This window comes from Bolinopsis microptera, chromosome 12, assembly GCF_026151205.1.
Source record: "Bolinopsis microptera isolate Bmic1 chromosome 12, MBARI_Bmic_1.0, whole genome shotgun sequence".
Lineage (NCBI taxonomy): Eukaryota > Metazoa > Ctenophora > Tentaculata > Lobata > Bolinopsidae > Bolinopsis > Bolinopsis microptera.
The window spans coordinates 7,933,460-8,178,253 of record NC_087083.1 but is presented as its reverse complement, the minus strand read 5'-3'; the positions used below and the strand labels follow the sequence as shown (position 1 = coordinate 8,178,253).

At 39.0% G+C, this 244,794-nt stretch overlaps 12 protein-coding genes across 19 annotated transcripts; 4 read left to right on the top strand and 8 right to left on the bottom strand.

Annotated features, from left to right (window-relative positions):
• Nucleotides 1-423: 423 nt before the first annotated feature.
• On the bottom strand, nt 424-3,983 carry LOC134823868 (putative golgin subfamily A member 6-like protein 3). The gene is made up of 3 exons (XM_063835464.1): nt 3,932-3,983; nt 1,795-1,880; nt 424-954 (listed from the first exon to the last, which is right to left on the bottom strand). The coding sequence occupies exons 1-3, from the start codon at nt 3,981-3,983 to the stop codon at nt 424-426; spliced, it is 669 nt and encodes a 222-aa protein (XP_063691534.1).
• Nucleotides 3,984-5,643: 1,660 nt separating this feature from the next.
• LOC134824192 (uncharacterized) lies at nt 5,644-10,288 on the bottom strand. The gene is made up of 6 exons (XM_063835961.1): nt 10,190-10,288; nt 9,897-9,978; nt 8,990-9,111; nt 8,733-8,847; nt 7,638-7,750; nt 5,644-7,097 (listed from the first exon to the last, which is right to left on the bottom strand). Exons 1-6 carry the CDS (start codon nt 10,257-10,259, stop codon nt 7,012-7,014), a joined length of 588 nt encoding a protein of 195 aa, XP_063692031.1. The 5' UTR covers nt 10,260-10,288; the 3' UTR covers nt 5,644-7,011.
• Nucleotides 10,289-29,258: 18,970 nt separating this feature from the next.
• Nucleotides 29,259-49,930, top strand: LOC134823866 (transient receptor potential cation channel subfamily M member-like 2). The gene is made up of 29 exons (XM_063835463.1): nt 29,259-29,431; nt 29,739-29,909; nt 30,075-30,152; nt 30,354-30,479; nt 36,697-36,813; nt 37,009-37,121; nt 37,394-37,477; nt 37,918-38,042; nt 38,234-38,337; nt 38,724-38,858; nt 38,999-39,154; nt 39,572-39,724; nt 41,645-41,761; nt 42,274-42,366; nt 42,707-42,904; nt 43,094-43,226; nt 43,522-43,699; nt 44,340-44,512; nt 44,719-44,794; nt 44,913-45,025; nt 45,234-45,361; nt 45,949-46,059; nt 46,243-46,390; nt 46,618-46,738; nt 46,914-46,968; nt 47,071-47,188; nt 48,851-48,927; nt 49,026-49,142; nt 49,310-49,930. The coding sequence occupies exons 1-29, from the start codon at nt 29,309-29,311 to the stop codon at nt 49,541-49,543; spliced, it is 3,675 nt and encodes a 1,224-aa protein (XP_063691533.1). The 5' UTR covers nt 29,259-29,308; the 3' UTR covers nt 49,544-49,930.
• Nucleotides 30,528-82,486, top strand: LOC134824253 (metabotropic glutamate receptor 4-like). The gene is made up of 8 exons (XM_063836039.1): nt 30,528-30,539; nt 76,127-76,374; nt 77,011-77,145; nt 77,364-77,541; nt 77,761-77,922; nt 79,289-79,415; nt 79,547-79,797; nt 79,954-82,486. Exons 2-8 carry the CDS (start codon nt 76,241-76,243, stop codon nt 81,562-81,564), a joined length of 2,598 nt encoding a protein of 865 aa, XP_063692109.1. The 5' UTR covers nt 30,528-30,539; nt 76,127-76,240; the 3' UTR covers nt 81,565-82,486.
• A 5,721-nt stretch (nt 82,487-88,207) lies between these two features.
• Nucleotides 88,208-93,683, bottom strand: LOC134824233 (pyrimidine-nucleoside phosphorylase-like). Its single transcript, XM_063836015.1, has 10 exons — nt 93,546-93,683; nt 93,078-93,348; nt 92,877-92,977; nt 92,581-92,697; nt 91,861-92,013; nt 91,126-91,318; nt 90,861-90,959; nt 89,288-89,418; nt 88,935-89,063; nt 88,208-88,819 (listed from the first exon to the last, which is right to left on the bottom strand). The coding sequence occupies exons 1-10, from the start codon at nt 93,663-93,665 to the stop codon at nt 88,766-88,768; spliced, it is 1,368 nt and encodes a 455-aa protein (XP_063692085.1). The 5' UTR covers nt 93,666-93,683; the 3' UTR covers nt 88,208-88,765.
• Nucleotides 93,684-98,613: 4,930 nt separating this feature from the next.
• Nucleotides 98,614-104,115, bottom strand: LOC134824327 (uncharacterized). The gene is made up of 10 exons (XM_063836205.1): nt 103,998-104,115; nt 103,528-103,614; nt 102,841-102,929; nt 101,443-101,545; nt 100,801-100,944; nt 100,486-100,572; nt 100,011-100,088; nt 99,364-99,523; nt 99,010-99,096; nt 98,614-98,773 (listed from the first exon to the last, which is right to left on the bottom strand). The coding sequence occupies exons 1-10, from the start codon at nt 104,108-104,110 to the stop codon at nt 98,720-98,722; spliced, it is 1,002 nt and encodes a 333-aa protein (XP_063692275.1). The 5' UTR covers nt 104,111-104,115; the 3' UTR covers nt 98,614-98,719.
• A 7,725-nt stretch (nt 104,116-111,840) lies between these two features.
• LOC134824186 (protein c-Fos-like) lies at nt 111,841-123,402 on the bottom strand. Of its 5 annotated transcripts, none has more exons than XM_063835946.1 (6): nt 123,309-123,402; nt 114,587-114,675; nt 114,262-114,307; nt 113,903-114,025; nt 113,367-113,572; nt 111,841-113,173 (listed from the first exon to the last, which is right to left on the bottom strand). In XM_063835946.1, exons 2-6 carry the CDS (start codon nt 114,628-114,630, stop codon nt 113,101-113,103), a joined length of 492 nt encoding a protein of 163 aa, XP_063692016.1. In that variant the 5' UTR covers nt 114,631-114,675; nt 123,309-123,402; the 3' UTR covers nt 111,841-113,100. The 5 variants fall into 5 exon arrangements, with proteins under 5 accessions (XP_063692016.1, XP_063692019.1, XP_063692015.1 ...); XM_063835949.1 differs by lacking the exon at nt 123,309-123,402 and adding an exon at nt 121,897-122,010; XM_063835945.1 differs by lacking the exon at nt 123,309-123,402 and adding an exon at nt 119,176-119,221.
• Nucleotides 123,403-127,535: 4,133 nt separating this feature from the next.
• On the top strand, nt 127,536-142,758 carry LOC134824216 (uncharacterized). The gene is made up of 34 exons (XM_063835992.1): nt 127,536-128,554; nt 128,713-128,897; nt 129,032-129,167; nt 129,410-129,585; nt 129,792-129,906; nt 130,474-130,564; nt 130,767-130,903; nt 131,106-131,288; nt 131,528-131,689; nt 131,842-132,009; nt 132,158-132,340; nt 132,480-132,659; nt 132,901-133,086; nt 133,236-133,388; nt 133,635-133,775; nt 133,966-134,136; nt 134,522-134,630; nt 135,017-135,194; nt 135,313-135,552; nt 135,751-135,877; nt 136,162-136,349; nt 136,562-136,719; nt 136,937-137,038; nt 137,184-137,334; nt 137,801-137,907; nt 138,241-138,367; nt 138,549-138,662; nt 138,772-138,934; nt 139,093-139,265; nt 139,489-139,614; nt 141,051-141,221; nt 141,415-141,563; nt 141,828-141,947; nt 142,140-142,758. Exons 1-34 carry the CDS (start codon nt 128,428-128,430, stop codon nt 142,189-142,191), a joined length of 5,049 nt encoding a protein of 1,682 aa, XP_063692062.1. The 5' UTR covers nt 127,536-128,427; the 3' UTR covers nt 142,192-142,758.
• A 5,990-nt stretch (nt 142,759-148,748) lies between these two features.
• On the top strand, nt 148,749-241,242 carry LOC134824607 (neuroblast differentiation-associated protein AHNAK-like). 4 transcript variants are annotated; one of them, XM_063836532.1, is made up of 22 exons: nt 148,749-148,778; nt 214,302-214,652; nt 216,056-216,199; nt 219,317-219,397; nt 219,536-219,628; nt 219,926-220,014; nt 220,157-220,561; nt 220,688-220,987; nt 221,145-221,624; nt 221,783-221,860; nt 222,130-223,710; nt 223,963-226,329; nt 226,619-227,518; nt 227,831-228,043; nt 228,702-231,223; nt 231,494-233,131; nt 233,402-234,488; nt 235,182-235,222; nt 235,331-235,696; nt 235,993-237,066; nt 237,270-237,551; nt 237,834-241,242. In XM_063836532.1, exons 2-22 carry the CDS (start codon nt 214,354-214,356, stop codon nt 240,561-240,563), a joined length of 16,770 nt encoding a protein of 5,589 aa, XP_063692602.1. In that variant the 5' UTR covers nt 148,749-148,778; nt 214,302-214,353; the 3' UTR covers nt 240,564-241,242. The 4 variants fall into 4 exon arrangements, with proteins under 4 accessions (XP_063692602.1, XP_063692605.1, XP_063692604.1 ...); XM_063836535.1 differs by lacking the exon at nt 231,494-233,131 and having other exon boundaries at nt 228,702-229,136; nt 233,229-234,488; XM_063836533.1 differs by lacking the exons at nt 148,749-148,778; nt 214,302-214,652 and adding an exon at nt 208,428-208,680.
• LOC134824304 (uncharacterized) lies at nt 159,937-172,812 on the bottom strand. Its single transcript, XM_063836128.1, has 6 exons — nt 172,743-172,812; nt 170,341-170,449; nt 169,568-169,684; nt 161,449-161,612; nt 160,947-161,354; nt 159,937-160,596 (listed from the first exon to the last, which is right to left on the bottom strand). Exons 1-4 carry the CDS (start codon nt 172,795-172,797, stop codon nt 161,498-161,500), a joined length of 396 nt encoding a protein of 131 aa, XP_063692198.1. The 5' UTR covers nt 172,798-172,812; the 3' UTR covers nt 159,937-160,596; nt 160,947-161,354; nt 161,449-161,497.
• LOC134823976 (T-box transcription factor mls-1-like) lies at nt 181,896-184,538 on the bottom strand. The gene is made up of 7 exons (XM_063835574.1): nt 184,406-184,538; nt 184,113-184,219; nt 183,768-183,890; nt 183,526-183,599; nt 183,227-183,300; nt 182,845-182,985; nt 181,896-182,487 (listed from the first exon to the last, which is right to left on the bottom strand). The coding sequence occupies exons 1-7, from the start codon at nt 184,523-184,525 to the stop codon at nt 182,431-182,433; spliced, it is 696 nt and encodes a 231-aa protein (XP_063691644.1). The 5' UTR covers nt 184,526-184,538; the 3' UTR covers nt 181,896-182,430.
• Nucleotides 197,345-199,035, bottom strand: LOC134823865 (zinc finger MYM-type protein 1-like). The gene is made up of 3 exons (XM_063835462.1): nt 198,705-199,035; nt 197,698-198,557; nt 197,345-197,413 (listed from the first exon to the last, which is right to left on the bottom strand). Exons 1-3 carry the CDS (start codon nt 199,033-199,035, stop codon nt 197,345-197,347), a joined length of 1,260 nt encoding a protein of 419 aa, XP_063691532.1.
• Nucleotides 241,243-244,794: the final 3,552 nt, after the last annotated feature.

The window sequence follows — 244,794 nt, the reverse complement described above, 5'->3', positions numbered from 1 at the left end:
TCTGCTACTCTCATCTGTTCCTCTAGAATACGCTCAGCTTCTGCTACTCTCTTCTGTTCCTCTAGAATACGCTCAGCTTCTGCTATTCTCTTCTGCTCCTCTAGAACTCTCTCAGCTTCTGCTACTCTCGTCTGTTTCTCTAGAATTCTCTCCACCTTTGCTACTCTCTTCTGTTCCTCTAAAATACGCTCAGCTTCTGCTACTCTCTTCTGTTCCTCTAGAACTCTCTCAGCTTCTGCTACTCTCGTCTGTTTCTCTAGAATTCTCTCCACCTCTGCTACTCTCTTCTGTTCCTCTATAACTCTCTCAGCTTCTGCTACTCTCCTCTGTTTCTCTAGAATTCTCTCTACCTCTGCTACTCTCTTCTGTTCCTCTAGAACTCTCTCAGCTTCTGCTACTCTCTTATGCTCCTCTAAAATACGCTCAGCTTCTGCTACTCTCTAGTCTCTTCTGTTCCTCTAGAACTCCCTCAGCTTCTGCTAGTCTCGTCTGTTTCTCTAGAATTCTCTCCACCTTTGCTACTCTCTTCTGTTCCTCTAGAATACGCTCAGCTTCTGCTACTCTCTTCTGTTCCTCTAGAACTCTCTCAGCTTCTGCTACTCTCGTCTGTTTCTCTAGAATTCTCTCCACCTCTGCTACTCTCTTCTTTTCAACTAGAACTATCTCAGCTTCTGCTACTCTCTTCTGTTCCTCTAGAACTCTCTCAGCTTCTGCTACTCTCTTCTGTTCCTCTAGAATACGCTCAGCTTCTGCTACTCTCTTCTGTTCCTCTAGAATTGTCTCCACCTCTGCTACTCTCTTCTTTTCCACTAGAACTATCTCAGCTTCTGCTAGTCTCTTCTGCTCCTCTAGAACTCTCTCAGCTTCTGCTACTCTCTTCTGTTCCTCTAGAACTCTTTCAGCTTCTGCTACTCTCCTTTGCTCCTCTAGAACACGCTCAGCTTCTGCTACTTTCTTCTATTCCTCTAGAATTGTCTCAGCCTCTGCTACTCTCTTCTCATTCTCACCATTTTCGGTATTCTTTAAGTTGTGAAAAGCGTTTGGCTAAGTGTGAAGTGTGTGACGTTGCACTTTGTGTGCTTTGTTTATCCTTAGACTTATAATCAGTTAGAGTAAAAAGCACGAAACCTGAAAATTTTCGTAAAATTCTAGTAAATTGGTAAATGGAATTATGATAGTAGTTTATAAGTATAGCTGTTCCCACCATCACGATTTGTTTAGTGTACCACTTAAATTTTGTATGTATTGTTTAAATTTTATTCAGCCATTCTGACAAGGGCTTTTAGTTTTATTATCTGACCCTGAGTTTCTGTTTAATTAAGTAACGTACCTCCAGAAGTACACTATTCATTAAACCCGTACTTTTAAAAGTACATTATTCATTAAACCCGTACTTTTTAAAGTACATCATTCAAATATGATGTACTTTTAAAAGTACGATGCAATGTTTCAAAAAAGTAAGCTCCAACAATGAACTTTTAAAAGTACGGGTCGAAAAAGCTATAAAAAATATAAATTTTTTCAAAATAATTATTGCATCGTCGGAGTTGGTGTCTTAGTGCTTAGGAAACAAAATTTCATCAAAAAATTCGAACGTTTAGAGTTGTTGGTATTATATGGGTTAAAGCGTTCAATTTCATTCATTCATTAACCCTCGAAAGCGCACATTTACTGGCAAAATATATTTTAACGTAAGTCAATATCATCCCTGCCACAGGAATTGCAAATAATCATAAAACTTCATAGATGATCTTTAAAATGAACATTTGTTATAGTTCTATTTCATAAACTCACAGTATTTTCAGGCTCCACTTCTTGATCTTCTGTTATAACTGGTTCCTGGATGTCTGACAGAACAGTAGATTCGTTCTCGGAGTCACCTACAGTAAAAGGTCATGTCTTAGAGTATTTTATTTAGGTAATAGATTGCTTTTCAATTAAAATGGGTTTATCTTGATGATATCGTTATTGTTGGCTGTTATAATAGTGCAGGGTATTTTTATTGGTTGATAAAGTTATGCATTACATCTTAGAACAAAATAAAGGTAAACTCACTGAAATTATCAAAGAATTGATAGCCAGAGTGCCGGAAAGATGTCTTGTTTCCATTTTGTTCGTTAGCTAAGCGTTTAATTGGACCTGCCAAGCCTATATTACCCTGTAAATTGTAAAAGTGTGTTTTTATAACTTATCTATTTCCTCTTCCTGATAATATATAAATAGCATGTTTCCTTGTAGCAACAAACGGAATAACTAAAAATGATTTAAACGAAAAACAACACTACGAATTTATTGGTGCAGCAAAGCCTTGGACTCTTTGACAAAGTAATGTAAATATATACAGGGTGGGCCAAAAGTAACGTTACATACTTTTGGCCTACCCTGTAATACTATGCTTCCTAAACCGTACCAGTTCCCTAGGGTTTAACCAGGGTGTAACCAGGGTGTAACCAGGGTGTAACCAGGGTGTAACCAGGGTGTAACCAGGGTGTAACCAGGGTGTAACCAGGGTGTAACCAGGGTGTAACCAGGGTGTAACCAGGGTGTAACCAGGGTGTAACCAGGGTGTAACCAGGGTGTAACCAGGGTGTAACCAGGGTGTAACCAGGGTGTAACCAGGGTGTAACCAGGGTGTAACCAGGGTGTAACCAGGGTGTAACCAGGGTGTAACCAGGGTGTAAACAGGGTGTAACCATGGTGTAAACAGGGTGTAACTAGGGTGTAACCAGGGTGTAACCAGGGTGTAACCAGGGTGTAACCAGGGTGTAACCAGGGCCAGGGTGTAACCAAGGTGTAACCAGGGTGTAACCAGGGTGTAACCAGGGTGTAACCAGGGTGTAACCAGGGTGTAACCAGGGTGTAACCAGGGTGTAACCAGGGTGTAACCAGGGTGTAACCAGGGTGTAACCAGGGTGTAAACAGGGTGTAACCATGGTGTAACCAGGGTGTCACCAGGGTGTAACCAGGGTGTAACCAGGGTGTAACCAGGGTGTAACCATGGTGTAACCATGGTGTAAACAGGGTGTAACTAGGGTGTAACCAGGGTGTAACCAGGGTGTAACCAGGGTGTAACCAGGGTGTAACCAGGGCCAGGGTGTAACCAGGGTGTAACCAGGGTGTAACCAGGGTGTAACCAGGGTGTAACCAGGGTGTAACCAGGGTGTAACCAGGGTGTAACCAGGGTGTAACCAGGGTGTAACCAGGGTGTAACCAGGGTGTAACCAGGGTGTAACCAGGGTGTAACCAGGGTGTAACCAGGGTGTAACCAGGGTGTAACCAGGGTGTAACCAGGGTGTAACCAGGGTGTAACCAGGGTGTAACCAGGGTGTAACCAGGGTGTAACCAGGGTGTAACCAGGGTGTAACCAGGGTGTAACCAGGGTGTAAACAGGGTGTAACCAGGGTTGTAACCAGGTTGTAACCAGGTTGTGACCAGGTCGTAAACAGGGTGTAACCAGGGTGTAACCAGGATCCATCTTCGCCTCCTGGTTACAATATAAGCCGAAGTAAAATAAGTATCTTCAATAATATATAATATACTATATATAATATACTATAATAAATAGTTGAAATAAGTATTAACCTCAGACTTTGCTTTAGGCAGGATAACCTGCGTCAAAGGTACTTGTTCTGTTACAACCTGATTGTTGAATTATTTTCAATTCAAGATTTATTTTTCATGGTTTATAGACGATTGCAGACGAATCCAGCTTGTAATATAAATACTCAACAATATAGACATAATTAGCAATGTAATTAATAATGATACAATTAATATACTAATATAGACATAGCAAACATCACAACCAAAACAACCTAAAAATTAACCAGTTTTATAGATCGTTTCTGTTTTTGAAGATTTTGACACATCTTGTTGTTATTGTGCTATGGTTTAAAATAAGGAACATTGTTGAAATGTTGTCCTACCTTACAGTCAGCCTGATCATCATCACTGTTGGGGCAGACCAGAGATTGGCTGCTCATCTCTGTGAAATTAAATGCTCTTATTACGTTAACATAGCAAACTTATATTATAATAGTGAGGTTTAAAAACGAAACAAACGCGAAATAAAAAAAACATGTTTATCAAACAAAATGAAATACGTTTGAATCTGGCCTGAGCTCGATAGAAAAGCTTCTCTCTAACATGAACACGAGATGTGGTTACCATGACAACTACACCGGTTAAAATGTGATACAGACAGCAGCTGCATACAGCCCAAACGTAGATATGAGAAGTGGAGACTTTTTACGTTGTTTTATAACTTCAGCTTATATATATCTTTATATATGTGGACATGATGTGACGTGAATCATGTTGGCTGGCTGTTTGGCAACCAGTTTATCAACATTGGAGAAAAGAATCTGATGATCCAACTCTTTAATCTTATTACATAATATTAACCATAATATAAACCATAATATAAACCGCTTATTACATGATATAAACCTACTACAAGGGTTATGGTTTGCTTCGAGTTGGAGGACTTCGCCGCTTCGACGCGCCGCGCAAACTAGCATTCTTGCTTCGCAGAGCAACGATCTCGATGGATTGACATCGTCAATCAAGCTTCGAGATTTTGGTTTGTGTCAGGGTTGAGTAATAGTTTTGGGTTTCAAGACTGGCGGCTGCTTCGTTCGGCTTCAAACCCCACAATTACAGGATAGTGCGCTGGTGAGTGAACTAATAAAAACCAAAGACTTCAAAATCCATTGTTATAGCCAACGTTTCACTCTTATTGCTCTTATTATATGGATATTTTCAGCTTAATTGATAAAGCTGGAAATTTGTCACAAACTCATTTTCGTCGTGGTGACGTAACTACACAAACAATTGCAATTCATAAGCTAGACAAACAACGTATAGTAATCAAAATTCTTTATTAGTTGATCCAGTCAAAAATACTGAACATGCCTATAATATAATTGTCGGTTCAAAGTTTTTCGGACCTCTTTTTTCGTTTATCCATTGAGGAAGTGATTTGGGGTTGGAGTATAAGTAAAAGCAATTATCATAAAGGAAATTTGTGGGCCACCTTAAATAGTAAATTTAGTCAATTCCTACCTTTAATTTTCAATTTTGGCTGAAAATTTAAAGTTTAAATCCTCGATTATTATGAATAAAACTATATTCAAAATTTAACTGTTCCATGCATGTTTAACCAAAACCCAAATAATTTATGAATAGGTAATTAGTTCAACTTCATTTAATTTAACCACCTCGCATTCTCACAGGTTTAAAAAAATGAAACGATATGTTTTAATTCAAATTCGCTTTTGATATTTCTCATTATCTCATTTTCTTTAAACAAATAAGTTGTGAACAATAGATTATGGTTTAGAATAATTCTATTAATAATAATAATAATAATTAATGAGAGTATAATACACTGTAGATACTTTATATTTAGTTTATTCTTCACTGGATACTGTAATAAACACTTTTTACCTGGTCCTCTTATATCTCTTCCCTTGCTATGCAAGCCCTGTCTCTTGTTTATACAATTTTTAACCCGTATATTGGGTAGACTGTGTATTTGTTATGTATTTTATATTATACAGTTTTGTGTACAAGTAATTATTGTTATTTACTGGACTAAGGGGTATACATGTGTTGGAGTTTTTCTCTTATTTTTCTTCTCTTGCTCTGCATGCCCTGATTCTTGTATAAACATGATGTTTGTTTAAATATTGTATATTCTTGTATTGATTGTGGTATTTTGTGGGTCAGATTCAGCAATACCCAATGGGTACTTGCTGAATCACTGTTTTATACACTCTGTAGCCAGTCCCTGTGTTCCGTCCCTTGCCCTGCAAGCCCTGTTTCTTGTTTATACAGCATTTATTTATCGTGTATTACATTGTAGTATGTAATAAACATTTGTAGTAGTGTAGGATTGTTTGAATTTCTTTTTGCTAGGTTTTATAATATTTATTTGTATAATTTGTGATTGTTTCTCCCGGTTTTCTTCCCTTGCGTAGCAAGCCCTGTCTCTTGTAAAAACAACCTCGAAAGATTTGTAGATACACATAGTCTCTACACCTTTACCCTCTGGTCCCTAGGGTCAGCTGATCCCGGGCCAGAGGAAAACTACCGACTGCCAAGGTTTGACGCCTATGCAGTCGAGACCTCTTATTGAGACCCTTTATAATAATAATAACAAAGTATTTATATCCCGCTCATATTAGCAACTAGTAACCAAGAATGGTACTAGCTACTAATGTCAGAGCGGCTGTCCAAACAAAGATAAAACTTTAATAATTTAGAATTCTCCAACAAAAAAATTCTCAATTTCCTTTAAACTGCTTATTCGTAACACTAACGTCTAAAAACTATATTATACGACAGACATGGTGGTACAATCAGACATCAGATGGAATAAACTATAAGAGAAAAATAATAATCTCGACACATAATGGTTACCTTTATTTATTCAAAAGAATTTAATTAATTGAACTTCATTATACACTCTTCTTTATTTGTAGATCAAAACAACAAACACAAACTGAGGCCTGCATCCCCGTCATCCCCCGTTATTAGTTAAAAATATTTATGAATGCTGTTTGTTCTGTAGAAAAAATTAAAATGTAAAATCATATAGGATACATGACATAACAGATTCGTTTTACTTGTTTGCATGAATAGCATTAATATAACAAAATATATGTTGCTTGAGTGTCGAGTGATCAGCAACCGGCCTCGAGCATGAGCACGTAAGGAGAGATGAGCACAAAAAGAGGAACGGATTGAGAGCTTCCAGTAACCAGTTTACTATTTAAGCATTTATGACTCGAGATATAAATATAATATTAATCATTATCACGATGTGCGAATGCTTATTTTCTTAGCTTTGTATTGGTTTTTCATTATTAAGACATTTTCTGAATTTGGTCGCTCAGTATAAGCTGCATAGCAGATAACATGGAAAAGTCGCACAACTAATAGTTTAGATATGTAGAAGAGGAACGTAACTTTAACTGTAGGGAAACTTAGTGACCAATTAGTGACCAATTAGCTGTAAGGACACTGGGAGACACATTCAGCGGAGACTGATCTTCTTGTTCGGTGGTGGAGATGGGCACGATCACTCTCTCTTACTGAAAATAATTAAGTTGAAACACATTTATAATCCATTTATTAATCTATAATGAACTGACTGACCCAGCGGCGTGCTACATTACGGCTCATTCACCGTGGTCACAGTCAATTGCGGTCAATTTCGACAGGATTTTAAAGTGAGAGTAAAGCATGGTTGGAGCACTATATTAATATAGCGTATTCCAATTGTTAACACGAAACAAAACCGCGCAAAATATGAAGTGCATGGTCTACAACCAAACCACAGATCGACGTGACGGTGACACGTTGCAGATGCGTGCAGTATTTTCAAGTTTTGTACGCCTAATATGGGGTCGTTCACATATTACGTAATCAGCCGAGGGGGGGGGGGGGGGGGGGGGTTCAAATGCTTACGGTTGATTACAATTTAAGTAAAACGATTACATTGTAGGGAAATTTGATCGTGCGTGGTGGAATTTAACAGGAATTTAACACGAAATGACCAAGTGGTGTAACCGCGGCGAAATTCTTGTTAAATTCAATCTTAATTAAGTTATGCAAATTGATTGATTTCTCACCGATCTGATTGCAAGAGTCTGAATAACATTCTACACATGTCCCCCGTTCTTTTGCTGTCTCCCCGCATGGTCCACAACCACTAACACTTTTGTAATCTGCTGTACTGGCCGGCCTGAATAGAACAGTGTTATAGTGACTAATTAGTGACCAATTAGTGGACAATTAGTGACTAATAAGTGGCCAATTAGTGACCAATAAACTCAAATCTACCATTTCTCATATGCTTCTACTCAGCTTCCTTAATTCTTTATCAGAGAAAGTGTAACATTAAGCATTATAAAAATTATACATTATAATTCTAAAGATTAACGTAACATTATGATTTGTGACTAAATTTATATTCAGATGAGTATAGACTTTACAGCGCCTACAAAGCAATGGTTCTCAATTCTCAGAATATGTTCGGAATAGGCTTTCTTTATAATATTAAAGTAATAATTATTTGCCTGCATTCATAAAAATGTTTAAAGTAAAATTGCACGATGATAAGTTTTTAAAACATCACGTATAAACTATAAATGACATTTTGTTTAAAATTTGTCATCAAGTTACGATTGCTAGGTCACGTTTGGACAAATTTATCAAGCAGAAAATACAAACTGTTTTGATCACGGCCAACATATGCATATGATATGGTGATCTGTGCAAATGAAAAGATAGCGTATCACTTTTAGAGCATCATAGTCAGACCAATTAGTGACCAATTAGTGTTCCAGATAACCTAAACTTACATGTTGCAGGTGATAGCTGTACCTTCAGATCTTCAACAGGTGGTGACTAATTAGTGACCAATTAGTGACCAAGTAGTGACCAATTAGTAACCAATTAGTGTTTCAGATAACCTAAACTTACATGTTGCAGGTGATAGCTGTAACTTCAGATCTCCAACAGGTGGTGACCAATTAGTGACCAATTAGTGACCAATTAGTGACCAATTAGTGACCAATTAGTGTTTCAGATAACCTAAACTTACATGTTGCAGGTGATAGCTGTACCTTCAGATCTCCAACAGGTGGTGACCAATTAATGACCAATTAGTGACCAAGTAGTGACCAATTAGTGACCAATTAGTGTTTCAGATAACCTAAACTTACATGTTGCAGGTGATAGCTGAGCCTTTAGATCTCCAACAGGTGGTGAGAGTTGGGTGTCTGGTGATAGCACCTCCTGCTACTTTGTAGTTGTAGCACGAGTAACTCTCCTCCAGCACTACAGGTGAAGTAAGGTATTTATAATAAGTAATAGCACGTGGTCGCTCACCTGGAACATCAGAAAACACTCATTAACAAGTACAAAGTAAATCGAACAACATGTGGTAATGGCGTATGAAAAATACAGTAGAAAAGTTAACCTGGTGGCTGGTTACACCCGGACACGCTGCATTCCGCACACTCAAACGAGAGTTCCGGGTCACACGGCCCACATCCGTAATCCACTCCGCTGGCAAACCCTACATGCTCTGTTAGCTTGGGCCTGACAGTGGGTTTAGTTTCATGGTTATTTTAAAAACCAACGCAATTTTTAATTATTTATTTTAGCTTATCATGAGATTTGTTATAATAATAAAGTCAAGTTAAGTAATAACTTAGTTAAGTTAAGTTATAACTTAGTTAAGCTAAATAATAACTTAGTTAAGTTAAGTGATAACTTAGTTGTTAATCGTTCCAGATTGGAACAAAAAAACGTATAAAAGCACGGCAGCCAAATAATGTTGTAGTACTATTATAATTATAACCCATGGTATATACAACTATTTCCCTTCTAAGACCGTTCAAAACAATACCCTGTACCCGCATATTAATGTCACTATTGCGCATATAAATATCAAATGTTGGAGTAGTTCGCTGTTTTAGTTTATTAGTCTCATGATGAAATACTGATAGTTGGATCATAATACTTTCAACACTACTATCTCACTATATTTTGGCGACCGCGGTGAATGTCCTTGCTGTACGACAGTTTTAAACAAGGAACTGAAACCGAGGGGTTCCGTTCAGGCCCTTCACAATTTGTGGTGAGCAGCTGTGGAAGATAAAATCGCGAATAAAGAAATTTTGCCGAGTTCTAAGACCCTTCCATGCTCTTTTTAGTTCGCTGCCTTTTTATCAGGGATAACCACGAAAAGAAGATACGATTGGAAGCTTTCAAGTAACTAATTGAACTAATTGAACTAATTGAACTAATTGAACTAATTGAACTAATTGAACTAATTGAACTAATTGAACTTATTGAACTAATTGAACTAATTGATAACGTACCTATAACAGGAGACAGTACCGACAGGACAATTAACGAAAGGAGCAGTGCTGTTAGCTCCCTGTATACACTGGATTTCAGCATCTGAGAAGAAATTTGTTAGTACAATGCGGTATCTGGTATATAAAATGTATATTATATTTACTATACTTATAGGTAGTCTATATATATATATATACCATTATTTGGGTATATGGTACGTTAAATCGGAGTTTTGATTTGTGACTCACAGTTTACTAATACTAATTTAGTCAAACCATCTATAATCCAACTTATTTAAGGTTCTGAAACTCACCTGAAATCATCAGCAGCATGCTAAGTCCAGCAATTATCGTCATCATGTTCCAAAACATTGGGCTGCTCATTACTTAAACTGACCGATGATTAAGATATAAAGAATTTTCGATATAAGTGCGACCCTCAAAAACAAATACAAAGGAAAAGTGGTGACCACGGCCACTAAGCAACAAAAAATCCTGAGTCACCAAAAGATCGGACCAAATCACCCAATTTATAAATTATAAATAAGAAAGATCTGTAAAATTTAGCACATGTGTCAGATCAAAACCTTAAGTTTTCTACCATTAGTATTACTATAAGACCCCAAAATGTCGGAGCACTAAAAGCACTCCTTCATGACTAAATTGATGTTTTATGAACAGGGCTATTGATCAGGACGTAAACTGATTGCAAAATAGGCTTTGTTGCTTAATGGGTGACGAATTGTGAAATTCGAATTAGTTGCCATATTAGAGAGGAATTTGCATCCGGTTCAACATAACTTCCATGCAGTAACCTTAATATCATCTCAAAGATAAATTGATGTCAGATATCAATACCAAATCCAGTGGCAGAACAAAATACAACAAATCGAATAGAAATCAAACGATATATATTCAGTTAAGTTTGAAGCACGGGCTTATGTGACTTCCTTTGTTAAATTCCTCTGTCAGATCTGTTTCCGGATGCACACGTGGAAATGTATTGTCTTCGATACAAAAAACTTGCTAAGAAATGAAAGGTCACTCGATCCTTATTATACCTATTTATTATACCTACCTTATCGGACATTAAAATAAAAGCTCGAAGGCATTCGTGATCAGTATTTAATTTAACTACCCCAGACATCGCCTTGGCAGAAGAAGTCGAAATGGTCTATACTAATCAAAGCAGTTGCATGAACTTGTGCTTGAAATCACAAATTTAAAAAATTTAAACAGAACCTTTTGTGTTCTTCAGACATCATGCTCACGTTTAAATAACCAGGACTATAATAGATAAAGCCACAAATAGTCCACGAATACTTGCAGTATCATTGTGATAAGGACAATACTGCCATGCAGCTCCGTGAAATTTACTTCTTTATCAGGATCATCAATCACATGATCATGTCAACAAAAACGTGATCTTATCGACGTATTGTCTGATCTCCAATAAACGTCACAAATAATGCGGTGAAGGAGCACTATTTTTACTTTTTAAGTGGCTCATTGGTCAATTTCTAGCTATAGATATTGACCAATTTTAGTTATTGAAGTAAGCGATGCATTAGAATTCAAGATTTTGAGCAACTGGTTGGCTGACTAAACAATATAAAGATTTTAAGAAAGAGAAGAGAAATATAAGAGAAAGGGAAGAGAAAGGGAAGAGAAAGGGAAAATGAAAGAGAAAGCAGTGATTAATCTTCCTTTGCTTAGCTGGATATAAAAGTTTAGTGGATAATCTTCGGATAAATACCACCAAAAAATAAAAGCAACTACTCAACTAGATGTAGTGACATTATTTAAACTCTTGAAATTACCTGCTATCTAATCAAAAAGACTGAAGAAAGTGAAGAAGCTACCGAGCTCATTACACGTGATCTGAAAATAAGCTAATCCTAGTGAGTCAGGGCAGAGTTTACACTTGGTGAATGTCAGCATGTGATATTTTAGTCGGATACACCATATCAAAGGTGAATTAGGTCACAGCTTTGATGTTATTGTTGGTACTTGGTGATTGCTTGTTGGCGAGACTGTTCTGGTGCATCACGTACTATTAGTATTATAGAGTTGTGTTGAAATGGAGGAAATTGTCTAGAAGCTGAAACACATAACGCTCGTTAACTTAATTTAAGCAATAAGCACCTATGAATGTCACTTGTCCTACTCCTTTGATCACAGTGCCGGCAAGCACGACCGTCGGCCATTATTCCCCCTCGTTCATCCCAGAAGAATCACAACTCTGAGCACGTAAAAATCGCAGGGCTCATGAGTCGCTCAACAGGTTAATTTTTAGTTCAAAATATTCTAATTCAATGTCAAAGATGACAGGAATAAAAATAGTTATGTGGAGATTTTAAAGAAATTTGCATTAAATACGCGCCAGCACTGTTATACGACCTTATACGAATTTTAATTTTAAACAACCCCGAAATGGCCTCATTCAGGTGCCTTGAAACCATGTTAAAAGGCAAAGTACAATTGAATGATTATTTTGATTTATCCTACTTGCGATTACGACGTGACGTAGAATCAAACAATCATGAATTGTTTTAAAGTATAATCATTGTGCATCAGCAGAATAAAGTGGCCGAGGCCACATTTCCGGATAAGGGTGGTAGTTAGTGTCTAATTAGCTGATGTTTATGGAATCATTATTGCCGAGTAGAGCTGCCTTCGGGAAGTTTTTCTTAATATAATATTCCAATGGAAGAAGGGGGCGACCGATTTCATTCTCGGTATCATTTTGCATTTACGGACGGTCATTCATATTAATATAATTTACTTTTGTTTGGGAAAGAGAGACACTGGCAGCAGTCCACTATACGTGATCTTATCGACGTATTGTCTGATCTCCAATAAACGTCACAAATGCGGTGAAGGAGCACTCTTTTTACTTTTTAAGTGGCTCATTGGTCAATTTTTAGCTATAGATATTGACCAATTTTAGTTATTGAAGTAAGCGATGCATTAGAATTCAAGATTTCGAGCAACTGGTTGGCTGACTAAACAATTGCAATATAAAGATTTTAGGAGAAGAGAAATATAAGAGAAATAGAAGAGAAAGAAAAGAGAAAGGGAAGAGAAATAGAAGAGAAATAGAAGAGAAAGGGAAAGCAGTGATTAATTTTACTTTTCTTAGCGTATATTTAAAGTCTATTCGATAATCTTCGGATAAATACCACCAACAAATAAAAGAAACTACTCTCGACTAGATGTAGTGACATAACTGAAAAGGACTGAAGAACAAAGAAGTAGCCAGCTCATTACACGGTGAAGATAAGCTGATCGGTACCGCGACAATTGACCCCCCGACAATTGACCCCCGACAATTGACCCCCCGACAATTGACCTCCCGACAATTGACCCCTATGTAATTACACTGGGGTCAATTGTCGCGAAATCTAGGGTTAAGTACGACAATTGACCCCCCGACAATTGACCCCCCATGTAATTACACTGGGGTCAATTGATCGAGTTAGGGTCAGGATCCTGGGTCAGGGTTAGGGTTAGGGTCCTGGGTCAGGGTAAGGGTTAGGGTTAGGGTTATGGTTAGAGTTAGGGTCAGGGTCAGGGTCAGGGTCAGGGTCAGGGTCAGGGTCAGGGTCAGGGTCAGGGTCAGGGTCAGGGTTAGGGTTAGGGTTACGGTCAGAGTCCTGGGTCAGGGTCAGGGTTAGGGTCAGGGTCAGGGTTAGGGTTAGGGTTAGAGTTAGGGTTAGGGCTAGGGTTATGGTTAGGGTTAGGGTTAGGGTTAGGGTTAGGGTCAGGGTCAGGGTCAGGGTCAGGGTCAGGGTCAGGGTCAGGGTCAGGGTCAGGGTCAGGGTCAGGGTCAGGGTCAGGGTCAGGGTCAGGGTCAGGGTCAGGGTCAGGGTCAGGGTCAGGGTCAGGGTCAGGGTCAGGGTCAGGGTCAGGGTCAGGGTCAGGGTCAGGGTCAGGGTCAGGGTCAGGGTCAGGGTCAGGGTCAATTGTATTAAATTACATTGTCGGGGGGGTCAATTGTCGGGGGGTCAATTGTCGGGGGGTCAATTGTCGGGGGGTCAATTGTCGCCCACCCAAGCTGATCTTAGTGAGTCAGGGCAGAGTTTACACTTGGTGAATGTCAGCATGTGATAATAGATATTTTAGTCTGATACACCATATCAAAGGTGAATTAGGTCACAGCTTTGATGTTATTGTTGGCGACCCTGTTCAATTTTCCGTATCTAATTGACGCATCACGTGCTATCATAGAGTTGTGTTATATTAAATATGCTCTTTCATTGGGTTGTCAGATCAAACTTATTATTTATTTACAGTGTACTACCCAAATGCTCTTTCAGGTTGGATAAAAGTTGCAAATGTTGCTCATGGGTAAGTGCCATCAACGAATTTGAAATGAAAACAGTAGAATTAGGTCTAATACTACATCGTAACCAATGTTTGTGCTGTCAAGTCAGAAAAAAAAATCTCCAGCACTAAGCACTTATAAAAGTAAGATCAGAGCAAAACTATTATCATTACTAATTGCCTAATTGACCAAGACTCGTGCCTAATTGACCAACACTCGTGCCTAATTGACCAACACTCGTGCCTAATTGAACAACACTCGTGCCTAATTGAACAACACTCGTGCCTAATTGAACAACACTCGTGCCTAATTGATCTGCACTCATAGAAAAATTAGAACAAAACAATAACTGCATCGAAGTGGGTTGTTTTTGTAAAACTCAGTGGTTAAACCAACCTGTATACTTAAGTTAGTACACCTGAGTGTGTTCTACACATGTGTCCCGAACGTTTCGAACATATCGGTCATGCAGTCAAGCAATTGACATGACTGTATTATCGAATGCAGTTTGAAACACGACTTTGTAGCAGTACAATAGGATGCCGAACAATGTCAATAAGTCAAATGCAAGTGTAGGCTATTCGAATCTATACTAAAAATCTCAAAATGTGTGTGCGTCTGTGCGCGTGTAATTTCCGAACGGCTTTATCAAGAAAACGGTTAGAGTTAAGGGACTGGTTCTTTTCGGTATAGTGCCGAGAAAACTATGAGGAAGCAAATAAGCAAAGTTTTTATAAATCGGCCGGTGGTAAGTGGTTTAATTGATGGTTTTGTACCCCAAATGTGACACTAAAGTGTTTCACTTTTTCCCCTCTCTCACACTCTCTCTCCCCATTTACAGCTCGACCCCTAATTCTCTAATTACAGCATTGGTTTATAATTAGGTAATTTGGCAGTAGAGCTAGGAGCTGCAAGATTGCCTATTAAGTATTACTATTGGATACGTGTTGGTTTTGACTGAGCGAGTGATCATGCTTTTACACCGTTTAAACCTTCGCACCGTTTATACTTTTGAAATTTAACTGCGATAGTGAAGTCCCGGCCCCCACCCCCGGCCGTAGGCACGGGTTACACGAGTTAATTTAATGACGTAACAAATAGTATTTATAGGCTCATGTGCAAGTGTACGCTATTCGTTATGCGATTAATAGATAATGTTTCAATCCGGATATTACATTATTACATGTAAGCTATTCGAATAAATTTAATATTTTAATAAATTATTGAATAAAAAGTAACGAATAATATTTATTCACAAGTTAATTATTTGTAGCATAGCTAAGGCAAAGTACAATTGAATGATTATTTTGATTTATCCTACTTGCGATTCCGACGTGACGTAGAATCAAACAATCATGAATTGTTTTAAAGTATAATCATTGTGCATCAGCAGAATAAAGTGGCCGAGGCCACATTTCCGGATAAGGGTGGTAGTTAGTGTCTAATTAGCTGATGTTTATGGAATCATTATTGCCGAGTAGAGCTGCCTTCGGGAAGTTTTTCTTAATATAATATTCCAATGGAAGAAGGGGGCGACCGATTTCATTCTCGGTATCATTTTGCATTTACGGACGGTCATTCATATTAATATAATTTACTTTTGTTTGGGATTCAGGAAAAAGAGACACTGGCAGCGGTTCACTCTACCCAATGGTGGGTTTTGTTCAAATACAGTACCATGATAAAGTACCAAGATAAACCTCAAAAACCTGGATTAGACTATTACGCTTTGAGTGCCAAACATTTCTTGCTCACCCTTCTCATAGAAACAAATGTTTGTGTATTCAACTATAATATATCCCAGAAGCTTTGTATCCACACGTCTGATATATCCCAGAAGCTTTGCTGACACATGTGTTGTTTATCTATCTCTGAACACAAACAACTGCGGAATGTGCACCAAAAAGCATGGTACACTTTACACGGTACAATTATAACATATTTTGGTTCAATCTGCAATCTGCACGAGACTTTTTATAAGTTGGCCAAAACCTTTTGTTTAACTTACAAAATACTTTCTGGTCCTTAAACCGTTTCGTTAGATATATCGAATATCTTGTCCCTGGTGTGTTAAATGTACACTGGATATATAGGTACACATCTAGTGTACATTTATACATATCCTGTGTACATTTAACAGACCAGGGAAAAAATAACTGAGCACATCTAGTTCCACGGAAGATTTATAATAAACTTGTAAACTATAAGCTGTATATTATAACCATTAACCATTCACGTTTTCGTGTACTGCCCACTTAACGGATTATAACAGTTTCTAGTTTATTGAGTAGCGTACTTGTGTGGAACATACTACTTGTTCATGTCTGGCCTGTGAGGAACATGAATAATCTCATCGAAAATATTTATGTGCCGAGTCTGCGGCAACAGGACCAGCAGGTGATATTTTTAATATTTCTATTTATTTGTTATTTTATTTTATTTGAAAAAATTGATCTCTGGTCTTACAACTAGGTTCAATTATTATAACAAACATGAATTGTTAGTTGTATTGTATATTGTGCGCGAATAAACGGTGAGCCGAGTTCTTGGAGTAGTTACACTGCAGTAGACCTGAAACATCGTAGATATAAAGATAAATTCATTGCTTAGATAATATAGTAAACTTAACTGTTCTTCCAGCTCTTTAGATAACCTATAAGTCTTGTTAAAATGCCGCTATTCAGGATCATTGGGTACACAGGCATGTGGTTTGTAAAGGAGAGTGTGAGAGATTTGCTGAAAAGAAACCAGGAGACGACCGGTAAGGGTTTCAGTGTTTGTTGTTTGATGATTTATTGTTTCCATTGTTTATTTAATTCATTTCTTCTCTAAAACTGACCGGCTCAAAAGTAAAACCAGTGTTAATATTATTTGTCTAATGAGCATTTTGCGGCATTTCGATAGCACTATATTATATAAAGTTATATCGAGGGCACTTTGTATAGTAGCCTGATACTGATAGATCACTTTCTCCACCCAGAGTATGTTGTTTGATTATTTACAGTTCCATTTGTATGGAATGTAAAACATCTATCGTATGTGACCGTATTAATATGTGGTCCCATACTGCTGACAATATGGCATGCTGCAATTATTGTGACGCTAACTGAATATAACTGTACGTTTAAACAATCGTAAAACAATGTGACATATTAATACAGTAATACGGTCACATACAATAGATGTTTAACATTCCATACAAATTATGTAATGGAACTGTAAATAATAAAACAACATACTCTATACTGGGAGGAGAATTAGTGATCTATCAGTATCAGGCTACTATTATAGCACAATAATTGCAGCAATAATCTATAGTATAATACTATAGATTATTGCTGCAATTATTGTGACACTAACTGAATATAACTGCACGTTTAATCACATTGTTTTGATTAATACGATTGTTTAATACATCTAGGTTGATAATACTTGTAATAATACGTCTGATGAATAGAAGTATTAAACAAAACCTTGTTATCAGTTAATTGTTGCACGCAAGATTTAATAAAGTAACTTATTAATGCTTTTCAATCAAAGTTACTAGTCATACCAGATGGTTTCATTTACGTCCACGATAATACTTTTTCAACACAACCAGTATGTTCTCAAACGTAAATACTGATACCAATAACTTTAGCTCCTTAAACTACTTCATCCCAACAGCTCATTGTTGCACGCTAGATTTAACAAAATGACTTTCATTAAACGTAATCACCAGCAAGTCCTAAAACGTAAAGACTAAGACCAGACAAACCATTGTATCCCAACAGTTGCGGGTGTGGAAGAAACAGAGAAGACCACACAGAGACAGCTTTAAGAAAAGGAGTAGAGGCTACAGGAGCGTGGAACAAGCTGCAGGATTGTAAGGATGTGCCTACTAACGGGTACGGTAAAATGAAGTTTATATTCGAGGATACTGATCAGACACCTGACGTAAGTTCCTTCTCAAATGACCGGATATTATCCAACTATCAGTAAGTTGCTTCTCAAATAACCGGATATAGATATTATCCAACTATCAGTAAGTTCCTTCTGGGTAAAATAAGTTTATTCACGGTTGATTGACCTCACTTGCGACTTAAAGTTTAGAATATGACATGTATGAACCCCTTCAGAACATATACATTGTAATTGTAGTATACGGTAAATACTATAGTACTATGCATTATATGCTGGAGAATAGAGTTACGAAATGTTTGTTAACCAATTGGTCGCATGAATGAATCTGTTTAGTTTGTGAGGATATCAGACAGTATGTGCGAGACCGAGGAGGGTATGGACAAGATCATCAACCTCATGACTCTCGAGGAACTGTGAGACTTTTAAAATTAATTTCCTAAGCTGCATAGATATTTTAATACAAAAGTCAGACTCAGATTAAACTATTTTCCTGTAGAAATGATATCAAATACTCACATATTATAACAAATTGTTTCTTAGTCGTCTAATTTGTTGATCTCCTCAGATGGGGCATGGACGAACACAAGGAACCGAACCTAGTAATCTCTGTCACAGGTGGTGCCGGTAAATTTGAAGTGCCAGGTGAACTGAAGAATAACTTTGCGAAGGGCTTGTGCGCGGCGGCAAAGAGCGCTAATGCTTGGATCGTCACAGGTGGAACTGATGCTGTGAGTAAATTTGCACAACTCCTGGAGTTTGCTAATTATAAAGTACGATGTGGATAATAATGTCACGTGACCTATAACACGTGATCTATCACTTGACCTATAACACACCTGCAATATTTCCAGGGTGTTATGAAGATGGTGGGTGACGCTGTGTACGCGTTTCCGGGAGATATTGTAACTATCGGAGTTGCAACATGGGGTATCGTGAGGGGCAAATCTCAGCTTCTTAGATCAGCTGACTCACGGGTATGTCCACAGTTTTCCCTTCTCTTATATGAAATATATCACTCACTTTCATTATACTCTTCCACGATAATAATTTTATCATAATGTAACGCAAGATATTTTCTTAACCGCGTTTCAATAATCCCCACATTGGTTCCAGCGAAACAAGGGAGCCTCGGCAACATTCGACTATGACGGAAGCTTTAACCCTCTGGGGTCAACTGCCTCTCTGAACCCACACCATACCCACTTTATTCTGGTAGATAATGGTGAGGTTCCATATATGTTCCATTTAGGTTCCGTATATAATTATAGGTTCCGTATAGATATATAGGTGGTGATGATCCTTATAACCTCATAGTAAGATATAACTGCCCTGTTTGACGTCTAGAGCCAGAGGAACAGAAGAGATCATGCATTAACTTTTAACTTTTTAACAACAATCAAGATAATGAATAGATCTCAAACATGATTACCAGGTACTGATAGAACATTTGGGGGTGAGATGGTTTTCAGAGCTAAGCTAGAAAGAAAGATAGCCGAAACATATCCCATCGAGAAAACTGGTAGTCTATTTCACTCTAGAAGTCTATTGTTGTTGTTTTTCGCTCTAACAACGTTCGAAAATTGTACCAATACTCCACAATACTCCATTTGTAGCTCTAAATAAAAATCAGTTGCTTTATTCCGAGCTCTTTACTTAATGTTTAACAAAATACTCTCTACAGCCAGTCAAAGAGAGATCCCTATAATACAAGTTATCCTGAACGGTGGTCCTAACTCTGCTCTTACGTGCTTACTCTCCATGAGACAAAGTGAGTAGCTCTGAGTCTCTCAGAGTCTCTCAGACTCTATTTATAGAGTAGTATGATCAGGTTAAATAGTTTTGAGTCTCTGAGACTTATAGAGGAACTGAGGAAGATGAAAAATGAAACACTTTAGTATCAAATTTGGGGTACAAAACCATTAATTGAAACGCTTACCACCGGCCGATTAAAAAAGATTATTCAATGGCTTCGTTAGAGTTTTGTCGAAACTATACCGAAAAAACCAGTCCCATAACTTTTACCGTTTTTTGAATAAACTGTTAAGAAATTGCACACGTGCATGACACCCACAGATTTATTGGTATTATTATTGTAGATAGATTTTGATTTAAATCAATGAAATGATAACTGCAATCTACATCATGGTTAACTCACCTGCATCTCTCAGATATACCTTTACTGGTAATAAAAGGCTCTGGGAATAGTGCTGATGTTATCGCTAAAGCTCACAGTTGCAGTGACTTGTGAGTATTGCGAAGAAGCCTTTATTTGTTAGAGACTTGGATTATTTTCTCTGAATGGATCATCTTGATGAGTCAAAAGACTTTATTCGTAAAAAGTTAAGAAACCGCGCGTACAACAGTTCGTCGACGAAAGTACCGCGGCATTCCTGTAGTAGTACTTGTAAGAGCCCAGCCGTCGTTAAACGGGCTGTGCACTACAAAAGGTGGCCTGGAATAATACGTCAAACAACCTAGGGCGGAGAGTTTATTTAAGGCTCCATAGAAGCTTTCCTATAGCTCCCAAACATGATCAAACCTGGATAGCCCGGGCAAGCGGGTCAATACTTACCTGCATCATGTCCTCCTTCAGGTTCCACCAGGGTCTCGGGTTCGTAACGTTCCACTAATTTAGTGGCACTCGAAAGCCTCCGAGAGACACGGCATCATTCCGTATTAGTAGTGTTGTTATTTTAACGTAATTTCACTGACAATTTGCAGCACAGGATTGCTCCTGGCTGGTGACCCTTGTTGTCACTGATTTATATAATAACACCAGTAAGGTACGCCTATTTAGGGGGCCAGAATATAGCTTCTGACATCAAGGTAATTATACCAAGCAATGGATATATATAATCGTAATATCGTCATAATAATTTAACGTAAGTTCTGATCCTAAAGCCTTCTAGGAGTACTCACTCCGGTGGTCGTTAGATCTCTGGTGAAGCTTGGAGGCGTAGAATCCGACAAGGTTCGACGTGGTGGCTACTCCGAGAAGTACTGCGACAGTGGCGGTTCATCATCAGCCGCTCGAGGGTGAGGTCCAGAGAAATCGGCAGAGTCCATCAAGGTGGTGAAGTCCTCCCGGATACTTCCATCTTAAGTCACGAGTGGAAAAACGTAACGTACTCTGGATCGGTCCAAGAGAAGTGATGCGACGTGACACGTGGTTCACAGGTCGCTAGCAGTATCTTGAGGGCGACAGTCTCGGCGGCACTTCTTTGGTTGTTACCGGGGCGGGCCGCGCTTGGTCCGTTATCAGACCAATTACCATAGTGGTATGGGTCGTTATCTTAACACCCAACTGAATGGTTAATCCTTGGCGAGATCCTAATTATCGACACTTCAGCTCCCGGCTGGTTTGGCCGTAGGGTCGGGTTTCTGTAACCATGGCAACCGATGTTACCATGACAACCGATGTACGCTGGTCCAGGGGCGAACTATCTGGGTAAGGTCCGGTCTTGGATAACGTCAGATCCGGGGGTTCTTACAGCTTTCTTTCTTTAAGTTGACGCCCACGTCAATTATTTGGGGGTACATCTCCGTTGAGCATCGGTTGTTCTGCTGTCGTTGTCGAACTTTCATCACCGTCGGCTGTAAGGGTTCGTAGTTCCGGTTTTTCCTACGCGGACTAGAAGGCTGTGTAAGTTAATTTACGGCATGCTGTAAATTACCCATAGTTAAATAAAAGTCAATTAAAAGCGGCCCTCTATAAGGAGCGGCAGTGATATAAATTAAAAGTGGCCCTCTATAAGGAGCGGCGGTGATATAAATTGGGGCATGCGTAATATTTCACAATAATTGAACTTAGTAGTCTGGTTTAGTTAAATCAACGTACATAGTTATCGTAGGCAATACACTTCTAGTGTCTTTGTTATGCAACAATGAATAGTGGTGCTTATAGTTAAGAATAGGTTTAAACTCCAAAACAAAATTTAAAATCTGTTCTTTTCTTATTCTCACGGCAAAATACGTTAGTCATTGTTCGTCAAGAAAAGGGTTTAATAGTTTATCAGGTGTCTTCTGTGAACCAGCGTCCTTGAACGAAATTCACTCCCCGGCGTTGTACGTCTGGTTGTGTTGAGTCCATGTTAGGTGGCGTGTCAGCGTTCTGAAGGGAATTGAGTGTTAGTCTATGGTTATTTATGCTAGCGTAGCGATCTAAAAGAAGGTATACTGTATGAAAAGTGGATTGTAGGGCAGCGTAATCAGAATACGCCAGAGTTAAAATAACTTATTTAAAAATTTAAAGAAAAGTTCCAATTTAATTTGGTAAATTTGTATAGTGGGTTAAATCGATATAATTGATTAAAAATAATATAGTTGTTTACACGATACGTCACCTGTTTACCGTTGATACTTAGTCCTGTTTGTTTAGAGACCCGTCGGAGTTTCCGGGTAAATATTCCGGTAGGGTGCGACGATTGTCGGTTCCGCTGCTACCACCAGTGATACGTGGCTTGCTGAGCGTGTCAATGGTCCTGGTTGCTGGGACACGTAGGTTACCGTGGATCTGTTTAATTTTGGTGGAATCGGTGGGAATTGTAGTCCATTTGGTCGTTAGGGACAAATATCCAAGAACCGTCTCGTAGTTGAGAGTTAAATTGGTTACTGGGTACTGGAGGGTTAGGGAATGAATGTTGTGGACCGTCGTAGTGGTACCCGTCCTGATGGCTGGTTGGACCTCCCGTGCCGTCGTGTTGGCCACCTGGTGCTCGATTGCTGGCAACTTGGTTTATCGCAAGTTGGTCCAATCTAAGTGACAAGTTGTCCATTCGTTGTCCTAGTTCATCACGTGGTGGTTGATTGGTTACGTCGTCTTCGGACGTGACGGTGTTTGCTGTTTTGAATGAGGCAGCTTGACAGCCGTGTAACATAATGGCGGCGTCTAGCAATTGCTCCATGTCGAGCTCCTGTAGCTCTCGTAACCGTGACGCCAGGTACGCGTCGTTTATATTCGCTATGAAGGACTCGCGAAGTGATCCTCTTCTCATTGCTGGGTCGTTGGGGTACGCCTTGTTGGATAACTTGAACAGTTCCAGGTGGTACCCCCAAATTCCTTCAGTGCGAAGTCTTTTCCGGTTCCTTAGTTCCGTGACGTATCGCTCGCTGTTTCTATTCCACCCTTCGGCTCGTCGGAGTTGGGCAATAATGTCGTCGATATCACCAGCTGCGTCTTGTACAGTCCGAGAAATCCCTTCTAGGGCCTTGTCCTCCAACAGGCTGATGAGGAGGTCAGCCTGTTCGTCAGCGGGGCAATTGATGGATCGGGCGTATGCACGAAAACGTTGGAGGTAGAGTTCGAGATCCATGCCACTTTTGAACTGCGGCGGTGCTCGTACGAACATTGGGTGGAGTCTCGGCGGGTTGGCGGCGGCGGCTGCAGCCGGACGCATAGGGGCTTGCTCATCGGCCATTTCTGAGGGAATACTGGTTAATTTTTTAATGGCGTGCTTCGCGTCCATGCTCATTGCGAGGTTGAACTTTGGGTTGACCTGATCTGATAGGAAGAGGGTAAATTTGAGTGTTAAAAATTTCTTTTCCTTTAGCCACAATATAATATAATAGCACTTGTAGTGACAAACGTTTACATTAAAATTTGAGGGAGAGCGGTGTTATGCTTCTTATCTAACCATACTACTCACACTTGCATTCATTGAAAGTGCCGTCACATTATATTCTTAACAAGGCACCAGTCATCACCTAGTGTACATAGGTGGCTATCCTACTATCAGTTCCTTAACGTATGCTTACTTAACCTGGTCCTTCTTCGCCCAGTAACTCACATTTGTACTGATTTCTAAATTGGCGGAATCGGCAAAACTCGGCCGTAACATCTGCAGGAATATAATTTATACTTATATAGCGCTTATCAATTCTCACATTTCACACATTCATCACACGACATACTCACGTGAGCCAGTCAATGCCTAATTAGTACACTTATTTTAATCCTATTTATTTTACGAAACTGACTCACCTTCGCCCTATTTGCGGCATCGACCATTGTCGGCATCTGCAGGAATATATAACTTCTACTTCGCGTGAGATCTCTACACCATCACTATACACTATCATTTTCATTCTCATATAATCTGGGGCCCAGCTGGCATAACTTCTTATACTATATAACATCATTTGTCATATCTTCTGCTATCATTACTTAATACTTACATATCACACATTCACCACTCAGACTCATGAGTCACGTGCTGTTTCGATTCTCTTACTTTTCAGGCACTATTCTCTGGTCAATAACACTGAATATAAAATCCAGCGGGTTAACCTTATTTCGCACAGAACAGCAGCTTACTCATACGGTTACATTCCAGCACGGTTCTACTTACTTACTTTCTTTACACTCACACACTTACACACTTACACTTCAACTTTATTCTAATCACGGGGCCCCTGCCAGCATACTTACGCTTCATGCGTCTCAACTCTTCATCATTCTTCTCTTCAACTTGACGACATGATTAAGTTTCTCTCACAGTACCGCTCTCCCAATGGAGTAACATCAACAATTTTTGGGACGTTATATAATAATACACGTGAGGTGGCCTATCAAACATAAGTTATAAGTTCGAATTAAGAAATTTAAAGTAGTATTAAACAAGTACTATCTCAGCAATTCGGGATTAAAACTGTATCCCCTTACATGTACATTTTAAAAATAATAAAATACAACCCTTACATCAAGAATTAAAGATGTTAAACTACAATTGAGTACGTCGTAGCATTTGTCAGGTACAGTATTACGTCATGATACTTATCGTAATACATCAACTAAACTTATGTTGCGCAATTATAAACAGTCCTGTCTTATATTGCCAAAATGGTTAGGGGCGTCGCGGCAGCTGCCACGATAGTTGGGGTTGTGTTCGATCTTGTGTGGGGTACGAGGGTCGTTTGTGCGGTATGTTTAGAGTGAGAACGACCTGCGGAATTAGTATGATGATCGTGGAAGTAGTCGGGTGGAACCGATAAAATGCCGGTAACTGTGGTAACAGGAGTAACTGTCAGACTGTGTGAGATTTCATAAATGTGTGAATTTCATTGGAACCCAGCTCCCGAAAGACACGTGACGATCGCTAACTGAGTGGCCAGTCTCACTAGTTTGAAACTTAACTGTTACAAGAACGACCTAATTAAACGACATTCCGAAGGCCCCGTCAATAGTCTGGGATGGGTGTTTGAGACCAACAATTCTTAAAATACTTACGGTGCTATGGGGTGTTAATTCCTTTTTACCATCAAAAGATCAAAACCAGACGCTAAACAATTGCACAACTGCACTGGAAGCACTAAGTTAATATGCGTTCCATTGCACATGTTTTATTAAATAGGGCGACTAAATGGTATCTTTCATATAGGAGGTGGTCTAAAATCACATGATAATCTTAAGGTGGTTTCGCTAAGCGTGTTAATTGCTTAATCAACTTGATTGACTATCGGGCCTCGGTAGGTTATCTCGGGTGTCCTCCCTGCAATTAACAATGGCATATGATTAGGGGATGCTCGTTAACAACTGATGGTTCGAAGGGTTGACCTACTTTGTGGTCACGTGGGTATGTGGTTACGTGGTGTGGTTTAATCATTACGTCATGGTTGGTACGGCTCACCGGTTTTTGCAGTACCAGGAGCATTTTACTCGATTTATTTACAAGTATTAAATGAGGCATAGGGCAGTTTACTACTACTACTTATTACTGGTACAATGGTGGATATGCAGGTAGCTGGGCAACATCCGGTCGGAAGAACGACATTCTCAGGCCCAAGTTATTTGTTATACTTATGTAGTAGTGTTAAAAGTATTAAAAATTAAGCTAATACATGGCGGAATACTCCGTTATTTAACTCGTGGATATTAAATAATTACGACAACAGTCATGCTCTTACCTGTCGTGGGGATAGTTTAGGGATCTGAAAGTAGGAACCCTGAAAGTAGAACCCAGGAGGAGTGCAGGAATAAATTGATTTATGTGGAAATTGGGGGGGCGAAAGTCAAGTTACAGAAATTGAATTTTATACCACAAAAACCGCGATACATTGGCCCCGGTGGCCCCGGTTTCTAAACGGAGGTGGCGAATTTACTACTAGATATACGTAATTACAACAACGACAACAACCACCCACCTTTTCTACACTATAATCTACCATGTCGATGCAACACATCTACTGTGATTGGGAGCCCGTTTATGGTAAATACTTATTACTGGTAATATACTACAATTGTGGCTTACACTTATACTAGTCTTAATGGTCTGGGTACCGTACAATTTTACGGTATCATAAGCTACGAGTGATTTCAAACTTAATACTAGGAGATGGTGGTTATTCTAATCCACCTAGTGCTTCCCTCTCTTTTCGAAGTGTTCATCGACTCCTTAGAACGTGTCTACTTGTAATATACTGAACGACGTATACGACGCAGAGTTGTTTTTACGCGTTAATAAAAATAATTAGTTGCGTTGATGATGATATGGTGACCATTAGGGTCATTCCCCCCCCTTTGTGAGTGGCAAAATTATTAGCTTCCATCAACTAGCTGGTGCCATTTGAGGCCAGTTTTGGTAATCTCCATATCTAAAGTGATGGTGGAGCGTGGAATTTGTATCGCCTCTCGAAGCTGGAGTGCTGCACGCATACAACACTTCAGCCAGAGTTGACATGACAACCAGATAATATCCAGACGCTCTTTAAATAAACTACACAATTCTCGTTACTCTGGTTACAGCGAATGTCGTGGGGTTTTTGAGTTCGTGAGACGTGAGCGTGTAGGTAACCAAAGTAACGTTATAGTGAGTGTACATGATCTTAGTTAGCAAAATATAGGGGACGCATCTCCATCCTTCACCGAAGAACGGTCAAACATTACTTTCATTATCTCACTGACGTCCAGTTGCTGTGGCTGGCAACTAACCTCGACGTTTTTAATAATTTAATTTAACTTCAAAACTGTGGCTCGAAATCACAATTCGTGATTATTCTGTTAAATGAACTTCTTTCAAAAGTGTCTCATGTACATATTTAATAATTTAACAAAAAGTAACCATTATCCTAGCTTTGGTCGGCCAAACCATTTACTCATTAATAATCCCTAAACTGGGATCGTTATTTTCATCAGCCGAATATTTCAAGCACACTGACCTGTTTCCTCACTGGTTCATCAGACAGGGGTATCCTTGGCGTCGGTCGTGTTCTTTAAGGAGACATCTACTGTCGGCGTTTGGAGTGTACTGATTCGATTCGTGCTTCTTGTATCCTCCTCGGCATGGTACTTCTTTGGTTGGTTCCGTCCACGTCAATCCAATATATGAGGGGGAAATAATGTTAGAGTCGGCTAATCCTACAACGCTTGTGTCTTAATAAAATGCCTACGATGGCTCGACTGGTAACTATACTGTCGACTGATAATATCCCCACACTAGTGCGTAACGTTGCCTTTAGCATGAATATTGTATACGGATCATTAATGCCTGTCAATCATAAGCTATTCGAGTCCCGTATATCTGGGTCCAATTTGTAAGAGCCCAGCCGTCGTTAAACGGGCTGTGCACTACAAAAGGTGGCCTGGAATAATACGTCAAACAACCTAGGGCGGAGAGTTTATTTAAGGCTCCATAGAAGCTTTCCTATAGCTCCCAAACATGATCAAACCTGGATAGCCCGGGCAAGCGGGTCAATACTTACCTGCATCATGTCCTCCTTCAGGTTCCACCAGGGTCTCGGGTTCGTAACGTTCCACTAATTTAGTGGCACTCGAAAGCCTCCGAGAGACACGGCATCATTCCGTATTAGTAGTGTTGTTATTTTAACGTAATTTCACTGACAATTTGCAGCACAGGATTGCTCCTGGCTGGTGACCCTTGTTGTCACTGATTTATATAATAACACCAGTAAGGTACGCCTATTTAGGGGGCCAGAATATAGCTTCTGACATCAAGGTAATTATACCAAGCAATGGATATATATAATCGTAATATCGTCATAATAATTTAACGTAAGTTCTGATCCTAAAGCCTTCTAGGAGTACTCACTCCGGTGGTCGTTAGATCTCTGGTGAAGCTTGGAGGCGTAGAATCCGACAAGGTTCGACGTGGTGGCTACTCCGAGAAGTACTGCGACAGTGGCGGTTCATCATCAGCCGCTCGAGGGTGAGGTCCAGAGAAATCGGCAGAGTCCATCAAGGTGGTGAAGTCCTCCCGGATACTTCCATCTTAAGTCACGAGTGGAAAAACGTAACGTACTCTGGATCGGTCCAAGAGAAGTGATGCGACGTGACACGTGGTTCACAGGTCGCTAGCAGTATCTTGAGGGCGACAGTCTCGGCGGCACTTCTTTGGTTGTTACCGGGGCGGGCCGCGCTTGGTCCGTTATCAGACCAATTACCATAGTGGTATGGGTCGTTATCTTAACACCCAACTGAATGGTTAATCCTTGGCGAGATCCTAATTATCGACACTTCAGCTCCCGGCTGGTTTGGCCGTAGGGTCGGGTTTCTGTAACCATGGCAACCGATGTTACCATGACAACCGATGTACGCTGGTCCAGGGGCGAACTATCTGGGTAAGGTCCGGTCTTGGATAACGTCAGATCCGGGGGTTCTTACAGTACTCATGCCGCAGTACTGTCACAGAACTGTCACAGAACTGTCACAGAACTGTCACAGACCTGTCACAGAACTGTCAGAGAACTGTCACAGAACTGTCACAGACCTGTCACAGAACTGTCACAGAACTGTCACAGAACTGTCACAGACCTGTCACAGACCTGTCACAGAACTGTCACAGAACTGTCACAGAACTGTCACAGAACTGTCACAGAACTGTCACAGAACTGTCACAGAACTGTCACAGAACTGTCACAGAACTGTCACAGAACTGTCACAGAACTGTCACAGAACTGTCACAGAACTGTCACAGAACTGTCACAGAACTGTCACAGAACTGTCACAGAACTGTCACAGAACTGTCACAGAACTGTCACAGAACTGTCACAGAACTGTCACAGAACTGTCACAGAACTGTCACAGAACTGTCACAGAACTGTCACAGAACTGTCACAGAACTGTCACAGAACTGTCACAGAACTGTCACAGAACTGTCACAGAACTGCGAATGCCTGAATTACAAATAATCACGTGATCGTAACTTTACTTCTCAACTATACTCTTCTCAGCGACTCAGGGAGAAGGATAATGTCTGATCACGGACAAAGAATGGTGGAGGATGAGATAAACACGTTCTTCCCTAATTTATCTGAGAAAGATAAGAAACACATCATGGAATATGTGAAGGAGATAATCCAAATGGATCACCTGGTGAGATTAGCTGGTCATCACAACTCTGCAAGCAACCCTAGTGTTGCTCTAATGTTGTAACCCGTTCAATTGTTCCTTTCGTTTTAAATGAGACTCTTCTTGAAAAGCACTGCTAATTAATTAATTAACTAATTGTGATTTGAATTACTAACCTCCCGGTGAAGTTCATGAAAAAATCTAGGGTTTTGAAGGATATGGAATACACAAAACCACCAACACGCTCATTGACCTTAAATGGTAGTGTTACTATAGTTACATATTGACCTTATTTGCTAGTGTTACTATAGTTACATAATGTAACCCTCAGTTGACGATCTACTCCCTGGAATCAAAAGATTTAGATCACGCTTTATTGTTCGCTCTGATAAAGAGTAAAACTGATAACGACTCTGCAATTGAACAGATGAGTATGGCGATCAAATGGAACCGTATGGAGCTTGCTGAGGAAATATTGAATATGGAGACTGTTCAATTTAGCGTAAGTTAGTTAACTGTTTATGTTTTAATTGTGTTTATGTTGTATTTAACAATGTTTCAAGTTTTATCCTGCTTACAGTTATCAAACTGAAAGTTAAAAAATAACAGCTACTAGAGCCGGTATACGATCGTATGAAACTCTACAAATAATCTGATATACCCATAGAAAGAACAGCTGACATCGTGCATGGAACAAGCTATTTTGAGTGATAGAAAAGACTTCCTAAATATTTTTTTGAAAGAGGTTTATTATAGTTTATTATAGTTTACTTTCATAATGGTAACTTTCATAATGGTAACATTCTACTTTTTAGTTTTTAAGGAGGAAAAAAAGGAAAAGAAGGAAAAAATCTAAAATTTTCACTTCTCTACAAATCATGAAATCTTTCGCTTAAATAAATGATATTATCTCAGTAAATTAATAAACCTCAACCTTATAACACAGGAAAATATAGAAATGAAGAGTTTCCTGACATATGAAAGATTGGAGAGTATGTTCAGGTACAAGCCGGAGGGCTCCGCTCACATGGGAAAGAAAAGGTTTTTTAAAGCTCTGGAGAGACAAATCCCTGTAAGCGTTCTTTTAATTAGTTTAAAACTTTCAATACTACTGTATTCAAAATAATTTGAGGTATTGAAAGAAACTTCTTTTGTTGTAATGACTTAGGTAGGATTAGTAGAACGATTAGATGATTAACACCATTGTCCATTACACTGTTTTTTCAAAGCCGATAATCCGATAACTTCGTTAAAATGATAAAGATAAGGGAGTAAGTACTACTAAAGGGTAAAAAGTACTATAAGTTGTGCAACTTTTTTAATTGGATCACGAAACTTAATGATAACCTAAAATGATTATAACGTACTTGCATTCTCAAACATCATTATTACTTCCTTATACTAAAAATAAAATGTAGTAAAGTATAGTATGTGAGTAATGTGACTGTAATTTAATTTGAAATTATTCAAAAAATCATAATTTAATGATGATAAAAGGAAAATTTGTTGACTTTTATATATATCAGTTTTTGTGATATCTGTGTTAAGGCGGCACTTTTTTATTTTAAGAGGGGGTGCCATGAGGGGAGGGGGCGCCATGAGGGGAGGGGGCGCCACGAGGGGAGCGCTTTTTGAGCGGGGAAGCGCCAAAATGCAACGTTATGCCACTGCTTATTTGATAAAGTTTTACCTTTTTGAGAACAAGAATGGGATGTGGCACTGGAAAAGGTAGTACCCCCAGTACAGGTGATAGTTTTGCTGCCTCTCAGTATGAGCCCCTCTTCACAGGGCACAGTCAGCACTGTTCCTGAATTTATGTTCCTGCATAATTCTGTGTCACCTGAGGGAATTTTTGTCAGCAAAAACCTTGTTGATAGTACTCGACTGTTTTTATAAAGTTACTAGTGTAACCTGTGCCTACGGCCGGGACTTCACTATTGCAGTTGAAATGCAAAAGTATAAACCCCCCTATTATCTTATTATTTTCGAAAACACGCATTATATTGTCGTATGGAAGTATGAACTGTATTAATTATAGTCCAAACAGACCGCAATGAATCCCCCCTAATAAGCTTATAGTATTACATGACTGTGAAACTTGCGGTTGATATGCACTGCCAAATAATGAGTGCCCCCCCCCCCCTAATAAGCTTATAAGCTTATAGTATTACATGACTGTGAATCTTGCGGTTGATACACTGCCAAATAACCTAATTATGATTCATGTACCAACGCTGCATATATGCAGTAATGGGGGAGAGAGCAAGGGAGACAAGTGATCAATTTTTTGTCACATTTGTGGTACACAATCATCAATAAATCGGCTACTTGGCCGATTAAAAAAGTGAGAATAAAATTATTCACTGATAAAGAATCTTTCAAAATATTCGACATTGGATATGAGTTGCAATGGGAATGCAATCATAAGCGATAAACTAACCTGAGTCTAAGCATTAGGATTATCATAAAATTAAATGACTAATACAAAATTTGAATATCATATTATGATTAACCTAGATCATATCTGTAATGTGTTGAGACTTTATCTTTCAACTTGTTACTACTCTCAAACTTAAACCCATTCTTCAATATTTTCCTCAGCTTACAGCTACCCCCTTCATCATCGTCATGATAGACCCAGGTAACCTCAAGAAAATCATCAAACCAAATTTGAAGCTGAGTGGACGTTTTCAGGAAAGTAAGAACTCCAGCTCGATCGAAGAAACCCTCATTTCCACTGAAGGACGTGAAGCTACAACCTCCGGAAGATATTCTCTTAGAACTGAATCTCATAAAGCCCACATCTTTGAAACTCCACTGGATGTTATTGCTCTCATCTATCTTCTTGTCTGTTTTAACCTGGAACTTCTTACCCTCGTCTGGTCCGGTTACATAAGTGGTGCTGTCTGCGGGAACAGGGAACCACTCGCTGTACTGGGTACCTAAAGGATACAAATATTGGAAAAATAATATTGTTTAAGTTACAGCAATGAAAATAAAAGCGATCAACAAACAGAATTTCACCAAAAGTAATGCACATTTTGCTTCAGTTTCAAAAACAAATGGGGGGGGGGGGTTATTATTACCTTGAGATCGTAAAATCAGTAGAATCACTCCGAGAAGAGCGAAAACGTTTATTGTAGCCATCAAACCATGGCCTCTGACAAGTGATATTTGTTTAAAAAATATAGCTGCATGGGTTTGATAACTGAATTATATTATAACTATATTATAACTGAATTATATTATAGGTATCTCATTCACTATATTATCATAAAGTTATCAAACTGTGGTATTCGTGATCCCTTGATAAATACTTGCACGGAAATGTTTATTTCCAACAATAGACCTGACAAGCTTCCAAGCGAACTCAACTAAAAACTGATAATCAAGATAGGGGGTAAAACGATTTTGCTTGATCTTTGGCTAATATAAAATGGAGTAACTAAGTACAAAATATAGAACTAGTCGGGTTAAGGTACTAAAAGTAAAGGTTTAATGTTTGACAAATAACAATCTAAAAGATGAAAACTATTTTGAAATGACGTATTTTACCGAAAGGATCCATCCCGACCTTTTGGTTTTCGATATTAACTTTTAGACTTAGAGTGCTATATAGTTAGAGAGGAGATGTCAGGAATATCAATGGCGTGGGATTAGTTTGTTAGAAGCAATTTGACTTCAAGAATCACTAGTTGGAAGCCTAAACTAAAGGATTTTTATAGGTGGCAATTTTTATTTTGGCGGGAACACCCATATACGGGCCACGCCCTTTTTCAGGGTTTCGCGGTCACTCGAATTTTTGTATTTCAGCCCAGGAAGGTCTTAAAGACTATTCCGATACACCAAAATGTGCCTAATAGCCACATTTATATACAACTTATGAAGCAACATATACCTTAAAATGCTTCGTTTCGGAAATATGGCCGAAAAACGGTTTTTGGCTTGACGCAGTTCATAATTTCCGTGATTTTTGGCATTTCCGCCTAGGAAGGTCGTAGAGACTATTCTGATACACTAAAATGTACATAATGGCCACATTTATATACAACTTATAAAGCAACATATACCCTAAAAGACTTATTTTCGGAAATGTGGCTGAAAAACGGATTTTTGCCAAGCGAATAATGACAATATTCACAAATGGGCTATTGGACTGTTAACTAGAAAGGTCTTAAAGACTCATGAGCAACACAGCATTTGTAAGATTACTCACTTTCTGTCCAGAAAAACCTACAAAAATTGGAGATTGATCTACTTTATTGGGCATCTCTCTTAATGGGCCAGGCCAGCAGCATATTTGTGTCTTACGAAAGAGCAATTTTTCAAAATTACGGTTTCTTTAGTAAAGGTGAATGGGTCAGTTGCTAACAGCAAATTGTTCGCAATTACCGACTCCTGCACATCATACTATACTCAAAATCGCTCACTTTAGGAGTCATTAATAAATAACTACTACATGATTTGTGAAAACTCCAACAATTTTTCCTTGGCACCAATTTAGCCAAAATGTAATGACCAAAATTCAACTTTTGATTTATTCATTCCATGAAACCATTATATGTACTAAGAATACGGGACCTAAAATAACTCGGCAGTGGATCCGGGCCAGATTGTCGCTTGACCACTGACCAGTACCCCACTTTATAATTATAATTGACTTCACTGCCTCGACCAATATTGGTCTGTAATCCCTGGATTGAGATCTGTTGGCTGCAGTTTAATTTAGCTCATTTACCATAATAGTAATACCGCAGTGGTTTGGTTTGCATAGATTTTCCCATTGTATGATAATGTCTTAATGTCTGTCATTCCCTCGTTTTTTAATCAAGTGGTTACTGGCTAACTGGCTAGCTCTTTTGTTATTACAGCTGCCTCGAGATCTTATCTAGGGCACAATACATTAGTACTAGAACATTAGAACTGTAATTCTAGAACTTCAGATTAAGATTACTTGGCCGAATAGCAGGGTTCGATATTCGACTCTAAAACGCTCAGTTTAGGAGTGATTAGTAGATAACTACTGCATGATATGCGAAAACTCCAACTAGACAAGGATCATTCTTAATCAAAGTGTTCCTCGACTTGTACTTAAGTCTTGTAACCTACTGGAGTTTGGGCCACTGAATCGAATACGACCTGATATTAATTTTAGGATGTCGGGAAATTCATTAAGATTTTTGTTCTTTGGTTTTTCAATTGTGCTACAAATCCGAGTTTGAGTTGATAACACCGAATTTCTTGTTTGACTCTCAAAGAGAAGAACCAAGGCTTAGGTTCCTCTTTCTGGCTCTGAGATCCAACTTTAAGATCGGACTTCGGAGATCCTCGCGTCATAGATCATGTAAGTGTAACATCAGTACCGTAGATCAGACTTTTGCTTGATATTGGACCTATAAATCTAATTATATATTCGAAACGGGATGTAACCAAGGTTAATTTAGATAAGATATACCAGCTTTCGTGGTTACAAGACCCCACGAAAGGCAGGCAGACCATCCTAAATCCTCATGCTATCCTCACGTTGACCATCTAGGTCCAGACTCCAGCCTCTCATTAAAAAACAGCTATTAGGCCCGAGATCCGTCCCTTGTCCCGTAGTGTCCCGTCAGTAAGAGATCGTTCAGATTTTGGTCATTTAGACCCCTCCCCGCTCTAAAATCCACTTTACCCAAAGCTGGAAAAATTTCACATGTGAAACCTAAATAGCTAAATCAGCATCTTGAGACCTTCTATTATATAAACCCCGTGATCCTACTATAAGCTTATAACTTATAAGGCATTGCATGCCGAAATTAAGATTCACCTCAACTGGTAATATGAACCTGGTATGTTACCTGAATGTCCTCAGTCAAATCTCGAACCCTGCTAATGCTATTCTGCCAAGTAACCTTAATCTGAGGTTCTAGAATTACAGTTCCACTGTTCTAGTATTTGTGCCCATGCCCCAGATAAGATCTCGAGGCAGCTCACAGCTGAAATAACAGAAGAAATAGCCAGTCACCACTTGATTAAAAAACGAGGGAATGACACACATTATCATACGACGGGAAAATCTATGCGACTAAAAAAAAGAACATGGGGTCATTCTGAAGTGGGAACCAAACCACTGCGGTATTATAGGAAATTAGCTAAATTAAACTGCGGCCAACAGATCTCAATCCAGAAATTACAGACCAATATTGGTCGAGGCAGCGAAATCAATCATAATTATAAAGTGGGGTACTGGTCAGCGGTCAAGCAACAATCTGGCCCGGATCTAGTGCCGATTTATTTTAGGTCCGGTATTCTTGGCACATATATCATGGTTTCATGGCATGAATAGATAAAAATTTGAAGTTGAATTTTGGTCTGGCACGTCACACATTTTATTTAAATTGGTGCCAAGGAAAAATTGTTGGAGTTTTCACAAATAATGTAGTAGTTATTTATTAACGACTCCTAAAGTGAGCGTTTTTGAGTATATGATGTGCATGAGTCGGCAATTGCGAACAATTTGCTGTTAGCAACTGACCCATTGAACTTTACTAAAGAAACCGTAATTTTGAAAAATTGCCCTTTCGTAAGACACAAATATGCTGCTGGCCTGGCCCATTAAGAGAGATGCCCAATAAAGTAGATCATTCTCCAATTTTTGTAGATGTTTCTGGACACAAAGTGAGTCATCTTACATCTTGTGACAAATGCTGTGTTGCTCAATGCTCAATGCTCATGAGTCTTTAAGACCTTTCTAGTTAACAGTCCAATAGCCCATTTGTGAATATTGTCATTATTCGCTTGGCAAAAATCCGTTTTTCAGCCACATTTCCGAAAATAAGTCTTTTAGGGTATATGTTGCTTTATAAGTTGTATATAAATGTGGCCATTATGTACATTTTAGTGTATCAGAATAGTCTCTACGACCTTCCTAGGCGGAAATGCCAAAAATCACGGAAATTATGAACTGCGTCAAGCCAAAAACCGTTTTTTCGGCCATATTTCCGAAACGAAGCATTTTAAGGTATATGTTGCTTCATAAGTTGTATATAAGTGTGGCTATTAGGCACATTTTGGTGTATCGGAATAGTCTTTAAGACCTTCCTGGGCTGAAATACAAAAATTCGAGTGACCGCGAAACCCTGAAAAAGGGCGTGGCCCGTATATGGGTGTTCCCGCCAAAATAAAAATTGCCACCTATAAAAATCCTTTAGTTTAGGCTTCCAACTAGTGATTCTTGAAGTCAAATTGCTTCTAACAAACTAATCCCACGCCATTACATCTCCTCCCTAACTAATATGACTAAATTTCAGTGGATAAAATCGCGCAACGAATTAACACTACGAGACATTGGAACGTTTTTGGTAAAGATTCTGGAAGGGGGGTTTAAGAATCCTCTCCGTAAAGTGGACTACAATAAGACACCAGAGGTCAGCTAAATCTTTATTGCGACACTTTATTAGACTTTTCTACTTGTTGCTTTGTTGATTGTTGATACATTTATGATAAAGCGATACGAGATTCCTGCTCCCTTCCCTCAATCTCAAATTTTGCTGAAAGTTGAAAAGAAAACGTTTTATGTCAGCAACACAATTTTACTTTGACAACTTGTCTTACTCTCATAGAACCCTTACGACCTGCTAATGATTTACTGTGTTTTAAATGACTGTAGTGATATGGCAGATCTACTGTGGGAGTACACTCACTCTCCCATATCAACTGCTCTTATCTGCTTCAGGTTAGCCATCTGCTATCAGGATTATTTTTATATTTTATTAGGATTATTGTTATATTTTATTAGGATTATTATTATTTTTTTAAATGTCAGGTTTAGTCTAAAATCGGTATTGTGTACATCAAGATGGCTACTACGATGTAACTGCAATCGCAGTATGGTGAGTGGCAGTCTAAGTAGAGTCATCCCACTTGATCTTACTGGGTATAAACTAATAACAAATTGTGGATAAACCAGAAAAGTCTGATTCAATAAAATCGTCTAAACTGCAACAGGATATACAAGTTCCACGCGGAATACACTTGCAGTTTAACAGCGTACGACCAGGACTCTGAAACCTTTTGTCTGGAACAAGCCGAGTGAGTCAATATTACAATTTCGTTTGCTATCCTTCACAGTATTGTTCATATATGTGAGTAATTGCAGACGATACAAACTTCATAAGTTCATATGATCACCTGGTAATGTAAACAACTTTGTTCTGATTACCTGGTAATGTTAACAAATTTGTTCTGATTACCCGGTAATATTAACAAAGTTGTTCTGATTACCCGGTAATGTTAACAAAGTTGTTCTGATTACCCGGTAATGTTAACAAAGTTGTTCTGATTACCCGGTAATGTTAACAAAGTTGTTCTGATTACCCGGTAATCTTAACGTTGTTGTCCTGATTACCCGGTAATCTTAACAAAGTTTTTCTGATTACCCGGTAATCTTATCAAATTTGTTCTGATTACCCGGTAATGTTAACGTTGTTGTTCTGATTACCCGGTAATGTTAACAAAGTTGTTCTGTCCAGTAAATACGAAGAATACGCTTGCAAGTCCCTGACTCAGTGCCCTAAGTTATTTGATAAGGACGACACCTTCCTCCTACTGCACACACCTCACGGCTTCTGGGGTGGCCACTCTCTCCTCAGCATTGGTACAGGATTTATATTTAGTCTTACAAAAGAAATATTACACGTGTCATACTTGCTTTTCGTGGAATGTACCGTTGTTATGAAGTAGCAGATCTTTACTATCAGCTAGTATCCTTTGAGATAAAATCTGTAAAATAGCAGATCTCGCATTCAAAGCAAAATTCGAAACTGCTACTTCACATGAAAATTGCAGCAACAATGGTTGGCTCTGACAAGTTCCTAGCTCACGGCGCAGTGCAGAACTACCTTACTGACGTGTGGATGGGAGAGATAAAATCTACTGAGAGTAATATTAAGGTAAGAACTACCTTACTGACGTGTGGATGGGAGAGATAAAATCCACTGAGAGTAATATTAAGGTATATTCTTAGTGAAGACAATTTCTAATGGAAATAAATATTGGATTGAGAATCTGTCTTCAGAACCAATCAGAAATTTGAATGAAAGGAACACGAAATCATGAGACTCAATACTAATACACGACTCAATCAGAGTATCTGCTTTTATTTTATTTTTCATCTAAAAAATAAGGTTAAAACAATTAATACGGTTTTGAGCTGAAGTAATGTTATCAAAACCAACACGATGGTTGCCAAAAATATGTTTGCCAAAAGTAACAAAGTAACAGTTACATTTAATGATATTGTAAAACAATTAATTATTAACTTAACTACCTCCGACAGATAATGTTGAGTTCCTGGTTGATGTTCCCCTTACTGTTGAAGTATGAACAACGGGAGCGGACTAACGAGGAGATACAGCAGCTGTTGATAATGGAGCACAGTACTCAGGGCACTTGTGATTTTGATGATCAAGGGGTGGGTTTATTGTAAGATTTTGGAATTAAACCTTTTAACATTTTTTATAATTGCCACTTTTTTAAAGGAGCACCATCGTTCCGTAAACCTATATAACTCATAACATATCGGAAATACATGCTACCACAATTCATCCCTAGAACGAGATGGAGATGAACGTGACAGGAAAGAAGACGAAGAAGAAGAGGAAAGTGATGAGAGACTCATTAGAGAGTAAGAGGAAGTACAGTTTAAACTGGTACCAGAAGCTGTACGCTTGCTACAATTCTCCTATTGTAAAGTTCCAGTGGAACTTGGTTAGTTATACCTTTATAGACATGTTCAATTGAAGTTCAGGATATTGGATAGTTATACCTTTATAGACATGTTCAATTGAAGTTCAGGATATTGGATAGTTATACCTTTATAGACATGTTCATTTCAAGTTCAGGATATTGTTACACACTCAAATATAGCGTTTTGATATTACTGGCATAATTTTGGCATCTTTTAAGTTTCGATGGAACTTGGTCAGTTCCTATTTTATACAAACAGTGGCGGTATTGTTAAATGTTTTATGCAATGCACGTTACTTTAACTTTCATATTCAAAAATTTGACTAACATGATATGTCATGTCTCAAGCAGAAAATGATCAGACATCAATTATAGTCAATACACATTATTTGTTTAACCTAAAGTTTACCCTGAAGACCTATTATCAACCATCCTCAGATTTGGTTTGTAGTTTTCTTGATAATCTACGCTTACTTACTGGTGGTGGATCACAACAAAATCTGTGCCATCAACAGTTCCTCTAGCATTGCTGCCCCGGAGGTCTATCTCTTCCTCTTCGTTGTGGGAACCTTGCCAACTGAGATTCTACAGGTATGGTTAAGGAAGACTCGTGTCCAAATTTTGAGTGTCGCTCAAAATTTTACAAATATCTTATGATAACCTGGCCCCTAGCTAGGACGTCCTAATACACTACTAGGATTTCCTAACTTAGCCCTAGGTGACCATAACGTAGCATTAATACGTTTAAATAGCCCTAACATAATAATGTCATAGGGGACAGCTGTATAACTGTATAAATATATATTATGGGCTCTACTTACTCATAGCTGCTGATTTCTCAGCCAGTAAGAGCAACAACCTGCGAGTGCGCATTGGCCAACTGAGTGACATACAGAGTAAGGTATTGTGTCTTCTTGAGATTTGAGATCCTTACAGGGCCAGACAGTCTAACAGATTTTGCTTTTTATGTTTTATTAACCAGGGACCAGTGGCTAATTAAAAAGTATTCGTACAATGATACAGCCTTAATATATCAGGTGATTTGCTTCTTTGCGAGTGATTGGTCCATAGGACCTCATTATGCTGTATATTCATTGTTTAGGTCGCAGGTGGCTTGCCGGCAAATAGAATTGAATCGAATAAATTACTTAACATATAACCGAGATCCATAATCGAGCTTCTCTGACCTTATCCTTGTATATTATCAGGCACGTAGCCAGGGGGGGGGGGGCTAGGGGGGCGGCAGCCCCCCCCCCCGGAAAAAATCGAACCCCAGAAAAAAGATAAGCCCCCTAGTCCCCATGGTCGCCTGGTAACTGGGCTGTGTTTATGACTGCAGTCAGTCAAAGATTTGAACTGTGGATTAGTAAATATATGTCATTAAATCCAAGCAAACATTCTAGAAGACTTCTATAATTATAGTCAATAGTGTCCCCTAGACCGTAGGAAATGTAAAAATCTTAAAACGATGAGGCCTGAGTAAGTCGTAAATTCTGATTGGAGAATGCAGATTGCTGTTGTGAAGTTACCAAATTTACGTGAGTACTTGATTCTTTTCAATCCCAGTTTATTGCTGTCCTACAAATTTCTTTAATGCCAAATGTCGTCTAAAACACCCTGTTTCGCAAAAAATTTCCGGGGGGCTGCGCCCCCCTAGCCCCCGCCAAGGGGCTCCGCCCCTGGACCCCGCTGGGGGCTGCGCCCCCAGACCCCTGCCACAGCTTGCTCGCTTCGCTCGCTGCGCAGCTTGATTGGACGCGTCGGCTCGCTTCGCTCGCCGACAGCCCCCCTCAAAGAAAAATCCTGGCTACGTCCCTGTATATTATAAATGGAGTACACCTTAATAATTGGACCAAAGCTCAGTTTGCTTTAGTCCGAGCTTTGCCTGGTGGCCCTGCCATGGCTCTTCAGCCTGGACAAGTCTGACTTATACTAAGCGAGTATTCCCTCGATATGCATATTCATATTGCAGCTTATCACCATTAATCTTTTCCTAGACTGAGTTCTTTTCCCGGCGAATAAGTTGAACTACCAAACTCATAAAATTAAGGTAGACTAATAAAGCTAATCTAGAAGCAAGCCGGGTTTAACATTTCCAACCAAACTTTTTTATAAATTTTCAAATTTATTCAACAGTTTTCTAAAATTTTTATTCAACAGTTCAATTGATGCACGTGAAACAATTTAGTCAAACGAACAGTTTTATTCTTTATCTGAGTCGTATAAAACAACTAACATTATTGTCAATCTTTAGGCGGCACCTATTATGTGAATTGCATTTCGTTCAAACTATACCGCTTGCTCAAATATCTTTCATACTTTAAAATATCCACAGAAAATGTTCTTTATAAACTAACTTTCTTCCAGCTATAAAGTTTTAATAACCTCGTTTTTCAGTTAGTGAAAAACCCGATCCTAGGTAATTCTTATATTGACCATACGGTTTTTTGAATACGATTTTAAAATACGTTAATAATCATGCAGATTATCTTTAATTTTCAAATTTTTCAGTTAGTGAAGAACCCAGCCAGCAACCCAATAGCTAAAATATGGAATCACTTCTCAAGTTTCTTTAACTGTGTGGACGGTATCGCCATCTTTACCTACTTCGTCTCCTTCGTCATCAAGGTAAATGCTAATTGTTCTCTCTCTCTCTCTCTCTCTCTCTCTCTCTCTCTCTCTCTCTCTCTCTCTCTCTCTCTCTCTCTCTCTCTCTCTCTCTCTCTCTCTCTCTCTCTCTCTCTCTCTCTCTCTCTCTCTCTCTCTCTCTCTCTCTCTCTCTCTCTCTCTCTCTCTCTCTCTCTCTCTCTCTCTCTCTCTCTCTCTCTCTCTCTCTCTCTCTCTCTCTCTCTCTCTCTCTTTATTTACCTACTTCGTCTCCTTCGTCATCAAGGTAAATGCTAATTGTTAGATCAATGCTCAATCAAATATCAATCATATTCGAAAAATGGGACAGAAGAATGGGAGAGAAGTTGGATATGATTTTCCAATATGCAATGCATTTTCCAATTGGAATCAAACTTCCACCATCTCAATGCCATATTGTTTTAACTACTTGCTTGTTAATTGATCAATCTAATCACAGTATTTATGTATTCAGACATTTTTTGTAAAACCAAAATAAAATATTTTACTTACAGGTGACCACTTCTCCGGATCTTAACCCGGACTACTTGCATGACAACAACGAGTGTAAATACCATATTGCTTCGCTCAACACGTTTTACGACCAGGTAGATAACATTATATGCAATCTATTACAAAAAGTAGTGGATCATTGTTTTATTATTTTTGAAAAAGCCTCGACATCAAATTTTCTCTTCGTTAATAAATGATATTACCCTTATTATATAAATTAAATGATATTACCCTTATTATATTATATTATTATTATATTATATAAGTTACACTACTGCAATTATAACTCACGATTTATCCCAATTGAACGGTTTTGATCTCGCGTTTAACTCGAAATTAACCTTATTCTCAAATCTGAATAGTCAACACGTTTGTCTAAACTCTAATAGCTATATGTAGCCCTCGCTTTTACCTTTGAAATACGTTTCCCACTAGGAGTTCAACGCCCTGAATGCGGGTCACGTGTTAAACGTTATCAGCTTCATGTTTTACGTCATAAGAGCTATGGACTTCTTCAAACTTTCCGCTGAGATGGGACCTAAAGTCATCATGATCTTTGAAATGATCAAGGATCTATTCTTCTTCATTTTGTTGTTGTTACTGTTCGTGTTTGCTTACAGCATTGGTGCTCAAGTATGTTTAGTCGATTGCAAACATTTCGTTATATTTCATGTTAATACCAATTTTCGTCACGCTGATTTATCATTATATTTAGAATATTTCTGTTTATCTAGGCTCTAACTCGTTAATATTTTGAACAAAACGATATAATATGCTCGGGAAACATTAAATTGGACACTTATCCGACCATCTCAATCACAGGCGATATTGCGGCCCAACAAAGACCTGGAACCACCAAATAACGACTACTTGTTCCACCTTATCTTTTATCGTCCTTATCTCATGGCTATGGGGGAGTTTGGGATAGAAGAGTTTGTTGACGACTTCATGATTGGTGAAAACTTTACTTTTCTAACAGTTTCTGTAACTACACTACTACTACTAAAACTTGACTATACCTTAACTCCATAGTTACTGTAACTATATCTTCATGATTGGTGACAAATTTACCATAACTTTAACTTTTTAACTTTAACTCTATAGAAACTGTAACTATAATTTTACTATAATGACTTTACTCACAATTAAAAAAGGCGCGGAGTGGATTTATTTCAATTATCAACTTTCTAAAAAATGCTATAAAGAATATCACTGTAATCATTACAAAAGGTTGAACCCACTTTCCCCAGACCACTGCGACAGGACTTCGCTAGCTATGGACTGTGATGACCTGAAGCTGACCTCGCTTCTTGAAGTCAGCAAAATAGCCTCTGTCCACTACTACTTCTTCGTGGGACTGACTATTATCTATATAATGATCGCTAATATCCTTCTTGTTAACCTCCTCATTGCTATCTTCAGTAACACGTGGGTATAGTAATTCTCACGTAATATACTATTTGTGGGGCTCAGTGCATTATTTTCTTGGTGATGATTGATAAGAATATATCTATATATGGATAATATGTTTTTATGATCAATGAATTACACATAGTACATGTATGAACGGTAATGTGTTTAAGTTAAACTTATTATTAAAAAACTATCATAATAATCACTAACAAGGTATGGAAAATATGTTTAATAAAGTAATAACCAGGTATGGACAATATGTTTAATAAAGTAATAACCAGGTATGGACAATATGTTTAATAAAGTAATAACCAGGTATGGACAATATGTTTAATAAAGTAATAACCAGGTATGGACAATATGTTTAATAAAGTAATAACCAGGTATGGACAATATGTTTAATAAAGTAATAACCAGGTATGGACAATATGTTTAATAAAGTAATAACAAGGTATGGACAATATGTTTAATAAAGTAATAACCAGGTATGGACAATATGTTTAATAAAGTAATAACCAGGTATGGACAATATGTTTAATAAAGTAATAACCAGGTATGGACAATATGTTTAATAAAGTAATAACCAGGTATGGACAATATGTTTAATAAAGTAATAACCAGGTATGGACAATATGTTTAATAAAGTAATAACCAGGTATGAGCGACTGCAGGATAACTCACAAGAACTGTACCTGGTACAGAGAGCTGCTATGATAATGGACTTTGAGCACCGTACCATTCTACCTAACCCCTTCTCCATACCAGAGCACTGCTGGATGATTGGGAGGTGGATCTATAGGAAGTTCTGTTACAAGGAATCCGGGCAAGGTAAGTTGAGTATTACAAGGAATCCGGGCAAGGTAAGTTGAGTATTACAAGGAATCTGGGCAAGGTAAGTTGAGTATAACCTTTGCAGTAAGAATTTAAAATAAAATCAGCTTATCTTTTATAATTTAAAATTAAAATTCTTATAATACATCAAAATATCATGATTTATATTTTATGAGTTGTTCACCGGTTTGTTTGGGTTTCAGGTAAAATCCACGATACTAACTACCACAAAATGACAAAAGTAGAAAGGGCATGTGCGGACGAGTTTGCAACCCACAAGTTAGTTCATCTGTATATGGGTGGCTCTTTTATTGATTGGGGACTAGTTTAACAAATTATCTTATTAAATTATGGTTAAATTAATCATTATTTCATCATTTCATTATCTTTCGCATAGGGAAGAAGAGGAAGCGGGATTTGTGAAGGACACACTGAAGGATCTGAAACAAAGCTTAATATCTGTAAAAAATATTCTCAACAACTCCTCACTTGGAGGAAACACGCTAGTTCGTAAGTTTAATTCACAGTTCCTGAATTCTATACGGCCAAGCTATACGGCCCGAACATTTTGATCTCTGCATTATTGAGCGACACAATATTTAATACTGAATACGCAGCAAGTCTTTTGGCTCACGACTGCAGTGGCTGTCAGCTCTTTCTCTTACTTTGACTTAGTTTAGATAAAGATAATAATTTATGTTATTTTGATCCTCATCAGGTCGAAAGTCCAGTAGTGACTTGGATGTATGTCAGGTATCTTTTGAAGAAGATCAAACGAAACAGCCGGAAAAAGAACTAAAACGTATTTCTACAACTGCGATCGCAACAGCGGGTATATTCAAACAGGTAGGTGTGAGATAGATTGAAACGGAGCACAGTTCATCATCAGTTTAGGGGAGTAGTTCCATCGGGATATTTTAGTATTTCTAAGTTTTTAAGTGACCAAAATAATGTTTATGGTGCATTTCTTGTAACAGTTTGTCAGCTTCTGCTTGATAAGTAGAAACTAGAATTAGTAACCAAAGTACAATGCCCTCCATAAAATACAATACCCTGGTCCCTGTTAAAGTCACCAAATTACATATTACTAATTACTAGTACATAGTAAGTATTATGATAAGGTTGTTATATATTATGTAGTCTTATTCAAGTATTTAATACGTTATTTAAGTATTTTATACGTTATTTAAGTATTTTAAACGTTATTTATGTATTTTATACGTTATTTAAATATTTTAATCGTTATTTAAGTATTTAATACTTTATTTAAGTATTTAATACGTTATTTAAGTATTTAATACTTTATTTAAGTATTTAATACGTTATTTAAGTATTTAATACGTTATTTAAGTATTTAATACGTTATTTAAGTATTTAATACGTTATTTAAGTATTTAATACGTAACGTTATAATAGTACTATTATATCTCCAGGTTGCAATATCAGAAAGGCCGGTAGAGATACATACAGACTCCCGTACATCTCCCTATCCTAAGACTAAGATAGAGAGGACTGAGGTACCCGACAGTCACGTTCCTTGGAAGGTAAGGTATATTTTTATAAAGGAGCAAAGTAATTAATGATTGCTTTGTGAGAAATAATCACGTTGTCTTTGTTGGATGACATCAAAATTATGAATCTACAAAATGTATTGAAACATTAAAATCATCGAGTAGTTAGAATGTAAAATCTCCTTTCGACAATATTACTTTTTGTGTTTGACACAGGTTGTCTGGGAAGATTATTCACCGGTGGAGTACTCTAAGAAAAGACCAGTGGATAAACCTCATCACCATGACGATGAAGCACTGCCAATGTCACTCATCAAATGCTTCAACAAGTACAGGGATGGTGTGAACAGGAAAAGCTTCTTGGGTTAGTTCTCAAACACATTGTATTAATCGCGAGTATACTGGCTTACTAACGTCTAACACAGTATAATCGCGATTCGCTATTGTATTTCTGGATGAAAACTGTTCTGTTCTATGATTTAATATTTTTCCATGATTCCAGTTACAGATTCGTCTTAAATGATAAAAAACTCGCCAGAAAATTCCTAAAACGACTGCAGTTCGTAAATAACAATTCCTTTATGACTGCAGGAGTGTACGGTATAGACGAGATAGGAAGACCAATTAACCCCAGAGGCAGGACAGGTATATCTGGTAAAGGTAATCTAAAGAGATGGGGACCAAATCTTCAGGGGGATGTCATTGTTACCAGGTACACTTCATCAAATACTATCTACTTATCTAAATAATCATATGTCAACACGTCATAGACAATACGGAACAAGTCATTAATGTCTTTCTGTGAGACTTTATTCCCGAATTTCCTAAAAATCTTCTAATTCATTGCACTAAACATCTTACTTACTAACTAACACACGATATCCTAGATGGCAGGTAGATAGCAATGGAAAGCCAGTCCGTCACCCAGAGGATGGTAGACAGGTGATTCATTAACTTATTAACTTATTTACTGTTATTTACTGTTTTTAACCAACTTATACCACCGGATATTGTGAAGCAGTCTCATGGATCCCACAATTACAGGTACTTGAGTTCGTGGCAGTGAGGAAACAGAACCAGTGGGCTATACCGGGAGGGAGGGTTGTTGAGGGGGAGAAACTGGTGGATACGCTGGAGAGAGAGTTCAGTGAGGAGGCGCTGGGTAAGTAGAGGAGGCGCTGGGTAAGTGGAGGAGGAGCTGGGCAAGTAGAGGAGGCGCTGGGTAAGTGGAGGAGGAACTGGGTGAGTGGAGGAGACGCTGGGTAAGTGGAGGAGGAGCTGGGCAAGTAGAGGAGGCGCTGGGTAAGTGGAGGAGGCGCTGGGTAAGTAGAGGAGGCGCTGGGTAAGTGGAGGAGGAGCTGGGCAAGTAGAGGAGGCGCTGGGTAAGTGGAGGAGGAACTGGGTGAGTGGAGGAGGCGCTGGGTAAGTGGAGGAGGAACTGGGTAAGTGGAGGAGGAACTGGGTGAGTGAAGGAGGCGCTGGGTAAGTAGAGGAGGCGCTGGGTAAGTGGAGGAGGCGCTGGGTAAGTGGAGGAGAAACTGTGTGAGTGGAGGAGGAACTGGGTAAGTGGAGGAGGAACTGGGTGAGTGGAGGAGGAACTGGGTGAGTGGAGGAGGCGCTGGGTAAGTGGAGGAGGCGCTGGGTAAGTGGAGGAGGAACTGGGTGAGTGAAGGAGGCGCTGGGTAAGTAGAGGAGGCGCTGGGTAAGTGGAGGAGGCGCTGGGTAAGTGGAGGAGGAACTGGGTGAGTGGAGGAGGAGCTGGGCAAGTGGAGGAGGAACTGGGTGAGTAGAGGAGGCGCTGGGTAAGTGGAGGAGGAACTGGGTGAGTGAAGGAGGCGCTGGGTAAGTAGAGGAGGCGCTGGGTAAGTGGAGGAGGCGCTGGGTAGGTGGAGGAGGAACTGGGTGAGTGAAGGAGGCGCTGGGTAAGTGGAGGAGGCGCTGGGTAAGTGGAGGAGGCGCTGGGTAAGTGGAGGAGGAACTGGGTGAGTGAAGGAGGCGCTGGGTAAGTAGAGGAGGCGCTGGGTAAGTGGAGGAGGCGCTGGGTAAGTGGAGGAGGCGCTGGGTAGGTGGAGGAGGAACTGGGTGAGTGAAGGAGGCGCTGGGTAAGTGGAGGAGGCGCTGGGTAAGTGGAGGAGGAACTGGGTGAGTGAAGGAGGCGCTGGGTAAGTAGAGGAGGCGCTGGGTAAGTGGAGGAGGCGCTGGGTAAGTGGAGGAGGAACTGGGTGAGTGGAGGAGGAGCTGGGCAAGTGGAGGAGGAACTGGGTGAGTGGAGGAGGCGCTGGGTAAGTGGAGGAGGAACTGGGTGAGTGAAGGAGGCGCTGGGTAAGTGGAGGAGGAACTGGGTAAGTGGAGGAGGAACTGGGTGAGTGGAGGAGGAACTGGGTAAGTGGAGGAGGAACTGGGTGAATGGAGGACGAACTGGGTGAGTGGAGGAGGCGCTGGGTAAGTGGAGGAGGCGCTGGGTAAGTGGAGGAGGCGCTGGGTAAGTGGAGGAGGAACTGGGTGAGTGGAGGAGACGCTGGGTAGGTGGAGGAGGCGCTGGGTAAGTGGAGGAGGAACTGGGTGAGTGGAGGAGGCGCTGGGTAAGTGGAGGAGGCGCTGGGTAAGTGGAGGAGGCGCTGGGTAAGTTGAGGAGGCGCTGGTCATGGGTGCTGAGTTACCATAGTAACCATATTCAGTTTATTAATATAATTCAGTAAGGAGGCGCTGGGCATGGGTGCTTACTTTTGTTTTGTTATTTGATTTAGTTTGATTCTTTTTAGTCAGATTTTATGGTTTGTTGATTATGGGCGCGTAATTCTAATCGAATATTTTCGCATTCCAGGATCCCTCGACATGAATGCGGAAAAACGCCGGGAATGTATGAAGATGGTTGATAAACATTTCGGATTGGGAATCAATGTAAGTTGAGCTTTCTAACTTTCTAACTATTCAAACTTTATACAATACTCTCTATGTCAGGTTGAGACCTACTAGTACTGATCTATTTATCCCTACAGGTGTATCAAGGTTACGTGGACGACCCCTCTAACACAGATAATGCTTGGTTTGAAACAACAGCTCTCAGCTATCACGACTCTGACGGCAGTAGCTTCGCTAACTTTCCTCTTGATACGGTACCCCAACATTAAAAACTTTAATTTGTTTCGCGAGCTGACTTTAGATCCCGGGTTCGACCAATCTATTATTCTTTATTTTACTTCTTTATGTATAGGATTTCTTAAAACATTAACAAATGAAATATATGTCTACTATTGAGCTTTTCCTAACAACTCAACCTCAGATCGGAACAGAGGAAGACAGAAAAAGTTCCAGATGGATAACCTTAGACCAGAACCTCGACCTGTACGCCAACCACGAGAATATTATCGAGAAAGTGTGCTTCCACAGGAACGCGTACTGTCCTATTACAGACGAAACTGACACAGTGGAGGAAGGAAAAAAGTTGTTGAAAAAGAAATCATCGCTGTGGGGTGTATTCCTTAGTCCTGAAAACACTGACGAGGCTGATGCTTAAAGACTCCAGATATACGGCACGTAATTGATTATGAGATGGAGTCTTTGTTTAACCTATACGGCACTTTCTGAGTACGTGATACAGTCATCATTATAGTTAGATGGCACGTACTGCAGCTGTAGACGGCACGTAATGGATTACGAGATGCGATACGTACCGTTCAGCTATAGGGTTAAAAACTCCATTACGAACGACTCATGGTGCTATAGGATTAAAGACTCTATCAGTCTATCACACACTACTCATGGTGTTTGAGATGGATAATGGAAATTTATAAGTTTTTCACCTACATTCAGATGTATAATAATTTTAGAAGTTTTAGAACTATATAAGTATATAGTGCGATTACCAACATGACATAATCGGGGGAGGCTGAGCAGCAGCAGAAGAAAACCTGATCACCTGATCACCTGATCACCTGATCACCTGATCACCTGATCACCTGATCACCTGATCACCTGATCACCTGATCACCTGATCACCTGATCACCTGATCACCTGATCACCTGATCACCTGATCACCTGATCACCTGATCACCTGATCACCTGATCACCTGATCACCTGATCACCTGATCACCTGATCACCTGATCACCTGATCACCTGATCACCTGATCACCTGACCTTGTTATAGTTGTTGTCTTCTGCCGATACTCAACATTTTCAAATTTTCCGTAATGCATCGACTACAGAGCTATATCGATTATTTGTTCAGAATCCAAATTACCCATCAACTATCAAGTGAGAGTTGTTGTCTTCAATTTTAATAGATAGTGCGATAGTTTTACTGATTTATGGAACCATCTGCGCAAACATTTATGGCAATTTTCTATAAAAGTGTATTATCTATATTAATTTTACCGAAATTTAGGGACCCCACGGACATATGGCCCCAAGTTAATCCTCCATCGGCAAGAAATGTTTTTTTTCGTATTTGTACGATTGCCTTGAGCACTCCGTATTTAATAGCATCGGCTGCAGCTGCTGCTAGCACCTTCGTCCTTTGTCCTTCGCATCATTTTTATCGTCACGTCGAGGGACACGAACATGGTGATATTTTCATATCCACGGAATATCAATTATTTGTTTTTAGTGCTCGTTACTCTTTCTCAAGCTGTTGTAGTAAATCTTGTCTAAAATTGCCTAATTTGAACAAATCATTATAATTAGATAAGGAGGAATGTTGGAGTTGACGCTGAGCACAGCACAAGTGGTTCCCCTGGCAACATTCTGCCTGCTGGTTGTAATAATGGGTCTGGTTGGAAACGGCCTCGTCGTCTACTCATCTATCCGGTATAACGCCATAAAACTAGACCGGATCTCCATTGTACTGGTAAGGAACCTGGCAGTGGCGGATATGCTATACACTATAGTGGCGGTGATACCTATCACTGTCACCTACTTCGCAGGGAGGTACATTATGGGTGACATCTATTGCTTCATCAGCGCTCATCTGCCGTTCATCTCTGGCGGTGCAAACAGCCTCATTGTCCTGGCAATATCAGCCTACAGACTCAGAATGATTGCTTCCCCATTCCATGTAATTTCAAAGAGGTCCATTCATCTAGCTATTTTAATGATCTGGATTTTCGCGATGGCTGGACCAGCGATATCTTTAGGCTACAAGTCCAATTTTGTGTTTGTACCTGCGAGTGCTGAATGCCTCACTACAATTTATACAAATCAGGATGCTGCCCCTTTATGGGGGACTGCACTCATCCTACAGGCTATAGTACCCATTATCCTCATCACAGTTTTCAACTTGATTTTACTCTTGGTGGCTTATCGACAAAAGAAGAGACACAGCCCAAACAGTTCCGTTAACTTGAAAGGTTTGATCACCACTTTACTCTTATCTGGTCTCTTCATCTGTAGTATTGCCCCGTTTGCGGTGGTTACTTTACTCAAAGGCCAAGGAATTAAAGTGTCTCCTGCTATGGACCTCATGGCATTTCACTTTATATTTCTTAATGTCTGTGGCAACCCAATATTGTACACAATAACGAACAGAAGATTTGGAAAGTACGTTCAGGATCTTGCAAGGAAGATTGTATTTTGTGGCAGTAGAATGAGAAGAGGTAAATTTACTTCTAATCCTGTTCGACCACCAGTACCAGGATTACACCAGCTGGTACCAGTATCCTCAGGTAATCTTCCAGCTATAGAGACGACTAGTGTGGTGGAGGGGATAACTTTCAGGAACCCGACAGCCAATCAGGACACAGCTTTATAGTGAACACGTGACTTTGAATTGTAATATTGAGCACATCATTTTAATAATATAATGTGTTTGATTGTTCCATCTTTAAGACTTCGCCTTCAAAGAGGCTATCTAAAAATACACCCATCTCTACAGAAAAACCAATATCGTCAGATCAACTGACGTAGTTTAATAGTACTGTCCGACAGATAGCGAGTCTAAACAAAAGAGATACCCCCTCTCCCCCCCCCCCCCCCGGCCACTACCCCACCTGTTCCACCTAAACCTACATTAGTCTAAACTGCACAATATACTGTTCGTATTATTGTACACATCTCTCCGATATGCGTTAATAAATAACAGTGTGACTAAGCTGCGATTATGCCATTTGAGGAATATTTTCTATATTTGCAGGTAAAAGAATTAAGTAGTTTTTATTTATGAGTTCTAACGGGCTAGATACAGGATCATATCACATGATAAAATGTTAACATGTTGTACAGATAGGACCAGAATTAACTTTCAGCTCAAATATCAGCCAGTAGTAATTGATTACACAGGTACAATACTTCTAGAGATGTGGATGAAACACCTAATTTCTGATGCTAGTGGGCTCTAGCAATACCTTGGTACTCGCAAAGTTTTTTGCCACGCACCCGCTTATCTATATTTCATCGAGCTAGACAACTTAACATGATACGTCTGCTCATGAGTGATAGAGATAAATGGAGACATGCGCTGACACGAAACTCGTTCCAGATTTCATCTGGACCGACCTAGGCAGGTAGGCAGTACGTCCTTATTATTAGGACGTACATTTTCCATTTTTATACAGCTTTTTCTTTCTCTCTCAAAGCTTTTGTGAAATCGTTTACTTTCTGCTTTACAGTTAACGGAATAATTTTTACCTATATGATAACTCTAGGGAAATGTTTATATATTATAACAAAACCGTGCTGTACAACTTTCCAAAGCAATATATATAATGTATCGTAGGATTAACATAGAAGTTAGACATAATATGTATTCCGTGTAAAATTATCTTTATCCCGGTTGTTGCGACAAGTAAAAATGCTCTTATTAGGGAAAGGAGTTTACTCGACGTTTCAATGTAACTACATCGTATTCATGATCTAAAAACAAGTGTTAAAAATGCAAAACGTAAAAAACATATATCTGAGGCAAAATTTGTGTAAATTTATTTATTTTTAATCAATCAAATTTATCCAAAAATTCGATACAAAAAAGTCATAACAAAATTCATAACAAAATTAGTTTATACGACGACAAACATTTGTAGTAAATACTGTACATTCCTAAAACTACTACTGAATAAACTACACATGATACAGAAGCATGGAGTTCTACAACGGTGAACAGGTGCATGACGTGAAGTGTGTAGGTATGTATCTAGTGTGGAGTGAAAATGGCGGGAATCGTACTGACCAATGAGAAGTGTGAAACGTGGGAGCCTAATATGGTTTGATTGATGTTAAGAGTGGAACCTGATGAAACTGTGACGAGCCGCTTGTACCGCTTGAGCCGTGTTAGCATAAAGTTTTTTATAAAATTTTTTGTAACACTTTGTATTCATTTAACGATTTTTTTAATACGTTTTTTATTTTGAATGTAAAAATATTTTATGAAAGTAAATTCTTTTAAAATTCAAATTTACAATTTTCATAAATTAACAAACAAAATATATTTTTATGATGACCAAAATTAAAAACCTAAGATTTATTCTCATCTTTTTTACATTCTTCTGCAGATTTAAAGCCCGGCTAGCACACTAAAAATAGTTGCATGATCAATGAAATCGATTTAACAGTATGTGCTACCTATAAAGCTATAATGGTCAGATCAACATTAATTTTCAAAATGGCGGAACAATACCTCACGACTTAATTTGTCAAATAGGAATCTCAACGTTCTCAGAACAAGCCGATAGAAAATCAATTATAGCAGCAACAAACATGTTAATGCTTGTAAAGTGACCCATGTTACTTATGTTACCTATGTAAAGTGACCCATCCCCCGCCATTTGAAATGCTGACCGTGTCTGTTTTGTTGCTCTTATCCTGGAGCCATCAGGTGGTGCTAGCAGGGGATATCCAGGTACACTTTTAGAAGAGTTATTTTTTATTTACCTCATTCAACAAATTTGTGGGAAGTATTTTTTGTTTATTATATTATGGTGTTTCCAATTTTCTTTCTTGTATATACTTTTGGGTAAATTTACTTTTTATATTGGGTCAGCCATTACCATTGTAATTTAACTTTTGAATCGTTTAATCCGTTTAATTCAGGAGGATCCGACCTGTCACGGCGTACTGAGCTCTTTACCCCAGTCTGTGAAGAAAACTAAAGCCTGGAAAAGCTGTCAAAGCTCCAATGATGAAGTGTTGGAGTGTATAGAAAAGGGTTACAAGGTGATTTTTTACTTTTTTCAACCATTGTTATTGTGTCATTAACTTCTAGCTTATTTCGGCTAAGTCTGGCTAAGTCCAGCTGAATTCAGTTAAGTCCAGCTGAATTCAGTTAAATCCGGCTAAGTCCGGCTCAGTCCGGCTAAGTCTTGCTCAGTCTGGCTCAGTCCGGCTAAGTCTGACTCAGTCCGGCTAAGTCCGGCTCAGTCCGGCTAAGTCTGACTCAGTCCGGCTAAGTCCGGCTCAGTCCGGCTAAGTCCGGCTAAGTCTTGCTCAGTCTGGCTCAGTCCGGCTAAGTCTGACTCAGTCCGGCTCAGTCTGGCTCAGTCCGGCTAAGTCCAGCTCAGTCCGGCTAAGTCTGGCTCAGTCCGGCTAAGTCTGGCTCAGTCCGGCTAAGTCTGGCTCAGTCCGGCTAAGTCTGACTCAGTCCGGCTCAGTCTGGCTCAGTCCGGCTAAGTCCGGCTCAGTCCGGCTAAGTCTGGCTCAGTCCGGCTAAGTCTGGCTCAGTCCGGCTAAGTCTTGCTCAGTCCGGCTAAGTCTTGCTCAGTCCGGCTAAGTCTTGCTCAGTCCGGCTAAGTCCGGCTCAGTCCGGCTAAGTCCGGTTCAGTCCGACTAAGTCCGGTTATGTCCGGTGGTACAGTTCGAATCATGAAAAATGCATTGTAACTATGTAAATTATAGATCACGCTAACATTTCCCCAACTTTCACGGAACCTTGAGTCGGTATACGTCAGTTGAGATAGTACTACAGTTATAATGTTGATACCTAATGGTAGGTGAAAATTCTGTTTTTCCTCCACTAGCGAGCTCAACAAATGAAACAAGCAGTTAATCACACAAAAATATTTTCGATGGTCTACATCTTCATCAATTCTGAAATTTATCAATTAATTACAGTAATACTTCACAGCACCTTTAGTTGGTGGGCATACACCAAAAATTTCCAGCCCGAATGACCTCATGGCTTCATAGGAAGTTTAGTGACCATCTAGCATCAAAATTTATTAGTTAATGTTAGATTCAAATAATAACTAAGATGAGACGGAATATTATATAACAGTCAATAAAGTTTGCGTGCGAAACAATAATTATATGACGTGACATGATGTACGCATTGTTAACACAAAACAAAACCACGAAAAATATGAAGTGTTCTACAACCAAACCCCAAATCGACGTGACGCGTCAAAGTTTTAAATTTGTTCACGCCTTTTTTTTTTCTTTTTAAAAAAAAGAGAGGCTGGGCCAAGATAGCCCACGAGAGGATAGCATTGAGATGCTCTGCCTACCTCTGGGGTGTGGCAACCCTGGGGAAAGTTGCCGGTGAAATCAGAGTGAATGGTGGAGGATGGTGTAACTGTAAGAAGTGATATGAGTCAAAATGATACGCTTAAATGCCAGCTGGGTTAAACCGTTTTACTTTTCCAAACCCAGTGGGTTTGGAAAAGTAAAACGAGACGAGACAGCATTTGAGATAATACTTTAAGTCACCCCGGTCTGATCCAGCTCTTCCGGCACAATTAAGCGTTTGGTGCGGTTTGCGAAATTGACAATCGTGGTGATGTGTTGGTTGTCGAATATGTCATTGACAGAGAGGTAGTAGTCCTGGAAATATTGACCTCTAATTTGGGCAATAGCCGGACACTGTCCAAGGAAGTGTGAGACAGTTTCCTCTCCGTCGCCGCACATAGGACAAGCACTGGTGTTTGATTTGCAAATGGTGTGAAGGTGTTTGTTTAAGCCGCAGTGACCCGTGATGAGGTGAACTGCAGTTCTGTAATCTTGTCTATTGTTGCTGAGTGTAGTGTTGAGGTTTTTGATGATTTTGGCGTGCTTGTGGCCGAGTGTCAGTTTGGTGTGTCTGGGACCGTCAGTTAACCAAGTTTCCTGATTCAGTCTGTTGACTTTGTTGTCGATTTGACGCTTGATGTAGGATTGTGGAATTGGACACTTCAAAGTGGATTCACTGATTGTACCAAGCTTGGCCAGCTAATATGATAAAAACGATTATAACGTGCGCCAAACACCACTAGCACTCTGGGATGCAATACAACAATTACATTGTAGGGAAATTTGATCTTGCGTGGTGTAACCGCGGCGAAATTCATGCTTGGGTTTGCAGATACAAAAATCACATTTTCTACCATAACTTTAAAAGGAAGCATTTTAGGGTGTTTGATTATTCATAACTCATATATAAATGTGCTAGTTTCGGTAATTTTGCACTCTTTCGAAAGTCTTTAGCACATTCCTATCGAAATGTTAGAAAAATCTGTAAATATGAAACCGAAAAATATGCCTAAATTTGTTGTTTGGCTTTGATGTCCAAAAGATCAACTTTCCAGTTGAATAAACACATTTTTAGGGCATCAAAAACTGCGGCAAAATTCAGTGAACAATTTCATGTCAACTGTCAAAACAATCCGATGTTTCTTGACGAACTTGGTCAAAACAAGCCTGAAAAGTAAAATTACCACTTTTTGACTTAACAAATTTTATAAAAACGCAGCCTGTTCAGATATATCAAAATTTTACACACATCTTGAATAAGATATGAATAAACTTCGTGTAACATTTCAGTTCGATATCACAAGAAATGATTGACTTATAGCCTTCAAAACAAAACATATTGTGCTTTTCTGAAAAATGCACTTTAACCAGGAAATGCACGATTACAGAAATAGGTATTCTCAAATAAAAATTGTTTGGTGTGGAAACGGTGCGCTAGATGGTCACCGAACTTCCTGTGAGGTCATTTGCCGACACAAACCCCTGCACACAAACTACAAATTGTAAATCAGGGTGTTACTGTCATGTACAGATATATTATAATTTATTTGCAGATTGATAGTATAAAAGCGGAGAAAACTGAGCATGTAGTATGTGAATATAAGAATACAAATGAGTGGGAAAATGTAAAGGAGGAAGATATTAACGAGAAGAAGCTAAAGATTGTTGACAAATACATGGTTAGTTTTTAACCAGGTAACCAGGTAACCAGGTAACCAGGTAACCAGGTAACCAGGTAACCAGGTAACCAGGTAACCAGGTAACCAGGTAACCAGGTAACCAGGTAACCAGGTAACCAGGTAACCAGGTAACCAGGTAACCAGGTAACCAGGTAACCAGGTAACCAGGTAACCAGGTAACCAGGTAACCAGGTAACCAGGTAACCAGGTAACCAGGTAACCAGGTAACCAGGTAACCAGGTAACCAGGTAACCAGGTAACCAGGTAACCAGGTAACCAGGTAACCAGGTAACCAGGTAACCAGGTAACCAGGTAACCAGGTAACCAGGTAACCAGGTAACCAGGTAACCAGGTAACCAGGTAACCAGGTAACCAGGTAACCAGGTAACCAGGTAACCTTAAATACATGGTTAGTTTTTAATTCAGGATATTTTAAATCTCAAATACATGGTTAGTTTTTAATCAGGATATTTTACATTTCAAATACATGGTTATTTTTTAATCAGGATATTTTACACCTCAAATCATTTTACATCTCTTTTGATAGGGTGAATTAAAAAAACTGTTTCGTATAAAATGTTTCTTATTTATATGGATTTCTTTTTCTACCTCAGTTATTTTTCTAAATCAAATTTTGAACCCCATTTTTTCCCACTATAATAAGTATAAATTGGATGTCAGTATATTAACTTTCTACGAGGTATAAATGCATCCAAATTAGTCTCGGTGAAATTTAGCTACCATATAAGGTAATATATAGTTACCATAGGGACACTACCATATAAGGTAATATTAAAACCTTCAGGACAGTGAGGAGTTTAAAAATACAGAAAATAGACTCAGCAAAGAGTATGTGAATGGTTTTATCAAAAATTTGTTGGAGAAAAGAATAACGAATCTCAATCGACAACATAAGTTCAAGCGGCGTTTTCACGTTAGTAAATGTGTCACAATTATTAATTGTAATTAATTAATTATTGAATTAAAGAATTAATTTGTAAGTATTAAAATATAGCAGGGATTCCCCTGAGAGATAGTTTTAAGATTCTTTTTAGAAAGAGCACCTACCTATTGTGAAGAGCAAGCCAGGCCACCATTGCACGTATATTATAGTTTATGGTGTATTTTAACAAAATGATAGATGCATTATTTACAGCTGTAAAATTAGTATAAATTTGCATTATTTTACAATTAATTACCAAATATAAAAATCTCAACGTAACTCCAAACCAAACTACAGAGGCGACAATCCGAAAAAGGTGACCAAGAATTCTCAAAAGCAGCACTAGAACTAATAAACAACTGGCAACAGCGAATAATTACTGAGTTATCAAAGTATGGGGCACCACCACTTAGTTCAGGCAAGTTGCCACAAATGAAATTTTCTCGTTGTCGCTTATAATTGCTTACTGAGCGCTTTTTAGGCGCTTTTTAGGCGTTTTTTCCGAAAATACACCATTTATCAACGCATACAAAGCGCTTATAAGCGGTTAAAAAATAAGCGCTTATAATCGATTTTCTCTACGGAAAAGCGCTGATAATTGAATCTTTGAATGTATATATTGTTTTAATTACCTTTTCTATTCAGGCAGTTTCTCGCCACGGTGGAGCACAGATTACCTCAGCTGGGCAGAGTTGGTCACTTATAGTCCTCCTAATACCACCCCCTGGTTCGGTCAGAGTTATACAGGTGTGTTTTTTATTTGGGCGGACATTTATAAATGCGGACGAAAATTATTTTTTGCAGACATAATTATGAACACAGAAATAATTATGAAGTTATGAACGCAGAAATGTCTTTGAACGTACATTGTACATGTAAACAAAAAAACTCTAATTTGAGTGGACATTACATGAGTCTTAGCCCTCCGGGGCTCATGACGTAATGTACCACTGGCACTTAATTGTTATATTGTTTATTTTAAACATCTACAGGACGTGTTGAATAATTTTTTTTAACTTCAGTTTTTATCTGACACATGTGTTAGATTGTAAAGATCTTTCAAATTACTAATTTATAATTTCTAATTACAGGCCCACCCCCCGAAATTGTCGTCGAGTTTCCCGATTACCAAGGGTCAGATTTATACCCTCAGATCCCAGGTCCTCCTCAAGGGCCAGGTTACCCTCAGATGCCAGGTCCTCCTCAGATGCCAGGTCCTCCTCAGATCCCGGGTCTCCCTGATTACTCCTACGATTATCCCGACTATTCCTACAACGACAATCCTCAGAACTCGTACGATTATTCCGACTATTCCTACAACGATAATCCTCAGAACCCGTACGATTATCCCGACTATTCCTACAACGATAATCCTCAGAACCCGTACGATAATCCCGACTATTCCTACAACGATAATCCTCAGAACCCGTACGATTATCCCGACTATTCCTACAACGATAATCCTCAGAACCCGTACGATTATCCCGACTATTCCTACAACGATAATCCTCAGAATCCGTACGATTATCCCGATTACTCCTACTACGATGATGCTCAGATACCAGCGGTAGACCCAAATGAATATTTTTACGATTCTCTCCAGACGACCCCTTACTTTTCATACAATAATCCCTTTATATTCGATACGCCAGTTGTCACAGAACCATATACTTGGGATGCATGGAATGATTTCCAAAATGAGCCGGTGTATGCTATGCCTGTACACACTGAAACATATGATGGCGGCTACGATGGGGGCATCTATGAGCCCTACGATGGGGGCTATGACGACTCATGGATGACATTGACTGAATATCCTGATTTTAGCAATTTAGAGGATTGGGGTTTCGAGCTGGCCCCTACTGCAGCATTTGATTGGAGTGCGTTTCAGTCCATGGAGCAGTCTCCTGATGTCATGGGTAGACCTGACCAGCCAGATATAGATCCTGTAGAAATTGAAATTGAAAGTGATACAGGCGGTTGGAATATGGTACGGTTTGTGTTTTCTAGGGCTTATATTAAGAGGATATAACTGGATGACATTATTAATGCTTTTCATGCAAACAAGTTGAAACGAATCTTTTATGTCATTTATCCTGGGTTTGGAAACACAAATTTCATCCAACATAATTAATAAATAATTGATAATTTATACAAAAGTTAGTATTTTGACATTTTCTACTCCCCATTTTCTTCAAAAACCCAATCCCAAAAGTCTAAACATTTTCACCAGGACGCAAATACAAATACTTTGGATGCTAGCAAACATAAAACCCTGGTACTGGCTTACAACAACGGCCAGTTTGGTTTATCCAGTGTAACCAGTCTCGCAGAGATTGTGAAAACTATGCAGGGTAAGTCAAAGTAGATGAGGAGGTTACATATGCAAGATTTAATTTTTAAAGTTTTGGTTTTTTTTCAAATGAATAAACGTAAAAGGTTACATCATAATTTCCAATTTTCATATTCACGTAGATGGTGGCCGAGGAGGGTCATTTTAAAAATAAAATAAAAAACCATACTCACGTGGCCGAGGAGGGTCATTCGGCCGAGGAGGGTCATTTTTTTAAAATGGCCCTGCTCGGCCATGGCCGAGCAGGGCCAAACAATATGACGCAAAAATGGCCCTCCTCGGCCATGGCCGAGCAGGGCCAAACAATATGACGAAGAAATGGCCCTCCTCGGCCATGGCCGAGCAGAGCCAAAACAATATGACAGAAATGGCCGTCTGTGCCGCTAGCCATGGGGTGAGCGTCGTTCGCGTTGACGCTCTGTTCTGTTGGACCTATGCAGCCCCCGGTCTACTCAGCCGAATACTTGAGAAATCGTGTGTTAGGGTTAAATGAGGAGCTGTCCATGATTAATACAGCAAAGCTTTGGACGAAGAAAATGTGGTACTGGTATAACTATAACACCTCAACCGTCGCCGGCGTTAGATTTGATCCTTCGGTTTCCTGTAAGTGCTCAGTGCATGCTGGTAACTTACCTGGGGACCTTTGTATCACGTGGTGACCCCCACGGTCGCTTCACTATAGAGTTTCGACGATACAGGGGGAGCCGCGCACTCGTGCGCGGCGGGTCATACAACGTATGACAAGGGGACCTCAGGCTATCATGTTCATAAACATATTCATAGAGATTAGGCGGAATATCAATGACAGGCTGAGCGCGGCCCAGTAAGCTGGTTAAATGCCGTAACTATATAGCCATGGTTGTTCTTGTATCACGTGGTGACCCCCACTGTCGCTTCACTATAGTGGACGATACAGGGGGAGCCGCGCACTTCGTGCGCGGCGGGTCATACAACGTATGTAATTTACATATAAGTATGTAATTTACACATAAGCGCTGACCTTTGACCGGCGATAATTTCGGCTAGGAACAATATTTTTCCATGGGACCAAAAGCAGCTGATAGATATCACTCCCCTTTGATTCACGATGTCAATCCTTCCTAGCTCGGCGAGGTCCAGTGGTGCATCTCGCCGATCTGTGGTTGCGACAAGAATTATTTGATGCGCGGTGCGGCCCAGTAGTGCATCGCACTACAACACTCCCGGCTTATTAATAACATTAATTATAAAGTTGATTTCGAAAGTATTTTTATGAAGACCCTCCCGATCCCCCCGGCCCCCTTAACATATAAAATATAATACAATTACATGTCACATAATTGGGTAGTTAAGTTGAATGAATCTTGTGCTACAAATTTGTACGCAGAACTGCATGCGTACTGCTTAGTACTTTTATTTATGCTTGAGCGGTAATAATGTTCACGGAGGCTCACGCACGCAATCAATCACAAATAACGAACGCGCGGTTTTTTGGAATCTCTCCATTATTTAATCGGATCGCAGTGTTCACGGCCTGTACTGCGCCAAAGACAGAAATATCCTTTAAATTATCTAAATTTAGGCTCTATAGTAATTAAGAAATGTGACATGTAATTGTAAGATAACAATTATACGCAATGCAAACAATTCCACCCTGCTGCGCTGCAGCAGGGCCATCAAGTGAAATGACCACCCTTACGTTTTACTTTGAACAACCATGGCTATATTATATAGTTACGGCATGTAACCAGCTTACTGGGCCGCGCTCAGCCTGTCATTCCGCCTAATCTCTATGAATATGTTTATGAACATGATAGCCTGAGGTCCCGGTCCCCAGGTAAGTAACCAGCATGCACCATGAGCACTTACAGGAAACCGAAGGATCAAATCTAACGCCGGCGACGGTTGAGGTGTTATACCACATTTTCTTCGCCCGAAGCTTTGCTGTATTAATCATGGACAGCTCCTCATTTAACCCTAACACACGATTTCTCGAGTATTCGGCTGAGTAGTCGATCGGGGGCTGCATAGGTCCAACAGAACAGAGCGTCAACGCGAACGACGCTCACCCCATGGCTAGCGGCACAGACGGCCATTTCTGTCATATTGTTTTGGCTCTGCTCGGCCATGGCCGAGGAGGGCCATTTCTTCGTCATATTGTTTGGCCCTGCTCGGCCATGGCCGAGGAGGGCCATTTTTGCGTCATATTGTTTGGCCCTGCTCGGCCATGGCCGAGCAGGGCCATTTTTTAAAAATGACCCTCCTCGGCCGAATGACCCTCCTCGGCCACGTGAGTATGGTTTTTTATTTTGTTTTTTAAAATGACCCTCCTCGGCCACCATACACGTATATTAAATAAAATTGCATAATTGTTATGTATTTCATGATTTTGTAAACATTGGCTGGTGTACCAAAAACAGGGTAAGTTAAAGTAGATTACTTATCGGACATAATTGTTAACGGGTGATACTCGTAAAATATCTGTTCCGTACTCGACGAGTCCAACTCGGCGCGCGTCCTGGTAGGTTGTAAACCTACAAACATAATTGTCACGGACATTACTTTCACGCTGAAGACCTTATGAATAATTATGTCTATGAAAATAACGTGTGTGGCATTAACAGTGAATAATAAAGTCTACATATGCGTAGATATGTGTGTAGCCATCAATCAACAACACCTCATTCTAGGCGAACGAGTATGGGACGATATACGAGCTACTATAACATTGTATGATTGTGGTACTACAAAACAATTACAAAATTACATTGCTGTCTATGAGAACTTGGAGGTAGATATTAACACTGAGATACCCGACATGAATGGTTACAAAGTCAAATTGAGTGGTTTCAGGTGCTCATATTTCTTTTTTAGAGTTCCAGTTAGAGTTAGACTCTCAGAACATACAATATGAGTTAACAATACTAGTAGTAGCTGTAGTAGTTAAAAATATGCAAATTAATTCTTAAAGCAGTATAATTGATTGGTTATGTACCTATTAATTAATTAACTAATAGATTATTAATTACAATGACTTCACGTGCCAACCACACCTGCAAACAATGGTGGGTGTCGCGTTACCAGGGGTGATTATAACGACTACACTGTCTAACTTCAGGTCTGTGGGTACGGTAGAACTGAGGAATGAGCTGGAGGACAATGTTTGGTATTCGTTCATGGGAACCGAGGAGTATCCTTACTGGTTGTGAGTAGTAGATTATTGTGACGTCATAACTTCACAAGTGACGTCATCACTGCCTCGTTACGTCATTACATTGTATGTGACGTTATTAATACCTCGTTACGTCATAACGTGGAGGTTAAATAACTCTAAACTCAATAATAGTCACAGCAATTGTAACTATAAAATAATGCAAACTTGTAAATTTCCATTCTACATTCAATATAAGGGCACAAGGAAACTACCGGACCACGATGTATGGGGACTTGCCACCCCATGGCAACATTAAAATATATCGACTCTGTTACATCGTTTCCTGTTAATATAATTTTCTGTATATATACAGAAAATTATATTAACAGGAAACGATGTAACAGAGTCGATATATTTTATATAAATATAATTTTTTATATAAATATAATTTTTAATATTCACTCTACAGTTGTGACCCCGGTGATGATTCTGTTGGAGGTTTCTACAAGATAGGAAGGGAGAATAATGAACCCTGTGTAGGGGTACCAGTAATGCAGGTAAAACTAATTACAACACTACAAATCTATTACATTTATTGAGGACGTTACAGAAGGAATGTATTTAATGTAGTTATTGAGGAGTCCTAACTCTCCTCACGTCCGTAAATGGAGTTTTCTTTTTACCATAATATATATAATATACATTATACACTATTCAGGTACTACAGACTTATTATCATTATTTTATTATATAATTATTGTGTTATCGTCATTTAATTTATTGTTATTCGTTAATGTTTAGAGAAATAAATACTGAAGAAGCTTCAAGATGATAAGTGCGCTTTCACATGCCCTTATAAGGACATAACGTGACCTTTTTACAGGAGCTACAAGATGGTGAGTGCGCCTATTTGTGGAACGATATACGGAAATACTCAGGCATGACAGTTGGACTCAGCAACATGTAGACAGAGTGTACTATGGTCTATGCTACAATACAACTATATTTGTGAATTGCATAGTAAGCAGAAAGTATAGACGGAGTGTATATTGTGGTGGGATGATGAGACATATTGTTCGGTATTTGCCAGCATTTAACCAATCAGCTCTTCTACTGTTAACCAATCAAACTCCATAATTACTGTCATCTTTCAAAAAGATATGTTTCACTTTCTCACCAAAATCAACATCTATAGTGTACGAATAAATTATATTAGCGCTCGGGATTTAAAATGTGAAATGTAGGTTTTCCAATCATAAAGTGTCAATTCTATATAAAGCATATCAATTATCACGTGACATGATATTATCTAAATTGATGTCATTTCTTTTTGTTTGTAAAAAGGATATATTACCAATATACACTTATTTTTGGGTATTGGTAAAATACATATGAGAAACGATGAAAATAAGTATGACTATGATAATTTTTTGACATTTACCATTATAATTCAAAACTCTAATTTATTATTCTTGTAATCTTTATAAATTTTGCATTTTTGTATGTGAACAATCCTCAATATACCCATTCCAAATATCCGTGAAATAAACATATCAGTGAAACGATTAGAAATGAATTAGCAGGTCTCTTACAAGCAGGTGATTAAATTAATCGCTCAATAATAAATAGAATTAGTGGCAACTTGTAGGATTAATATTCATAATTATTATATTAAACCCCTGAACCAAAACAGTCAGGTTATTATAAGCTAGCGTTATACTTCATTATTATAAAATATAATGTATAATGTACACTGTACACATACCTTATTGCACAAGTATTTCTATTTTATCTGATCTCCGTAAAGCTACAGTTCAAACAGATATGAGCAATACATGCATAGCTACCAGTTAACTTTATTATTCATAATGGAAACTCTCACTTCGTCCCCACCAATGAACAAATATATAAACAATAAAGTAAACTAATGATAAGCAAAGTAACTTATTCAGCTAAATAAGCTGCTTAAGCTAATTAAATGTACCAGTGTCGTCAGCTGGGTTGATGCCTGTTAGCTTCTGTTATATTGCCAATATTGTATCGTATGTTTTATTGGTACTGTTCAACAAGCAGCCACACACCACATTTACTTGGGGACCTTTTGTTAAGCCGTACACAATACACATGACAACACATGACAACACATGACAACACGTTACAACACATGACAACACATGACAACACATGACAACACATGACAACACATGACAACACATGACAACACATGACAACACATGACAACACATGACAACACATGACAACACGTTACAACACATGACAACACATGACAACACATGATAACACGTAACAAACACATGACAACACATGACAACACATGACAACACATGACAACACATGACAACACATGACAACACGTTACAACACATGACAACACATGACAACACATGACAACACATGACAACACATGACAACACATGACAACACATGACAACACGTTAAAACACATGACAACACATGACAACACATGACAACACATAACAACACATGACAACACATGACAACACATGACAACACATGACAACACATGAAAACACATGACAACACATGACAACACATGACAACACATGACAACACATGACAACACATGACAACACATGACAACACATGAAAACACATGACAACACATGATAACACATGATAACACGTAACAACACATGACAACACATGACAACACATGACAACACATGACAACACATGACAACACATGACAACACATGACAACACATGACAACACATGACAACACATGATAACACATGATAACACGTAACAAACACATGACAACACATGACAACACATGACAACACATGACAACACATGACAACACATGACAACACATGACAACACGTTACAACACATGACAACACATGACAACACATGACAACACATGACAACACATGACAACACATGACAACACATGACAACACATGACAACACGTTAAAACACATGACAACACATGACAACACATGAAAACACATGACAACACATGACAACACATGACAACACATGACAACACATGAAAACACATGACAACACATGAAAACACATGACAACACATGACAACACATGACAACACATGACAACACATGACAACACATGACAACACATGACAACACATGACAACACATGACAACACATGACAACACATGACAACACATGACAACACATGACAAAACATGACAACACATGACAAAACATGACAGCACATGACAAAACATGACAGCACATGACAATACATGACAACACATGACAACACATGACAACACATGACAACACATGACACCACATGACAACACATGACAACACATGACAACACATGACAACACATGACAACACATGACAACACATGACAACACGTTACAACACATGACAACACATGACAACACATGACAACACATGACAACACATGACAACACATGACAACACATGACAACACGTTAAAACACATGACAACACATGACAACACATAACAACACATGACAACACATGACAACACATGACAACACATGACAACACATGAAAACACATGACAACACATGATAACACATGATAACACGTAACAACACATGACAACACATGACAACACATGACAACACATGACAACACATGACAACACATGACAACACATGACAACACGTTACAACACATGACAACACATGACAACACATGACAACACATGACAACACATGACAACACATGACAACACATGACAACACGTTAAAACACATGACAACACATGACAACACATAACAACACATGACAACACATGACAACACATGACAACACATGACAACACATGAAAACACATGACAACACATGACAACACATGACAACACATGACAACACATGACAACACATGACAACACATGACAACACATGACAACACATGACAACACATGACAACACATGACAACACATGACAAAACATGACAACACTTGACAACACATGACAACACATGACAACACATGACAAAACATGACAGCACATGACAAAACATGACAGCACATGACAATACATGACAACACATGACAACACATGACAACACATGACAACACATGACACCACATGACAACACATGACAACACATTGTAAATATGTTGCATCGAGGGTATCTAGGTACTTATACTTAATTAGTTTATAGACACTACAAAATAAGAATATGCTAGTTAAACCACATAATAACACCTTTTAAAAGCATCATAGATATCTATACTAATAATCTCAAGATGTGTGTTCGTTCGTTGGCGTGTAATTTCCTAACGGCTTAATAAAGAAAACGTTAAAAGTTACGTGGCTGGTTTTTTTTCGGTATAGTGCTGAGAAAATTCTGACGAAGCCAAATGATAAAGGTTTTTTAAATCGGTCGGTGGTAAGTGGTTTAATTAATAATTTTGTGACCCAAATGTGATACTAAAGTGTGTGTGTGTACTCTCCCACTCTCGCTCTCTCTCTCCCCTTATGATAGATTTGCTATATAATTAGGTAACTTGGCATGGGACCTCAAGATTGCCTATCAAGTATTACTATTAGATATGTGAGGGGCACTCAGCATTAAATTGTGGTCCGTTTTAACTACGATAATGTAATGCGTGCTTTCGAATATATAGATAGGCGGGTTTATACTTTTGCATTTCAACTGCGATAGTGAAGTCCCGGCCGTAGGCACGGGTTAATTGTTAAACAAGTAAAACTAAAGGAATAAGATGCAAGCATCGTCCAGTAGGATTCCCAGTGCCTTGGAGCTATTTATAGCCTGATCTCGCAGGTAAGAAATTCTGGAGTCAGGAGTACGATACTATTCAATAAACGTCTGTTAATTGTGAGCGCGATCATTGTTGTTGAAAAACGAGCATAATTGTTATTAGCTTGATTTTATTTTATCGAAACGCCTCAAAATCTGCAAATCTTGCGTTAATTCAATTTTTTAGTCGTCAGGGCTTCCATGAAAAAAGTTATTAAACAACAAGAAATACGATATATAGAAATTATACTAATTCAATCTACGGTTTTATAGCCCTGGTTGGCAAGTTTCCATAAACGATATTTTATGATCGTCGCCGATAATCGCTTATTGAGCGCTCTTTCGGCGCTTTTTTTTTAAAAAACCGTTTACAATCGCTTTTTTTACGATTATAAACGGTTCAAAAAAAATCGCTTATAATCGACTATAATTGATGTCATAATTCAAAAAAGCGCTTTTTTGAATTTAAAAGCGCTTATAAGCGCTTTTAAGCGCTTACTAGCGTCGCTGAGCGATTTGAAAGCGGTTTTCCAATAGGATTGGCGCCAAAAACGGGTGGCTAAGCGGTTGGCCGGATAAGCGATTCGTAGGCGCTTTTTTGAACCATTTATAAGCGATTATAAGCGCTTATAATTGGGGTGCAATTTAGCTGTTTGTAAAGCGCAAATAAAGCGCTTATAAGCGCTTTTAAAATTGAGTCAGGAAAACGCTATATTACATCTTATAACCGCTTATAATCGATTATAAGCGTTTTTTTAGAAATCGCTTATTACGGCTAATTCATCGCTATTTTACCGCTTTTACCGCTTTTCCTATCATCCATGGCCAGGTGAGCAGGAATTAAAAAGCGCTTATAAGCGCTTTTTCGATGCTGCCCCTATCCTGGTCGGAACGGGGTAGTGCCCGGAATTTAAAAGCGCTTATAAGCGATTTCTCAATTCCTCTTTCTCAATTCCCCTTAACCTGGTCGGAACTTGCATGTGCTTTTCTGAGCAACCTGGGGTGCACCGGCAGAGTCAGGATTTAAAAGCGCTTATAGGCGCTTATGATCGATTTTCTACCACTTTTCCTATCACCCATGGCATGGGTTGGCAAGAATTATAATAGCGCTTATAAGCGTTTTTCAATGCTGCCCCTTAGCTGGTCAGAACGGGGGAGTGCCCGGAATTTAAAAGCGCTTATAAGCGCTTTTTCAATGCCGCCCCCAACCTGGTCGGAACGGGGTGGTGCCCGGAATTTAAAAGCGCTTATAAGCGATTTCTCAATTCCCCTTAACCTGGTCGGAACTGGAGAGTGCCCACTTGCATGTGCTTTTCTGAGCAACCTGGGGTGCACCGGCAGAGTCAGGATTTAAAAGCGCTTATAGGGCATAGGCGCTTATGATCGCTTTTCTACCGCTTTTTCTATCACCCATGGCCTGGTTGGCAGGAATTATAAAGCGCTTATAAGCGCTTTTTCAATGCTGCCACTAACCTGGTCGCAACGGGAGAGTGCCCGGAATTAAAAGGCGCTTATAAGAACTTTTTCAATGCTGCCCCTAACCTGGTCGGAACGGGAGAGTGCCCACTCGTATGTGCTTTTCTGAGCAAACTGGGGTGCACCGGCAGAGTCAGGATTTAAAAGCGCTTATAGGCGCTTATGATCGCTTATCTACCGCTTTTCCCATCACCCATGGGCTGGTTGGCAGGAATTAGAAAGCGCTTATAAGCGCTTTTTTAATGCTGCCTCTAAGGATTTGAAAAGCGGTTATAAGTTATAAGCGATTACGATCACTTTTTATTGCTGGTTTTTACCGATTTATCTATCATTTATCAACATGGATTTAAACATAGTTGTTTGACTGGCGATCTAGAAGCCAAGCAAAAAGGCTAAGTGCACGGCGCGGCAAAATTCTCCGACAATAATTGTCAGAAATTGTAAAGCGCTTGCAAGCGTTTATTTATATGTTGTTAATGGTGGTGGTTGTCCTGGTGGCGGTCGATGCGCGCTGCGTCATCAGTCATACACACTTGACATGATAAATATAATATAATGACGAGCAATAAGCAAGTTACTTGGAGGACCCTATCGGGCTTAACCAGATAGTTAAAACTTTCTACAACAATCGCTATATTTTTGGATTCCGTACTACCCTCTTGCACTGAACATGACTGATAACGTAATTACCACAAAGCCGATAAAATCAACATGTCGCCCGCAAATCTGTGATCACTGTTCTAAGTAACAACCCTCAACCCTCGTTGCCATGGTTACTGGTTACTTTGACGGAGTTACTCGTCTAAATTTCTTCGAAGTAGCGTGCGCCGCTTTCTGCTCGATGGCAAGTGCTATATACGACGTAGCGCTCCGGGCCAGACCATTAACAATGGTCAACTGGTTACTTTACTCGGCGGCGCTCAAGCTCAGCCTGTCATTCCGCCAAATCTTTATTCGTTTATTATGTTTATGAACATAATAGCCTGGGGTCCCCAGGTATTGAGGTAACTGGTTACTATGTGGATGACAACCTTTTGCTTTTTACCTAATTTGCACGTAGGCAGTCGTGCATACATACTAAATACAGAGTAATAATAATACAATAATAATTGAAAATGCTTTAAATTATGATAAAATTAGTATAGATTTTGGACGCTTTTAACGGGTGATACTCGTAATATATTTGTTTCAAATATTAGGACCGTCGACGATTGACGGATGTTACTCTTCTAAATTTCTTCGAAGTAGCACGCGCCGCTTTCTTCTCGAAGTCGATGGCAAGTGCTACGAAGTAGCGCGCGCCGGGCCAGATCATTAACAATGGTCAACGTCGACGAGTCCAACTCAGCGCGCGCCCTGGTAGGTTATTAACCTACAAGGACGCTTCAATTCCGAATCACCCCTCATGGCTGTATTATATATAGTTATAACCATAAGTTTGTGTGTTTATAACCATACAAGACGTATTTATACCATGCAAAACGTATTTATAAGCATGCAAGACACTTAATTGTCGCCGGTCTAATTGCTTATATTTGTGATAAATATTTTAAGAGTATCACTTGACCATTGCATGTTACATGTTACTGGTCTGGCCCGACATAGCACGTGCCATCGTGGCATTTCGAGAAGAAAGCGGCGCGCGCTACTTTAGACGAGTAACATCCGTCAATTAAGAGTATCACCTGTTAACCATGGGTATTGGGTTTATTTGTATCATTCAGGTCGCGTCGTGACAATGTGACATAGTCATAAGTATATTAAACAATTGCGCGGTAATCGGTAAACATGCTGATATGCCCATTTTACAGCATGAACTAACATGAGACAAAATAAAATATTGACTCACAATGCGATGTCAATCTTTCAATTCACAGCTTGGCGAGGTAGTAGAGGCTCTTTATACGGGCAAAAAGACGGGTATTCTGCTACGAGTTTAGAGACCTAACCGCTAATTAGACACAATACTACAATAGTATGATGTCTAAGGATCGATAATATGTTAAGAAGTATAAATTTGGCCTTATTAGTCACGTGCTATACCAATGCGCGTTTTAAACTTTGACAGTCTATTACTCTAAGGCAAATAGAGTAATTATATTCATATTTTGTCAGCAATAAGATCACATTATTTTCTATTTGGTGTGAAAATATGAGCTAGAACGGACATAATCTCGCTGAGTTATAGCTGTTTGAAATTTATGATGAACGCGCGGGTGCCAATTGATAACAACTAAATGCTTTTGCGCGTAGTGCGCGTCGAAAATTTGGCAAAAACGCTTGCGGAGTGACAATATTCAAACTTCGATAAAGTATATGAAGTGGGTACTTCTCGGAAAGGAAAAATTTAGGCAAACACGATGTGACTATTTTTGGGTTGATTTAATACAACTGCAAAAAATTATTCAAACTTCAAGCAAAAAAGTTAAAGTTTTTACCACTTTTTTGGATTTTAACTGCGCTAAAATAGAGGGATTTGTTTTATTTTTATACCATCTTGTGCAGCTGTCTTTTAGCTATCTTCATGCAAGTTTTGCCGACATGCCAACAAAATTAACTTGCTCAAATTATCAAAAAACATGGTTTTTTGGCCTATTTTTGGCCCAAAAATCGGTTTTTTGCGATTTTAACCGCGCTAACTCAGTCTAATCATCTTGAAACCACTTTTAATCGATTCTACGGTCAAAAATACGTCTAGTAAGGTGTATCTGGGGTCCCTAGCGTATCGTGCAGACAATGCCCCTAAGAGCCTGTACTAAGGCCCAGTCTAGTGGTGAATTTTTACCAAACTAGCGAAGCGCAATGTTGAATGTGATTGCGAGAATTGACGGGTGACACTCGTAAAATATTTGTTCCATATATTGGAGTCCAACTCGGCTTTTACTAATTCGCTCGCCCAAAAATTTTACGTGACTTTGGTTTTTATGGTTTTGCAGCCGTACAAAACGGTTTTACATAAATCCTAATCCCAACCCTAACCCTAACCATAACCCCGAAGTTAACCATAACCCTTACCACAAGCCTAACCCTAACCCGGGCCATAAACAATCGAATTCGTATTTTACTAGCCTGTCACGTGACCAAAACGGTTTTTTGCCCATAACTCTCCAGGGAAGCATTTTAACCCTACGTCATGGGGGGTGAGTCGGAATCAGCGTCCAAAAATACACCGATTTAGATCACTTTCATGCCCCAAAGGGCCTTTTCACAAGAATTTCCTTAAAATTTGGGCGAGCGATTTAGTAATAGTAGAAGCGGTAGAAACGCGATCATAAGCGCCTATAAGCGCTTTTAAATCCTGATTCTGCCGGTGACCCCAGGTTGCACAGAAAAGCACTTATAACTATAAGCGGGCACACTGATTTCCAGTTCTGACCAGGTTAAGGGGAATTGAGAAATCGCTTATAAGCGCAGCATTAAAAAAGCGCTAATGAGCGCTTTTTAATTCCAGGCACTCCGATCCCCCGTTCCGACCAGGTTAGTGGCAGCATTGAAAAAGCGCTTATAAGCGCTTTCTAATTCTTGCCAACTAGGCCATGGGTGATAGGAAAAGCGGTAGAAAAGCGATCATAAGCGCTTTTAAATCCTGACTCTGCCGTGTACCCCAGGTTGCTCAGAAAAGCACTTATAAGCGGGCACTCTGATTTCGAGTTCCGACCAGGTTAGGGGCAGCATTTAAAAAGCGCTTACGAGCGCTTTTTAATTCCGGGCACTCCCCAGTTCCGACCAGTTTAGTGGCAGCATTGAAAAAGCGCTTATAAGCGCTTTCTAATTCTTGCCAACTAGGCCATGGGTGATAGGAAAAGCGGTAGAAAAGCGATCATAAGCGCTTTTAAATCCTGACTCTGCCGTGTACCCCAGGTTGCTCAGAAAAGCACTTATAAGCGGGCACTCTGATTTCGAGTTCCGACCAGGTTAGGGGCAGCATTTAAAAAGCGCTTACGAGCGCTTTTTAATTCCGGGCACTCCCCAGTTCCGACCAGTTTAGTGGCAGCATTGAAAAAGCGCTTATAAGCGCTTTCTAATTCTTGCCAACTAGGCCATGGGTGATAGGAAAAGCGGTAGAAAAGCGATCATAAGCGCTTTTAAATCCTGACTCTGCCGTGTACCCCAGGTTGCTCAGAAAAGCACTTATAAGCGGGCACTCTGATTTCGAGTTCCGACCAGGTTAGGGGCAGCATTTAAAAAGCGCTTACGAGCGCTTTTTAATTCCGGGCACTCCCCAGTTCCGACCAGTTTAGTGGCAGCATTGAAAAAGCGCTTATAAGCGCTTTCTAATTCCTGCCAACCAGTTCCGACCAGGTTAGGGGCAGCATTTAAAAAGCGCTTACGAGCGCTTTTTAATTCCGGGCACTCCCCAGTTCCGACCAGTTTAGTGGCAGCATTGAAAAAGCGCTTATAAGCGCTTTCTAATTCCTGCCAACCAGGGGTGATACGAAAAGCGGTAGAAAAGCGATCATAAGCGCTTTTAAATCCTGACTCTGCCGGTGCACCCCAGGTTGCTCAGAAAAGCACTTATAAGCGGGCACTCTGATTTCCAGTTCCGACCAGGTTAGGGGCAGCATTTAAAAAGAGCTTAAGAGCGCTTTTTAATTCCGGGCACTCCCACTTTCCGACCAGGTTAGTGGCACCATTGAAAAAGCGCTTATAAGCGCTTTTTAATTCCGGGCACACCCCCGTTCCGAACAGGTTAGGGGCAGCATTGAAAAAACGCTTATAAGCGCTTTATAATTCTTGCCAACCAGGCCATGGGTGATAGAAAAAGCGGTAGAAAAGCGATCTTAAGCGCCTATAAGCGCTTTTAAATCTTGACTCTGCCGGTGCACCCCAGGTTGCTCAGAAAAGCACATGCAAGTGGGCACTCTCCAGTTCCGACCAGGTTAAGGGGAATTGAGAAATCGCTTATAAGCGCTTTTAAATTCCGGGCACTCCCCCGTTCCGACCAGCTAAGGGGCAGCATTGAAAAACGCTTATAAGCGCTTTATAATTCTTGCCAACCCATGCCATGGGTGATAGGATAAGTGGTAGAAAAGCGATCATAAGCGCCTATAAGCGCTTTTAAATCCTGACTCTGCCGGTGCACCCCAGATTGCTCAGAAAAGCACATGCAAGTTCCGACCAGGTTAAGGGGAATTGAGAAATCGCTTATTAGCGCTTTTAAATTCCGGGCACTACCCCGTTCCGACCAGGATAGGGGCAGCATCGAAAAAGCGCTTATAAGCGCTTTTTAATTCCTGCTCACCTGGCCATGGATGATAGGAAAAGCGGTAAAAGCGGTGAAATAGCGATGAATTAGCCGTAATAAGCGATTTCTAAAAAAACGCTTATAATCGATTATAAGCGGTTATAAGATGTAATATAGCGTTTTCCTGACTCAATTTTAAAAGCGCTTATAAGCGCTTTATTTGCGCTTTACTAACAGCTAAATTGAACCCCAATTATAAGCGCTTATAATCGCTTATAAATGGTTCAATAAAGCGCCTACGAATCGCTTATCCGGCCAACCGCTTATCCACCCGTTTTTGGCGCCAATCCTACTGGAAAACCGCTTTCAAATCGCTCAGCGACGCTAGTAAGCGCTTAAAAGCGCTTATAAGCGCTTTTAAATTCAAAAAAGCGCTTTTTTGAATTATGACATCAATTATAGTCGATTATAAGCGATTTTTTTTGAACCGTTTATAATCGTAAAAAAAGCGATTGTAAACGGTTTTTTAAAAAAAAAGCGCCGAAAGAGCGCTCAATAAGCGATTATCGGCGACGATCATAAAATATCGTTTATGGAAACTTGCCAACTGGTTCTATGAAATTAACAATTGCTGAACATTATAATGTTCAGCAATTGTGATATATATGTGATATATCACATCAAGACATGATAATAATATAAACCTATAATTCTATGATCAATTCGATATTCCTTCGTCGCATCAATTGTCTATGCATCAAGTGAATTAGGTGGTAGAGAAAAGGGTTGCTGGTGTTTTGTTCTCCAATATTCGAGACAAAGGTATGTGCTTGAAGTAAACTATTTGCCCGGTATATTCTTTAGCACTCCAGTCTTATCTGACTAAATCACGATTTTCTGGAGTAATTTCATTTTGCATCACGTGCCTCACCCAAGCAAGCTCTTGTATAGTAACATTTTTGTCAGCTTTAAAAATCAGCTGGGGTATTTTGCATCACGTTTGCTCGATCAGTTTATTTGCAGCAACCGTTTTTGTTATTGGTTTCTAGTGCAAGCTCTAATTTTTTAATTTTGCTGTTACCGGGGCTACTAAGCAGGATATTAAGCAGACTATAATTATGAAAATATCCAACACAGCACAGGTTTAGAAAGTAAAGTAAGTTCCCTCAACTCACCTCTTCAATTAACGGACTCTGGACCAATCAGGACCAAATACCTGAACCAAATACCTGGACCTAATCAGGAGCCTCAATGCAGGCTGCACGAGTCTTGTTGGTGGTGTGGACCATGATAACCCTCTCAAGAGCAGTGTTCACACCTTCTGAAGCCCTCGACAGGAGGGATGGAGACTTTCTTATCGTCGGCATCTTCGATATCGGGAACTTGTAAGTTCTATTTCTTATTAGATATTTCGTAAGACACATAATAGAGTAGTAAGCTGTTTCATAGCTAAGATGAACCTTTCTTTAAAACACACGAGCCTAACCAGGTAACCAGGTAACCAGGTAACCAGGTAACCAGGTAACCAGGTAACCAGGTAACCAGGTAACCAGGTAACCAGGTAACCAGGTAACCAGGTAACCAGGTAACCAGGTAACCAGGTAACCAGGTAACCAGGTAACCAGGTAACCAGGTAACCAGGTAACCAGGTAACCAGGTAACCAGGTAACCAGGTAACCAGGTAACCAGGTAACCAGGTAACCAGGTAACCAGGTAACCAGGTAACCAGGTAACCAGGTAACCAGGTAACCAGGTAACCAGGTAACCAGGTAACCAGGTAACCAGGTAACCAGGTAACCAGGTAACCAGGTAACCAGGTAACCAGGTAACCAGGTAACCATGTAACCAGGTAACCAGGTAACCAGGTAACCAGGTAACCAGGTAACCAGGTAACCAGGTAACCAGGTAACCAGGTAACCAGGTAACCAGGTAACCAGGTAACCAGGTAACCAGGTAACCAGGTAACCAGGTAACCAGGTAACCAGGTAACCAGGTAACCAGGTAACCTTAACCACGTGCAGGAATGAAGAGGAAACAGAATGTGATCTGACAGTATCAGATGTATACCCTTTAGAGAAAGCGCTCGTCTTTCAAGACTTGATGCAGGGCTTTACTAGCGTGGACAACTACTCTATCGGCTATGAGATCTACTCAGGGTTTTATTTCTTATCTTATAATTTCACATTTATTATTTGAATTTTATATTTATAACTTTATACTCTGTAATTTTTTACTTCACAATCTTATTCGAGCTTTTCATTAAGAAAACAAGTTTGACTACACTTGGTTAAAGCACTTCCATCCCACATAATACTAATAATACTAATAATAATAATACTAAAGTTCTTAAAGTTCCATTTCATTCCCACTGCAGGTGCCACGCCCCATTCCTAGCTCACCAGATCAGCAGCAGAGTGGCTCTTAACGAGAAAGTGGTTGGCTTCCTCGCTTCTGATTGGGCGGTTAATGTACGACCTTCTATTGGATCCCCAGCTTCTTTCTTCATTCCCACTATTGGATACATTTACTCAGAGGATGCATTCCTTGAAAAGGTGATCACAAATTTAATTAGTATCAGTTTGTTTTTTTGTTTGGAGTTTGATCAATGCAAATAATGAAGGATAAAAATCTGTTTATACTCTTTACTTCAATAATTTTAGTTGGTTTGATTTTAGCCACTTAGAAATCAATTTTAATTTCAAAAACAAAAATGTCCTTAACTATAAGTATAATTTTAAGTATAACTATTAAATATAAATCTATTTCCACAGAAACAATACCCTACCTACCTGTCGCTGATAGAGACCGAGGAAATGGAAGCTCAGAGCATCATAAGTCTTTTAAAGTTTTTAGAGGCCAAATACGTGGATATCTGGTATAACACTGGTTCAGAAAGCGTTGCAAGATACGTTTATCAAAACTATGTTTTGCAGGTTTGATATGATTCAATATTCATGACATCACTACGCCTTTCTTCTCAAGTCAAAGGAATTTTCCCTTTTTTCTGTGCTAACGAAAGTCGATCCGCCATTTATCTCTATACTATAACAGTAGGATAATCAAAATAATAAACATAAAACCGGTACTTGCAAAGGAAGGATATACCTTATCGGACCTTATTTGGACGGACAATACTTGAACGGACATAATTATGAACGGACATTAATATGAACGCTAGAAGGCAATCAAAACCATCAAAAATCCGAATTTTTTCATCTTTTCTTAAACTTTTTTAAATTTTAGCAAATAATTTTTAAACCCATTTTTCATACAGTAAGCAAGAAAAGCAGTCTTTAATCAGAAAACATGTTAAAATATATGTACATGATTATTGTCTAATATCACATATCATCTTCATCAAATGGGTTTTCGTGCATTAAATATTCCATGGCGCTTAAAGCATCAGTAATACCCGCTTTTTGGAAACCTTTTTTAAAATCAAACTACCTCGGTCCTGCATTTCAGTGTAAACTTTTATAAGCAATTCGGCGTGAATTGGTTTTATCTTAGACAACTTTAGGTTAAACTTAACATCACGTGGAGCTTTCCCAGCACTTATCTGTTTCATTACCTCCCCTGAGTTATATGAACTATAACAACGTCGGACAATGTTCTTGGCAACACGATTTACCGTAATATCTAGAGGTTGAAATGTGAAACAAGTTTGTCATGTTGGCGGGGACTAGCTCATGAACTATGTTGTTGAGTGCCATATTTTGGTTGAATTTTTCCGTCAAGTGACCCTTGAAAATATCATATACTAGAAAAGTTTTCTGTGCCTCCGGCAGACCAAGGAGAACCTTTTCGTTGTTAACATACGGCACTATGATGTTCTCGATAAAACGTATTGTTGTAGATTCATTTGCCCAATGTTTCTCGTTAAAAATAACCTCTATTTAGATAGAGATTGCTTTGTTTTTCCCTTGTAAGATCAACTGCATGGGCAAAAAAAGTAGATCAAGATAGTGATCATGCCATAATGTGATATTTACAATTTAGATCGTTAAATTTTTATAATAACTGGTTTTCATTGATTCAACGATATAGTTTAATCTAATGATAGCTATTGAAATTGACTGAAATTAAAAGTTGTCATATTCTGGACAAAAAGTTCGAAATGGAAAAATTTTTGAAAAAAATTCAACTGACTTCCTGATGAGAACCTTTTTTTTGTCGCATCAAACGCGGGATCAATAGCAATTTACCCAAGAAAACATTGCAACTATGCGATCACTCATAAATAATATTCTAATCCAGATTTAACATCTTTATGCAAAGTCTAAAATTTTCCACATTCAGAAAAGTGGAGGAAGGTACGTAAAGTTCGATGGAAAAAAAGATACTAAAGATCACAAAGCTACTAAATATGACAATGAGAATTTCAAAATCAAAGATGAGTTTGAGGAATACGACATCAATTCTAAGGGTAAAGCTGTGGGTTGTGGCACAAATATCTTGATGTATTTTGAAATTAAAAACGACTACAACTTAAATTAAAAGTAATCGTAAATTATTCTTTGATCAAGAATTCGATTGATTATCCAGTTTATGTTTCAGTGCCAGAAGCGCCGATACAACTTTTGCTTTTCAACGGGAACGAACACCATGTAATCCCATTCCTAAACGAGACAATACACACTAGAAAATGGAAAAACAAGACGTACATATTCGGTTATACCGTCTCAAGGGACCACTACCGCGAGGTTTCGAGAAAAATCCTGGACGATGAGATATTGGCAGATGTGGAAAATGAGATTTTCATTTACCTAAGATCAGAAGTGCAGAACGCAGATCTCCGCAGGCTACAGGTTTGCTCAATGTTTACGAATATAATATCTTATTACATAATTATGATTATGAAACATAAATAGATCAAATCTAAAATAAAATTGTCTGCACGCAAAAGAAAAATGGATGATTTAAACAAAAAATAGCATACTGCGCAGTACTTACAACTTTCTCAGCTTGAAGGAGGTTTGCTCTACGATCGAGCTAAAGCAGCCGATGATAGTCTATCTCAGCACTACAACGAAATAAGAAAATGCAATTTTGATCACCCTGACAAGGACATGGCTTCTGTTTGTGAAAACAAAAAGTCTTTTACAAGTTGGATGAGTTTCGTTGCCACCGCAACACAGCTCTTAATAAATAACTTGGAGGTAGTACTGCCGGAAATGGAGGGAGATATAAACATATTCGATCTGAGAAAGAAACTCTTTGCAAGAGTGGAATCAGGCATACACGCAGTGCAAATATACGATGATTACTCTGTCAACAACATCAGGTTCGTGAACAGCACACTTGCGAAAGGATACGAGGTGATAGAATACCGCAGGAGAATCACCAGCAGTGAAGAGGTGAAGAGAGGGGTTGTGTTCTACAACCACTCTCTCTCAGTACAGAGTCTTTTCCCCACCCTAAAAGATAACGTGGGAGAGACAGGAGGAAGTGAGCCCTGTGCCCCTGACTGCCCTGCAGGGAGACACATTGCTCTCATGTCTCATTACTCTGGGCTCACTAGCTGCTGGACCTGCAATCCGTGCACTGCATCCACTGTATCGTCAGAGGTGAACTCAAAACAGTGTACTGAATGTGAGGATAATGAATATGCTGCGGAGGGTAACACAGCATGTAAACCCGTCCTCAAGAACTTCATCTCTCTCAAGTCTCCCCAGTTTGTTCTGGGGCTGTGTCTAAGTGTGATTGCCGTGGTGATTACAGTATCCACAGCAGTGTTCATATTCGTTCACAAGGACAGGCCTGTGATAAAAGCATCTGATCACGTTTTCTGCTACCTATTCCTCTCTTCTCTGTGCCTGGGAGATATCCTCACGGTGTTAACTCTTCTGGAACCTTCCACTCTAACCTGCAACGCAGAGTTCTACATGTGTGCTCTCTTCGTGTGCTGTGTCTGCACCAACCTCTTCTACCGCTCTCTTAAGATCTACAAGATCTTCATGACAGCAGCTAACTTCGACCTCAGACGCCCCTTTATCTTCAAACTCCTCACTCGACCAGCTCAGTTTGTCATTCTGGTGGTGATGATGGTGGTGACCGCTCTTCTGACCATGGTCTCTATAATGCACAAGGGGTGGGAGTACCAGGAAGCACTGGATCCTCACATCAGTATCCACAAAGTCTGCACCCCGGCCAACTTCCTAGCCACCTGTTACCCCTTCATCATCCCATGTGTGTTCCTAGCTGCCACCCTTCTTATAGCGTACAAAATGAGGCTGTTCCCTCACAACTTCAAAGAAACCACCACTATCTTCACCACCTGCCTGATGATCGTGGTTATATGCCTCATGTTCCTCAGTGGGTATTCTGTTTCAGAGCCTGCTATAAAGTCCATGTTGAGAGCAATTGTGTTCTTTTCCATCTCACAGAGCTTCCTGCTGTGTTTCTTCCTGCCCAAGATTGTGGTTCTGTTGAAGATGGACGATCTGATTGCAGGCGAGGACCTCAGTTCTGCTATACAAACCTTTTGTGAGGCTGATGATAAAAGAAAGGAGATCGTGGCACAACAGGAATTAAAGAAGAAGGAGTCGGTGGTGGAAGAACTGTCAACGAAGTGATTGATGAGTTACAAATAGGGAAGTAACTATTTTCAAATCGGATTTAATTTGCACAAATAGTTTCTATATTGTGCCAATTGATTCCGACAGAACTATTGGCCCAAAAAAATGTGTTCGTCTCTTTGAGACGCATCTTTTGATTTGTGTAACTGGTTCAGTTTACAGAATATTGGGAGATTAAATTTGGCCTCTACACGGCCTCTATATAACCTCCATACGGCCACTACTGCAGGCCTTTGAACTCCCATGAATTTCGATAGTCGCGACTATTGACTAATTAAGGTCTTATAGTTATATAAATATCAGCTATTTATACAGTTGCATTTCAGTAAAGATTGTAAATAGTTGAATATGTACGAATAAGATTATGTACATATTATATAGGGCAACTAGAACAAATACCGGTGCAACAATAAGACAACATTAAGCCTTATATAGATATATGCAAGTCTCTTATATTTTCATGAAAACATACGTTAAAATTGATTTTTCAAATGTATTCTATGATCCATGAGAAAAGGTAAAATATTTGAGCCATTTAAGTTTTCGTGTGTGAGTTTATTGTGAGTTTTTAGATGAAATTGAAAATTTCGCTAATTATTTTGAACCAGCAATATTTTAAGAATTAAATTAGGCCCAAGGGTCTCTTTTTGTTTCTTATATGTTGTAATAAACTTATATCAGATAAATGTTAGCGATATAAAAAGTTTTTAATTTGTCCGGAGAAATATTATAACGTTATTTCCAATATTTGTGCATACAATTCTGACTCATAAAGACCTCGTTATGACCGTTGGAGCATTTTACTTCACCTGAAACATGAGGCAAGGTTTAATTTTTCCTCAAGATCGACATGTCACTGTCAGAAAAATAAGTAATCAAAATACCTTATCACATGGCTTTTACTGACGCGATTAACAGTTATTAACTGTTTATCAGTCCTTTCCATCTCAGCATTTACTGACCTTTTAAAGGGTTGATCAAGGGTATGCAAGTTCTTATGTGGAGGAACAATTGCTCAGCTGGTGACTTAATGAAATCGGAGCTGATTGTAGTGATCGCTGACTGGTGTCCTCAATAGCTCACGATGTTTGTATTGCTCTCATATTGCTATTATTTCCCGATTCATGACTCAAGTACGTGTCCATGTCATCGACAAAGAATAGTTAAGGACATGGGTCAGCGAACGAGGTGTTTTTTAAAAAATATAGTAGCTTGCGTACGCGCACACATTTCTCACCCGGCGTTGTCGCTGGTAAAATGTGCAAAGTTATTTTTTGCTCTCGAAACCCACCATATTTAAACTCACATTCCTGGTTCCTTTTTATCTAATAATATACCATTTTTAACAGTCATGTTGACTGGACTACTAGTTATTTTCATTATGGATATGACAGTGGTCGCAGTTCAATCTAGGACGAACACCTCTTATCCCCAGTCTCTACAAACAAATACTTCGACCCCCAACCAACAGTCTATCAACAGTTCATCCAATACTAAAGAAAATTTTATCTCTAACCAGAAGAGAGATAAGATCGTCACGGAATGCATTGATAACGACTGGGTAGTAGATCCTGACGAGGGTAACTTTGACAGCTGTACTACAACCGGGGCACTCCAATGTTGGCTGTATTGCGAATACATCCTTGAGTGCTATGCTCTCTTTTTTGATATCATGGAGAGTACTTGCACTTTATTTAACAATAGCATGTCATTCCTGGACAGCCGTCTGTTTGAGAAAGGAGTATCTGTAGTTCTTTATAAGCGCTGTATGGAACGAACAGTGACAACTACTATAGGGGCTAGTTTACCGGATATAGTGTCCCTCAGTCACTCTGGGATAGGGTTTCTCATTGAAAAAGCAAATCATCAGATTATTTGTTCAACGAAAGGAAAATCACTAAAAACTGAAGAGGATGATGTCAGCTACCGTTTGATCTGGAGACCCTGCACAGAAGGTAAAACATTAGAAATCAGAAATTAGAAAGATCTTTATAATCTAACATATGTGTCAGATCAAAACTGAAGTTTTAAATGAAAATTATTCAACTAAAATCAGAAAACATACCAAAAATAAAAGGAATGATTTTAAAATGAGCACCGATACTTATTACTTTTAGGTACAAGGTGGGTTCTGCGAGAGACAGAACATCAAAGCTTTACCGTCAAGGGATTCGAGTTTTATCAGATCTCTCCAGCAGACGAGTTACACTTGTGTATGGATGTTGATGTTGACAAGGAGGGATTTGCAAAGGCAATTTTGTCAAAATGTCACCAAATTCTAACAAATCTACCAAAGAAGAACGATCCTCAGTTGATGTTCATAAAATCTGAACCAGCAAGTTTACACGGGACTGAGACGGACATGCACTCAATCTACTCGATATCTGGTGTTAGGGAGGGTATAGACGGCATTTCCATTTTGTTCACAGGGAAGGAGGTTAATGCGGACTCACTTTCTGGGATATCATTTAGGAATCCTGAAATCTATCAGCAAAACGGAATGTCTTGCCCCCTTTCCCAGTTCTTCACCCCACATGGAGTAGTGAAGAACAAAGGGGAGCTTCCCTTTGTTCTTCCAGGATACCAAGTAGAGATACAGTGCGACCAGGGTTACGGAGTTAAACTTCTTAACTACACATCAACGCAAACCTTGATTTGTTCTGAGGACGCAAAACCTCAACTCTGCGTGCGGATCAGGTCGAGTCGGGTTAATACTAATAAAAACAAAAATGAAGGATTCAACGGTTTGTGTAATTTATTTTTGGTTTTGGGTATAATCAGTTCAGTCATAGCGGTGGTTCTACTGGTGATATTATTGAAGAAAAGCAGGCAGCGGACGGAGGTGCAAAATGAAGATATAGAAATAAATGGCCATTATACGTTGCCTAGTCAGACAGGTGCAATGTGTGTGGACCCGCCCGGGCGTCAAATGGGCATGGCTCGGCCCGGAAACGTGAGACAAGAGATAGCTGCAATATAAGAACCAGATTCACTGAATTTAATAGAACAACATACATTTCAGCTTGAAGAACGAACAGTGATTGATTAGGACCAGAGTTGAAAAATACGTATTTTACGAATTTTATAAAATATCAAAAATCACGTAACAAGTGTTATTGTACCATTGATAGCTCCAATAAAGTAATAAGTACTATTATTAAGAAACTGTTTACACCATTAAAATATTCAAAACCCCTAAAAGAAATCAAGTCATCCTAAAATGGTGATCAGTACAGATCAAGACAGCTAGAGTTAAAATTTGTTTCTCCAAGCAACTCTATCATCGGCTAATATCTTAAGCTTATTAAGATCATTCAAAGAGTTAAGTTTTAAACCTCTACGGGTCAAATCATTCACAATAATCTTGAACAAATTCTTACGATGCGCACCGACGCGCCCTTTACAGTTTGTTGTGACAGCAAACTTTAACGCTAATGCAGCGGGGGAGTCATCAGCACTACGCAAGATATGACCTAGGAGCTTCCACCTTGCTTTAGGGACACGATCTGATAGCTTAACTGAGTTACATCTTAGGTATAAGTTTGCATTGGATATTGTTCCATGAGGCCAATAAATGTTCAGTAATGATCTAAGGTGTTTTCTATGGCAAATGTCTAGTTTTTCTAGTGACTTTGCAGTAGGACACCAACTACTGCAATTGTACATGATGATTGATACAATTTGGGCTTCATATACTGCTATCTTTCTGGTAACGGAGATATTCTGCTGAGACCAGATCTTGGTGAACTTATAGAAGGCATTGTTCCCAGCAATGCATCGAGCAGCTATATCACTTTCACTACACAACAATGACCCAAGAATCTTACTCTTCCGCCAATCTTCATTTCCACGTAACATGGTATCATCACGACCAGGGATTGTTTCTCCAACAGGAGCGAGGAAAACATGGGTAAATTCTGTTTTCTCTGTGTTAATGAACAGGTTAAACTCCTTGAAGACTTCCTTAGCTATTGGTAGGATAGCTTCTAAGGATTCTTTTTCCACGTTCATGAAGTTACAATCATCTGAATACGCTGACTCCAGTGGCATACCTTCTTTTGAAACAGGGGGATTAGGTATGTGTGGGGGAGACTCTGCTGGTCGTTGGCGTAGTTCTATAAGAGCTCCTGCTAGGACAAGAGTGAAAAGCTTGCCGGAGAGACTGTCACCTTGAAAGGACCCAAGAAGACTCTCGAATACAGCAGATAGTTCTCCTTCCACTCTGACCTTGAGCATGGTGTTGGTTAAGAGGAGTCTTACTAGCCTGAGGTCGACGTCTGTGCATCCAGCTTTGACAAGAAGGTCAAGTATAGTCTGGCGTTTGATTGTGTCAAATGCTCGAGACATATCTATGCCCATCTTGTGATACTGGAAGTGTTTACGCGTGACAACCGATATCAACATCCGCTCAGCCCACACTAGATCACCACAACTTCTACCATGTTTGTACCCCGCCTGCGTGCTACCAGTGAAAGCATCAACTTTGTCTTCAATTCTCTTCAGTACAATCATGGATAATATCTTACGAGCACCATTTGATAGACATAGAGGTCGTAGACTAGTGACAGGACCAGCTGGTTTGCGAGGTTTCGGTAAGGGGGTGATGATGGCTTCACCTATAACATCAGGAAATGAATTGGTCTCCAATGCGCTATTGATGATCTCGGCATATTTTGACCAGAATTTTGTACCAGCATTTTTCAACCACTCGTTGTAGACTTTATCTGGACCAGTGGCTTTGTTGTTCTTGAGAGATTGGGCGGCTTTCTTTACTTCATCACATGTGATGGGTATGTCTAGGCAGCGTCCATCCCCTATAAATGCTTGAAGTGGTTCATCCTCACACGTGAACTGCTTTTCGTAGTAGTCTCTGATCACTTGAGCTTTACCAGCATCTGTGGCAACAAAGTTACCTTCTTCATTGTGGACACTGATAGTAGATTTGGGCTTAGTGTCAGCTAGAGTACGCACAGCTTCAAACATCTGCCTTGTGTCATCTGTTGACATGATGGTTCGAGCGATGTCATCGGCACGTGTGTCAGCAAGGTTCTTGAGATGCTTACGGATGTCTTTCTGTAACCTGTTGATCCTTGTACGGACTTGAGTTCTGTCAGCAACTTGGTTGTTACAGTTAAGTGCAGCTTGCAGGGTTTGTCTCTCTTTTACAAGGGCTTCAACAGTTGAGTCACTACTGAAGTTACGGTTTCTGGAGCGTGGTAGTGTCCCGATTACTTCATCAGCAGTTGTCTTAAGGACATCCATCAGGTTAGTGAGATCATCATTAGGATTTGATGTTACCTGAGAGTTGTTGACTTTCTGTTCGACTGAAAGTTGGTATTTGACTTTGGTGGGAAGGTCAGTGGTAAGCAGGGAGTTGTTATATCTCTTAACTACTGAACTTATCTTTTTTGTAGGAAAGATTTTGTAGTAGGGGGCTAGTTTGATCTTACAAGCAACGAGTCTGTGGTCTGAGTTAGTAGCAAGACCGCCATATGCTCTACAATCTTGGAACATGAATCTGCTGCGTGTTCTGCACAGAATATAATCTAATTGGGCAAAGACTGGACGAGTAAGTTTGCTACCTTTAGGGCGACCTTTGGCAGAAATACACATAGAGAAAGTAGTTCGATGTCTACAAGGATGATCAAAATAGGTATTGGTAGCAAACAGTTTGTTTAAGCACATGAAGTTTAATAAATGTTCACCGTTGAAATTCCTTGTACCCATTCCAAACTTGCCCATATACTCTGTTACACCATACTGATAGTCCAAAGGAGATAAGGTTCCCAACTTACTGTTGAGATCACCACAAACAAACAATTCATGAGATGCAGGAACTGAAATAGCATGGGTGAGTTCTCTGTAGAACTTTCTAAGAAGGGCAGGGTTTCCTTCTGCTTTAGGATTAGTCGGGCCATAACCGTTAACAATTCTGATATTTTTAGGATGGGATGAGAGATTAGAAGGAATGACGACATTAAGATAGGAAACCCGGTCTGAGGTATACTGATAGTCTGTGACATAAGGTAGTAATCTAGGACTTATGATGAAACCTAGTCCACCATGTCGTCCTTGATTTTGCTCCATCATGATCAATTTGTAATTGTTTCGGAGATATCTAGTGGAATGATTTTTGACTTTTGTCTCTTGAACGCACAAGATATCAACACTATATTCAAAACAATCCGTTCCGAGTTCTTCCTGTTTCTCCGTCTTAGAGAGCCCTTTTGCATTCAGTGATGCTAGGCTCAGTAAGGAAGTAGAAGAAAACTTTGAACTCATAACTGTCTCTTTCTGCTTTAACGTCTGCTTCGTCACACCAGTTTTCGCTGATGCTTGTGTCACGCGTCACCGTGTCATACCACCTATTGCTTTATATAAATTTACGATTTTATTAAAACTCGCGTAGCTCTGTCGTTTTTCACCTCGCATATGACTTCAGAGTACTGGGCACGTGCAGTTGAAGTTAAACTTAAATAGAAATGTGTCTGAAAAAAATGCAAACGAATGACATAACTTTAGTCTTTGAATGAAATTTCAAGAAAAATAGGAAAACGTATTTTAACGTATTTTTGACGTATTTCATTTCTAAGCAAAAATACGCAAAATACGGCGTATTTAAAAATTATCTCACGTATTTTTCAACTCTGATTTGGACGGAAAGTTTTGACTTTTAATCTTCAGATTTAATTAAACAAAATAGTTGTGATATTGCGTACTTTTCAAAATTCCAGTAAATGCAGTGATCGAAGTTTTTTTGCTGAGTTAATAAATTTTCAAATGCAGGGTTTCTTTTGAAATTTCACCTCTTGCTTATTTTTGTTAAATTGTTTTTGTTCAGATATATAATGTAATGTCGCTGATATTAATTTCTTCCAAACGTTAACTTTAAGCACAAATGACAATTTACTTGTTTTATGTGTTTTTTCTTAAAAAATCATCCAAGGTAAAATTTATCATCAAAATAAAATGTAATAAATGCAATCACTGTCAACAGTTTTGATTTTTCCTAGCAAAGTCAGGAATTTGGATTCATGCAGTTTAAACTAATAAAATTACTCTATACTACTATCCTTTTAAGGTGTCTCGGTTTCATAATTTTAATTATAATTCAACATATTCTCTGTTGGGCAGTGATATCAGAAGTCTTTGTACGGAAATATACAATCACGTTTTATTCTTTCCAATATTTCTGCACTCAATGCTGACTTCTATAAACCTCATAATCCACTGTTGGAGCATTTGGCTTCACCTGAAACAGACAGGGTCTAATTTCTCTTTAAGATGGCCATCTTTTAAAAAATGACCGTGAATAATCCACAAAATGTAATACATCATAATATGATCATAAAAGGAAGCCCACTTACGATAGATAGCACTCTCCTGATGGGAGCATCGTTTTCACCAATAAGAAAAGCCTCTTTAATCCTAGTTTGCAACATCGTGGTCAGTTGTCCGTTGTGATGAACTTCCGCTAGAATGTCTCCGTTTTCGACCTAATCAGTGGAGAGGATTGCAAGTTAGTAAATTGTTATTGGTAACTATAGTAACTATAGTAGTAGTAAAATTTGAATAGTAATGATTTCGTTTCGTTCCAACTCATTATTCGTTACTTGTCGATTATTTATCGCTAAAAGAGTAAAAGGACCGCTATATATTTTAAATTTGAATTTCTTTCAAACTCTACCCACGGTAGAGTGGGTACCTACTACCTACTCACCTTATCCCCTTTGGTGCGGAGAAGCTTTATCCCTACAGCAAAGTCTATCTTATCCCCAGCTAGCTGCCTTCCTCCACCCAGCAAAACAGTAGCTGTACCCAGTGCCATCGCATCTACCTTCTCAATGTATCCTGAACATTCTAACTTAGTGCCATCGCATCTACCTTCTCAATATATCCTGAAAATTTTAACTTAGTGCCATCGCATCTACCTTCTCAATATATCCTGAACATTCTAACTTAGTGCCATCGCATCTACCTTCTCAATATATCCTGAACATTCTAACTTAGGGGTCGTTCAATATTACGTAATCAATATTTTAGCAATTTTTACCCCCCTCCCCCCTTCCGTAATCAACCGTAATCAAGACCCAACCCCCCCCCCCTCCTGACAGCAATATTACGTAATCATGGCCTGACCCCCCCCCCCCCCCCCCCCCCCCTTGACTTTTTTCCTAGAAAACACTTTTCTCTACGTTTCATGCTACCCTGATCATGCTATCATGATGATCCGAAATCATTGTCATGATATCCGGCCAAGCACCTTCTAAACTACTTACTATTATAGCCGGATATTCGATCAATTTCTAAATTTTATCACTATCAGAGTGAAATTGAGTGGAATTTGAATTAAAATATTGTCAAATTGTTATTATTCTAGAGGGTAAAAAAGAAAATTTTGATTACGTAATCAACGGCCGAAACCCCCCCCCCCCCCCCCCGTAATCAACCGTAAGCATTTGGAAACCCCCTCCCCCCTCGGCTGATTACGTAATATGTGAACGACCCCTTAATAGTGCCATCGCATCTACCTTCTCAATGTATCCTGAACATTTTAACTTAGTGCCATCGCATCTACCCTCTCAATATATCCTGAACATTCTAACTTAGTGCCATCGCATCTTCCTTCTCAATGTATCCTGAACAATTCTAACTTATTTTATCGGACTTTAATCGTAATCAACGGCCGAAACCCCCCCCCCCCCCCCCCCCCCGTAATCAACCGTAAGCATTTGGAAACCCCCTCCCCCCTCGGCTGATTACGTAATATGTGAACGACCCGTTAATAGTGCCATCGCATCTACCTTCTCAATGTATCCTAAACATTCTAACTTAGTGCCATCGCATCTACCTTCTCAATATATCCTGAACATTCTAACTTAGTGCCATCGCATCTTCCTTCTCAATGTATCCTAAACATTCTAACTTATTTTATTGGACTTTGCTTGGACGAACATAATTTCGGGCGGCCACATCTATGAGCGCAAATGTCTCTGACAGTAATATGTTAGCCGGATTTCAATTGGAGCTGACATTATGTGAAATCTCTACTCTCTAGCGGTCATGAAATGTACAACCGAATAAAGTCCGATAAGATAATTCCAACTCTTGTGAAAGGCAGCAGTTTCTATTAAAGTATTAATAGCTATGATTCATCGGCACCTCTTCAGCTATAGACTTGAAGAGTGCTTCAAACATGCAACAAAGCAGAATCTCAGACTAGCAACAGACATCAGACCATCATTTATATAATGTTCGTAACTAACATAGTAAGATAGTAACAATACCAGTACCTGACTGATGAGCAAAAATTCTTTGGATGTATGTTGGTTTTGCAAATACCTCCTCGTACTTCCCAGTTCTTAGCAATTCCAACGTTTCCTTCTCCACCCCTAAATTATAATTACATACATATTACTTAACATAATTCTAGAATACAGATAATTACATATTACTTTGCAAGAGATGGACTGATGATGTACTGCTAGGAATGAACATATCTGAAGAACTAAAGCTATTGTTGTAGTTTTAATCAGTTAAACAGAGTGTTACACTAACCTTGGTTCCCCAGTATCTCCAGGAACTTATCCAGAGCAGTTCCATTTCTAAAAGTCTTCAGTATCATCTCCTCTCCCTGTTCCAGTGTCTCGGCAATACCCCCATCATAAAGAAGCATACCTCCCTGTACTGCTACTATCTTATTCAAATCAGCCGGCCCGTTCCCTTTCATACACTCCAGCGACTCTATTATCTGAAATAACATCGTCAATAACATTATCTTATTGAGCCCCGCACTGGCCCACAGAAACCCACAGAAACCCACAGAAACCCACACACACACACACACACACACACACACACACACACACACACACACACACACACACACACACACACACACACACACACACACACACACACACACACACACACACACACACACACACACACACACACACACACACACACACACACACACACACACACACACACACACACACACACACACACACACACACACACACACACACACACACACACACACACACACACACACACACACACACACACACACACACACACACACACACACACACACACACACACACACACACACACACACACACACACACACACACACACACACACACACACACACACACACACACACACACACACACACACACACACACACACACACACACACACACACACACACACACACACACACACACACACACACACACACACACACACACACACACACACACACACACACACACACACACACACCTCCAGGGAGTTGCCGATAGTGTAGCCTATAGGAGTGTGCATCTCCGTCAGCACTGCTGTAGTGTTAACTCCCATACCGTGTCCAATATCCACCATCATGCGGGCTAGCCACTCAGCCTGTTCGTGACTTTCTGTTGTTGACGCTACTCCTGACTGGTAATGTGGAATTTAGAGCGAGTTTTAAGTAAAAAAGGGTGAGTTTTAAGTAAAAAAGGGCGACTTTTAAGTAAGAAAGAGCTAGTTTTAGGTAAGAAAAAGCGAGTTTTAGGTCAAATGGGGCGAGTTTTAGGTCAAAAAGAGCAAGTTTTAGGTAAGGAAGGGCGAGTTTTAGGTAAGAAGGGTGAGTTTTAGGTAAGAAAGGGTGAGTTTTAGGTAAGAAAGGGTGAGTTTTAGGTAAGAAAGGGTGAGTTTTAGGTAAGAAAGGGCGAGTTATAGATAAAAAAAGGGCGTGGTTAAATGTAAAAGTGGTGAGAAAGTGTTATTTAGGGGACATGTGGCATGTATGTATGTTATTTAGGGTCTAAGAACTCGAATTAAGTTAAGATATCTCGGGCCCAGCCGACCATATGAGTAGGGGTTGTTGGAAAGCAGGAATACTATGGAAAAACAAGCTCTGATAGCAAGCCCATTCCATTGCTGTGCTGGTCCTTTAATAACTGGAATTAAAGATTCCAGGCTAACTCAGAGGTCACCTAATTGATATAATATTCTTTAACTAACCTTTACATCCAATACAAGACTTCCTATTCCCTCCGCAAGCTTTTTACTCATAATACTGGAGCAAACCAAAGGAGCGTAGCAAACAGTCGAGGTAACATCTCTTATCGAGTAAAGCGTCTTGGGTGTGGATTAGTTATATTAATGAATAGTTATATTAATGAATGTGATATTAATGAATGTGATTATATTAATAAATGTGATTATATTAGTGAATGTGATAAAGCTGAAACCTAATTGTTAGGTAGATAAAATTTACATTGATAAGTTATTAGTTAAGTTATTAGGGATTAATAAACCTGATCAGCAGGAGCAATATTCCCAAACTGGGTAGTAATATAGCATCCCACATCTCTCAGTGTCCTCATCATGTGCTCTTCAGTCAGGGATATCTTGAAACCTGTTATTAGTAAATAATAATAAATCTTAATCTGTAAACTAAACCAGTACAGTATCACACTTGCAGTACATCTGTTACTGGGGTCCCCAGCTATAACTACCTGGGATAGCCTCAAGTTTATCAGCAGTTCCCCCAGTGTGTCCCAATCCTCTCCCAGCCACCATGGGCATCTTCAGCCCAAACAGTGGAACCGCAGCCACTAGTGGAAAAGTAACTTTATCTCCCACCCCGCCAGTGCTGTGCTTATCCACCATCTTCCAGGAGGGGTCCCACTGTTGGACTGTTCCGCTGTTCATCATTGCCTTGGTTAGAGTCACAGTTTCCTTTCTTGACAGTCCTCTTAGACAGAACGCCATTAGCATCGCCCCAATCTGGTGAATTAGAGATTAAATATTACTTATTAAGAGAGATTACAAATTAGAGAGATCAAAAGGTTTTGAAAGCTTTAAAATATTTAAATCAAATTTGATTGAGTTGTATGTATATACATATTAACATTGTTAAAATTATCACTACCAGAACTTTCACCCATAAAGAATAACGTGTTTAACATAAATATCTCCGTCACCTGACTTCTGTCAATTTCTTTATTGCAGACACATTCCACAAAATACTCAATTTCATCGTCCATTAGCTCTCCTCCTTGCCGCTTCTTTGATAGAACCTCCGGTACCGACAAAATAACCATGGTAACTACAAAAGTTAGTCACATGTAAATTATAATTCTAACAAAAGTTTTCAAATCTATATAAAAATGTAAAGTCCAAAATAAAAGGTGATGCAAAACGTTTAGGTGAAGGGAGAAAGAAAGAGCTGGAGCCATTAACCAATAACTCTATTTTAGTTAAGTCATATAAAAGATAATATGAAGAGCCTTAGAATAAATAATTACTGACTCAATCCGTGAGCTTTCTACTATAAAACAAATAACTGGAGCTTTGAGGGGGTCCTTGAAACATAAACAAAATACGAGGCTGTTCAATAAAATGATGATGATAAAGCAGACCTAATCATAACAAAACTGTTGTTAAATCGCTCAAGAACTAGTGTTTTAAATTCAAAACAAGACATGAAGCCTTAGATTTTGGATATGAGGTCGGTACAAAGGCTGAAGTAGAGAGGGTTAACCAGGTGAAATATTGAATCTCCTAAATGCAACTTTTGAAAACTGTAACCACTGAAACCCATATTTAAATTTAGCAAGTTTAATAGAATTTAGATTCCATAAAACTTGTTAAATCTACGGCCTTGCACTACTCGTAATGATAAAATCAACCAATCAACATCCTCTAAATGGTAACTGAAGCAAAGCAACCAATCACAAGAAGGTTTGGTTAGATATTAACAATTTTCACACCGCAAATATGAACAAACAATCTCTTCAAGTCTTCAGGATGGCACAACTTCACCCCACCAACGAAGGAATCTCTGTTATTTTAGAAAATTTGCCATTTTATAACAACAAGTTTAAAAGTTAAGGCTGTGAAGTATGTTTTTACTTCACACCCCCGACAGTTGAACTTGAATCAATGTATTTTTGAACGCTCGTTCTGAACATCAGACATAGGGTTATAAAATGCTCCCTTTACGTGGCAAGATATCGGCAAAAATCTGTGTCGATCACGTGCATGACCATATAAGGGTTAGGGTCTCAGAATATGCTTCAGTTTGGGATCGTGTTAGGTCCGTTGGGGTCAGAGTAGAAGGTTAGGGTTTTAAGTAGTTAACCTAGAGAACGTGTTAAAGTAAGTAACGTGATAGTCAAGTGTAGATTGATTGATCATTATCCGAACTCGAAGTAAGCAGTATAATATCTACTTAGGAGTTTCTAATGCTGGTTCTAATAACTGAATAGGACTCGGTAACGTGCCGTTTTAAGATCTTTAATTTGGATAATGTTAAGGGCATATACATCAAATCTGTCCAGCCATCTTGCCCCTAACTTATACTGCTAACTTCGTTGGACAGTAAGTGAATAGCTTTCTAATGTCTCTGAGACAACTGACGGAAAGCGGAGTTACAGCCACAGAATCCCACGATTTTTAATAAGCTGAAGTAAATTTAATATGGAAGCCATGGAAAACTGAAACCAGGTGTAGTAGAATCCCAGCAACAATATTTACAGCGTGGCAACAATAATCACATATAATATGGTTAACAGGAAACGCTCAACTACCTACTAACTTTATCAAATAAACGCAGTTAGCGGCATTGCACAGTTTTCATTATCAGTGCTGTGAAATTGAGCGATTTGTCAGGATTTATTATAGTTGTTTGAAAAAGTTTTCATTTTAATTTGAATGAGTGCCTTATAAAAGTTTTAATACAATTTTAAGTCATTTGCTCATAGCTAATTCAAAACGTATCACTACATAAATCTCACTAAGAATACCAAGAAAACTAACCAGTGCCTCCAGTAAGTAGCACCCTAAATAGTCTCTAACCAGTCCCTGATTGAGCAGGATGTTAGTTTCACTATTTGTCCTGACCATACTACCAGCAGGATGTTAGTTTCACTATTTGTCCTGACCATACTACCAGCCGTGGTGTCCTCCTTGTCATGTAGCACGTGTAGAGAGAAGGTGCGGTATTCTGGAGATGAGGTGAGGGTAACTGATCTCTACATGGACCTCGTTACCAAGTTCAACATTAAAAGTGAGTTAAAACTTTATAATATTGATATTTTGTTCGTTAAATAAAGGGTGCAAGACAATCAGCTCGACAAAATAAAGGTGGAAATTATTTCATTAGCCCTAAAATGACTCATCCAGATCCAGTATTAACTTGACACACGCTGCAACCCCTTTTGATCGCGCCGGCACCAGAGGTGTGCAACGTGTAGCAAGTATTAACCTTTAATTCGGCAGAACTCATTAGCTGAAGAAACTTTGACACGTCGGATTAGAACCAGCACGCCATCTTTGAGATTCAAGCAAATTGGGGTTGTGCAAAGTTTGCTGGATGTTCATTGTTCAGCTCGACAAAATACCGGTGGAAAATTTTTCGTAGGCCCTAAAATTTGTTTAAATTTAGCCGACTATTAATATTCGGACGCCTAGTATAAAGGAAATATAAATCCTTACGATAGTAAACCCTGTCGACAATTACTTGTACCCATCGAATAATAATCCATCTGAAGCTAACACTAATATCTGAATTAAGATCAGGTGGAATGCAGCGCAGAATCTACCTCGATCTGCCCTGATGGGGTGAAACAGTGCACCTCGGTCTCCTTGAGGTACTGCTTGTCAAACTAGACTCTTAAGAACTTTTATTTTTTTCAGTTTTAGTTTTAGTAAGACGTTGTAATCGTAAAGGTGTTGACAAATTTGTTTTGGCCGTGTTTCAAGAGCTGTAATTATTTAGAAGCATATAATTTATGTTAATTTATATTAATTTATATTGATTAACATACATACGTGCTACATGAAAAGGTATCCTCCTAGTCGTTGGAGTGGCCTGCATCACACACATCCCTATTTAAAAAGCATATCTCGCTAGATATAAAATTAAAACAATTTGAATGTCAATGGGAGTTCTGTATATTTTAGAGATACAGTGCAGACAAAGCTTATCATTCAGTTATCAAATTGAAAATAAAATTACTATTTATGAGTCGCAAAGGAATTATCATTTCCTGATAAGAGCCTTTTCCTTGCCGCATCAAACGGGATCAATAAAAATGTACCCAAGAAAACAGAAGCTCTTAGTGCTATAGATAACGCCATTTTATCGCTGATTAGGGTGAAGGACGGTGAAGAAGAGTTAGGGCTAATAACGAGACAGTGTGACGTTACGGACCCTAATGAAGCCCCGGTCATCAAGTGCAGCATCTTCACTGATGAGAGACGAACTGCTTGTAACAAGGTACGGGTAATTTCATGAGAGTATTTGTTTTTGTTTCTTAATTTTATACTGCTTTAAATTATAATAGAGACACGGAATTTAATTAATATATTTAAGCTTTACCCGCAATCAAGTTTAGCATCATATTTCTGAAGAAGAAATTATGAAAACTATTCGCCTATCATTAACGATTAACATTCATTTTTTTTTCAGGAAGTCTGTGATGGTGACAACTGCAATGCTTCCGCGGGGTCTGAAGAAGATTCCAAGTCAAGTGCTGCACGAGTTGCTTTTGCTGGCATTGCATCGCTCGTTTTTGTCTTGTATGTGTAATTAGGCTAACCTGTATGCTGCCATTTGCAGGACACGTACACAGTTTTGTATTTTGCAAATCATCTTTAGAGAATTAGTTTCGAGAATTATTCTGACGAAGTTTTTTCCGTCACGTCACTATCAGTATGAACTATGAACTTATGAATGATATATATAAATATACATATATAATTATATATTTATATATATATATATATATATATTTATATATGAATTATGTTTGTAATGGATATATTTCTTGTCGGTCATGCGTTAAATGTGTTGTTTATTGCTTCTGAAGGAGAGTGTGATTAAAATACTTGCTGCTTATCATAATATTTATTTCCATAATAAACAAAAGATAAACGAAGTTGTTTGATATCTCGACTCCAAATACTATAACTCTACATTATACAATAACTTTATTTCATCTGAAAATCATTCAATAATTTTGCAAACATTAATTCAGTTCCACATTGCGGGATCAAACAAAGTAAATTATACCACTTCCTGCATTACATGCCATGCTCAACTTAACTTTTAGAGATTCAATGATCACCGTGGTGTGACAACTTACTGTTCAGAATAAGATCCACAATTGTTGACCAGCGTCAATTGGTGACTAGCGTCAATTGTTGATCAGCACAATTGTTGATCAGCACAATTGTTGACCAGCACAACTTGTTACTGGTTTTATAAAAAATCTGCATTATTGAATAACAGAAAGCATTTAATACGATTTAGTGACGCCTGTAAACGGTTATTTGGTTTAACAACAGTAGGTGGTAACACCACGGCGTGTCCGAAAGGTTATTTCTCGGTAACAATTACACAAATAAATTTCGTTGAAGAATGACTAGAATTTAAAATATCAACCAGTCGATTCTCAGGTTCCCTTACTGATGGGTATGAATCAGACCCATCAGTAAGGGAAGCTGAGAATTAACCGTCTGATACCTTATCGGCAATCTTTGTTGAAGTTAATTACAATTTTTGTAATTCAATTTAGCTTTGAGACACACGTTTATGAAGTTCATGTTTTTGAAATTAAAACGTTTGCAGTATAGCATTCCAAAGATTATTTTTCTATCGATTGCGGATTGCCGATAAGGTATTTTGTTTTAATCATTATAGCCACTAGAAATTGCTATAATCCGGCAGCACAAGGTCTAAAATATATGCTTATCAATTATTCTACATCGTCGTCTATTTCTAAGTTTGTACATCAAGAACAAATCCCTAAACCTATGACAGTCTTATCAATCTGGAGACAAATCAGCTTGCTCGCTACTCTTACGCACGTGCTAGACACGTGCTAGACACGTGCTAGACACGTGCTAGACACGTGCTAGACACGTGCTAGACACGTGCTAGACACGTGCTAAACACGTGCTAGAAACTTGCTAGCAACGTGCTAGACAGTAGACACGTGCTAGACACGTGCTAGACACGTGCTAGACAGTAGACACGTGCTAGAAACGTTCTGTAGTTCCTACTTCCTAGTTACGCAATCACTTGTCTTTTCTAAACTGCTGCTTCAGGACTTAACGTTTCAGTTTGGTGAGTGATTTGATAAAGGAGCACTCATTCGCAGTAGCAGCTTCTCCCAACGTTTCTTGTTACCGGTCTTACTCCAACCTGAAATAATGGCACTCTAGTCCTCTAGATAACAGCTACATTTTTGCCAATTTTAAGCCTAGAACGTCACAAGGCACTTTGTTGGAATCTGGACTCTAAGAAACGAGTAACTAACTAACTCTTGAAGGAAGAAAACTAACTAACTCTTGAAGGAAGAAAACATCAAATTTAAAATACACGAGTAAAAAATTATAATGATTTTATTATGAAGGAGCAAATTTACGAGAGTTGCATACCTGTCCAGAGTGTGAGTTGTAGTAAAGGACAGAGGTGACTTCTGGTTCCGAAACTGTTTTACATTTGGTGTATTGGCGCCTATACCCCTGGTGATATTATCAATATTTATTAATCATTGACGTGCAACTTTAGTTCTTTTTTGTGTTTATCTGGATTTATTTACACGGCTAGGTATCAAGAGAACATGATGCTATCAATTAAATAATCGGCTTTCTGTTAAATTTAAAAGTCAAATGAAATATCGTTAAAAAGTAAAATAAAGTACCTTATCAAAAAAAGTAAAATAAAGTACATTATTAAAAAAATTAAAATAAAGTACCTTATTAAAAGAAGTAAAATAAAGTTAAAAGTACCTTATTAATACGACAGAAGTAGTCAGTAACAAATATTGGCATAAGTACCGTCTCCCGGGCCCCCACGTGTTTGTCACCAAGTAGTTGCTTGTGCGGGTGTAGTGAGCAGCAAGCTCCTGGCTCCTCCTCCCCAACACTTCTTGTTAGTCTGAATTTGTTCCTGCAACAAAGGAATTTTGGATTTTACTAACTTTTTACAATTTTTAGGCTTATGTCACTGAAGATGACGCCTTGCAACATGTTTGACGATAGCCTGTAAATTGATAGTTTGATCTCAGTATTTACAACAAATCATCTAGCTTCATTGATTCAAAGGGAGAATTAAATTCCTCTCCTGGAACATGGTTATAGTTTATAATTATTTTAAATATGTTGTTGAAATAATTTTTATTTTTATTTCTATTGGGCCATTAATGATTAATTTAGTTTAGATTGAGTAATTTTGAGTTTTTGAGATTTATGCCGAGGTGAATATTGAGCGTAACGTTACGTTTAGATAATCCTAATCAGAAGAATGTAAACAACAAAATTATTAATAACTTATATAACGATGCTAACCGAATAATTTTAACTTACAATGAGGAGTTGATTAAATATTTCTCTGATAACTTATAATTAGTTAATTAGTTAGTAATTAGTTGACTCACCTCCGGGATCTCAAGAAGTGCTGATAGTGCAGTTTCTTGGGGGGCATGTAACCGTACGTCGCGATAGACGCGTTACTCCTGTCGTAAAAACTTGTTACAAATGTAACACATTGTTTGAACCATTTGATACCTTCACTTATAAATTACAATTCTAATATCGATTTGTGTAAAGTTGTGCAACTTTAGTTATCTAAATAGCAATTCTGCTATTGCTATTAATCAAATATTGTTCTGCTATTGCTATTAATCGAACTTCTGAGTTTGTAAGGATAAAGTAAAATGATATAAGAGCATTGAAGTTTTGAAAATAATAGAACATAAAATTTGAAGTTATGAAGATAAGAGGATGTAAAAGATTTGATAATAATTACTATATATTAATGCTTTTCATTCATACAAATTTATAACAAATTCTTTTTGTAGTACATCCTGGGTTTGGAGAGGATGTAAAATCTAAAGGTTTGATAATAATTACCTGTCAGTCTGTTTATCAATACTGTGTACTTCACAACCCATATCAACCACCAAATCTATCTTGTTCTGAGTAGGATACTCTAATCCGCTGATAATTAGTTAATTATATAATTATATAATAAGTTAATTATATAATTAGTTAATTAGTTAATTAGTTAATCAGATAATAAGTAAATTGAATAGTAAGAAAGTTAAGGTTATATCTATAATCTCTTTTATATCATAGCGACTATCAATTGTTGACTAATGTAAGCAGGCTTCAATTGGTAATCTGTAACCTTAGTTAATTAGGTTAATTAGTTAATTAAATAATTACCTCAGCCTGTCTATAACAATCCTGTAATCATTCCCAGTGACTGGAGCCAGTACACTTGAGTTAAGCAACCTTCCTCCAGCCTCCCACACAGACACGTGGAAATAAGCGGGGCTACCGTGGTCTTTCAGGATCTTTGTTGGTGCTCTGAAGTATTTTACATATATAAAGCGAGACGATATATATATATATATATATATATGGGTGGATCCGTGCCATTTTACTGACACCACGGCATCAACTTTAATGCGGCCTTCAAATTAGCATGAAAAAATAAAAAATTGACCAAGGAATAAAAATTTTAGTACCCAAAATTTGGACTCCCAAATTGTGTCAAAAACGCGAATTAAATTCTGCTAGTATAGTTAGTGTGACAGCCTTGTAAATCACATGTACAATCCATGTTATGAAGTGATAGCCTTGTAAATCACATGTTCTGAATTGTGACATCCTTGTAAATCACAATGTACTATTGTTGATGAATTGATAGAAATAACATTAGTTTAAATTCTGCTCTACTTTTTCATGTACCCTTGCTCAAGAACATTGTCATAACAAATTAACAATTCAACCTATCCAAGCATAATGCCTGCTTTAATTAACTAATTAGCTTTAATTAACTAATTAATTAATTAATCCACTCACCTAAAATAAAGATCATGTCCGAATATCTCTTTGTATCTGTCGTGGATACCAGAAAGGTCAAATGTGTAGATTAGCTTATACGTGGTGTCTTGTTTTGAGTGACCTGAAATTGGTTATTATGTAAATCTTGAATAATAGTGATTTGGTTTATCAGCATGTTATTAAAACCTGATTATGAGATGTTTTGAATGGCTGTCCCGCAGGTAAAGCACCGCGGTTTTTAAAAATTTTATTATTTTATTAAAATCTTTATTAAATAGTTCAGAGCCTATCCATGATGAATGGTTGTGTCAAAACTTTTGTCCTTTGATCGCCAGCACATATTACACTGATAATGTCTGATGAATCTATGATCTGGTGGTTCAGACTTCAGTCTGCTGTGTTGTTGAGGAAGTTGGGTCGAAGTTGGGTATCTAAAGATCTAAATTATTACTCCATAACTATATATGCAGACTCTCAGGGATCGCTGTGAGTCTCGAGGGTTATTGTATGGAAAATATAAGATTTAGTTCTGACCTAGTTACAGCACTAATAAATTTTAATAACTCTATATCAAAATATGAGAGAAAAAGGAAGTCAGATGTTTAACAACAGAGTCTGAAATTATCTGCATATTTACTGTGTGAATTAGACGAGACGATAACGAGATGATATAACTCTATAATAGCTGCAGTCAGACGGTAAAGTAGTAGTCAGACGGTTGAGAAGATGACACCACGGTGACAGGTGACCTCCGCAAGCAATCACTAGTCACACACTTGGCTGCGTTCTATCCGCCACAACACGATCACATCCGACAAATATTATATTTATCAGACTGAATTTTGTGAGTTGAGGTTATTATAATGAGTGAAAAGGTACTTTTTCTGTGCAAAAACAACTATAAACAATGTCCATTCTAAAGTACTCACCGAGCAATCATTCTTGCATTCATCACCTTGAACTCACATGAACTCACATGAGCTCACATGAACTCACATAAACTCCCATAAACTCACATAAAATCACATAAACTCCCATAAACTCACATAAACTCCCATAAACTCCCATAAACTCCCATAAACTCCCTTAAACTCACATAAACTCCCATAAACTCCCATAAACTCACATAAACTCCCATAAACTCCCATTAACGCCCATAAACTCCCATTAACTCCCATAAACTCACGTGAACTCACATAAACTCACATGAACTCACATGAACTCACATAAACTCCCATAAACTCACATAAACTCACATAAACTCACAAAAACTCACATAAACTCACATAAACTCCCATAAACTCACATAAACTCCCATAAACTCACATAAACTCACATAAACTCACATAAACTCACATAAACTCACATAAACTCACATAAACTCACATAAACTCACATAAACTCACATAAACTCACCTAAAGCGTTGCTGAATCTTATAGCGTCCACTTTCTCTCCAAATCGAGTATTTTTCCGGCTGATCTTCTCCCATGTCTCCTTTACATACCTGAGACAAAACAATTTCCCTTCAATTAGTCTGAATTTTACAAGAGTATTTTATTGTTATAAGTCTGACGTGTCAAAGCTTAATAGATCAGTTCCGTCAAAGTAAAAGTAAAGCAGGATGGGCCATGAAAGGACGGTGAAAGACTCATTCATAGTTCCTCAAAGTACCTACTCGCGGCAAACTACAATCACATCACGTATTAACATTTCACCCAATCACACAACAACACAAAGTTAACAGGGGCTTGTCAGCTATTTCACCCCGCCCCGCTATAGATCCGATCCTGATATCCCGCCCCCGCGCTAGAACCAGGATTGAAATCAAAAGGAAGAGGACGAGGATATCAAAAGAGGAGGAGGATTAAAAAAGAGCGGCGGCTGAATGGAACCAGGATTCATAGCCCCTTCGAACTTAGTGCTGCTCTGTGATTGGATGAAATTGTATCACATGATGAGGAGCGGCGGAAGGGGAGAAGTCCATTGTTTGAAACCCTTGGTAATTTCCTTTCAATTAACCCGTCTGAATTTACGTTTAACAAGGGTATTCTAAGTCCAGCTGATTGATATGAGATGAGGAGGAGGATATCAAAGCGGCTTACCATTTGATGACAAATCTTGTAGGTATAGGTCTAGGCACTTCTGGCAGGTTGATCTTATCTCGGATAAGCTGTTCTAATATACTTCCACTGAAAGTGAAAGATTGGTGAGTGACAAGACGGGTTAGTAATTACAAGATTGGTTGTTAACAGGCCGACCGAAGTCCGGAAAGGGGAGAAATCAGTTCATTAGCTATTTTTAGTAAGTTTCAGTCTATTGTTAGTAACGAGATTGGCTGTTATCTGTCCGACCAGAAAGGCGAGGAATCACGATCACGAGTTCATTCTATTGTTGTGATGAAAAGCCGAACGTTTTAATTATCCAATTTCGATATCTTGGCAGGTGATTTCGAATAAAAGATTTTTTTCCATCCACCTTAAAAAAAAAGTAAAAGTGGAAGGTTACGAATGGTTGTTAGTTCATGAACCTGATCGGGAAAAATACTTAAAAATCATAAAAACCAGAATGTTACCTGCTTTGACTCTTTTGAGTCGAATTCGAAACTTTGTTTGAAAAATGTGGTCTGGCATCGATCTGTGGTCCCACTGCTGCAAAAATAAACACGAGTAAAGACAGCAACTCCATTTCTAGATTCTGAGGGGATATGAACATAGTTACAATAATTTTAATTGTTACATCAACATGTCGTAAAATTACTTTCTTGATGTTCAATATCGACTCGTGACGACGTGACTGCCATTCATGTTTGTTCTCTAGGTCACGTTTGAAGAATAATGAATCGACTTATTAGTTCCGGTGATAATGAAAAATAGGTTATTCTAAACTCGCTGATTTCGGTTCATAAAATTACTCAGTTAATTACAAGCTGTAATATTTTACGAGCACGAAATTCGACGGAATTAAACGACAAAGCAACTAACACTAAAAGTTCTTAACGAAAGTAACTGAAAATGGAAAGGAAATAGTTTCACTGTGTAGTGGGGGTATTTAACAGCTCACACCGCCCGTACTTAACAACTTGTGACTTAACCTACTTAACGATAACTTCAGAAAGGGTGGACCGGGACTCCCAACATGACGAACCCCCCATTACAAAATGACGTTAGAGCATTTCCCCCCACCCACACCCTTCCCCGAAATGGATTTCAGTCCCCAGACAAGCTGGCACAGTGTGGTACACTCCAGAGCTGAACATGGTAACCGAGGTACACCTCCAGGACATAACTTTACCTGGAGTCAAGCCGCGTGCACGTGTACCTCCCCCGACAAGTGGGCAGTGGGCTCAGCTACCACTCCAGCTAAATCGAACCTACAGCAACAAGTCACGCCTCTACAAATGCCGGGGGAGAAGCGGCGGGGTGTTGTGGCAGGCAGGGCAGATAGACGCTACTTCCGGAACAGTCCGGAGCGGTGGCGGGATACTATCTAGCTAGTCTGCAACATGTCTAACTATTGCTAGTCAACCACTAACAGGTCTCGTTTGTTTAAAGTGAGGTGAGGTTATGCGGAGGAGGAGGAGGAGGACTGGTTGTGCCTTGATCAGGATTGTAGGATTGTAACAATTTACTGATTTGTAAATTTACCTTATTATCGAAAATGTGCAGCCGGTAAAATAATAGGACAGAGAGATTTGAAACTGATGAATGACTAAAAGAATGAAAATTTGTGTCCTAAAACTACGGCAAACGATATTTATAAGCTTCGTTCAAAAATACAGACTAATACCGGAGGTATAAACATAATTTGGCCTGACAAACTAACCCCTCCAGAGTATGGCCAATAACGCCAAGAGAAACAGCCGTCACGTTACAATACTTTCACTATTGACGTAGGTATGTCAACTATCTTACCGCTAACAATTACTTTTGTAATGATAATGAATGCTGCTTCAGCTCCTTGAACTCTATAGATTGAGGGTGTTTTTTATCTCGTTGAATAAAACATGGACGCGAAACTGATAGTTTAGAGTCCTGTAGAAGTTATTAAACGTAGTTCCACCCTTTCGAGTTGAACAGACTGCCGGTGCAACGGATAGCGACATTTACACTAAATCAAAAATTGAGTTTCAAGTGTATATCACAGTATAAAATGTATCAAGTAAATGTAACTATATAGGTGGATTATAACGTCTCCTCATTGTGAGGCGGTCAGTGCATTAACTGTCTAGACAATTGAGTGTCTTAAAAGGAAGGGAAACAGACACAGCTGTGATAATCGCAGTTATCATCCAGCCTCAGAACGTCATTTTTACTTTACAACGCTCCCTATTTACCCTGGACAGCGGGGAAACTACCAAACAAACCGGACAAAATTGCAGAATTTTCAGTGTTGAGGTGTAGAGGTGTAGAGGTAGAGGAGAAAATGAGACCTGGCACTGCTCGATCCTCCTCCAACTGTCCCGGGGGAAACTACGAAACAGACACATGAGGAGAAGGAGGAGGAGGAGGAGAACACACAGAGCAGTACAGAGCAGGCACACAGAGCTGGCACTGCTCCTCTCCCTCACCGTCCTGGTGGTACGAAACAGACCGGACACATGAGGAGAAGGAGGAGGAGGAGGAGGAGGAGGAGGAGGAGAAAACAGTGCAGAGCAGAGCAGAGCTGGCACTGCTCGATCCTCTCCCTCACTGTCCTGGTGGTAACTACGGAACAGACCGGACACACGAGGAGGAGGAGGAGGAGAACTCACAGAGCAGAGCTGGCACTACTCATCTCCCTCACTGCTCCTTCCCTCACCCTCCCGGAGAAGCTACCTGTTAACCAAACAGAAGTTACAGTACCCTACCCCGGTACTGCCCCTCTAATCAAACAGACACCTGCCAAGTGCTCTGCCAAGTGCTGGTATTAGAGGAGAACTACCCTGGTGGTAGCATCCCAGGGGAGAGCTCTCATTGTCCAAACCAAACAGACGCCTGCCAAACGGACACAGCACTCCTCCCGGCTCCTCCCCCTCTCTCCGGGAGTTAACAAAACAGACACCTGCCAAGTGCTGGTACTGGAAGAGAACTACCCTGGTCAGATGAGACCCCTCCTTCAGAACCTGGCAAGTGCTGGTACTGGAGGAGAACTACCCTGGTCAGATGAGACCCCTCCTTCCTAACCAGGATCCCCGGATCCTGGATACCACTCAGCTGAGTTTGTAGCAATGTTTTAACGCGTCTGCTAGGAGGTAATGTGTACATATATGGTATGTGTCAGATCCGGAGCTGCTTCTCTCCTAATATGATATGTCAGAGTAAGCCGGATATTGGACACTGTAGTGGTCTCTCTGGGTTGGGTTTTTATTATCGTTAGTAAAAAAGTAAGGAAAGTGTTTAATCCAAGCTTGGATAAAATGAGATTTGTGCGTTCACGCAGTCATAGTTGCAGAATATTCGGAGATTGGAGAAAATGAGAAGGTCCAAAGTGAACGATATCGATTTAACAAGTAAACTAAAAGTTGACAAGTAAACTACAGTTTGGTTTGGTCATAGAACCCGTCCCCAATCTCGTATCGGAAAATGATCCAACACAATTGTGAGTGTAAGTACGGGTGGTACCTGCAGGGTAAACTACAAGTAGACAAGTAAACTACAAGTAAACTACAACTATTCGATGCGGCACAGACTGCAGATGAGTATTGAAACGAATCAGAATAAAAATATCAGGAAATGTCACATGCGGTGGTTACTGGTCCCCGGAAACAATCGAGCCTAACAGTATCAGAAAACAGAGACAAAAAGAAAAAGGGGATCCCAAGATATAATAAAGAGATGTACCCGCGTAGACGAAACAAGTCGGGATGAAAACTGTCATGATGACAGACTCTAATAGGGGCGACTAGTCAGACCTATCCCTGAAGGCTAATCTCATTATCATTGGCTTGGTTCCAAGGAAGTCGTGTTACCCTGTGAATCCTGGGGAAAGTAGTCTGCATTGTAACAGGGGAAATTGTTAATTTGTAACCAGTCTAGTCAGCAGCCTCTGACATTGAGATGCTCTATTTATTGCCTTCAGCTGGGTATAGTCTGCAGGAGGAGGAAGAGGAGGAGGAGGAGGAGGAGGAGGAGGAGGAGGAGGAGGAGGAGGAGGAGGAGGAGGAGGAGGAGGAGGAGGAGGAGGAGGAGGAGGAGGAGGAGGAGGGAGGAGGAGGAGGAGGAGGAGGAGGAGGAGGAGGAGGAGGAGGAGGAGGAGGAGGAGGAGGAGGAGGAGGAGGAGGAGGAGGAGGAGGAGGAGGAGGAGGAGGAGGAGGAGGAGGAGGAGGAGGAGGAGGAGGAGGAGGAGGAGGAGGAGGAGGAGGAGGAGGAGGAGGAGGAGGAGGAGGAGGAGGAGGAGGAGGAGGAGGAGGAGGAGGAGGAGGAGGAGGAGGAGGAGGAGGAGGAGGAGGAGGAGGAGGAGGAGGAGGAGGAGGAGGAGGAGGAGGAGGAGGAGGAGGAGGAGGAGGAGGAGGAGGAGGAGGAGGAGGAGGAGGAGGAGGAGGAGGAGGAGGAGGAGGAGGAGGAGGAGGAGGAGGAGGAGGAGGAGGAGGAGGAGGAGGAGGAGGAGGAGGAGGAGGAGGAGGAGGAGGAGGAGGAGGAGGAGGAGGAGGAGGAGGAGGAGGAGGAGGAGGAGGAGGAGGAGGATGATGAGGAGGATGATGAGGAGGATGATGAGGAGGATGATGAGGAGGAGGGGGAGGAGGGGGAGGAGGGGGGAGGAGGGGGATTTATACAACACAACGAGTGCATCAGTAATAAATTAAAAATGACATTAATAAAGTTATCAGGGCCTTTCGTTGACTGCGTTTTTTTTGGTAATCAGATTCACCTCCAGCTATAATGTAAAAGCAGACAGCTGTAACCCATTTCATCACTTCCTCAAGTCACAGCACGTGTATCTAATGACGTCACTAACACGTGACGTCACTGCATGAAGTCACCAACTTAACACATCACGTGACACGAACCAATCACGTGACACGCACTTCCCGCGGGAGGAAGAGCTCTATTAGACGGTCTATGTCCCCACTATAATAGAATTGGGATATACTCTTGCAACAGACTGTTAAACCGACACCTCTCTGGTTATTACTGTCATAGTTAACTAATAGCAATTCGCTACATGAGCTCCCGACTGCGATGTGATTAGGGTTGCGTCAGACTACGTATTACCGAGATTATTCACTGTATCACTAGTAATTACAGCCCTACTTTTGATACAGATTTGCTTTGGGGTCTGGAACGCATGATGTTTGTGGAGCAATGCAGTTATGACACGACTAACCAATCAGAAAGCTGTATTCTGGTCACGTGATATAAATTGACTAATCAGAGAACTGTATTCTGGTCACGTGGAGCAATGCAGTTATGACATTTAATTTCTATTAGCTTATTAGCTCATGAGGTAGTATAAATTCCTATCGTGAATTCTTCGAATATTTCATGGTTATAGAGCTGTGCATAAATGTTTGGTGAAATCTTTAGGACATTATGTAATTTATTGTCTATGTGTATGCAAATTGCAATTAGAATTCAAAACTTGTCGAAATGATTGTGTCGGTTGGAATCTAAGTTGCATCATCGGTCGTGGTTATTGTATTTATTCTAGTGGTATTCTAATAAAACAATTATTATTTAATAAAGCAATTATTATTTAATAAAACAATTATTTATTTGTATGTCACAATCAAACAATCAATAATAAATAAATCAGTGGCGGCTTGAGGAGGTTTCAAGTGCTGAAAGCCACTGCTTATTTTTGGATTTGAGAGTGACCTGTGCTTAAAACCCCCTCAACCATCCACTGCATAAATATATTTATTATACAAATATAGAAAAATACAAAGATATAATAATCTAAAATTCTAAAATTACTTAGATCACATCCCGAGGACTACCAGATCCTGAGGACTTCCAGATCCTGGTGGAACCTAAGCTATCCAGATCCTGGTGGAACCTAAGCTATTCATGATATCACGACAGGTCCGATATAATGATAGTATTAACACATTAATTCCCACCTCTAATACCCACTGATGTACCCCATTCAGGATTAAACTTGATGAACCTTACTGTTATACTAGTCAGCCACTAGTCACTAGTTATCATACTGTTACTAGTGTTACTAGTCAGCCACTAGTCACTAGTTATCATACTGTTACTAGTGTTACTAGTCAGCCACTAGTCACTAGTTATCATACTGTTACTAGTGTTACTAGTCAGCCACTAGTCACTAGTTATCATACTGTTACACTTGTGAAACTGAATGTAAAAGATAAAAGTGTCACTTAAGGGGAGATACACCAAAACCGTTTTTGCTCCGAACATCGATTTTATTTTATATTATTTTTAAATAGACAAAAAGAATAAGATTGTACACCTTCAAAAATTTAAAAAAATATTCCCTCCTCGAGAAAAAAAAATATTTTTCTTTTTCGAAAATTTTTAAAATTTGGAGAAGTCTGTCACTGTAATACCGATAGTTCGGCCATTTAAAAAGCCACTAGTCACTAGTTATCATACTGTTACTAGTGTTACTAGTCAGCCACTACTCACTAGTTATCATACTGTTACTAGTGTTACTAGTCAGCCACTAGTCACTAGTTATCATACTGTTACTAGTGTTACTAGTCAGCCACTAGTCACTAGTTATCATACTGTTACTAGTGTTACTAGTCAGCCACTAGTCACTAGTTATCATACTGTTACTAGTGTTACTAGTCAGCCACTAGTCACTAGTTATCATACTGTTACACTTGTGAAACTGAATGTAAAAGATAAAAGTGTCACTTAAGGGGAGATACACCAAAACCGTTTTTGCTCCGAACATCGATTTTATTTTATATTATTTTTAAATAGACAAAAAGAATAAGATTGTACACCTTCAAAAATTTAAAAAAATATTCCCTCCTCGAGAAAAAAAAATATTTTTCTTTTTCGAAAATTTTTAAAATTTGGAGAAGTCTGTCACTGTAATACCGATAGTTCGGCCATTTAAAAAGCCACTAGTCACTAGTTATCATACTGTTACTAGTGTTACTAGTCAGCCACTAGTCACTAGTTATCATACTGTTACTAGTGTTACTAGTCAGCCACTAGTCACTAGTTATCATACTGTTACTAGTGTTACTAGTCAGCCACTAGTCACTAGTTATCATACTGTTACTAGTGTTACTAGTCAGCCACTAGTCACTAGTTATCATACTGTTACTAGTGTTACTAGTCAGCCACTAGTCACTAGTTATCATACTGTTACTAGTGTTACTAGTCAGCCACTAGTCACTAGTTATCATACTGTTACTAGTGTTACTAGTCAGCCACTAGTCACTAGTTATCATACTGTTACTAGTGTTACTAGTCAGCCACTAGTCACTAGTTATCATACTGTTACTAGTGTTACTAGTCAGCCACTAGTCACTAGTTATCATACTGTTACTAGTGTTACTAGTCAGCCACTAGTCACTAGTTATCATACTGTTACTAGTGTTACTAGTCAGCCACTAGTCACTAGTTATCATACTGTTACTAGTGTTACTAGTCAGCCACTCCGAGGATGAACATTCTGCTTCAAGAGCTTCAGCAAAATTCATTTCTACCACCAATACTCCGTTACACTTTATCGCAATTCCTTCAATCACTGCTTAATGAATATCACATCATTTTGAGCGTAGGGTAGATTTTTTAGCGTAGTGTCATGTTGGCACTTGTGAAACTGAATATAAAAGATAAAAGTGTCACTTAATCGCACTACAACTCTTGCAAAGGCTGTGCCGTTTAAGTGTGCAACTTTCAAATGTATTTCATTTTAAAGTTGCACATTGAAGGGTAACAATGAACAAGAATTGCGCCCGTTGTTTCGTTTTGGCGGACGCTAGATTTCCATTCACTATGACTTTAAGTATAAGCCCTAATCAGCTCACTTCATAATAATAATATCAAATATTGATAAATTATGCATTAAATACGGGCTGGGAACACTTGAAATTCAATTCAATTGCCGTAGAATTTAATTTGTGTCTGCAATCTGTTCAAGAAATTGTAAGCAAAAGAAAACTAAATGGTAACGGACAGAAGTATAAAGGACTGACGACATATTTAAATCCACCTTCCTCATTCTCCAATTAATTCCACGTTTTTCTGCAAAAACATTTATTCGTAACCTATCACTGTTACTTTTTTACAAAAAAAGGTGTGAATGGAAAAAATGCTTCTTTGCCCAATAAGCTGGTTGAAATTTTAAATAAATGTTATTAAATCTTTGCTCGCCTAAAGCTCGACAGTCGTGCTGTCGATTTTACTTCACTATAGACTTCAACTATAGAGCTATAGTGACAATGTTTACTTGTTTATAAGCCTTGTGAAGCTATTGATGGTTATTCGCAAACAACAATAAAACACTTTGTTCAAGGTTCAGGCACAACAGAATTAAAATAATTTACATACACCAGAAATTTCAATCAAACTGAAAATGAAATAACACAAAAAATAACATAATATTATGAATTTTACACCTATACTAGTTCTGTTTCTATTGAAATTGAATATTAGGAATTTATTATTATATTCTGGTATCTCCTATAACAATGATCAAAATCTCAAAGAAAATTATTCAGTTTATTTGTTGATGAAAACTTACTATATTTTTAATTCTGTTTATTTTAGGTTAATGCTGTTTTAAGAGAAACGAGATTTTAGCCTTAGGCTAATCATAAAATTTAATGCTTTTTATCCTGCAATGCTCAGGCTCTCCGCTCTATCGTTTAAATTGTAAAACACAGAAGTTTAAAATAAATCAGTATAATTTGTTTAACAGAATGCTTTTGTAGAACATAACTCAAAAAGGTCTGCAATTTATGCAGTGTCCAACTGTAAATTCAAGCCACTAATATTTATAACTCAAATTAAGCTGAACTGACATTAACATTATTCAAATAAATATATCAAATACTAAACAACAATCGTTTCATTTTAGTAGTTCATTGTATTCAAAAGGTATTTAATACCAACCATATTAAGATTGTAAGCAAATTACTACCTGACCTGACCGATTAAATCGATTGAAACCCGTGTAGAGATAGCTAGCACCAATTTACAATTATTCAAATATTAATAAGGATTTTAATTTTGTTATTTGTTATGTTTTTTAGGCATGTGGTAAAAAAGATTTTCGCTGAAAAAAAGTAATTTTGTTGGAAAAAAACCCAATTTGTTAAAGAATCTTTCGAAATTCGAAACAAAATTCGAAATTTTCAGGACAAACTTTTTTGCGTGGAGCTGTGGGATGTAGCAGTTTGTGAAAATGGTTGTCATGGTGACATACCTCACATACCTCACATACCTCACGTTATGGTAACATACCTCACCTTATCATGGTAACATACCTCACGAAGTTTTGTTCAGATGGTCTCAATGATATAAAGATACTACTAAAGTTATGTAGCTTACCCCCTCATGATGTGGTTCAAGCTGAAAAAATCAAGTGTTTCAAAAAAAACAGTTCATAGTTTGTATATCAAGGGTCCATCTGGAAGTTTATATCTTAATGTATAATGTATAGCTTAATGTATAATGTATATCATCGGACAGTAACATTTGCTGCTCCTAGAAGTTTAATACTGTATCATGCAAGTATAACCAACTAGTATAGTTAATGTCTTGCTAGTTATAGTGGTGGCTAGGTTCTGATTTGATGAACATTTCAGTCAACGAAGGTCCCATCATCTGAGCTTGTCTGAAAAATTTTGAAATGTTAGATAAACTCTATATTTTGTTCGCTTTTGAGCCAAAACTTTACGGAAAATCACATGCGTACGACGTATTGCTTAGTCCTTCCACATAATTTCAAATAGTGTTTGAATCTAAATCATAGACCTTTCCACCAAATTGAGTTGCAGGTAACAAAATTATCAATGGTAAAAACTTACGCATGGTTATATTGAAGGGACTGCTGTTGTTGCTGCTGTTGCTGCTGCTGCTGTTGCTGTTGCTGTTGACACATCTGGCTCCCATGAGCCGTCTGTTCCAATCTGGGGTTGCTACACTCGTGGGTACCCAGTATCCTGACTAACTCATCTCGTTCTCTTTTTAGAGCTGAGATCTGGTCTTCTAAACTCCTTGTAGTGTCTGTCACCTGTAAAGTTGGAGTAGAAAGAGAGAAAGAGAAAGAGAAAGAGAAAGAGAAAGAGAAAGAGAAAGAGAAAGAGAAATAGAAAGAGAAAGAGAAAGAGAAAGAGAAAGAGAAAGAGAAAGAGAAAGAGAAAGAGAAAGAGAAAGAGAAAGAGAAAGAGAAAGAGAAAGAGAAAGAGAAAGAGAAAGAGAAAGAGAAAGAGAAAGAGAAAGAGAAAGAGAAAGAGAAAGAGAAAGAGAAAGAGAAAGAGAAAGAGAAAGAGAAAGAGAAAGAGAAAGAGAAAGAGAAAGAGAAAGAGAAAGAGAAAGAGAAAGAGAAAGAGAAACTACTTACAGATCCATACTCGTGTCTAACATAGACACTGTGCGCCTTCCTTTTCTCCCTGCACTTTGTTGCAGCTACTTTATTTCTTTCTCTTCGCACTCTCCTCTTCTCCTCCTCCTCTCTTGATAGATTCTGTAGAAATTATCAGAGATTAATAATAAATCTACGGCAAATAGATACAATGCTGACTGGCTTATAGTCGGCTTATAACCGGCTGTTAGAGAGCTATTCATGGGGCAGTCAAACTCAAAAGGTTAGAGCAGGAGTAAAATATCATTAGCCAATATGAAAATAAATGCTTAAGTTGTTGGTACTGCCTAGTGGTAAAGGTGGTTAAAAACAAAAGAAATGCCTGAAAAAATACTCACTTGTCCTTGAGACTGAGAGACGAGAAGTAGAGCAAGCTGGGTATACCTGATGGTAAGGGTATAGGGGTTGAAACAGAAAGAGAAATATTAACAGAGACAGAAAGAGAAACATAATTGGAAACAAAAAGATAAACAGAAAGACCGGAACAAAGACATTAATATAGACTGAGACAGACACACAAACGCAGTTTATCAAGCTCACGCTCAATGTACCTGTTGGTCAGGGGGTTACTGGGGTAGTAGGGGTGAGGATAGATAAAGAGAAAGAGAAAGAGAAAGAGAAAGCGAAAGAGAAAGAAAAAGAGAAAGAGAAATTAATATGTACCTGTTGGTCAGGGGGTTACTGGGGTAGTAGGGGTGAGGATTCATGCTGTCCTCTAACTGCTGTTCTACACTACCTTCTGCTACTGTGCTCTGGAGGGTGTAGCTTGCGTTAGTACAATGTTAGTTATTTTTTTGGATAATAAACTGATTTTTTATTTGCAAATAAGTCTCCTGGTTTGAATTAAACTCATTCTGTACAGGAAATATGTGAACATTTAAAATGGTGAAATTGTTGGTAATGAAATGGCTGTTAGTGTACTGTGACCTAATAACAAGTTATACTAATTACTACATAAACAGTACCTCTTCAAAGAATTAACTATTTAAGCGCTGATTATTCGAATGACATACACTTCTAGCGCGAAATATACGATGCATCAAAAAATAAAGAAACAAGAAGATCCGTTACAAGAAGATCCGTTACAAAGCTTTAACTCTTTAAGTAGTTCTCAAAGAAACACCTATGTACCTACTATTGTCCACGCCTCACGGATGGCAAGATGACGTCACTAGGGTAACGAGTCACTATATAGCACTGACAGTGGGTAGAACACACGGATATTGAGATTACGTCATGCTGTGCAATTGCCACTATATCTCTATTCTCTATAGCGTCACATTTGGACAATAATGCGGGCAATGTGATGGGAAGTGTGAAACAAAGAGTGTTGTAAAAGCGTGTGTAATTGAGAAATAGTTGGAAATAATTGGAACAATCAGTGCTCATTCATATTTCACTACAGTTGAAGGTTTGATGTAGCAAATGGTTTGATACTAGCATAATTTGCAGTTCAATACAACTGTGTGCAACTATTCACAATGTCACAACTATTCACAATGTCACAACACGTCACAAACAGCTGAATTAAAGTTGAATATACGGTGAAATTAATTGTGCATTCAAGCATAACATTCAATTTTAAACCAAACAGAAACCACACGTCAGATCGTCGCGAGATCTTAACAAGACAACGAGATCTTAACATGACAACAAACTGAGTCGCCATGGTAGGTTGCCATGGTAGTAAGAATGAGATTATTTTTGGGTATGAGTTCACCGTGATAAATTGCCGTGAATTCAGCGAGAAGCTTATCAATTGCACATAAACACCAAAATCGCTCTGACGGAACGGGCAACCCTACCAAATATTCTAAATAGTTATATTTTTTCGCTCTTGTGAGTGGGTCGATCATATTTGATAGTTGAGTTTTAAACTAATTACAACACTACAAATCTATTACATTTATTGAGTTATGTAAGAAGTTATTGTAACGTCTCGTACATGTCAAAGGCGTGTTGCCGGATTAACGTCGACAACATTTTGATTTATACACTGAGTGGAGACTTTCACTTCGGCCCCAACTATCAAACATTTGTAAATGAGATAAAAGTTAAAACTACTCATGCGAACACGTGGTATAAAATGATTCAGGGTAGTTATATATAATAATATACACCCTGAATAATTTTCTACCACGTGCTATATAGTATAATAACACGTGGTACTATTATATAGTATAATACCTGCCAATGTGAATCCAGGTAAAGATCGAGAAAATAGATTCTCAAAAGGTAGCCGCTATCTTGATGATATATTATATTATATTTACAAAAAATACTCTCAACAAAGCCAAAAAACGTCAAAATTCAAACAAAACCATCAAACTTTCGAATCTAACAAAACCTTACTTATGAAGTAGTTAAAGCTTACATAATTCCTTTTATCTCAGAAGTGCGAGTTAAGAATGTGAATATCATGAAACGTGATCTCAGGCTTATCGTTTCGAGAATAATAAATTATGTCATTAAATAATGACGTAAACGCAAAAATTACCATTTCACTCTTCAAGTCACGACTTTTCTTTTCCTTCAAGAACTGGACGAGTTTTGGAACGACTAGAATCAGAGCCTAACTCCTGCATGATGCACTTCCAGCCTTAGTTCAGAACCAGATATTACAGCTCGGCTCCCAGCTTTTGCTTTTAGTTTTAGCAACGATTCAGGTCACATCTTTCGCTTTCGTGCTACTAAATACGATAACAACCTTACGCAATAAACCGCGAATTATGTCATCAACATACACATTACAGCTACCTGTCCAAAAGCCTGCTATTACAGCTAAGCTTGGTTGCACATTGGCCGTCTGTGGCTTGAACCAGGAAACAGTTGGTGATATAATGATATCATAAAGGAGTAACTAGTGATATAATGATACTGATTCATACTATTAGATACTATACTATAGAGGTTGGTACTGTAACAGGGGTTCACTACGTTCAGCACTGTCAGCAGTGGTTTACAGATTATAAAGATTACATTTATAAATGTATATAAATACTTATATAGTGATATAGCCGCGATACCTTCGTAGTCGCGTGATAGTTCATAGTTGGTAATAAAAAAGGAGCATAAAAGAAGCCAAGAAGAACCTACCAACTGGCATAGATGCCTTTTTATCTTAGTTGTAGTGAACGCTGAACTTAGTCGTACTGAACGTACGTTCCAATCATTTTGTAGTGAACGTTTGTGAACGTTAGTGAACGTTAGTCAATATTTTGATAATTTTTCCGATAGTTTTTAACTTTAGATGGATACAATGAGATAAAACCATGTTGTCTGAATTAGACAGTAAATAAACAATAATGAATAAAAATAAGTCACTAGTATAGCAAATAGTAATGAAATTATTGCTCCTTAATTCGTGAATTGTTCATAAGACGCAAACTTGCGTTAACATAAATAAGGTCTCGCTGCTTGTCAACTGTGAGGCGGTTTCTTTTTTGTTTAACACCCAGTCGTACAAGCTCCAATTCGTCTCACAGGGTGAGGCTGATGTCGCTTGCGACAGCGCTTTCATTGCAAAACTCTGTAGTTCGGATACCTCGCAACCGAAGTTGCTCCACCAAGAGACTGGATCATCAGAATCTTGGCTAAAACTTGAGGCAGCGTCAGTAGAGAATACGCCTCTTTTCTCTCGGTAGAACGTGTGCTGCGAAAGTATCTTCTTCTTTGTTGCGCCGTCACACCACGTGTCCATGACATCTAGAAACTCCTTCCAGACATCCTGATTCGTGTGCTGATCATATCCCTGATAAGCTGGGTGAACACAAAACCCTACTGAATGTAGGGGGGAATGGAGCTCGAGCCACCTTTTGTTGGAAAGACTAACCATATCACTTTTATGGTTCTATTGCGGAAAGCAAAATTAGCTAACTTTAAGGTGAACAGATAATATTTGTAATAAATTACACCGATGAAACCAACAGGGATCTTAAGACTATTGTCTGAAAATCTAAGCAAGACTATTATCGGCTCGAGAATTGAGCATAAATAGTCGACTTCTATCCAGAAATGGGGCTCAAGATCAAACAACATTTGTATTTGTAACATACCTCAAGGCCCTGAAGGCCTGGCAATGGAAACACTAGTACTTTGCCGGATAATTGGGCTATGTCCGGTATTTTAATTTCATAATAGCAATTAACGTTCCTTATGTTCCGAACGTTAAAATCTTTTAGCAAACGCGTTCACAAACTATTTTTAGTGAACGTTCCGTACGTTCACTACAACTAAGCTTTTTATAATAGTCACATATTGACAAGAAGTTCGTATATCTTTCTAATGTCAAATTTTTAGATTTTTCTGTGTCACGGGTAAGCAATAACATGACTGTTTATATTGGCTTCCGAAGAAACAAATTTACCAGAATTGACCATCGAATCTTTCATAATTTCGTTTAAACATTTGACGAGTCTTACTATTGTACTATTGTTCGTTGTTATAAAAATATAACTTACAGCTGATCTGTCCAAATAATTCTGCTCAGTATACAGTAATATTATATATCATAATGATATATATATGATATTATATAATACCATCAGTCACTACCTCATGAAATAAGGTTATCTTTCTGACGAAGAACTCCTGCCACCTGGATCATAAAGATAGCTGACGGCTAAACCTCTGTAGTATTAGTTCGCCAGAAGATAGAATAAACATCTTTCTTTTGTTAAATTATGTAAAAGTCACGTTCCAGTTTCACGTCATAAGTATACAGGAGCTCATTATTGAGCTGTGGATCCGAGGAACAAAGGTAGGAATATTTTACAGAGTCATACGTCTTTAATACCATTCAAAAACTCCGACCTGAAATTTCGTATTCTTTCAGCTTTCTTGAAACTCAATAAGCTTTATTATTCATATTGTGTACGCGGTCAAATTCGATTCGTTTTAGCATTGCGAAATATTTATGAGAGTTATTATAGCTATAATACTGCTTGTTGAGAAACTTCGAAAAAGTTTATATTTTGCACAAACCTTTTCGAAATAAACCCATTTGTTTTATCAGCTATATATTTACATCCCGACGCGAGAAGCCCTTATAAAACTGATTTGCTGTTCATTGGTACGGTGCAGACGTTCGTTTAAAGCCGGATCTTAGGTCTTTTAGGTTTTTTTTTCTAGGCGGAGGTTATATCCTTCCAAAATAAAAGAATGGTCCCTAATCGAAAGGTACTCTTAAAGCCGATTTCTTCCGTTGAAGTTATGAAAATTGAAATAGATAGTTAAGATTTAAGAAATCCTACCTCTTCGAAAAGATTCCACATATCCATGATGGCATATGACAAATAATCAAACTGTAGCAACGTTACCAAAAGACGACGACTAGATTGATCTATGCATTGATTCGAGTTGCAAGATGTTGCAAGATGTAGCAAAATGTAGCTGTGTCTACAAAATGGGCACCCTTGACCTTGAGTAGTCTCTATAAGTCTAGATTGTTATGTCAGCCCATCAAGCCACATTATTAAAATTATTAAAATATATTTCTTGATTATTATTTTAGGGAAATCAAGTTTGTGTTTCGGGATTTAAGAAAGTTTGGTACCCATTTTATAATTCAATTAAATCGTAAAACAATAAACCGAAAATACGCGCGCAGAATTCCGTAGTCAGTTAAATCTTCGTAGCATTCAACATAATATGCTCATTCTAGATAATCACTACTATTCAGATAATGCAAATGAAAGAGTTTTGCGGTCGCTCACTGCTCAGCATTTCAAGTCACTAATTGAGTCTAATAGGGTTCAAATTGACATGACTTTCGACAGGCTGACTCCTAACAAGGTTATTTGAGAAGTTACATATACCCATACCAGCATACCGGACGACTGAACCTTTATATTAATTGGACTTCTCAGTTATTGTTTTGGCACCCAATTAAGCTAATAAACGCCCTGTAAACTGTGTGGGAACTGGGTTTAATTGGTTCAGTTGTCAGTCACCTGACTATAATAAGGGTATATATAACTTGTGTGATAATTTAATGTGTGATCACTGTGATCATCATTGTCACAGTGACAGCCCTTCCTTCACACTTTAAGTAGTTTGTTCAGGGTTATAGATAAAGAAGTGTTGGTCGAAACTTTTTATGGGTATCTTTTACCTCCATACTCCATAGAAATGCCTACCTATTCAAGTCAAGGTAGAAACTCGTTATGCAATCATCTGATGCTTACTTGATTGCAACTCATTTATAATTATAGCAAAGACATTTCTCGAAGATGTACTTGCCATCCTTTATACGTTTATAGTCTCCGCTGCTTATAGAAAGAAATTTTCTCAATTTTAGAAGCGATCAAACAAATTCCTTTAACTATCATGTGCTATTTGATATCTTTTATTATGTTCTAAGGAGAGATACGCAGTGTAGAACTACAATATCTGTGTAGTATTGTAATACTAAGCAGGTGTTATTGTAGCTATTCAGTGTGGGATTAACTGACCTAATTGTTACTCCAGTGTGTAATTTCTAATGTATTGAAGTGTTTGAATTTTTGTCATGTTTGTACACTTACAGCTCCACTCCCAGGGTTAAAACAATTATTTTTTGTTGTTGCTGTTGAAATTGTTTTTTGTTTGTTTCGAATTCTCATTTAGTATCAAAATATGTAGTATCAGTAAAATTGTTCTACAATACTTTTGATCAAAACTGTCTATTTTGAGCATATCTACCCTGTAATTTTCTTCGAAAATGCTTTCAAAAAATCAAGTGGCAATCAAACTGCTCATAAAACGGCCTTATTGCTAGGTCGGTGAAGCGAAGTGCACTTTACAACGTAGTACAATTACTAGAAAATTTTTAAAAACTTATTTGAGTTAAAATAAACAGTCTGAGTCCAGTAAAATAAAAGAAAAAAAGAAAGAAAGAGAGGCTGGACCTAAAAGTGGCTAATGGCTATCGAAAGGATAGCATGATGATAAATATTCTCTGGCCTATGGGGTATTGCAACCATGATGGAGGTTACTGGAGATATCTATGAGGAGATGATGTATAGTATAGTATAGTAGATGAAGTGGAAAGTGAAGTGAGGGGAGTGAGCGGTCAGTAGATTCTCTAGAGAAGATGAATAGTATAGTATAGTAGATGAAGTGGAAAGTGAGGGGAGTGAGCGGTCAGTAGATTCTCTAGAGATGATGTATAGTATAGTAGATGAAGTGGAAAGTGAAGTGAGGGGAGTGAGCGGTCAGTAGATTCTCTAGAGATGATGTATAGTATAGTATAGTAGATGAAGTGGAAAGTGAGGGGAGTGAGCGGTCAGTAGATTCTCTAGAGAAGATGTATAGTATAGTATAGTAGATGAAGTGGAAAGTGAAGTGAGGGGAGTGAGCGGTCAGTAGATTCTCTAGAGATGATGTATAGTATAGTATAGTAGATGAAGTGGAAAGTGAGGGGAGTGAGCGGTCAGTAGATTCTCTAGAGATGATGTATAGTATAGTATAGTAGATGAAGTGGAAAGTGAGGGGAGTGAGCGGTCAGTAGATTCTCTAGAGAAGATGTATAGTATAGTATAGTAGATGAAGTGGAAAGTGAGGGGAGTGAGCGGTCAGTAGATTCTCTAGAGATGATGTATAGTATAGTATAGTAGATGAAGTGGAAAGTGAGGGGAGTGAGCGGTCAGTAGATTCTCTAGAGATGATGTATAGTATAGTATAGTAGATGAAGTGGAAAGTGAGGGGAGTGAGCGGTCAGTAGATTCTCTAGAGATGATGTATATAGTATAGTATAGTAGATGAAGTGGAAAGTGAAGTGAGGGGAGTGAGCGGTCAGTAGATTCTCTAGAGAAGATGTATAGTATAGTATAGTAGATGAAGTGGAAAGTGAGGGGAGTGAGCGGTCAGTAGATTCTCTAGAGATGATGTATAGTATAGTATAGTAGATGAAGTGGAAAGTGAGGGGAGTGAGCGGTCAGTAGATTCTCTAGATCTATACAAGTAAAAAGAGCCTTATTATTAAGCTCACTCACCTTTTTACCTGCCCAACTGATTGATGACGAAACTATAGCAAAACAAAAAACAAAACAACCCTTATAGGCTAACAGTGGCGTAACGTTACTTACAACAACTCAATAAGTTCACCAAACCGCACTTGATAAAACACTGAATATGCTTTAACACAAATTATCATTCGCACGTGCCTGTCGTGTGGCCGTCACGTGACAGGCACGTGACGTGATTCCGTCAGTTAATTGGGCACCAAGTGGTTGCCATGGTACCATGTGGTGTGTTGTCATGACAGCGATACAGCACAATTTGCTTTCCGGAAGTGAGGCCACGTCAGCTAATATTGTTAATTATTAGCTATTATATTCTATATTATCGATGATGTTGTATCCTGGCCTTCTTCGTACGTGGCATGAAGAAACACAGGTAGTATATCATAATATCTCAAGAATTTAGATCCAGAAAATCGTTATCATCTGGGGCTAGTTGTTGCTAAAGTCACATGCTAGTACCACGTGTCCCACGCGTTATCACGTGTACAGTTTCACGTGTTATGCAATACCATGTGTCACGTGTTACATGTGCGTTGTACAGACAGTAGGGTGGGAGTGTCCACCAGGAATAGCCGCTGTATGCAGCTGTATGTATTATAATTGGGAGCTGTCTGCTTTAACAAACACAATTACATTTAGCAAGTGTGTGTAAACAAGTGTGTGTAAACACGTGGGAACTATCGTTAATTCTTAGTGCATTATAATGGTGTGAGGCTTTATCTTAACTTAACTTAACTTAATAGCTTAGCTGGGAGCTGATAGTATCTATAAAACGACGACCACAATGATGAAGATAGAAATCACTCAATAATAAAATTAGCTGATTTGACTCTGAAGTTGTATCCAATCTTAAACAATAATCTCAGAAGGTGTGTCTGTGTGTCTGTCTGTGCGCGTGTAATTTCCAAGCGGCTTAATCAAGAAAACGGTAAAAGTTACGGGACTGGTTTTTTCGGTATAGTTTCGAAAAAACTCTGAAGAAGCCAAATGAATGAGGTTTTTCAAATTGGTGGTAAGTAGTTTAATTGATGGTTTTGTACCACAAATGTGACATAAAATGGCTCTCTTTCTCTCCCTCCTCGCTTTCTCTCCCTCCTCGCTCTCTCTCTCATTACTGCATATTATGTAGCGTTGGAACATGAATCATAATTAGATTAGCCACAAGATTGCACTCATTGCGGTCTGTTTGGACTGTAGAGAGAGTTCATACTTTCATACGACAATGTTATGCGTGTTTTCAAATATAATAGGCGGGTTTATACTCTTGCATTTCCACTGCGATAGTGAAGTCCCGGCCGTAGGCACGGGTTACACTAGTAACTCAATAATATACGTGAGCGTATCAACTATCAAATCAAAATTAACAAATTTAAAATAATTACCTGATCGATCAGACGGTGTCGGACAATCGGAGTAAAAATCGTTTAAAAAAACAGTTTTATCTTTAGGACCCGTCAAGTTTCACAAGTAAAGCGTTTTACAAATGAAACAAAACTCACCGTATCCGGAATGCTCCTTCTATCCTTAGTCATGACTCAGTCGCTGCTACACATTAAGTGCTAACAGCCATCACATGACCGTCAACTTCTACCCTGATTAGCTGAAATGCATGATCACGTGATTGTAAGAAAGGTCCGTGATTGGTTACACGATTCCAGCTGGAAATATTTGGTTGAGTAGCTCAGAGAACGGATTTTTGTTACAAATCTGGTGATGAGCGAGGTGTGTTAAACAATGTTTATTTGGGGTCAGTAGTTCAACTTCAAGTGTGCGTAGGGGAAATATATTTGGGTGGTAAATGCAATGGTAATTATCATGGGCGTGGAGAATTAATATATTAAAGTATTTAGAATATAATGGTGCACATGTGAAGTGAAATCTTTATTCTTTTAAAGTTTAAATGACTCTGCGGAGGTTGTATAACACGAAATTACGAGATTCTACTACAAAATAAAAATATAGTTCAACTTACTGGGCGGCGCTCAGCCTAGGTCATTCCGCCGAATCTTTATGTTTATAAACATAATAGCCCATGGGGTCCCCAGGTAAAGTTCAACGAGATTATGGAGTTATGAGTATCCAACACAATTAAAAATATTTCAGCAGCGCTTAAAGTTAAACAAAATAAACAAATTAACTCCATTTAATGAATATGATGATCAAAATAAAAAGGTATACTGGTCGTTGTTTCCTCGATCAGCTCTCACATCTCATTTTCTACTTTTTAGCCAGCGCTCATACTAACTTAGTAATTAGTTGTCATACGTTGTATGACCCGCCGCGCACGAAGTGCGCGGCTCCCCTGGCCCTGTATCGTCGAAGACTATAGTGAAGCGACCGTGGGGGTCACCACGTGATACAAGTAATTAGTATGCAGCCATGCAGTAAATTATATTTATAGAGTAAAACCACGATTTACCGCGGGTAATTCCTTTAAACGTCAGTAGAACGTTAGAACGTTACCCGGAACTATTACTATCTGCTTACGCGGTAATTTGGGAAGCAGATAAAGTTAAAAAGCTCACCTACCATGTCATTAATTCTCAGCTGAGTAAGCCAAGTTTGATAGTTCTTTCATTCAAATTTCTGATTATTTCTGAATAGACTCAGTGAAGACAGATTCTAATAGAAATAAGTAGCTGAATAACGTATCGACATTCCTACGTCATATATACTCATATTCTCAAATTATTTGTTATATAGTTATAGTGTTTAAAGTATTAAAATACTTCAAATCATGAGACTCAATAAAACTACACGAATCCACCAGATAAGCCAAGTTTGTTTATTTCTTCTAGATGCAATGTCACGACAAATTTAAATCCGATTTCAAAGTGTGTTGCAACTGAAGCAGTGGCCCCCCCCCCCGCTGAAGTGGAAGCATGATCTTCAGTATAACTTTATTAGAAAGTTTGAGTGCGCGACTCTAGAAATTGCACCTAGAGTAGTAGTACGTGTACCTTTTTGTATCATTGCCGGTTTTCCTACATCATGTGTGGATAACAAAGGAATTCAGCATGACACGTTGAATGTGATGTAAATATGTAACTGTGCACATAACAGGTGACACGTACTGCATCCACATTCCACATATAAACGTCCATTAAGGGGAGCCTACCTGTCCCCTTTACAGCAATTTATACCTTGCCTTGTTCAACATGCCCTCTGTGATCGATAGCGTGTTTTACCCTCCCTTTTAATTTGTCAGTTTTAAGTAAAATATTAACATTAGCTTTTGCAGTCCTTGTTTAGTCTTTGAATAAACAACTTTTTTGATTTATTGCCAGTTTTCTCACTCTGATGAGTCTTAATCCTCCTCGCGCCCTAACGTGGTGTTTCTCTTGTATCATAATATATAAATACATGAGTATATGGGAAGAGTGAACATCTAAGTAAGCGTTGTATCCAGTAACAATGTTCGTATAGTCACTGTGTGTCCCTTCCTCAACATGCTCAACAATGCTCGTTATAAGGTTATACTCAGTATGTGCTACTCTCTGTATCATTTGCATACAGAGGAGCCTGTTGGGCTCCGTTATCTTAACCTTATAAGCATATGTAAAACAGCTAAACCTCTATTAGCTCTCTCAGGTCAATAGCTCTCCCTCCGCATGCAATAGATAGCTCTCCCTCCAAATGCAATAGATAGCTCCCCTCCGCATGCATTATCTCTCTGTACTTGTAGCTCCCTAACATCCTGGGGCTTGGAGCAGCCAATACCGTGTCTTCTCGCGCTCTCTCCACCAATAAAATACTTGCTTTATGGTCACGTGACTGACAATAGTGAGAAACCTGTATAATTGTAGAACATGTAATAGTCATAAGCTTGGGGTTGCTCAGTGTGATCCAGGGAGAGGGGAGGGGAGGTCATTGTGCTACTGGACCCTGGATCAGTGGTTACTGGCTAGGCTCCAGTGATCTGAGGGGCGGAGGCTCAAGGCTAACGATTTAGTTTGAATAAGATAACTACGATTACTAGGCTTGACTACACTGTTAAATTATTTAACAGTGATGCCCAATGCCCATGTCTAGTTTGATGTGACTATGATGAATACGGTTGGGGTCATTTTGATCTCGTTACAAGTATCTCGGTGCTCCAACTATGCGCAAGCATTCCGACTTATAGGCTTAAAATATTCAGTAACCATCACTCTTCTAATTAGTATTTGAATTATCATAAGGTTTTTGAGTGTGAGGTAGATATTAACTGTCCATGGTTCTTGAGTGGGAAGTCCATGATTAATTAAACAGACACAATAAGTTAAAAGAATAGAAAACAACATGTTTCTTAGCCTTTGTAGTGTGTAAACTATAAAACTAAATCATAGGCCGCAGCTAAACATGCAACCCTGATTAACTTAACGAATTTAAAGCGGTACAAACTGCATAAGCAATGCAACAAATTTATTTCAACCTCAATCCTAAATTTTACAGGGCAATTAGGAAATTTTCAATTATAGTAATACTTCTTCAGTAATTGTAATCGCCTCAATTTAACGGTATTCGGTAACCACCGATTTTGCTTACATTTTCAGCTTAAGAAAGTTACAATTTTCATAATCATTGTACTTGTCGATCGTACCCCATTCAGTTTGAAGGACTCTCGCATATCATTTACAGTATTATTCTATACAAACTAGTTTCGGTAAAATAAATACACATTTTGTGAAATTCGTCACTATTGCGGCCACATAAATGAGAATATTGAACCATTTTTCTTTTGGCTTTAAACTTTTTTCTACCCACCTAAACATAATTTATAGTAACCAGTTCTGCCTACTTGAAGCTTGCCACGACGTTTAACTGCAATATATTTGCTCCTGTATTTGTAGAATGGTTCATCTTAACACTACAATTATATAGTTTGTGCTCTCTCCCTCCCCTCCGGAGGCACTAGCTATACTCTACAAGCAATACTAGCTACGTCTACCCTCCGCATGCAATAGATAGCAGACACTAAGTATAGAGGGGGAAGTATTATCTCGTTAGCCCCGGGCTACCCTCCGCATGCAATAGATAGCAGGTACTAAATATAGACTTATATAAAGGGGAAGTGTTACCTCGTTAGCCCCGGGTTACTCGGGCAGCACACATTCCCCTGTCTGTCCTCCCTCTTTCTAAACTAATGTCATTGTTCTACAAGCATCTGTTTCCTTTAAATGTGGTATAAGCTGCTCCTTGGTGCGTGCGTCACGGAGTCACGTGGTGTAATAATCCCACGTGCTCCTCCGCAAGCAATACAGCTCCTCCCAGCTCCTCTCCATTGCTGAGCTGTTATTGGGTGCATCCTGAGGCTGGTTGCTCCCGATTGGTTGACCCATCACTTGTTGTGTTGTTATTGGCCGAGCATGGACACGTGGTACGCTGGCTCAGCCAATAAGAAACAAGCAAAGTTAAAAATAGAATGGTTGCTCCTTTGGGTACGCACGTCGCACGTGCGCCATGTAAATCGGCTCATTTCCTTAAGGATCGTTTTGGATTTGCTGCTCTCTCTTAGCTAAAGATAACTAATTTTCTCCTGTAAAGGCTCGGTGCTTAAAACTACCTCCGAAAACCCCACAATCTCCACTTTCTTGATTAACCATGATTTTACCATAGTCATACTAAATGTCTCCTTGCTGTCACTCCCCAAACACTGCACCAAGTAGCCTCAAGAGGACCTACTAGGTGTAGGAGGGGCAGCAAAGTATAGTGGGTCCGGTTCTCCCACTCAGTGGGTGCCACCCGGGGACGGCATTCTGAACATTTCCAGTCCACACCCACTCCGTACCCTCTAACTGGTCGTTCACATATTACCCTCCATTCCTCCGTAATCAATTTGACATATAACTATCGTGTCATGATTACAATTATGTAATCATTTGGAACCCTCTCCTAATTACCTAATATGTGGACGACCTTACTCTAATAGAGGTACTCTAGAGACGACCCCTAATATAAGAGGTACTCTAGAGGTACTCTATAGTAGAGGTACTCTAGAGATACTCTAGTAGAGGGTATCTGTGCTTCTGACGGGTCTTAGCCCAAAGGTTTGTCAGTCTCGAGTGAGAGTGTACTGGGTGGTGTTTGGAAACTAAACTATACTTGACAGACTTACCACACACAAACTGACAGACTGATCTGAGAAAATTTTGTGAACTTGTGTTGGTGAGTTATTTTTATTTTATCAAGATTTCTCAGTAGATTGTGGCTTTATTTTATTCAAGCTTTTTGTGTCAATTCATAAACGCGAACATTAATATCACCATTGCATTTTCTCATTAAATCCTATTCTCAGAATTGACCACGGTCGGAACGAACTTCAAAAGAGGAGCTTTAGGATTCAAGACAGTTACCTGTGAGCTCAATGAACCGGGCTTATGGGTAAACAACAAAGTGGTCCTGACAGTGACAAAGACAGGGACACAAGAAACTGCTACTTGCACCAGTGTAAGTGGAGAAAAGGCGTTCCTAGATACCTCATGCGTGTACGGAGCAGGGCAGATTGACAGGTGGACAATCATGGGGGACCAAGTGAAGATAAAGGCCAACATCAACTACGACGGAACAGAAACTGCAGCCTTCAGATGTGACGTAACTGTTGATGAGGAGGCGTCTGATTCAAAGCTCGTCTACGCTGAAGCACTAGGTAAATAAAATATTGAGTAGGACTGAAAAGCGCTAAATTTCGAAGATATCAATTTGTTTCTGATGCGTTGCTATAAGATTGAATGGAGCTGGAGGTCTGTGGAGGCTGTGATAAGATAATCATTATGAACCTCATTAACATATTATGTACATTTTCAGACTACTCTGTTGTGATATCAAGCACCCACGTGTTGAAGTACGAGAACGGGGAACGTTACACGCTAGTGGGCAGTACGGGTAAGAATCCTACGTTCAAACTCCAGCTTTACGGAGACAGTGCTGAGCCTCGCATTACTGATACTCTCTCAGCAACATTGGAGTTTGAGGATGAAAATGGGGATGTGGTAAATAAAGCATTTTTAATTCCGTGAAATTTATGTTTGATAAGGTATAACCCTCCTAAGTGACATTTCACAAATCGTGAATTGTTTTGTGATCAATTTCGATTTGAATTATTCAAAATTATTCACTTCTTCAGTTTATTGAGAATGATGGTTTTACAGCGACCAAAAAGACAACAGTTTTCCTTAAATCAGCGAAGATAACATCGCCACATGCTTTCACCTTGTACGATTCTAACAGGGGCAACAAAGTGAAAATGTTAACGATTTATCGTAAGTAAAATCTGTGCGGTAATTCATTACTAATTATAATTAAAAATTAAGATTCAAGCTCGTGAAAATGCTGCATTTACCGAGATATTGGCAGTTTATGATATTTAATTATCGCTTCTATAATAATCTAAAATTAACGAAATGCAAGCTTCTAGCACTGTTTTGTCTGAACTCTATGAACTTTATAAGTGACCTCTTTAGCACGTACTCTCATTGTAAGTCACTATAACTGTGTTACTCAGCCGAATGTCCCGCTGGTCAGTATTCCGACCCTGAGACTGGAGCCTGCACTACGTGTCAGTTAGGAGTGAGACCAGAATCTGCTAATCAGCTACATGGTTGCCAGGCTTGCAGGGAGACAGGGACGATGTGTCCGGACAAGGCTCGTGTAAACTGCATTGCTAGAGTAGAGGGACAGGTATGTCACTTGTACAGGACAGGTATGCCACTTGTACTACTGATGATTATATTTCTTGTAGCGGGATGCACTACTGAGTTGCGCATCAAATAATGCAATGAATTGCCACCCTATGACAACAGTAAAGCAGTAAGATATATCGACTCTGTCACATCGCTTCCTGTTATTATTTATTATATTCATTATATTAATCTTTCCCACTTCAGTTCATTAGAGGTGGATGGAGTTGTCCATCGTGCCCTGCAGGAACCTACGCTAAAGAAACGGCCGCGTCGTCCGGCATTTTCAAATGTGAACCTTGTGAGATTGGAAAATACAGTGGTAAGTCCAAAATATCTTCAGTTCATGATGATACAGGGTTAGGCATTGTCAAACATTTTATGACGTGATTAAACCAGAAATTGTCCCTAATTTTTGAACTAGCTTCAAGTCCACCTTGTTTGTCGGCCGGGTGGTGTAGTCATGGTAACACGATCGCCTCCCAAGCAGAAGGCCCGGGTTCAAATCCGGTCGGATGCAAGTCGGCCAGTTACTAAGCTGTGATTTGGTACAGCTTCGGCTGGTGATACACACTCCCTGGCTCGTAGGACTAACCCCCCTACAGCTAGTATGCTAGTATATTATAGGTAGTGCCTCGGCACAGAGTGGCTTAGGGTTAATGAAAATGAGATAAGCACCTCAGGTCATTCCAAATTGCGGGAGAGACCTGCCCTTGTATTTTGTTTGTTGTATCCAATTGGCATTTTATAACTGTACTGTAGTTTTGTATCTAAATAATTTTCTGCAAATATTCTTATCAATTGAAATAAATATATTATTATTAACCATGAGGTATAATAATATAATATAATAATAAACCCGAAAATTTCATCAAATAACTTACCACAGCTGGAGCAAAAGACATTTGCGGAGAATGTTTGGAGAGTGATAACAAGTATACCCCAGCGGTGGGATTCTCTGAATGTCTTTTCTGCGGAGGGTAAGTCTGCACATTATATTTGTATATCATAATAGATATTTTCCTTTAACTTCAATCAGTTTAGACACCCTGGACATCAATAAATCACGCAATATGTAGTATTACCAATCATCATTTACCAATTATCAATTATGTAGACTTAGTATCAATTACCAATTCGTAGTTCCTTGCGTTGATCCTAAAACAGTGTCCACATTTTCAGGCATGTTTCAGACAACGCGTGCAGTGCATGTCCTGCAGGAAAAGGTATTTCCGATGGTAAATGTATTGATTGTACTCCAGGGAAGTATAGCAAGAGCGGGGCTTGTGTAGATTGTCCAAAAGGCTCGTATACAGATGGTATGTGTTTATCCTGTCTCCCTACTTTCATTTCGTTAATGCTTAAATTATTATAATATTGATTTACTGCATGAACAATTAAAAAAAAACTGTCAGTATCTCGAACTGTATAATTTTAGAAAGCTCCGAAATTTACATAAGAAAAAGTTTCATAACACCACGTGATACCCAGATAAGGAGGTATAATACTGATATCTTACAGCTGCAGGAGTTTCTGGGTTTAAAAAGTGTGAAGCCGGACAGTATCAAGACATCGAAGGTCAAACATCTTGTTCTGATTGCTTAGCCAGTCGTGGAAAGTATTCAGACGGAGAGGGCGCTGAGAAGTGTGAAGACGTAAAATCTGGATATGAGATTGTGGTTGATAGCTTTAATACAGGAAGAGGTTAGAGAATTAATTTCAATTGAAAACATTTCATTTTTAGTGTAATAGTTTACTTTCCTAATGGCTTATGTTATTACTTAATTATTACAACAAACATTGTTTGTTGTAATAATTTAATAAATTCAAACAACAAAATAAAAAGAAGCTCCAGATGAATTATTGGTTTGCAGGAACCTTCCTTAATTTCACAACATAAAATATTAATACACTCCTAGTTATAATACTTACTTAATTAACAGGTATAAGTCAGAAAGAATGCCTTGCGGGAACGTATGGTAACAAAGGAGAAACTGATTGGAAATGTCTGCCTTGTGATGCTTCAAAGGGCTTGTATCAAGACACACAGGGCCAAAACAGCAGTAAAAAGGTCGAAGCTGGTTTCTATGTCATTACCCCTGAAGGTCAGTAGAAATTATAATTTGTAAATTAGAAATTATAAAGTAGAAATTTAGTAATACTGTTGGAATTTTTGGTTTCATACTTCGTTTTAACGTAATAAGTAGGAGCACATATTTCCAGTGCAACATCGCTCCCTTACCCAGTACTTCTTCAGGAGAAACAACAGGAGCAACAGAAGTAGCTGAATGCGCGGCGGGGACCCACAGAACCGTGTCAGACACTACGTACACAGAGTGTGCTCCTTGTGATCCTGAATCAGGCAAATATCAGGACAGTCCTGGGCAGACTCACTGTAAAGATGTGGAGCAAGGCTATTACGTTGGTATGTTAACTATTTTTCGCGTTGGATAAAAAGTAAATGTGACGCTTGCTAATTAACTAGGTTAATTGTTGAATCTAATTGTTATAAGTAAGTCGCTTTCACAGCTTGACCTTTACAGCTTTTTTTACTCTATTATATTTAATTCCAGAGAGCAAAATCGCGGTGAAACCTTGTGAGGCTGGCTCTGCAAGAGGGGATGCATTCTTCGTTGAACTTGAAGGAGAAACACAGTACACCGCATGCAAGAAGTGCGATGGGAAAAAGGGTCAGTATCAAAATGAGCCGGGAAAACCTACCTGTAAAGAAGTATCTGAAGGATCTGTAATTGTGGGTTAGTGTTTTACTCGATCTAATTACCTATCCAATTAGCTAATGTTTCATTGCTGATCACTTGTATTAAGCCAGAAAGATAAATCCATAATTTCAAGCTCCTAATTATTAATTAAAGTCTACAACAAATATATTTTCAGCTGGAGAAGCAGCAATTGCGGTTACACCATGTGCCGAGGGCACTGCTAGAGGGCCTGCATTCTTCGTTGAAGGAGAAACACAGTTCACTGAATGTAAAAAGTGTGATTGGAAGAAGGGTCAGTTCCAGAGCGAGGCGGGGAAACCTACTTGTAGAGAGGTGCCCGGAGGATCCGTAGTAGGTCGGTGTTTGCTTTATTTTTATTAAATAGTTGTTCTTTTATTTATTTCTTTTTTCAAGTTCTTTTGCATCGTTTCTTAATGATTTTAAAAGAGTTTAAGTCTGTTGACTTCTACTGTTATATTCATAACATGAAGCAGTCGATAACACTTGATTATGTTAAAAAGGAACTAAATCATAATTATATTTAAAAAGAATTGCTGTATTTAAAAAGAAATGATACCAAAATGATATCTCAACAGCGGATGAAGGAGCCATTGTCATAAAAGCGTGCGAAGCCGGCACAGCCCGTGGAGCAGTTTTCTTCATCATTGAAGAAGAAGAAAAGTTTATAAAATGTAGGCCCTGCGATATGGGTACCTACCAGAACTTACCGGGTAAAGAAGAGTGTGTCGATGTTCCGCCTGGAAAGAAAGCAATAGACGAACGTAAGTGTAAACTCTTTGATTATACTTATGATTATTTTTGTTTGTTTGTTTAATTGCAGTGTACTTTCTCTTTTCAAGAAAAAGTTTGTAAATTGTTTACATATCTTGGTGACCATCACCTGAAACTCTAAAAATAATTTTTCGCTTAGGAAAAGGAATTGAGGATTGTCCAGTTGGTTACAGGGAAGAAAGTGGCGTATGCAAACTTTGTATTCCAAAAAATGGGGAATACCAGGATAAGACAGGGAAGAACTATTGTGAGCGTGTCAAACCTGGCTATTCTGCGCTAAACGGATATGATCGTGGGTTCTTACTAATACTCTTATACTTATGATTTTCTGATTAATAGTGAAAATAGTTGTGAAATCAGTAGTGAAATTATCAAAGGGGTATAACTTAATTAACTTAATAAAATTAACTTAATATAAAAGTAGATGATTTAATTAACTTCGCCACACTATCAGTATTATCATTAAATAATTCCAGTATTATTTAAAATTGATAAATATAATTACCAAATCATTGATTAATTTATAACATATTATTAGCACCAACAATCTGTGCTGCGGGGGAATACAGCAAGGACTACACATGTGTCCTTTGTAACGCAGAGGATGGAGTCTATCAGGACGAAGAAGGGGGAAGTTTCTGCAAAGCTGTTAATCCTGGTTATGAGCTTGATAACGGGGGTAAATATTCAAACTTTACCATGTTTCATATATAGTTGAAACATTGCTATAAATAAATATAATTGTAGTATCTTTCCCAACCAACAGCTTTATGGTAGTAAAGCTTTTTCAGCAGTTCCCACTTTCATATCACTTATCTTATGTTCGTGTTTTTAGCCTTTAAGATATAACATTGTGATATTTCACTCAGCTGTGGAGAAACCACCAGTAAAGTGCCAGAAAGGTCACTTCAGTAAGGGATCTGCAAAAACGTGCACTCTCTGTGATAGAGATAGGAAGGAGTACCAGAACGAAGAAGGGGCGACTTACTGCAAGATATGCGCAAGAGGCAAGATACTGGATGGTGCCACCGTTTGTGAAGGTAATTCAAATATAATTATACTAATTATAGTTATAATGAGGTCTGATCATCATCTTCTTACAGCGTTCGATGTCTGTGTGAAGGTAAAATGGTGATATCCTCTGGATCAGGCAGAGGTCGAGTGTTATACTTATAATTATACGCTGGTTAACGTTACTTTAATACTGACTGAATATAACCATATGAGCATATGATAAGGAGACTAATTGCTATATATAAAATAATCTTCATTTCATTTAAAACGGCAGGTGAGGTATAAGGAATATACAATTTTACATCGCACCAATTCGCCCTAAATCGCAAAATAACACAGAATCTATCTTCTATAAATATAACGATGTTTGATAATGTTCTATCACGATTGTTCACAATGCCGTTTACTCAGGTCTTGGCTGCAAAGAAGAAACTGCCTTGATGATAGAAGTACGTCCGGATCCGTTCGTTTTCTCAGAGACAGCTGCTGGAGAGACCCTCATCATACCTTGTAACCTAAAGTAAGAACAACTTCTTCCTTTATTTCTTTACATACCTTGTAACCTAAAGTAAGTACAACTTCTTCCTTTCTCTCTTTATATACCTTGTAATCTTAAGTAAGTACAACTTCTTCCTTTATTTCTTTATATACTTTGTAACCTAAAGTAAGAACAACTTCTTCCTTTATTTCTTTATATACTTTGTAATCTTAAGTAAGTACAACTTCTTCCTTTGTATGAAATAACAGCATCAACACTTGATGTGAAATTAGAAGACCGAAGTTCAATTGAATTGTATCCGCGTAAAATCATTCCATCAATAAACTTTTAAATTTAGTGTAAAATATACTAATTGGAGTTCAGTCTACACCCTCACACAAACACACTTCTAAAGTTCACTCTTACAGCAATACAAAGAGTGCAGAAGATAAGGTGTACCGTCACTGTATATTCGACGAGGGTAAGTTCGTTGCCAGATGGGACACTCCAAACTATGGAGCTTGCCCTACAGCAAAAACTGAAGCCCTACACGCGCTGAAGCAGCAGACTGACATCCTGAACAGTCCAGAGAAACTTGCCTCTTTGGTGAGTTAAAAAAAGAAAAAGTTATCTATATCACTGACTCAAATTCTAATTGTTAACTGAAATCATAATCTGATTTAAACGTTAAATTGAATTTGAATTTAAATTTAATTCTTTTCAGAATGACACAGAACTTGCCAACTCAATGAAAATGCTTTCCTCGGGGATGGAAGACATTATAAAGGACGAGAAGGTAAACGGAACTGAAGTGCAGCTGACATCTCGAGATGTGAAAGACGTTGCAGGAACTCTAAACTCTATCAAGAGTATGATAGAGCTACCGAAAAAGAAGCCTGCAGCGGATGGCACGGTACAAACTGAGGAGGAGAAGAAGGAGATGAAGGAAGCAACTAATGCGCTGGTAAGTTTATAATTTATAATAGAATATATAGTTTATGATCATAATTTATTTTTAAATAAACATCTGACGTTCATCAGGAAAACTTTTATGGACTTATTGAGATGTTCGTGTTAAATAAAGAACCTTGCTTTAGATTTTAAATTTATGAATGGCCGCTATTTGTTATCGACATTTTAAGCTAAACCACACTTCTCACAGAAAACTACAATGGCAAAGACAATCGATAAAGTGGCAGCCTCGGGTAAAGATACTCTGAAGACAGTGGATGATACACAGAAAGAGAGTATAATTCACTCTGTGGAGGCATTGGCTAATAGCATGGAAGGTAAGAACTAATCACAGGCTCTTATTTTGTTCATTAAATTTTTTGCCATCCACATTTTTTTCCAAAAAAGTAAAGATGGTGGGAATTGAGAGGCTCCTATTTTGTTTATTGCATTTTTTAAATGAAGATTTATAGTGAAAGTTGGAATGATGAAACTTTGAATCTGATGGTCATTCACGTTTCAGAATCAGGGAATGTAAGATATAATAATTCAGCGCAATTTCATCATGTCTCACACAATAAACGTTAAATGTTTCGCACCAAGTTTACAAACTAACTTTCAGGTGACGACGAACCAATAGTTACTTCTACTCTTGCTGTACGAAGTATCAGCATGAATCCTTCAAAACCATCAGTAAAATCAAGTAACAGCACATCTTCTGGTTCTGATAACACTGGAGATGAAGAGGAGGAGGAGGAGTCTATTTCTTTACCTGTTCCTGCAGGGATGGCGGAAGGTGATGCACCCAAGGTAACTTGGAATTTTGTTGAAAATTCCACTACATCTGCAATGTTATCAAATTTGTCATTATCATTATCAATTAAAGTTTCTAAACAAGGATAGTTAAAAACAATGCCCAAGTCCAATCTTTCCCTAAAACAAATAACTTAACCTCAAAAGTCAAAATGTATCATAAATATTTAACGTTCCAAGCGTCTACCTAACAAATACACTAATTTCAGCTGGCGTTGGGAGACATGACAGCCTCTGGAGCATCAGTAGCTGTGTTCAGTGAGGACGCTAAGGACATGTTCCCTGACCCTGATACTGCTATAGATGAGGATGATGTGACTGAGACTGATGAGACTGATGCTGACGGGGAACCTGTCAAAGTCAACAGGTTAGGATTAGTCTCTGCTTTACTAATATTAATTAGTAATATTGATTAGTAATATTATTTATATTTCTAAGAGCTAAGTGCTGTTATACGATGTGTAAGGATCTGATAAAGATTACAGTTATGACTGAAAGTAACAAATCATATCATTAATTTTATCATGTTTCAAATTTTTGATTCGAAGGAAATTTCAAGGGAATTAACCACAAATCAATTACAGGACACTGAACTCTGCGATTGTATCGCTCGAGTTCAAGGAAGTATCACAAGTACAGTTCAGTCTCACAATGAAGACCAATAGGAATAATGATGAATCAAATAAGTGAGTGAACCTAGTAACTCAGTTTACTGCATTATCATTTTAGTTATTGAGCCATTTGTCCATGAGATTTGAAATGGTAAATCGAAAGCCAAAAAATGGCATTTAATTTCGATTAGATGATTCTTAAACTCTAAATTTCTCCCAGAAATAAGAAACTTGAACGAACATGTACCTTCCTAAACACCACAACACAAAAGTGGAGCAGTAAAGGGTGTACCACCAGTATTCACGGAGATCCCCTGGACGGAAATGTTAGATGCCACTGTAATCACAACACTAGTTTCGCTATCTTACTCGTAAGTCAAATTTAATCACGACACAAGTTTCGCTATCTTACTCGTAAGTCAAATGTAATCACAACACAAGTTTCGCTATCTTACTCGTAAGTCAAATGTAATCACAACACAAGTTTCGCTATCTTACTCGTAAGTCAAATGTAATCACAACACAAGTTTCGCTATCTTACTCGTAAGTCAAATTTAATCACGACACAAGTTTCGCTATCTTACTCGTAAGTCAAATGATTTGGAAAAAGTAAGCGTTTGAAAAATACAATATTTTATGGGAAACACTACAAAGGGGTTGATACGATTCATAACATATGAGACAAGAAAAACGCTATCTTTATAGAGTTAGATCTCCTCGGACTACATTAAATCAATTCCTTCTGTAACGTCCTCAATAAATGTAATCGATTTGTAGTGTTGTACCTAATTAGTTAACAAATTCTCCTTTTGTGTTGTAATTAGTCCTCCTTTTCAGAGTATTTCAGATATCGTAGACCACTCCCAGGAGCACGCCACACTCATCATGTTTTGTATCAACGTTACTTTCCTCGTCATCACCTTCTTCGCCATAGCTCCTTTCAAGTAAGCTAATAATAATAAGATAGTGAGATAGTGAGCAGACACCTTTAAGATGATAAAATAGTAAGGGTCGATATAATGGAATAGTATCCAAACTGCATCGACATCCTAACAAACTATTAATTTTATCGCTTTGTACACTATACGATTGTATTAAACTGGATCGAATTCAAAACCTTCCATAAAATGCGACAAGAGAAACGCCGTCTTAGGGACGCAAGGAGAGCTGGGACCTCGGATTACATTAAATTAATTCTTTCTGTAACGTCCTCAATAAATATAATATCTAATTGTGGTTGTGAAAACAGTTTAAATTTAACATATTCTGTGTTACAGGAAGTATCGTAAGAAACGGCTTGTGGTTCTCCAAACTCAGCTGGTCTTGTCCCTTATCTTAGCGAATACTGGGTTTATGTGTCTCAGCAAGATCAAGAAAACTAAAGTCCATGTGGATATGTTCGGGGTAAGAAGATCTAGAAATATTTTGAAATACATGAAGAAGCACTAGGCATAATTAGGTATAATTAGGCATAACTAGGCATAATTAGGCATAATTATGAAGAAGCACTAGGCATAATTATGTATGTGACTTTCGGTTCACACATCACAATAATCCTTCTCACTAAAATCATGTTCTTCCCCAGTACCCGACAGTGGCCCTGAACATGCCGTGCTACGTGGGCGTGATAATAGTTCAGTACCTCTTCCTCGTTGTTATGGCCTGGATGTCCTGTTGTGCGTATACTCTCTATGGAAAGGTTTGTCTAGTTTAACATACTTAACGTTTCTCGTAAGAATTCAGTATCTAAATTCAGCAAAATGTTTAGTATTATCCTAACTTTTGAGAAATGACACCCACCCCTCTAGATTGTTGATGCAATAAAAACGTTCGGAAAGGTAGACAGATTCTACATACACAAATGTGTGGTCTTCTGTTGGATAATCCCGGCAATTCTGCCCACTTCAGCTTTCTTGACTTCAGAGATGATGAACAACCAAGAAAACAAGGCGGCCGATATGCCATATATCAGTAAGCACTGGTTTTAAAATCTAGTTTAAAAATCTAGTCTCAAATTATAAATCTAGTCTAAAAATCTAGTTTTAAAATCATGATGAACAGCTCAAGACCTAATAGTAATCGTAATGTTGGAAGAGTTTGTGATTCACCCTTAATAACCGCGACTTCAGTGAGCAGCTACAGCAAGAACAATACAGAATGCTGGGTTGCAAACCCCTGGAAGTGGGTGAGCTTCATGATCCCCATGTACATCTGTCTCCTCCTCAACTGTGGTGTTTTCTTCATGATCATCAGGGTGCTCATCCGGGCTGCTAGGAGTGGGTCTGGGAGCACTGGACTCGCGGTAAGTTTACAACTGTCAGGAACTACTCCTATAGGCACAGACTATCACGGATTGTTTTAGTCTATAGCTTTTGTTCTGCGGTCTGCGGTTATGCACATCCAAAATTGGGATATTTGAATGAATTTACAATTCCATGGACAAATAACATAACTGCCTCAATCAAAGTACTTCTGTAAGGCATTTCATGTTCACTTACGTACTATTCATATTTTATACCGTTCAGAAACAAATCAAAGGAGCAGTGACTATTGCAGTGACAGTAGGTGTACCCTGGATCGTGGGAGTAATGACCTTTGAACCCATAGCCCTCATTGGACAGTGGTTATTCATCATCCTCACCGGTCTGCAGGTAATGCTCCTTTATATAACCGGGAAGTTGGTCGTTTAGCTCCGGACAGTCTATGCAACGTCTATGCAACGTCCGGGCAACAACAAAAGAACCGTCTATGCAACGTCTATGCAACGTCCCTGCACAATGAACACTCTATGCACACTCCCTGCACGGTCAGTCTATGCAACGTCTATGCAACGTCTATGCAACGTCCCTGCACAGAACCATATGAACACCGGCTACTAGCCGGCTACTAGCCGGCTACTAGCCGGCTACTAGCCGGCTAGTAGCCACTTTTGTAATAACAGCTCCTCAACTTCACATTAACAACCGGCTACTAACCGGCACTTGAAAAGTGGTCACTAGCCGGCTACTAACCGGCTACTAGCCGGCTAGTGACCACAAAGTGGCTACTAACCGGCTACTAAGCGGTCACTAGCCGGCTATTAGCCGAGCTCTAAAGCAGACCTATTAGTAGCCGGTTCTAAACCGGCTACTAGCCGGCACTTGAAAAGCGGTCACTAGCCGGCTACTAACCGCTAGTAGGTCCGCTTAAGAGCCGGCTAGTGACCGGTTAGTAGCCGGTTAGTAGCCACTTGGTGGTTACTAGCCGGTTAGTAGCCGGTTAGTAGCCGGCTAGTGACCGCTTTCTAAGTGCCGGCTAGTAGCCGGTTTGGAACCGGCTACTAGTAGGTCTGCTTTAGAGCTCGGCTAATAGCCGGCTAGTGACCGCTTAGTAGCCGGTTAGTAGCCACTTTGTGGTCACTAGCCGGCTAGTAGCCGGTTAGTAGCCGGCTAGTGACCACTTTTCAAGTGCCGGTTAGTAGCCGGTTGGTAATGTGAAGTTGAGGAGCTGTTATTACAAAAGTGGCTACTAGCCGGCTAGTAGCCGGCTAGTAGCCGGCTAGTAGCCGGTGTTCATATGGTACTGTGCAGGGACGTTGCATAGACGTTGCATAGACGTTGCATAGACTGACCGTGCAGGGAGTGTGCATAGAGTGTTCATTGTGCAGGGACGTTGCATAGACGTTGCATAGACGGTTCTTTTGTTGTTGCATGGACGTTGCATAGACGTTGCATAGACTGTCGGAGCTAAACGACCAAGTTGCCATATAACCTTTATAAAACCTTTATATTATTATAAATGACCCGTTTATAGGTATAACAATATAACCTTTATAAAGTTATAATTCATCTTTAATTATTTATTTCGAACAATTCTATCCAGAAATACCAAACGTGTTTGCCAAGACCCTTATCAGAACCTTTAATCAGTTAAATAGATACCCCAAATCATTGATAGTTGACAAAAATCAAACACTCTTATTTCTGTTTACATTAAACACTACTGAGTATACGTTTTATCTTAATAATGCTGTTATTAAACTTCAATTTGCATTATTATATTGATCGTTGATAATTGATACTTGATGTAAAAATTAAACACTCTCTAGGGACCGATCATGTTCATTGTGTTCGTGGTACTACAAGAGGAAGTACTGGGAACTCTCCTAAAACCGTGCGGTATGGAGGTGCCGGAGATACTGCAGTCAGCGCGGAGTACTACTTCCACCAGGAAGTCAAATGCTGCTGTCAGCACTGTCTTCAACAGGGAGAAACCTTTTGTAAGTTTATTTACTGTACAGGGAGAAACCTTTTGTAAGTTTATTTAACTGTACAGGGATTATTTCCGTATCCACGAATTAATTTTCTTAGCCTTACCATCGGGTTTCTCACAAGCAATTCAGTTACGAAAAATACTTAACAACATATCGTTTCTCGGCGTTATCCATTCCCTTTCATATTCTCTTTCACTAGGATCCCACGACGATTGATCCAGTAGCAGCGAAACAGCTGGAGGAACAGAAGAAGCTGGAGGAAGAGGCTCGAAAGAATGTGTACTCAAACGAGAATATGGACGATGCTGAGATTGAAAGTCATGGATCTACAAGGAGCAACGCTCTTCTGTAAGTTTAATGGTGTTATAAAAGTATAAAAGATGTTATATCTACTACAGGAGCAAGTCTGGATAAACGTTCTGCTGCACAATTAAATCAACTTATTGATATCCGTTATGCCTATTCATAGTTCATACCGATGAAATCCAGCGCAATACTGTTGAAACGAATTATTATTAAAATCACTCTTAATTGATGTTCTTTGTAGATATTTTCATTATTATTGTATAAAATTGGCATAAAACACCTTTGTTTAACTAATTTCCCCCTCAGAGTGAAATGTGAGATTGATGATTCACTGCCGGTGGGAGTAGTTCCTACACCCATCCCAACTCCTGAACCAAAATCTGATCATGATCATCTCTACTACGAGTGTACACATTTCCCTCACGAGTTAGTTGTTTTAATTATAGATCAATTAATTCAATAATTGTAGATTAATCAGTTCATGACTGCAATTTATGGAGAGCTGTAAAAGGAGGAATCTAAAATTTTAGTCCCTTCAAAATGTTCAAAGTCCTTTTTGAAATTGTAGCAAATTGTTATCTTCACTCACAAAACTGATACTAAAAACCAATTTTCTAGCCCCGACGCAGTGTCCCTGGCCAGCAACTTCCCAGAACCAGTCACAGAATGAGCGAAGAAGGACTCTAAGAACCCCAAAAATGACGCTAAGAACCTCCAAAAAGGACGCTAAGAACCCAACGGAATAACAGATTGTCAAAACATTTTATGACGCTGAAGGTGTGACTCTAAATAGCGAAACTGTTTTCGCGATGTACAAATTTTGAACAGAATTATGAAATAAGCAAAGACAGTATTTTCAATATTGATGAATCGGACGAATTCGAAGACTATAAGATCAGTTTTATAGTTTGATTTCAATTATCGTAAATATCAATAATGCTACGACTTTAAACTGATACAAATTTATTTTGTGTATAGAATTTTGAACATTCTATTTCTTTTTTGTTGTTGTTGAAATTCATGAATTTATTTTAGTTTTTGTAGTGAGTTTTGATTTTCTTTAGTGTTTTTTCAACTTATTTTGTCTATTACATGCATTTCCTAAAACATTTTATAAGGGAAACAATGAGAGCTTATTAGATTTAACTAATTAATTAATCAATCAATTAATTATTAGAATGTTGCTTTAATATTTCTTTTGTAGTTAAGTTATTGATAAATAACAGATTTCATAGAATTGAGTATATCAATTGGTTTTCGATTAAAATGATCACTTAATAGGATAATATTAATAGAGCATATTTTTACAAAGGTGCTACAAAGGTGCTATAAAGGTGTTAATATAAGGTTGACATCTCCTGTTGCAAACCTAACAATACATAAATTTATATCATCACAGCATGGCAATTTATTAACTTAGCAAGACAAATGTTCAAAATATGCTGAAGGGCTTCCCGCCTCGATCAGAATGTCATATTAAACAATTGGTAGCAGGCTGCAGCAATACCTTTGATCCCTTTCATTCTAAAATTCTTATTCATAATAGTAGAATGCCTTTAAAAACATGGCCTATCAGCTGCCTTGTATTGAGCCCGTATCTTGCTCATAAGATCGTAGTGCAGTGAGAATGTCTCCCTGTTTCTTAAAACTCCTTCTTTGTCGTAGTAAAACACGTCTCCTGGTGCTCCTGAAAGTGAAAGTGAAAGTGAAAGTGAAAGTGAAAGTGAAAGTGAAAGTTAAAGTGAAAGTTAAAGTTAAAGTTAAAGTGAAAGTGAAGTGAAAGTGAAAGTGAAAGTGAAAGTGAAAGTGAAAGTGAAAGTGAAAGTGAAAGTGAAAGTGAAAGTGAAAGTGAAAGTGTTTCACGCGAGGAAATCTGTTACTAGTTCAGTAAAGCAAAACCCCGATTTACCGTGGAGTTTGGAAAAGGGTACAGCCGCGTAAATCGGGGTTTGCAGTATATATATGGAGGGGTGCGGTAGATCAGGGTTTTATTGTAATAATAATTATGATTAATAATAATATCAGGTTAATTAAATGATTTGATTTGATTTGAAACTTTTACAAATAGTACATATACAATACATAAATACTAACAGCATGGGTAAGTGGTACAAGTTCTGGGGGTATAGGTACGTATTACAGGTAATATTTCTACCCCCAGACTCACTAACACCACCTCCATCTAAACACACGAATTTAATCAAAACACAAAAATTTAGAACTATCAAAATGAATAATATAATGATAGATAATGTCACCACGATGCAACCCAAGATTTTATTATGAAATTACCGTAAAGTTGATTGATAATGCTGTTTTCCGACGCAGCGTAGTCCTCAATGAAGTGTATTCTGGAGTCCTTGGCAAGTTCCCTTAACTTCCAGATATTTTCTAACCCTCCTGATATTATGCAACCTTTAGTTATCACCTTGGTTTATTTTGTAAAAGAAGGAATTTTAAATTTCAGTCCTTTCAAATTGTCTGCACAATCCATTTGAAATTGTAGTAAACTCTTTAAGTTTAACCCTCCTGATAGTGTTAGTATAATTGTTCGGAATGTGACGACAAGCCGAATAAAATTTCTATTTTCAAAGTCTTTTCAATAATCAGCTCCGGGCAGTTCAGATAAGACTTTAAGAGTTTGAAAGAATTATTGTATAAACCTGAAGAACTTGGGTTGATCGCCATGTGTGTTATTGGAAAATGCCCCATTTTTGACCTCGCTTCTTTTATTTTACTAAACTGGTCGATTCCCTCGGGTCCTTCCTGAAAAACATAATTATTGAAGCAAATCAAATTAATTTCTGAAAATATTGTTTGATTTTAGTCGGAGTCTGTCAACATATAAATTCCTCTATAGTTACCTTCAGAATAGACAGCACTGTAAATCTCTGAAAGGTCATCCAGTGGAAAGGAATTTCATTGTATGTCCAATCCTCGGCCTTTTTGCATTTCAGCTCTCTAAAATGGATAAGTGACAAATATTGAACGAAAATCTATCATATTTCATTAAAAGTAAATAAAATATAGTCTGAAAACAATTCCTCAAGCAGGATCACCTCATTTGGAAATCTGAGCAGAATGTATCCCCAGATTGGATGAGCTTGCTGAGCTCAGATCTCCATCCATTGTTCAACAGGTCACTCTTTGGGGACCTGTTGTAGAACATCAGTCTCTTACTTCCGTCGTAGATAAGTATGTCGTCACGAAACGCTGAGCAAGTATCCGATTATCATTACCATTCAATCTCAATAATGATAACGGCAAATAGGTACAATTATACTAGGCTAGTAGCTGGCTACTGACCGGCTCGTAGCTGGCTACTGACCGGCTACTAGCTAGCTACTGACCGGCTACTAACTGGCTACTGACCGGCTACTAGCTGGCTACTGACCGGCTACTAGCTGGCTACTGACCGGCTACTAGCTGGCTAGTGGTTACTGACCGGCTACTAGCTGGCTACTGACCGGCTACTAGCTAGCTACTGACCGGCTACTGACCGGCTACTAGCCGGCTAATGACCGGCTAGTAGCTGGCTACTGACCGGCTACTGACCGGCTACTGACCGGCTACTAGCTGGCTACTGACCGGCTACTGACCGGCTACTAGCTGGCTACTGACCGGCTACTAGCTGGCTACTGACCGGCTACTGACCGGCTACTAGCCGGCTATTGACCGGCTAGTAGCTGGCTACTGACCGGCTACTGACCGGCTACTAGCTGGCTACTGACCGGCTACTAGCTGGCTACTGACCGGCTACTAGCTGGCTACTGACCGGCTACTAGCTGGTTACTGCCCGGCTACTAGCTGGTTACTGCTAAATTTGAGATCGACAGGTTCCACCATGAGTTCAGATAACCTTGCTGCGTGTTACCTTCCTGTTAGCTTCCTACCTTGTAGTTGAGAAAATAACTGCTGATCATTTGAGTCTTGCAATATGTCTGTGACAGTCTTGGAAATCTGATGTACCTGTTTGAAGACAGATGTAATCACTATGTTGAGCTATTACAAGTCAAGAAAAAAAGAACAACAATTTTGAAGTTTTAAAAAAAGAATGTTTTGCAAAGAAACGGCGCAGGAAAACTAAACAATACTAGCTCTTTGCACAGGAAAACTAAGCAATACTAGCGCTTTGCGCAGGAAAACTAAGCAATATTAGCTCTTTGCGCAGGAAAACTAAGCAATATTAGCTCTTTGCGCAGGAAAGCTAAGCAATATTAGCTCTTTGCGCAGGAAAACTAAGCAATATTAGCTCTTTGCGCAGGAAAGCTAAGCAATATTAGCTCTTTGCGCAGGAAAACTAAGCAATATTAGCTCTTTGCGCAGGAAAGCTAAGCAACATTAGCTCTTTGCGCAGGAAAACTAAGCAAAATTAGCTCTTTGCGCAGGAAAGCTAAGCAATATTAGCTCTTTGCGCAGGAAAACTAAGCAATATTAGCTCTTTGCGCAGGAAAGCTAAGCAATATTAGCTCTTTGCGCAGGAAAGCTAAGCAATATTAGCTCTTTGCGCAGGAAAACTAAGCAATATTAGCTCTTTGTTGTGATTACTTCGTTAGTTAGAGCATCCAATTCTCCCTCACTTCCTATTGCATTTATAATCACTACTTTTACAGGCTGTCTCTCTGCTTGCCACCTTTCTTCTAGCTTTGCTGGGGGAGAATGTAAAATCATATTCCTGCCATAACAGTAATTTGTAAGACATGATGACGTAAATGCCAGAGAAGCCGTTGGATATAGTTGAAAAACAACTTTTCAACTAACCTAGTTCTTTTGCTTGAGATGTGCTGTAACTGACGGATGCCTGAAAATAATATACTGCAGTAATTTACAAAGAGAAAATAAGATAATTTCTAATGAAAATTTGGTTAATATAGCTGAATAATGGATAGATAACATTCACCCACATCAACAAAGTAAACAATGGTGACCGTTCCCAATTGTACTCTCAAACTGTCAAGTAAAACATCTGCCATTTTCCCACACTGGTCCAGCCTTGGAAACATAAACTCGGATTCCCTGAGGGAACTGGGTATTCTGGGTTCTGTAAAAATTAGTTCGGAAATAATTAAAAATTTAAAGTTGTTAAAGATGACATTTGTTCAACAAATTTGTATTATCATGCAAAGACTCTTTTCCTTTCTCAGTCATTGTAAACCTAAGTAAATTATCTTCTCTCTGTCTTTCCTCTTCTTGATCACAAGGAGACCCTCCTTGTCCTAACCTGGGGAATAAAACTCACTCAAATGGACGTAACTTATCGAAATTGGTGTGCCCATAAAAAGTAGGTCATTAAGTTTTGTTACCATATTTCCAATGATGCTTTTAAATGTACGGCAAGTGTACTTCTACAATGAATTAAATCTCTTAAGCAAATCCAAAGAATTAATAAAATACACGTGTCAATGTCACGTGCGTGTTTGTTAATTACCTACTAATTAATTACTAATTTATTACCTACTCAACATATCGTACAGTTCATCCTTCCACCCAAAGTTGGTGAGAGACACACTCCGACCAGTAGCGTACTTTACTAAACGCTGTGAGGTGTCGTAGATGTAGAAATCATCCTTTCTTCCTGAATGAAATAAAATAATCTTTTCTCCCTGGATACTTTGTTGTTTTCCTTTCATCAGTCATTGATTGGTGGTTAGAAATTAAGTGCGAAATTGAAAAATCATCCCCATGAACATATTTTTCTTTATCATGATTTAAATGATTAAATATTGTTATTGTTATTGTTATTGTTATTGTTATTGTTATTGTTATTGTTATTGTTATTGTTATTGTTATTGTTATTGTTATTGTTATTGTTATTGTTATTGTTATTGTTATTGTTATTGTTATTGTTATTGTTATTGTTATTGTTATTGTTATTGTTATTGTTATTGTTATTGTTATTGTTATTGTTATTGTTATTGTTATTCTTATTGTTATTGTTATTGTTATTGTTATTGTTATTGTTATTGTTATTGTTATTGTTATTGTTATTGTTATTGTTATTGTTATTGTTATTGTTATTGTTATTGTTATTGTTATTGTTATTGTTATTGTTATTGTTATTGTTATTGTTATTGTTATTGTTATTGTTATTGTTATTGTTATTGTTATTGTTATTGTTATTGTTATTGTTATTGTTATTGTTATTGTTATTGTTATTGTTATTGTTATTGTTATTGTTATTGTTATTGTTATTGTTATTGTTATTGTTATTGTTATTGTTATTGTTATTGTTATTGTTATTGTTATTGTTATTGTTATTGTTATTGTTATTGTTATTGTTATTGTTATTGTTATTGTTATTGTTATTGTTATTGTTATTGTTTACCTCGTAGGTCTCTCCAAGCGTTAGTTTCCCAGTTATCTTGCATAAAATACACATGGTCAAACATCTTGATGTGCCGCATGTAATAATCTATGTAATCTTCGTATCCTGTCATAGTATTAGTCAGATGATGATATTGATAATAAAAACATGTTATTTTGAAAATGTAAAATATAAAGTTAACAATCAACCCAAGGATCTAATTTTATGGCACATCAAAACTTCTTTGGAACGAATATACCGACAAATATAAATATTAATCATCGCAATTGTTCGCAAACTAATCCGTCACACTTTATTTATAGTACTAGTATATCCACTGTTATATAAGCTACTATTTTAGCTGCTATTAAGTTATTAAGTTTTTAGTAGTTCAAATCGAAATATCCTCCTAACAGTTGGTTTTGAGTCTGAATGTCTCTGTGCTGAGTTATACTTCAAAGCATCGGATTTGTGACACATTTAGTATTTACCCACCTGCTCGGTTAAAGACCCACCTGCTCGGTTGATGATAACGATGCTGATATTAGTACCGTACTCTTGTAAATCACGTGCCATGTTACCCAAATACTTAGCTTGTGTCGTGCAGTAGAGACAGTGCGCCTGAAATAGTGAACAATCAACATTACCTTATATGGTAGTGTTATTATGGTAACATTACCTTATATGGTAGTGTTATTATGGTAATATTACCTTATATGGTCTATCAAATAACGGAGTAGTTCGCTGTTTATTAGTCTCATGATTGAAATACTGATATCTGGATATTATCCGGTTGGAAGAGACAAGGACAAGTGAAACAAGGAAGTTAGGAGTAAGGGCAAATTTTCGGCGTCAACGCCATCTTCAGGCTCAAATTATTTGTTATATAGTAGTGTTGAAAGTATTAAAATATTTAATACTTTCAACACTACTATATAACAAATAATTTGAGCCTGAAGATGGCGTTGACGCCGAAAATTTGCCCTTACTCCTAACTTCCTTGTTTCACTTGTCCTTGTCTCTTCCAACCGGATAATATCCAGATATCAGTACCTTATATGGTAGTGTTATTATGGTAACATTACCGTATATGGTAGCGTTTACTTTATATTCCACTGTTCTATATCATATTATAAATATAAACAATAAGTTGGATTTTGATTCCCTATTTTGGCGAGTTTTCAGACATTGGTCTGTTTTTAGTTCATAAAAGTTTACTGACTTACGTATATTCAGGTCTCATGATGTAGTTTTTCTACGAATATTTCAACCGGAACCTTGTGTGTTTACTTACTGTGTGTCCAACCAAATAAATATAAACAATAAGCACTTTCTTTATTAGTTTAGTATCATTTTCTAAAGGCTGGAGTAAATCGATATGTACGATTTTGCTAATTTTTATTCTATTACTGCTAATGTTTCTTTCTAATATTGTTAATGTTTTATAGTCCTCGTGGCAAGTTTCCATAAACGATATTTTATGATCGGCGCCGATAATCGCTTATTGAGCGCTTTTTCGGCGCTTTTTTTTTAAAACCGTTTACAATCGCTTTTTTTACGATTATAAACGGTTAAAAAAATCGCTTATAATCGACTATAATTGGTGTCATAATTCAAAAAAGCGCTTTTTTGAATTATGACACCAATTATAGTCGATTATAAGCGATTTTTTTAACCGTTTATAATCGTAAAAAAAGCGATTGTAAACGGTTTTTTAAAAAAAAGCGCCGAAAAAGCGCTCAATAAGCGATTATCGGCGCCGATCATAAAATATCGTTTATGGAAACTTGCCGTCCTCGTTAGAACGTTTATAAACTTTATATCAATAATATTAATGCTTTTCATACAAACAAGTTAAAACGAATTCTTTATGTCGTGCATCCTGGGTTTGGACAGGATATGCCCGCTTAAAATATTTCCATCGCATTACATTACATAATTCTCAATAAATGTAATAGATTTGTAGTGTTGTAATTAGTTTAAAACTATGATAATCTAACCGTGTGAAGAGCTAACACAGTAGCCCTACCATCTGTTATATCGTCCAGGTTAAGATCCCGTACAATGTCTTCTCCCCAGGGTAGATCCTTCCTGAAATTTGTTTAATCTTTTTTGAAAATTTATTTTTTATACTGGAAGAATAACAATCATAAAGTTGAAATATCTTGCTTACCTCACAGTAGAATACTAACATTTCTCACTATTATATAATACCAAGCTGCAGTGAGCTATGTAGTGTAAAATAAGTTACCATATTACACTGTATGACTGCTAAGGTGGATGGATTAGCTCTTTGGAAGAGTTTATGGTTCTCATGTATTTGTATATCTGACCCTTGATTCTAAATTGCCATTTATAAGATATATTACTACATGTCAGCCCTTTGGTATTTGTGCAATCAGAATTGCAGTGTTATAGTTATAAAGTTATAAAGTTATAAAGTTATAAAGTTATAAAGTTATAAAGTTATAAAGTTATAAAGTTATAAAGTTATAAAGTTATAAAGTTATAAAGTTATAAAGTTATAAAGTTATAAAGTTATAAAGTTATAAAGTTATAAAGTTATAAAGTTATAAAGTTATAAAGTTATAAAGTTATAAAGTTATAAAGTTATAAAGTTATAAAGTTATAAAGTTATAAAGTTATAAAGTTATAAAGTTATAAAGTTATAAAGTTATAAAGTTATAAAGTTATAAAGTTATAAAGTTATAAAGTTATAAAGTTATAAAGTTATAAAGTTATAAAGTTATAAAGTTATAAAGTTATAAAGTTATAAAGTTATAAAGTTATAAAGTTATAAAGTTATAAAGTTATAAAGTTATAAAGTTATAAAGTTATAAAGTTATAAAGTTATAAAGTTATAAAGTTATAAAGTTATAAAGTTATAAAGTTATAAAGTTATAAAGTTATAAAGTTATAAAGTTATAAAGTTATAAAGTTATAAAGTTATAAAGTTATAAAGTTATAAAGTTATAAAGTTATAAAGTTATAAAGTTATAAAGTTATAAAGTTATAAAGTTATAAAGTTATAAAGTTATAAAGTTATAAAGTTATAAAGTTATAAAGTTATAAAGTTATTAAGTTATAAAGTTATAAAGTTATAAAGTTATGAAGTTATTAAGTTATAAAGTTATAAAGTTATTAAGTTATAAAGTTATAAGTGTAATGAGAGTGTGAAACTACCCACCGATACTGGAGCTGGTAAGGGTTTCTGGTCTTACAAATCAGAGATTTTGGACCCTCTGGAACTCCTCTGTAGCTGCGAAAAGACGTATCAGTGACAAATGGTTTGCAATGTAAAAATAAACGGATAAATTTAAGGCTCAATCGGATTATATTTTTTAAAGATGCATGATATCTGAATTCTGATGGCCCATATTATTATTAATGTGTGAAATTGTTTGTATTTGTATGCAGTAATATAGTTTATCTTTTAATTATAGTAGCGAGTGTTAAAAGATATGAATGTATATAGTTTTAAGCTTTTACCCTTGGGCAGTATAAGATCCATAATCAATGTCATCCAAATCTTTACAATTTATACAGTTTTTCTTTCTGAATTTTATTGTGATTTTAACCAATTTTGTTAAAAACCTAAAATTGGATCAACACTAACCAACACTAACCAAAAATACTTTTAACTGAAATAAATAAAAATTGGTCATTTACTAGAATTCTGACGGCATAGCCATGTCATTGTTGTGATATGATTTTGTCGTTGGGACTCTAGTCTATGACCTAAAGCATTTAAAACCAACCTTTCAGCGAAGTAAACTATAAGAACAAAAACGAGAAAATGAAGCTGTTTCATCTCAGAAACAATACCTCCGTATATCATAGCGTATACAAGCACAGGCGTGATGTATTTCAATAAACAACAGTGTATAGCAACTTATCTAACACTGCAGTTTACCGCAGGTAGCGCACCTCCTAGTTTACGGATGTTGCACTCAATTTCACCGGTCAGCTAACCTTTACACCGCAGCCCATACTGTACGGGTAACCAGTTACCAGGGTAACCAGTTACCAGGGTTACCAGTTACCAGGGTTACCAGTTACTTACTTATTACTTATTTTTCAATGTTCACTTGATGACAATTCGGAATACAGAATCTATATGAGACAAGAGAGATACCATCTTAAAACGCGAGGAGAGCGAAGACTCTTTACTTCGGACTATATTATACTTTATCGAACGTTATTTGACCGAACAAATAACGTTCGGTTCTGGTTCCAGTCCGGTTTAAAACGCATTCCGAAAAGCATTAAAAAGTAGCTGGGACCTGGGATACAAATAGTCACATCTAGTGCGACACATACTCTAGTGCGACACGTACCCTGGTACGAAACCTTCAAGATCGACACTGTCGCACTAGAGTACACTACCTGGATCGTAGTGCGACACGTACTGTAGTGCGAAAGAGGGTGGTTTTGTCGGAATTTGCACTAAAGTACGTGTCGCACTACAGTACGATTACCCATCTAGAAGCCGCACACATCAGATTGTTTCATTTGTGGAGAAATGTTTACACTTAAAATGGGCATATATATTTTCTATACGGAAGTAATGTTACGCATTATTATTAGTAACAGTAGTATTATGCAAGCATACTTCAAGAAAATGTAAGTAACTAAGTAAGCGAAGTAAGCATATTCTACTATCTTAATGTAGCTTAGGGCATATAATCATTTTTTGGTTAAACAGAAAAATTAATTCTTGATTTCGTATGATAATGATTACCGTGCATGTGTTGTTCCTTCTGTTCGTGCTTGTGTCCAGTAAGTACTAGTTCAATTAAATCTGAAGACCCCTTGTTTGCTTTTCCTATTCATAGTTATATGACAAATTCTACTTTCACAGCTTTCCCATCAGGCAGTGCAACAGTAACATATACAAAGTTGGAGTTTATCAGCCCAGGAGAGATAGCTGACTACACTATTATAGAGGATGAGGTGAAGGATAAGCTGGTAGCAAGGGTACCTGAAGAAGGTAAATTAGACTCCGCATACAGTCTGTTGAAGTTTAAGACGGAGAAGGATCCTGATGTTGATATCTGGTACCGAACAAGTTTACATGATGCAAAGGCTCGCATACGTTGGAGGTATTATAGTTTCTATCTATGTGGCAATTACAAAACACATTTAAGTCCAACAGAAATATTGTGATTGAGGTATTTCTGATATTTCAGACATTTTTCTGTAATATATCATTTTACGTTTTTCCATTTAAGTTATCTATGTTAGTGCTATTCAAAAATGGAAAAACTGTGATTTCTAGTTATCTCAAAACAATTAATTATTAAACGTCAAATTTCAAACAACCTACACTCTACAAATTTCAATATATTTTACTGGGCGGCGCCCAGCCTGTCATTCCGCCGAATCACTATTCTATGTTTATGAACATTATACCATGGGGTCCCCAGGTAAAATAACTTTAACCTTTCAGTCCAGCAGACTACAAAGTCAACGTGGAGGGCTGTACTGATGAGGATGGCCGGCCCACCATGTCAAATGTTCCTGAAGCCAAATCAAAAACCTGGACCATCTCTAAATCAACCAAACACGTGAAAATAATATGCAACGACGTTCTGGTGCTAGATTGGGAAGTGCCAGCTGAAGCAGATATGGAGGACAAAGTCCAATGTCCTAAATTAGATGCTACAACATTCCGAGTCTGGTTCCTTAAAAACAAAGACACTGATGTTGGAGAAATGTCCTACACGGCTGCAGATTATGAGGTAAGATCAATCATAGGTTTGACATGCTTTTTTTTCCCTTCAGATTGTACTCCTCAATACAAATTTAAAGTACGTATGATACGTTTTGTACGTATGATACGTTTTGTACGTATGATACCGTCAATTCTAAAAGTACGACTGGCCAGTGGCATAACTTTGCCTGGTGGTGCACCCCCCCCCCCCCCCCCCCCCGCTGAAAAAGCGGCCCCCCCCCCCCCCCGCTGTAGGCGCCCCTCCCCTTTTGGCACCCCTCCCTAAAATTGAACAAAATAGGTGATTTTTGAGGATACGCCGGTAAAATCTCTAAAAAAGTGTGTTTCTAGAGCAAAACGCGCAGTTTTGCTAGTACTGTAGTTAAGTTTTTCGAAATTGTCCCACATTCGAATGACGCCCCCCTAAGACGGCGCCCCCCCCCCCCCCCCCCCCCCCCTGCACAGCGGGGTCAGCGGGGCCCTTCGTTACGCCACTGAGACTAGCCCGAGCTTATCTTAGGTAGGATCTGTCAGTACAGTGACAAGCAGCGGAGGTACCACTAGTATTGCTTGTTCAGTAATCCTACCAGAGAAGTCTGATGAAAGTAAATACGATACAGTTTCGAACCCTGTCTGGGAGCAGAAAGAGTTGAAATGGACAGCAACCCCCTCCAACAACAGTGAGACTACTCCCATTACCTTCTCCGATAATACTCTTCACTTTACTCTGATAGGATCCCCGCCTTTTAACACTAGCTGGAACTGTTCATTTGACTTATCCCACTCTGGTAACAGTGATACTAAGCTATCCGTGTGGAGTGTTGCTAACGTGTCCCTGGTTACGATAACCATGAACCAAGTTTGGATTGTGGGAGGAGTTGATCTGATTGTGGTGTGTGCCATCAGTAACACCTACTTAAGGGTGAGTGACCCGAGGTTCACTTGGGGTGAGACAGAGTACACTGCAGCAAGTGCTAATACAGCTGGGCTAGCAATTTCTAATGTGTTTGTCAACGGGCAGAAAATTATAAAGTTAAGTATACCCAAGGCTAAGATGAACAGCGAGAGTCTAGCCACTGCGTTTAAGTGTTCTGCCGTGATAAACGCCAGTCCCGCCTTCACAATATCAGGATCAGGAACTGGAGGGATATTAGCCTACAAGGTACAGCCAGTTTCAGGATCAGTGGTAGAGGGGATGCCCCACGCACTCAACTGTACCATATCAGCCAATAGTGAGACCGGCACAGTGGAGTGGTACAGAGAGATAACAGACACAGGTAAGAATCTAAGCAAGGTCTTAAGGCTGACCCTGGCACTGAATTCAAACACATTTGGATAATGATTGCAATTTGTTTACCTATTCAATTGCATATTGTGTACAATTATGAAAATTTACGATAGTGAACTTATTATTTCATCTTAATCCTGTGTAAATCCAGCCACAGTACCATCCGTGAGAGAGTTTGTGAAGTACGGAGTACACGCTGACACAACTCCTGGAACCGACCACGTGACCACGCTCAGTTTCACTAAGTTAACAGCAGGAGATAAGGGATATTATTACTGCAATATAACCTATGATAAGACAGATACTTTCCCTGGGGGGAGTATCATCTCCAACACGGTCCCTCTAACTGTTATCAGCCCCGGTAAGTATCATCTCCAACACAGTCCCTCTGACTGTTATCAGCCCCGGTAAGTATCATCTCCAACACGGTCCCTCTGACTGTTATCAGCCCCGGTAAGTATCATCTCCAACACGGTCCCTCTGACTGTTATCAGCCCCGGTAAGTATCATCTCCAACACGGTCCCTCTGACTGTTATCAGCCCCGGTAAAATATGAAGTTTATTGAAATTGCTTTCGGCCCCTTTTTGGACGAGAATTTTTGCAAAACTTTAACAATGAATTTATTTTGCTTGTTTAAATAATTTTGTAATTGTGCTTCTTTTCTAGACGGGGGCGGGCGCTATACTAATCATGATTTTATAGTTTTGCATTTTATCAGGTTCCCTTAACATATGTGTTATTGTGCACTGTAAACAGGATGGCACCTGCACTTCTGACTTCTATGATATCACCAACCCCGTAAAAGCTTGCTCCTACGCAATCTCTAGAGCTTTAAGTAACTTCCTCAAAACCGACACTTCATGTGTGGAGCCAAGTAAGGGATGCGCTCTCACCGCTTCTGGCACCTCCAGTAGTACTGTTAGTGTTACAGGTACCTCAAAACTCTGTTGTTTCCGCTTTTGATATTTCACATTAAAAATTAAACTTTTCCTCGGTCCACACTCACACTTACACACCGTCTATCATTGACACCACTTTATTATATATAATAATACTATATGATACTACTTCGTAGCACTTGCCATCGGGCCATATACGATTTCGAGAAGAAAGCGGCGCGCTACTTCGAAGAAATTTAGACGAGTAACATCCGTCAAGGTACCTCATCATCCCTAGCTGATTGACACAAGAACCCTCTACAGGTACAGGGAGTAGTGTACTCAGTGAGGGAGCTAGTTTATCAACATTCTCTGTTAAAGGAAACAAAGCAGCTGTAACGGTTGATAAACTGACAGTAGGAGAAGGAGAAGAAGATTTGGTGAACTACCAAAACAAGTTTGAGGTGAGCTGTCCTGATGCTACCTCACTGGATGACTCATGTAAACTCACCTCTAAGAACGGGTCCTACAACTCCTACACGTGCACCAGTCCGTACTGTCACCTAGACATCTCCTCTGGGAGGAAGGACACTACCAACTGTACAGCTGACTACTGCTCTATCAAGGACACGTCAAGTGTGGAGAGTATTGTCACCTGTGGAGGCAAGGGTTGTGGTGTTACTGTAGATAAGGGTAAAGAGAACTTGTACTTTGTCATGCCCCAGATACATGAAGCAACTGTTACAGTGAGTGATAGTGTAGATGTGGAGGTTGACACTTATGGGGGGAACAAGAACGCTGTTGTCACAGTAACCAACAGTGAGGGAATCAGAGCCACGTGTAAAGGTGAGAACTGTACAGTGTCAGTTGTCAAGAGTAAGTACTCTAGGTCTGCCTGTGAAGGGTACAACTGCACTGCACTGGGTGATGAACTGGTTGGGTCCCAGAGCGCGGCTCAGAAAGTCATGTGCTCCGGTGAAAAATGTAAGGCTATCTGTAGAAACACTGCTAACTGTACTGCTAACTGTAAAGGTAAGGACTGTGTCTCTACCTGCTTTAACAACACGCTCTGCACTGCTACCTGTGAAGGTGTTGGGTGTGATACGGTCTGTAAAGCTGCTGAGAATGGAACTTGTGCCGAACTGCAACTTCCCAAGAAGTCTATCTGTGAGAACTGCTTGTTTGCTCCTACCATCTATGATTGGCAGGTATGTAAACATTGTTTAAGGTAACCAGGTAACCAGGTAACCAGGTAACCAGGTAACCAGGTAACTAGGTAACCAGGTAACCAGGTAACCAGGTAACCAGGTAACCAGGTAACCAGGTAACCAGGTAACCAGGTAACCAGGTAACCAGGTAACCAGGTAACCAGGTAACCAGGTAACCAGGTAACCAGGTAACCAGGTCTCTCTCTCTCTGTTTTGGTCAACGGTTTCTGGCCTCCTAGTGAAGAGGGAGGCCTTCTCGCCGTGCCCACAGAGTGTGACTCCTGCTAGCCACACTCCAGGACTCCCTAAGTATATACAAAAACATAGAATAATAGATATCAACGCAACAGACCTCTGGAGTCTCGAAGCTGTTACTACCTTGCTCAGAGCAAACCCACTTCAGATGTTCTTCTTTGGCGGGCAGGCGAGGGACTTCCGAGCATGGTCCACACCTGAATATGTGTCACTATCTGAGATAGTCCTGTGTGGGTCTAGTGTATGATTGTTTATGAACCTTGGTGTATGTCCTAGATGCTTATCCAAATAGATCGTCTCTGTCAAACCTTGTTGACTGTTCCACGAATTTGATAATGTGGTCGAGTTTACTATTGATGAGTTCCTCAATTGTTAGGATGGGTTTACCAAATATCCTCATTCTAGTTGTCATCAGCTGGATGCATTCACATAGGAAGTGTTGTGATGTTTCTGCTTCCCCTGGGCAGTGTTCACAGTCTTGTGTTTCGAAATTGGAGTTGTTTGCTACCGTCTGGAAGTATGCTAGTGGGCTGTGTCCTGATAGTAGCCATGTTAGCCATCTGATGTGAGTACCTGTGATGTTAATTTTATTGTACCTGTTTTTGTTGAGGAAAAATGTTAGTGGGGTTTTTCCTTTATCACTGAGTGCCACCTGTTTATACTTCTTGATATGGAGATTGAAGAGGTAATCTTTTATTTGGGTGTTGATTATAGTTCTTTACCGTATACTCCTTCATGTCCTGGAACAAAGTTCTACTCGATGAGAAAACCTAGCGAGTTGAGTTGGTCTGAGATGTTCAGAACGAACCTGGAGTTAAAATTGGTGCTGTTAAGGGCTTTAAATGCAGCCTGGGAATCTGAGAGGAATTTATGATTGATTGAGATCCTAAGTTATCATTAGTCCAGATACTTGCCATGTATAACGCAAATAGCGGGTACGATTTCCTCAATGAACCTGAAGAAGGAATATCTGTCCTGAATTGATCCCATGTAACGTCGAGCTTAAAAATGAATCAAAAGTTCGAGTAAATCGTTAAACGTTGTATGTCCTATTTGCATCCCCTAAGCATTGCATTGATGTTTATTCCTGGTCCGGTTAGCTTTGCGTCTCAGAAATAAAGAGGTCCACTATGCTTTAATGAGCTAAGCTGTCCACCAGGGTACTGTAGATCTAAGGGTTCCCCGTGTAATGGGGCAGGCTGTGATAAAGCATCTCTGCAGGATGTCCGAGATGAACTGATTCGAGTGTTGAGAACTTCCGCTGTAGAAACTGAATAGAACCAGTAAGGATGTCAGTCAAACTCTGCTGCTACTAGATGATTGTAGAGCGTCCAGTCACACTTCAATAAAGAGTGTGGCAAAGCTAACCCGGTCCCCTGAAAAGTGGTTACTGGAGGAAGAAGTTCCAGGAATTCTCGTTATCATTGTGTCCTCGTAGTCAGAGTTGAAATCCCTAATTCTGTCTTATCACGAGCCTGTGTCTAGCGTGTGTCAGCCCTTACGCATTAGCTGTCTTAACTGAAAAGACCTGAAAAGTGGTTACTGGAGGGAGAAGTGCCAAGACTACTCATTATCAGTGTGTCCTTGTAGTCAGGATGAGCGAATTGGAATCCCTAGCCCTGTGGTGGGTGACTTCGATGGGACCTGAAAGCTGGAAGAGAATTTCCTGGTGATTTAATAGCTCTTAGAGCTAGGTATCTGTGTCTAACGTATCGTCATTTGTGTGTGTACTATCTTGTAACCTGATATCTGAAAGAGAAATTTCCTGGTGCTTGGTAGCTGTTATTGTTGACTTCCTGGTTCCCATGGGAACTTTGAGTTGGCAAGTCCCAACCTTAGTACTCAACAAGAGAGCACACCACCCGTTAGTGCCAACCAGGCCACACCACGTGGAGGTTCGGAGAGGATTTCGTGACCCCAGGTAACCAGGTAACCAGGTAACCAGGTAACCAGGTAACCAGGTAACCAGGTAACCAGGTAACCAGGTAACCAGGTAACCAGGTAACCAGGTAACCAGGTAACCAGGTAACCAGTTATTAGTTTAATAGTTATTAGTCGCATTATTGTTTCTAATGAAAGGTTTTTATGATTCTGTGTATTGCGAAAAGGGGAAAATGCTCTTTTTAGTTAAGCAAATTGTTCACGTTTTTATGTCACTACAACACATTCTGACATTCATGTTCTGAAATTATTTGTTATATATATAGTATTAAAATTATTAGTAAAGTATTAGTAAAGTATTAAAACTCAACTTTTGAGTAAAGTATTAGTAAAGTATTAGTATTAGTAAAGTATTAAAACTGAACAGGTGTGTTTGGATAGCTACACCGACTGTGGAAACTGTTACACGGCAACTGTTGACCTGCTGGGTCTAAAACTCTTCAAGTTGGGGTGTTTGGATAATATAACATTAGAGGAGGCGTGTCCGTATAATTACTACATCCAGGCGTGTTCCGTGGAGACGTGTAAAGATGATCATTGTAACAGGGGGATAATGGAGAGAGCTAAAAATGAGTCTGATAATTCTGGTGCTCTGAGGCTGTCGGGGAGAGTCGTGGACTTTTGGGTCGTTTTTAGTATTTTCAGTATGGTAGTTCCTTTTATTGGGAGATTTTAGAAAAATGACATACCACGATCTTACCACGAAGTTGATAACGCCGGACGGCCGGAGCAGAAGTTATGATTGATCAGAAATTTCAGTTTCGGCATTGACTGTTGTTTATTTTTGTTTGTCATGGCTTTTGGAATTAAAACTGCTTTTTATTGAAAAAGCTAAAACTACACTCTAAATGTTCTACATTTAATTGAATTATTGTTATTAGAAAACCAGTTCATGGAAAACGAATTCACTGCATATATCATAAGGGTCCATTAAAACAGTATCTACTTCTAGTTCTGGTTCTACTTCTACTTCTACACGACTGTGAACTGAGTAGTAAAGTAATCCTCGAGGTCTCCCTTCCAGGTGTAGAGAGATATTTCAGCGCTGACAGCTTCTCTAACAACCTCCTTCAACTCCGGGTAGGTGTCACAACTCCCCATATCAACTGTAATCCTCTCTCCAGTACCCCTCTCAAACTGGAACATATACTGGGAACCAACTGCTATTGTCATTACAAAGTCGAATCCTCGTAGGTCACTCAGCTCGGTCCCCCAGGTTCGGCAGCTTCTGATTCCAGACCAGAGTCCATCGAAGTAGAAACGTGGAGATCCTCGAATATAAACTTGTCCCCCGCTGCTTCCACCGTAGAAAATGAAGTTGGCCTTCCCTATATGGTTCCTTTTAGCGTCGTATAAGTGCACACTGGCTGACAGATACACTTTACTATCCACCACTTTGTGCTGTGTAAAGTTTATTTGGAACTCTATGGGATCTGTACCGTCAATTCTGATTGTTTTAGATTTTGCGTTAAAGATGGGCCTCCAATCTGAAAATTAAATATTTAGGATTTCAATAGATGTGGCGGGCAACTGCTCTGAAAATTGTGATAGTTTGACTTGTTAACGACACGATCTTTTTGCTCTTCTGTTGCAGAATCAAAATGTTCTTTGTTTGAGTAACACAAGAATTTCGAGGAATAAGGAAGCGTTATTGGGCTGTAAAACCAACTTAAATCTTTTTTTCGTGCAACGTTATAGGTGAGGAACAGTCACAAGCGCGGCAAGTCATAATATTATCTTTTCTTTCGAAATGACCATCGATAAGGATCAAAATTAAAACGATTAAAATTATAACGGTGTCAGAGACGCAGGCCTAAAGACAAGCATTTAATATTACCTAGACAGGGATCAATGTTGCAGTCTTGATATTCCGAATAGTCTCCGAATAGTCTCCATCCACAATTAGCTCCTCCATTTGCTGGGGCAGGGTTGGAACAACTTCTGCTTCTACTTTGAGATCCTCCTCCGCATGCAACCGAGCACTCAGACCAATCCATAAAGTCAGACCATCCTCCGTCAACGGGGCAAGGGTCTGCATTGCAGTCTTGAGATTCCGAATCCTCTCCATCACAATTAGCTCCTCCATTTGCTGGGGCAGGGTTGGAACAACTTCTGCTTCTACTTTGAGATCCTCCCCCGCATGCAACCGAGCACTCAGACCATTCCGAAAAGTCAGACCATCCTCCATCAGCTGGCAGTTCGATCTTTGTCCACTGGAATCCGTTGCTTCCTTCTCGTAGCGCCACTGAGGTATCTAACGTTCTATTGAATTTCAAGTCTGACAGACTAAGAATTAGTTGAATGTCAAATATTAGTGCAAATATAAAAATGTCAAGAACCAGCGTTGGCTAGAGCAATGTCATCTCGTTGTGGGAATCTAGCAGCAATCTATTCGTCGTTGAAGGAAATTTTGTATTCCGAATCTAGGACCTCAATTGTGACTTTGAAGACTTTGCCAGAATATACGACGTGTCTCTTCGACGTGTTTCTTCCGAACGCTGGTCTAAAAATAACGTGTTAATACCGAAATCATAATGTTGGCAAATATTTAATATTTATTAAAATAATAATATGTATCTCTTCATTATTTATTAATTAGTCTAGTGCATATTATTTTTTAGTATATTTAGTATTTTGTTTCAGAAATAGCGCATTTGATGGATTTTTTAAATGAATGTTTCGAATCAATGTCAATCAATAGTAAAATTTTGCAAATGGACAACTTGCATGAATTGAACGAAATTAAAGATATAGCTGCATGCAATAGTGTATGTACTAAGAGCATCAACTTGCGGGTGAACATTTTATTCTCAAAACCCAATATATTATACACCATTGGAAAGGTCTCATTGAGTAGAGTCATATGGTACCAAGTTTTGGGCAAATGGCTGTTCCTAGCGAAAGTTATAGCCCGTCAAAGTTCCAAAAATGACCATTTAAAAAATGGGGCGGGGCATCGTGTTCTTAAAGTTTTTGACGAATTTTTTTTACAGCATATTGTTTATCACATTTTTTTACACAAGATTTGCTGTATGCCGTAATTTTATTTTTTGATATTTTAATCAAAAATAATTTTTATTTGGATTTAAAAGTACGCGCTACGCCGCGCAGTTAGAAATCGCAATAAGGAGATTTAACCAAATATTTTGTTGCGCAATTTTTTTTTCTCATATCAAATTTCCATGCTCATGTCGCATTTTCGGTTGCATCAAATTCAGCTGACGTCCACAACATGAAGTTTAAATGATCACACTGTGAAATTGGTTTGAAAGTATAATGCAAATATTCTTAGTTCTGGATAGTAATAGTATGTATACACTTAAAGGAAGAATCCAGGGTTTTCCCTATACTATCCAGTATTGTCGACTGTTCCAAAAATTTGAAGATATGGTTGAATTTACTGTTGTTAATGTTTATTGCTCTAGTCTGATGTATGCAATGGAATCACGATGATTGGTATCTATCTAAAAGCATATATAATGTGTAATGCAATTCATTATAGAATAAATGCAATTAGAAGTATCAATACCAGATCTTATCTTACTAGAAACATGAACTGAAAGCTATAATACTAAGAAAAGCTAAGCACCGTTACAAAGTGTAACACTCTACTCACCACAGTAGAGTTCAGGGTGACTTTGCTAAAGGGGAAAGATTGGTTAGAACAGTTAAGATTCTCCGTAGTCCTTAGTGGTTTTCCAATTATCCTCATTCTGAGTGTCATGATATGGATGCCCTTGCAGAGGAGGTGCTGGGATGTTTCTGCTTCTCCTGAAAGTGTTCACAATCTTGTGTCTCGAAGTTGACGTTGTTAAACTAGTGGGCTGTGATCTATCCTGACAGTGGCCATGTCAGCCATCTGATGTGAGTTCCAGAAAAATTTAAATACCTGTATTTATGTTTGTGAAGGAACATCTCAAGTGTGATTTTCCTGTCACTGAGTTTGGCCTAATTGGGAGAAAGGGTTCTGGTCCTATGGGGATGTTGTTGGATTGATCATCCCTTGCTAATTCGTCCGCTAGTTCTTTACCGTTACTCCTTCATGCCCTGGAACATCCAAGTTCTACTCGATGTGAATACCTATTGAATTGAGTTGGTCTGAGATGTTCAGAACGAACCCAGGCACGTAGACAGGGGGGGGGGGGCTAGTGTCCCCTAGACCGTAGGAAATGTCAAAATCTATTTTGCAAAATTTTCCGGGGCCTGCGCCACCCTAGCCCCCGCCAAGTGGCTCCGCCCCTGGGCCCCGCTGGGCCCTGGGCCCACGACCTCCGCCACAGCTTGCTCGCTGCGCAGCTGGAATGGACGCGTTGGCTCGCCGACAGGTCCCCCCCCCCCCCCCCCCCCAAAGAAAAATCCTGGCTACGTCCCTGAACGAACCTGGAGTTAAAACTGGTGCTGTTAGGCGCTTTAAATGCAGCCTGGGAATCTGAGAGGAATTAATGATTGATGGGGATCCTAAGTTATCATTAGTCCAGATACTTGCCATGTCTAATGCAAATAGTGGGTACTATTTTCTCAATGAAAGTAAAGGAGGATTGTCTGTCCTGTATTGTTACCATCTAACGTTGGGCTAACAAATTGAATCCAAAGTTTGAGTAATGCATTCGTTAAAATTTTGATGTCCTAATATTTGCATCCCTGAGGCATTGCATTGTTGTTTGTTCCTGGTCCGATTATGCTTTAGTGAGCTATGCTGTCCACCAGGGTACTGTAGATCTAAGGGTTTCCCGTGTAATGCGACAGGCTATGATAGAGCATCTTTGGAGGATGTCCAAGATGAACTGTTTTCGAACGTTAAGAACTTCTGCTGTATAAACTGATTAGAACCAGTAATGGTGTCAGTCGAACTCTGCTGCTATTAGATGATTGTAGAGCGTTTTGTCACACTTCAATGAAGAGTGTGGCAAAGCTAACCCGGTCCCCTAATCCTAGATTAAATGTGATGGCCTCAAGATGAGCCCTTAGCTGTCTAGCTGAGATGACCTGGAATATGGTCACTGGAGGGAGAAGTGCTAAGGATTCTCGCTATCAGTGTGTCCTCACTCCTCATAGTCAGAGTGAGAGATTTGAAATCCCTAACTCTGTCTTATCACGAGCCTGTGTCTAGCGTGTGTCAGCCCTTATGCATTACCTGTCTTAACTGAAAAAGACCTGAATAGTGGTTACTTGAGGGAGTGCAAAGACTACTAATTATCAGTGTGTCTTTGTAGTCAGAATGAGCGAATTGGAATCCGTAGCTCTGTGGTGGGTGACTTCGTTGGGACCTAAAAGCCGAAGGAGAATTTCTTGGTGATTTAATAGCTCTTAGAGCTAGGTATCTTTGTCTAACGTGTCGTCATTCGTGCGTGTACTATCTGGTATCCTGATATCTGAAAGAGAAATTTCCTGATGCTTGGTAGCTGTTAGTGTCGACTTCCTGGTTCCTATGGTAACTTTGAGTTGGCAAGTCCCAACCTTTGTACTCAACAAGAGAGCACACCACCCGTTACTGCCAACCAGGCCACACCACGCTGAGGTTCGGAGAGGATTTCGTGACCCTTAGACTAAAGTTATATGTATGACCACACCCTTTATCTCACTTGTTTTAAGATATCTCTGCTTCTGATAAGAGCTAAACTTTCGTCTTGTGTATTTAATTTTAAATGATCATGGTTTTAGAGTCTTCAGACTTCGGGTTGTTGTGTTTTCAGTTCAGACCCCATTTTTACACTCTCACGAGCATCGATTGACACACTTCATACAAGATATCTCAGCTTCGGTCTTTTGATGGGAAATAAGTGGTTATCTTGGTCATTACAATGGTTAGAATCATCTCAACGAGATAAACAAATTGCTATGAGTTTTCCAACACTAAGTCTAATCTACTCTCTAAACATGCATTCCTAGAATTTTCACGTTCAGCCTGTCTTGTAATCTTTAAGTTAAGTACCCCTGTTTCTGATCAGTCTAAGCCCGCACCTAGTGTTGATAAAAGTAAGCGCCCAGTACTTGATATATTTGATTTTGAACCGTCCTCAGGCTTTAAGAGAGCACAGCCGTCACAAGCTGGTGCTAAGCGTAAGAAGATTAAGGTTAGTGCAGAATCAAAATCAACTTCAGTATCTAGTAACTGGCTCACTCACTCCGACACAGGAAGACTTAGTATGTATTCGGAGCAATATGATATTTTTCAAAGTTCTAGTACATGGTATGATGATATTATAGTTAATAGTTATAGCAACATGTGTAAAATTCATCGTTCCAACTCATTTTCATTACAAGACACTTGCTTATCCAGACATCCAGTCCTTATAGTTATAGTAGTTTTAGTCCAGTTGACAGTAAGTTTATCCAGATAATTAATCCTAGTAATTTACATTGGTTCTGTATATCTAACGCCCTTACTTTCATAAGTGAACCTCATGTTGTAGAAATTTTTGATGCCATGAAAACCTCAGCTAGTTTAGAGAACAGTACTGTTTTAGATAAGTCCATCACTCACTGTATTCTTAAGTTAAGACCTCTCATTACTTTAGTTAGGTATATTGATACGCAGGTGCAGGGTAATTCTTATGATTGTGGTCCTTTGGCTTTAGGTTTCTTGTGGGCATTATCTAAGGGACATCATCCCCGTCAGTACGAGCACTTAAGAGCTAAGATGGTAAGTTCGTACGGTACGTACCTTTAAATTAGCTGTACGGTACGTACTAAATAAAGTAGGCTGAAAGGTTGAATCCAGTTGATAGCAATGGAAACAAAATCTAGACGCGCGGTACGTGCGACAGAGAAGGGGTTAAACCCTACACTGAAGCGGAATTCGAACCTATGAAGCTTATTAATCCGTCAATATACTGGAAATATTTTGGAGGAGAACTTTTTCTGCTTAAACAGTTGGCCCAAATAGTATTCAGTGTTTTAAGTTCTTCGTTAATTTGTGAGACCAATTTTAGAGATTACGAGTATATTATGGACAAGCGTAGATTAAGGTTGCGACCTGAGCTAGCTGAAAAGCTGGTGTTCGTATACTGCAACAAAAGGATGAAGCTTTGAGTTTAACGATAATTACAAGTAGTAGTAGTGTACAGTGTAGTACCGGTTAAGAGCGATCCGGTACACACATTTTCCTCTTAAATCTTTTATTGTTTTAACCACTGTGTTAATTTTCGACTTCTATCTCAAAAATTATGATGATAATACTAATCAAAAATTGCAAGTAATTCACTGAAGTTGATTCTAAAAATTTGAAAAAAAATTGTACCTTACAGTGCCTGTACGGTACGTACCTTTAAAAGTAGCTGTACCGTACGTACTTAAAGCCCTGTACCGTACGTACTTGCTTAAGAGGCCCAATGATCCGCTCTAAGGTAAGGCAAAGCTTCATAGAGAATAGGTTTGTCCCTCCTACCACTAAGCCTCCTAGAATGCACAATAAAGTAACATTGAGATCTTTTAAACTTGATTTCAGGTCTAAGTCTTTCGTTCATCAGTCTTAGGCGTTAGAATTTTCTGAATTGCAGTACATTGTAGTATCTTACTATATATAAAGCGAGACGATATATATATATCTGTGCCATTTTACTGACACCACGGCATCAACTTTAGCGCGACTTTCCGCAAAAACCGTAAAAGATATACAACTGGAACTTTTTTGGCTGGGTTACAAATGCTTTAATGGCCTTCAAATCAGCATGAAAAAATAAAAAATTGGCCAAGGAATAATGATTTTAGAGCCGAAAATTTGGAGCCCCAAGTGGTGTCAAAAACGCCAATTAAATAGGTAATAATTATTTTAGTATTTTGAGTCTTGACACCGTTTAGCGTTATATTATACGGGTTCCTGCTAGTATATATAATATATAGTATTCCAAGTTGCATCCTAGATATCATGAAAATATACACCTAAAGATGAATCATGTTTTTCATTCGATAAATTTGCAAATGTCAGCTTTTCGAGTTTGATATATTTCGTTTAGCCTGATAAAATAACGTTTCTTGACTTCTCAACTGTCAGATTTGAAAAATAACTGTACGATCCCCATTTTCACAAATTTTGTTTACACTCTGAATCTACGATTACGTGCGGTCGACGAATTTTCACCTAACCCACTTCAGGATGCAAAGATAGATAACGTTGAAAGACCATTGCTCTATTGGTTTGTATTTTGAACTACTATCATAATAATTACTGGATGGAGTTAACTGTGAAACTTAAATTATTTATTACTGGCAATGAGAGATATGATGTAATTTTGAATGTGATCTGATTGTTTGTGCGGCCAACTGGTCGTGAAGAAAGAAGACTGCGCCTTCTTGTCCTGCTACAGAGTTCCTTCTTCCCCCTTCTCCTGCTGGATCCAGACAAAGCTTACAACAGTTCCAGAATTTGATAACAACAGTTCCAGACAATGAGTTTCAAATCAACAAAAGCTTAGATATTTACGAATGGGACAAAATAGCTTGTTATAACTAGCTAGGGAGCACCTATCAGCACTTACCTAACATCCCCTAATCCCCTATCTTGGTATCACTACCTCTTTAGAAACCAACCCTAATTCTTCTTCCGGGCTCCCATACCTCCTGAACAAAATGATAAGCAGCTTGTCGAGACTTGGAACTGGATTTGCTCTCACTTGGAACTGGATTTGCTCTTACTTGAACTGGATTTGCTCTCACTTGGAACTGGATTTGCTCTCACTTGGAACTGGATTTGCTCTCGTGGGATCAAAAATGGATCCTTCCCAGCCTACTATCCTTACCCACAGCTTCACCTCTACCTTCCTCCAACCTTGCCTGGAACTTCATCCTACTACTGTGCTTAGTTCTTTTAGATCTGCGTTTAAATTATTATAACCGAGTTAAATTATTTTGAAGGTATTGAAGTATTGAATGATATTATGATTGATGTTGTGCGAAACTATTACTACCGCTTTATTACTGCCAATTGCTGTTACAATTTGTAGAAACTGATTTATACATTTGTACATATGATATCAAAAAATCAAATCTCAAAAACAACAAAGTAACAATCTGCTCTCTTTAATTATTGAAATCCATCCAAGTAAAAAGTTGTATTACCAGAGAGGTTAAATTTAAATTTCAAACAACCTTGTCTACAGCTTCTTGGAAGAAAATGGAACCGGATTCTAGTGGACGTTCTGAAACTAGTAGGGCTACAAAACTAAGTTGGAACACATCTTGTTTGAATACTGTTGAACCAAATTCAACTCTCTGCAACAACACAAGCAGACAAAATTTCTCAAAATCCGTTTTATCTGCTCAACTGGTTCTAAATTCTTGAATCCAGCCAAGGGTATAATGGGTGTTCTGGGAGTGCTAGGGCCACCAAAATTTGTAGGAACACTATTAGGGTCAATACCAAACGATTCCTACCTGTTTTGGGGCAATCCGACGAGTTTTAGAAAAATGTTCATTTTTGTCCATTTCGTTCATTCCATGACTCAGGGAATCTTGGGCGACTATTTTGACGTCAAAATAGTTAGTAAACACATCCCCCTACACCGTACAATCATCTCCAGCACTCTGCAGCCCCTTTAACAGACTGAAATGACCGTATCAATATCGGATACTCAGGAACCAGCTTTTTGATACGGAAATGGAATCAAGTCTCTAGTGGGCGTTTTGGGAGTGCTAGGGCCACCAAACTTTGTAGGAACACTATAAGGGTCAATACCAAACGATTCCGACCTGTTTTGGGGCAATCCGATGAGTTTTTTAAAAAATTTCATTTTTGTTCATTCCGTTCATTCCATGACTCAGGGAGCCTCTGGCGATAATTTTGACGTCAAAATAGTTAGTAAACACATCCCCCTACACCGTGAAACCATTTCCAGCACTCTGAAATTACTTTAACTGACTAAAATGACCGTATTAAAATGCCTCAAAAACCGTATCATCTGGTTCCACAATCTCGGATTCATCTTCTGTATTGTAACGCGCGAATTAATAATTTGTAGACAAACTAGCGCGCCGGGAACCATGCGGAATACAGATTGTCTCTTTACGTAATTCAAACTCTGATGACAAAATAAATTGATTGTGACTGTAATAATGGATTAAAAATTACGGCATACAGAAAATCTTGTGTAAAAAATGTGATAAACAATATGCTGTAAAAAAAATTCGTCAAAAACTTTAAGAACACGATGCCCCGCCCCGTTGTCTAAAGTGACAATTTTGGGACTTTGACGGGCTATAACTTTCGCTAGGAGCAGCCATTTCCCCAAAACTTGGTACCATATGACTCTACTCAATGAGACCTTTCCAATGATGTATAATATGTTGGGTTTTGAGACATAAAATGTTCACCCGCAAGTTGATGCTCTTAGTACATACACTACAACAGATGTTGGGAAAATCTTTTTCAAGGAAATAGTTTACCGCATTAAGGTATTTTAAAGAATCATTTTTGTCGGTAAGATCCTGTTTTATAATAATAATTATGTCAAGAATCTATACCTGATTGCCTTCTGCCAAGCTCCGTTAATCTTGTTGTTTAGTAAGATCCGGATCGTGTCCTGGAATGGTCTGAAGTCCACATGAAGAATGTTGACATCATCACCGATAATATTGACACTGAAATTATTTGCGTTGATTCGAACAAAATTTTATAAATGGTTTTGCCACTTAACTTTGAAAAATTGTTTGCAGTGAATAATAGCTTAATTAAACTAAAGCTCTTTAATTGTTGCACAAACAATAACTGATCTAATGTCTAAGTCATATTAAAAACCCGCTATTTAGTATAAGTATATTTGACCAAAACCCCTAATCATGGGTAGAGTGGACCGCTCATGCTACTAGAAAAAAACACAATATATAATTTTTTTTTTTTTTAAATGTTCAAATGTTCAAAAAAATGCTACTAGAAAAAAACACAATGAAACGTAATATACAGTATATATATATATATGCTATATAGTAGTCCGAATAGGGTTCACTTTAAACGGGAGTTTTTCACAGGGTGAGATCTTATTTAAAGATGAATGTTTTCTAAAATAACGTGCTGATGTGAGTTTATATGCGTAATAACTTAATAAGCATTAAAGTCAAAGTTATAAATAGTCGTGGCGTGAGCGTAAATCAAAATATGAGCTAGTCGTCATAAAGAATGATAACATTATTCTATTGCAAATTGTTCCTCGCTTCCGATGTTAATTGTAAAAGATCTAAATGTTTATTGTTTATAAACATGATAGCCTGAGGTCCCCAGGTAAAATATAGATACCTACTTGAATTTTGTAGTGTCATCCACGTAGATTCCCCAAGCCGAAATGACGTCCCCGACCTTCAGTGCTCTATTTAAAGGGTAACTCTCTCCTGATGTGGCATCAATTGGAGCTGAAGTTGAAAAATCAATAATAATTAAGTCAGAAATAATATTAACTGAATGAGAAAAAAATTAATATTCGAAATAATATTGAATTAGAAATAATGTGCGCACTAAATGGATTGGTTTTTGGAATGTTTTGTATGGTCAACAACTCATTTTTCGTGAATTTAATAAAAGGCTAATATGTATTCATAATCCTGTGGTGCACTATGACTAATTCTAAACATGTATTTCGAATACTCTGCTGTTTTCCTGCCGTTTGCCTATGCGGTCATTGCATGCTGTAAACTCATGACCTATGCTATAAATGCATGCTTCAAAATAATCGTAAATCATGTGTAATTGTATGAAAACGAACTAATTATTATTGAACGCAATAAGTATGATTAATCATAGTTGGTTCGTGCGCACTAAACGCACTTTTAAAACCGAACGCACTTTACCGTTACGCAAGAAAACTTTTTTTAAACGCACTTTTAAATCTGTTTCTAACAAATCAGTGCGTGAGCACGGAAAAAGTGGAGAAACTTGTATATATCCACGGTAATCTGCGCAATATCAGTGCATCTGAAAAGACTGGTGCAGCTGCACGTGGTAGTTCTCTTTTACACAATTACCTGGGGACCTCAGGCTATAATGTTCATAGAGATTCGGCGGAATGACAGGCTGAGCACGGAATGAGTATGACAGGCTGAGCGCGGCTCAGTAATTTTACACTACCTTAGTAAGATGTAGGAATGAAGAATTTTGTCATTTTTTAATTCGTAAACCTCGTAATGTATAAAAGGCAGACGCACTTTATCGCACTTAAACGCACGAAAAAATCTTCACGAACTAAACGCACTTTTCCTGTGATTAATTGACGTTATTTATCAAAAGAAATTAAATCGCTAAAAATAACTAAATTGATCCCGCTACCTGCCAAGAACTGGCCTGAATTCTTGAAAGACCAAGGAATGTAGCAATTAGCATACAATATAATATGTTATAACTTATAGTTTTAGCTGTTGAAGGTATCTTATTCTTTGGAATACAGCCTACCTAAGTTATTGAGCGACCTTGATTTTCAAGATTTTTCTAAAACCAACCTGAATCGATGTATTTTCGGACGCTGATTCTAAATCACCTTCATGACATATGGTTAAAATGCTCCCCTGGCGAGGATATTGGCGAAAAACTGTTTTGATCACATGACTTGAATACATATGGAAGTTGGTCTAAGTTTTTATTTATTCTTTACTATATTTTGTTTAACTTTAAGACAATTTGACTGCCAAAGGTTCGAGCCTGTTTATTTGATAGGTTAATTTGACTTTATGACAATGAGAAACACGGTTGGTTACTGGGCCATTTTTTGACGGTCAAAGGTTCAAGTTTGTTTAAGTGATAATGTTAATGACAGTCGACTATGACAAGAAGGGATATAGTTTATCTCACGATCGGAGGGATTGTTAAGTTGTTTTAAGTTAACCAGATACAGGAGAAGAAACGGGAGCAGTGGGGGGGGGGGGGTAACAGGTAAAGTTACGCCACTGAACGGGAGGACTCACGTCGATTTACGACAATGAGGAACGGAAGAGTATCTAATGATAAAGAAGTGGTTGTTAACCTGTCTTTAGAAGCCGCGAGAAAAGCTCATCCAATAACAACGTTTATGACAATAAAAGCGAATTAGACAGATATGGGAAGGACTCGCTTACATGGGGACCCCAAGCTATTATGTTCATAAACAGTGAGGACTCGCGAGACTTTGGCTTCGATCCAAGTATTGATAATAAAAGATATTGGAAAGGGGCAAAGAAACGGAAGCGATAAATACAGGTCTACTCGAAAAACATGGACGGTTGGAGAACAACCCTCGAGCAATAACCAGGGCAAGCTTTATATAAACAAGGATCTAGGGTCAGTAGGCAAGCTTTATATAAACAAGGATCTAGGGTCAGTAGGTACGTTGGTTTGGTAGACAAAAACTCAGACTCGGAGCTCAAACTCAGTGACTCTTGTTTGATTGTTGTGTCGAGTATTTGCTAGTATTATTCAACGTCGTAGGGAGATTTTGGATAGATGCAATTGCAGGATAGTAGCCTGTTTACATCAGAATAGAGAGGCATAGGGTTTTGAATAGTCCCCAGGGCCATCTAGATCAGAGAGTGTGTTTAAGTAAGTCACGTGATAGTCGAGTAAAATCCAAATCGTCATATTATTGAAGTTTAGAAAATAGACCCACCTGCACAGCTGCTGACACAGACTTAAAAGCATAAAAAAGTGAAAATTAGAATTTAATTGATATCTTTAGCTTACCTCTTGAGCAGAGTCCGAGGAGTCCAAGACCAATGATAATATGGAGGCTTGTCATCTTAACTATTTGAACGGTAGGTATAAAAACGATAGTAAAATCATTGAAAATGAATTTCCTTCACGCTAAGTATATTGCTTGAGCGATAATTTCTCATCAAAGTAAGTCAATCCCTCAGAAATGACCTAATATGTAAAAAAATAATTGCACGATATTGAGAGCAAAAACAATGACAAAAGGTTAATAACGTATTAAATAGAAAAAAAGGCGCAGAATGGTCTATAAAAGATCACTTTCAGAAAAAAGATCCTTCTTTATTGATCTCAGTACTATAACGGATTCATCTGGACCGGACATAGCTGCTAGATAAACACTAAACAGCACAGCCACTTTCTGAATTTTGTGAGGCTTTGCTTATACTTATAGGCCAGTTGTGAGGACAATATTTTATATTGTATCACCTCATCACTGAACAGACATGTAAAAAATTCCACCTGAAATTAAAACTTGTGAGATTTTATTTTACTTCGACAACTCAATTATATTTATACGTATAACTATAAGTATATACAAAAAAACACCCTGGTTATATAAAGACTAAACTGGTACATAGTATTTAATGTTCGCGCTATAATTACGGTGATTTATCTAGCTTCTAACTCAATTATTTATAGTCATGAGGTCTGTAATTCTAACGCCAGCATTTTCCATTACTTCGATAACTCAATTATATTCACAAAACGATGTCTGACCATAAAACTAGATCGGAGTTTAACATATAATTAATACTATAATCATGATGATTTATCTGAACATTTTACAAGCTATTGAATTTCTAAGTGCAGACATGTGAAAAATTAGTGAAATTAATGTTTTATTTTACCGCGACTGATATTATATTATATCAGGGTGCAGCTTCAACGTCCGAGCAACTCAATAGTAGAGGTCAGTGGTCACGTTCAAATATTACGTAATCGGCCAGGGCGGCAGGGCGCAATTTTTGACCACACAAGGTCTTTCATTAGGTCATTCCACACCAAAATCATCTAGGTACCCAATTTGCATCACCAGTCCTAGTCCCACAGGAAGAAATTACTAAATTGCCCTCAGGCGTAAATTTGGGGTCTTTGTATTTCGGCTTCTGAAGGACTGAAAGACTTGAATTTATCTTAAAGTAACCACAATAGCATTGTATTATTATAATTTTGTATTATAGAAAGCTTGTAACACTTGTAACTCCTTCTTGTTACCCCCCTATGAAGGTCCCGAATTATTTTCTGAACGAAAGCTCAAAAATAACCGAGAAATCGACTTTCTTATTAACTCATTTTGATGACTGCGTCTGACCTAAAATTGCACAAAAAATCGATTTAACTTAATCCCTCAAAATTGATCTTTTATAGTTAATACGAGCAACAAGCAACATAAATTTTGATCCTTCGGTTCTACTCATGACCTAGGGCCTAGGGAGTTAAGCAGAAACCGAAAGAACGAGGCAATCTTCACCTTAACTGATCGAACAGGTACTAACACACTAACAAATATAATTCAGTTGTTACTACCTGGTTACCTGGTTACCTGGTTACCTGGTTACCTGGTTACCTGGTTACCTGGTTACCTGGTTACCTGGTTACCTGGTTACCTGGTAACCTGGTTACCTGGTTACCTGGTTACCTGGTTACCTGGTTACCTGGTTACCTGGTTACCTGGTTACCTGGTTACCTGGTTACCTGGTTACCTGGTTACCTGGTTACCTGGTTACCTGGTTACCTGGTTACCTGGTTACCTGGTTACCTGGTTACCTGGTTACCTGGTTACCTGGTTACCTGGTTACCTGGTTACCTGGTTACCTGGTTACCTGGTTACCTGGTTACCTGGTTACCTGGTTACCTGGTTACCTGGTTACCTGGTTACCTGGTTACCTGGTTACCTGGTTACCTGGTTACCTGGTTACCTGGTTACCTGGTTACCTGGTTACCTGGTTACCTGGTTACCTGGTTACCTGGTTACCTGGTTACCTGGTTACCTGGTTACCTGGTTACCTGGTTACCTGGTTACCTGGTTACCTGGTTACCTGGTTACCTGGTTACCTGGTTACCTGGTTACCTGGTTACCTGGTTACCTGGTTACCTGGTTACCTGGTTACCTGGTTACCTGGTTACCTGGTTACCTGGTTACCTGGTTACCTGGTAACACTAACACTATACATAAACTTACTTTTAATGTAAACTCTTGTCGCACTTTTCATATTTTTCCCTTAAAAAGGAAATTTTACAAAAGCCGTGTTACTACCGTCTTCTGAAACCTGGATAATTCAATATAGTATGTATATATAGGTAATATAATTACCTGCAACAAAAGACGTCCTCATTTATCTCACCTCAAAATTGAAGCTTAAATATTGTTAAAGTGTGAAACTTCCTAGTTACATTTAATTCCTCTTTCAAAGTTTATCACCAAAACGAATTAAATTTTTATTATCGTGTTTACACTTCCATAACAATTAAATTATCTTTCGCGGATGAGTTTAACAATATCAATTTGAAAGGGAAATGACTAGTTAATAACGTTATTATGTTTTACTTGATCCAGTTTGAAAAACAGGTACCTCCGGTAATTATCACTAATGTCTATATATTCTGCCATTCCAGTTTGAATCAGCCATTTAGAATTCATCAACTTTCTCATTTCTATCTCTGTAACTATTCGAGTGTTGATTTGTCGTGACCCAGCCACCATCATTAGTACTTTAGTATAGGAACATTATATTATATATATTTAGCAAATAATAAATATCGATCTTAAATTATTTGTTATTTAGTAAGATAGTTGAAAGTATTTGTCAGAGCTAATTAACAATTAAATCACCCCACTTTAACAACTGCTCACTGTAGCTATTTCTTAATTTTCACGATTCACTTATCGCTATGACAACTAAAAACTCTTTACTAACGTATTTGCTAATATAGTTGTTGATTATATTCAAATTTCCATCAAATTATATTATGATATTCCACACTAATCAGTTAATTTAAGCTATGGGTAAGTCTATTCTTATTACGCTGAGCATACTTCTGGCAACAGCAGTCAACTCAGGAGAAACAAACTCAGGTAAATAGTTGTCATGTATATTTGCAGTACATAGATAATATCGTGACTCCCCAAAAATATGCTATTTCAGTCAGATGCACACAAAAAATAGTTTTTGAATACATTGAATTAAACCAGGCTAAATTTATCAGTTTCAGTCATTGTGAGCAATTGAAATCCTAAATATTTAATTTTCAGATTGGAACCCCATCTTTAACGCAACATCTGAAATATTCAGCATTAACGGTACAGATCCCATAGAGTTCCAACTAAACTTTACACAGCACAAAGTGGTGGAGAGTAGCCTGTATCTATCAGCCAGTGTGCATTTACACGACGCTAATGGGAACCAGATAGGAGAGACCAACTTCATTTTCTACGGTGGAAACAGGGAGGGACAAGTCTCTATTCGAGGATCTCCACGTTTCTACTTCGATGGACCCTGGTCTGGAATCAGAAGCTGCCAAACCTGGCCGGGGACCGATCTGAGTGACCTAGGAGGATTTGACTTTGTAATGACAATATCAGTTGGTTCCCCGGATATGTTCCAGTTTGAGAGGGGTACTGGAGAGAGGATTACAGTTGATATGGGGAGTTGTGACACCTACCCGGAGTGGAAGGAGGTTGTTGGAGAAGCTGTCAGTGCTGAAATATCTCTCTATACCTGGCAGGAAGACCTCGAGGATTACTTTACTACTCAGTTCACAGTCGTGTAGTACTAGAAGTAGAAGTAGAACTAGAAGTAGATACTGTTTTAACGGACCCTTATGATATATGCAGTGAATTTGTTTTCCATGGACTGGTTTTCTAATAATAATAATTCAATTAAATGTAGAACATTTAGAGTGCAGATTCAGCTTGTTCAATAAAAAGCAGTTTTGATTTGGGGGGATGGGGCTTGGGTTCCACCTTCAATAATCTATGTAATTTGCTTTTGAGATAAGTTCATTAATCATTACTTAATCTAGCAAAATAAATTCATTGCCAAAATAGCCATTGCAAACAAAAATAAACAACAGTCAATGCCGAGACTGAAATTTCTGATCAATCATAACTTCTGTTCCGGCTGTCCGGCGTAATCAACTTCGTGATTCGTGGTATATCATTTTTCTAAAATCTCCCAATAAAAGGAACTACTATACTGAAAAAACTAAAAACGACCCAAAAGTCCACGACTCTCCCCGACAGCCTCACAGCACCAGAATTATCAGACTCATTTTTTCCTTTTCACCCTTTTGAAAAAAGGCAATAGTGAAAGGTTACGAATGGACGTTTTTGCAGAAAAACGTGGATTTTGGAGATTGCAGTAGGTTTTTTTTTACCTCGTGCTTTTTTTTTTGGAAAACGAAATTAGATATATACAGAATAGTATTACAGGTTATATATTATGAAAATCATCATTGCAAAAATAAAACCCAGTCCATGGCAGGGACAAAAGGATTTCGCGGCATGTACGAAACTGCGAAATTTCCCATTCTCCGCGACAAATCGCGATTTTTTACGTTTTCCGCGACAGATCGCGAAATTTCCCATTCTCCGCGACAAATCGCGATTTTTTCAGTCCTCCGCGAAAAATCGCGCATTTTCCTTTAAATCTGAAGACCAAATTTGTGCATTTTCCTTTAAATCTGAGGACCAAGTTTTCGTAAAATCTGCGGGCCAAATGTCACGTTTTCTACAAGTATTAAGTATAATATGAAACTAATCACATTTACAGCCTTCCGTGAGTTCCGATTGTAGGTACATTCTCGATACGTACCTCTTAAGGCGGAGCTTCCGAGCTTCCGGAGCTCGTATTGCGATGGGAAGGCCTGCCTTCCGATATCGCATTACAAGGGGAGCCCTCGAGTCCAAAATCGTGTATCGAAGCGTATGTGACCTTTGAAAACCGAAAAAAAATATTTTCGGCTCATAATGATCAGGGTAGCATGAAACATGAACAAAAGTAGTTTCCAGAAAAACTTTGAAAAATGTTGACTTAGAAAATTTTCTGTCCGAGTCATTCTCGATACGTACCTCTGAAGGCGGAGCTCCCGCTTCTGAGCTCGTATTGTGAAGGGGAGGCCTGCCTTCCGAGATCGCATTACAAGGGGAGCCCTCGAGTCCTAAATCGTGTATCGAAGGGTATGTGTGAACTTTGAAAACCGAAAAAATATTTTCGGCTCAAAATGATCAGGGTAGCATGAAACATGAACAAAAGTAGTTTCCAGAAAAACTTTGAAAAATTTTGACTTAGAAAATTTTCTGTCCGAGTCATTCTCGATACGTACCTCTGAAGGCGGAGCTCCCGCTTCCGAGCTCGTATTGCGAAGGGGAGGCCTGCCTTCCGAGATCGCATTACAAGGGGAGCCCTCGAGTCCAAAATCGTGTATCGAAGGGTATGTGTGACCTTTGAAAACCGAAAAAATATTTTCGGCTCATAATGATCAGGGTAGCATGAAACATGAACAAAAGTAGTTTCCAGAAAAACTTTGAAAATTTTTGACTTAGAAAATTTTCTGTCCGAGTCATTCTCGATACGTACCTCTGAAGGCGGAGCTCCCGCTTCCGAGCTCGTATTGCGAAGGGGAGGTCTGCCTTCCGAGATCGTATATGGAAGTTGACCAGTAGACATATAAAACTTGACCAGACGACATAAAGTTGACCAGTAGACATATAAAACTTGACCAGACGACATAAAGTTGACCAAACGACATATAAAACTTGACCAAACGACATAAAGTTGACCAGACGACATAAAGTTGACCAGACGACATAAAGTTGACCAGACGACATAAAGTTGACCAGTAGACATAAAAAACTTGACCAAACGACATAAAGTTGACCAGAAGACCTACAATGGATTAAGAAATCGAACAGTATGTTAAATCAGTGTTGTTATTGAATCGTCACTTGTCAGATATTTCGTCATCGTTATTCGCTTGGTATTGTATTCGCTTGTTATAATGGACCGCTTTGTCAAACGGCCTGCCGACAAACCGGCTGGACCTTCGTCTACCAAACGCTCGAAACAGGCTAAACAGGGCAATGTAACAGCTTCCACGAGAGTGGCTGAATTTGGCAAACCATCGTTTTATGCTGACAATGGGAAGCTATTTTGTAAAGCATGTAATCTCGTCGTAGACCACATAAGGAACAATCATGGGATTCCCTCGGGATGTGGTTAGAACTTCTAGAAGGTTCGTGCAGGAGGCCGGGGTAAGGATGTCGTCCAGGTTGATGTAAGCTTCAAGGGGTAGAGGTTGGATACTAGATGGGGATAGACTAGGTAGGGATATGGGAATTGGGTTGAAAAGTTCGTAGTATTCCATTGCTATAGTAGTGAAGTGTAGATGGTCGTTCATGATGATGTCTCCTGTCGTCTGTTGAAAGTTATATAGTATCGATAACGAGATATAATATGTCATACAGTGCGTATGATATTGCAACATTTGAGATCATGTCAAAAGTTATGGCAGCTCTTGTTGTTATGGACCCCCATCAGCCTGTATCAGATCATATGATGAGATCACATCCTCATGGGACATGAGCCGATCAAATAGAATAGTCAAAGAATATGTGAACTCTAACTAAGCACTGTAAATACATTATTTTTTGCCGCGAATTCGCCGCGATTTTTCGATTTTTTGCCGCGAATATGCCGCGATTTTCGAAATTCCCGCCGCGAATTAGCCGCGAATTAGCCTAGTTTGGCTTGTCGCGGTGCCGCGATTTTTGGCCAAAATAACCGCGAAATCCTTTTGTCCCTGGTCCATGGGACTGAAAAAATTAGTTGACTTTCGATTCGAAAGAGTTAAATTCTAAATCATCCATGTTAGATAATTCGTAAGTTTTGTTTGAGGTATTTCTTGATCCTCTAATACACAATAAAATTAATTTCCTAATTAAAAATGATAATTTACACCGATAATAATTTATAATATCGTTGTAATTCTGCTTCTTCTTATAAGCAAGTTTGTTGCAAAGCAGTTTCTCAAATGTCCTGGCTTGAGGTCCCATGCCACCCGTTACTGAATATATTAATGGAGCGAATGACCCGTGCTCTACATTAAGTATTCTCTCGTTGTAGCATCGTGTTTTCTGTCTCTCGGCGTTCTCCATTGTCTTCTTTGTCGAATGTTGAAGGTAGGAATTAGAATTAGGATTAATTACCTTAACATCGAAAAAAGCCACTTGGCCCGGCCTATAGAAACCACGAGCTCTAATATCGGGTCTTGCCTGGTCACCCGTTAGTGTCGAGGACCTCTTGAACTGCTCTCCTTCTAGTTCTTGAAGCTGAGGTTCAACTTCCACGTCCGAGCAAACAGTGTTCAGCAAGCCAGCTAAAAAATCCCTAATTTCATTGTGTCTGATAATGATGTAGGCACCAAGATGGCAATTTAGCGAATGGTTCACATCAAACGTTTTTCCGCATGGACATTGTGATGGCAAACGATCCAGATCTAAGTTGTACCGCAATCTGATAGAATCCCTGAATTCAGATTTATTTAGAACGAAACCATGTTTTCTAAGTGGTAAACATGAGAGCCAATTTGAGCTCCCTGGTTTGCTAATCTGCTCCAAAACCCTTGCGGTCTTCTTATCTACCTTTTTAAGTATCTCCTCTTGTTGTTCTTTATATTCCAAAACACGCTGTTTTAGCATGTCTTGGAGCTCTTCTGTCGATTCCGTGTCAGTTGCAGCAAGAGATTTGCCTTTCATGGAATTGACCAGATTGCAGTAGGTGGGTCTGAGTATGTCGTGTTCCTTCCGTCCGTTACCAAGCAACGAAAAAGTTGCGCTCGCGCGAGGATTGCTTGCGGAGATGTGATGTATAGATAGCCTGTGATCTATGAATGCGCGGCGCGACTGTGTTTTAATGTATACAATGTAATGTATAGTATTTTGTAATAAGCCCAACTTGAACGTGGCACGCGTAGTGTACTGATGTTTCAATATTATTATTACAAGGTGAGCTGATTAGAGTTTATATTACTAGTTATAGTGAAATGGAAATCTAGCGTCCGCCAAAACGAAACAACGGGCGCAATTCTTGTTAGCTCTCTCCATTATCCCCCTGTTACAATGATCATCTTTACACGTCTCCACGGTACACGCCTGGATGTAGTAATTATACGGACACGCCTCCTCCCGCGTTGTATTATCCAAACACCTCAACTTGAAGGTAACCAGGTAACCAGGTAACCAGGTAACCAGGTAACCAGGTAACCAGGTAACCAGGTAACCAGGTAACCAGGTAACCAGGTAACCAGGTAACCAGGTAACCAGGTAACCAGGTAACCAGGTAACCAGGTAACCAGGTAACCAGGTAACCAGGTAACCAGGTAACCAGGTAACCAGGTAACCAGGTAACCAGGTAACCAGGTAACCAGGTAACCAGGTAACCAGGTAACCAGGTAACCAGGTAACCAGGTAACCAGGTAACCAGGTAACCAGGTAACCAGGTAACCAGGTAACCAGGTAACCAGGTAACCAGGTAACCAGGTAACCAGGTAACCAGGTAACCAGGTAACCAGGTAACCAGGTAACCAGGTAACCAGGTAACCAGGTAACCAGGTAACCAGGTAACCAGGTAACCAGGTAACCAGGTAACCAGGTAACCAGGTAACCAGGTAACCAGGTAACCAGGTAACCAGGTAACCAGGTAACCAGGTAACCAGGTAACCAGGTAACCAGGTAACCAGGTAACCAGGTAACCAGGTAACCAGGTAACCAGGTAACCAGGTAACCAGGTAACCAGGTAACCAGAGAACTGCTTGTTCGCTCCTACCATCTATGATTGGCAGGTATGTGTAATACCCGGATCGGTACATTGTTTATTAGTTATTAGTTTATTAGTTATTGGTTATTAATCGCATTATTGTTTGTGATGAAAGGTTTTGATGATTCTGTGTATTGCGACAAAGGTATACATTATAATATATATATATATTATAAGTAACAAAGTGTTAGTGTTATATATTATAGAGTTATAGTATTATGGGAATGTAGATTTATGGTAAAATCTTAAAAAGTTTTTACTACAGCTCTCATACAGTGCTCATTCGTAAAGACAAAGAAAACACATTTTGTAAGTTTTTGAGCAAAAGAATTCAATCAAAAATAACCAATCAAAACATGTGATGTACAAGAAATTAAAAACGTGTAAATTTAATCAATTAAAGTGTGGTTAGTTTAAATCGGCTCCACGAAAAGGTGCGTAATAAATAAGGAATAGAATATTAAAAAGATGTTATGTTCAGTTATTTCACGAGCCAATTTCAACTGGGAATACTTTAATCAACTCAGCCCCTTTTTTAAAAAGTGCACTTAAAATTACAGTTAAAAAATTTAATCAACTCAGCTCCTTTCAAAGTGCTTTTAAAGTTACATTTCAAAACAAAAAGATTAGGACGCCGATGGCATATCGGTTGCCAGGGTAAGCACTAAGCAATATCCATGTTATCGTAAATTGGACGAACTGTTCTGAATCTGGTAATACTAACGATATGGTAGATTTGGTGTCAGAGAACATATCTGTTATTGGATAACAGGGAATAACGGAGTCGGCACCAGATAACGTCGAAGATAACAGTTTCTACGGTAATCTCTCCAGTATAACAACTAGTGGCAGACAGAGGTAATTCGACCATTACGGTTCATTTTCGTAGCTGCGACTACCTGAAATGATTAAATTCAATTATTAATCAATCATGAAATAAAAAAGATTTCGATCGAACCAACATTTTGGAATGGTGTTTTATTCGAAAGGTACCGATTCTATACCAACTTTCGGCAACCATACAAAGCATTTTATTGACTCTTTTTGTAAAAAGGTCCAAATAAACATTTGTATGATACCAAGGGAGACCCAGGATTAACTTCAGGTTAACTTAATTTTCCGATTTAAAATAACAACTCTACTTCCTCTCAGATGAGATGTTTCAGATGATATTATAATTACAATCCCCAGGTAACTAGATACCTGAATTAACCTGATTAATAATCAATTAATTAATTGTTAATTAATTAACTAACCTGATTTTGATGGCAGCTGACTGTAACGAACTCCGTTTCGTCGAACACGAAGTCTAAACACTTATTAGGGATGTTGCGATCATCTGATACTTCAACAAGGTGCAGAGATAGCAGGTACTTCTGTCCTTTCTTTATCTCGATCTGAAGGGTAGTGTTGGTTGATACTTAACGAACCATTGTAGTTTGAGATGATGAATATAATATCAAAGCGATTAGAATTAGGACAGCAGAAACTTATACATTAGACTTTATTGACGATAGCATTTGACAGAGGTAGAAAGAACTCAAAAGATTTGTCAATGTTTTAATCATGTATTTGAAAGATTCAGCTTTCACAATAAAATTCACCTTTTGATTGTTATAATAGAAAAAAATAATTTACCATGTTTCCTTCCTGCTGACCAGTAGTGAATTTGGGAGTTTTGAAAGAAATCGGCTTTCGCATCCAGCCTGACCCTGTTTAAGACATTTTGTCAAACCGTTATTTAAACTAATACATTTTTAAGAATTGATACTAGTGATAGATTTTTAACAAGATATAAGTTAAATACAACATTCATTGTATTCTTAACACAGTATGAGGGTAATTTATTTTGAAGGTTTATCACTTGACAAACAGCATTATTGAGCTCATATTAATACATAATTATGTAAGAAAAGGTTTCAAAAAATGCGAGTAACCTTGGAGAGGAGTTTCAGGGTGATAATAGATTCTTTTGTTGCTCTCTGTCTCTGCGGGTCCAGATACTATCCAACTAATAACAATTAGATAATTAATTAAATTATTAATTTATTTATTAATTAAGTTAAACAGGAATTGTAAGGGCTTCAGTGAAATATTTGTTCGATGCTTCGTTCATTATTTTAGGTTAGTAAGAAATTAATTTAATAATTTAATCAATTTAGTTACAAACAGTTGATACCTGGTGGTTTGGTAGTTGAAAGTGAATTTGTTTTGGTCTGTTGGCCGTGCTTCAATGAAAACGTGGTAAAACTTGGTGGGCGATAGTCCTGATAGTCTCACGTTGAAGTTCGGGAACATGCGCCTAGGTTGGAGATAAGAATTATAAAATTCGATTATTTATCATTTATAATTATATTATTTTTATTAATTATAGTGATAATTAGATTAAACCTGATCAAACATTTTATAATTAGAATTATTCAGTGCCATTAAATTTACTTCCTCGTAAACGAAAGCATTAATATAATTCTGTGAAAATAGTAACCATGACAATAATCTTTGGAAAGATAACTTAAATAAGTACCTGCCCTGAGGGCCGACTACCATTTCATTCTGGAACTGTTTGAGCTGGGTCCATAGTTCAGCACCTTCCAGTACCGCTGTTACTTCATCTTGTATTCGATGTAAATCCTGCAGCACAAGTAAGCAATTAACAAATTAATAATTAACAAGAAACGTAATTAATTTCATTATTTTATTTGATATAATTTGGTCGGCTAAAACAGTGGCACGCTAAAATGTTTTTAAGAACAAACAGACAGACCTACAGACAGACAGACAGAATGGAGTGATGGATGGACGGACAGACAAACAAACCTCCATGCCATGATAAGATGGGTGACTCTGACAAATCCACTTCTGGGTAGCGACCTCAACGTACACGTGACTACAAATGTTCATAGACGGGGAACCGTCTAATGAACTAAAAACAACCATAGCTTACCCTGCTTTATAAAGTGATGAATTAAGTAATTATAAATTATGAAATTATAAATTAAAAAGAAATTTACAATTTAACACAATATGGTCGAATCAAAACTGACGCGTTTTAAAAGAAAATTAAAAAATATGAAACTAAGCTGTAAACACATATATTTTAATATTTTGAACTAATATATCATATATATAACAAATAATCTGAGGAAGCAATGTGCCAATGTAACAGAGTTAGTATATTTGATGTTGCCATGCATGCAGCCTGAGGTGACGATTATAGCAGCCTAGTTTTGATGCCTACTAATGTGATAGTAAAATCAAAAAATTCACTTCGAAATGTAAATTATTTTAATGTGATTATTTAACTAAGCTTCCTCCCACTAGTATTAGTACTTTAGTAAAGTTTTAAATTTATTCAATACATGCAGTGGGGTCATGATCAAACGAATTTAAAAGAAATAACTGATTTGTGAATAAAATTGATACAAGCTAACATTTATGTATAGATAATGATAAGATAAGCTCGTTATTTCTTATCTCATTCATACTTTAATAAAAACGGTTTTATATTCGACCATTGCTTGTTACACGTTGCAAACCCTGCATGTGCACTGTGCACTCGAGGCGTGCACGCATACCGATTACCAGTCGGCTGCTGCAGTCGGGGCTCGCCGGAGCGCGACAAGTAAAATGCAAAGTGTGTCGAGATGTATCAAAAGAATCCATTTCCGTAATAATCTGATTATCATTAATATGTACACGTTTTGTAATCCACCATTTTTTGTATCGTATTCGTACGTGATTCATGCTTATCAGCTATCGCACATATCAATATCATTCACTAAAATATGTTTAAACGTTACTTAAATTTTTAGAACTGAATTCAAATGTGGCCAATAATATTGCGCTGCAAACTTTTAAAAAAATGTTCTGGATGCTCAGTACTTTTTAAACGGGTGTTAATGTATTACCCGCATTATCATTATATTTATTTGAAATATAAACCAACATTGATGAGTTGCGAATTGAAGCAACAAGGCGCGCGCGTTTTATAATAGGTTATAAACCAATTTGAATTAGAACGTTTACTGTAATTTTAACCGTTAATAATTACGGTTAAAATTAAAGTAACGGCGTTATGATCATATCATTATCAGCTAAAGATTAAACGAATTCATTTAAGCTTAAACAAATCAGTTTAATATTTGACTGTTATAATTTCGATAAATCATTACGTATTAAAATAAAATGATGAAAGTTTGTTCGAAAAGAAATCGTGATGTCAAATTCTATTTAATATTACCCCTCCGATCCTAATCGAGAGAACGTGAAACAATATTAAATTCCCGGCATAAGGGCAAATCACTCATTGAAACTTCAAACTCGGTATGACGGTATTTATTCTCGCTGCGGCCACGATGAAATTAAACATACGCTGCAAGTTGCAGCGTCAAGCTTATCGCGAAGAGCGCGCGCGAGGCCGGAGGCGGCCGGCCGCGGCCGGAGTGAACGCTTCGCGTGCACATAATAGGTATACAACGTGTAGCAATTAAATAATAATTATATAATTATAATGTGCTTCCTAAAGCTTTTCTTACGAACATAACGAAGATTCACTCCGCTTTTTTATAATAAATTATTAAAATTAAATATTGTTTTACCTGGGGACCTCAGGCTATCATGTTCATTAACGAATAGAGATTTGGCGGAATGACAGGCTGAGTGCGGCCCAGTAAATATTGATAAGCAAGATGACAACATAAATGTAGTTCAAAGTTTATCTTTTTACAAATAGTAATATTCTACATGCTGCGATCGTAACACATAACACTAACAGTAAACGTTGGAATATAGCCTATAAGTATAATAAATAATTACACCTCAATTATATGTCTATATGACTATATGTATCGTTTGACTGATAAATGACTTTAAGGCGGACTTTGGATGAATTTTTATTCTTAAAGTATTTTCGTTTCGTTTCCTCATTCATCCTTTTTTTCAATTACGTATTCTGATTCAACTTCAAGTTGTTCCCCAAAATAATCAAACGTATTCTGGTTCAAGCCATTCCCCGAAATAATCATTCCTAGCTGATTCGGCGATAATTGATAACTAGCCAAATCACTTGATTACGCATAAGCCACAGCTTTAATTTTAAAACAATAATCGTGTTTTCTCACGGGGCCGGGAGGATAGTTAAATGTCTAGCTAAAACTTTCGTTTCAAATAATTGCGCTTTGTATCATGCAACAATATCGTGTTAAATTGGTATTTTACTGTTGTTGGTATTTTACTGTTGTTTATGCTTTCATGGTACTGTAAGTAATACGTTTAACATAATATCACAAGAAGAATAATTTTAATTCTGTTTATAATTATAAACTCGAAATAAGCATAAAAACGGGATCATGACCACAATAATTTTAACCGCCAAAATTCAAATTTTCGCAGTATATAAGTCAAGTAACAGGTTTATGAGTCAAGTAAGTAACTAACAGGTGCGGGATTTCTTCTGACTCAACTTGCAATTTGATCTGCCGGAATATTGTAAGATTTATTAGTCCCATAACACTTTTCGTCCTTTCACACTTAAGCTCTAAGAGTTAAAACGAATATATGAGTCTATATTATGATTTTATAGTTCTAAAAATCCAAAACTAGGTTTGGTATTTCTGATTGATGTTTATTTCTCCTTAAATTTTTGCACGCGATATTTATTTTTTTTATTACCCCCTTTTGCTGATACTTATCCCATTTATTTGTATTTTATAAAACTATCCAAATAGTCCACAAGTCAAGTCCTTAAGTCTCGAGACTGAACGATTAGACAAATTTGACTTGAATTACCTGTGTATTAAAGTATCAAAGAGGTGTTGTGCTGTTGACAAGTGTTGTAAAGTGCCAACGTGTTTCATGATGTTTATTCTCCATCTTTCCAGAACAATCTGCAGTGTATAATAACAGATACCAAATACTCGTACATCCTTTCCTGAGGATATGAAACTACAAACCTTCTGGTGCCGTCAACACAATGATATCTGACAGGCTTCACTAGCTTCACTAGCTTCACTAGAGCACAAGCTGCTGAACTTGAGAAAGTTAACAATCCAGACTAGTGACACTTTACACTCGACTATATAGCTCTAGACTATAACTAAGGTGTTTGATGTGTTTGACAAGCGTTATTAGAAGGAGGGGAGAGAGAGTCTCTACCAATGTGGTAAAATTGTGGAAATGTCACAATTAGGTACACAGCTTGTTCAGCTGATTGAAGGTTGATTTAACTTATCAGTTACGCCGTATGTACTGCAGTGAAAAGATATGGCACTCCACTGTACGACTATTTTAGTGGCCAATCTTAGTTTTAAGCTGTTTATACCAATTGTTGATAATCAACTATTTGACGAAGACGACCGTAAGGGGCAACCAAGGGACCCACTTAATCAACCTCTTGAAGCAAATTTGTGAAACCATCTAGAACTATTTTGTGTTATTTGTGATACGTTTCTCTAGTTTAAGTTGGCAGAAAAAATAACTCTGACGGAGTATTTGATCGTAACAATGTTAGTAAGAATGCGGGGCACCTGCATAAACAAACTGTGAACCAATGCTTTTTGAATAGAATTGAATTACTACACTGTAAGTGTAAGACTATAGATCTCTCCAAAAGGAATGTTACATTCTCGGCTCCCTGCACTTCAACCTTCTCTCCAAACTTACCTACAATAAAATTGAATAATTTTATTGCTTGTTCGCTGTAGCCCAACCAGTTTCTCTCTTCTGCATCACGTGACTGACTTGATGCAATCCGTAAAGAGGGACCACTGGATAGCTAAACAAGTGATGCACCCACATACCAGCCAATCAGGACGCTGTATGTCCGTCACGTGACACGCGCCGACCACTCGGGACGTCGTACTTTCTCATGCGCGCTAAATTGCAATTCTATCATTCCTCTTCCGTGATGATCGCAGGTTTTAGTTCATATTTGTTTGTGTAGGACGTTCCCCCGTTAACCGGTTTAGCGTTACCTTAACACAATTCCCAGTTCCTTAATCCCAGTCAGCCTCCCTATTCGTCGCCGTGGCATACTGTGATTATCTTACCTCATTTCCGGCCTATCTCTGCACTGTATCTGCCACGTATATTAATGATACTTCTTTACGGTTCATGAGTATATCTTGCTCACTCACTTTTATTCTTTTCCTTTGCAAATCTTTATAAATATTTGTTACCGATATAAACTTTTGTATCGGTGTATGTAGGGACTTTATCTTTTTACTTAGCTCCTTGGTGATAAAGAGGTGTATATGAGAATGTAATCGCGATTATTATCGCACTGAAATTAAAATAGTTCGTGCTTTTCAAGGGACAGCACTAATTTCTGGCTTTTATAATATGTCCCTTCTTTAATATGATTTAACTCGATTTATCTAATGACCTATCTAACGGTACTTTAATTTTCTTTTTCTTGGTAAAAGATAGCTTGGTTAACTTAGTTAACTTAGTAAACTTACCTGTATGTGATTAAGAAATAAGTCCGATCACAGTTACATTTCGCTTTCCCTCCAGGATTCTTATACTATTGCACAGTGCACGAATGATTGTTCAAATAAGTGCTGTTTTTATAATGTATTGAGTTCCTATACTACCTATCCCGCTGAGAAATTATAATGTGACGTGTCCAATAATAACACAGCAATATTCTAATTCATTGTCCAGCTGTAAGTTTATAATTTTATAAGAGTAGACACCCATCTAGCAATATGTAAACCAATACAATAAATTTAATAAAACAGTAACCAAAATTTTAAAATCAGGGTTGAATTTATAAAAGCCCCTTAATTTGTAATATATATATAATGTAGCCTAATAGTGTCCGATAGTTGAGTCACATTACTCCACGTTCTGTCCTAATCTCAGTTTCTGGATTTGATTTTCGTTTCATCATGCTTATGACATTTTTTTATTTATAATATTTATAAGAATCCTAAGCTTTCAATATGCAAGTACATGCGACTGATAATGTATACATTACTCATTAGTAATAGTCACGCAGCTTCAATCACACATTATAGGAGTAGTCAGCATATCAACCAGTTACAGACAGCTAAATTATTAGTAATGTCACATGTTGAACAGCAATACACTTTCTTTTATACAATGTTTGGTGTCTTCATGTGACAGTGACAGTTACTGTGACTGTGACTGTGCCTTGAACTCGTCACAGTTTCCAGATTGATCATGTTTATGGTTCATACCTCTAACGTGAAGTAAAACTATATGAGCGTCAGGAAATGAGACAATTTGTCGACGTAGACAGATATTTACGGCACACAGGCAAAACTTCAACACTCCCCTATGACCATATGTCCCGTGATGCCCAAATACGGAATGTTTCTATGACCACATCGTCGTTACTCCCACTTTCCCACTAAATATATAGTGTATTTCTGAATAAGAATCGTGTTTCTTGTTTCCCGTGATTTGGTCATGGATAAGGTAGTTAGTAACTGTAATGTCACGTGACATGCCTGAATCTTCTTCTTTACTTGTTTACACTGGGTTTGAAAACGTTATATAATACATTTTACAGCAAGGAATGTTGATTGTTTGTTTGTTTATAATACCCATCCCCACTCTCGCATCAGGAAATGATCCAACTCAAGGGTTGAATAAAATACGGGTTGTACTTGCAAGAGTGTTCATAAAGCATCTAAAAGGAATGTTACGAATTTAATATCTTAATACTCTATGATAAAGCCCTTAAGTCAATAGATATCTTAGCACAATGTCTCATCATTCCCCCTAAACCACTTAACTATCAATTAGTGATACCACGTGCAATTCCACATCGAGTTACAAGACAATTGGTTCCCTAACCCTTCCCCTTTCCGGCGAATTATCAGTCTGTTTCATGTTGTCCACATCGTTTAAAGATCTAATGACGTGTGTTACACAACGTAAATACAGTGGTATATCTCCTCTTCTGTTCTTGTATCAGTGATACTATCAAGATACGTATCTTCGTGGTTAGAGACTACTAGAATATCTAAATTGATTAAAATTGTATTCTTCTTTTAGTTTCTCGATAGCTAAACCCTAAGACTAACCTCCGCCTTAAGATTATCTTGAAATCACAAATAATTAGAGCAGGATGGAATTAGGAAGTCTTCACGGTAGAACGTCCAAGGGTTCGCACAGGCTCGCTTTGGTAAAGATATGAGGACATGACACGTGTTCTTAGGGCTCTCGAAGAGTCAATTTGAGGTGATAATTTTCGAACTGATAAAGGCCAGCTTTCTCGTCGACCAAATGTATTGGGGGCGCAATAAGAGTCATTGGAAGCATTAGTTCCAAAAACTATTAAATACATTCGAGTAATGTTCGTAACACTGTTTATAACACTCTTGTGGTAATAGCACTGATGTATGTAAACTAACAGTAGCCCACTAAGTCACGTGATCTAATAAGTCACGTGATCTTTAATCTAATGTGTCCTGGTAGACAAACATCCTGGAAAGTACGTGTATTTAGCAATAAATGATCAGCTTGATAGTTGTTTTAACGTTTGTACTGCTTTTAGCCCCAATTGCAGGTGTTTTTTATTTATTGCATGTGTTTATTAACGTTGGTAGGTCCGGCCGGGGTGTGGCTGGGTAGTGGGCGTGTTGTATTTTGTTCGACATTTCCGCGTTTTATTATGAGTGAATCAATAATACATTCAAACGAAGAAACCTGCACCTGAGTTTTGAAATTCTTTATAATTATTTAAACACAAGGAAACATTTCATAAGGAAACATTTCATAAGAAATGATATTTTTTAAATCGCGTTTTAGGCTAGTCGTGTTGAATTGTATTAGTCATTCATAACGTCATCCTTTTTGGTTTGAACACATTCACTGGTAACAAATGTCTCTTTGCTTATTTGGATGTCTGATTTAATTTTAGCACTGCTGATCTGACATCACCTACATTTTAATCCTGGCTACGTGCCTGATTGTAATATAGATCTGTTTTTGTAAAACGTGAACGACTAAAACTTGTAAACGTCATACTTAGCGTACTACACGTATAAAGTTTTAATGTTGACTGTGTTGAAACTTAACGTCATCAGTGATTAGTTAGTGAAACCTGCACCTTAGTTTTAAATTCTTAATAATTATTCAAACACAAGGAAACATTTTAGGAGAAATTTACTTTTAATTGCGATTTAGGGTAGTAACATTAGTCGTTCATACTTATCGTACTACCCGGAGAAAGTTATAATGTTGACATGCCCGTGTTGAAACATAACGTCAGCAGTGATTAGTTCTTAAGTTCTTAGACTCTCCGTAGTTTTTTTGGTGTTCGTGTTTTTCTCTCCGCACTCTTAATTTATTCTAGAATCTTACGTGTTTTTGTGAAAACACACACAAACACACACAAACACACACAAACACACACACACACACACACACACACACACACACACACACACACACACACACACACACACACACACACACACACACACACACACACACACACACACACACACACACACACACACACACACACACACACACACACACACACACACACACACACACACACACACACACACACACACACACACACACACACACACACACACACACACACACACACACACACACACACACACACACACACACACACACACACACACACACACACACACACACACACACGCACACTTTAATTGTGTGGCAAGCTTCGTCCGTTTTATTTGTATCATCGATCACTCCTTGCTTTAATTTATTACACATTTAACTTTATGAAAACCACAGTTTGTTGATGTGATTAAACCATCAGAACGAAAGATCTATTCCCCTGTTCACAATGCACGCTGTCCTCTAAAAGTGACTAATGTCTAACAGCCCCCCTCTCATAATAAAAAGAACATTCTTCTTCCCTCAGAGAAGAATGTGCAGACTTCACAGCAGCTTCACGTGTCAACTAGTCACGTGACAGCAATGTTTTGAGATCAGGGCTATTGTCCTGAATAATCCCTGCTTGTCATGAGATCAACTCTAAACCTATCAGAAACACGCGTCTTAACTGCAACCATACTACTCCGCAAACCATGACACGCTGTACATAAACACGCACATTTATTGTTATTTATGCTTGTTAAAAGAGTAACATAGCTCCCGCCTCCTCTCTCTCTCTTCTCCTCGTGTTCTCACATTATTTTCTCTCGTCGTCACAGATTTCTGTTGATTCTGCATGTATTGCGACACAGAGAAAATAATATTTTACGTGAAGGAAATTGGTTGACGTTTCAATGTCACTACATCTTATTCATGCTCTCAGTAAATGTAATAGATTTGTAGAGTTCTCTCCTCTCCGCTTTTTCTCACATTATTTTCTCTTTTCGTCAAAGATCAGGCCAGCTCCTTAGTCTGCCCCGATTGAGTTAGAGTCGGTAATATAATTTAGTAATGAAATTTAAAATGATCTGTTCTCCCCCGTTTTGTATACTGAGCATGTTCCCGAAGAAGTGCGCTATGTTTTATTTAGTACGTTATTTTCTGCGTATTCGTTATTTTCTGTGTATTTTATACAGTACTAGAAAGCCCAAGGTCACAGGGAGGAAGCTAATAGTATTTTTTGGTAGTCAGACAATTCTTTGAATTATAATACAGTATAAGCTTACTATTTGACGGTTTGATTTACTTTTATTTGTGATTATTTTCATAACCATTGCTTTTATTTCGATAAATTATCATTATTAACGTTATATACTGAATGCACTGCTACGTTTTAATGACAGTCGAGTATACTCGTTATTTACTGTGAGCACGTTATAACGTTGTCACCAGAAATCCCTGCCTTTCTGTTATAGTTATCACGGGTTATAAGTGGTATTTATCAAACATTTCATCGATTGCGGAGAATTTTGTTTCACTTTGCTGCGTGATAAGTTTGCTTTTTATTTCAGTATTTGAAAAAAAAAGTATATGTCGGATAAGATCATTTATAGTGGAAGAATCTTGCCCATCAACAATCTATAGTACTCTTAGACTGCACGCTCATAGTCCAGCCGACCTGAAACCTGAAACTATTATACTTAGCTATCACGTGACTTACTAAGGTTACTAAGCTATCACGTGCCTTCTTATCTTATAGTTATAACCTGTTGAGTTACTGGCCGGCATTTTACTGCCTCCACCAGTACCGCACACATATCGCCCTATGACATGTAATTGTAATAACTTCACACCTATACCAACATGTCACCGCTATAGTTCCCGTAGAGCTCCAGAAGTAGCCCTATAGTCTATACTCTTCCCATCACGGGGCTTACTATCCGGCTTTATCTTTCGGAACAGTCCGTGGTGGGATTCGAACTTACAACCTACGGCCTGATGGCTGGTACTGGTACTGGTACTGGTACTGGTACTGGTACTGGTACTGGTACTGGTACTGGTACTGGTACTGGTACTGGTACTGGTACTGGTACTGGTACTGGTACTGGTACTGGTACTGGTACTGGTACTGGTACTGGTACTGGTACTGGTACTGGTACTGGTACTGGTACTGGTACTGGTACTGGTACTGGTACTGGTACTGGTACTGGTACTGGTACTGGTACTGGTACTGGTACTGGTACTGGTACTGGTACTGGTACTGGTACTGGTACTGGTACTGGTACTGGTACTGGTACTGGTAGTTTAGTTTCTTATTTCATTACCCCATTGTTTTGATTCTAACGTAAAGTTACTCGTGATATTTTTTGTTATTTTTTGCGTATTTTAAAACAGACCAATACAGTACAAGCTTACTTATACTATTTTCATTACTTTTAGTTGTGATTACTGTTATAACGTTTGTTTTTATTTCGATAAATTACCAATATTTTCGTTAGGTAACCTTTGTTTTAACTCTTATGTCTAATGAATTATTTGATCGAACAATTCTTTTTGTTTAAATATAAATTGATCAACTAAGTTATCATCGTCTTCAGTTTTGATTGTAACGTAGTGATATCAAAATAGCTAATTAGCTAAGGGACTTGAACCAACGAATTAGATAAGCACTAGCGTTATTCGGGAGCTTAATATGCAACGTTAATTAGTTTCATCAATCAATTTGTTAATTAGAAATTATAAAGTTAATTAGTTTCAACCATTAGTTTCAACCATCGTGCTGCTGAATGATAATTTTTTTAAATCCCTGAAAAAAATTCTGTTTTTTATAAAATGCAGTTTTATCTTTTATCATTATGGTTTTTTCGGATCGTCTTGTTAAAGTTGATGCAGTGGTGTCAGTAAAATGGTACGGATATACCTATATATATATCGTCTCGCTTTATATATAGTAAGATTGAAGTAATAATCTAAGTATTGAAAAGTGAATACTTCACGAGGCAAGTATCTTATTGAACAAGTTCATAAGTCATAATTCTTTTAAAATCATTTAAGAATTTCAAAGCTGCTTCCCGCAAAATGTCAATTTTAAAAGTTGTACAGTCTGAAGTTAAACACGGACCACATTGGTACCTGACATTGCAGCTTTCAGCAAGTGTTAGCTAATGCGGATAAAACTTGCCTTGTTTACAGCTATATTACATGTAAAGTTCCCCTATATTATATGTAATACCATGGGAGAACTTAGTCTGGTCAGGAGAGACGTGTCTTTATAAGGGTCGTGCTATGTCCTTATAAGGGCATTATGAGTCTGGTCAAGGAGACGTGCCCAGACACACTGTGGCAGTGTATTACCAAGCTATCATCAAGTATATTAGCTGTAGGTGAGAGTGGGTTGACATGGTTACCGGGCTGGTTACCGGGTTGACATGGTTACCGGGCTGGTTACCGGGTTGACATGGTTACCGGGCTGGTTACCGGGTTGACATGGTTACCGGGCTGGTTACCGGGTTGACATGGTTCAGTGTCAGTGGGCGGAGTTAATGGAAAGTTATGTTAGTGCGTAAATGTGGGTGATGTTTGTAAAGATTTTTATTTATTTTTACTTAATATGTTTGTTTATAGGCAGATAAAGGATGTAAAATTGATTTAATCGGGTAAATTATTTAAATCCATATTGTGAACCAGCTCATGAAATCATGCTTAGAATTACAGACAATCTCCTGACGTTACAAACAACATTATAATTTATTCTCCCCGTTTACGAAAACTAGCTTCCCCAGTATTTTCCCGTTCTCGTATACCAATATTATTAGGACAGAATATATGATTGCCATAATCTCATTCTACAATAGCAAAGCAAACTATAATAAATCATATTTATATAATCAGCTCTATGTTCACACCTGGACTAAGCTTAATCTCTGATAAAAGTACGATCGAATATAATATAAAATATAAAATGCAGACGAATGGTAATCTCATCATCCTCCCTCAATTCTCCCAACCTCAATTTACCCTAATCCCATAAACTATATATTACAGTGACTGGAGAGCGTTGCTTCCAGAAACAGTGCTGTAATACGATTACTGGCAAGTTCGTTAGCGCCGCGCTCTTCGCTCTTTAGGTTAGCACTCCTCATCACTCCAAGTTTGTGCAGCAAAATAGGTCAACTTGGTACCGGTATTTACAGTTATTTGGCAGTGATTTCAAAAAAGAAAGATGGCATAATACTGAAAATAACAGGGGCTACATCACGTCTTCAACCCAGGGGGGGCAAGGGGGCGAAGCCCCCGGTGGGGGGGTAGGGTGGCGAAGCCCCCCTTCAATAGCAGGGGTCTGGGGGCGCAGCCCCCAGTGGGGTCAAGGGGCGGAGCCCCTTGTGGGGGGGGTAGGGGGGCGAAGCCCCCCGCAATAGCAGGGGTCTGGGGGCGCAGCCCCCAGTGGGGTCAAGGGGCGGAGCCCCTTGTCGGGGGGATAGGGGGCGAAGCCCCCCGGAAAATTTTTAAGGAAATTAGACAATTTTGACGCATTTTCCAGTACTTGAGGGACACGAATTTACGTTAGCAGCAACTAAAAGAAAAAGTAAATTAATGTAAGTACTCCGAATTTAAGCTTGACAGTACATACTTCACAATCTCTTTTAACTACACATTAGTACTACACTTTACTATACATACACACAATGATGATAATATAGACAAACTTCAAACAACTACTGACCTTGAAATCTGAATAATACTCGAGCTTCGTGCGGTTCTGATATCAAAACTTTCCAAAGTGTGATTCTCTGCTGGGGTAAAAGCGATAAACTGGTTGCCAATGTTCTCTATGTCAAGGGAGTCCGTGATATTACGGTGGTAATTCAACACAGCCAGATTGTTAAACCTTTTATCGTTCATCGTTGATCTCAACCACGTTTTCGTCCGTCTCATGAGGGAAAAGGTTCGTTCTGCTTCTGCGCTTGTAGCTGGCAGTAGAAGCATCACCTTAAGCAAAGTCAAAATTCCAGGGAATAGGCTAGCATCTTCCAAGTGTTTTTGGCATGCTTCATGAATGTCTCTAAGACATCTTAAATCTTCCCTTCCATCGAGGTCCGGAAGGCGTCATACTCAGCAACTTCCAGGGACACCTCTGGATATTGTAAGGCCTCATGTGGGGTCGGGGGGTATACACCTGGGTGAGCATTGGCTAGGCTCAAGAGAAAACTTTCAAGGATAGAGTATGTTTTATAGGCCTTTTCTTGAAACCTAGCCTCTAGACCAGTAACCATCGAATCGATGGCCGGATAGAACTGCTCAGTCCTGTAAAACTCCTCCGGTGTCTGCGGATGTTCTTCCCTCGAAAGTGATGTGTGACCATCCACAACAACCAATGTACTGTAGTTAGGTCGTCGCCTTTTTCTAGGGAGCTGTGGTTCTTCAACTGAAGGGGTCTTCGCTGCTTGTGTCATGCAACTGTTCCACAAAGGAGCAAACGATGTCTCGTTCCTTATGGACTTGAGCGTTGTTAGAAGGTTATCAACACGAGCTTTTCCCTCAAGTGCTGAAAGCCGTCGTCCTTGCAGAGACTTTGATACGTTGTCTGACATTCGGTATAACCTTTCACAGAGAAACAGTCCAAAAAAGTATCTAAATGTCTTCATTTGACTCTGAACACCAATTATCCGAGCCTTAACCTCACTGTTTAAACCACCTTCAAAGAGGGATGCTTTCCAAAGCTCTTGGAGGGCTGGATAATTTTCTAGTATCCTTCGGAAGCACTGGGATCTCACTGTCCATCGGGTAGATGACAAACCGAGGATCTTCTGTTGAACAGGAATATCTTCTTCGTCATCTGCTGCCACAATAATATCACTTTGTATTACAGATAACATATTTTCACGCTTAGGAGAGTACCTTACCAACTTAACAATTTCTTCTGTCGTGTCAGTTGTCAAAGACAAGGGTTTACAGTTCTTATTAACAGCTTTAACCTCGAGGTTTAAAGCGTGTCCCAGACAGTGATTAGCAAGAGCTAAGGGATTCTCCTTCAAAATCCTCGTTGACACTCCAGATTTTGGTCCAAGCATGTTAGAGGCCCCGTCGTAGGTTTGACCCCGACAATCACTGAGCTTTAGAGCAAACCTCTTTAAGGCGTCTTTGATCACGGCGACGATTGAATCCGATTTGATATTTGCTACGTGATAGAAACCCATAAAATCCTCTGAAACTTTAAGGTTCTCATCAATGGTACGCAGGCATATTGTCACAAATGTGTTATTTGCAACATCTGTCCCTTCATCGCAAATAAGGGAAAAGAAGCGACACTTTTGAATTTTACTCCGCAGTAAAGTTCTGACAACTTCTTGCCCCATAATATCGAGAATCTCGTTCTGTATTGTAGGGTGTCGGTAGCTAAAGAACACTTTATTGCCTCCTTGCTTACGGTCGTCCGCTTCTCGGTTTAGTCTCTCCTTTAAAATGCTGTCGTCTTCAGCTCGGAGTTTTAGCAATTGACTAAAGTTATCTTCACCGTTCTTGCCGGATAGTGGAATGCCCTGCCTCGCAAGGTATCTGACTGTTGTAATAATCCTCCGCAAGTAGTGTCGTTCAATGCTTCTTGTCTCCGTTAGACTTTTAACTAGTTGCTCAGCTACGTCAGGGAGTTTTGATTGCGATATCACAAACCTGTGGGTAACCGAATTTTGATGATCACGAAAGCACTTGGGTGCCTTCTTCCAGTTTCGAAATCCACGGGATGTGTATGCCTCCTCCACCTTTCCCCAGTTTACAGACAAACATCCAGTTCTCTTAGCATTTGCACAGATAGTGCAGAAAACGCTATCAGTCTTCACATCATAATGAAGCCAGGGGAATTCTTTAAAGTACTGATGCTGGCACGACCGATTACCGCTGTTAGAAGTCGATTTGGGGAAAATAAACGAGTCTTTTGGGGTATGTTGTTTAATCGTAGACACTGCCAACTCCGTCCTCAAAGTTGGTTGTTGATCTTCGGGAACATCAATTACGGGATCAGTTGTGCACATTGACGATGTAGAGCTACATGAAGGCTGCTCGTTGTCGTCTTCTATAGTCACGTTTCGGTCTAATACGCTGAGCAAATTAAGCATGTTTCAGTTTAGGTATAGTTTACTATCGAACAAGTTCAACAACAATTTGTCAAAAACACACTACATGACAACGTAAAAAGTTAAGTCTCAACTACATCAATAGAATTTCCCAAAAAAATAAAATAACGATTGTGTACCTTAACTCTCTAGATGAATGCAAAACGTTGAGTTTAGGAGTGTTTTCATGTACATTTGTTACTTTTTCTACTTGTCCAAGGTCTAAACTTGACTCATCCACTACGTCCACATCAGCACTGTTAAGAAATAGGAGCCGTGAGAAAAAAATTAAAGGTGATAGGTCACTATTAGAGTTAGACTTAGATACAAGCAATAGATCCCAAAGGGAAACAAACGCGTCAAAAAGCTGCATCAGATTAATCACCTCGAATTTGGGTTTATAGGATTTTCTGAGTCGGAGTTATCCTCTTCTTGTCCAAGAACTGTTGACACATCTTCTTTCTTCTAAAAATATCTAATTTGCGACCAAGAAACTAAAAACCAAAAATCAGGGTAAAAGTTTAGAAGTTTTCCGACTATTTGTTAAAGAGCGATGAATTGACAATTTTCAATCGTGGGTCAGATGTTCCTATAGCTTCAATTTATTCAAATCACTTAGATATTGATAAAGCATACAATTGAAAAGTGGCGTTTGGTATTTATCTTAAACGGGATGAATTAGAATCTATCAAGAAGCGGCTATCAAAAATAAAAACAATTTATTGACTCACCTTAAAAAATTTGTACAAAGACATAGTTTGGTCCCAACAAGTACGGAACCCTGATATCAATGAAACGAAGGTTAAAAATATGTCGAGGACGCAAGAACAGGACGGCACGGGAGCGGGAGCGGGAAATTTGAATTGTGACCTTTGTTTTCTTTTCCATCTTCTGCAGTTCACAGTAATTTGGTCACAGAAATTCGGTTACATGACATTCCGTTTTCACACTTAAATATGCCCGGCCAGTCAGTGTCAGGGTGACCCTGACACTGATTGGAATCTTTTGTTTGTGTAACGGTAAAATAGGCAGCGCGAGATCAACTTAACACGCAACCATGCTGTGCTCCCACTCTCCCCCCTCCCTCCCTCCCTTTCTCTTCAACCCCCTGGACGGAATTCATCCATCGTTCGTGGTAACTGGTATGGTATTTAAAAATAACACAATGTAGGGGGGGGGGGCTACAGTGCAGTGGGGCTACAGAGCAGTGGGTGCGAAAACAAATCTGTATACCATAGCCGTCTGGTTTAATGTTATGTTGAAGAATAAATTTTCATGTTTTTGTAAACTTGTCCCCCAAATCCCAGGGGGGGCAGCTGCCCCCCCTGCCCCCCCGGTGATGTAGCCCATGAATAATTATAAACTATTATAATATGTAATCCAGGGATAACTTAGTCTGAAACGTTGTCATGTAATGTCTAGTATACAGCTAATCTGATTTCTGGCAAGTTCGTTAGCGATCCCGATCTCTCCAAAAGTCTAAGTTTGTGCAGCTCTTGTAAAGAAATTAGATAAACTTGGTGCCGGCGTATATCTTGGAGTGGCGCTGCTCATCGTGATTAATTGTAACCTAGTTTATAATCTTAAAATCTATTATATGAGACAAGAGAACTGCCATTTTAGGAAGCGAACACGATTAATTTCATCAGTGCTTCTCCATCTCCAAGTTTGTGCAGGAGTGCTGTAAGGAGAATAGTTAACCTTGGTACCGGGGTATATCCTGGTGTGTTGTTACAAGGAAATGTGGGTGTTTGGAATTTGTGTGTAGCCCGCTCCAAGTCTCTGTGAGGGATATAAACGTGTCCCTTGTAATGAGGAATCGAGAAAATAGTTGGCAAATTCTCGGCAAATTCTCGGCAAATGTCTTTATTTCTTGGAATCTGCACTAGCACAGCTCTGCATCGCGATGTAATTGTGGTGGAATTGGTGTTTCATCTTGAATATAATATATAAGACACAACCTTTGATCTTTGATCTTAGGCCAAGGAGCGAGGACGATTAGGATCTTAAGATCTGGGTAATGAATTCCTCTGAAAATGGTTTGGTAATCGAGTGTTCCCTTTAAATCAGTATCCAATAGCTATTACACGTAATTTACCACACATTTTTGTGTGACCTGACAAATTGTGACCCCATTAAATGTGACCTGGTTACATGAAGGTAGCTGATGAGTAAAATCACTGATCCTGGGATCTCCTTTGATATGAGGTCACTTATACAAGTGAAGGTGAGAGTTACTCTCACGTTACTCTCAAGTAACTACTAGTAGTAATGTAGTATAGTATTAGCAACAACTGGTTAGTGGTTACTACAAGTAATCAACACGTTTTATTATGTAGCAAGCAGAACGTTCTAGAACCTGCAGTAAAACATGTCCGAGGGTAAATTTAAGTGAAATTCTAGAAGATGTGCTACTTAATAATAAAACTTATACAAACTTATTATTATCAAACAAACTTAGTCACTTTCAGTAACTGCCGGTAATCAACACGTATTAGCCCGCCTGTAGTTATAGAAATGAACTGATACGAAATTCCAACAGAACATAATTCCTTCATAAGTTATGTAACATAACATAATATGCAGTGTTTCAAATATCATGATTGACGTTCCTGCTTGGCCGCGAGTTAGTTGAGAACAGCATTTTTGTCTTGAAAGCAGTTTTACGATACGTATAATTCCAGCAGTGGCGTAACGTTACACAGTATTCCAGTGTATTATATTCCGCCTAAAATATAGGGTTTAGACAACTCCCGATCATTCATAGAAAAATATGAAAAATACTGCCACTTGCTGCTTACAGTATTATTGTAAGAGCCCAGCCGTCGTTAAACTGGCTGTGAACTACAAAAGGTGGCCTGGAATAATATGTCAAACAACCTAGGGCGGAGAGTTTATTTAAGGCTCCATAGAAGCTTTCCTATAGCTCCCAAACATGATCAAACCTGGATAGCCCGGGCAAGCGGGTCAATACTTACCTGCATCATGTCCTCCTTCAGGTCCCACCAGGGTCTCGGGTTCGTAACGTTCCACTAATTTAGTGGCACTCGAAAGCCTCCGAGAGACACGGCATCATTCCGTATTAGTAGTGTTGTTATTTTAACGTAATTTCAATGACAATTTGCAGCACAGGATTGCTCCTGGCTGGTGACCCTTGTTGTCACTGATTTATATAATAACACCAGTAAGGTACGCCTATTTAGGGGGCCAGAATATAGCTTCTGACATCAAGGTAATTATACCAAGCAATGGATATATATAATCGTAATATAGTCATAATAATTTAACTTAAGTTCTAATCCTAAAGCCTTCTAGGAGTACTCACTCCGGTGGTCGTTAGATCTCTGGTGAAGCTTGGAGGCGTAGAATCCGACAAGGTTCGACGTGGTGGCTACTCCGGGAAGTACTGCGACAGTGGCGTATCATCATCAGCCGCTCGAGAGTGAGGTCCAGAGAGATCGGCAGAGTTCATCAAGGTGGTCAAGTCCTTCCGGATACTTCCATCTTAAGTCACGAGCGGAAAAGCGTAACGTATTCTGGATCGGTCCAAGAGAAGTGATGCGACGTGACACGTGGTTCACAGGTCGCTAGCGGTGGCTTGAGAGCGACAGTCTCGGCGGCACTTCTGTGTAACCTACCGAGGCTTGCCGCGCTTGGTTCGTTATCAGACCAATTACCATTGTGGTATCTTAACACCCAATTGGCGGTGGATCTTGGCGAGTTCAGTGCCCGTCCTAATTATCGACACTTCAGCTCCTGGCTGGGTTGGCCGTCAGGTCGGGTTTCTGTAACCATGGCAACCGATGTTACCATGACAACCGATGTACGCTGGTCCAGGCAAGAACTATCTGGGTAAGGTCCGGTCTTGGATAACGTCAGATCCGGGGGTTCTTACAATTATGCTTCAACTTTCCTGACTTGAACTTGTGCGTTCGTAATTCTTTCATGTTAAATTCGCCAGCTGGCATCGTAGAATAAGTTTGAGGCGTTATCTTAAATTGTTACCTTGAAATGTGTGCTTGTGGTTCTAAACACTTTAATTTTAATTTGCATCCAAACTAATAAATCAGTAAGCAACAGCTACTATAAAAGTATAAAGTGTAATGCTAGTATGAAAATATTAGCAGGAAGTATAATGAAAATCTAAGACTGATATACCTCTAAAGGGTCGATCATAACTTGAGACTAATCTCTATAATCGATTTTTCGATTTTTCAACCCTTTGAGACTATAAGAAGCTTTCTTCCTGGAATGTGATAAGGAATGCAGACTTGATAGGTAGTTGCGGTGTAAAGATATGCTGGGACATAGTTCCGTTACATTATAGATTTATAGTAACCAGCTCCTATAACAAAACGTTAACTCATCTTTTGAAATTGCTGGAATTTCTCCAATACAAACCTTGAATCAGGAATTTGGTAATGGAGCTAGGCACAGTTGGGGTATAATTGGGTCACAATATTAAAATTCCTGGAGCACAGATGGGACATCATGTTCCGTTACATTTTAATAACTAGCTTCAATAAAAACATCACCATGAGGAACGTTAAATCATCCTCAGAAATTGCTGCAATTCCTCCAATAAAACGTTAAATCATCCTGAGAATTTGCTGGAATGACTGAAGATCTGCTGTGCAGATTCTGCACTATATGTAGTTGGAGATGATTATCTTCCCCTATCTTTCACAACTCTGTAAGAGAACACTTTTAATATAGTCAGTAATTCAGTCACCAACAGTCTCATAGTGATCTTGTTAACTTAAACCATAATTTGAGGGTTACTAATGAAATCGGCCGTTATTTAATTATTGAAAATGGGCCTCGACGGAATCTGAATTGATAAGCTCTGACTTATAAAGTTATAAATTTGTTATTCAGGCTGGTTCCTCATTCATGTGTGGTTTCAGAAGATTTAAAACATTTAATTGCTCCGTTTGATTTCATATATCCTCTACCATTGAACGTAAGAGATATAAGAGGTGCGAAATATTTTCTTGTGTTTCGTAAAGGTGATATTTCGAAATCGACAATTTTGGAAAGAATTGAAATATCTAGTTCCCTCTGTGGTGTGCATTTGCAGCTTTAGTTTCCGGGCCCGCAAAGGGTAACGGACACGAATTCCAAGCATACCATATACATTCTTTATACATTCCTCTCATTGACCACAAGAATTATATTTGCTTGGCGAGTTAGTTGAGAACAAGATTGTTGTCTTGAAAGCAGTTTTACGATATTCCAGTTTATTATATTCCGCCCAAAATATAAGGTTTAAAGAGGTTTAACTGTTTGAAGGCTGTTATACATTCCACTCATTGACCACAAAACAGTGTAACAATCTAATACAGCGGAAGTGGGGCTAAATAAACAATTCAACGCTGTACATGCAATTCCCAACCAATGACACTGTGTTATTTTAACCCCCTGTGATTGGTCACGTGACTCTGAATAATGGCTTGTGATTGGTCAGATGACTCTGAATACTCTACTGTGATTGGTGTTCAGCACTGAGCTGGACATTAGTCTGGTTATATTGTCCAGGGTACACGGACGAAGTATTCCATCTAGGATTGATCCAGTTTAGTGGTTCAGGTGGGTACCACGTTACCGCCCACGTGACATCCCACTCCACCAATAACTCACCGTATCTGGTGCCACGTGTCGCTTGTTTTGCACGTGTCACTTGTTTTGGTAGCGGGCAGGAATGTCGGATAGCTATCTGTAATGCAATTGTGCTGGTGTGTTTACCTTATCAGATCCCTTGATGAGGTTAAAATTCCTACTCCGTTACTCTCTCTCCCGGGATCATGATGATGTGTCCGAGTTGGGATTTTACATATTTATCTTGGTCGTGTTCCCTGCGTTTTTCTTTCATTTTAGCCGTATTTCTTATGAATGTAAGATTGATTGGTGACTAGCCTTGGTCGAGTTTCCGACGTTTTTTTTCAATATTTCCTAGGAATGTAGGGATTGTTTTAGTATTACCACCTTGAAATAAAGCAACTTTGCTTTATAGTCTATCTTTTTCTGACGGTACCACATTATGGCATAATCATTTTCTTTATTTTTTGGCTTCCTCCCTCGTTCACTTCGTCGGAGTTACTATCTAGTATCTACCTCCACATCTTGTAAAATTTTGCACTGAAATGCAGGTCTGAGGTGGTATAAATGGTTTTCAAAAAGAGGGTATTACTGAATACTGATGCTGTAAGCATGGATTATGGAATATTTAATGCACAATAACCCATTGACGAAAATGACCTGTGATATGCTTTTTTTGCTTATTGTATGAAAAATTGATTTATCTGCTAGAAACGCCAAAATTTGGATTTTTTATGGTTTTGAATGCCTTCGAGCGTTCATTTTAATGTTTTAATGTCCGTTTATAGTAATGTCCGTTAATTTAGTGTCCGGTCAAACTTAAGGTCCGATAAGATATCTTTACCCAAGACTTTAAGATCCATCCAATCCTCCAAACTCCAATAACCGCTAAAGCGTGTATAACTACTTAACTATAGGATCGCATTGTTACATTCCATCAACTATTGTTACCGCTCCACAAACCCCCGCACAATTGATACACGCCGAATTGGCGGTGTAGACCGGGAATTCCCCCGCACAATTGAGCTCTGGTGTAAAAGGGGCTCAAATTAACCCTCTCAGTGTTTAAAGCTGAGTGTGTCTTTAACAAGCTAGCTGTTTTCGGTGTGGTGTCGCTTTGTTTGCTAACTTTTAATTAGTCTCAGTGTTCTTTTAGTCGTGTTTCTTCTTTTCAGTTGTGGTACCGGACAGGGAATGTGAAGTTGGTCCTTTGTTTGTTCCCCTTCTTTTTAGATCTTTAATTTTGTTGTGTTTTTCTAGGTTTTTTAGTTTGTGATTGTTGCTGTAGGAAGGGATAATCTTTCCGGATACTACTAGTTGTGTTTTAGACTGATGACCACTTATAATAACGGTCACAGCTTTATATTATAATTTGATTATAATACCATTATAAACTATGAATGTATAGCTGTTGTAGTTTTGTTATGTTTTACATATCATTATATTTTTGTGTACTTACAAAGTTCTTGTTATTAGAAAGATCGTGTGATCAGAATCGCCACCTAAAAGGTCATCATGGGCCGTTCACGAAGCAGGTAATTTGATAATTAATTATTTTTTTGAACAGTTATCATTTAAAATATAAGCAATTTATGAAATAATGAATTTAAAACATCAATTAAGTTTATATGCTGTTATCAGATGTTTGAATTTTTGCAGTAAAATCATGCTTGATGATTGATGAGTCATTGCAATTTTGCTGATAACGATATTCCAGGTCGAACAGTCGGTCGCGATCTAGATCAAAAAGGTAAGCAATTACAAATTTTATCAATATTTTAGATAATGTTTTATGCTCAAGATAAGTATCAATTCTATACTAAATAATGAAATTTCCCAACTGAGAATTGAGACACCACTCATATTATTATTCACCACAACACATCCACAAGATATTCCGTGTTTACAAATCACAAATTCACTGCTCGAGATCCTTCGAAAATTTATTTGGGGGTATCTTGGGTGGCACCAAAGATTAGGGATGATGTGAAATTTTGGGAATTGGTCGACTAGTTTTATGACATTTTGAGGGTTTTGTTTAGCCTTTTAATGACATTGAGGAGAGTTGAGGATGAAGTCGGCTGGTAGTGGTAGTAAGTGTGTAATATGCCACGTGGTGTGACGTCATAACACGTGGTGTGACTTCATAACACGTGGTGTGACGTCATAACACGTGGTGTTAATGTAGTATAAGTGTGTAATGCCACGTGGTGTGACGTCATAACACGTGGTGTGACGTCATAACACGTGGTGTTAATGTAGTTTAAGTGTGTAATGCCACGTCATTATGAAATTGCGTCTACAATCCATACCGGGAATGAAAGTTACCTAGATACATGATAAGCACTAAATAACATGTACTCAAAGCTATTTAAAACACTTACCTTATAATATATTATATATATAATTATACAATATATTATATTGTAGCCACTAATCTCGACCAAATTTTGTGTAGATCTTATAAGCTTAAAATTCCGTTTTTGAGTTACCTTCAAGTACAGTACAACAGTTCACATTACATTTTACAGTAGTTTTAATGTGGCACGGGGGATAAATAATTGGAATTCTTTTGCAATTAAACATCAAGTCGAGCGTTATTTCATTAGTAGTCTTAATGTTTCGTGCGTTTTTGTAGTGTTCAGTATATTTAAAAAGATGGACTTTATTGCAAAGTTTGACCCCGAAAAGTTTGGGACGAGGTAAGCCATAATCAATATACCCTTAATTTGAATTTGATGAGTAGTAAAAGTGATACTATTACATATATATATGCTATATATATACCATATATAGCATATATATGCTATATATAGCATATTTAAGGATAGTTATAGCAAAATATGCGAAATTTCGAAGAAAACGCCAAAGTTTTAAAATTTATATTTTGACTGGTAGTTACAAAATTGTGACCGATGTGAAAAGCAAATAAGGGCCCCCAATATAGCAGATTGCTCCTTCTGAGTGCTCCCTGATAACTCCTTCAATAACTATTTTCTATATTTAAGAACTCACGAGCAATAAATCATGATACGTAACGTGTCCTGTAGAGTGTAGCAGGTGGACACAGAAGCTCAGTGGAAATTTGGCACCATAATTATACCCAGGACTATATGAGGCACTGGTTTATTCTGGTTATCGGGTACCTGACTGTGTGAGCCACACTTGCTGTAAACTTTCATCTGGCACCATTTCCAGTGTGCACCATCTTCAGTGTGGCAGGGTGGAAGAGGGTTTTGTTCTAATCCCATCTTTCAATTCTGAAGTTGCGGTATCTAAAAGAAACAAATAATTAGAAAATTGACAATGAAATCTCCCTCTATTGCGGGGCCTCCACACGATACGGCTCCGTGAATATATCCTGCTTACCATTATTAGTATTATTAAATTAGATATAAGTGTATTATAAAACTAAAGGAAGTGAATGCTCTGAAGAAAGACTTTACTGGCAGTGGTGAAATCTTACATACCTTGAGAGTTTGTGGTCTGTTTCTTTGTGCGCTGGCCGTTAGAAGAGTTGCTTTTCTAAAAGCCCGTTCATTATTTATTGTCGTACGTTATTATTGGTTGGCCATAAATTTTTATGGATTTTTCTGTAGTCAATTTGAAACTTGCAGCTGATTGATTGAATCAACTCGTTCAATTTCTGTCGCACTCTCACTTAAATCTTGCTATTCATATTTTAGCCCACTTAAATTCTTTGTCAATCAATTTCTGTTGGCACTTGATTTCTGCTAAATTTAACGTTTGGCTTCACCTCTAACTACGCAACATTTGTGCAGCTATTATAAGGTCAGTTTATTAAATACCTCCACGTTAACCATACAATCAGAGTATGGCGGATCCTAAAATTAAAGTCTCCGGAGACATCCGGGTGGATGATAAAGGGCAATGGTCCTCTCCTAAAAGAGTCTTGTCCATGATCGAGGTGTTCGGGGGTGGGTCCAATCACGGACATGAGGTATCCGGGAGTGCTGGGGTATCCGGAAGTGCTGGGGTGAAAAGCCCGAGAATGTCATTTCACAAACCCCCTGTTAAGCTTCCAGTTAGGTAATTAATTGTGGTTAACATTACTTTATTTAATTTTTTGCAACCACATTTTTCTTCTTGTTTTCATTTGTTTGATCAAGCTGTTACGTTTACGAACAAGATCGAAGAGATAATTGACTAATTTGATAATTAATTGTGACACAGGTTGCTCGAACTCGTTATCAAAAAAATCTTCGTAAGCAATATTTTATCTTAACTATAAATAGCTCATGATCGTGTTCATAATTGGAAATCTAAATTTTACATCAGCGAAAATTAGTTGCCAGCGGTCCATTTAGTTGGACAAAAAATTTCCATTTAAATCTCCGTTTATAGCCTATTAAAGCTGCATGTTACTGACATGTACTTGCCCTGAATTGCTAACATGTATGAAACATGCCCTGGACTAGTATATGATACTTGCTATGAAATTAGGATGATCCATGATGCTATAGAATGCTTGTTCACTTTGTCTGTCTAGCAGCTGAATCTGTTATCACCGTTTATACAGGCTGATGTAACCTGTAACGATCCCTTAAGAACAGTAACTTCATGTTACTGCAGTACTAATTGCTACTAATTATTAATTGGAGAGGCCTTACATCTTAAATGAGGCCACAATGCCACATCCCGGGCCACATCTCACGACCATCTCCTCCTCGGATATTGCAAACACGTGCGGTATCCCAACTATTTGGAGGTTCTAACTCCTAATGTGGGAGGTATGTTCGGACAGGTCTACCGCTAAAAGAGTGATTTGTAGTGGTTACAGAGGCAGGGTCGTTAGTGCAATCCGTCACATTAATATATCTTGTATTTGCTTTTCACTGCGTGACTGAGAGCTTTCATTGTAGTCCTCGTCATGGTTTCTGTATTTTGAAAAGTCGTTCGTTATGTTTGTAACGTGTAGCTAGATGGCTCGTTTTGACGTTGTTATGGGATTTCAAAAAAATGTGCCTAAAACTCATCGAGCTTCATTAAATCATCAAGATATTAGATAGATCAAGTTGATATCCACGCACCATCTATGCCGCCAAGGTTTGAAGAAGGAATTCCCCGAGGTGAAGAATGTGAGGGATCCTTTAGACCAGAAGGTATTTACAGTTACAGCACGGCACCTCCGCAAGACACGGTACTACACAGCACCTCCGCAAGACACGGTACTACACGGCACCTCCGCAAGACACGGTACTACAAGGCATGTCTGAGCGTGAATTTGACTGCCTGCAAATTGTACACTGTTCACGGCCCGAGCATATATATACTCGTGGACAGTGTTTCAGCAGCTCACCCACAGCTTTGTTTCCCTGTAACCTACCTTGCTACTTCTCTCCATGGTATCTTACAATATGTTATATGACGGGTGTCGGATGAGTTCTTAGTTTCTCTCCGGTACCCTCCTCCCCTCCTCCTCCTCCCTGCCTCATCATCAGCTGTCCAGTACGTTCATCCGACAAGCCTACTGTGTACACTGTCATCGTGTGATAGAGCAAGCACCCATTGGTAGCAACTCGGCCACAGCAGGAATCTGTCACCAAGTCGAGTGAGTTGGTCTGAGTGAGTTGAGTTACTCTATCCACCTGTGTTTCAACTGCAGTTTCTTTAGACCTCTCTCTCTCTCTCCCTCTCTCTCTATCCACCTGTGTTTCAACTGCAGTTTCTTTAGACCTCTCTCTCTCTCTCTCCCTCTCTCTAGCAATTAGCTAACCTTCTATCAGAATGTTTTGTTGCTATAATCAGGAGACATTTTTGTAACTTAAAAAGGCAATAGTTTGTGGTGACGGGTTATTATTTTGAAGATATGCAAGTATTGTCCACTCCTCTTCCTCGTATTATCAATTATCACGACATTCCGGATAATTCATAATACGATAATATTTGAAACATAACTTCTAGCTCCTACCCCAGTTCCAAAACCTTACCCTGCTTCGACCTCCTCTATAACTCCGTTATAAAACTTAACTTTGCCCCTTTTTCCTTACCATTTCATTCAAAAATGTAATTTTATAGTCTGGATGAAAAAGCCCGCTCTTAATTTCGTGCACAATAGAATATAACGAGGCAAATATATTTTATTTTTTCTATCCACCTTTTTGTAAAAAGTTAAAAATGGTAGATTACGAATGGTTGTTCAATGTTCATGTTAAAATGGTGATTCTAGAAATATCGCGTTTATTCAAGATCGATTTAATAAATAGTTTTGATGGAATAATCCTATGAGAATGTTACAGGCTTTCTGAATAGACGGCTTATTATTCTAGACTATTCCGCACTAATCACGCACTCGGAGTAAAGCTACGTTCACTATTACCTAAGACTAAAACATTTCCCGGCCCGCTAGAATTAGATTTCAGCCGCCTCTTCCACAGATCATGCCCGGCCACACTCTTTCTCAGTCACACTCTGAGTGTAGTCTGGAAAATAGCGCCAACTTCTAAAGTTACTACGCTTCATGATCCTTCTTACTCTTTCTTCTCGTGGCTAAAATCCAGAAAAGAGTAGAGTAATAGACTTCGCAAGCACAAAACATCAAATCACGCGGGCTTTATTCTGTGGCTCAGCTTTAAAGAGAGAGAGATCGAGAGAGAGAGAGAGAGAGAGCGGCCTGAAACATCGCATTCTTTCCTTACACGCGCCGTTCCAAGCTCTTCTTCCTTCGCTGGATTAGATCCTATTTATTGTCTTTAACCGGTATTTTAGGAATCTGCAGGATAATATACAGCCGAATTCCAAGTTAGGCGCCCTCATCTCAGCAATTAGATTTAGTTTCCCTGATAATTAGATCCCGAGAACTAGGGCCGGTATTTGATCATCTCTCCGCCAACTTAGAGTGTGCGATTAATTTATATAAAACTATTTTATGTGACATAAAGTCGGAGGATATAATATTCTGGAATGTTGCCTCATACACGTGAATGTAAGCTATGCTCCTTCATCAACAAATTTGTTAAATATACCAGCTGGTCCATTGAACATCTTCCAGGCGGATCGCTTCACAAGAGAATTTGAGCTATGTTTCCGTAGATAGATTGAATTAAGCTAATAGTGGAGAGAGTGGCCCAGGAAAGATGATCCCGACGGTTTGTGTGTGGTTCACCTGGTTGGTGTTTTGTTCGGTTTCTATAGAGCTATAACAGTGACTTTATTACTATATCTAGACCTGGTATGATAAAGCTATCCAGACAGAAGACTGTTACCAGCTGCACATCTTTTTAACACGCTGCGCATCTTTTGCTCTGTTTTAACTGTTAGACATGAAAGTTTGGGCTTAATGTTCCGTAATGGGGTCACGTGATCGCACATTGTGCTGACTAATTGTGTTGAAGTTTGGTTGAAGGTGTGGAACACTGGAACTGCCTGTCAACTGCAGCGAAGTTTTAGTTGTCAGCAGCAGCCAGCATGTTAATATATTGACAGGGCTTAAGAACTTCAGATTAACTGTAGGTAATGTTGTTGTTCAACTTCAGAACTGCAGTTTGGTAACTTTTTTTTCACTTAACAGAACTGCATACGTAGGTAACGTTATTTTTTTCAAAAAATGACGATGAATATGATGAGAACAATATAAAGACTGTATGTAGGTTCCACACGTATAATAGAAAGGATGGTAGATATGGAGCATGTAGATTGTAGAATTACACTTATACTCAACTACACTACTGGAACTCCTCAATTCTCATTCCCTCATCTTTCCTCATTAAAAACCACGTCATCCTGCCTGATTGGTTTCATCTCGTATAATTGTACATAGTATAATTTAGAAAAGTGACTCTTCAATGTGGGGAGCTCGTTAGGTTTGTTATTGTTAAGCCATGGGTACACATACAATATTATACTATGTGGAGATTTCTTTACTGAGCGGCGCTCAGCCGGTCATTCCGCCGGTCATTCCGCCGAGTCTCTATGTTTATGAACATAATAGCCTGGGGTCCCCAGGTAAAGTTTTCTGTGCTGTTGTGGGAACATTCTTTACTTGAATAGTTATATACCCATCAACTCATGCCTTACATAATATATTACATTATCTCAGCTTCTTGCGCGTATAGCTTGTCTAAAATAATATCTGAATAAAATAATATATCGCATATTAAGCTTCTATTTATAAGTTCCTATTTATTAGTCACAGTCTGGTGCGAGACACACATGTTGTACATATATTTACAGTCATTGTTTGGATGTTTAAAGTTTCTTAGGAATATTACTTTTGACAGAGAAAATTGGCGCAGAATGCCTTATGATTCTGTTTTTTAGAGAAAGTTTAGATATCAGCGGTGTGTTCTAGGTGACCACCTCTCGGTGTACTCTCCAGTCGTCATGATATGTTTATGTAATCATAAATCATCATGTAAATCATCATGGACACAACTTTGATTTTCGTATGTAGGATCGCGTAGATTTATTTAAAATCCTAGTTTACACGTGAAAAATATCCTAGTTAACTAGGATATTTGTTAACGTGTACAATTAGTCTGGGAAGTGATCTTCGTCATGGGACAAAGTCTACGCTGTCCTGACTTTACGAGCATATAGAATGCCGGTCGCTAACTTTGGGTATCAACATTACTCATGAACTTGAGGTTTTATCCGTAGCCAAGGAATAAATTTTCACGCGTGAAAACCCTCCTGTTGAATAATTTAGTCAGTTTGCGTGTGTAATAGTGTTGAGTGTCACATTCTTTAGTTGATAAAGAGGTTGTGCTTTGCACACAAAGCTTTTTAACTGTTGTAGTGAAGTGAGTTGGCGCCTTATATGGTAGTGTTACTATGGTAACGTTACCATTTATGATAGTGAAGTGGGTTGGCGCCTACTTTTTGTGCTTGTTTACACCACGGTACCAGGGTTTAAAATAGTCACAGGTTTAGCCGGTGCTTACTCATATCTGCTAGTAACTAGGTGACTTAAGTTGATAGTGTGATAAAAGCCTCGTTAGTCCGTCCTACCTGCAGGTTCTTATGTCGGCTTTGTGCTACCTTTTGGTAACTTAGTAACTTTTTTGGTTACTCAGTAACTGTTAACTGTAAGTAACCAAGTGACTTGCAGTTCATAGTGTGATACAGGCGCCGTTATAGTACGTTCTCCAGACTGCCGCTGACACTTTGCGGACTTACGTTGCACCAACTTTTCGTGTAAAAACGATGAAAACACACTGCGAGGCTGTGAGTGTGTGAGAGTATAAAGAATACACCAGCCTTTATAGTCGGGTGTTGAGCGGTTGTCGGATTTGCCGTTTGTGTTACCTGGTCACTGCTGATAGCTGATCGTCATCTATTGCCGCAGTCTTACTTAATTCCCGTTGCTTTGTAGGTCCACCAACTCGTACAGAACTCGTAGTTTAGTGAAGAACTCGTAGTTTCGAGCAGAACTCGTAGTTTCGTGCAGAACTCGTAGTTTCGTGCAGAACTCGTTGTTTCGTGCAGAACTCGTAGTTTCGTGCAGTTATTTTTATATTTTTCCATCCACCTTTTTGTAAAAAAGTAAAGATGGTTAGAAGTGGCGAATTTCATTTTTTTAGCCCACCTTAATCCTATTTTTATATTCTTTGTCGGTCAATTGCTGTTTGGCACTGGAATTCTGATGAGTTAATATTTGGTTTCACAACCATAAATAAGGAAACTTTCTAACTTCATATCATTTGTATAGCTAATATAGGTTTAGGATATTAGATAGTTACACGTTTATCAGACAAACTGAGAATGGCAGATCCTGAAGTCGAGGTCTCCGCTAGTGGTGATGTTAGGGTGGATGCTAAAGGCAACTGGGACTCTTCAAAGAGGGTGTCGTCTATGATCGCGATGTTCGGCGGGACCAAAAAAGCACCAGCTAGAGTAATTGATGTGAAAGTTGGGAAGGGTGGTAAAGTTCAGATGAAACCATCAGCATCAGTAGCAGCAGCAGCGTCTTCTAAAGCTGGGGTATCCGGGGATGCTGGAGTATCCGGGGATGCAGCAGTGAAACTACCAGTTTTCAAACCCCCTGTCCCGCTACCCGTTAGGTAATTCTTCATGGTCAGCATCACTTTATCTTATATTTTTCGACTACCATAGTTCGTCTTCAGTTCTTGTCTTCATTCTATGTATGATTATCTTACTGTTGAAACGACAGGATTTGAAGACGGGATCTACCTTATGTGTGCTTATATAGTAGGAGCCTTATATTTTGAACACCGAAAATTGGTGAAGGTTTTTGATACACCTTTTACAACAATACTTTATTTATTCCATGAAAAATACCGAACACTTTTCAAGTAAGACTATAAAGAAAAGGGAAACTTGAATTGTTCACTTGAAAGCTGCACATTCTTTAGCCTGAGAGTACGCGTAAAGTTAGATCACTGTTTGTGAAATTCACAGAGTCACTGCTAGTGTAACCCGGCCTGCTGATCTCACTGCTAGTACTACTACTATAGCACTGCTGATCTCACTGCTTATATCACTAGTGTTAAATATTTATTTACTGTTCTCTGACAAAGCATTGACCGTCATTTGAAAAAATTCCGACAACCTTATAGTTTTTAGGATTTCGTATAATATTTGCGGCGAATCTAACATTCTGACAGACTGCCTTGTGCTCACAGTCTTTACCACGTGACATTATCAGCCACGTGACTACAAACAGTAACACACGTATTGTAGATTCTTCATTGTAGTGCTCGACAGCACACATTGACACGCAGATAGTACGTGAGAATGAGTGAAGTACATTTCGTAAACAACTCGGCGAGCCAAGACACACAAACACACACAAACACACACACATGCACACGTAACATGCACTGTGACACTGACTTTTGTTGTGTGAAACAATGAACAGAGCGGGAAATATTTATTACAGTAATATTCACAAGCAAAAACATGCAAGTTTAAAATTTTTTTTGACGGAATGCTTGAGTTTATAAACACTTTACTCTTCATGACAGAATGCGTCATGCGTGTCAATGAGTTATAGTCACGTACTTTACTCTTACATCTGGGATAGGGGATTTAGGACTGGTCCGGCTATGAGACTGGTCCAGTTATGGGACTGGTCCGGGTATGGGACTGGTCCGGGTATGGGACTGGTCCGGGTATGGGACTGGTCCGGGTATGGGACTGGTCCGGGTATGGGACTGGTCCGGGTATGGGACTGGTCCGGGTATGGGACTGGTCCGGGTATGGAACTGGTCCGGGTATGGGACTGGTCCGGGTATGGGACTTGTCCGGGTATTGGACTGGTCATTGTTGGCGACTGAAAGCAAGCTGTATTATGGTTTAAGCGTTCAGTTGATCTATGCCCATCAGGAAAACGTGTTTTCTGAATTGGTTGTCTCATGGGCAGCTTCACACTTCACAACATTCTGATTCACAATTCATAAATAATAAATATAGTTAATTACTTGACTAATCAAACAATCCTCAGCGCGGAAAAGAAGAGGTCTTCTTCTTCCGATTCTGACGCAAAGAAAGATAGAAAGTCACGCAATAAGTCTCATAGTGACAGTAGGAGTTCTTCCACTAGCTCTTCCTCCTCCTCTTCCAAATCAAGATCCAGTAAATCTTCAGAGTAAGTCACTTTCTTATTTACAATTTATTATTTCGCGGGATGGTTCAATAACAGCAAAATGTTGTCTTTTAGTTTTTAAATTTCTTTAGCTATAACGGGCACTCCTGTTGAATATTAAAAAGTTAATCTTTTTTGTAAATTGATCATTACACCTTCCTGCAGTAACAAATTAGAAAATTAAAATTAAATATTCAATTTAATTTAAATATACTGCCGTCTAAACTGTTAGATAGACCTTTGAAATGGGGAGCGGGAGAAGTTTGCAAATATCTGTGTGGTTGATCTAAACTGAACAACTTAAAGTTCGTGTGATGAGTCGTAATCGTTTTAAAATTAAGTTATGTTGGTTATTAAATTATAAATTAAATTATAGGACTGCGTGTTTGAAAAGAATAGAATGGTGTGGGGTTTAGGTAGAAGGCTATATGTATGAGTTACATACTACTATACTACTACACAAATACATGTATATAAGTATAACTTGGGACAGATAACTAAGAGGAGATACCTTGCTTGTGAAGATACCTTGCTTGTGATATTACAATTTATACCACAGCACAATCGAAAAGAGCCGGACATAAGTAGGCACGAAATTGTAAGCTCGGTGTAATTGGATTAACATGCAACGGTTATTATAAATTAGTATGTGGTTTTTTGGTCCGGGGTTTTTTGATATTGTTCAATGTCTCACTTTAACCGGGAATTGTTCAATGTGTCACTTTAACCGGGAATTGTTCAATGTCTCTCTTTAACCTGGCATTGTTCAATGTCTCACTTTAACCGGGAATTGTTCAATGTCTCACTTTAACCGGGAATTGTTCAATGTCTCACTTTAACCGGGAATTGTTCAATGTCTCACTTTAACCTGGCATTGTTCAATGTCTCACTTTAACCTGGCATTGTTCAATGTCTCACTTTAACCTGGCATTGTTCAATGTCTCACTTTAACCGGGAATTGTTCAATGTATCACTTTAACCTGGCATTGTTCAATGTCTCACTTTAACCTGGCACTGTTCAATGTCTCACTTTAACCGGGAATTGTTCAATGTCTCACTTTAACCTGGCATTGTTCAATGTCTCACTTTAACCGGGCATTGTTCAATGTCTCACTTTAACCGGGCATTGTTCAATGTCTCACTTTAACCTGGAATTATTCAATGTCTCACTTTAACCGGGAATTGTTCAATGTCTCACTTTAACCTGGCACTGTTCAATGTCTCACTTTAACCGGGAATTGTTCAATGTCTCACTTTAACCTGGAATTATTCAATGTCTCACTTTAACCGGGAATTGTTCAATGTCTCACTTTAACCGGGAATTGTTCAATGTCTCACTTTAAATGGGAATTGTTCAATGTCTCACTTTAACCTGGCATTTTTCAATGTCTCACTTTAACCTGGCATTGTTTTAGTTTAATGTAACGTGGACTACAGCCAGTTTGTCTTATGTACGTGTTTTGACCACACTCAGCTCTCTACAGCTCACTTAATGGAATGTTGAGACTTACAGTCAGCTTGTATCTTTAATAAGGAGTAACCACGTGACCTCTGACATACATTATAAAGGAGTAACCACGTGACCTATCAACTACAGTGAATAAGCTGCATTATAACATATAGCATCTTGTTCGGAGTGTAAAGTCCACAGTTAACATCCTGGCTAATTAACATCAACACTTTGTAGCGTAATAGACCAGGGGTACCAAGGGTACCCTGTAATAGACTAATCCATTGAGTCCAGGTTAACGGGCCATGTTGTAGGGGTTGTATAGAGATATAGGGTTATTGATAATCAGTACGGGGTTTTTTGGTTCGGGTTTTTCTGGCATAACGGGGTTTTCTGGTAGTTCACTGTTTCATTTTAACCTGGCATTGTTGTAAGGCCGGCTTATAAGGGTTATCATGGTTATTACAGAGGGTTATCAGAGGAAATACTGTTAACTGTAATAGTACTCTCAGAGGTTAATAGTCTGGTCCCTTACAGCTTTACAGGTGGCTGTAAGCCGGCCGGTGTTATTACCGGTAATGTACTTAGTGAGATTAATACTTTGAGAGAAGGTAGTGAACTATAAATAGAGTAGGTAGTTGATATAACTAAGTGTGTACGCGGTGCTTAGTCGAGTGTGTGTGAGAATTGAGAGGGTATATTTGGATTTCACCGTGTTGACTGTTGAGGGTTTATTTACATACTGCCCGGCTTAGCCAGCTTGTCGACACCTCTCACCCTCACCTCTCACCTCTCACCCCTCTATTACATTCAGTCTAAACACCCCCGGTATTGACTGAACACCGCCGGTTGTCAAAACTCATGTCACTGCCGGTATTGACAGGAAAATACATATTATTATTCATATAGTAGTGAAAATGAGCAATATTCCGGAGGCTGGTTCACTTTTAAAATAGTGTACATGTTACCATGATGATAGTGCACATGTAGTAATGGAGTTACTTACAAGCCGTACAGATTTAAATTCTACTTGGAAACAGACAGGACCAGGTTAAGACCTTAATTATTTTCTAATTGGCGACAAAATTATTAAGTTGAGCATCTAATTTCAAAAGAACTTTTCAAATTTCGGATAGTTTTCATTTAAACGTGTCTACTAGTGTTTGAAGCAGTAGAATTACAGTTAAAACTCAAGCTGCACAGCTTTAGATTAAACCTAAAATTCCACTTGAAAACAGACTGGATTAGTTAACATTTAAACGTGTCTACTGTTTCAAGCTTTCCTAATCTAATTCTAATTTCAAATCAGCTTTTTCAATTTCGAGTAGTTTACATTTAAAATTAGACGTGTCTACTGTTTGTTTCTTGTCAGCACAGCTGGCTACCTATTAAAGTATGTAATGTTTTAATGTTAAACGTGTAGAGTCCCCGCTCTGGTTTCATGAGGGTTTGTAAAGTGTGTAGAATATTGAGGATCTGGAGTGTGTGTAATTGGGAGGCTGGTGGACCGTTGTTTGGATTATACAATTTATAAAACAATAAGAGGGGGTGTAAATTCGATAACATAGAGTCAGACACCGTTTTATTTCCTTTAAAACATGAATATAATAACTTGAAAAATAATATAATAACTTGTGTAAACCCCTCCGTAACTAACCTGGATTCTGCAGAAAGAAGAAAAAGAAGAAGCGTAAGAAGAAGTCTTCCAAATCTTCTAAATCATCGTCCAGTAGCAGCAGTTCCAGCAGCAGGTATGTGTTTTACTATTTGTTAATGTTGAAAAATTGAATTTCTGACGCTTGGTTTTCCTAAGCGTATTATCTTATTCACAATGAGCAAGAAATAACAACTGACGCGATGGAGTTGCATCATTACTAATAAAAACACAGAAATCTTACAAGAGTTAAACTGAAACTGATTGAAGAAATTTTCAGTTCTTCTTCGAGCTCATCCTCTAGTTCATCCTCTAGTTCATCCTCTAGGTCTGATTACGATCATTTCCACTTAATGTAGTGAAAGTGGTGTGCCGGTGTTATTTTTTGTACTTTGTAAATTGTGTTATATGTGCCTATGCTATAAACCGATTAGGAATGCTTGGTACACCCTAAACCAGTACAGACTGACTCGAAACGTAATTATAATCAGTTTTGCAATAATTATCACACATTTATTAGGCTAATAAGGCATATATTATAAATTTTATAAAGTCTAACGCTGTAAATGTAATCAAATAAAACGTTTCTATCCATCGGTATGCTAACTTAGTCTTTATTTTACAGTTCCAGTTCTTCATCTTCGAGTAGTTCTGGATCGGATGACTCAAAGAAAAAGAAGAAAAAGAAGAAGAAGAAGAAGAAGAAGTCCGGATGTAAGTAGTGTAGATCTATAAAGTCGAAATACAAGTGAACTCGCTCAATCAAAAAAATTCAAGTTTCTTGATAGAATTTTTAAAATCTGATGACATTATATAGCCCAATTTTACAAACTATCTAAGTTTCGTACTCTCTCAGTTGGATTCAGCTTTGGTGGTGGAGCTGATGCAGATGCCGGAGCTGGAGGTGAAGCTAACGGAGGACTTGACCTCGGAGGAGGTGGAGGATTGAGTCTCGGTGGTGGCCTCGGTGGAGGTATTGACGTTGGTGGAGACGCTGGTGGAGACATCGGAGGTGGTCTTGGAGGAGGTTTAGACCTGAGCGGAGGTGCTGATATTGCCGCTCCCAGTGTTGAAGTTGAAGCAGAAGCCCCAGATGTTAACCTCGGTGGAGGTCTTGGAGGAGGTTTCGGTGGAGGTCTCGGTGGAGGTCTTGGTGGAGGTCTTGGTGGAGGTCTGGATCTCGGAGGAGGAGCCGACCTAGATGTAGATGTGCCAGAACCTGAAATAAAAGTGAAAGCTGAAGCACCAGATGTTGACATCGGTAAGAACCAAACGGAAAACTTTTAAGGAATGCAACTTTCGATTTTAACGGCGAATGAATTTTTTTTCCTCGTGTTAGTACTGATTTTAATAATTTGTTACAAATATTACAAATATTTCATTGCAGGAGGTGGCATTGGAGGAGGTATTGGAGGAGGTTTCGGTCTCGGAGGAGGAGCCGATATAGATTTAGATGTACCGGAACCAGCAGTCGAAGTTAAGGCTGATGTACCAGATGTTGATATTGGAGGCGGTATTGGAGGAGGTTTCGGAGGAGGTTTCGGTCTCGGAGGAGGGGCCGACATAGATGTAGATGTACCGGAACCAGCAGTCGAAGTTAAGGCTGATGTACCAGATGTTGATATCGGAGGCGGTATTGGAGGAGGTTTCGGAGGAGGTTTTGGAGGAGGCCTAGGTGGAGGCATTGGTAAGTTATTATAACGGATTTAAATTTATCACAAACAGGCAATGCTGTAAAGTGTGCTGAATTATATGCGATGTGTTGTAAATTAAAATGTATTTTATTGAATCAATATATTATTATGTGTAGTGTTGTACGCTGTTATCGTATTGTCAATTTACAGATGCTGATGTAAGTGCACCTGAAGTAGAAATTGAAGCTGAAGCACCTGATCTAGATATCGGAGGAGGAATTGGTGGTGGATTTGGTGGAAGTCTGGACCTCGGAGGAGGAGCCGACATAGATGTAGATGTACCTACACCTGAAGTAGAAATTGAAGCTGAAGCACCTGATCTAGATATCGGAGGCGGTATCGGAGGTGGATTTGGTGGAGGTTTCGGTGTCGGAGGAGGAGCCGACATAGATGTAGATGTACCTACACCTGAAGTAGAAATTGAAGTTGAAGCACCTGATCTAGATATCGGAGGCGGTATTGGAGGCGGTTTTGGTGGAGGTTTCGGTGTCGGAGGAGGAGCCGACATAGATGTGGATGTACCGGAACCAGCAGTCGAAGTTAAGGCTGAGGTACCAGATGTTGATATCGGAGGCGGTATTGGAGGAGGTTTCGGAGGTGGTTTTGGAGGTGGCCTAGGTGGGGGCATTGGTAAGTTATTATAACGGATTTAAATTTATTACAAACAGGCAATGTTGTAAAGTGTGCTGAATTTATATGCGATGTGTTGTAAATTAAAATGTATTTCATCGAATCAATATATTATTATGTGTAGTGTTGTACGCTGTTATCGTATTGTCAATTTACAGATGCTGATGTAAGTGCGCCTGAAGTAGAAATTGAAGCACCTGATCTAGATATCGGGGGAGGAATTGGTGGTGGGTTCGGTAAGTCATTAAAATCCGTATACTATAGTGGCATGAGCAACAAAAATGCATCGTAAAAATGTAATTACTAACAACATTCAATATACATAACACTCTAAAATGTATATACTGTGACGATTGCTAAGTAAAATTTCTTTTAATAGAAAACCCTGAAGATCATAAAATTAATTGCGTACGACACTCTTTTTAACGTACACTTATCGCATGTCCATTTACCACAAGTGTGTGCCGGAAAGTAACGTGTATTCTATCGTTATGTTATATTCCAGGCGGTGGTATTGGAGGAGATGCTGATATCGACGTTTCTGCACCTGATGTTGATATAGGCGGAGGTTTCGGCTTCGGCTTCGGAGGCAAGAAGAAAAAGAAGTCTGGAAGTTCTTCTTCAAGTGATGACAGCAAGAAGAAGAAGAAGAAGGGAGGATTTGGATTTGGTTTCGGCGGTAAAGCCGATGTTGCTGTTCCAGATGTTGACTTGAAAGTCAAAGCAGATGCTGATATAGATGTTCCTGAGCCAGAAATCAAGGTTAAAGCCAATGCTCCTGATGTTGATATTGGTGGAGGTGCTGATATTGATATTGGCGGTGGAGCAAATGTTGATCTAGACGTAAAGAAGCCAGATATTGACGTTGGCGGTGGTTTCGGCTTCGGCTTTGGAGGCAAGAAGAAAAAGAAGTCTGGAAGTTCTTCTTCAAGTGATGACAGCAAGAAGAAGAAGAAGAAGGGAGGATTTGGATTTGGATTCGGCGGTAAAGCCGATGTTGATGTTCCAGATGTTGACTTGAACGTCAAAGCAGATGCTGATATTGATGTTCCTGAGCCAGAAATCAAGGTTAAAGCTGATGCGCCTGATGTTGACGTTGGAGGTGGTTTCGGCTTCGGCTTTGGAGGCAAGAAGAAAAAGAAGTCTGGAAGTTCTTCTTCAAGTGATGACAGCAAGAAGAAGAAGAAGAAGGGAGGATTTGGATTTGGATTTGGCGGTAAAGCCGATGTTGATGTTCCAGATGTTGACTTGAACGTCAAAGCAGATGCTGATATTGATGTTCCTGAGCCAGAAATCAAGGTTAAAGCTGATGCGCCTGATGTTGACGTTGGAGGTGGTTTCGGCTTCGGCTTTGGAGGCAAGAAGAAAAAGAAGTCTGGAAGTTCTTCTTCGAGTGATGACAGCAAGAAGAAGAAGAAGAAGGGAGGATTTGGATTCGGATTCGGCGGTAAAGCCGATGTTGATGTTCCAGATGTTGACTTGAACGTCAAAGCGGATGCTGATATTGATGTTCCTGAGCCAGAAATCAAAGTTAAAGCTGATGCGCCTGATGTTGACGTTGGAGGTGGTTTCGGCTTCGGCTTTGGAGGCAAGAAGAAAAAGAAGTCTGGAAGTTCTTCTTCGAGTGATGACAGCAAGAAGAAGAAGAAGAAGGGAGGATTTGGATTCGGATTCGGCGGTAAAGCCGATGTTGATGTTCCAGATGTTGACTTGAACGTCAAAGCAGATGCTGATATCGATGTTCCTGAGCCAGAAATCAAAGTTAAAGCTGATGCGCCTGATGTTGACGTTGGAGGTGGTTTCGGCTTCGGCTTTGGAGGCAAGAAGAAAAAGAAGTCTGGAAGTTCTTCTTCAAGTGATGACAGCAAGAAGAAGAAGAAGAAGGGAGGATTTGGATTTGGATTCGGCGGTAAAGCCGATGTTGATGTTCCAGATGTTGACTTGAACGTCAAAGCAGATGCTGATATCGATGTTCCTGAGCCAGAAATCAAAGTCAAGGCTGATGCTCCTGATGTTGATATCGGTGGTGGCATCGGTGGTGGTCTTGACATCGGTGGGAGTGTTGATGCTAATTTGCCGAATATTGGTAGGTATTCCGTTGCTCTTTACTAGTAGAGCTTATTCTTCAAATCAGTATATGCTTGTGTGCTGAGCATTCTTTCAATATATCATAAAAACTGAATGTGTTTTAAAATTATCTTTTCGAATAATTTCATAAGCCATGGTATTTCGAGGGAAAAAAATGAATCTCAAAATGTTACGTCATCTCTGTGAGCTATAGTCGAAAATTTAATCATTTTTGATATAAGATATTTTTTATCAATATATTTATCCTCAGGAGGTTCAGTCGATGCAGATATTGATGTGGACAAACCAAAAGTTGGAGGTGGTTTCGGCTTTGGCTTCGGAGGAAAGAAGAAAAAGAAGTCAGGCGGCAGTTCTTCTTCAAGTTCGAGTGACGGTGGTAAGAAGAAAAAGAAGGGAGGATTTGGATTTGGATTCGGCGGTAAAGCTGATGTAGATGTTCCAGATGTTGACTTGAACGTCAAAGCAGATGCTGATATTGATGTTCCTGAGCCTGAAATCAAGGTTAAAGCCGATGCTCCTGATATTGATATTGGTGGAGGTGCTGATATTGATATTGGCGGTGGAGCTGATGTTGATCTAGACGTAAAGAAGCCAGATGTTGACGTTGGAGGTGGTTTCGGCTTCGGCTTTGGAGGCAAGAAGAAAAAGAAGTCTGGAAGTTCTTCTTCAAGTGATGACAGCAAGAAGAAGAAGAAGAAGGGAGGATTTGGATTTGGTTTCGGTGGTAAAGCCGATGTTGATGTTCCAGATGTTGACTTAAACGTCAAAGCAGATGCTGATATCGATGTTCCTGAGCCAGAAATCAAGGTTAAAGCCGATGCTCCTGATGTTGATATTGGTGGAGGTGCTGATATTGATATTGGCGGTGGAGGTGGTTTCGGCTTCGGCTTTGGAGGCAAGAAGAAAAAGAAGTCTGGAAGTTCTTCATCAAGTGATGACAGCAAGAAGAAGAAGAAGAAGGGAGGATTTGGATTTGGATTCGGTGGTAAAGCCGATGTTGATGTTCCAGATGTTGACTTGAACGTCAAAGCAGATGCTGATATCGATGTTCCTGAGCCAGAAATCAAGGTTAAGGCTGATGCTCCTGATGTTGATATTGGTGGAGGTGCTGATATTGATATTGGCGGTGGAGCAGACGTTGATCTAGATGTTAAGAAACCAAAAGGTGGATTTGGCTTCGGATTCGGCGGAAAGAAGAAGGACAGTTCAAGTTCGAGTGACGATGGTAAGAAGAAGAAGAAGAAGGGAGGATTTGGATTTGGATTCGGCGGCAAAGGCAAGGGTGGCGTCGATGTTCCAGATGTTGACTTGAACGTCAAAGCAGATGCCGATATTGATGTTCCTGAGCCAGAAATCAAGGTCAAGGCTGATGCTCCTGATGTTGATATTGGTGGAGGTGCTGATATTGATATTGGCGGTGGAGCAGACGTTGATCTAGATGTCAAGAAACCAAAAGGTGGATTTGGCTTCGGATTCGGCGGAAAGAAGAAGGGAGACTCTTCTTCATCATCCAGTGATGATGACAAGAAGAAGAAGAAGAAGGGAGGATTTGGATTTGGATTCGGTGGCAAAGCCAAGGGTGGTGTCGATGTTCCAGATGTTGACTTGAACGTCAAAGCAGATGCCGACATTGATGTTCCTGAGCCAGAAATCAAGGTTAAGGCTGATGCTCCTGATGTTGATATTGGTGGAGGTGCTGATATTGATATTGGCGGTGGAGCAGACGTTGATCTAGATGTCAAGAAACCAAAAGGTGGATTTGGCTTCGGATTCGGCGGAAAGAAGAAGGGAGACTCTTCTTCATCATCCAGTGATGATGACAAGAAGAAGAAGAAGAAGGGAGGATTTGGATTTGGGTTCGGCGGCAAAGCCAAGGGTGGCGTCGATGTTCCAGATGTTGACTTGAACGTCAAAGCAGATGCTGATATTGATGTTCCTGAGCCAGAAATCAAGGTTAAAGCCGATGCTCCTGATGTTGATATTGGTGGAGGTGCTGATATTGATATCGGCGGTGGAGCAGACGTTGATCTAGATGTCAAGAAACCAAAAGGTGGATTTGGCTTCGGATTCGGCGGAAAGAAGAAAAGAGACTCTTCTTCATCATCCAGTGATGATGACAAGAAGAAGAAGAAGAAGGGAGGATTTGGATTTGGATTCGGCGGCAAAGCCAAGGGTGGCGTCGATGTTCCAGATGTTGACTTGAACGTCAAAGCAGATGCCGACATTGATGTTCCTGAGCCAGAAATCAAGGTCAAGGCTGATGCTCCTGATGTCGATATTGGTGGAGGTGCTGATATCGATATTGGCGGTGGAGCAGACGTTGATCTAGACGTAAAGAAGCCAAAAGGAGGATTCGGCTTCGGGTTTAGTGGAAAGGGATCAGGGTCCAGTGATGATGATAAGAAGAAAAAGAAGAAGAAGAAGTCTAGCTTTAAATTTGGCATGGGAGGAAAAGCTAAAGGTGGTATTGACACACCTGATGTTGACCTCAACGTCAAAGCAGATGCCGATATTGATGTTCCTGAGCCAGAAATCAAGGTTAAAGCTGACGCTCCTGATATTGACATTGGTGGAGGTGCTGACGTAGATATTGGTGGTGGAGCAGATATCGATATAGGTACAGTATTTGTTACATATAGCGATATAATAATATTATATAGGTTAGAAGACCTGGGATTTAAATTTAGTCTTAAAAGAATTTAATTTGCCACAAAGTTCTAAAACGTTTTTAAAGTTGAGCAACAGTATATTTTTAATCGGTAGCTTTCCTAGTTAGAATCTAACAAATCCAAAAATGCTACCTGAAATTTGTGGCGCATTTGTTATCATGAATTTTTCGATTTACTCGGTATCCCCTGATTGTTTACCATGTTTGTATTAAGTTATAACACCTGTAATATTATCAGGAGGTGATATTGACGTTGACAAACCAAAAATTGGAGGAGGATTTGGTTTTGGATTCGGCGGAAAGAAGAAGGGAGACTCTTCTTCATCATCCAGTGATGATGACAAGAAGAAGAAGAAGAAGGGAGGATTTGGATTTGGATTCGGTGGCAAAGCCAAGGGTGGTGTCGATGTTCCAGATGTTGACTTGAACGTCAAAGCAGATGCCGACATTGATGTTCCTGAGCCAGAAATCAAGGTTAAGGCTGATGCTCCTGATGTTGATATTGGTGGAGGTGCTGATATTGATATTGGCGGTGGAGCAGACGTTGATCTAGATGTCAAAAAGCCAAAAGGTGGATTTGGCTTCGGATTCGGCGGAAAGAAGAAGGGAGACTCTTCTTCATCATCCAGTGATGATGACAAGAAAAAGAAGAAGAAGGGAGGATTTGGATTCGGATTCGGCGGCAAAGCCAAGGGTGGCGTCGATGTTCCAGATGTTGACTTGAACGTCAAAGCAGATGCCGACATTGATGTTCCTGAGCCAGAAATCAAGGTCAAGGCTGATGCTCCTGATGTTGATATTGGTGGAGGTGCTGATATCGATATTGGCGGTGGAGCAGACGTTGATCTAGACGTAAAGAAGCCAAAAGGAGGATTCGGCTTCGGGTTTAGTGGAAAGGGATCAGGGTCCAGTGATGATGATAAGAAGAAAAAGAAGAAGAAGAAGTCTAGCTTTAAATTTGGCATGGGAGGAAAAGCTAAAGGTGGTATTGACACACCTGATGTTGACCTCAACGTCAAAGCAGATGCCGATATTGATGTTCCTGAGCCAGAAATCAAGGTTAAAGCTGACGCTCCCGATATTGATATTGGTGGAGGTGCAGACGTAGATATTGGTGGTGGAGCAGATATCGATATAGGTACAGTATTTTTACATATAGCGATATAATATATATATTATAGTATTTTATAATAATATTATATAGGTTAGAAGACCTGGGATTTAAATTTAGTCTTAAAAGAATTTAATTTGCCACAAAGTTCTAAAACGTTTTTAGCGTTGAGCAACAGTATATTTTTAATCGGTAGCTTCCCTAGTTAGAAGCTAACAAATCCAAAAATGCTACCTGAAATTTGTGGCGCATTTGTAATCATGAATTTTTCGATTTACTCGGTATCTCCTGATTGGTTATCATGTTTGTATTAAGTTATAACACCTGTAACATTATTAGGAGGTGATATTGACGTTGACAAACCAAAAATTGGAGGAGGATTTGGTTTTGGATTCGGCGGAAAGAAGAAGGGAGACTCTTCTTCATCATCCAGTGATGATGGCAAGAAGAAGAAGAAGAAGGGAGGCTTTGGCTTCGGATTCGGTGGTAAAGCAAAGGGTGGTATTGATACTCCCGACGTTGATCTCAACGTGAAGGCAGATGCTGATCTTGGTAAGTGTAGTTTGCATGTAACGTTTCAGTTCCGCATATTTTATGATGCTGTGATGATGAAATTGCATAAAACTTATTACCATTCTTAACTGCATCTTTGCTATGAAAAGTTTGCGAGTACGCCGATGAACAACAATCTTCTGTGTTCAATCAAATGAAAATGATATTGCTTGTTAATGCTGGTATTTATTATAACTGAGGTTATTTTTATTGAAAAGTCATCATTCACCCATGCCAATACTCAATAGGAAGATTCACATGTGAGATTGTGGCTCACAGGTACAAAGGCATGTTATACACTGACAATTCTATTCCAATCTCTGATAAGCTTGCCAAATTATTACACAGCTTCATCAATAGTCAAATTATGTTCACATACCCTTCGAGAGTTATATAACAACATTCACAACATTCACATCATTCACAATGTTCACAACATTCCATCCATCAATTACACGTTTTTACCAGATAATAGAAGGGTTTCTAGCTGACTACCCACAACATTCCATCCTTAATGTCCAACATTCACTATATTCCATCCTTAATGTCCAACATTCACTACATTCCATCCTTTCATTCACTACATTCACTACATTCAATGAATGATGCGTTTTTGCTGAATATTAGGAGGAATTCTAGCAGTCTACCATCTTTACAGGAGGATCAGGAGGTAAACTACCATCTCCGAATGCTGATGTGAATATTGCTGATATTGATATTGATGTTAATCCTGCAAAACCGAGCGGGGATATCCATGTTAAAGGTCCCAACGTTAGTGGGGACGTTGATGTAAAGAAACCCAAAGTTGAAGGCAAGGGCGGCTTCGGATTTGGGTTTGGAGGGAGTAGCTCAAGTGATGACGGAAAGAAAAAGAAGAAGGGGAGCTTCAAGTTTGGTCTCGGCGGCAAAGGTGATGCTGATATTGACCTCAAGCTTAAAGGAGATGCAGACATTGACATCCAAGATCCTAAAATCAAGGTCAAGGCTGACACACCTGATGCCGATATTAAGGTTAAAACTCCTAAAGTAAAGGGAGATGTAGATGTGAGTGGCGATGTTGATATCGACCTTAAAAAACCTAAAGGCAAAGGAGGTTTTGGTATAGGGTTTGGCGGCAAGAGAAGTGGCTCTAGTAGTTCAAGTGATGATGACAAGAAAAAGAAGAAAAAGAAAGGAAGCTTCAAGTTTGGCCTCGGCGGCAAAGGTGATGCCGATATTGATCTCAAGCTTAAAGGAGACGCTGACATTGATATCCAAGATCCTAAAATCAAGGTCAAGGCCGACAAACCAGATGCCGATATTAAGATAAAAACTCCTAAAGTAAAGGGAGATGTGGATGTAGATATCAAAAAACCTAAAGGCAAAGGAGGTTTTGGTATTGGATTTGGTGGCAAGAAAAGTGGCTCTAGTAGTTCAAGTGATGACGGCAAGAAAAAGAAGAAGGGAGGTTTCAAATTTGGTCTCGGCGGCAGTGGTGATGCCGATGTTGAACTCAAACTGAAAGGAGACGCAGATATTGATATCCCAGATCCTAAAATCAAGGTCAAGGCTGACAAACCAGATGCCGATATCAAGGTTAAAACTCCTAAAGTAAAGGGAGATGTGGATGTAGATATCAAAAAACCGAAAGGCAAAGGAGGTTTTGGTATAGGATTTGGCGGCAAGAAAAGTGGCTCTAGTAGTTCAAGTGATGATGACAAGAAAAAGAAGAAAAAGAGAGGAAGCTTCAAGTTTGGCCTCGGGGGCAAAGGTGATGCCGATATTGATATCAAGCTTAAAGGAGACGCTGACATTGATATCCCTGATCCTAAAATCAAGGTTAAGGCCGACAAACCAGATGCTGATATTAAGATAAAAACTCCTAAAGTAAAGGGAGATGTGGATGTAGATATCAAAAAACCTAAAGGCAAAGGAGGTTTTGGTATTGGATTTGGTGGCAAGAAAAGTGGCTCTAGTAGTTCAAGTGATGACGGCAAGAAAAAGAAGAAGGGAGGTTTCAAATTTGGTCTCGGCGGCAGTGGTGATGCCGATGTTGAACTCAAACTGAAAGGAGACGCAGATATTGATATCCCAGATCCTAAAATCAAGGTCAAGGCTGACAAACCAGATGCCGATATCAAGGTTAAAACTCCTAAAGTAAAGGGAGATGTGGATGTAGATATCAAAAAACCGAAAGGCAAAGGAGGTTTTGGTATAGGATTTGGCGGCAAGAAAAGTGGCTCTAGTAGTTCAAGTGATGATGACAAGAAAAAGAAGAAAAAGAGAGGAAGCTTCAAGTTTGGCCTCGGGGGCAAAGGTGATGCTGATATTGATATCAAGCTTAAAGGAGACGCTGACATTGATATCCCTGATCCTAAAATCAAGGTTAAGGCCGACAAACCAGATGCTGATATTAAGAATAAAACTCCTAAAGTAAAGGGAGATGTGGATGTAGATATCAAAAAACCTAAAGGCAAAGGAGGTTTTGGTATTGGATTTGGTGGCAAGAAAAGTGGCTCTAGTAGTTCAAGTGATGACGGCAAGAAAAAAAAGAAGGGAGGTTTCAAATTTGGTCTCGGCGGCAGTGGTGATGCCGATGTTGAACTGAAACTGAAAGGAGACGCAGATATTGATATCCCAGATCCTAAAATCAAGGTCAAGGCCGACAAACCAGATGCTGATATTAAGATTAAAACTCCTAAAGTAAAGGGAGATGTTGATGTAGATATCAAAAAACCTAAAGGCAAAGGAGGTTTTGGTATTGGATTTGGTGGCAAGAAAAGTGGCTCTTGTAGTTCAAGTGATGACGACAAGAAAAAGAAGAAGGGAGGTTTCAAATTTGGTCTCGGCGGCAGTGGTGATGCCGATGTTGATCTCAAACTGAAAGGTGACGCAGATATTGATATCCCAGATCCTAAAATCAAGGTCAAGGCTGACAAACCAGATGCCGATATCAAGGTTAAAACTCCTAAAGTAAAGGGAGATGTGGATGTAGATATCAAAAAACCGAAAGGCAAAGGAGGTTTTGGTATAGGATTTGGCGGCAAGAAAAGTGGCTCTAGTAGTTCAAGTGATGATGACAAGAAAAAGAAGAAAAAGAAAGGAAGCTTCAAGTTTGGCCTCGGCGGCAAAGGTGATGCCGATATTGATCTCAAGCTTAAAGGAGACGCTGACATTGATATTCCAGATCCTAAAATCAAGGTCAAAGCCGACAAAGCAGATGCTGATATTAAAATTAAAACTCCTAAAGTAAAGGGAGATGTGGATGTAGATTTCAAAAAACCTAAAGGCAAAGGAGGCTTTGGTATTGGATTTGGTGGCAAGAAAAGTGGCTCTAGTAGTTCAAGTGATGACGGCAAGAAAAAGAAGAAGGGAGGTTTCAAATTTGGTCTCGGCGGCAGTGGTGATGCCGATGTTGACCTCAAACTGAAAGGTGACGCAGATATTGATATCCCAGATCCTAAAATCAAGGTCAAGGCTGACAAACCAGATGCCGATATCAAGGTTAAAACTCCTAAAGTAAAGGGAGATGTGGATGTAGATATCAAAAAACCGAAAGGCAAAGGAGGTTTTGGTATTGGATTTGGTGGCAAGAAAAGTGGCTCTTGTAGTTCAAGTGATGACGACAAGAAAAAGAAGAAGGGAGGTTTCAAATTTGGTCTCGGCGGCAGTGGTGATGCCGATGTTGACCTCAAACTGAAAGGAGACGCAGATATTGATATCCCAGATCCTAAAATCAAGGTCAAGGCTGACAAACCCGATGCTGATATCAAGGTTAAAACTCCTAAAGTAAAGGGAGATGTGGATGTAGATATCAAAAAACCTAAAGGCAAAGGAGGTTTTGGTATAGGATTTGGCGGCAAGAAAAGTGGCTCTAGTAGTTCAAGTGATGATGACAAGAAAAAGAAAAAAAAGAGAGGAAGCTTTAAGTTTGGCCTCGGCGGCAAAGGTGATGCCGATATTGATCTCAAGCTTAAAGGAGACGCTGACATTGATATCCCAGATCCTAAAATCAAGGTCAAAGCCGACAAACCAGATGCTGATATTAAGATTAAAACTCCTAAAGTAAAGGGAGATGTGGATGTAGATATCAAAAAACCTAAAGGCAAAGGAGGTTTTGGTATTGGATTTGGTGGCAAGAAAAGTGGCTCTAGTAGTTCAAGTGATGACGGCAAGAAAAAGAAGAAGGGAGGTTTCAAATTTGGTCTCGGTGGTAGTGGTGATGCCGATGTTGACCTCAAACTGAAAGGAGACGCAGATATTGATATCCCAGATCCTAAAATCAAGGTCAAGGCTGACAAACCAGATGCCGATATCAAGGTTAAAACTCCTAAAGTAAAGGGAGATGTGGATGTAGATATCAAAAAACCTAAAGGCAAAGGAGGTTTTGGTATAGGATTTGGCGGCAAGAAAAGTGGCTCTAGTAGTTCAAGTGATGATGACAAGAAAAAGAAGAAAAAGAAAGGAAGCTTCAAGTTTGGCCTCGGCGGCAAAGGTGATGCCGATATTGATCTCAAGCTTAAAGGAGACGCTGACATTGATATTCCAGATCCTAAAATCAAGGTCAAAGCCGACAAACCAGATGCTGATATTAAGATTAAAACTCCTAAAGTAAAGGGAGATGTGGATGTAGATATCAAAAAACCTAAGGGCAAAGGAGGTTTTGGTATTGGATTTGGTGGCAAGAAAAGTGGCTCTAGTAGTTCAAGCGATGACGGCAAGAAAAAGAAGAAGGGAGGTTTCAAATTTGGTCTCGGCGGCAGTGGTGATGCCGATGTTGACCTCAAACTAAAAGGAGACGCAGATATTGATATCCCAGATCCTAAAATCAAGGTCAAGGCTGACAAACCAGATGCCGATATCAAGGTTAAAACTCCTAAAGTAAAGGGAGATGTGGATGTAGATATCAAAAAACCGAAAGGCAAAGGAGGTTTTGGTATAGGATTTGGCGGCAAGAAAAGTGGCTCTAGTAGTTCAAGTGATGATGACAAGAAAAAGAAAAAAAAGAGAGGAAGCTTCAAGTTTGGCCTCGGCGGCAAAGGTGATGCCGATATTGATTTCAAGCTTAAAGGAGACGCTGACATTGATATTCCAGATCCTAAAATCAAGGTCAAAGCCGACAAACCAGATGCTGATATTAAGATTAAAACTCCTAAAGTAAAGGGAGATGTGGATGTAGATATCAAAAAACCTAAGGGCAAAGGAGGTTTTGGTATTGGATTTGGTGGCAAAAAAAGTGGCTCCAGTAGTTCAAGTGATGACGGCAAGAAAAAGAAGAAGGGAGGTTTCAAATTTAGTCTCGGCGGCAGTGGTGATGCCGATGTTGACCTCAAACTAAAAGGAGAAGCAGATATTGATATCCCAGATCCTAAAATCAAGGTCAAGGCTGACAAACCAGATGCCGATATCAAGGTTAAAACTCCTAATGTAAAGGGAGATGTGGATGTAGATATCAAAAAACCGAAAGGCAAAGGAGGTTTTGGTATAGGATTTGGCGGCAAGAAAAGTGGCTCTAGTAGTTCAAGTGATGATGACAAGAAAAAGAAGAAAAAGAGAGGAAGCTTCAAGTTTGGCCTCGGCGGCAAAGGTGATGCCGATGTTGATCTCAAGCTTAAAGGAGACGCTGACATTGATATTCCAGATCCTAAAATCAAGGTCGAAGCCGACAAACCAGATGCTGATATTAAGATTAAAACTCCTAAAGTAAAGGGAGATGTGGATGTAGATATCAAAAAACCTAAAGGCAAAGGAGGTTTTGGTATTGGATTTGGTGGCAAAAAAAGTGGCTCTAGTAGTTCAAGTGATGACGGCAAGAAAAAGAAGAAGGGAGGTTTCAAATTTGGTCTCGGCGGCAGTGGTGATGCTGATGTTGACCTGAAACTGAAAGGAGACGCAGATATTGATATTCCAGATCCTAAAATCAAGGTGAAGGCTGACAAACCAGATGCTGATATTGAGGTTAAAACTCCTAAAGTAAAGGGAGATGTGGATGTAGATATCAAAAAACCTAAAGGCAAAGGAGGTTTTGGTATAGGATTTGGTGGCAAGAAAAGTGGCTCCAGTAGTTCAAGTGATGACGACAAGAAAAAGAAGAAAAAGAAAGGAAGCTTCAAGTTTGGTCTCGGCGGCAAAGGTGATGCCGATATTGATCTCAAGCTTAAAGGAGACGCTGACATTGATATCCCAGATCCTAAAATCAAGGTGAAGGCCGACAAACCAGATGCTGATATCAAGGTTAAAACTCCTAAAGTAAAGGGAGATGTAGATATAGAGAAGCCCCATCTTGAAGGTAAAGGTGGCTTTGGATTTGGATTCGGCAGAAAGAAAAGCGGCTCAAGTAGTTCAAGTAGCTCTAGTAATGACGAAAAGAAAAAGAAAAGGGGCTTCGGGTTTGGATTCGGTGGAAAAGGCGATGCTGATGTTGATCTAACATTGAAGGGTGATGCCGATGTAGATATTCCAGTTGGTAAGTATAGCACTGCATGTCTTTGTTGCTGATTTCGGTGATTGTTCTGTTTGTGATTGTTTACGATTATTATTTTTTGTAAATCATAACGTTATTGACTTGCTCCTCATGAAGTTATGAACTAGTCGATTCAATATATTTTAATGTGGCATGCGATTGGGAGCCCATTTAATTGCTATCTGCTATTGTTGAAATTTCTATTTCGACAAAGATCTGATGACATCAAAGCTATCCTATCATTACGTAATATACATAAGCTGGAAATATAACTGTGTTTGTGGATGTTATTTTATAAACAATTTTCCTTAAATAAGCATAATCAAGCACTCCTTTTTACCGGTATAACCTCGATACACAATTAAGAAACACTTGATATAAACATCAAGTCTGTACTAAAGGACTGTAATACTAATAGTATAAACTCATAATATTCGGCGTGGTATATCTCCATTTGCACCATAAATTAAGGTTTATCACTGTTTTCCCTCGGGAAAAAATTTCAAGAAAAGCCTTTTCTGGCAATATTCTACTAAAGACAACATCAATTTTTCGACCCACATGTCTTATCTAAATACATTAGTTGAGCACATTTTCCTTGATCGTTAATTAGTTAATTGTTTCCAAAGCACATTGTTCTTTATATTAATTTAACCCTAGAATCTAAACTCTTTTATAACGTTTCACTTTTCCCAGGTGGTGATCTCGACGCAGATGTAAGCGCTCCTAAGATTAAGGTAATTTGTTTTTTTAACGTGTCAACTCACTGATCAAGAAATTTAAATTTGCAAGCTCTTTTTATGCTTCAAATTCGACGGTTATTTTACCAAAGAAATAACGTTCAGGCCGACATTGATGCTCCAAAAGCGGACGTAGACTTGGATGCAAACGTTAAAGGACCTAAATTAAAGGGAAAATCATCCTTTAAATTCCCATCCTTCGGGTTCGGAGGATCAGGAGGAGGAAAGGTCAAGGGACCAAAGATTGACGGTAACATCAGTGGAAGCCTCAGTGGCAGTGGACCAGATATCAAGGTCAAAGGACCGAAAGTTAAAGCACCTAAAGGAGATGTCGATGTTGATTTGAATCTTGGTGGAGGAGCTGATCTCGACGTTAAAGGACCTGACGTTGACGTTGACGTCAAAGCACCAAAAGCAGACTTGGACATCGGTGGTGGAGCCGATATTGATATCAGTGGTCCTAAAGTAGATGTAAGTTTTAGTTTTTACACTACACCAAGTTATTACTGTAGTTTAGCGCAAAAATTGCTGGATTTAACTAAATTCATACGTAATTCCAATAGCTGGATTATTTGTTCAAAATAGTTGTTTATTCAACGATCGATCTGTCTTCAAGATACGAAAATAATCCTTTAAATTAGGCACTTTACTCATCAACATGCTCCAAAAGCGAGTTTTCATTTTGCCGCTTTAAGGGGCTGTCCTTAAATATTTTTATATTCTAAATTGTAAAATTAAGATTTCCCTTTTTACGATATTGTCTTCAGGCCGACCTAGAAGCAAACGTTAAGGGACCTAAAGTCAAGGGAAAGAAATCGTCCTTTAAATTCCCATCCTTCGGGTTTGGAGGATCAGGAGGAGGAAAGGTCAAGGGACCCAAGATTGACGGTAACATCAGTGGAAGCCTCAGTGGCAGTGGACCAGATATCAAGGTCAAAGGACCTAAAGTTAAAGCACCTAAAGGAGATGTCGATGTTGATTTGAATCTAGGTGGAGGAGCTGATCTCGACGTTAAAGGACCTGATGTTGATGTCGATGTTAAAGCACCAGACGCAGACGTGGATATCGGTGGTGGTGGTGGTGGTAGTTTCAAATTCCCATCCTTCGGGTTCGGAGGATCAGGAGGAGGAAAGGTCAAGGGACCAAAGATTGATGGTAGCATCAGTGGAAGCCTCAGTGGCAGTGGACCAGATATCAAGGTCAAAGGACCTAAAGTTAAAGCACCTAAAGGAGATGTCGATGTCGATTTGAATCTAGGTGGAGGAGCTGATCTCGACGTTAAAGGACCCGATGTTGATGTTGATGTTAAAGCACCAGACGCAGACGTGGATATCGGTGGTGGTGGTGGTTTCAAATTCCCATCCTTCGGGTTCGGAGGATCAGGAGGAGGAAAGGTCAAGGGACCAAAGATTGACGGTAACATCAGTGGAAGCCTCAGTGGCAGTGGACCAGATATCAAGGTCAAAGGACCGAAAGTTAAAGCACCTAAAGGAGATGTCGATGTTGATTTGAATCTAGGTGGAGGAGCTGATCTCGACGTTAAAGGACCTGATGTTGATGTCGATGTTAAAGCACCAGACGCAGACGTGGATATCGGTGGTGGTGGTGGTTTCAAATTCCCATCCTTCGGGTTCGGAGGATCAGGAGGAGGAAAGGTCAAGGGACCAAAGATTGATGGTAGCATCAGTGGAAGCCTCAGTGGCAGTGGACCAGATATCAAGGTCAAAGGACCAAAAGTTAAAGCACCTAAAGGAGATGTCGATGTTGATTTGAATCTTGGTGGAGGAGCTGATCTCGACGTTAAAGGACCCGATGTTGATATAAATGGCCCTAAAGTAGACGTAAGTTTTATTCTAACACGGCAACCATTGTGATGACAAATCGCATGTAAATATCGTGACAGCGTGATATTGTTTGTTATTCATCCAACTTTTCATTAATTAATTACCATTGGTTGCACATTTTGTTCACATTAATTTTTTAAATGTCAATGATGAAATTGTTTGTGAAGGCAATATCTCGATTTTAATTGGTAAAATTTCAGGCCGACATAGATGCAGACATAAAGGCACCTAAAGTAAAGGGAAAATCATCCTTTAAATTACCATCCTTCGGGTTTGGAGGATCAGGAGGAGGAAAGGTCAAGGGACCAAAGATTGATGGTAGCATCAGTGGAAGCCTCAGTGGCAGTGGACCAGATATCAAGGTCAAAGGACCGAAAGTTAAAGCACCTAAAGGAGATGTTGATGTTGATTTGAATCTTGGTGGAGGAGCTGATCTTGACGTTAAAGGACCCGATGTTGATATTAATGGTCCTAAAGTAGACGTAAGTTTTATTTTAACATAACAACAATTGTTATAAATATAGATTTAAAAAGTTTTTGTTTATGTATTACAATTTTTAAACTTTTTTCGTACATAATGGTCATTACGACCGGTAGCTTCGATCCCACCCTGGGCTTAGCTTCAAAGACTTGGTTATGTAGCAAACTAATGCAGTGCAATCAGCAAACTCGGCCACTCAGTTTACGATTTATAACTTACTTAAGGAAGTTCCATGTTAATTTATCACCTATTTACTTGATTTTTATAACGATTCCCTTTTCAGGTGGATGCTGATTTAGACGCAGATATCAGAGGCCCCAAACTCAAATTCCCATCCTTCGGGTTCGGAGGATCAGGAGGAGGAAAGGTCAAGGGACCAAAGATTGATGGTAGCATCAGTGGAAGCCTCAGTGGCAGTGGACCAGATATCAAGGTCAAAGGACCGAAAGTTAAAGCACCTAAAGGAGATGTCGATGTTGATTTGAATCTAGGTGGAGGAGCTGATCTCGACGTTAAAGGACCTGATGTTGATGTCGATGTTAAAGCACCAGACGCAGACGTGAATATCGGTGGTGGCGGTGGTGGTGGTTTCAAATTCCCATCCTTCGGGTTCGGAGGATCAGGAGGAGGAAAGGTCAAGGGACCAAAGATTGATGGTAGCATCAGTGGAAGCCTCAGTGGCAGTGGACCAGATATCAAGGTCAAAGGACCGAAAGTTAAAGCACCTAAAGGAGATGTCGATGTTGATTTGAATCTAGGTGGAGGAGCTGATCTCGACGTTAAAGCACCAAAGGCAGACCTAGACGCTGACCTGAACATAGGAGGTGATGCAGATATTGACATTAAAGGTCCCAAAGCAGACCTTGATCTGGATATGAAGAAACCTAAAGGAAAGGGAGGTTTCAAATTCCCCAATTTCGGATTCGGTGGAAAAGCCAAAAGCCCTGATATAGATCTCAATGCTGATGCTAAACTTAAGGGTAGTATAGACGGTAGTCTTAATGGTGATATCAGTGGTCCCGACGTCAAAATAGAAGGACCTAAAGTAGAAGCACCGAAAGGAGATGTTGATCTTGACCTGAAGATTGGTGGCGGTGCCGACATTGATGTTAATGGTCCAAAAGCTGACGTTGATCTGGATGTGAAGAAACCCAAAGCTAAGGGTGGTTTCAAATGGCCCAAATTCAGGGGCAAAGCAAAGGGACCCCAGCCTGATGCTAACATAACAGTCGGTGCAGCAGTTGACGGTAATGTTGATGCCAACTTCTCAGATGACTCTGTGAACGGTGGAGGACTTTGCGTTCCATCAAAGAAAGGAAAGAAGAAGGTGAAAGGAAGCAAAAAATCCAAGAAGCTGGGTGGACTCGACCTCAACGTCCAAAAAGCTTCCCCTGACCTTAATATCAAAATGGATGCTGACGCCAAGAAAGGCGGATCAATCGGCGGAGATGTTGATGCTGATCTGAAGGTAGGTGGTGGCATCGGCGGTGGAATCGGCGGTGGTATCGGTGGAGACATCGGTGGTGGCCTCGGTGGTGGAATCAAAATCAATGGAAAAGGATCAAAATCATCATCTTCATCCTCTAGCGATGACTCTAAGAAAAAGAAGAAAGGTGGATTCGGATTCGGATTAGGTGGCAAAGCCAGTGGACCTGATGTTGACTTAAATTTGGGTGGTGGAGTAGATGTGAAAGGCCCAGAAGTTGATGTATCTGCACCTGACGTAAAAGTCTCTGGTGGAGGTGATATCGGTGGAGGATTTGGAGGAGGAATTGGTGGAGGAATCGGAGGAGGATTAGATACTGATGTCAAGGTCGCAGCACCAGAAGTTAACTCTAGTGTAGACGTAGACACCGGCGCTAGTTTAGAGGCTGATTTGTTTGGAAAAGGTGGAGCCGATGTTAGCGGACCAGACCTTAGTTTCGGAGGCGGTCTTGGTGGTGGTATCAAAGTCAAAGGATCTAAGTCATCGTCATCATCATCCAGTGACGATTCGAAGAAAAAGAAGAAGAAAGGAGGCTTCGGATTCGGATTCGGTGCTAGTGTTCCAGATGTAGACGTAAATCTAGGAGCCAGCGCTGATGCTCCAGATGCAAGTATTGGTGGAGGTCTTGGCGGTGACATTGATCTTGGCGGTGGTGTTGATCTTGATGCTGATGTTGCTGTTGCAGCCCCTGAGGTCAAAGCTGATGCCGATATCGGAAGTGGTTTCGGTGGTGGTCTGAGCCTTGGTGGAGATCTTGGCGGTGGCATTGATCTTGGCGGCGGTGCCGACCTTGATGCTGATGTTGCTGTTGCAGCCCCTGAGGTTAAAGCTGATGCTGACATTGGAAGTGGATTCGGCGGTGGTCTGAGCCTTGGTGGAGGTTTTGGCGGTGACATTGATCTTGGCGGCGGTGCCGACCTTGATGCTGATGTTGCTGTTGCAGCCCCTGAGGTCAAAGCTGATGCTGACATTGGAAGTGGATTTGGTGGAGGTCTGAGCCTTGGTGGAGGTTTCGGTGGGGGTGCCGACCTTGATGCTGACGTTGCTGTTGCAGCCCCTGAGGTCAAAGCTGATGCCGATATCGGAAGTGGATTCGGTGGTGGTCTGAGCCTTGGTGGAGGTGCTGATCTTGATGCTGACATTACTGTCGCTGCCCCTGAGGTTAAAGCTGATGCTGATATCAGAAGTGGTCTCGGTGGAGGTCTGAGCCTTGGTGGAGGTATTGGTGGAGGTGCTGACCTAGGTGCTGGTGCTGGCGCTGGTGCTGATGTAGATGTCGGTGCAGGTGGCGGAGCGGGATTAGAAATCGGTGGAGGTGCTGGTGGAGATGCTAGTGCTGATATCAGTTTAGGAGGCGGCGGCGGTTTGTTAGGCGCCCTCGGTTTCGGCAAAAAGAAGAAGAAGAAGACGAAGAGGAGAAAGAAGGGTTCAAAATCATCAAAATCATCATCGAGCTCATCGAGCTCTTCCTCATCGAGTTCATCATCGTCGTCAAGTTCATCCGACAGCGACTCAAAGAAAGACTAGCGACTCGACTAGTTAGATTGCATGCATTTCTCAGCATTTCGGGGTAGTGTTGCGACCCAGAACAGAATCAAAAGAAAGGGGCCATGAGATTCGGTTACATTAGCCGACAAACTAGGACTGCGGCTGACAAACATCAATTCATAACTCACGTGTCCATCACGTGATAATCACATGAGAAATGTGCGCGGCTCCCCATAACGTGCAGTTTTTCACGATTTTAATCTATTCAGCTCAACACTCAAACACTCGATACATTTTACTAGGAGACCTGGACAGGAAACTGTAAATACGCATTGTTTCATTTATGACTTATTTACAACGATCTGTTTGTATAGCGATTGAAGAAAGTGGAGCATTTTTGTTAAATTTGTTAACCAAATCAGTTTTCCGCTTCGAAGGGGCTGCTTTATTTTGATTTCAAATTTTTTAATTTAAAAATGCGACAAGAAAATTCATTTTTGCCGCCACAGACGTATTTTAACCAGGATACAATGTTTCGGGTTTTTAGTTGAGAGATTTTTGCTAAGCTAAAAATTCACTGGCGGCAGAAAGGCGACGTGCTACGTGTGTAATTCTGCTTTATTGTTGAGTTATTTTGTTTTGAGTTTCAATTGTTAGACGAAAGATAGTGATATATTACAGAGATTTTATACTTTTAATTCTGAATATGTTATAGTGATATCCCGCGTTTTAATTATATGTACTTATGGCACCTTGCCGAAAGGTATCTAACAAAATTAAAATAATTTCATTTCACATTTCTCTCGAAATTTTATGTCTTCAATATAAATTTATCAAGGCCAATTGCTTTGCAGAATGCCTTTACACTTAGAATTATGATTAGATTCGTTCGATAGTAAGTATGATGAACAGCAATACACTCAGAAATTTCAAATTAGCTACAATAGTACTTCGTTATTATTAATACAGAATACTTCTGCAGTATAAAATAAAACAAATTACAAAAATGTAATATATGTACGGTTTGTACACCAAAAACTGACATACGCATATAATTATATGCATTTTATTCTTAAGAACAGCTAAAATAAGCGGTGTGTGGTAATCCACTAAATACTTACTGCAACAGGATTATGAATTATATTAAAAGTTACTGACGTCAAATTAAAATCACTTTCTTGAGCACTCTCTTCCTTCGAGTCTGTATCCTCGTTTCCCCCTATCTCTCCCACATTACCCTGACTTTGTTCTGTATGACGTACTGTTTGCAGAGCCAGAACAGCTTCGCGCCGTGACCCCCCTCTAATATCCCGCGTCCAATGACATGATGGTTCTGGCTGTGGCTGGCAACGTTTTGTGGTATCAGCTCCTGGAAAATGGAAATATTTAATACCTTATAGATAATTTTACTGCTACTAGAAAAGTAACGTATGTTAAATAATTTATGACTGTCTATCAGCAAATTCCTCTGGTATATGCATGGTATAATTGAAATTGGAGACACATATATTTCCTCCCTGCAAGTGCAATCGATTCAAAAAGTATCAGGATTCTTAATTACCCATAACAAATAACTTACTAGTTGTAACATATCTACTGCAAAAAGTATCAGGATTCTTAATTACCCATAACAAATAACTTACTAGTAGTAACATATCTACTGCAACGGCCATCGCTGGAAGAACCTCTACTAGAACTGGAATTGTACACATACGAAGCACTGTAATGTAACTGCAACCACAGAAACTCTCTAAAACTAGAAACAGTCAGACAGTAAATGTAAAAGTTGCTGATAGTATTGAGGGACAGGCACACCCCTGATAACCGTAGGTATTCATTGTGGAAGAATGCTTGGCGGTCGGTGGAGCTGGACTCCGCGATGCGGTATATTGCGTACGGGAGAACGGAGAAACAGTAGACTGTAGCTGTTAGGATTGTAGTCATTATGCCCTGCCATCGCTGCGTTCCCCCGCATCTTTTAGCACTTCTCCTTGCTTTTATCAGGTGTATCACAAGAAGTACGGTACACGCAACCACCAGCAAATTAGGAATAATCATAAAGACAAGAGCTTGTATAGGCTTGAGTAACTTCCAGCGGGAGGATGAGAAATGGTAGCTGCACACATTAGTTCTGTAGTCAAATTTCACATCAGTTTTGTCAACTAAAAAGAACATTACTGGAATAGTTAGAGATACAACCCATATAACTCCGCAAACAATTTGAGCTTTCTTTGCAGACAATGACCTTCTTCCATGAGAACTTTTCAATATAATCAGCTTACTAGAAGTCAACACACAGATAAAAAGAAGACCTGCTAAACTGAAATAATAAGTTCCATACGCAGTAAAATAGCACAGCCCATACCCTAATACCCACCCATCAGCTATCTTTGCTATAACCTTAGGAAGCACGTAAACAAGTGCAACCATCAGATCACTCACAGCGATATTCTGAATAACATGAGTAATGAAAGGGTGGAGTCTGAGAGCTCTGTACTTTATACTGGCTACTAGGATAATGGTGTCACCTACTACACAGGAGAGCAGTACGAAGAGGTAGTAGCTTGTCAAAGCGTACTTTGGTGCGTCCTCCATCCCGTATAGAGATTTGTTGGCGTAGTTCTTTGGAGACATGACAGCTGCAGGGTGGAGTTGAGTGTGAGGAGTAGCAATCAGGAATTTAAGAGTTTTAAGATTTTTAAAATATATCAGCTGTTTAGTTTAATGAATTGTTGCAGCCCTAAGGTTTTGTTTTTGTATTGATATTGAGCAACAGAAAGAAAAAGGAAGGTCTGGTTAAAAAGGCTGGCAAAACACGTTAAACTTATATCCACCAGCGGGCTATATTTGCGCCAGCAGGCCCACGCAGCCCGATAGTAAGAAGACCTGATATATCCCGGCCCGCTGTCACAGCCCGCTGAGATAGCGGGCTACCAACTATACCAGCGGGCGATATAGCGATATAGCCCGGACATATATTTTATTTTTGTGTCCGGTAGGGCTGCTGCTCATGCAGCTCGTGTGCAGATGACATGAGAACTTAATGTAGTATCTTAAACTGAAATTAAACACACCACAAACTATACGAACACAAAAAGTCACAAATTCCCACACTGCTCAAATATTTGGGGCCTAAACTATTAAACTTTAACTATTACAAGACACGTACACCATATTTATGTCACTGACACTACATCTTAATGGTTCCCACGGATCAAGGCTTTGCCCTATAAAATCATTAGTCAAAACCATCAGTCAAAACCATAACTGTTAAGCTGTTGGGCTTGGAGTTCAAATGGAGTTGCCTGTTGCCCGTATTATCAAATAGTGGGCGATACGTGATACGGAGACTATGCAGGTGACTTGTGTTCAAAGAACCATCCCTTAAATACAAATATAAGTATAATAGTCCACCATTCCATTGTTTGTTATTTTTGGAGCATTCTTTTCATCAAAATTATGAAGACAAAGAAGCATTGATTGGATCTTGACGCAGCAGACGGGTCAGGGTCTTGGGTCAGGGTTAGCCGTTAGGGTTAGGGTTAAGGTTAGGGTCCTGGATCATGGTTAAGGTTAGGGTCCTGGATCAGGGTTAGGGTTAGGGTTAGGGTTAGGGTTAGGGTTAGGGTTTCGGGTTAGGGTTAGGTTTAGGGTTAGGGTTAGGGTTAGGGTTAGGGTTAGGGTTAGGGTTAGGGTTAGGGTTAGGGTTAGGGTTAGGTTTAGGGTCAGGGTCAGGGTCAGGGTCAGGGTCAGGGTCAGGGTCAGCCGGGAGGTCAATTGTCGGGGGGTCAATTGTCGGGGGTCAATTGTCGGGGGGGTCAATTGTCGGGGGGTCAATTGTCGGGGGGTTAATTGTCGGGGGTCAATTGTCGGGGGGTCAATTGTCGGGGGGTCAATTGTCGGGGGGTCAATTGTCGGGGGTCAATTGTCGGGGGTCAATTGTCGCCCACCCCACATGTCGTTCTAGTCATCTTTCTAGTAATCTTTAAGTTAGCCTTATTGTCGTTAAGGAGAGAAAATAGACGTGGCGTGCTAATGCGTCTTTTGGTATTATAGTATTATCCATCAACCGAATCGATGAACAGTCAACGGGATGTTAATCACTTATAACAGTTTTTTTATTGTGTGTCAGTATAGTACTAATTATATCAAAATACGCGACATGACTCCTGCGGCTGCATAGTGCTATAGTGGGAAAACCGTAGATATTTCTCAGACTAGGACTATGAGTAACAATAAAACAATTTGAGCTTTCTTTGCAGACAATGAC

Excerpts from the sequence above, each read along its gene's own strand:
- LOC134824327 (XM_063836205.1), bottom strand. The coding sequence starts at position 104,110 with ATGGAGTTGCTGTCTTTACTCGTGTTTATTTTTGCAGCAGTGGGACCA. Across the intron at positions 103,615-103,997 it reads ACTCAAAAGAGTCAAAGCAG|TGGAAGTATATTAGAACAGC; the intron begins GTAACATTCTGG and ends TTTCACTTTCAG. Across the intron at positions 100,089-100,485 it reads ATTGATAAACAGACTGACAG|GAGTAACGCGTCTATCGCGA; the intron begins GTAATTATTATC and ends TTTTTACGACAG.
- LOC134823866 (XM_063835463.1), top strand. The coding sequence starts at position 29,309 with ATGTCTGATCACGGACAAAGAATGGTGGAGGATGAGATAAACACGTTC. Across the intron at positions 30,153-30,353 it reads TAAATATTTTTTTGAAAGAG|GAAAATATAGAAATGAAGAG; the intron begins GTTTATTATAGT and ends CTTATAACACAG. Across the intron at positions 46,391-46,617 it reads GAACAGGAAAAGCTTCTTGG|GAGTGTACGGTATAGACGAG; the intron begins GTTAGTTCTCAA and ends TTATGACTGCAG.
- LOC134824233 (XM_063836015.1), bottom strand. The coding sequence starts at position 93,665 with ATGGTTATTTTGTCGGTACCGGAGGTTCTATCAAAGAAGCGGCAAGGA. Across the intron at positions 93,349-93,545 it reads AAGAAATTGACAGAAGTCAG|ATTGGGGCGATGCTAATGGC; the intron begins GTGACGGAGATA and ends CTAATTCACCAG. Across the intron at positions 92,014-92,580 it reads GTCTTGTATTGGATGTAAAG|TCAGGAGTAGCGTCAACAAC; the intron begins GTTAGTTAAAGA and ends CCACATTACCAG.
- LOC134824186 (XM_063835945.1), bottom strand. The coding sequence starts at position 119,202 with ATGGATATGTGGAATCTTTTCGAAGAG. Across the intron at positions 114,676-119,175 it reads TGTGGAATCTTTTCGAAGAG|AGCACAGTAGCAGAAGGTAG; the intron begins GTAGGATTTCTT and ends TACACCCTCCAG. Across the intron at positions 113,174-113,366 it reads TCCCTTCAATATAACCATGC|ACAAGCTCAGATGATGGGAC; the intron begins GTAAGTTTTTAC and ends AAAATTTTTCAG.
- LOC134824253 (XM_063836039.1), top strand. The coding sequence starts at position 76,241 with ATGCAGGCTGCACGAGTCTTGTTGGTGGTGTGGACCATGATAACCCTC. Across the intron at positions 76,375-77,010 it reads ATCTTCGATATCGGGAACTT|GAATGAAGAGGAAACAGAAT; the intron begins GTAAGTTCTATT and ends AACCACGTGCAG. Across the intron at positions 77,542-77,760 it reads AGGATGCATTCCTTGAAAAG|AAACAATACCCTACCTACCT; the intron begins GTGATCACAAAT and ends CTATTTCCACAG.
- LOC134823868 (XM_063835464.1), bottom strand. The coding sequence starts at position 3,983 with ATGAGCAGCCAATCTCTGGTCTGCCCCAACAGTGATGATGATCAGGCT. Across the intron at positions 1,881-3,931 it reads TGATGATGATCAGGCTGACT|GTGACTCCGAGAACGAATCT; the intron begins GTAAGGTAGGAC and ends CTTTTACTGTAG. Across the intron at positions 955-1,794 it reads AAGTGGAGCCTGAAAATACT|AAAGTAGCAGAAGCTGAGCG; the intron begins GTGAGTTTATGA and ends GAGGAATAGAAG.
- LOC134823976 (XM_063835574.1), bottom strand. The coding sequence starts at position 184,525 with ATGGTTGTTTTTAGTTCATTAGACGGTTCCCCGTCTATGAACATTTGT. Across the intron at positions 183,891-184,112 it reads GTAGTCGGCCCTCAGGGCAG|GCGCATGTTCCCGAACTTCA; the intron begins GTACTTATTTAA and ends TCTCCAACCTAG. Across the intron at positions 182,488-182,844 it reads TCAGCTGCCATCAAAATCAG|GTAGTCGCAGCTACGAAAAT; the intron begins GTTAGTTAATTA and ends TAATCATTTCAG.
- LOC134824192 (XM_063835961.1), bottom strand. The coding sequence starts at position 10,259 with ATGAGCAGCCCAATGTTTTGGAACATGATGACGATAATTGCTGGACTT. Across the intron at positions 9,112-9,896 it reads GGTACTGTCTCCTGTTATAG|GCCCAAGCTAACAGAGCATG; the intron begins GTACGTTATCAA and ends ACCCACTGTCAG. Across the intron at positions 8,848-8,989 it reads CGGGTGTAACCAGCCACCAG|TGCTGGAGGAGAGTTACTCG; the intron begins GTTAACTTTTCT and ends CTTCACCTGTAG.
- LOC134824304 (XM_063836128.1), bottom strand. The coding sequence starts at position 172,797 with ATGACAAGCCTCCATATTATCATTGGTCTTGGACTCCTCGGACTCTGC. Across the intron at positions 170,450-172,742 it reads CCTCGGACTCTGCTCAAGAG|CTCCAATTGATGCCACATCA; the intron begins GTAAGCTAAAGA and ends TTTCAACTTCAG. Across the intron at positions 161,613-169,567 it reads GCTTGGCAGAAGGCAATCAG|ACCAGCGTTCGGAAGAAACA; the intron begins GTATAGATTCTT and ends CGTTATTTTTAG.
- LOC134823865 (XM_063835462.1), bottom strand. The coding sequence starts at position 199,035 with ATGCTTAATTTGCTCAGCGTATTAGACCGAAACGTGACTATAGAAGAC. Across the intron at positions 198,558-198,704 it reads AAATGCTAAGAGAACTGGAT|CTGAGCAACTAGTTAAAAGT; the intron begins GTTTGTCTGTAA and ends TCCCTGACGTAG. Across the intron at positions 197,414-197,697 it reads TGTCATCTACCCGATGGACA|GAACGAGACATCGTTTGCTC; the intron begins GTGAGATCCCAG and ends CAAGTCCATAAG.
- LOC134824607 (XM_063836532.1), top strand. The coding sequence starts at position 214,354 with ATGGCAGATCCTGAAGTCGAGGTCTCCGCTAGTGGTGATGTTAGGGTG. Across the intron at positions 219,398-219,535 it reads AGCAGCAGTTCCAGCAGCAG|AAATCTTACAAGAGTTAAAC; the intron begins GTATGTGTTTTA and ends ATAAAAACACAG. Across the intron at positions 227,519-227,830 it reads TGGAGCAGATATCGATATAG|GAGGTGATATTGACGTTGAC; the intron begins GTACAGTATTTT and ends TAACATTATTAG.
- LOC134824216 (XM_063835992.1), top strand. The coding sequence starts at position 128,428 with ATGGGGGACCAAGTGAAGATAAAGGCCAACATCAACTACGACGGAACA. Across the intron at positions 132,010-132,157 it reads GGAGCAAGGCTATTACGTTG|AGAGCAAAATCGCGGTGAAA; the intron begins GTATGTTAACTA and ends ATTTAATTCCAG. Across the intron at positions 132,341-132,479 it reads TGAAGGATCTGTAATTGTGG|CTGGAGAAGCAGCAATTGCG; the intron begins GTTAGTGTTTTA and ends ATATATTTTCAG.